The sequence below is a fragment of the Budorcas taxicolor genome, chromosome 10 (assembly GCF_023091745.1).
Source record: "Budorcas taxicolor isolate Tak-1 chromosome 10, Takin1.1, whole genome shotgun sequence".
Classification (NCBI taxonomy): domain Eukaryota; kingdom Metazoa; phylum Chordata; class Mammalia; order Artiodactyla; family Bovidae; genus Budorcas; species Budorcas taxicolor.
In genome coordinates this window covers 63,468,705-63,752,716 of record NC_068919.1, presented here as the reverse complement: position 1 = coordinate 63,752,716, position 284,012 = coordinate 63,468,705, and the positions used below count along the sequence as shown (strand labels likewise).

At 46.9% G+C, this 284,012-nt stretch overlaps 7 protein-coding genes, 3 non-coding genes and 1 pseudogene across 12 annotated transcripts; 5 read left to right on the top strand and 6 right to left on the bottom strand.

Annotated features, from left to right (window-relative positions):
• Positions 1-37,334: 37,334 nt before the first annotated feature.
• On the bottom strand, positions 37,335-39,194 carry LOC128054415 (dihydrolipoyllysine-residue acetyltransferase component of pyruvate dehydrogenase complex, mitochondrial-like; annotated as a pseudogene).
• Positions 39,195-84,590: 45,396 nt separating this feature from the next.
• On the top strand, positions 84,591-116,383 carry SORD (sorbitol dehydrogenase). Its single transcript, XM_052646826.1, has 9 exons — positions 84,591-84,758; positions 94,956-94,989; positions 98,486-98,650; positions 100,534-100,693; positions 106,166-106,284; positions 109,235-109,300; positions 110,252-110,427; positions 113,943-114,064; positions 114,998-116,383. Exons 1-9 carry the CDS (start codon positions 84,696-84,698, stop codon positions 115,161-115,163), a joined length of 1,071 nt encoding a protein of 356 aa, XP_052502786.1. The 5' UTR covers positions 84,591-84,695; the 3' UTR covers positions 115,164-116,383.
• Positions 116,384-130,843: 14,460 nt separating this feature from the next.
• On the bottom strand, positions 130,844-148,572 carry DUOX2 (dual oxidase 2). Its single transcript, XM_052646623.1, has 34 exons — positions 148,565-148,572; positions 148,302-148,378; positions 147,948-148,037; positions 147,526-147,690; positions 146,743-146,930; positions 146,387-146,588; positions 146,116-146,282; positions 145,691-145,751; positions 145,459-145,555; positions 144,914-145,004; positions 144,535-144,637; positions 143,925-144,088; positions 143,219-143,394; positions 142,880-142,998; positions 142,380-142,517; positions 142,044-142,157; positions 141,652-141,854; positions 141,169-141,354; positions 139,857-140,082; positions 139,683-139,776; positions 137,623-137,810; positions 137,042-137,111; positions 136,525-136,608; positions 135,810-135,988; positions 135,440-135,670; positions 135,158-135,257; positions 134,399-134,448; positions 133,985-134,112; positions 133,577-133,730; positions 132,111-132,343; positions 131,755-131,913; positions 131,456-131,611; positions 131,218-131,346; positions 130,844-130,966 (listed from the first exon to the last, which is right to left on the bottom strand). The coding sequence occupies exons 1-34, from the start codon at positions 148,570-148,572 to the stop codon at positions 130,844-130,846; spliced, it is 4,653 nt and encodes a 1,550-aa protein (XP_052502583.1).
• A 674-nt stretch (positions 148,573-149,246) lies between these two features.
• Positions 149,247-152,653, top strand: DUOXA2 (dual oxidase maturation factor 2). Its single transcript, XM_052646994.1, has 6 exons — positions 149,247-149,393; positions 150,472-150,529; positions 150,823-150,957; positions 151,213-151,426; positions 151,840-152,054; positions 152,460-152,653. Exons 1-6 carry the CDS (start codon positions 149,247-149,249, stop codon positions 152,651-152,653), a joined length of 963 nt encoding a protein of 320 aa, XP_052502954.1.
• Positions 152,654-153,830: 1,177 nt separating this feature from the next.
• DUOXA1 (dual oxidase maturation factor 1) lies at positions 153,831-162,946 on the bottom strand. Its single transcript, XM_052646993.1, has 7 exons — positions 162,837-162,946; positions 157,156-157,330; positions 156,778-156,835; positions 155,684-155,818; positions 155,224-155,437; positions 154,743-154,960; positions 153,831-154,072 (listed from the first exon to the last, which is right to left on the bottom strand). Exons 1-7 carry the CDS (start codon positions 162,944-162,946, stop codon positions 153,831-153,833), a joined length of 1,152 nt encoding a protein of 383 aa, XP_052502953.1.
• Positions 162,947-166,468: 3,522 nt separating this feature from the next.
• DUOX1 (dual oxidase 1) lies at positions 166,469-197,660 on the top strand. Its single transcript, XM_052646584.1, has 33 exons — positions 166,469-166,526; positions 168,613-168,696; positions 168,889-169,053; positions 169,798-169,985; positions 170,140-170,341; positions 170,446-170,612; positions 170,977-171,037; positions 171,159-171,255; positions 172,943-173,033; positions 174,002-174,104; positions 174,366-174,538; positions 176,364-176,539; positions 176,749-176,867; positions 177,677-177,814; positions 178,478-178,591; positions 179,312-179,511; positions 180,173-180,358; positions 182,587-182,812; positions 183,075-183,168; positions 183,433-183,608; positions 185,446-185,515; positions 185,728-185,859; positions 186,718-186,896; positions 187,132-187,362; positions 187,895-187,994; positions 188,257-188,306; positions 189,741-189,868; positions 193,827-193,980; positions 194,382-194,614; positions 194,855-195,013; positions 196,309-196,464; positions 196,610-196,738; positions 197,313-197,660. Exons 1-33 carry the CDS (start codon positions 166,469-166,471, stop codon positions 197,433-197,435), a joined length of 4,662 nt encoding a protein of 1,553 aa, XP_052502544.1. The 3' UTR covers positions 197,436-197,660.
• Positions 197,661-199,684: 2,024 nt separating this feature from the next.
• SHF (Src homology 2 domain containing F) lies at positions 199,685-219,584 on the bottom strand. Of its 3 annotated transcripts, XM_052646476.1 has the most exons (8): positions 219,075-219,584; positions 209,086-209,227; positions 206,769-206,975; positions 205,460-205,600; positions 204,037-204,208; positions 203,776-203,895; positions 201,849-201,892; positions 200,261-200,413 (listed from the first exon to the last, which is right to left on the bottom strand). In XM_052646476.1, the coding sequence occupies exons 1-8, from the start codon at positions 219,582-219,584 to the stop codon at positions 200,388-200,390; spliced, it is 1,362 nt and encodes a 453-aa protein (XP_052502436.1). In that variant the 3' UTR covers positions 200,261-200,387. The 3 variants fall into 3 exon arrangements, with proteins under 3 accessions (XP_052502434.1, XP_052502436.1, XP_052502435.1); XM_052646474.1 differs by lacking the exon at positions 201,849-201,892 and having other exon boundaries at positions 199,685-200,413; XM_052646475.1 differs by lacking the exons at positions 200,261-200,413; positions 201,849-201,892 and adding an exon at positions 202,142-202,331.
• Positions 219,585-226,169: 6,585 nt separating this feature from the next.
• Positions 226,170-226,241, bottom strand: TRNAH-GUG (transfer RNA histidin (anticodon GUG)). Its single transcript has one exon. It is a non-coding gene; the product is annotated as a tRNA-His (tRNA).
• A 1,488-nt stretch (positions 226,242-227,729) lies between these two features.
• On the bottom strand, positions 227,730-227,801 carry TRNAH-GUG (transfer RNA histidin (anticodon GUG)). Its single transcript has one exon. It is a non-coding gene; the product is annotated as a tRNA-His (tRNA).
• A 647-nt stretch (positions 227,802-228,448) lies between these two features.
• Positions 228,449-228,520, top strand: TRNAH-GUG (transfer RNA histidin (anticodon GUG)). Its single transcript has one exon. It is a non-coding gene; the product is annotated as a tRNA-His (tRNA).
• A 24,722-nt stretch (positions 228,521-253,242) lies between these two features.
• Positions 253,243-282,907, top strand: SLC28A2 (solute carrier family 28 member 2). Its single transcript, XM_052646907.1, has 18 exons — positions 253,243-253,360; positions 254,660-254,751; positions 254,886-254,974; positions 264,960-265,051; positions 266,144-266,327; positions 267,805-267,946; positions 268,555-268,668; positions 269,008-269,085; positions 269,537-269,617; positions 270,159-270,239; positions 271,474-271,599; positions 271,679-271,809; positions 272,238-272,406; positions 272,591-272,788; positions 273,265-273,346; positions 275,215-275,313; positions 275,481-275,592; positions 282,787-282,907. Exons 1-18 carry the CDS (start codon positions 253,243-253,245, stop codon positions 282,905-282,907), a joined length of 2,109 nt encoding a protein of 702 aa, XP_052502867.1.
• Positions 282,908-284,012: the final 1,105 nt, after the last annotated feature.

The window sequence follows — 284,012 nt, the reverse complement described above, 5'->3', positions numbered from 1 at the left end:
TATGTAACTTGTTTCAGAAGATTGTTTCTTATGTTACTAAATGTATGACTGGGCCTGTGATAAAATGCTGATATGTAGTTCCATATGAGATCAATGATTGTAATAATGTAACTCTAGATATGAGAAGAACCAATGAGAGAGGATATTTTCCTAGACCAAGAGGCTAGTGAGACAGGTATGGTCCAGAGACTCTTGCCACTTGCAAGGCCAGGTCTAGTAACAGCACATTGAGTGGCCTGTCAATGGAATCTTCATTAGACCTGGGAATGAGCCTTCCCAGCTCCATGGGAGAAAATGGCCATGAAATGCCCCCAAAGCATGGTCAAATATGTAGCTATGAAGGGATTCTGCTGATTGGCTGTTGGCACTTGCCAGCTGCTCTACAAAGATTACATCATGACCACTGCAAACTGCTGACCTTCAACACCCCCTTGAAAGGAGTTCAGGGTGGAGATCAGAAATAAGGCACTCTTTGCTCTGGGAAAAACCCAGAAGAACTGGCCTTCAGATAGTCAGATGTTTTCAGGTAAAGATTTTATGAGCTCAAATTCTTGCATCTTCTCCTAACTAGAGAAACACTAATGTCATGAACCAGTGTCTAGTCCTGATTCTCCTGGCCAGCTCCTCAGCAGCTTTTCTATTTCTATTAATCTTTGGGCCATGCACCTTTAACTTTCTTGGTAAGTTTGTTTCTTCTAGAATACAACAAATCTCCAAGTGATAGTTTGACAAGAATTTTCCCTGAGCAACAAACACCTAGACAATGCTGAACCAAGTCACCTTACCATTCCATGGACTCTCATCTCCCTCAGTAAATGCACCCTGACAGAGAGCAGGCAAAGGGAGCCCAGAGCCCGACGATGCTTCTCTACAGCCTGAAGAACCCTGTGTGGTCATTGCCCCTTTTCCCCTGAGACTGGGTTCCCAAATGCCTGAGAAGGGAAATAGATAGACAGCTAGATATGAGCAGAGTATCAAAAGGGGCCAAAGAATTGGCCCTAAAAATAAAGAGAGGGAGGAATGTGATGACCCAAGGATGAAAGAGCAGATAACCAAGGAGCGTCTTGGAATGCAGGAAAGGAAGAACCAGACCCTTATCGTCCTTCCCTCCCCTATGTTGTAACTATTAATGGAATAGTATAACCTGTCTCCCCTCCTACCCCATAGGGAGGAGGTATCTGCCTTACTCTTCCCCTCACCCAGTATACGTGCCTCATTCAATCAGCAAATGACCCGCAAGACCCCTATCTCACCCCTTGTACCCTGGGTATAAGGGTGGGCTAAGGACCCCCATTCAATGTCAGTTCTCCCTTGAGCTGGCCCACTGTTTTAACAACGTCTCCCACTCTAATAAACTTTATTTCCCTCTCATTCTGTCTCATGTCTGGAAATTCTTTTCCAACCTGTGCCCGGCATGATTAAGCAGATTTGTGGGTTTGCAGGGGCTAGGGGTATTGCAAATAGCAGGACAAGGGTGAGCGAGATAAGCTCCATTCCCTAGTACTGTGAGTTCCCACTTTCTGAGACCTACATGATCTAGACTTTGCAAGGAACAAGCTGAGTTACCGAGGCAGGAGAAGGATGTAAAATTTTAACTTTTACTCTTCACAGGAACTTAATTCAATCCATGCCTATATGCATATCTTTTCTTTTTCAGGTTCTTCTTCCCATATACAGAAGATCCTAAAAAGTACTGAGAAGCAAGAGTTGGAGAAGAGAATAAAAATGTGGCAAGAGGTGGTGGAAATGTTGGAAACAAATGCAAAATCCAAGAAATATAATTCTGTAGAAGCAGGGCTCTGCAAATTTAAAGCACAGAAACTGGATTCTGGAATTCTTTATGATGGGTGCATTTTCCCTAAGAAACTGCCAGAGAAGCCACCCACTGTGCCTACTGGCTTTGATTCTGAAATGGAGAAAAGAATCAAACAGCAAGAAGAAGCAAAGAGGGTATTGGAGGATAAACACTTTAATGCAAAGCCTTGCCCTTATCATATCCTGTTAGGTGTTGCGGGTGTTCCCAATAAGAAAAAAATTCCACTTACCATCCCCAGGACCCCTGCCTTTGTTCAGAAGGAGAGAACCCCAAAACCAACCCAAGAGGGTGAGGATGAGGAGCAGCCAATGGTGATCAGAGCTCAACAATTGCCCCATTACGGAGTACCTTTTAAGCCCAAAATCCCTGTGAGGAGAACTGTGGCAATACGCCCTTTCTCTTTTGATTCAAAAAGTCACTTACAGAAAGAGAAGAAAATAAAACAGCTGCAGAAAGGGGAGGTGCCCAAGTTCTAGGCGCTTCCTTTGCCTCATTTTACCACTATTAACCTGCAAGAGAAGAAGATGAAGAACACAACTCAGGTTGAGCCTTCTGCTTGGAGCCTGGCAGAAGAGCTGCATGAAGGCACAGACTTGGGTGCTCCCGTGCCCTAGTGACAAGAAGGCTCCTCCTGGTGTGATGGAAAGGGCCGCTCTGATTCCCGGATGGTGTCTGCAGCCAACACTAGCGGTGGAGTTGACTGGAAAACTTGGGTGGTACCCACATAGTCAAGGGCTGCTCACATACAGTAATTTGTGTTGCTTCCAGCCTCCTCCTCTTTTACAAGTCAGACTATATAGTGATTTAGTTTGTAATTTATTCACTTAAAGTGTAATTTTTACTGCCTTTATCCTTCACTTTTTATATTTAAATTAAAAAATAAAGATACTTGATTCAATTTATAGTTTATGTCTGATTCTTTCCTCTTCTCTGTGCAAACTGAATTTGGAGTTAAGGAGCCCTTTGCTTTGACGGGGGAGCCTTGTTAACCGTCTAATGCGGAAGAGACTGGACTGACGTGTCCCTCACAGAGGCTGTCTGCCGGCTTCGGGCAGAGCTGCTCTTCAGGTACCTTCTTCCCTTCTTGATGCTGACAATGAGGGAATGCTGAGCAGGACATGTTTTAAGTCCTCCTGTGAGCTGGGCTGGAATCAATATGTGTGTCTTACTAAAAATTAGAAAAGGCAGTTTCATACTCCTCTCAACAGTGATTCTTAGCATTTACATGCCATCAGCAGCACCGAAAGCATTCTCTTTCCTCCATGTCTTCTCCACCATTTACCTTTGTGGACTGAGGATGGCCTTTCAAACAGATGCACGGTTACCTCGCTGTGGTTTTGATTTGCACGTCTCTAACAATTCCTGAGGTGCAGCACATTTTCATGGGCTTTGATTTTAACTAGTGTGTGTGGAACCGACTGTGGACGTTTTCTTCTTTGTAGTCTGCCCATTTTTTCTTTATTTTTCAATTAGTTACCCACGGAAATTTTTAAAGTGCCAGTATCATTTAGAGCCCAGCAGTCCTTGTGAATATGAAGTGTACGTAAGTGTTGCAATGAATCAAGAAATAGTTTTCTTTTTTTCTTTTGCCTTTTGAGTCCTTCTCTACTTTAACTGTTCCTGATCTATATTCTGCATTGACAACTAAGTTTCCTTCTTTTAGAAGACTAGCCTGTTATGTAAACTGTATCCTGCACCTGCGTGTGTGTGTGTGTGTGTGTGTGTGTGTGTGTTATTTGCTCAGTCGTGTCTGACTCTTTTCGATCCCACGGACAGTAGCTTGCCAGGCTCCTCTGTCCATGGAATTCTCCAGGCAAGAATAGTGGAGTGGGTAACCATGCCCTTCTCCAGGGATTTCCTGCACCTATTACCCTCTAACTCTGCATGAGCCATAGTTTGCATCTATTATCTTTGAATTTTATGCTAGTCACATTCTGATGCTTAACTTTATGGTACTCTCTCTGCAAATCTCCCCTTATAATTTCTTTTTCCCTCTTTTTGTATTACAGAAAGAAAGCTGCAGTGCAATCCACAAAAGGCAATGGACCCAGCTCCTGGGACTGTCTGCAATACCCAAGTTACTGGGATCTCTGATGCCAGCCTATTGACTGTTTTGAAACAATGCAGAAAGAAAGAATACAGGATCCTTACATGTTTGCTCTTTATCTCCAACCTCTGACTATGAGCCCCAACTGTGTGATCCCCTTGATTCCCCATGGGTGCAGGGGAGACACAGTTCTTGAGGCACAAACCTACTCTGTTCTCTCCTCTGCCCGCTTCGGGATTAAAGCCATCTTTCTATTTAAAAAAAAATTTTTTTTTCCACGAATTATAAGGTTCCTATCTTGTTCCTTTTTGCATTGTTTCAAAACAGATGCTTTATCCTCTGAGCCACCACGGAAGCCCTCAAAACAGTCAGTAGGTTAATCTTCTGAAAAGAAGGAAACTTAGTTCTCAGTGCAGACTGTAGACCAGGAACAGCTAAAGTAGAGAAGGACTCAAAAGGCCAAAGAGAAAAAACTTTTTCTTATTTCACTGCAGCATAAGCAATAGCTTTAAAGTTTCTGTTGTGGGAAATGGCCACAAGGAGACAGGATTTCTTCATGCCCTACTTCTATTACTACAGTAACCAGAGCCTTCAGCTTACTCCTAGTCGTCGTTTCTTCTGGGACATGCCTGAAGCCTGTGTCTCATTAATCCTTGTTTTTTTTTTTTTTACTTAATGTTTACTTCTTTTGGAGGATAGCTGACTTACAATGTTGTGTTTGTCAGTGTAGAGATTCTTCATCAGTTATCCCCATACACATATTGATTCATCTTTGCTTTTTTCATATTCACATTATCATAGAATGTGTAGTACACCACCCTTTGTAAAGTAGGTCTGTGTTGATTCTATATTCTGTATGTATTCATGAGTATAAATGAATCCCAACCTAATTTTTTCTTTCTACCCACTACTCCCCTTCAGTAACCATATTTGTTTCCTAAGACTGTGCATGTATTTCACTCTATAAAATAGCTCATTGGTATCAGTTTCTCCTTCTGAAGTACTTCACTTACTATGAGTGTTCTAGATTAATATGATTGTTCTAGATTCTCCCTGCAAGTGGCATTATTTTTGTTCCGTTTCCTGATGTGGGTGAAGTATGGAGCCCGGTGATGGCTTCTTCTTCAAGAAAGGTACATCCCAGTTCCCACAAGCAGGTGTGCCTCCTGTTCAGCGATGAGAGACCCCAGGTGTGTGACCTGTGCCTCCTGGGAACGCGGCCCTGAGCTACTTTGAACTTGACCAAGTTCTGTCTGCATGGTAGATTCAGACTTCTGCAAGTCCTGTCTACGCTGATTATTTACACTTGACCGGGTTCTCTGTGCAGTAGGACATGGAGACCTGGGTGGAGACCCCGCCGGGCCTCTGTTCTGGAAAACCCCATGCCTGCATCTGAATGTCAGCGCTCAGATGTCTGGGGTCTGGAGCCGAGGCGGGTTTCTCTGGGTAACCGTGCTCTTCTCTGAGTGGAGTTCCATGGCCCTCTCAGGGGTCAGTGCTGAGGCAGGGCTCTTAGTCTTTCCCTCTGACGAGTTCACCTCCCCTGCGGCTCATCGAGACACCCCAGGCAGGCCACCTGGTTGTTGTTCTTCAGTCTCTAAGTCTGTCCAACTCTTAGTGACCCCATGGACTGTGGCACATCAGGCTTCCCTGTCCTCCACTATCTGCTGGTGTTTGCTCAAACTCATGTCTGTTGAGTCAGTGATGCCATCCAGCCATTCCATCCTCTCTTGTCCCCTTCTCCTCTTGCCTTCAGTCTTGCCCAGCATCAGGGTCTTTTCCAATGAGTCAGCGTTTCCCATAAGGTGGCCAAAGTATTGGAGTTTCAGCTTCAGTATCAGTCCTTCCAATGAATATTCACAGTTGATTACCTTTAGGATTGACTGGTTTGATCTCCTTGCTGTCCAAGGTCTCTCAAGAGTCTTCTCCAGCACCACAGTTTGAAAGCATCAATTCTTCAGCGCTCAGACTTCTTTATGGTCCAATCCTCACATCCATACATGACTACTGGAAAAATCACAGCTTTGACTACATGGACCTGGATCGTTTACCCACTGGGGGCCCGCCGACCACAGCCATGGTGTCCTGACCAAGAGAATGTGTGACCCCAGAGGGGGCGGGGAGGTGGTCTGGGGACTGTGTGAGTCTCACCCCGTCTGTGTGGGTCAGAATCATGTACAGATAGTCAAAGCTAAGAAAAAGGGAAGAATGCATGTGAACTTCACTTGACTTGTGTTTAGGAATTAATGCTTTACAATATCATTTTATATAGGCCTGTGCCTATTCCCTCTTTACCCCTGCAAGGTTCCCCACCCCTGGGGCTCCTGGAGACTCCTCAGGTGAGCTACCTGGTAATTATTCCAATTCACCAGCATGAGAATGGCAAGAAGGGAGCAGGTTTACCTGGGCAATTGATTGCAGGGCACATGGATCAGGCAAAAAGCTAAAAGGTAGCAGGTTACTGCTGTGATCTCGTTCCAGTAGACTGTCCATACTCAGCAGAGACCAGACCTGCCCCTCGTCTTCCAGCCCAGCGCCTGGTGTGTTTTCATAGCCCCTCAGCAGGACAGCAAAAGGCTGAAACTGCAAACACCAAGGTAGTGTGTTCAACATTATTGTGACAGCTGTAAAAGCAGTTAATGTCACATAGAACCAAAGAGAAAAGAGGAGGACTTCTCTGGGACAAGTGTGGGGGAAGGAGACGGACCCGATACTTCGATCTACAAAGCCAGGAGTCATAGGAACTCACTCGTTTCCCCTGTAGGGGCCCATCCAGCAGAGACCTGGTGTCCTGACCAAGAGTCTTGCCACCCCAGGTGCAGGGTCTGGGAGAGGGGTCACCCTAGAGATGGTGAACATGTGACCTCAGGTGCAGGGTCTGGGAGGTAGGGTCACCCTAGAGACTGTGGACATGTGACCCCAGGTACAGGGTCTGGGGATTTTGGGGGTCTCAGCCCATCCACACGGGTCTGGATCCTGTACCCAGAGACCCCATATGCGCTCTTTACCTCAGTGTGTCTTGTCCCCTCTGAGATTTCCAACATCTGAATTGGGGGTGTCACCCTGATTAACCTGTGGTCCTTTTTCTTCTCTTCATATTGTCACATTCACATGAGGTTAGGCACCTTTGAGTGAGTTGCTGCTCTGCGTTCTGCTGAGTGAAAGAAAACCTTTGGTGGTGTCATATTAATATGATAGCATCAGTTCAGTTCAGTTCAGTCGCTCAGTCGTGTCCGATTCTTTGCGACCCCATGAATCACAGCACACCAGGCCTCCCTGTCCATCACCAACTCCCTGAGTTCACTCAGACTCACGTACTGCTTTAGCTGCTCCTAACTCTGCATGTCTATAACATAGTTTGCTTTTCTGCCCCCTAACTCTGCAGAAGCTACACTTCACTCCTATTGTCCTTTGCTGCTTACCCTTACAACACCCTCCGTAGTTACCCATCAGAGAGATGGCTGCAGAGCCACCGAACTGCCAGGCTCAATTACTGGGTTACTGATGCCAGCCTACGACTATTTTTGAGAAGATTCTAACACATTTATTCCTCATCACCAACCCCTCACTGCAAGCCCTTGCCTTATATGAGCCCCTAGACTCCTCATGGCGCAGGGGGTGGGGGGGGGGGTTGGGGGTTGGGGTGCCACAGTTCTTGAGGCACAAGCCTACTGTGTTCCCCTCTCCACTGGCTGAGGATTAAAGACAACTTTCTATTTCCTTCAAGCTCTGTCTCCGTATTTTTTTATTTAGCTTCAGTGGACAGAGAAAGCCAAGATTTTGGCCAGCGACACTTGCATGTTATTTTTAAGTGACCCTCCATACATTCTCCTAAATATATATACTCCTCCTAACAGTGCAGAAGGGTTCCTTTCTCTCCACACCCTTTCTAGCCTTTATTCTTTAAGATGTTTAAGTAAGTAAGAAAGTAAGTAAGTGAAGTCACTCAGTCATGTCTGACTGTTTGTGACCCCGTGGATTGTAGCCTACCAGGCTCTTCTGTCCATGGGATTTTCCAGGCAAGAATATTGGAATGGGTTGCCATTTCCTTCTCCAGGAGATCTTCCCAATCCAGGGATTGAACCCGGGTCTCCCACATTGTAGGCAGACGCTTAACCATCTGAGCCACCAGATGTTTAGAAGTGGCCAATCTGATGAATGTGAGTGCTTACCTCATTGGACTTTTGATTTGCATTTCTCTAGTCATTAGTGATGCTAAGCATCTTTTCATGTGCTGTTATGCCCAGAGTCCAAGTCCTCAAAACTGAGAGAATAAGACGTCCACAGCAATGCAAAAGCATGAAGGGGTTTATTGCTAGCTAGGGCTCAAGTCTCATCCAGCACAGTGGAGTCTTGAGGAGAGCCCCAAGCTCTGAATCACATCTACTTTTATACAGAGGGTTCTTTGTTCCTGTAACAGCATAGCTGATTGGTTAAACCATGCGCGCCCGTGGGACCTTTAACCTCGCATCTCTATCCAGATTGGCTCAGGTCTGGCGCGGGCGGGGGGGGGGGGGGGGGGGGGGGGCGGGCTACGGGGATTTTTTCTGATTGGTCGAGCTACACTGCCTGCGGGAGTTCCCAGTGCCTCAGCTTTGCTAGAGACTAAACCTCAGGCCTAGCCTGTCCCTTAGAGCCTGTCCTGGCTTCAGTTTGGTCCTAACAGTGCCTATCTACTCTCCGTACGCTTTCCTGAGAGAAACAACTATTTCGATCCTTGGCCCATTTGTTTTCCCTTGGTTTGTATGTATTTTTTATATTCAGCTGCGTGAGCTGTTTGTATGTTTTGGAGATGAATTCCTTGCGGGTCTCTTCCTTTGAAAATATTTCTTCCTATTCTGAGGGTTGTCCATGTCTTTCCTTGAGGGTTTCCTTTTGGTATTCAAAAGCTTTTAAGGTTAATTCGGTCCCATTTTCTGATTTGTGGTTTATTTTTCATTTTTCTAAGAGGTAGATCCACAAAGAACATGCTGCATTCATGTCGAATTGTGTTCTTTTTATATTTTTCTCAAGAATTTCATAGTATCCATCCTCACAACTAGGTTTTTAAATCTATTTGGAGTTTATTTTTGTGTATGGTGTTAAGGAGTAGTCTAACCTCATTCTCATTTTCATGGCTGAAGGAAGGTTCACAATGCCCTCCATAGTGGCTGTTACCAATTTACATCCCAAGCGTTGGTGGAGGAGGGTTCCCTTGTCCCCACCCCCTCTCCAGCAGCTACTGTTTTTAGAGTGTTTGGCCATGGCCATTCTGACTGGTGTGATATGACACCTCCCTGTGGTTTAGATTTGCATTTCGCTAATAAATAGTGATGTTGACATCTTTTCTTTTGATTATTTTAAAGGGTGTGGGTTAAACTTACTTCTTGAAATTGGCTTCACTAATGCCTGCCTTGTTTTGAATTCTTTCCTGATGACCACCCCTAAGGCATTTCTCCACTCCTTAGGAGGGCAGGTGTTTTTTACTTTGTGAAATGAAAATATCTCCTGCCGTATTAATAAACAAAAATGTCACCTCCATCAGCGATATCTGGCCTCCAGCTGTGAATGAGGGCTCCCCAAACTGCGATCCAGAGGATGCTGCCACCCCCCACGGTGATTGCTGAGGATTGGGGGGAATGCAAGAAGCAAGGGGAACTAGGAAACAAGATTGGCCCAGATAGCTGAAGTGCAGGAGAAAAGAATGAATGCAGCGAGCCCAGAGGCTTGCATCTTCCCATACACAGAATGCTAAATTCCTTAACTGGGTATCTGATCTTTGCTGTTCAGACTGCCTGGTCCCTTTTTTGCAACCTTGTATATAGCCTGACTCCCCCTCCTGCCTCTTTGGAGCAGTTTTGTTAGAGCTACTGAGATGCTGTCTCCCAGGCTTGGAGTTGTAAACATTCCCACCGAGTAAAATAACTTTCTACTTTCAGGTTGTAACTTTATTTTTCAGTTGACAACTTACAGACCTTGAATCCTTGTGAATGTTAAATGTCCAGCAGCACAGCTCTTCATGGTGTTGTTACAGAAAATGGCCACAAGGCGGATGGACTTCTTCATGCCACACCTTTTTTTTTTTAACTGTAATTTCCTTGTTATTTTCTACTGGAAAATGATTGATTTCTAATGTGTTTTTTCAGATGTACAGGAACTTGACTCAGTTATGTTAATACATAGACGTTTATCTATTCTCTTTTGGTTTCTTTTTCACATATAGATGATCACAGTGTGTTCAATAAACTTCCCTACGCTGTTCAGTAAGTACTTTTTGATCATCTATTTGATATATATATATATATATACACACATACGTATATATACGTGTGTGTGTATATATATATATATATATATATATATACACACACATATATATTTAAGGGATTGTTCATTCCAGTTCCTTAGATTATCTCGCCTGTATCTGGAAGGCAATAGATACTCCAGGTTCATTGTGGAGGCACACTGCCTGCCACATGTTCCCAGCTCCCTCAGCCCCACACACTCCAGCCTTGGAATCCAGGCTAATCCGGCTCCAGGGATGTGACACCAGCCCGGGTCATTATGTCCTGAGGGAAACAGAAGCAGCATTTCTTTTTTGCTTCTGCTGTTTTTATCTCATCATTTGAACTGGAACATATAGGTGAATTACAGTCTTGTGGGTGGTTTTTTTTTCCTTCTACCACAACTAGTTTCACTTCTATTCATACATATTGAGTTTTTTTTCCATATAGGTTATTACAGAGTGTGGAGTAAGTGTCCTTGTGGGTCCTGGTCATTTATACAGTGGGTCCTGGTCATTTATTTTATGAATAGTAATGTGCATATATTAGTATGAAGCAACTCTAAAGGAACTCATTTCTCCAAGCCCCACATCTTTATATCTTGGTGATTAGAAGTTCCTTTTCTAAGTCTGTGAGGCTTTGTCTCTGGGCAAGAAGTTCAGATCTGCCCATCTTTAGATTACACCTAGAAGTGATATCATATGATACTGATACTTGTCTCTTCCTACGTCCCTTGCTTCACTCAGAATGATCATCTCTATTTTCTCTCTTGTGGCTGGCTTTGGCATTATTTCCTACTTCTTTATGGTTGAGAAATATTGCATTGTGTACATGTGCCCTGTCGTCTGTATCAATTCAACTGTGCTTCTACAATAGCTTGATTCCCAGTCTTGGCTATTATACGTTACAGGGTCAAAATCACAGGGTTACCCACTTTTTATTAATATTTTGGCTGTATTCTCAATCCCACCCCAGTCCAAACATGAGACACAAGCCTGCTCAGGCTCCAGGGATAGGATAGCAGCCCAAATCAGTGAGGTTTCAGAAAATAAATTAGGCACTGATTTTTTTTCTTTTTTTTTTTTTTAATCTCATGCTGAAGCTATGTCAGAGTATAGTCGATTTGTAGTTTTGTGCTTGCCATTAGTGTACAGCCACCTGATTTAGTTATGACATATATATGCAGTGTATCTGTTCCTTTTCGGATTCTTTTGCCATAGAGATTATTGCAGAAGCTCAAGCAAAGTTCCACTTGCTGAACATCAGGTCCCTCTTGAGCGTCTATGACAGCTACAGATTTCTGTGTATATATGGAAGGAAGGAAAGATATAATCCTTTTGGATTATCTATTACACCTACAGATTTCTGTGTATATGTAAGTCCCTACCTCTGAATTCATCCCTGCCCTTTCTTTTTTTTTTTTTTAATTGGAACCCTCTGTGTTTGAATTCTCAGAGTCTCTTTTTGGGTTGTAACTTTAGTTCCTTTGTATCTCTTTTTAAATTTTTCCTACAAGGGACATCAAAGGCTGCTGTCTTCCTCAGTCTGGCTGATTTCACTTAGTGTATAATCCTTCAAGGTCCATCCTCCTAGTGACCAGTGGCATAATTTCATAATTTCAGTGGCGCTTTTTCATGGCTGAGCAACGGTCCATTGTCTATCTGTAGCACATCTTTTTTAACCTTTACTCTGTCAGTGGACATTTTGCAGGCTCTGTTTTGGCTGTTCCAAGTAGAGCTGCAGTGAATGTTGGAGTGCACGTGTTTTCATTGAATGATGAATGATGACCATCTCAGCTTATAGGCCCAGGTATGAGGATGTCTGATCCTAGGATTGGCTCTCTTGAGAGATTTTTTATTTTTATTTTTTTGACATGCGGAGGCTGTGCTTTCTAGCAGCTGTTGTCAATGTCCATTTCCACTGAACATGTAGTGGGGTTACCTCACCTGCCAGCTCTCTCCTGCATTTATTGTTTGCAGACTTGTTGAGGATGGCCAGTTTGACTGGCGGGATTTGATTTTCCACTGTTGTTTTGATTGGCATTCCTACAGCAATTAGGAATGCTGTGCATCTCCTCCTGTGGTGGAGGTTTGCTTTTTTTTTTTTTTTTTCCTGTTTCCTTTACATTAAAGGGTGTGAAGAAAATTTACTGTGGCAATTGGCTTCTTGAAACTCTGTTGTGTTTGGAATTTATTTCTTCAATCCCTGCCGTGGGAGATTTCCTGAGGGCAGCTGTCATTAACAGAACCGCAGGCCTTGTGAATCAGAGGTCAGCCTCTTTGGTCAAGTTGTAGTTGCAGGAAATGTTTACAGGCGACTGCACTTTTTAAACCCCATGTGCAGAGGAGCCTGGAAGGCTGCAGTCCATGGGGTCACGAAGAGTCGGAAAGGACTGAGCGACTTCACTTTTAGTTTTCACTTTCATGCATTGGAGAAGGAAATGGCAACCCACTCCAGTGTTCTTGCCTGGAGAATCCCAGGGACGGAGGAGCCTGGTGGGCTGCCGTCCATGAGATGGCACAGAGTCGGACACGACTGAAGCGACTTAGCAGCAGCAGCGGCACTTTTTAAAGCACATCTCTGGTTCCCGGGAAAGTCAGCATCCTGGGCTGTGGATTACAGTGAATTGTACCTGAGCAAACACCTAAGGGCTTCTGTTTCACTACTTTTCTCCCCTGTAAAGCATCACACACACACACACACACACACACACACACACCAGACTAATTACTTCTGGGTCCACAGCACTCTGCTGAGTATGCTTAGGTGCCTAGGAGGCTGCACTCCAAAAAGGAGGCTTGAACTGGAATGCCCAGCACCAGGGCACGTGCAGGGTTTGTAATATTTGCTCCCAAGTCCCTGGAGGCCTGGATCCCACTGGGGAGTCTGGTCCGAGCCAGAACATAGCAGGCAGTAGATGTTTAAAAAGGGTCCAGTGAAGGGTGCCCTGCCAGGCTGTGTCCCCCAGTCCAGCAGTGGGACCTACCCCTGCTCAGGCTCCAGGGAGAGGATAGCAGCCCCAGTCAGGGAGGTCGGGGGGAGTAAAGCAGGCACTGCTTCTCTTTCCTTCTCTTTAACATCATGCCGATGTTATGTTGCAGTACAGTCAATCTGCAATGTTCTGACTGTTGTCACATAGTCACCTGATTCAGGTATAACATATCTATGAAATATGTCTATTCTTTTTCGGACTTTTTGCCATAGAAGGTCAAACAGAGTTGTGAACGTCAGATCCTGATGGATTATGTATCTCAGATACAGTTTTCTGTGTATGCAAAGAAAGAAGGTAGAATATAATTTCTCTGGATTCTCTCCTAGAGATAAAGATTTCTGTGTATAGGTTAGAGGTACAGATTCCCATGTATATGAGAAAGGAAGGAAGGAAGAGGATAATCCTTAGGGATTATTGATTAGAAATACAGGTTTCTATGTCTATGTTAGTTCAGATCTCCTTTCATTTTCAGGCCCTTCATATTCTCTTTTTGTTTTTTTGTTTTTGTTTTTGTTTTTTTGAAACCCTTTGTTTATGTATGAAATCTCAGAGTCTCTTTGGGCTCATAAATTTGATACTTTGTATGTCTATTGATATTTTACCTAGAAGGTATATTCATACACTACTATCTTCCTATGGCTGACTGAATTCTCTTAGAAATAATCCTTTAAGGTCCATCCATGTGGATACCTGAGGTTATGTGACCCCAGGTTCAGTGTCTGGAAGGGGGGTTCTGGAGACTATGGATGTGTGACCCCAGGTACAGGGTCTGGGGGTGGTGTCACCTTTGAGTGTCCACACGTGACCTCAGGTGCAGGGTCTGGGGGTCTCACTCCTCTGCATGAGTCAGGATCATGTGTACCTGGAGACCCCCTCTCTCGCCTTTTCCTGTAGCATGTCTTGTTCCCCTGAGATTCCCAACATCTGAGTTGAGGGTGTTGCCTGATTCCCCTGTGGTTCTTTGTCTCCTCTTGTTGCATTCATATGAGGCCAGGCACCTTGGGGCAGCTGTGCTCCGTGTTCTGCTGAGTGACTGATAAACCTTGGTGTAGTTTCTGAACCCCACTTGAGATTCTGGCCCTGGCACGGTGAAGCTCGTCCACTGACCCCACATTCTGGTGAAGGAAAAGAAGCATGTGTTGCAGATGCTGAGCAAGGAGTCCAGGGCAGACAGTGCTTAAAAGGCTCACACTCCCGGAAGGCTTCATGGGAAGCTGAAAGACAAAGTTAAGAAGGGGCTTATGGAGTGGGTGATCTGCTCAGGAACCTTCTCCTGATTGGCTGGTGGTGAGGTCATCGTGAGTCAGCATCATCACCTTCTGGTTCTACCAGGTCTGGAGTCTGCCTGCTTGTGGGCAGCATGCAGTCAGCTTCCCCACCTGATGGGGGTTTCAGCGTGTATAAGACAGCTCACAGGACACGGCTCAGAACATTATCTACAGCCCTTGAGGAGGAACATAGGTCCTTGACTTTGTTTAATGGCTAAGTTATTGTTTTCTCTTTTTTGACATTTTTCCTTTCTTTCTGCATGTTCTCACTTTTCTGGTTAAATGTACTCTTTGGAACTCAGAGAAGCCTGGGAGTCTAAAGGTTTTCTACAGACAGGAGGCAGGCAGGGGACATGCGATGTTTTCCCTTAAAATCTGATTATTTTTTGAATTAATGTATTAATCAATGCTTCATAGGATCTACTCCTCTTGTTTTATTCCCACCTCTTCCCAGGAAGGTAAATTTCAGTGATTAAAGGACAAGGTAGGGACTTCCCTGGTGGTCCAGGGTCTAACAGTCTGCATTTACAGTGCAAGGGACCCAGGTTCATTCCCTGGTCAGAGAACTAGATCCCACATGCCACAGCTAAAAGATTCCTTGTGCCAGACCCAGTCAAATATTATGATAAATAAATTACAAATATAAAAAACAAAAAAATTTAATTAAAAATAAAATACTTGGTAAAGCCCATATGTAGCCATTCTTGTATGTAGCAAGTCTTTCTTCAGAGAATACATGGCTATGCTACGCGTCCACAGACAGGATCCTGTGACAGTTAGAGAGATGTCACCAGACAGGCTGGGCCTCTAACACCAGAACTACAAGAGGCAGTGTTCTTGGTAAACACGCAGGATTTGTGATTGCTGAGTTCATCTAGTTCTTTTCATCTTTCCTTGAATGCATGTCTGTGCTTGAAACAGAGCAGGACACCATTGTCGTTGGTGCCTCCCCGCCAATCATGTCTTCCGCCTGCATTTTACCTGTGGAAAGTTTCAGTCAACAAGTAAGTTTAATCAGAGAAATGAGAAATGCTAAAAAAAAAAAAAAAAAAAGGAAAACAGTCCAAGGAGACTAAACAATGACAATGCTGTCATTATGCATCATCAAGGACCTTCAGTTCTTTCTCAAAGTCTGTAGATAAAGTTCTGAGCCACATCCTGTGAGCTGTCTTGTTGCAGAAACTCAGCACCACACTCAGAGAGTTGGACAACTCAGGTTTATTACGCCGGCGGGGCCAGAGGAGTTAAACTCTTAAGCTCTGAGCCCCGAACAAAGGGATTACAGAGTTTTTATAGACAGACTGTAGTGGGCAACACTAGCTGCTAATAGGCTGATTTAAACTAAGGGGTTTCTCACGAGGGCGGGAACAGCAGTCAAGATGGGGAGGGGGATGCCTGACCTTTACAGGGACAGGCATGATTAAGCACGTTTGCAGGGGCTGGGCGATTGCAAAGAGCAGGACAAGACTGAGTGAGCTAAGCTCCAGTTCCTAGTACTGCAAGTCCCCACTTTCTGAAACTGTGTGACCTATGTGATCCAGACTTTGCAAGGAACAGGCTGAGTTACAGAGGCAGACCAAGCAGCAGGTTATGTAAAATTTTAACTTTTCCTCTTCAGTCTTATAGATACTGAAACCTCAGGTGGAGGAGTTAACTATATGATGACCAGACTGTACCCAGGACATGAGCTCCCACAATTCAGAGAAATGGCCAAAAAGAAATGGGAACAAACTGACCCTGGAACTAAAAATTAATTGTACTTAAAACAAGATGACACTGGTCAGACCTCTGATAACCAGTTTCACGTTGACTGTCAGAGCTACCCTCTGCTTGTCAGAGAAGGCAACAGCTTTGGACAGACGTCTACCACCCCACTCTCCGCAGGTGCTGGCATCTAAAATAAAGCACACTTTCCTTTTCACCAACCTGGCCTATTTATTGGCTTTTCAGCAGAGAGCAGCCAGACCCCACATACTCTTTCAGTAACATGCTGATTTACAATTGTTTTAATAAATGACTAGGTATTGGTTTACGTTTATTTTACTATTAACTATCAGTGGGTTTATGCATTCTGATATAAGCCTTATGCAAGAAGAAACATTTCTTCTTACTAATATGAACAGTACTGCTTCTATTAATTAATAAATTCAGTTTAGTTCAGTTGCTCAGTCATGTCTGACTCTCTGCGACCCCATGGACTGCTGCATACCATGCCTTCCTGTCCATCACCAACTCCCAGAGCTTGCTCAAACTCATGTCCATCGAGTTGGTGATGCCATCCAACCATTTCATCCTCTGTTGTCCCCTTCTCCTCCTGCCTTCAATCTCTGCCAGCATCAGGGTCTCTTCCAGTGAGTCAGTTCTTTGCAACAGGTAGCCAAAGTATTGGAGTTTCAGCTTCAGCATAAGTCCTTCCAATGAATATCTAGGACTGATTTCCTTTAGGCTGGACTGGTTGGATCTCCTTGCAGTCCAAGGGACTCTCAAGAGTCCTCTCCAACACCACGGTTTAAGAGCATCAGTTCTTTGGCGCTCAGCTCTCCTTATGGTCCAAATCTCATATCCATACATGACCACTGAGAAAACCATAGCTTTGACTAGATGGACCTTTGTTGACAAAGTAATGTCTCTGCTTTTTAATATGCTGTCTAGATTGGTCATAGCTTTTCTTCCAAGGAACAAGCATCTTTTAATTTCATGCCTGCTGTCACTATTTGCTGTCATTTTGGAGTGCAAGAAGATAAAGTCTGTCACTGTTTCCATTGTTTTCCCATCTATTTGCCATGAAGTGATGGGACCAAATGCCATGACCTTAATTTTTTGAATGTTGAGTTTTAAGCCAGCTTTTTCATTCTCCTCTTTCACTTTCATCAGGAGGCTCTTTAATTCTTCTTTGCTTTCTGCCATAAGGGTGGTGTCATCTGTATATCTGAGGTTATTGATACTTCTCCCAGCAATCTTGATTCCAGCTTGTGCTTCATCCAGCCTGGCATTTTGCATGATGTACTCTGTCTATAAGTTAAATAAGCAGGGTGACAATACTTGACATACTCCTTTCTCAATTTGGAACCAGTCTGTTGCTCCACGTCCAATCTTAACTGTTGCTTCCTGACCTGCATATAGGTTTCTCAAGAGGCAGGTCAGGTGGTCTGGTATTCCCATCTCTTGAAGAATTTTCCACAGTTTGTTGTGATCCACACAATCAAAGGCTTTGGCATAGTCAATAAAGCAGAAATAGATGTTTTTCTGAAACTCTCTTGCTTTTTCCATGATCCAGTGGATCTTGGTAATTTGATCTCTGGTTCCTCTGCCTTTTATGAATTCAGCTTGAACATCTGGAATTTCTCAGTTCACGTACTATGGAAGCCTGGCTTGGAGAATTTTGAGTATTACTTTGCTATCCTGTGAGATGAGTGCAATTGTGTGGTAGTTTGAACATTCTTTGGCATTGCCTTTCTTTGGGATTGGAATGAAAACTGACCTTTTCAGTCCTGTGGCCACTGCTGAGTTTTCCAAAGTTGCTGGCATATTGAGTGCAGCACTTTCACAGCATCATCTTTTAGGACTTGAATTAGCTCCACTGGAATTCCATCACCTCCACTGCTGCTGCTGCTGCTGCTGCTGCTAAGTTGCATCAGTCGTGTCCGACTCTGTGCAACCCCATAGATGGCAGCCCACCAGGCTCCGCCATCCCTGGGATTCTCCAGGCAAGAACACTGGAGCGGGTTGCCATTTCCTTCTCCAATGCATGAAAGTGAAAAGTGAAAGCCTACCAGGCTCCTCCGTCCATGGGATTTTCCAGGCAAGAGTACTGGAGTGGGGTGCCATTGCCTTTTCCGATCAGCTCCACTAGCTTTGTTCAAAGTGATGCTTCCTAAGGCCCACCTGACTTCGGACTCTAGGATGTCTGGCTCTAGATGAGTGATCACACCATTGCGATTATCTGGGTCATTAAGATATTTTTTTATAGTTCTTCTGTGTATTCTTGTATAATTAGTAAATTAGTCTGGTATTAGTACTTGATGTGTTTATTATTCGTATTTAGGTGATTGTGTGGTTGACCTTGAATGCTTTCTTAATTGATGACTGCTTTTAAACTAACTGTGGTATGCTTATTCTCTAGAGAGAGTTGTTGTTTAGCTGCCCAGTCATGTCCAACTCTTTGTGACCCCATGGACTCATGGCCTACCAGGCTCTGACCTGCCCTAGCCCACTAGGCTCCTCTGACCATGGAGATTCTCCAGGCAAGAGCACTGGAATGGGTAGCCATGCCCTCCTCCAGGGGATTTCCCAACCCAGGGATCTTTGAGTCCCCTGCATTGGCAGTGATTCTTTACCACTGAGCCACCAGGGAAGCCCAGAGACATTTGTACCCTGTATCTAAAAACCTGTATCTAAAAACTTACTTCTTTTAAAATAATACTGAACGTTATGTTAAAAGTTATGTTTTTAAGCAATATTTTAAGTTGAACTAAAGTTCTTTTCTGAACAACCAGCTATCACCAGGCTTATAAGGTTTATTAGCTCTACTCAGAAATCATAGGATGGGTTTGTTCTTGTAAACTGTCCATAAGCAGCTCCTCTGGCTCCAGGATATTCAACTTCTTTCATCATCCTTTGTGGTACTTTATCCATAGCACCAGCTTTAAATTTCTGTCTTCTACACATAGATGCTAAGTCTTTTATTTACTTATGAGAGTTGAATGTGGTGGGGAGTTTGGTCTGGTTTTAGCACAAAGTGTTCTGAGGTTTAAAATATCCTCTAGGCTTCACTTTGATCCATCCAAGCACACTTTCCAGGATGCTCATCTTGCCAGGACTTATTTCCTCTTGTATGTTAGGAGCTTATTAGTGGGTTATGAAGTTATTGATATTGGAGGGGCTGACTGTGTGTGCTTCCTGACTCAATCAAGCTTTCTATTCTTTATTTACTACCAAATTCTCCTTTGGTTGTTTTAATTTCCTAAAAATTTTTGTATAAATTATGTTCCTGAGGTACAAAATGTAGCCTACATCTTCCCCTCCCATGGGCTATGCCTTGAGTGAACATCTGATAATTATGATAGGTATGCTTTCTGCTGTTCTCACCAGGGTTCTCTAAGAATGGGGTTTATCAGAGTCTGTTGATTATCAAACAGGCTCCTCTAGAGAAGTGTGAATCACCACCAAGTTCTCTGACTTTTAGGCTGATACTCACCCTATTCTGGTGAATAATTTTGTTGTTATAATTATGTGAATGTAGGACTAAGCATAGAGGGATATCTAATCCCAGGGTGGATCTTTGTTGTGGTGTAATCAGAAGTGTTAAAGTCAGCTTCATAGCTTATTTATATTTTTTATTATTTTATTTTTTAATTTAAAAACTTGTCTTCCACTTTTATTGATATGTAATTGACATAAACAGACTGTATAATTTAAAAATATACACCATAATAAGTCGACTTACATACATGATGAAATGATTATCACAAAAAATTTAGTGAACATCCAATCTTATATAAATACAGCATCAAATAAATAGGAAAAATATTTTTTCCTTGTGTTGAGAACTCTTAAAGATTCTCTTAGCTTTCATATGTAACATGCACAGTGTTAATTTATTCTGTAGCTTATTTTCTTTTAGCTGTGGATTTCTACAGCTTCACTAGGACTTAACTTTATTCTGAGGTAATCCTTAGCATGCCTTACACTGGCTTTCTACTGATATGAGTTAATCTTAGGACCAGAGTGGCTGACATAAAGTGTGCCAACCCTAATTAGTTAGCGTAACTTGCCTCAGACCTTTCTTGTGTGTGCTTGGTCTCTCAGTTGCGTCTGACTCTTTGCTCAGTTGTGTCCGACCCCATAGACTGTAGCCTGGCAGGCTCCTCTGTCCATGGGATTCTCCAGACAAGAATACTGGGGTGGGTTGCCATTTCCTCCTCCAGGGGATCTTCCCGACCTGGGGACAGAACCTGCATCTTCTGTGTCTCCTGCATTGCAGGCGAGTTCTCCACCTGCTGAGCCTCCTCTTATGGCTTACCTTTCATCCCTGCCATTTCCCACGAGGCAGAGTCACATAAGGCGTACTTTTTGTACATCTGGTGTCTGCTGTTTCTAACCTTCTACCTTTAGAGACCATTTTCACCGGATGCAGATAATTGTGTGTGTAATTGTATCAATATTAGACATTAGTAGACTGGAACTTGTGTGTTTATGGGATTATTGAATTCATCCAGGTATTTACAGGGCTTCACTTTAATTATTAAGCTACATCACCAGGTTGAGTAGAACTTTGTATGAATAAGTTTTATGCAGTTAAGTGATATATTGGTATTCAATGTAGTAGTTTGGGTTAGGTTAAAATTAGAATTGAAATTTCTTTTGAAGATTATTAAAATGTACTTTATTGCTTATTTTGTTTGAGGTACATGGCAGGTCCAGAGGGATGTCTTTATTTTTACGTACATTGTCTTTTTTATTGGGGTATAGTTGCTTTACAATGTGGTGTTGGTTTCTGCTGTACAATGAAGTGAATCAGCTAAGGTATACATATATCCTCGCCCACTTGAACCTCCATCCTCCCATCCCGCCCCTGAAAGTCATCACAGAGCATAGAGCTGAGCTCCCTGTGCCGGACAGCAGCTCCCACTAGCTGTCTGTTTTACACATGGAGAAGGAAATGGTACCCTACTCCAGTGTTCTCGCCTGGAGAATCCCAGGGACGGGGGAGCCTGGTGGGCTGCCGTCTATGGGGTCGCACAGAGTCAGACACAACTGAAGCGACTTAGCAGCAGCAGCAGCAGTGTATATATGTCGGTGCTACTCTCTCAGCCCTGTCCCACCTTCTTCCCCCACTGTGTCCACAGTCTGTTCTCTAAGCCTGTGTCTCTAGTCCTGCCCTGCAAGTAGGTTTATCAGTACCTCGAGTCAACATTTCACTTCAGTAGACAAGGACGTGGGGGCTCATACATGGTTTCATTAGCTGGAGTACAAGTAGCTCCTTATGCTGTCTACGCCTTGCCCAGTGGCCGGAGGCAGACTTGTCTGCAGGGAGAGAAGCATGTATTCAGCAAAACTAACTGAAAAATGGGACAGCAGGGAAGGCAAAATTGTGATAACTTAAAGTGGCTCTGCATGGTGCCTTTGTTAGAAAAACAAAAACCCAGTTCCAGGAGCCTCTCCAGGAAACAAGCCTGCAGTTGACACAGAGCATCTGTATTAAACCCAGCCACACCACTCTCGGCACATTGCCACACTATCATTTACACGGAGTTTGTCAATTTATTGGGCTTCCCTGGTAACTCAGCTGGTAAAGAGTCTGCCTGCAATGCAGGAGACCTGGGTTCGATCCTTGGGTTGGGAAGATCCCCTGGAGAAGGGAACAGTATTCTGGCCTGGAGAATTCCCTGGACTGTACAGTCCGTGGGGTTGCAAAGAATCGGACATGACTGAGCAACTTTCACTTTCATTTTGTCACTTTATTACAACTGGTACACTCAACAACGCTTTGATATACCACAGGTATCTCTGCCGTTTGCTATTGTAAAATCACGCAGAATCTCTGGTAAGACAGCTCAGTTCAAGTGTGGCTTTCCATTAAACAGCTTCAACTTACTCATCCATACGATAAACTTTTAACCATGGTCAGAGTGGGCCTACCCAGCTCACAAGATAGTTTTAAAAATCAAATGAAGTAACTCATTTTTAATCAGTTAGTCTGCTTATTTATTTGTGGCTGTGTTGGGTCTTCATTGCTGCTCAGGCTTTTCTCTAGCTGTGGCAGGCAGAGACTACACTCTAGCTGTGATGTGTGGACTCACTGCGGTGGCTTCTCTTGTTGCGGAGCATGGGCTCTAGGGCGCAGGCTCAGTAGTTATGGTGCACAGGCTTAGTTACTCCACAATGTGTAGGATCTTCCTGGACCAAGAATCGAACCCATGTCCCTTGCACTGGCAGGAAGACTCTTCACCACTGGACCACCAAGGAAACCCATGAAGTAATTTATACGCAAGAGAATTTTATGGAAGCCATACACGCAAACAATTCCAGTGGAATTCTTCAGAAGGAAGTAATGAGCGTATCATTTCAGCTTTATATTTAAAGCTTTGCTTGCATAATGGTTGAAAATTGTTTCTTAAAAACACAGTAATACACATGCCTCTAAGCAGGAGGTTGATGTAGTGGAATGCTGTGGAGAGATAGCAAGGAACTGTGTGTATACCTACACACACACTCATCAGAAATATCATTAATGGCTGTTTTCTCTGGGTAGTGGAATCACAGAAAATGATTAAAACTTTCTATTTGCTTTGCAGTAAGTTATGAATTTTCTCCCATATATGTAAAACTTTGATAACTTTTTAAAAAGAGATTACTTGGGGGGAAAAAAAATCAATGCTCCCCTGTAAAACAGAATTTAGATAGCTCTCTCCAGAATTTTCATTCTACAGAATTCCATTTTTCGAGGCTTGTAACAGTAAGTGCAAGGCCATTCCTGAATGCCATCAGAAAATCTGTTCAGCAAATTACTGCCTTTCCAAGTAATCACACCAGCAAAAGAAAAGGATTTCTTTTCCATTTCCCATCATTATAAGTTTAAATTAAATTCTGTCTTCTCTTTGTTTCCTTGTTCTCTTGTCCATGTTGTTTCTTTGTGGCTTAAAAGAGGATCATTTTGTGAGACCATCTCTATGGAAACTCTAAGAAAATACAGAAAGAATTGGTCAAGTTGGAACGAACACAAACAGTGAAATCCATTTCATGGTCCTTTTGGGGCCTGTGATTGTCCAGTGCATCTCTGTCTCCTCTGGTTCTAATGCTGAAATTCTTCATCTCTCGTTTTGTACAGCCTCGGCCATCTCTGAGACACGGTGAAGCACAGATTTTTTCTTTTTTTTTTTTTTTGCTACAGGAATAAACAAACTTATTTCTCTTTGGCAAAAATGTGTTGATTCTAATAGTTCTTATTTTGATTAATAAAAATATGTTTGAGCCTAATTATAATGATTTAAAGCTCACAGTTTGAAACCACATTTACGTTTGCCCCAAACTAATAGATGGACAAAGGTACATAATAAGATGTTCAGCATCACTAATTATTAGACATGCAAATCAAAATCACAATGAAATACCACTTCACACCAGTCAGAGTGGCCACCATCCAACCTTCTCATAGATAGGACACAAGTGAGGGATCTTTATGTATCTTTGTACCTATTTTCATCTTTCATTCATAAAAATGATTAATGGCAGAGAGGCAGAAAGTAGCATGATGCTTTGAAAGCTTCTTAATTCTCACCAAATGAGAATTTCTAGCAAAGTATTTATTTTACATAAAACTGAGAGAAGGTATTAAATGTAAAATTATGAAAAAGAAAGAACTGAAGATCCTCTGATGCAAACATTGTTGAATTCTTTTGTTAATCTCAGGGAGAGAATATTAAATGTTTAATGGCATTTTAATGATGATAACCTCGGAATTAGATTTCTCCAGCAGTGTTAATGCTGAGGGAGGCTATTTAATACATTTTTAAAATGTCATGTAGGTGGGATTTACATAAATAGCAGCAGTTATATACACATGCAGATAACTAACATTTGCTTTGCTAATACATATCACTCTAAATCTAAGACAGGGCACAGAACAGTAGATTAAAACATGTGTCCAACCAACGAAGCAGGCAAATTAGCTAGTTGCCATGGGATCTTTAATTGGAAAATTCCTGACTAGATCCAGATAAGTTGTGGTATTTTAAATTAGTGTCTTCCTTTGTCAGATAATTTCAGTAATTTGGAGGTGTGAGAAAGAAGCAGCAGATCTTTTGTCTTCCATAGTTCGTGAATGCATGGAAAGGATGTTGGACATGCTACATCCAAAAGAGTGGAAGGCTCTTAGTCCTCAGGGCAACAAGCAAGATGCTGTAACTCTGTTCCCCTGGGCACACAGAGCTTTAGAACTTCCTGTAAACCCAAGTTCAGTGCGGTTCCTTTGCTTAGGTCTCATGTCTCTGAGTAAGACAGTCATCATGCTACCATCAGGGAGCACGGGCAAGCCAGTTTCATCTAGAGAACTAGAGTTCATGCCCACAGAATTTCATGTAAAAGAAAACAATCCCTCAGATCCATCAGACTGGCTTTTACATGGAAGTTCCTGAGCATGAACATGTGTGATTTAATCGGCTTCTCGAACCCAGGACATCTGAACACTTGCTTGAGATCCCCAAGGAAAACAGATCATGAAAGGACAAAGCAAGCTTCATCACCAACTCCTTTATGATGGTCTCTGGTGGTAGACATGACAACATGGGGAACATGCCTATATCAGATGGACATGAGTTTGAGTAAGTTCCAGGAGTTGGTGACGGACAGGGAAGCTGGTGTGCTGCAGTTCATGGGGTCACAATGAGTCGGACATGACTGAGCAACTGAACTGAACTGAACTGATTGTGGTGTATAACTATTTTAATACATTGTTGGGTTCTATTTGCTAATATTTTCATGTAGATTTTTACATTTATGTTCATGAGAGAGATTGGTCTGTAGTTTCTTTTTTTAGAATTTACTTTTGGCTGTGCTGGGCCTTCACTGCTGTGTGAGCTTTTCTCTTGCAACAAACAGGGCTTACTCTCCATTGGTGGTACCTGGGCTTCACTGTGAGGTGGTTTCTCTTGTTGTGGAGCATGGGCTCCAGAGCACAGGTTCAGTAGTTGCGGTGCATGGGCTTAGACGCTTTGTGGCGTGTGGAATCTTCCCAGACCAGAGATCAAACCTGTGTGCCCTTCCTTGGCGCATGATTCTTATCCACTGTACCAACAGGGAAGTTCATTATATGATTTCTGTTGTTTTAAATTTGTTAAACTGTGTCTGTGGCCCAGAATGTGGTATGGTATATCTTTGTGAATCTTCTGTGTGAGCATGAGAATAATGTGTGTTCTGCTGTTGCCATAATTCATAGATGTGAACTGTACCCAGTTGATCAATGTTATTTTTTTAATATTTGTTTATTTGGCTGTGTCAGGTCTTAGTTGCGGCATGCAGAATCTTCACTGCCTCATGTGGAATCTTTTGCTGCAGCTCACAGACTCTCTAGTTGTGATGTGCAGGCTCAGTAGTTGGGGGGGTGTGGGCTCTAAAGCATGTGGCTTCAGTAGTTACGGCACATGGGCTTAGTTGCTCCATGGCGTGTGGGATCTTAGTTCTTGAACCAGGGTTTGAATTCATGTCCTTTGCATTGCAAGGCAGATTCTTAACCACTGGACCAACAGGAGGTTCCTAGATATTATTGTTGAGTGTAACTCTGTCCTTCCTGATTTTCTGCCTGATGATCTGAGCATTTCTGATAGACAGGTGAAATCTCCAGCTCAGAGAGTAGATTTACCTACGTCCTTTGCAATTCTATTAGTTTCTTCTTCACAGTTTGTCTGTTATTAGGTTCATTCACATGAAGGATTGTTATGTCTTCCTGATAATTGATCCCTCTATTGTTATTTATCCCTGATACATTTCCTTGCTTTGAAATGTGTTTTCTGTGAAATTAATAGGGTACTCCTGCTTTCTCTTGACTGCTGTTTACACGTGGATTTTCATGTTTGTCTTTATACCCAGTGTAAGCTTCCTGTAGACAACATATGACTGAGTCTGCAGTTTTGATCTAGCTTACAATCAATTATTGGTCATTTAGATCACTGACTTTCAAAGTGATTATGGATGTAGTTGGATTAGTATCTACCACATGTTACTGTGGTTTATTTGTTGCCCTTTTCCATCTAACTTTCTTTGACACTTTTCTGCCTTTTGTGATTTTTACCTGTGCATTTTGTAGATGTCATTTTCTCCCTTTTATTAGCATATCTCTTAAATATTCTTTTTACTTTTTTTAGTGGTTGCCCTAGAGTTTGCATCATACATTTACAGCTACTCATAGGCCACTTTCAAATAATGTCAAAATTCAAAGGTTCAAATACCTTAAAATAACAAAATAATCTTAGTTCCTTCCTGCAATCCCTAGAATCTTTGCTGTCATTTAAAAAATTTATATACAAGCATATTCTTGTTATTGGTGTTGTTTTTTAGTCATTAAGTCGTGTCTGACTGTTTGTGACCCCATGGACTGTAGCCTGCCAGGCTCCCCTGTCCATGAGATTTCCCAGGCAAGAATAATGGAGCAGTTTGCCATTTCCTTCTCCAGGGGATCTTCCTGACCCAGGGATTGAACCTGCATCTCCTGAATTAGCAGGCAGATTCTCTACTGCTGAGCCACCTGGGAAGCCCATATACAAGAATACACAAGCATATATAAGTATATAATATATGCTTACATAATTGAATATATTGTTGGTAGTATTATTTACAAAATGTAATCTGATAGATACATAAGAACTAAGAAAGATAAGCTTATTTTGACTTCACTTATTCTTTCCTCAATGTTCTTTCTTCCTTTATGTAGGCCTGAGCTTCTGACCTTCTCTCTAAACAACGATTTTTTCCTTCTGTCTAAACAATAGATAATTTTCCTTCTCTAAACAACTTATTTTTACCATTTCTTCCAAGGCAACAAATTCACGCAGTCTTTGTGTGTCTGAGAAAGTCTATATTTCTCCTTCATCTTTGATAGATAATTTTTCAGGATATAGAATTCTAAGTTGGTCGTTTTTGCTCAACACTAAATACTGTACTCTACTCTCTTCTTGCTTTCATGGATTCTGAGAAATCAAATGTAATCTTTAGCTTTGTTTCTCTAGGGTATTAGAGGATGATTAAAGAAAATTCAGGAAATACAAACAAACTTCAACCCTTCATGAAGCAAATAGTCTCCATTTGGAAAACTGCAAAATGGGAGAGAAGGCAAGAAGCTTTTCTAAGAAAGAATGAAGAACAAGATAGAGACAAATAGAAAAATTCTGATTGGTTGGGCAACATAGTCAATCTTGTTTAGGACAAGAAGGAGCAAATTAAAAAGTATAGAGCCCAGAACTAGCTTGGCCTTTGAGGACTGACTGACTGGATATTGCAGTGTTTTTGGTCAAGAGGAACATGCCCAGAGACACAAAAGTCATATAAGTTTCAACTTGCTGCCACGGCACCCTAGCCAGAAGCAGCTCCATCTTGGACTAGAAAGTTATTTCAACACCAGACAAGGTGCTTTGTTTTTGTGTTTCTCCTCTCTGGTTTCTCTCAGGATTTCTTGTTTATCTTTGGTCTTATGTAGATTGAACTGGAGAAGGCAATGGCACCCCACTCCAGTACTCTTGCCTGGAAAATCCCATGGACAGAGGAGCAGAAAATTCCAGCCAGTTTTCATAACCCCCAAAACAGTGATGCCATTAAAGTGCTGCACTCAGTATGCCAGCAAATTTAGAAAACTCAGCAGTGGCCATAGGATGGGAAAAGGTCAGTTTTTATTCCAATCCCAAAGAAGGGCAATGCCGAAGAATGTTCAAACTACCTCACAACTGTGCTTATTTCACATGCTAGCAAGGTAATCCTCAAAATCCTTCAAGCTGGGCTTCAGCAGTACGTGAACCAAGAACTTCCAGATGTACAAGCTGTATTTAGAAAAGGCAGAGGAACCAGAGGTCAAATTGTCAACATGTTTTGGATCACAGAAAAAGAAAAAGAATTCCAGAAAAACATCTACTTCTGTTTCATTAGGCTTCCCTGGTGGCTCAGATGGTAAAGCATCTGCCTACAGTGTGGGAAACCCGGGTTTGATCCCTGGGTCGGGTAGATTCTCTGGAGAAAGAAATGACAACCCACTCCAGTACTCTTGCCTAGAAAATCCCATGGATGGAGGAGCCTGGTAGGCTACAGTTTATAGGGTCACAATGAGTAGGACACGACTGAGTGACTTCACTTCACTCTGTTTCATTAACTATGCTAAAGCCTTTGATTGTGTGGATAACAACAAACTGTGGAAAATTCTTAAAGAGATAGGAATACCAGACCATCTTACCTGCCTCCTGAGAGGCTTGTATGCAGGTCAAGAAGCAACACTTAGAACCAGGCATGGAACAACAAACTGGTTCAAAATTGGGAAAGGAGTATGTCAAAGCTGTATATTGTCACCTTGCTTCTTTAACTTCTATGCAGAGAACATCATGTGAAATGCTGGGCTGGATGAGTCACAAGCTGGAATCAGGATTGCTGGGAGAAATACCAATAACCTCAGATATGCAGATGACACCACTCTAATGGCAGAAAGCAAAGAAAAACTAAAGGACCTCTTGATGAGAGTGAAAGAGAAGAGTGAAAAAGCTGACTTAAAACTCCACATTCAAAAATCAAAGATCATGGCATCCAGTCCCATCACTTCATGGCAAATAGATGGGGAAATAATGGAAACAGTGACAGACTTTATTTTCTTGGGCTCTAAAATCACTGCTTATGGTGTCTACAGTCATGAAATTAAAAGACACTTGCTCCTTAGAAGAAAAACTATGACAAACCTGGACAGCATATTAAAAGTAGAGACATCCCTTTGCCAACAAAGGTCTCTCTAATCAAAACTATGGTTTTTCCAGTAGTCATGTATGAATGTGAGAGGTGGACTATAAAGAAAGCTGAGCACCGATGAATTGATGCTTTTGAACTGTGGTGTTGGAGAAGACTCTTGAGAGACCCTTGAACAGCAAACAGATCAAACCAGTCAATCCTAAAGGAAATCAACCCTGATTATTCATTGAAAGAAATGAAGCTGAAGCTCCAATACTTTGGTCACCTGATGCAAAGAGACAGCTTATTAGAAAAGACCCTGATTCTGGGAAAGATTGACGGCAGGAGGAGAAGGGATGAGAGAGGATGAGATGGTTGGATGGCATCACCGACTCAGTGAACATGAGTTTTAGCACACTCCACGAGACCGTGAAAGACAGGGAAGCCTGGAGTGCTGTAGTCCCTGGGGTTCCAAAGAGTCAGACGACTTAGTGACTGAACAACAACAAATTGTTTCATCCACTTCATTTGTTTCTTTCTCTTTGCTCCTTCAGTTAGGCTCTGATGATGGTTGAGCTCCTCAGGGTAAATCCCACAATCTTGTGGGTGTCCCCCCCCATCATTAGGTCCGTCTGGAGTTTTTAACACCGGTTGTCTCCACTGAGCCTCTGGCAACTCATAAATTACATTTAAGGCTTTCCTACCCCAGGACTGGCTCCTGGGGTAATTTCTACTTGTGTGTCTGCACTCCAGATGTTTTGTTCTAGCACGTGGGATGCAGGAGTGGGACAGAGGTGGGTAGTTCCTGGCCCTGGAGCAGCTAGGCAATGAGGAAACCTGAGTAGGTTAGCCTCCGTAAAGTGCTTTCTCCTGAGGTCAGATCTGGTGAAGATCTGGAGCATTCGGAAAAAAATGATACTCAAACATAAAAGCATCATGAAGAATTCCTTGGACCTTATAAGCAAAAGCAACATTCCTTAGTGCCAATAAAAAGTGCACATTAGGTTTTGACTTGATTTACTGATCATCAATCCTTGAGTTGAGAAAATCCCTTGGAAAATGGAATGGCTACCCACTCCAGTATTTTTGCCTGGAGAATTCCATGGACAGAGGAGGGTGGTTGGCTACAGTCCATGTGGTTTCAAAGAGTCGGACATGATTGAAGTGACTGACACACTTTTGCTTCTTATACAGTGTAATGCAGCAAGACGTCACCAGTGACATGTTTTCAACTACATTTATATGATAATAACTTTTAAAGCTTTGAAAATGCAGTTTTGTTAGTCTGACTTCATCCTCTCCATACTCAGAAACCACACACTGTAAGCACAAGCTGGGAGGACATCTGTGCAAGTAATTCAGGGAAGCTTGAGAACATGACTGTGTCAGCAGGATGTGATGAACTCTGTGGCAGACAAGTGTGTGTGAGTAACTGGTTGTCTTGGAGATGAGATATTCAAGGCAACATGGGAAGACAGTGCAGACGTTGTCTTGACCGATACCTTCCCAATAGGGTGATTCCAAATGACAGACTCGGAATAATAAGTAGCCTGTTCCTGGGAACCACACGAACGTCTCCTCATCAGATGTTTATTTACATAACAAATCATTGCCTGAGATACTGAACAACCCCGAATCCCTGACATACTGCTGTTGTGCTATATAGAAACTCACAAGTGTTGTCTTACAAGACTGTAAGTATTTTAAACAGGTTCAAAGTATAAAATACCTAAAGTATTTTAACAGGTTCAAAGCCACTTCTGCTTTCACCCGACTCATTCTTTTTAGAGAGAGAGATCTGTTTTTAAGGTAGGGTTTAAATGGTGCCTCTGGAGAAGGAAATGGCAACCTACTCCAGTACTCTTGCCTGGAAAATCCCATGGATGGAGAAGCGTGGTAGGCTACAGTCCATGGGGTCACAAAGAGTTGGACATGACTGAGCGACTTCACTTTCTTCTTTCTTTTTTTAAATGGTGCATGAGATCAGAATCTCTTTAAAAAAAATTTATTGAAGTTTACTTGCCTTACAGGGTGTTCTGTCCATTTCTACTGTACAGCGAAGTGAATCAGCTATATGTGTAACTATATCTCCTCTTTTTGGATTTCCTTCTCATTTAGGTCACCAAGAGGGACAGAGGAGTGGGATGATTTGGGAGATTAGGATCGACATATATACACTATGGACACTGTGAATAAAATAGATAATTAATGAGAACCTACTATACAGCACAGAACCTTTAAAAAAAATTTTTTTTTTTTTATGGCTGTGCTGGGCCTTCATTGCCGTGTGGGCTTTTTTCTAGTTGTGGCGCCTGATGGATTCTCTTGTCGTGACTCCCAGGCTCTAGAGCACAGGCTCAATAGTTGTGGCACAGGCTTAGCTGCTCTGCAGTAGGTGGGGTCTTCCCAGACCAGGGATCAAACTCATGTCTTCTGCATTGGCAGGTGGATTCTTTAGCACTGAGCCACCAGAGAAGCACCCAGAATCTTTTCAGAATACTCTTCTCTCAGCCATTAACACAGTCTGGCAATCATATTGATACACTTTTACATAAATTTAAGTTTCTTTTTCTTTGAGTAGGGAAAGTTAATACCACTTCAAATATTTTCTAAAGTTAGGTTTTAAATTTCACATTCGTCTATCCCAGGAGGTAGGCAGGACTTTCTAATATATGACAGTATGGGTCAATATCACTTAAATTCATGTTTAATCATAACATGCTTACATTGTGGAAATGTGCATAGATTATTAATTGCAGCTCATTAAATTTTTACAAATGGCAACCCACACAAGGATTCTTGCCTGGAGAATCCCATGGACAGATGAGCCTGGTGGGCTACAGTCCACGGGGTTGCAAAGAGTCAAACACAACTGAGCAACTAACCCTTTCACTTTCAGCTTTTCTCAAGCAAAAAAAAATCTAAGTATCTTCAGTTCGTACTCTCGTAAATTAAGACTGTCTTGTTAAGATCTGCTGGGCCTGCACCTTGGTCTTCATGGTCTGAATTTCTGTGGCTTCTTCTCTAAATGTCTCCAGCTGTCACCAGAGCTACTCCTGGTCTCGACTCAAAACTTGCCCCCTCCACTTTCAGCAGGAGAGAGTATACATCTGTAAGTTAAAAGATGTAAAAGATGTCCAGAGATCTCAAGCCAGGCCCCTCAAGGAGTTTATAGTCAGTTTTTCAGAGGCCGTAAGCCTAATCGCAGCACATAGACCAAGATGACAACTCATCCAGGAGGTAACTTCTCCAGAAGACCCAGCAAGCGAGCTCCCAACATCAGAGGCAGGTGGTCCTCCTTCAGTCTGCTCTCCTGCGTCCTCTCCTTGCATCCTCGCTTTCTTCTTCATTTACTTAAGAATCTAGATTATTAACAGATACTCAAACAAACCTCTTATCTACAATGTGTTTATGTTTCCCATCTGTAATTCTTCTTTTGATGCTTTGAGTCACTCCTTTGTGTGTCTTTTGATTAAGATGCACGTTCAATATAATTATTGTTTTTACTTGTGCTCCTTTGAATAACAACCAGTTCCTCTGATGCTAGTTCATTGCAATAAGAAAGGTGATTTTCTGTGTAATTGGAATCAAGCAATAAGTGCTTTGTAAATGACAAAACACTGGGTTAAGTGGCCAGAAAAATCAAACTCCCATCAAACCTAGACATGAAGATGTCTGCCTGAACAATAACAACACTTGGCAACTTTGTAGTCCATTTTTTACAGAAATAGAGCTTGGCACCCTTCCCTTCTGCTGAATACAGGACTACAAACCCCAGAAACATGTCTTTCCATGTCACTTTGCTCAGAAGTGTCATCACCAAAATCTGAAATACTGAGAAATGTACTTTGTCCCTTCAAGTGATCCAACAAGTGATCTTTGAGCAAAAAGAAATAGCAAATCTGACAGTAATAGATTCTGGAAAACTGCCAGCAGAGCCTTATCATATATCCACAACTCACCAAAAAGCAGTGAAGGTGGAATTCGCTTCTGTTTGCAGACAATGGTGTTGTAATCTCTACCTTGGGCTGACATGGATGTCAAAGGAGAGGGGCTGAGAGTTTAAACCCACGTGGTTTTGGTTTTCCCCGTGATTAGAAACTATTCATCCCCAAGATGTCACTACGTGAAGGCTGAGAAAAATGAAAGACAGGGTAAATCTGGCTCTGGGAAATACTTAGCCCTCAATATCAACTGTAAATCAGTAAAAACACCTGAATTATCAAGAATGTTGAGCAAACTTGGCTCAGAACTGGTCTCGTATGCACATGAGTATAAAGCTATTGTGTCTCACATGCTGCCGGGTCCCAAGGAGTTCCCGATCTCACAATACTCGTCTGAGAATCTGTCACCTAGTCAGACCCTTCACTTTCACTTTTCACTTTCATGCACTGGACAAGGAAATGGCAACCCACTCCAGTGTTCTTGCCTGGAGAATCCCAGGGATGGGCGAGCCTGGTGGGCTGCCATCTATGGGGTCGCACAGAATCGGACACAACTGACGTGACTTAGCAGCAGCAGCAGTCAGACCCTACAAACCCACCACTCCACTCTTTCTGTCTGGGCTCTTAAGATTCTGCCAGGGTGTTTTCCTTTCTTATTTCAGCAAATCCAGCAAAGGAAGCCTTGCCTGCTCAGTGGGTTTTTTTGACACTGTTTTGCTAAAGCCTAAAGTTGACAAAAGCTATAAACACAAAAATCAATAGTTTATCTATAGGATAGCAAGGCATGCCTAGAAATAGAATTGGGAAACAATCTTTCCACGATATATAGAGCAATAATAAAATGCTTATAAACAATGTCCACAAGGAAGGCATAGGATCTGTATAAATAAAGCAATCAAGTCATTCTGAAAGAAGCAATGGAAAATGCCAACAAAGTGGAAAAGTGTAAGAATAAAAGTACCAATTTCTCCCAAATTATCATAGAATTCATACAGTCTTAAAGGAACACAATACTTTACATTTTACCATGTTAAACAATTAGCACAGTTCTTAGATTGGTAGCTTTAGATGAAATATGAGTGGAGTGTTACATCTTTAATTTATTTTGGCAGGTAAACAGTATTAAACTATGTAAGCATTAGTCTTAACTTTATAAAAATAAATAAGATTTAATTACATCTTCAAAAGCATTTACAGTCAGCTTAAGTCATTCTGATTTGTTTATATTTTTCATTCTAATTTATCTTTTAATTTTAAAGATAATGTTGAAGTAATATAATTTTCATTGAACAAATCTAGATGATCTATTGAAGGGAAAGTAATGTTTAGATGGAAAAAAATTTAGTCATATTTTGTAAACTTTTATTACCTTCATTTCAGCAAAATCACTGTTTTCAATTATTTATATAAATATCCCTTCCCTTCAACAGAACATGAAAGCTGTGCAATGATAGTCAGCGGTCTTGGATATTTTGTCAAATTTCAGTCACATAGCACTCATAATTGCACACATTTTAAGGTCTTGTCTTGAAGATTCACATATTATTTGATAGTTTATTGACATTTGTAATTTTATCTTTAAAAGTGTAAACACATCACACACTCACCTCACTTGTACTGTTGCTCACGACTGTTAGGAGAGGCTGCAGGAGGGTTCCTGAATTCATCTGAAAAGCTGGCAGCGGGGTGAGGAAGTGCAGGCATCCCAAGGAGGTGGAGTGGGAACAGGCACCGGTGGAGCCTGGAGGAGCTCTAGGTCCAGAAAAGTACAGAGGGACTTTGACCAGAGTTTCTTGACCATAGTACTTATTTATTTTTGCTATGGTATCTTTATGCTTTTATTTGCACATTTTACTGCTGTAATACAGACCGACAAGATGGAAGACCAGTATTGGACTGTGGTAAATTCAGCAATGTCATATCTCTTAAGACCTATCTGGTCTTTGGTGAGGAGTATTCTCAATGTCATGCTCTATGAAGCTACAGCATCCATTATTGTAAAACCTGTTTTACAATATGAAAATACAGTATCATGGGTCTGAAATGTTTCTGAAACAATCTCATAAGAAATAGGAACTTTTATTTACTTTTTAAATATTTATTTTTCTGCACCTGGTCTTGTGACATGTGAGATCTAGTACCCTGACCAGGGATTGAACCCAGGCCCCTTGCAATGGGAGAAGACTTTTTTCCCTGATTTTTATTTAGTTGTTAGCTCTGAATATGGCAACTAAGTCTCTATATAGGAAGAGTTGGTCTGGATATGATGAAGAATAGAAGACTTAGAGGTTTTGTTTTGATAAATAAAGCAAAACAGGGAAAAGGGCAAGCAATACTGCTTTAAATGTGAGATAAGTGGAAGTTCAAAAACAAGAAACGTGGTGGGAAAGGCCACTCCAGTATTTATTGAGGAAATATTGTGTGATGGGCCAGGCAGGTTCCCATCCCATGAACTGTACATTCTAGTGGGCAGATGGGACACCCCACTTTCTGAACCCCAATCGTGCCCTGGACGTTTTTACTAGCAAGTGTGGTTGGACCTATTTAAGTTGTTGTGTGAAGCAGCGGAATCTGGTGAGTCAAAAATGCGCAAGTTCTGACACTCTGCAGGTTATGAGGAAGGCCTTACAAACAGGTTTTAGTGAACAGATTTCACTCCTTGTGTTGTTTTCATTAAATACTAACCTTTCTGTGATGAGGCAGAACCAAACAGGGTCAAAATCACACATGGATCATTGGAGTTAAGACTTTTTAAAAAATGTTTATTTATGTATTTATTTCAGAGAAGGCAATGGCAACCCACTCCAGTACTCTTGCCTGAAGAATCCCATGGACAGAGGAGCCTGGTAGGCTGCAGTCCGTGGGGTTGCTGAGGGTCGGGCACGACTGAGCAACTTCACTTTCACTTTTCACTTTCTTGCACTGGAGAAGGAAATGGCAACCCACTCCAGTGCTCTTGCCTGGAGAATCCCAGGGATGGGGGAGCCTGGTGGGCTGCCGTCTATGGGGTCGCACAGAGTCGGACACGACTGCAGCGATTTAGCAGCAGCAGCATGTATGTATTTACGGCTGGGCTGGGTCTCTGCTGCTGCATGGGCTTTTCTCTGGTGGCAGCGGATGGGGGCTCCTGTCTCACTGCAGCACCTGGGCTTCCCATTGCAGTGGCTTCTCTGCTGGTGTGCAGGTTTCCATACTTGTGGCACTGGGGCTCAGAAGTTGCGACTCCCGGAGTCTGTGGTATGTGTGCTTAGTAGTGGCCTATGGGCTTAGTTGCCCCACTGCATGTGGGATCTTCCTGGACCAGGGATGGACCCCATGTCTCCTAAATTGGCAGGTGGATTCTTTACCCCTGAGCCACCAGGGAAGCCTTGGAGTTAATCTTTTAATAAGTAAGCTTCAAAAAGAAATAACAGAGCCTCAAGGATGACAATGGTCATCTTACTTGCATTCATCTTCCTAATAATAATTGCTGGTATTTATTGAGTGCTCTGTGTATACCACACATCAGTATGTACTTTAAATGCATTATACAATCTATTATGTAATTGTACCAAAGATATGTTGAATATTGATGTTTAATGTCCCATTTTCAAGTAAAGTATACTCACCACCATCTATTAATATTATGTCTGTTTCCAGGAGCTCAGTTTCTCCGGCTTAATCCTGTTATGGAAGGCTTGCAAGACACACATCTCAGCAGGTTATAGCTGAAGTCTTTTCTTTTAATGTATTATTTTATCATTTACACTTAATATTTTTGTGTTATATCTACTGGTGTTGTTTCTAACTAAAATTAGTCCATTTCTAAGTAAGTACATCTTATGATGTCAACATATCATTTGTGATTTTTTTCTCTGTTAAATTCTATAAGCATATCCTTTTATTTGAGGCAATTATAGAATTCCGCTCTCACAATGACATATTTAAATTGTTTAAATAGATACCCACACAAATTCTCATTTATACCAAGGAGCTGGTCATTTCTGAAGTCATGGAAAAATAAACAAAGAACAGCTGGTTGAGCCGTCCTATAAAAATGTTGACTTTTAAATTTTTCTCATATTTTCCTTTAAGCTCTCCATGTTTCCCATCCATGATAAACCAAGATTATATAACAGAAATTTTCAAATTAGGCTTAAATTCCAAAATCAAGTTTCAGTTCAAATCCTTTCTCCAAGAGAACTAGTTTTCCCAACTTCTTCTCTTTTTCTCAAATCTAATCAAAACATTTGCAATAATTAAAATTCAAAACCTCAGGGTCTCATCAAGGTTACTCTTATGTGTCTGTCTCAATAGGGAACCACAATTCTACCTCTGCATTTCTAGTGGAAGGACTTGCCACCAAAGGGCTAGGCCACAGGCCCCTTGACTAGGAGTACACAGCTTAAAATCTGGTGTTTATTAAATGTGCACAATATTGGGATGTAATTGGCATTTTAAAAAATTCAGTAATGCCCATTACAAATATCTGGACAGACTCAAAAATAACTGGTTAACCTTAAAATAAAGAGAACCACCATTTAATAACATATTTATACCGTGGTAAGAATGAAACAGTATGACCTAGGAGAGTCTAGAAATTCTTGGATTAATTATAATAACATGGTGATAGCTTTCTCAAGGTACTTTCTTAAACTCAGCAAGCCACTGGGCTCCATCTGCTCCATCCACAGCCCGATGACCACAATTAAGTGTAACAGACATCATGCTAGCCACATCAAATCCTTTTTCATTATCTGCTGGAACCAGTCTATCCTCTGAAGCACCAACTGCCAAAATACGTGCTTGGGTGGGTTAATAATACCAGAGTTCTTAATCCCAAACTTTCCTAAATTTGAGATTGTAAAAGTGCCACTCTGGAACTTATGTGGCTGTAGTTTACCCTCTCCTGCTTTGGTTGCTAAAGAAACAACGTCATTAGCAACAGTTTCCAGTTCTTTTATATGTGCACAAAATACAATAGATGTGATGAGTCCTGCAGGAGTAGTGACTGCAACACTGATATCAACATGATTTTGTCTTACAACTGTGTCCAACCAAGAAGAATTTCCTTCAGGAACTTTTAAACATGCCAAAGCCTAAGCTTTTATAATGAAGTCATTGATGGAAATTTTGCTTTTTCCTTGTAACATCTTTCCGTACCAACAAAATTTCTCCCATATTTACATCAATAGAAAGGTAATAATGAGGTATTGTTTGCTTAGATTGCATTAACTGCTGTGCAATGACTTGGTGAATGTTGGTGACTGGGATATCTGTGAAGACACCTGTAGGAACTGGAGCCACTCCTCGACTCAGGGGAGGCACAGCGGCTGCTGGAGTGGGAGCAGTTTTCATAGGCGCAAAGGAGTTGATGTCCTTCTTAATGATTCTGCCATCTGGTCCTATCCTTTTTACTTGTGTAAGGTCAATCTTCTCTGCTGCCAACTTCTTTGCAAGCAGGCTAAGGAGCACTCTTCCCTTTGGTCCAGCTGGAGCAGCTAGCCGGGGGGCTGAAGGTGGATGGGCTAGGTGGTGTGCTGGTGGTTTTAAATCAGTTACTTCAGTTGGCCAATAGTCAGCAAACGCTGGTATATCTGCCTCTTTTTCTACAATGATACAGGGTGGGGTTCCTAGAGGGACATCTCGTGTGCCTTCAGGGATCAGGATTTTTGCCTTCTTCCTGCACTTCAAAACCTACAGAGGCCTTGTCAGTCTCTATCTCTGCCAATAAATCTCCTGCGTTTGGCTCCTCACTTACTTCTTTTTTCCCCATCTCTTAACTGTGCCCATGGTCATGACGGGAGAGAGGGCAGGAAGAACCACCTGCATATGAGTAGGAGATGAGCTACCAGGAGCCTGAGCAGAAGGTGCAGGTGATGGAGCAGGGGCGGCAGGGGTTAGTGCCGGGGCTCCTGGTGGGGCAGGTGCTGCCAAAGAATCAAGTGTGTAATTTTTAAAGGTTTCAATATCTTCAGACTTTTCAACTGTGATACAGATGACTGCTCCAACTGGAACATCTCTGATACCTTCAGCAACAAGGATCTTTGCCATATAACACTCCTCCACGCTCTCAAATCCAACAGTAGCTTTATCAGTTTCAACCTCTGCAATTAGTTCACCTTCATTGATTTTTTTCGCCTTCCTTCTTTTCCCAGCGGGCTATGGTGCCTGCCTGCATTGAAGAGAAAACTGAAGGCAATAGAACCTTCTGATGCGTGGGTAGGCTATGCCAGCGGCGGCTAGGCGATCCCCAGAGCTGCAGCAAGACGCGATTCCACGGTGTGGCCCAAGAGATGGGGCTCCAGCCGCAGAGTGCGGGGACCCCGCCATACCCTGTGGTCTTGCTGCTGTGACGAGCCAGCCTGCGGGGTCACGCACGGAGCTCCCGGCTCCACCCGCAAGGCCGTCCACTGAGCCCCGAATCCTGCCCTTGGTGCATTCTGAGCCCGTCGCGCACAGACGCGCCACATAGTGCCACGGAGCCAACATCCGAAAAGCAACGCCGTCTCCGGAGTGACTTCAAGAGCAGCGCGGCGTTGCCGTCAGCCGCGCCGCGCGGCCGCAAATTGTCGTAAAATGGTCTGGAACGATTCGCCACACCGGCTCCGCGGGCCGGAAACGTGGTGAACGTACGGTCTTTCTCCGTGAAATGGGGGCTAAGGATGACCCAGAGCGAGTCAGGAAGGCTGCTATAGAGCCACGCGGGGCAGGGGCGTTTCAGCAGGCCGAATCTGGGAGAATTAGGCTTAGAGAGGAGTGGAATGTGGTGGACTCTGTGGTGAAGGCTTCTCTGGGGAGGACAGGACCTGAGCGCTGTCTGTGATTCTTAATTGTAGCTTAAATTATGGATGATACTTTGGCGTGAATTAATTTTTTAAAATTTTGTGATCCCATTTTTATTTATTTTTTATGCAAAGACTTCCTCTCCTGATCCTCACTTTCTCCTTTCCTAGCTGTGATTTTTATCTGTTTCTTACAACTTGATTTGTTAAAAAATCACATCATCCAGGTGGCATGTAAAATACTTTCTATTATTTTTAGATAAGAAAAAAGAGAAATGAATTCCCTGGTGGTCCAGTGGTTAGGGCCCCATGCTTCCTCTGCAGGGTGCTCAGGTCTGACCCGGGTCAGGGAACTAAGATCCCACCTGCCGCTGGACAACTATGCCCACTACCACAGCTATAGAAGAGCCTTGTCCTGCAAGGAAGACCCAGCACAGGAAAAAGATATACAAATGCTCCGCCCTGCACCCCACCGCATCCCACCTCTCTAGGCTGATACATACGTATATTCATGGCTGATTCACACGTATACTCATGGCTGATTCACTTTGTTGTGGGGCAGAAACCAACACAACACTAAAGCAATTATCCTCCAAACAAAAATAGTTTTTAAAAAGTAGTATCAGGGCCCCCCCTCAAAAAAAAAATCTGTGGAATATGTAATGAAGGTATACGGGTCAAAATTCAATTATTTGAAAAAAATAATATATATAAATATAAAATGAAAAAAAAAATTAAAGTCATGAACTTTGCTTTATCTTCCTGGCTTATGCATTAATCTTTCCCCTTCCCAGTGGCTGGAGGTGGAAATCTCTTGAACTAAAAGAGAATATATTCGAGAAAGGAAAGTATTTGAGAAGAATTGCAGCAAATTTGCAAATATTTATTGGCTTGTGCAGATTCAATAGCTAAATCACTTTATGAATTTTTCCTTTTTCTCTCATAAAAACTTTCTAAATAACTCAAGATGCTGTCATTGGTAGCTCACATGGAGCCTGACTATTTTTAAACATTGGATCAGGATTCAGAAAGGCAAGTAAATACATATGCAAGTGTTTGTGTATTCATTAAAACTTATAAAATTTCAGAATCAATAGCAAATGAATACATTCACTCTTTTGCTCTAGGGAGTATATTTCTATTTTCAATATTGGTGGTGGTTGCTTAGTCGCTAAGTCGTGTCCAACTCTTGTGACCCCATGAACTGTAGACCACCAGGCTCCTCTGTCCATGGGATTCTCCAGGCAAGAATAGTGGCATGCCCTCCTCCGGGGGGTGTTCCTGACCCAGGGATTGAACCTGCATCTCTTGCATTGGCAGGCAGATTCTTTACCACTGAGCCACCAGGGAATTCTATTTTCAATAATAAATTGCTACAATTACTGTGCATTTTTGAGCTGAACAAGGTAACACAGAATCAAATTCTGTTGTTTTTCTATTAATGAAACAGTGTGATGAACTAAGGGTAAAGTCATCTTTGAAACTATGTATCAGAGAAGAAATATCTAATTAAATTAATTTTTAACACAAGAAGTCCCTGCAGTGGTGATCTGACATTGATTAAACTTATATTAAAACTGCAAAGTTTTTGTACAAACTGTTTCATAAGAGAAAAAGTTGTAACCGTGCGTCTAGGTATATCTTCCCTTCCTGAAGTTGCAGTGCCTTTCAGAAATGCGTGTCTTTACCCCCGTCCAGAATCGATTTTCAAAAGTGCAGTTTCAGTCATTAATCAGTATGGAATCATGGGAAATAAATCCCTTCTTAGACGCACTCATCTTAACCACTAACATGGTTAAGATGACTGCTGCTGCTGCTGCTGCTGCTGCTAAGTCGCTTCAGTCGTGTCCGACTCTGTGAGACTGCAGTACATCTTTAGTACCTCCAAACATCAACCTTTCACCTCATTGTCGTCTACCTTTAGATCCACATACATTTCTGGTATTTTTTGAGACCAGAAAAGCCTAAGAAAGAAGAAGGCCCAGCAAATAAGTAATTATGTTGTTTTCTCCATGTGTACCTGTGAATTTCTCATTTTTCCCATGACCTGAGTTTAGTTTTCCCTTAGTGACTTTTTCTTCACATCTTTAATATGTGCTGAGTTTTATCACAGAAAATGCTGCTTTTCAATGAACTCCAATCTATTCTTTGAAAACTCGCAGAAATCTTTGGCCTTGTGTGAACAAAAGAACAGAAACCACCTAGAACAAATCTGAAACTGTAATACCTGAACACTGTTCTCCACAAAGAAATAAACAAGTGTTTTAGAATAAGAAAATGGTGATATAGTAAAAATAAGATTGGGAGTCACTTAAGAATCAAGCAATAAAATTAGAAGACACTTTTTAGCTCTGGAAAGCAAACGTAAGTTGTGGATAATCCAATGCCTGTGCTCAAACAAGTTAGTTAGTGTACTTTCAGGGTGAAATACAGATTGCTTTGTTTAAAGATGCTTCTTTTATCTAGTCAGACATGTTGATGCTGAATCAACATGTGCTGATGCTGAATCAAGTGGAATATACCTAAAAGTCACATTATGTGGGCACTATAATGATATCATCTCCATGGTTTGAATAATTCTGGGTTTGTATATTTACATAAAAAGTTTCACTGGAAATCCAGAACAACAACTAAATTTGTCCAAAAGGTCAATAGTGTTGACAGGTAAGAAGCAAAGTCAGGTGAATCATCTGGAGAGCAGAGCAGAAACTATTTTAAAATAAACACCAGTTTAAACTGTTTGACTATGGCATTTGGTTTACATCAGTTCAGTCGCTCAGTTGTGTCTGACTCTTTGCAACCCCATGGACTGCAGCATGCCAGGCTTCCCTGTCCTTCACTATCTCCCAGACTTGCTCAAACTCATGTCCATTGAGTCGGTGATGCCATCCAACCATCTCGTCCTCTGTCATCCCCTTCTCCTCCCACCCTCAGTCTTTCCCAGCATCAGGGTCTTTTCCAAAGAGTCGGTTCTTCGCATCAGGTGGCCTTCAGCTTCAGCTTCAGCTTCAGCTTCAGCATCAGTCCTTTCAATGAACACCCAGGACTGATTTCTTTTAGGATTGACTTATTTGATCTCCTTGCAGTCCAGGGGACTCTCAAGAGTCTTCTCCAACACCACAGTTCAAAAGCATCGATTCTTTGGTGCTCAGTTTTTGTTATGGTTGAACATCCGTACGTGACTACTGGAAAAACCATAGCTTTGACTAGATGGACCTTTGCTGGCAAAGTAACGTCTCTTCTTTTTAATATGCTGTCTAGATTTGTCACAGCTTTTCTTCCAAGAAGCAAGTGTCTTTTAATTTCATGGCTGTAGTCACCATCTGCAGTGATTTTTGGAGCCCAAGAAAATAAAAGTTTGTCACTGTTTCCATTGTTTCCCCATCTATTTGCCATGAAGTGATGGGACCAGATGCCATGATCTTCATTTTTTGAATGTTGAGTTTTAAGCCAACTTTTTCACTCTCCTCATTCACTTTCATTAAGAGGCTCTTTAATTCCTCTTCACTTTCTGCCATAAGGGTGGTATCATCTACGTATCTGAGGTTATTGCTATTTCTGCCAGCAATCTTGATTCCAGCTTGTGCTTCGTCCAGGCTGGCATTTCGCATGATGTACTCTGCATATGAGTTAAATAATGACAGTATACAGCCTTGACATACTCCTTTCCCAATTGGGAACCTGTCTGTTGTTCCATGTCTGGTTCTAACTGTTGCTTGACCTACATACAGATTTCTCAGGAGGCAGGTAAGGTGGTCTTGTATCCTCATCTCTTGAAGAATTTTCCAGTTTGTTGTGATCTATACAGTTGAAGGCTGTCACCTAATCAATAAAGCGGAAGTAGATGTTTTTCTGGAATTTTCTTCCTTTTTCCATGATCCAGCGGATGTTGGCAATTTGATCTCTGGTTCCTCTGCCTTTTATAAATTCAGCTTGAACATCTGGAATTTCTTAGTTCATGTACTGTTGAAGCCTGGCTTGGAGAATTTTGAGCATCACTTTGCTAGCATGTGAGATGAGTGCAATTGTGTGGTAGTTTAAGCATTCTTTGGCATTGCCTTTCTTTGGGATTGGAGTGAAAACTGACCTTTTCCAGTCCTGTGGCCACTGCTGAGTTTTCCAAAGTTGCTGGCGTTTTGAGTGCAGCACTTTCACAGCATCATTTTTTAGGATTTGAAATAGCTCCACTGGAATTTCATCACCTCCACTAGCTTTGTTCGCAGTGATGCTTCCTAAGTCCCGCTTAACTTTCAATTCCAGCATGTCTGGCTCTAGGTGTGTGATCACACCATTGTGGTTATCCGGGTTATGAAGATCTTTTTTGTATAGTTCTTCTATGTATTCTTGCCACCTCTTCTTAATATCTTCTGCTTCTGTTAGGTCCATTCAGAAGGTCCATCTCTGTCCTTAATTGTGCCCATCTTTGCATGAAATATTCCCTTGGTATCTCTAATTTTCTTGGAGAGATCTCTAGTCTTTCCCATTTTATTGTTTTCCTCTATTTCTTTTCATTGGTCACCGAGGAAGGCTTTCTTATCTCTCCTTGCTTTTCTTTGGAACTCTGCATTCAAATGGGTACATCTTTCCTTTTCTCCTTTGCCCTTGCTACTGCTGCTACTGCTGCTAAGTCGCTTCAGTCGTGTCCGACTCTGTGCGACCCCAGAGACAGCAGCCCACCAGGCTCCCCCATCCCTGGGATTCTCTAGGCAAGAATACTGGAGTGGGTTGCCATTCTTAGCCTCCCTTTTCTCCGCTATCTGTAAGGCCTCCCAGACAGCTGATTTTGCTTTTGTTTTTCTTGGGGATGGTCTTGATCACTGTCTCCTGTACAATCATCTGGAGAACAGAGCAGAAATTATTTTAAAATAGACACCAGTTTAGACTGTCTGACTACGGCATTTGTTTTGCATGAATAAATATGATATTGTTTCAGAAGACAATTTAAAAACAACATGAAAAAGAAAACAGCCTTCCAAATTAATGCCTTAATGTCCAGTTTGTAGTACTGAAATAACAAGGACAAAGATGCAAAAAAGAGAAGAATCAATAAAAACTTATTTGTGAGGAGATGAGAGTACCCACTTTTGGTTTAAATAGTGTATAGATTGAATATTGGCTCTGATTACTGCATTCAGCCTTTGAAACAGTTCCGTCCACAGCACTGATGCTGACTTTCAGCGTAATGCCAGGGCTGAGTCACCAGAATCAGGTGGCGGAATTTTGCTGGTAAGGCTTTGTGCCGCCCCATTTCAGTGTGGACCACAGGAGAATGTGGGAGTCGTTGCAGGGCCTCAGGCAGGATAGGCCTAGGATGAACGTGGCCGCTCCAAGCTGACGTGCTGCTGATGACTCACATTCTAAGGTGCGACTTCAGAGGCAGACATTATTGAATGGTTAAAGAAAGAAAAGGATATTTAGCCTTGATATGATATTAACCCTCAGCCCTCACTACTATGTATAAAATAGATAACTAATGAGAACCTACTGTATAGCATAGGAAACCACTAGCGCTCTGTGGTGACTTAAATGGGAAGGAAATCCAAAAAAGGGGATATGTGTAGACATGTGGCTGATCCACTTTGCTGTGCAGCAGAAGTTAATACAACAGTGTAAAGTAACTATATACTCCAATAAAAAAGAAAAATAATGACTGTTACAATTCTGCTTAAAGGCAATAGAATGAGCACAACTCAGCTAGAGATATATGAATCTTCTAAAGCCTTATGAAGTACTCAAAGCATAGTTCATGAGCTAAGAAAATGATGAATGAGAAGATGGCTATTAGCTGAGCCTACTGTGGTAATCATTCCACAATATATCATATCAATCAAAGCTGTCATGCTGTATGCCTTAAACTTATACAGCTATGTATGTCAATTGTTCATTGGTGTATGTAAATGAACTGAACTGAATGTTAATTATTTCCTAATAAAGCTGGAAAAGTAATAAATTTTAAAATTAAAAAACAAACCAAAAAAATAGGTCTTATTGGGGTCATTTAGATCAGCCCCATGAGAAGCCTTCTGTCTTCAAGGGGTCTTCCTTCAAACACCAACTACCTCTTCTGAAATTTCAGTGTTTCTTCAGTTCCTGTGTGCAAAATTCAAAGCCTCTGAAATGATACACAGAAATGCTCCTAATCTGAACCTTGTAAATCCCCCTCACCTTCTGTTATACCCAAACACTTCTTCGTCTTAGGCATGCATAGTCATTTGTGATTATTTCTATTCATCACCTCTGCACACCTTGATCTTTCCTGACTGCCTGGAAAACTCCCAATATCCTCTAAGAGGCAACCTGAGTATTAACTTCTCTAAATTGAATCCTACTCAGGGAGTGCACTTGAGCATCTCCCCTGAAAGACTTTCTTCTGGATCCTGGACCTGCTTTCCCTGCCCTTGAGCCTGGCCCAACCTGGCGACCCACTACATTGAAGCCCCACAGTGAACTATATGTGCCTTAAATAATTTGTATCATAACGTCCGACACCACTGAGCGACTGAGCAAGGACGCACAAGCATAACTTTTACGGTTGCTATTTCAGGGAATGGCCACAAGGCGGCAGGCTTTTCTGAAGCCCAATTGTGATTACCGGGGAAATGAAAACTTTTGAGAGTTTTAATTCAGGGCTGTAATTTAATGTGGAATGTACCTGAACGAACACCCAAAACCTTTTGTTTTTCTTGAGTATTCTTTTAAAATTAACCTTTATTCCATATTATAGTGACATAGATACACAACGTGTGGTCGGTGGCAGGTGAACTGAATATATTTTCTATTTTAGTGTTATTTCTGCTTTCTCATCATTGTACTCTGATTAAGTTCTAGAGACATAACTTCTGTTTCTTTTTAATTTACTGGCTAAGCCACTTGGGAAGCCTCTCATCTGCATTGCTGCTGCTGCTAAGTTGCTTCAGTCGTGTCCGACTCTGTGCGACCCCAGAGATGGCAGCCTGCCAGGCTCCCCCTTCCCTGGGATTCTCCAGGCAAGAACACTGGAGTGGGTTGCCATTTCCTTCTCCAATGCATGAAAGTGAAAAGTGAAAGTGAAGTTGCTCACTCGTGTCCCACTCTTAGCGACCCCATGGACTGCAGCCTACCAGGCTCCTCCATCCATGGGATTTGCCAGGCAAGAGTACCGGAGTGGGTTGCCATTGCCTTCTCATCTGCATTAGCAGAACAAAAATAGTACCACCAAAGTTAGAAATCTGATTATGAAATAGCATGTTCCAGATTATTTGGAAGTAGCTAGGTCTTTATTTTTGAAAGGATTGATTTTGAAATAACCCAAACTTTGGTCCATCTTGCATTTCTGTGTTAAAATAGCAGAGGTATTTGAACCATTCTTTCCATTTATTTTGAACTCTTCTCTGAGAAACTAAACCACAGTGCTTTTGCCCACTAGGCTCAGAAAGTTTGATAAAAGAGAATGAAAAAAATGAGACACCTCAGATGTCCTAAGACAGTCTGGTAAGTGATTTGTCTCACAAGAAACTTCGAGGCTTGAGTTCCCTGCTGCTGATGCGTAATACACATCATAAGCTTGGAAGGGTCACTGATGTACATACATGTCATTGAGCGTAATCTATCAACCAAGGGTTTCAGGACTGACAGGAAGCTCTCACCTCCTAACGACTCTGAATCTCTCTGACTTCCTGAGCTCCTTGAAAGTGAAAGTGGCTCAGTCATGTCTGACTCTTTGCAACCCCATGGACTATACAGTCCATGGAATTCTCCAGGGCAGAATACTGGAGTGGGTTGACGTTCCCTTCTCCAGGGGATCTTCCCAATCCAGGGATTGAACCCAGGTCTCCCACACTGCGGGCGGATTCTTTACCAGCTGAGCCACAGCAGAAGCCCAAGATTACTGGAGTGGGTAACCTATCCCTTCTCCAGGGGATCTTCCTGACCCAGGAATCTAACCGGGGTCTCCTGCATTGCAGGCAGATTATGAGCTCCTTACTTTAATGAATTCTGTCCGCTTGCCCTTCCTCCCTGTTGACTGATGGTGGCAACAGCCCACAGAGCCGAAGGTCTGGTCCAGTAACTGACCACGGGCTCTTCTCTTCCCTTTCCAGTCCTGCCTTTCCATCTCTTTCTCTTTTCTCTGCTCGTTGCTCACCTTTTCCATTATCACTGGGAGGCGGTGGACAGGCATTATTCTTCACTGCTTGGTTGTGTCTGACTTTTTGCAACCCCATAGACTGCAGCACACCCTACTTCCCTGTCCTTCATCATCTCCCAGAGTTTGCTGAAGTTCATGTTCATTGAGTTGGTGATGCCATCCAGCCATCTCATCCTCTGTCACCCTCTTCGCCTCCTGCTCTCAATCTTTCCCAGCATCAGGATCTTTTCCAATAAGTAGGTTCTTCGCATCAGGTGGCCAAACTATTGGAGCTTCAGCTTCAGCATCAGTCCTTCCAATGAATATTCAGGACTGATTTCCTTTAGAATTGACTGGTTTGATCTCCTTGCAGTCCAAGGGACTCTCAAGAGTCTTCTCCAACACCACACTTCAAAAGCATCAATTCTTCATTGCTCAGCCTTCTTTATGGTCCAACTCACATCCATACATGACTACTGGAAAAACCATAGCTTTGACTAGATGAGGCTTTGTTGGCAAAGTAATGTCTCTGCTTTTCAATTTACTGTCTAGGTTGGTCATAGCTTTTCTTCCAAGGAGTAAGCGTCTTTTAATTTCATGGCTGCAGTCATCATCTGCAGTGATTTTGGAGCCCAAGAAAATAAAGTCTGTCACTGTTTCCATTATTTCCCCATCTATTTGCCATGAAGTGATGGGACCAGATGCCATGATCTTAGTTTTCTGAATTTTCTGAGTTTTAAGCCAACTTTTTCACTCTCCTCTTTTACTTTCATTAAGAGGCTCTTTAGTTCTTCTTCACTTTCTGCCATAAGGGTGGTGTCATCTGCGTATCTGAGGTTATTGATATTTCTCCCGGAAATCTTGATTCCAGCTTGTGTTTCATCCAGGCCAGTATTTTGCTGATGTACTCTGCATAGAAGCTAAATAAGCAGGGTGATAATATACAGCCTTGATGTAGTCTTTTCCTGATATGGAATGGGCCACTTCCTCTGCCTCCCCTTGGGGTCCTTGTTGAGGGGAAGGGGGACACAGCAGCTCTGGAAAGGCACAGGTGACCTGGAAGTGGGGCTTCCCTCCCGCCCTCATACATGAGGCTGGACCACACAGAGGTGGATGCCCCAGCTCCAGCCAAGCCTTCCAATGCCCTCAGCGCCCATGACATTCCACCTGCATCCCGCAGACACTGAACTCCCAGATAACCTGCCCCAAGCATCTTAGGTAGAGAGAGAGTGAGAAAACTCTTTCCTAAGCTTCTAAATTCTGTCAGGAAGCAGACAGTGATGATGGTACCATCCTCACAACTGAGCTTCCATCTTCAGCCACTCGTCTCTGTGGTCTGGTCTGGCCCCCTCCACCCCTGTGTCTCCAGCCAGCTACAGTGGCCTTCTCTTATCCCTGTGTGTTTCCCGTAAATCCCACTCTCTTGGGACTTTTAAAAGCCCCGTCATGTGGTACAAGGAAATCAGCTCTTTCAGAAATGTATTAACTCACACAGATTTCAAATGTATTATTCTTCGAAACAGCTGAAAATTTTCACCTTTCTAAAGAATTTGTTTACTTATTATGTGTTTATTGGGCTGCATCAGGTCTTTGTTGGGGCACATGGGATCTTTGTTGCGTTATGCAGGATCTTTTGTGTCGCTGGGTGAACTCTAGTTGTGGCTCTGCGGCTCGGTAGCTGTGGCATGGAAATTCAGTTGCCCCTTGGTATTTGGGGTTTTAGTTCTCCGATCAGCAGTTGAGCCTGAATCCCACTGCACTGCAAGGTGGATTCTTAACCCCTGGACCACCAAGGAAGTCCCTGAAAATTTCATTTTTAAAAACGGAGATAACCAGTTTGATTTGTGACATTACCTAAATGTACAATTGAGTGCATTTCCCAAGTCACACAGTTATTTCAACAGGTTTTAGACACTCACAGCCACAGCACAAGTGTTTCTTCACACATCTGCAGAAAGCGTACACTCTTACCAAAACTCTGGCTTACAAGTTTCAAAGTGATGACTGTAAAACTGCCATCACTAACAGATTCCCAGCTACACTTTGACATCATCTCCGTTGTTGCCTTGGGGCTCTTGCTAATACTGAGCACAGATAAGATCTAGTTCTTCAGCAGACAGTTCTTTTATGCACTGAGCCCTGTCTCCACGGTGCTGAGCAGAGAGGGCGGCAGGGCAGCACATAGTTCTTCTTACTTTTTCTGAAAGGCAGTATTAGGGCCTTTCTTAACTGTGTCCTGATTTAAAATAATCCAAACTAATATTTCTCAAAATAAAGCCGTAATACAATTGCCTGTAGAGGATGAATCATTTTTCAAAAACATACAATACAAAACTCTAGTCACCCTATTTATGGATCAGTTGGTTAAAGTTCTTGTGAGATACATAAAACAGTAACTATGAGCTAAAACTGATTTATTAATACTTCAAATTCAAAACTATGTGCATTAGCTCTATTTTTGACTTGGACCAAATCAGCTTGAAGAAATCAGATCATTCTTCATCAGACTGCAGAAATTAGAAGACCAAAAAAGAAAAGATGTTTTTACCTACTCTCAAAGACTCTGATCTTTAGTTCTGGTATCGTAAGGAAGTACTTTCTGTATTAGCCAAAACAATTCTTCATATTCTAGACTCTAGCTTTTTGAAGGCATAAGTATAACCCATTTAAGTGAGAAAGAAGCAACAGAAAACAGATGTTCAGGAAACTTCAAACAGCATGAATGACTGTAGTATTTTGCTCTGCCCCGTTTTCCATAATTGTCTTCTGGGCTTTCAATTTCCTATTGGGAAATGTGGATTTTGAAAATAAGCAGACTTGCCTTTTCTAATTGATTAAATGGAGTGGAAAGGGAGAAAGAAGAACGGACTCTTTGAAGGTAGGAATCTGTGAAAACCCTTGGCATCTCCCAAAGGTGTTAGTCTTTTTATTTGTTAATAATACTTGATTTATGTTTGTTAATGTTGGAACAATTAGGTTTCTATTATAATAGAGGTATACAGTGCTCTTTCTACTTAATCCACACAGAATATACGAAAATGGCCTGTTCAGTGGTTCCAGTGGGAAAATGCTGGCCATAGGACGCTTGGCAAGACATGAAGGCGGGGGAGGTGTGAGCTGCCCACTTGGCCTGCAAACTGAGGAGGGGCAGGGAGCTGGCTGTGGTTTCCATATCAGCTTCCACCGAATAAACAGAGAGCAGGCCAGAAATCTTGGCTCAGAGCATTTGGGGGGCTCCCCAGGTAGCTCAGTGGTAAAGAATCTGCCTGCCAGTGTAGGAGACGTCGGTTTAATCCCTGGGTCAGGAAGATCCCCTGGAAAAGGGAATGGCAGCCCACTCCAGTGTTCTTGCACAGAGAACCCCATGGACAGAGGATCCTGGTGGGCTACAGTCCATGGGGTCACAAAGAGTTGGACACAACTGAACGAGTAAATGACAGCAATAGAGAGCTCTCAGCTCAGAGGCACTCACACTGGACCTGACAGCTGACATGAGAATTCATTCAGCACCATGAACACTAGCTTATCATTTTTATGTATTTCCAGTGTTCACATAACTAATTCATCAAAGACATTTCACTTTTAATTTAGTTTTTTGTTTAATTTTTAAAATTTATCTTTAGAAATTAAGATTCAAATGTAACTTTTAGAAAACTTTCCGTGAAAGATATATTTATTATAAAAATATAAAATTTTTATAATTATAAAAATACATTAAAAAATTACACTTTCTTTTAGTCCCACCTTTTTTCAACCTTGTTCTGTGTAGCTGTTGGCAACTCTTGTCAGTAGTAAGATGGTTTAACTTACTTTTGAAACCATAAATAAATCAGAATGAAAACAATTTTAAAATTGCCCTGAGAGGAAGAAAATTGAAGAGTACCATTCATTTTCCTTTGAGGTCTGCTCTGATATATATAAGACACTCACATGTAAAACGCTCTGGGGTGAACTCCAAAGCAGAAACAACTCATGACCTCAATGGTGTGTGCACACACAGCCAGATTATGGACTGTAGCCCAGCAGGCCCCTCTGTCCATGGGATTCTCCAGGCAAGATTACTGGAGTGGGTTAGCATCATTCCCTTTTCCAGGGGATCTTCCCGACCCAGGATCGAACCTGGGTCCCCTGCGTTGCAGCAGATTCTTTACCGTCTAAGCCACCAGGGAAGCCGCAAGATTATTCCAGGCTGCCGTCAATTTGTAGAGGGTCCCCATCTGTGTCTCCTGAAAATTTATGATCAAGGGGAAGGGAGCATACAGCTCACGGCTTCTCGTTGCTCCCCTGCGGCTTTAAAGCCTCCATCTTGCGCTGGGACCAGAGACTGATCTGTCCTCCTTGCGAGTCAGTTGTTATGAGAAACCAGTACAGAAGTCCTTGTAGTGCAGAGTCTGTCTTTACACTTTGGCAATCAGGACTTTATTTTACCTCGACTATTTTATTATCCTCTTTAACTTCAGTATGCTCTTATTTCTCTGCATGACTGTATAATTATAAAAAATGTAATCGCCACTAGTTAGTAAAAGGTACCCGGTGCATTTTCAAAAACTTTCCAAGCAACTAGTACACTTTCTAGAACTTTTTTTTTTAATCATAAATGAAGTTTTTACTCATCAGCAGTGAAAATGACGGTGATAATAACTTGAGAACTTGGGATTTAATGTTAAGCATACTACTTTTCAACATAAATTGAAAATGTGGAAATGGAAATGAAGATTTTTGCTTTATTTTAAGCGCATCATTACTCAGATTGTTTTCATAGTACTCTTGTGACTCATGAAGTACTCCTGTAATGAAGAATATCTGCTGTGAAATGGTCAAGTGTTCAGTACTTACGTTTGTGCTAAGACATAAGACCTTTGCAAAGGTCAGTCATTTGAGGTTAGCATCTGAAGACTACCTGACTTTTATCCTTCTTTATTTTTGTATTTCTCTACGCTTGTGTCAAGGCAGTTTACATCCATCTTAGTGATGAGTTGCTTAGCAACTGACTGGTTGATGAAACCTATTGGATCTCCTCTCTGCCTTTTTGGAATATGTCAGGAACTACATGGAGTAGGTTTGACTTTTCACAATGTTTTAGCATTCTACCATCTCTTAAGGTTTATAAGCAGTTTCATTTGTTTGTTTTTGAAGAGGTTTTATTTTTGTTTTTAAACCCCAGACTTCCTTGTGATTTCCATTACTTGGAAGTTAATTATAACTTTTACTATATCTTCAAGAGGTATTGTTTCTCATATTTGAAGACTTGTTTCATATATTAGATCTTAGAGAGCTCAATCTTGATCAGTCTTTGTAATTAGCCAATTAAATTATGCTATGGCCAAAATATAATATTAGATTATTGGTAAATAGGTGTGATTTCTACCTCCAGCAAAGGGGTTTAAAATTCATCTGGAGCCACACAGCTTTATACTACACTTGGTGTCTCAGCTGATAAAGAATCTGCCTGCAGTGTGGGAGATCCAGGTTTGATCCCTGGGTTGGGAAGATCCCCTAGAGAAGGGAATGGCAACCCACTCCAGTATTCTTGCCTGGGAAATCCTATAGACAGAGGAGCCTGGTGGGCTACAGTCCATGGAGTCACAAAGAGTCATCTCATTAAATACCACACAGTAAAGATGTCTATAGCAAAAAGACTAATAATGTTATAGTTGGAGTTACAGATATTTTCTACAAAGAAAGAATGTGACACTCCAGTTCATAGTTTGAGTTAAACCACTGTTTCATTCAGTTAACCAGTAGTTAGTAAGTACCCCAAAGAGTCAGACATGACTGAGCACCCACACGCATGTCATGAACAGACATGGAGAAGCAACATAATACAACAGTGTTTAAGGCATATTTAATACCCTCAGGCAGCTAGTCACATGATTCCATGTTTCACTTTTACACCTGGAATACATTGGACAACGATATTTTTTTATGCTGGGTTTCAAGGCATTTTGTTCCCCTATAGTGAGCCAATCAACCCAGAGCCATCATCAAAAAGTCACTCTTTCCATTACACTGTCCCTATTTTCATAAATCAGGTAATTCTCTCTCTGTGCGTATTTCCTTCCAAATTCTCAATTCTCTTCCCTTAGTTGGGTTTTCTCTCCATGGATCAATTTCCTACTGTGTTAATTACTTTACAATAAAAATTCTCCATAGATGATGATGTAAATTCTCCAGGTTTGTTCTTCTTGCTTGGACATGCTAAACCCTTTGACTTGACATGATTTTACAGCCATCTTGATAATTTCCACAACAGCTTTTACTAGGATTAAAAAAAAAAGTTATTGGAGTATTCTACTGGGATTTTAATTAAGATTGAGTCTATGGATAAATCTGGGGAGAACTGATAACTTTGCAATATTGAAATTTTTAATCCACAAATCTGATATATCCTCTATTTAGGTTTTAAAATGTTTCCCCTTTAATTTTCTTCAATAACATTTTGTAGTTTGCAGTCTAACTTGTACTAGATTTATTCCTAGGCATTTGGTTTTTTATGCATTTTTGGTAAATCATATTTAAAATTCTTTTGTTTTCAATTTCTTTTTATTTTTATAAAGGAATACAATGGATCACTGACTTATGTCCAGTGATCATCTTAAATTCAAATTTATTTTTAAAAGTTGTTTGGATTTTTGACACAATTGTTTTGTTAATACATGATGGTTTTGTATTTCTTAGTTTCCAATTCCTATGACCTTCATCTCTTCTTTGTAGCTGGTTCAAGTGTAATTCTTAACAGAAATTACAGTGGCTTCCCCTTCTGATCTTTCATGTGATAGATCGCACTGGTTGTATTTCTAAAGATAAGCCACTTTTACTTGCAGAAAGTGAAGAGGAACTAATGATGTGAAAGTGAAGAGGAACTTGATAAAGGTGAAAGAGGAGAGTGAAAAAGCTGGCTTAAAATGCACCATTCAAAAAACCAAGATCATGGCATCTGATCCCATGACTTCATGGCAAATAGAAGGTGACTTCCCTCGTAGCTTAGTTGGTAAAGAATCCACCTGCAATGCAGACGACCCAGGTTCAATTTCTGTGTTGGGAAGATCCCCTGGAGAAGGAAATGGCAACCCACTCCACTATTCTTGTCTGGGAAGTCCCATGGACAGAGGAGCCTGGACAGAGGAGCCTGGTGGGCTATAGTCCATGGGGTCGCAAGAGTCGCGACTTAGTGACTGAACCACCAGAGGGGGGAGAAGTGGAAGCAGTGACAGATTTTATTTACTTGGGCTCCCAAATCACTGCAGATGGTGACTGCAACCATGAAATTAAAAGATGTTTGCTCTTTGGAAGAAAAGCTCTGACAAACCTAGACAGCATATTAAAAGGCAGAGACATCATTTTGTGGTGAGCAGAGTGAGCTGGGACTCAATAAAATCTCTTTGGGTTGTAAATTAGTTCTTTTTTTCACTTTCTTTTTACTTTGCCTAGAATGGACATCTTGAGTTTTTGCCTTGCTCTGTCTGGCTGAGTTTCCTTAGTGTATGAGTATTCTAGATCTATCCCTGTGGCTACTGTATGGTGAATACAGAGAAAAGAGAGCGAGCCGGGCAGTCAGGCAAAGAAAAAAGAAATTTATTAGAGGGAAACGAGAGGGTGACTAGCCCTTAAGGAAAACCAGTGTCCTCCCTTTCTGATGGGGTCTTTCTTATACCCCACCAATGAAAAATTCTCTGAAGGGATGGTTAATTTTTAGCCTGTAGTTGAGTCCTGTGGTCATGTAGCCAGAAGTCTGGAATCTGGTGGTCTCATAGCTTTGAGAAGGTAGGTGCCAGTGGGAAAACAGAATGTCATTTGGGCAATTCGGTCAGTCTCAAGGGTCACCGTGATATTATTCTTTGTTTGTGAGGTCAACATAATGAGCCATTTCCAGCATGAGCCCCCATGCAGACCCTGGCATTCAGCCTTTTTGATTTGGGATAAGGGCCGAAGGTCAATCTTCCATAAATGCTTCCTGCGGGACAAGGGCGTTATGGAGGTGAGATGAGAAAAGCATGTTTGTGGGTCAAGGGAATTGGCATAAGGTTGAAGTTTTTGATAATTTGAGCTAGTTAGAAGCAATTCATGGATAGTTGGGTTGGTGAAGGCTCATAAGTGGTTCTGAAGAAATTTTGAAAAAGGACACATTAAACATGGGCCAAAATTATCAGACCACCTGACCTGCCTCTTGAGAAACCTATATGCAGGTCAGGAAGCAACAGTTAGAACTGGACATGGAACAACAGACTGGTTCCAAATAGGAAAAGGACTACGTCAAGGCTGTATATTGTCACCCTGCTTATTTAACTTCTATGCAGAGTACATCATGAGAAACGCTGGGCTGGAAGAAGCACAAGCTGAAATCAAGATTGCTGGGAGAAATATTAATATGACCAGATATGCAGATGACACCACCTTTATGGCAGAAAGTGAAGAGAAACTAAAAAGCCTCTTGATGAAAGTGAAAGAGGAGAGTGAAAAAGTTGGCTTAAAGCTCAACATTCAGAAAACAAAGATCATGGCATCTGGTCCCATCAGTTCATGGCAGATAGATGGGGAGACAGTGGAAACAGTGTCAGACTTTATTTTGGGGGGCTCCAAAATCACTGCAGATGGTGACTGCAGCCATGAAATTAAAAGACGCTTACTCCTTGGAAGAAAAGTTATGAACAACCTAGACAGCATATTTAAAAGCAGAGACATTACTTTGCCAAGAAAGGTCCATCTAGTCAAGGCTATGGTTTTTCCAGTGGTCATGTATGGACATGAGAGTTGGACTGTGAAGAAAGCTGAGTGCTGAAGAATTGATGCTTTTGAAGTGTGGTGTTGGAGAAGACTCTTGAGAGTTCCTTGGACTGCAAGGAGATCCAACCAGTCCATTCTGAAGGAGATCAGCCCTGGGATTCCTTTGGAAGGAATGATGCTAAAGCTGAAACTCCAGTACTTTGGCCACCTCATGTGAAGAGTTGACTCACTGGAAAAGACTCTGATGCTGGGAGGGATTGGGGGAAGGAGGAGAAGAGGATGACAGAGGATGAGATGACTGGATGGCATCACTGACTCGATGGACGTGAGTCTGAGTGAACTCTGGGAGTTGGTGATGGACAGGGAGGCCTGGGGTGCTGCAATTCATGGGGTTGTAAAGAGTCAGACATGACTGAGCGACTGAACTAAACTGAACTGAAGGCTAGTAGCTATTTTTTCAGGGCTCTTGGTGAGGTCTTTAGAAAAGCTTTGGTAGTAATTTTAAAAGGTTGTGAGTCCTGCTGTCCCTGTTCCAATCCCAGCCACTATTTCTGTACTTATTAATAGAGGAATGAATTGATTTGCCCATTTTGGTTGGTTATAAATTAGTGAGATAGGGAGGGTCTGTAAGGAAAATGTGGTTTCCAGGTTATGCCAAGGGATTTGGCTACTTGTTGAGTGATATGGAAGACTAAAGCTGGCCCATTATTGGATTGGAGAGAGTGGGAAGTCAAAGGGTGGGATGATTTCTTGTATGAGAAACTATGCTACTCAGTTTCTGAGGCAGTTTCTGATCTTGTAGGAAAAGCCTCAATCCACCCTGAAAACGTATCTCTGAGCATGAGTTTTAATTTTTCAGTTGGAGGCATGTGAGTGAAGTCAATTGGCCAGTCCTCTGCTGGGATATTCCCTAAAGCCTGATGTGTTGGGAATGAGGGAATAGGCTTTAGGGCTCCCTGCAGTGAGACTGAGGAACAGATAATGCAAGAGTGAGTGATTTGTTGTAGGAGTGAAAGAAGTTTAGCGGAGTGATACAAGGTCTTCAGTTCAGTTCAGTCACTCAGTTATGTCTGACTCTGCGACCCCATAGGCTGCAGCATTCCAGGCTTCCCTGTCCATCACCATCTCTCAGAGCTTGCTCTATCAAACTCAGGTCCACTGAGTAGGTGATGCCATAAAAGGTCTTAAGAGATGATGAAGAGGTCTAGTGCCTGCATGTAGGGCCTGATGAATGTCCATAAGAATCTGTGTGGCCTGAGGCTGGGGAAGGACATAGCAGCCCTGTTTTTGTACCGAGTCTCCTTGAGGTTGTGCTCCTTGTAATAATCGTGTTTTCTTCTGGGAGGTGAAGGGGCTTTATGTTGGGGATTACCATGAGTTGTTGAGTTGGTGATCAGAGTGAGGCTTTTTTCGCTTCTCTCTCTGCAGTGTTATTACCCCATAAAATGAGCCTGAGGCTGCCTGGTGACCTCGGCAATGTATCATGCCTACTTCAGTTGCCATGTTAGCTGCTTTTAAAAGTTGGAGTATAAACGGGGCGTTAGTTATGGGAGAGCCTTTTGTAGATAGGAGCCCTCGTTCCTTCCAGGGGGCAGCATGTGAGTGTACGATGTGGAAGGTATATTTAGAGTCAGATGTATGTTTGCTCTCTTGTTAGCTGCGAGGGTAAAGGCTCTAGTTAGTGCAATAAGTTCTGCCTTTTGGGAAGAGGTTCCCGAGGGGAGAGGCTGGGATTCAATACTTTCGGTGTCAGAGACAACTGCACATCCAGCTCCCTTTTTCTCTTTCTGATGTCGTAGAGAAGCTGCCATCAATATACCAAGTAAAGTCAGGGCTGTTTAAAGGGGTTGAGGAAATATGGGAGAAATGGGGCATCAGGTCTTCTAAGCCTCTTTGCAAGTATGGATGGGGGGCTCAGAAGAACTAGGGATAAGGGTGGCAGGGTTGAGAGTAGGACAGCGTTCAAAGGAGAACTTGGGAGATTCAAGAAGGGTGACATGAATTAGCTGGATGCATGAAGGAGCTAGAAGGGTCATGGATTTGTGAGAAAGTAAGTCCTTAAAGTCATGTGTGGCGAACGAATGACAGTGGGTGCTCCAAATAAGTTTTTTACTTTCCTGAGTGAGAATTGCAGCTGCTGCCAGAGCACGTAGGCAGGCTGACTATCCTTGAATTGTGGTATCTAGTTGCTCTGACAGATGAGTGACAGGGGTGAAGGAGGGGCCCTGATTTTGTCCCAAAACTCCTAGGGCAATTTTGTGTCTCTCAGGAGTGTAGAGTATAAAGAGGCGAGATAGGTCAGGAAGTGTGAGAGCTGGGGCTGAGGGAATGGCTTGCTTAAGGGTCTTAAAGGCTGAATGGATATTTTATTTTAGCTCTAGGGGTTCTGGAAGATCTAGGGTAGCTTGACATAGGGGTTGTGCCAAGAGGGGGAAATTAGAAATCCAGAGGCGTAGATATCCAGCTAACCCCCAGAAGGACAGAATCTGTTTTCAATGTAAGGAGTGGTAGGGTTGATATAAGGGACTTTCTATCGGTAGTGATATATCTTTTTGTTGGTGTTAAAAGGACTCCAAGATAGGTGACTCTAGGAAGAGAAAGCTGAACCTTAGTGGGAGATGCTCAGTAGCCTCAATTGGCTAGAAAACTGAGGAGTTGTATAGTGTGTTGTTGAGAGTGTGTAAGCGAAGGACTACAAAGGAGGAGATCGTCCACATATTGGAGGACAGTACTCAGAGTAAGGTCAAGAGAGGTTAGGTCTGATGCTAGAGCTTGGCCAAAGAAATGCGGGCCTTCATGAAAGCCTTGTTGGAAGACTGTCCCTGTCAGCCGTTGGGAGCAATGATTGTCTGGATTAATCCAGATAAAGGCAAAGAGGTCTTTAGAGTTTGGGTGCAAAGGGATGGTAGAGGAGGCATCCTTGAGGTGTAGAACAGTGAAGTGGGTAGTGGAAGAGGGAATGAGAGAGACAGGGTACAGGGATTTGGAACTACTGGATGTATGGGGACAACAGCCGCATTGATGAGTCTCACGTCCTGGACCAGGTGATAGGAGCCATTTGACTTTTTGAGGGGTAAGATAGGGGTGTTATAGGGAGAGTGGCTTGGGCGCAAGAGGCCCTGATGTAGCAGTTTAGTGACGATAGGCTTTAACCCTTGTTGATGTTTTTGGGAGATTGGGTGTTGTGGTTGATTGGGGAGTTTGGGGGGGTCTTTGAGGCGGATATGAATTGGAACATGGTGAGAGGTGACAGATAGGTTGTCTGTATCCCAGACTATAGGATTTATGGATGAGGAAGGCAATAGGGCAGTGGAAGAGGAGGTGGGGTTGAGGAGCAATAGCCAGGCTAGATCAGAAGATAGGCTTGGGATAGTAATAGAGGCTTTGAATTTTGAAAGAAGGTCTCTCCAAGAATAAGAGTGGGGCATTTGGGGAGTATGAGAAAAGAATGGGGAAATGGGGTATGTTGAAGTGTGCAAAGTAGAGGCTTGGTTATTCGTGGCATAGATATTATACAGTCTAGCCCCGTAACAGAGACCTGAGAAACCTTGGTTTTTCCGGATTAGGCAGGAGCAGCAGAGTAAGCGGCCCCGTGTTGATGAGAAAAGGGATCGGCTTACCTGCCACCGTGAGAAGGCCTTTTGAAGGCCCACAAAGAGGCAAGCAACCATATGATTACGGGCTGCTCTTCCAGGTCTCCCTGCCTGATAACCCCAGTTGGGATCATCTCGGGGGACAGCTGTCGCCCCTACGGGCTTAGTCAGTCTGTGTGTCTCATCAGCATGAGCCTGAGGGGCTTGCCATACTTGTTCCTTCTCTTCTGGGAGAAGAGCGGAGAAAGTATGACATAAACATCATGCCAGGTTAAGTTGTAAGACCGGGTAAGATACTTGCATTCTTTTAGATAACTATCAGGGTCTGAAGAGAAGGAGCCAAGACGCGGTTCAATTGCAGATAGATCGCGAGGGAGGATGGACGTGAACCCCAACAGCGCCTTCTGCTCCCGCCACTTGCCTAAAGGGAGAGGGGCAGCAGGCAAAGAGCGAGGTCCTGCGGTGAAGTTTCTGGCTTTAACGTTGTCCCGACCGCTTATCGGGAGGGGATCTAGGGAGGTCGGGGTAGAGCCTTGCAACCCCCGGGGTGGAGGGTGGGGCTGAGGTCTCAGAAGCTCGCAGCGGAGCGGGGTTGGGAGCGAGAGGCTGTGGGCTGTGGTCGGAAGCGTGAAGGAAGAAGAAGAAAAGTCTCAAGCGGGAATCGGGAGACACTGTGTTAGGAGGATGTGGCCCAGAGTGGGCCAAGAGTATTGGAGAAGTAACAGCGGGAGAATCGAGCGCAAAGAGCAAAGAGCGCCTGGACAGGAGGGATCGCTATCCACTTCCGGTTGCGAAGGCAGAAGGTACTGAGGTCCCATAGAGTATTATAATCGAGAGTTTTGTTTTCTGGCCGTTGGAACCTATTATCAAGTCTGTATTGTGGCCTGACAGTGTTAGAATAGTAAGTAAGTCTTTCTGGTCTTATGTCTCCTTGGAAGCCCAAGGGTTTGAGGTTTCGGAGAAGGCATCCTAGAGGAGTAGATTTTGAGGGCTGGGATTGAGAATTTCCCATTGTGGCCGAGTAGGAAGGGTAGGCAAGGGTGGCTTCCCTCATAGCTCAGCTGGTTAAGAATCCACCTGCAATGGAGGAGACCTGGGTTGGATCCCTGGGTGGGGAAGATCCCCTGGAGAAGGAAATGGCAACCCACTCCACTACCCTTGCTTGGGAAATCCCATGGACAGAGGAGCCTGGTGGGCTACAGTCCATGGGGTCACAAGAGTCGGACACAACTTAGTGACTGAAGCGCCAGACAAGGGCGAAGGAAAGCGAGGAAGAAAGGGCCGAGAGAAAAGGCACCCCTGTTTTCAGGGCCTTCTCAGAGAGTAATGATGGTCTGCTTTGAAATGGGCGTCCCTTATTTCAGTCAGGCGGGGCACAAGGCTGAGGGCCTGAGGGCCGTGGGCATCCTCCTGCCTCGTGCTAGCAGTTGGAAACGAAACGAGGGAGAAAGAGGATCCAGGGAATGCGATTTCGCTCGCCCTTGTAACGGATGGATGAAATGTGGGCCAGTGTGCGGATGTCAGTCCAGCAAGGCAAGTGGAGAGTCCCGCCCGGAGCTCATCTCAGGTTCTCGGCAAGGTCCAAGGGAGGGGACCACCGGAGGAGCCCACCCGGTTGCTGTGGGTCTTCCCTCCCGGGTTTTGGCACCGGAATGTAAGGCAAGTGCAGAGAAAAGACGGTGAGCGAGCCGGGCAGTCAGGCAAGGAAAGGAAATTTATTAGAGGGAAACGGGAGGGTGATTGGCCCTTAAGGAGAACCAGTGTCCTCCCTTTCTAACAGGGTCTTTTGTATACTCCACCAATGAAAAATTCTCTGAAGGGATGGTTACTTTTTAGCCTGTAGTTGAGTCTTGGGGTCACATAGCTGGAGGCCTGGAATGAGGTGGTCTCATAGCCTTGAGAATGTAGGCGCCCTCGGGAAAACAGAATGTCGTTTGGGCAGTTTGGTCAGTCTCAAGGGTCACCGTGATTTTATTCTTTGTTTGTGAGGTCAACATAATGAGCCATTTCTACCATGAGCCCCGGTGTGGGCCCGATGAGCTCCCAGGGGCACAATCTCCTTGTTTAGTGTTTGGATATGACTGAGAGTCCATCATACTTATGTGCTGAAGCTTTAATCTGTCGGGGAGGATTTTGCTGTTTATGGGTATTGCCTCTTGTAGGTTGTGCTGCAGTGCTCGTTGGGGTGCATGTGTCTTTTGAATGATGGGTTTCTTGGGATCTAGGACCAGATGGGGGAATATTAGATCCTAGGCTTAGCCTCTCTCTGATAGTTTATTTTCAGGCTTTTGGAGACTGTCAATTATCCTTCGTGTTGCCAGACTACCTTCCCAACTACTGTGTAGGGGTTCTTTTTACACAAGGCTCTCTCCTGCATTTATTGTTTGTAGATTTGTGAGGACGCCCAACCTGAAGGGTGGGATATGATTTCTGGTTGTTTGACATTCAAAAAATGTCAATCCTGCAGTAATTAGGGATGCAGAGCATCTTGGCATGTGGTGGAGATTTGGGTTTTGTATTGTTTTGTTTTATTCCTTAAAGGGTGTGTGGAAAATTTCCCTTTCTTCTTGGCTTCCTGAAAGTCCATTGTGTTTGGAATATCTTTCTGCAAAGCCCACCCAAGTAAATGGCCTGAGGGCAGCTGTCATTAACAACCCTCCAAGACATTTGAATGTTAGCTTAAAACTACTTTCAAAAAATGAAGATCATGGCATCCAGTCCCATCACTTCCTGGTAAATAGATAGGGAAATAATGGAAACAGTGACAGACTTTATTTTCTTGGGCTTCAAAATCACTGTAGATGGTGACTGCAGCCTTGAAATTAAAAGACACTTGCTCCTTGCAAGAAGAGCTATGACAAACTTAGACAGCATACTAAAAAGCAGAGACATTATTTTATTAACAGAGGCACAACTAGTCAAAGCTATGGTTTTTCCAGTAGTCATGTATGGATGTGAGAGTTGGACTATAAAGAAGGCTGAGTGCCAAAGAATTGATGCTTTTGAACTGTGGTGTGGGAGAAGACTCTTGAGAGTCCCTTGGACTGCAAGGAGATCCAACCGGTCCATCCTAAAGGAAAGTAGTCCTGAATATTCATTGGAAGGACTGATGCTGAAGCTGAAGCACCAATACTTTGGCCACCTGATGTGAAGAACTGACTCAATGGAAAAGACCCTGATGCTGTGGGAGATTGAAGGCAGCAGGAGAAAGGGATGATTGAGGATGAGATGGTTGGATGGCATCACTGACTCGATGGACATGAGTTTGAGTAAGCTCCGGGAAATGGTGAAGGACAGGGAAGCCTGGCGTGCTGCAGTCCATGGGGTCGCAAAGAGTCGGACAGGACCGAGTGACTGAACAAGGACATTTGAAAGAAGTGCCAGTAAGCACAGGTAGTGCAGTTGTCATTACAGAAAGTCTCCACAAGGTAGCGGCAGCACTTTCCCCTGCCCGCCTCTGGTTCCCCAGACAACCGGAGCCTTAGGGAAAGTGGGTTTCCTGGGCTGTCAGTTGGAGTGGCATGTGCCAGAGCAAAATGCCTGCAGCCTTGTGTCTCACTGCTTCTTCCCCCTAAAGCTTCACACACCCGACCCCCAGACTAATCCCACCTGGGGCCACAGCACTCAGCTGAGGGTACTTAAGGTGCTAGGAGGCTGCACACTCAGGAAGTGTTTAATCTTAACAGGAAGAAGCCTTGAGCTGAGAACCCCAGCACCAGGAGACGTGCAGGCTAGGTGACTATTGCTTCCACGATCCTCCAGGCTTTGATCCCACCCAGGACTCTGGTCCCAGCTGAGACAAGCAGACAGTCATGATTTTCAAAGGGGCTCAGAAATAATAACTAAAAAGGGGCTTAATGAAGGACACCCTGCCAGGCTGTCTGGACCCTACCCCAGTCCAGCCTTGGGACTCAAGCCTTCTCGGGCTCCTGGGATACCATAGAAGCCCAAATGAGGGAGGTAGGAAGGAATAAAGTTAATTTTCTCTCCTTTCCTTTGACTTCATGCCGATGCTATGTAGGGGTACAGTCAATCTGCCACGCTGTGCTTGTTATCAGTGTACAGTTGGCTGATTCAGGTACAACGTATCCATGGAGTATATCTGGTCTTTTTTGGGTTCTTTTGCCATGGAGTTTATTGCGTAAGGTCGAGCAAGGTGCTGAGCATCTGGTCCTTGTGGGTTATCTATCTCACATACAGTGTTCTGTGTATACAAGGAAGGAAGGATGAAAATAGTCTATGTGGAGTATCTCTTAGAGATGCATGTTTCTGTGTATAGGTGAGAGAGATTTCTCTGTGTGTGTGGAAGGGAGAAAGGAAGGAAGCTGATAATCCTTGTGGATTATTATAGATTTCTGTGTCTGTATTAGTCCCAACCTGATTCATCCCAGGCCCTTCAATTTTTCTTGAACTCTTGGTTTGAATATGAATTCTCAGTCTTCAGGTTGTAAATTCTTTCTTTTGTTTCACTTTTTAAATTTTGCCTAGAAGGGACATCTTGTGTTATTGCTTTCCTCAGTGTGGCTGAGTTCCTTTAGGGTCCTTTAGGGTATGAGCCTTCTAGATCTATCCCTGTGGCTACCAGTGGCATAATTTCCTTACTTCAGTTTTGGTTTATATGGCTAATAGTCTATTGTCTATATGTAGCACATCTTGTTTAAGTTTAATCTCTTGGTGAAGATTTTGCTGTCTCTCTGTGTCGGCTATAGTGAGTAGTACTGCAGTGCTAGTTGGGGTGCCTGTGCCTTTTTGAATGATGCTTTTCTCGGGATGTAGGCCCAGACATGGGAATGTCAGATCTTAGACTTAGCCTCTCTTGATAGTGTATTTTCAGGCATTCAGAGTCTGTCTATTACATTGGGTGTTGTCAGTGTGCCATCCCACCTACTGTGTAGGGGCACTCCCTTTCCTCAGGCTCTCCTGCCTTTAGTGTTTGTGGCCTCCTGATGATGCTCTGATGGGGCTGATGGGACTTGATTTCTTGTTTTCATTTTGATTGGTATTCCTGCAGTAATTAGGGATGCTGAGCATCTTGTCCTGTGGTGGAGGTTTGGATCTTTTATTTTTCCATGAACAGTGTGAGGAAAATTTACCTGTGGCAGTTGGCTTCCTGAAAGCTGGTTGTGTTTGGAATTTATTTCTGCAATTCCTGCCCCAGGACATGTCCTGAGGACAGCTATCATTAACAAACTGCAATGCTTGAGAAGTACTGGGGCCAGTAAGCCTGGGAGGTGGAGTTGTAGTTACAGAAAGTGTCCACAAGGTGACAGCACTTCCCCCTGGCCACCTCTGGTTCCTTGGGCAACCAGAGCCTTAGGGCAACTTGGCTTCCTGGGCTGTGAATTGGAGTGGAACGTGCCTGAGCAACAACTTAAGGGGTTGTGTCTCACTTCTTCCCCCTAAAACTTCACCCCTCCCCTCCAGACTCATTCCAACCGGGCCACAGCACCCTGCTGAGGGGTCTAGGAGGCTGTACTCTTAAGAAGGTAGTTTGAGTTGGGGATCCCAGCACCGGAGGTCCTGGGGGTTAGGTAACATTCCCAAGGTCCTGGAAGATAGAGGGTCGGGTCCCCATCCTTTGGGAGCACTAGGGACTTTGGTCTCAGTCAGGGAGACCAGACAGAAGAGATTTAAGAGGGCTCTTGGCTTGGCTCTCTCGACTCCACCCCAATCCAGCGATGGGACCCAAGCCTGCGCAGGCTCCAGGGATGGAATAGCAGTGCAAGTCAGGAAGGTTGGAGGGAATAAACAAGGAAAAGCTTTTATTTTCCTTAATTTCACATCTGTGCTATGTTGGAGTATATTAATTTTGCAGTTTTCTGTTTCTCGTCAGTGTACAGCTTTCTGATTCATTTATGACATATACATATAGCGTATCTGTTCTATTTGTATTCTTTTGCCATAGAGGTTTTTGCAGAAGGTCAGCATAGTTCCCTGTGCTGATCCTTAGGTCCTTGTGGAGTATCTAGTATAGACACAAGTTTCTGTGTGTGTGTGTTATTCCCAAACTAATTAATTCCTTGGCCTTTCCTTTTTTATATTTTTTAAAATTCTTGTGTTTGAATTCTGAGTCAATTTTTGTGTTGTAATTTAATTCCTTTGTATCTGTTTTTAAATTTTGCCTAGAAGGGACATCATATACTCTTGTCTTCCTCTATCCGGCTGATTTCACTCAGTATGTGATCCTCCAGCATCCATTTCTATGGCTACAAGTGGAATGACTTCATGATTGCAGCGCCAGTTTTCCATTGCTGAATAATAGCCCATTGTCTGTAAGTACCAGGTCTTTTTTAAGCTTTAATCTATCAGTGGACATCTTGCTGGGCCTGTGTCTTGGCTCTTGTAAGTAGTGCTGAAGTGGATGTTGGGGTGCATGTGACTTTGAATAATGGTTTTCTCAGGATATAGGCTGAGATGTGGGAATGTCAGATCCTAGGGTTGCTGCTGCTGCTGCTAAGTCGCTTCAGTCGTGTCCAACTCTGTGCGACCCCAGAGACGGCAGCCCACCAGGCTCCCCTGTCCCTGGGATTCTCCAGGCAAGAACACTGAAGTGGGTTGCCAATTCCTTCTCCAATGCATGAAAGTGAAAAGTGAAAGTGAAGTCGCTCATTCGTGTCCCACTCTTAGCGATCCCATGGACTGCAGCCTACCAGGCTCCTCCATCCATGGGATTTTCCAGGCAAGATTACTGGAGTGGGGTGCCATTGCCTTCTCCGAGATCCTAGGGTTAGCTCTCTTGATTTTTTTTTCTGCCACACAGAGGCTGTCAGTTCTAGTGGCTGTTGCCAGTGTTCCTTCTGCCGACCATGTGGGGGGTTTCCCCATTCCTCCCTGCTCTCTCCCACATATATAGTTTGTAGACTTCTGAGACTGGCCATTCTGACTGGTGGGATTTGATTTCTTGTTGTCGTTTTGATGAGCATTCCTCCTGCAATAACTAGGGATGCTGAGCATCTTGTCTTGTGGTGGTTAGGGTATTTTTTCTTTTTTTTTTTTTTCTTTTAGGCATGTGTGGAAAATGTACGTTTCGATTGGTATCTTGCAAGTTGGGTGTGTTTGCAATTTATTTCTCTACTATTTACCCCAAGACCTTTCTTGAGGCAAGCTGTCTTAACAGCACCACCCCAGCCCCCCCACCTCCGCCCTCTTGTGAATTGGAGGTGCCAGTAAACGCCTTCGGTCAAGTTGTAGTTACAGAAAATGTCCACAAGGTGGCAGCACTTTTGATGACCTCTCTGGGTCCTGGGGCAAATAGAGCATAAGGGAAAGTCGGCTTCCAGGGTTGTGAAACGAGAGTGGAATGTACCTGAGGGAACATTTAAGGGCTTGTGTCTCACTACTTATTCCCCCTAAAGCATCACACACACACACACACACACACACACACACACACACACACGGCTTCCAGACTAATCCCAACGGGAGCCACAGCACCTTGCTGACTGTGCTTCAGTGCCTAGGAGTCTGCACTCTCAGGAAGGAGGCTTGAGCTGGGAACTCCAGCACCAGGAGACATGGAGGTTAGGTGACTTGCCCCCAAGGTCTTCGAGGACTTGATCCCATTTGGGTGCCTGGTCCCAACCAGAGCACAGCCCACTGTATAGGCTTAAAAAGGGCTCAGTGAACACCCTGCCAGGCTGTCTCAAAAACATAGCAGTCTAGTCCAGAGACGCAAGCCTGCACAGGCTCCAGGATGGATCACATCCCAAGTCAGGGAGATCAGAGAGAATAAAGCAGGCACCGCTTTTCTTTCTTTTCTTTAACACCATGCCGATGCTATGCTGGAGTATAGTCAGTTTGCAGTGTTGTGCAGCCACCTGCTTCAGCTGTAACATATCCATGGTGTATCTCTATTGCATTTTTGAACTTTTTACCATAGAAAGTTGAGAAGAGTGCCAAGCATCAGGTCCTTGTGAATTATTTTATTTCAGATACACTTTTCTGTGTACATAAAGAAGGAAGCTAGGAGATAATTTTTGTGCATTATCTCTTAGAGATTTCTGTCTTTAGAGATGCATATTGCTATTTATATACGGAGGGAACGTAGAAAGGAAGGAAGGGGATAATCACTGTAGATTATCTATTATAATACAGATTTCTTGTGTATGTAGGCACGGATATTCTAATTCATCCCCCGGCCGTCACCTATGTTTCTCTGGAACCCTTCGTTTGACATTGAATTCTCAAAGTCTCTTTTGAGTTTGGGTTGTAAGTTTGTTGCCTTGGCAATGGCACCCCACTCGAGTACTCTTGCCTGGAAAATCCCATGGACGGAGGAGCCAGGTGGGCTGCAATCCATGAGGTCGCTAAGAGTCAGACACAACTGAGCGACTTCACTTTCACTTTTCACTTTCATGCATTGGAGAAGGAAATGGCAACCCACTGCAGTGTTCTTGCCTGGAGAATCCCAGGGACAGGGGAGCCTGGTGGGCTGCCGTCTATGGGGTCGCAGAGTCGGACACGACTGAAGCGACTTAGCAGCAGTAGTAGCAGCATGCCTGCTTTTATTTTGGCTGGAAGGTACCTCATACACCATGGTCTTCTTCTGCCTGACAGACTTCCCTTAGCGTATGATCTTTCAAGGACCATTGTTGTGGCTATTACTGTCATAATTACCTAATTTCAGTGATGGCTTTTTATGAGTGAGAATAGTCTGCTGTATATATGTACCACACCTTGTTTAAACTTTAAGCCCTCTCGGAGATTTTGCTGATAGTGTCTAGGCTATCGGAAGCAGTGCTGAAGCTTTGTTGGAGTGCCCATGCCTTTTGATCACTGGTTTTCTCTGGATATAGGCCACGGTGTGGGGATGTCAGATTCTAGTTTTAATCTCTCTGAGAGCTTTTTTTCAGGCATTCAGAAATTATCCATTATACTGACTGTTGCCAGTGTATATTCCCAGAGAAAGCTTAGGGGGATTCTTTTTCCTCCAGGCTCCCTCCCGCATTTATCGGTTGTAGATTGGTGATGATGACCACTATGACTGGTGGGATTTGATTTCCCATTGTCGTTTTGAATGGCACTCCTCCAGCAATTAGGGATCCTTAATATCTTGTCCTTTGTGGAGGTTTGATTTTGTTTTGGTTTTTTTTTTTCCCCCTAAAAAGTTGTCAGGAGAATTTACCTTTGACAGTTGGGTTGACAAGTCAGCTGTCTTTGGAATTTATTTCTCCATTGCCTGCCCCAGGACATATCCTGGGGCGGGTAATGTTAATTTCTGTCATTCACAGAATTCCAGCCCTCCTGATTTGAGTTGCCAGAGAACACCCAAGAAAATGTTGTGGTTACAGAAAAAGCCCGTAAGGCAGCAGCATTATTCAGGCCTGCCTTTGGTTCCTGGGGTAACCAAAACCTGAGGGAAAGTTTGCTTCTTGGGTAATGAAATGGGGAGGAGGGTGCCTGAGCTAACCCGAAAGGACTTGAGTCTCTTGAGTCTCTGTTATCTTTCCCCCGAAGCATCACACAAACAGCCTGCCCTGGCTAATCTTCCCAGGACCGAACTGCACTGCTGAGGGTGCTTAGGTGCTAGTGCTAGGAGGCTGCACTCTCAGGAGCAAGGTTTGAGCTGGGATCCCCAGCACCAGGAGAGGTCGAGGCTAGCTGAACCTTGCTTTCAAATCCCTTCAGGCCTTGATGCCACACAGGACTCTGGTCCCAGCCAGAATGTAGGAGAGAGTAGATCTTTAAAACGGTCAACCAAAGGCACCCTGCCAGGCTGTGTTGACCACCCCCAGTTCAGCAGTGCGACCCAAGCCTGCCCAGGCTCCAGGGACGTGATAGCATCCCAAGTCAGGGAGGTCTGAGATAAGCAAATAGGCACTGCTCTTCTCTCCTTTTCTTACCATCCTGCCGATGCTGCAGTGCGGTACCCTCGATCTGCAGTCTCGTGAGTGTTGTCAGCGTACAGCCTCCTGACTCAGGCATACGTATTTATGGGGTGGGATCTCTCTCTCTCTCTCTCTCTCTCTCTTTTTTTTTTTTTTTTTTTTTTTGCCATAGAAGAGTGCTGAACGTCAGGTCCTTCTGAATTATCTATCTCAGTTATACTTTTCTGTGTATACAAAGAAAAACCTTCGGAGATCATTACTGTGGATTACCTCTTAGAGTTACAGATTTCTGTGTATCCGTGCAAGGAAGTGAGGATGGAAGGAGAGAAAATAATATTTCTTGTGGATTATATAATACAGATTCACATTTCTTGTCTTTGAGGGTAAAGGACTGATAGATCCCACGTGGGGGCTCATTGTTAAGATGGCTCGTTATGTTGACCTCCCAAACAAAGAATAAAATCACAGTGACCCTCGAGACTGACCAAAAATTGCCCAAACAGCATTCTGTTTTCTTACTGGTGCCTACCTTCTCAAAGCTACAAGGCCACCAGATTCCAGACGTCTGGCTACATGACCACGGGACTCAACTACAGGCTAAAAATTAACCATCCCTTCAGAGAATTTCTCATTGGCGGGGTATAAGAAAGACCCCATCAGAAAGGGAGGACACTGGTTCTCCTTAAGGGCCAGTCACCCTCTTGCTTCCCTCTAATTAATTTCCCTTTTCTTGCCTGACTGCCCGGCTCACTCTCTCTCTCTTTCTGCACTCGCCTTACAATTCTGTTTTATGAGTGAGGAGTGTTCCAGCGTCTAGCTGTCTCACTTCATCTTCATTTTTCAGTCTTTGGCCTTGTTGGTCGATTCTCTATCTTGACTCTAGTAAATAGTGCTGCTCTGGATGTAGGGGTGCACGAGTCATTTCAAATTATGATTTTTTTTCCATATCTGAGCCCAAGAGTGGGATTGCTGGACCATATGGTACCTATGTGTTGAGTTTTTAAAGGAACCTCCATGCTGTTTTCCATAGTGGCTGCACCCATTTACACCCCCGCCAAGAGTGTTGAAAGATTACCTTTTGTTTCCGACCTCTGCAGCATTTATTCTTTGTGGATCTTTCTGATGATGGCCAGATTCTGACCACGGTGAGGCGATTCCTCAGTGTTGTTTTGATTTGCCTTGATTTGATAATTAATCATGTGGAGTATGTTTCCGTGTGCTTTATGAGCTTATACAGTGTGAGTATAGTTTCCCTGTTGAAATTGGCTTCTTGAACATCGATCCTGTTTTGAATACTCTTTTTGGTGATTTACCCCAAGGACTTGGGGGCAGGTGTCCTTTCCAACCCTGTGTGCATCGTGATTCAGAGATCATTAGCACCGGTTTTAAAGTTGTTGTTATGGGAAATGGTCACAAGGCGGCAGCATTTCTTCCTGCCCAACTCTGGTAGCTTAAGCAACCAGAGCCTGAGGGAAAGCCTTGCTCCAGGATTGTCCACTTCAGCTAACTGTGACAGAAGTAACAAACAGCCAGGGCGTATTGTGTCTCTTGATTTCTTCCCCCTTCCCTCTGGACTTGGGATCCCCACCACCAGGAGTCTTGGAGCCCAGGGGACTTTTCGAAACTCTTCCATCCCAGAAGTTCCAACATCGTTTGGGTGCAGTAGGCTTGGTTTAGCTGCAGGAGGACCTCCCTCCACCCCCCAGAGCTGGAGATTCTCCAGGTCCTTTGGTGGAGGGCTCATTGCCAGGCACATCTTCCTCACCCACTCAGATCCAAGACACTCCAGCCTTGAGACCCAAGTCCAAGGGATGTGACACCAGGGATGTGACACCAGCCTAGGTTCCAGGGATGTGACACCAGCCTAGGTCACCATGTCTGAGGGGCCTCGAGTCAGCATTCCCATTTCTTTCTTTTTTTTGTATCATTTGAATTGGGGAATATAAGTGATTTACAATGTTGTGGATTTTTTTCCCCCAATAGATAAGAACTTTATTCACCTATTGGAGAAGGAAATGGCAACCTACTCCAGTATTCTTCCCTGGAAAATTAGATGGACAGAGGAGCCTGGCAGGCTGCAATCCATGGGGTTGCAAAGAGTTGGACACAACTGAGCGACTCTCACTTATTCACTTATGTCTAGACATCTATATATTCCTTTAGGGTGCTTTTCCCATATAGGTTATTGCAGAGTGCTGAATAGGGTTCTGCATGCTATACAGTGGGTCCTTCTGGATCTTTTTATAATTAGGAGTGTGTATATGAATGAGCTATTTTCTCCCCACACCCTTTCCTTCTTGGTAACTCTAAGTTATAAAGCTATATATTGTCACCCTACTTATTTAACTTACATGCAGAGTGCATCCTGTGAAATGCCAGGCTGGATGAAGCACAAGCTGGAATTAACATTGGCGGAAGAAATATTAATAACCTCAGATATGCAGATGACACCACCCTTATGGCAGTAAGTGCAGAGGAACTGATGCACCTCTTGATGAAAGTGAAAGAGGAAAGTGAAAAAGGTGGCTTAAAACTCAACATTCAGAAAACTAAGATCTTGGCATCCGGTCCCATCACTTCATGGCAAATATATGGGGAAACAATGGAAACAGTGACAGACTTTATTTTCTTGGGTGCCAAAATCACTGCAGATGGTGACTGTAGCCATGAAATTAAAAGATGCTTGCTCCTTGGAAGGAAAGCTATGACCAACCTAGACAGCATATTAAAAAGCAGAGACATTACTTTGCCAACAAAGGTCTGTCTAGTCAAAGCTATGATTTTTCCAGGAGTCACTATGGATGTGAGAGCTGGGCCATAAAGAAACCTGAGCACTGAAGAATTGATGCTTTTGAACTGTGGTGTTGGAGAAGATTCTTGAGAGTCCCTTGGACTGCAAGGAGATCGAAACAGTCTATCCTAAAGGAAATTGGTCCTGAATATTCATTGGAAGGACAGATGCTAAAGCTGAAACTCCAATACTTTGCCCACCTGATGCAAAGAACTGACTCACTAGAAAAGACTCTGATGCAAGGAAAGGTTGAAGGCAGGAGGAGAAGGGGACAACAGAGGATGAAATGGTTGGACGGCATCACTGACTCAATGGACATGAGTTTGAGTAAGCTTCGGGAGTTGGTGATGGACAGGGAAGCCTGATGTGCTGCAGTCCATGGGGTGGCAAAAAGTCGGACACAACTGAGCAACTGAACTGAACATAACTGGATCCAAACCCCCAGGGACTTCAGTCATCACCTGGGTCTGGGCTGGGTCAGAATTAGGCCACAGATGGGAAACGAGGTTCTCTCCTTACTGCATTTCCCTGTGATTAAGGTCACAAGGTCAAACATGACTTGGCTTGTTTTCTGTATTTCTTTCAAGCAGCTTCCTTGAAGTTTCTGACAGTCAAAGATAAGGAGCTGGTCTGGTGGAGTCTTCCATAATAACAACTGGGCTTTTGATCATTAATCAGTTAGGTTGATATACTGCTTGCCCAAGGTGGGGGTTGTTGACTGATCTTTAAAGATCTTTAAGATTGCTTGAATTACTAAAGTAAAACCCTGCAGGGTGTGAGAATAACAAACCCTTAGTGGAGGAGCTTCCCCTGATAACACAGTAAATCTGCCCATCATGGGCGTCTGGGTTCCCAACCGCCCTACCCTGCCTTACTGCTTTTACGCTTTGGTTCGGATCTATCACAACCCTCTGACTCATGCTTTCAGATTCTGCCCACCCACCAATACCCTTAATGGTCTCTCCAAGCCTTGAGTCTTTTTTTTTTTTTTTAATTTTTCTCCATCTTGGTTATTTATTTTCAAAATTTTATTTACTTATTTTTGGCTGCTCTGTGCTTCTCACTGCCGTGGCTTCTCTTGTTGCACAGCACGAGACCCAGGGCACAGGGGCTTCGGTAGCTGTGGCCTTAGTTGCTCTGTGGCATGTGGAGTCTTCCTGGGCCAGGGATTGAACCTGTGTCCCCTCCATTGACATGCAGATTCTTCACCACTAGACTACCAGGGAACTCTAAGACTTGACTCTTGATATTCCCTTTGCCAGGAATATTCTCCTGTTTCCCTTATACCCCACTGTTTCATGATCCATTTTTTAAAATGAAACTACCACATGGATTCTTTTTGTTTTAATTAAGCTCTTTTGCAAGACATGAGGATGAATAGTCCAGCTCAAGTAATGGAAGTTTATTTTAAGATGGCACAAGTCAATAAAGGGGCTTCCCTGGTGGCTCAGTGGTAAAGAATCTACCTGCAATGCAAGAGAAGCAGGAGATACTGGTTTGATCCCTGAGTTGGGAAGATCCCTTGGAGGAGGGCGTGGCAACCCACTCCAGTATTCTTGCCTGGAAAATCCTATGGACAGAGAAGCCTGGTGGGCTACAGTCCGTAGGGTTGCAGAGTCGGTCATGATTGAGGCAACTGAGCATGCAAGTCAATATGGAAGATAGGCAAACCATGGAAATCCAAGAACAGGAACTCTTCTGGCTGCAAGATGACTCCAGGAATCTCGGTGGCAGGAACTAAGGATCTTCAGTGTACTGTTCTGCGTCATGTGACTCATCTACTATCAGGGATGTTCTCACTTCTGTATACTCAGTCTCTGTTTCCTCATAACTTAGCCCTACTCAAGAAATACAACTTGCGTCTGGCCCCACAACTTCCTCCCTCCTTACATCTTTTTAGCTTTGGCTTCTGCCCCTAATTTCCTGATTCTCTTCTTGCTTCCCATTTCAGATTCTCGGGAGCAACCTGCTGCCACTTTACTTTTTAGGTACAACTTCTCCACTGAGCTGTCCCATTGGTATCTGATCCGCCTGTGGATCTGGCTAATTTTGGGGAATTGGGTGTCCACACATGGTCCAATCAACTGTGGACCAACAAAGCTGCCCAAGTTCTCTCTTAACAAGGGCTGTGAATATACCAGTTACCGTGATTGCTATAAACAAGACACTTTCACTTATATCATCTCATGTTAATCCTTACAATAACCTTGACAATAGATATCATCCTATTTTCTACAGATGAAGAATTTAGGGAACAGAGATCTTACCCAAGGTAAAGCCAACATGCAGTCTCAAATCTGTCATTAGAAATCACCATCCAGAAGCATGTTAAGTGAATTTCTCTTGAAACAAAATTACAAGGCAGAGAGATGTCTGAGAAAGGACAGCAGTACTATTGCCCTTTGTTCCCCCCACGACTGCATAAAGAACAGGTTTTCCCAGGAGAACTCGCCCATGGTTGATAAGTATGTGTTTGTTCATGTGTTTGAGACTGTCCTGTGGGTTCAAATCAGGGATATTACTTAGAATAAAGTCTGATGGATAAAGTCTAAGACAGATCCATCTTGTACCATAATGTACCTTAAGGTACATGGTAGATACAGAGGTATCATCTTAACCTAATATTTAAAAAAAAAATCCAGATTTACAAAAAAAGTCAACAAAAATATAATTTTTTTTTCCTGTTGCTACTTCTTTCCATCTTATTCTGGACCCTGGGTTATGGGATTGGTATAGGAGTGTCTTGAAGAAAAACCCCAGGTTTAAGTCTCTTCAGATTCTTATCTGTCCCAGAATAAAACAGTCAGGAAGATTCTGCATGTGTGGCATGTGGGTACAGGGTGAGTGTGGTGGGACCAGCAGTGGGGGTGGAGTGGGGTGGGGGAGAGGCAGAGGGGAAGGGGTGGTAAATTAGTATCTATATACTAATATACCTTTCCCTGATGGTGTCTGGGTACAGTGTGGTGAGACCAGAGGAGGGTGGTAAATTAGTATCTATTTACTAATATACCTCTCCCTAATTAATGAAGAGATGGAAAAACATAAGAATTGGATTAATACAAGGGAAACCTTTAGAATATTTCCTGGCTATATTAGTTTACTGTGGTTGCTCTAATCAGTTCAGTTCAGTTCAGTTCAGTCGCTCAGTTGTGTCCGACTCTTTGTGACCCCATGGACTGCAGCACGCCAGGCCTCCCTATCCATCACCAACTCCTGGAGCTTACCCAAACTCATGTCCATTGAGTCAGTGATGCCATCCAGCCATCTTACCCTCTGTTGTCCCCTTTTCCTTCTGCCTTCAATCTTTCCCAGCATCAGGGTCTTTTCCAATGAGTCAGTTCTTCGCATCAGATGGTAAAAGTATTGGAGTTTCAGTTTCGGCATCAGTCCTTCCAATGAATATTCAGGACTGATTTCCTTTAGGGTGGATTGGTTGGATCTCCTTGCATTCCAATGGACTCTCAAGAGTCTTCTCCAACACCACATTCAACAGCATCAATTCTTAGGCGCTCAGATTTCTTTATATTCCAACTCTCACATCCACACATGACTACTGGAAAAACCATAGCTTTGACTAGATAGACCTTTGTTGCTCTAATAAATTACCACAAACTTACTCTCTTAATTCATACAAATTTGGGAGTGATATCACCAAGATGGAGCAGGAGATTCCTGCTTCCATCCCCAACAAGGATCAACAATTAAATAGCTATTCAGGATTAAAAACCAGCTCTGGAGTTCACCTAAGATGTTTCAGCAACACTTGAAAATAACAACAACAACTTGAGAATAACCACACCAAAAAGGAAGGAAGTCAGCTTCATTTTGTCTGCATCAACCCGTCCCACAAGCTGGCATTGCTCAACACCAAGACAGACCTCTCCAATTAGAACTCACCAGGAAAGGAAGACATTACTTTACCAACAAAGGTCCATCTAGTCAAGGCTATGGTTTTTCCAGTAGTCATGTATGGATGTGAGAGTTGGACTGTGAAGAAAGCTGTCAGTTCAGTCAGTCAGTTAGTCAGTTCAGTTACTCAGTCGTGTCCAACTCTTTGCAACCCCATGAATCACAGCACGCCAGGCCTCCCTGACCATCACCAACTTCCGGAGTTCACTCAGACTCATGTCCATCGAGTCAGTGATGCCATCCAGCCATCTCATCCTCAGTCGGCCCCTTCTCCTGCCCCCAATCCCTCCCAGCATCAGAGTCTTTTCCAATGAGTCAACTCTTCACATGAGGTGGCCAAAGTACTGGAGTTTCAGCTTCAGCATCAGTCCTTCCAAAGAAATCCCGGGGTTGATCTCCTTCAGAATGAGCTGGTTGGATCTCCTTGCAGTCCAAGGGACTCTCAAGAGTCTTCTCCAACACCACAGTTCAAACGCATCAATTCTTTGGTGCTCAGCCTTCTTCACAGTCCAACTCTCACATCCATACATGACCATAGGAAAAACCATAGCCTTGACTAGGTGGACCTTAGCCAGCAAAGTAATGTCGCTACTTTTGAATATGCTATCTAGGTTGGTCATAACTTTTCTTCCTAGGAGTAAGCGTCTTTTAATTTCATGGCTGCAGTCACCATCTGCAGTGATTTTGGAGCCCCCAAAAATAAAGTCTGACACTGTTTCCACTGTTTCCCCATCTATTTCCCATGAACTGATGGGACCAGATGCCATGATCTTCGTTTTCTGAATGTTGAGCTTTAAGCCAACTTTTTCACTCTCCTCTTTTACTTTCATCAAGAGGCTTTTTAGTTCCTCTTCACTTTCTGCCATAAGGGTGGTGTCATCTGCATATCTGAGGTGATTGATATTTCTCCCGGCAATCTTGATTCCAGCTTGTGTTTCTTCCAGTCCAGCATTTCTCATGATGTACTCTGCATAGAAGTTAAATAAGCAGGGTGACAATATACAGCCTTGATGTACTCCTTTTCCTGTTTGGAACCAGTCTGTTGTTCCATGTCCAGTTCTAACTGTTGCTTCCTGACCTGCATACAGATTTCTCAAGAGGCAGGTTAGGTGGTCTGGTATTCCCATCTCTTTCAGAATTTTTCAGTTTCTTGTGATCCACACAGTCAAAGGCTTTAGCATAGTCAATAAAGCAGAAATAGATGTTTTTCTGGAACTCTCTTGCTTTTTCCACGATCCAGCGGATGTTGGCAATTTGATCTCTGGTTCCTCTGCCTTTTCGAAAACCAGCTTGAACATCAGGAAGTTCATAGTTCACGTATTGCTGAAGCCTGGCTTGGAGAATTTTGAGCATTACTTTACTAGCGTGTGAGATGAGTACAATTGTGCAGTAGTGTAAGCTTTGTTTGGCATTACCTTTCTTTGGGATTGGAATGAAAACTGACCTTTTCAGTCCTGTGGCCACTGCTGAGTTTTCCAAATTTGCTGGCGTATTGAGTGCAGCACTTTCACAGCATCATCTTTCAGGATTTGAAATAGCTCTACCGGAATTCCATCACCTCCACTAGCTTTGTTCATAGTGATGCTTTCTAAGGCCCACTTGACTTCACATTCCAGGATGTCTGGCTCTAGATGAGTGATCACACCATCGTGATTATCCGGGTCATGAAGATCCTTTTTGTCCAGTTCTTCTGTGTATTCTTGCCATCTCTTCTTAATATCTTCTGCTTCTGTTAGGTCCATACCATTTCTGTCCTTTATCGAGCCCATCTTTGCATGAAATGTTGCCTTGGTATCTCTAATTTTTTGAAGAGATCTCTAGTCTTTCCCATTCTGTTGTTTTCCTCTATTTCTTTGCATTGATCGCTGAAGAAGGCTTTCTTATCTCTTCTTGCTATTCTTTGGAACTCTGCATTCATATGCTTATATCTTTCCTTTTCTCCTTTGCTTTTCACTTCTCTTCTTTTCACAGCTATTTGTAAGGCCTCCTCAGACAGCCATTTTGCTTTTTTGCATTTCTTTTCCATGGGGATGGTCTTGATCCCTGTCTCCTGTACAATGTCATGAACCTCATTCCATAGTTCATCAGGCACTCTATCTATCAGATCTAGGCCCTTAAATCTATTTCTCACTTCCACTGTATAATCATAAGGGATTTGATTTAGGTCATACCTGAATGGTCTAGCCGTTTTCCCTACTTTCTTCAATTTGAGTCTGAATTTGGTAATAAGGAGTTCATGATCTGAGCCACAGTTAGCTCCTGGTCTTGTTTTTGTTGACTGTATAGAGCTTCTCCATCTTTGGCTGCAGAGAAAATAATCAATCTGATTTCGGTGTTGACCATCTGGTGATGTCCATGTGTAGAAGAAAGCTGAGCGCTGAAGAATTGATGCTTTTGAACTGTGGTGTTGGAGAAGACTCTTGAGAGTCCTTTGGACTGCAAGGAGATCCAACCAGTCCATTCTAAAGGAGATCAGTCCTGGGTGTTCTTTGGAAGGAATGATGCAAAGCTGAAACTCCAGTACTTTGGCCACCTCATGCGAAGAGTTGACTCATTGGGAAAGACTCTGATGCTGGGAGGGATTGGGGGCAGGAGGAGAAGGGGACGACAGAGGATGAGATGGCTGGATGGCATCACGGACTCGATGGACATGATTTGAGTGAACTCCGGGAGTTGGTGATGGTCACGGAGGCCTGGCGTGCCGCAATTCATGGGGTTGCAAAGAGTTGGACACAACTGAGTGACTGAACTGAACTGAACTGAGGAAAGGAAGAACGGGGTGAGCAACCAGCTTCTCCTGCTTTTGGGGGTCCCACAGGAAGGACCTGCTTCAGTTCATCCCACTCAGAGACTGGCAAAGCTGAGGTGTATGAAGATAGCTAGGTTTGGGGAAGAAAAGTGGGTGATTCCAGTGGTAGTCACACAATCAGAGCAACCACAGTTCCCAGTAACCTGCTCTGCTGCTGCTGCTAAGTCACTTCAGTCGTGTCTGACTCTGTGTGACCCCATAGACAGCAGCCCACCAGGCTCTGCCGTCCCTGGGATTCTCCAGGCAAGAACACGAGTCGGTTGCCATTTCCTTCTCCAATGCATGAAAGTGAAAAGTGAAAGTGAAGTCGCTCAGTTGTGTCCGACCCTCAGTGACCCCATGGACAGCAGCCTTCCAGGCTCCTCCATCCATGGGATTTTCCAGGCAAGAGTACCGGAGTGGGGTGCCACTGCCTTCTCCAACCTGCTCTGCAAGTGAGCCCCAAATATTTCAACACTGAAGAAACTGACAGCCTGCACAGTTGTTAGGGATGCTCTGCAGGTTTCACTGGCATTTGTCCAAAGGTAGTTGATTTGCTAATGCCAACCTCCTGAGTCCCTCCCCTTGCCCACTGGAGCCCAGGAACCACACTGGCAGCCAGCCCAGGCCTCTGCTGGGGCATGAATTGATGATGCCCAGCTAGACCTCCGCAGTTCACCCCTGCCACTGTGCATGCGCTTGACAAAAGCCTCTCTAGCTGTGTACTTGCATGCCACAGGCCTGACACCTGTCACTAGACTCCACTATTGTATATGAATGTCCGTGGGGAGACTGCAGCCAAGGCAGAGCATGCCAGTGACCTGGGACCCTGCAGCTGCTTGAGGGCCTGGATCAGGCTCTGTCTTTTGTCACTGGCCTCTGCCAGGGCACTCACCTGCACTAACCCCTCCAAATGTGTACCTGTGTGCCCTTAGCCCAGTCCCAGGTGGGCTCCACTGCCACACGCTGGTGGTGAGACCCAGCAGCCATGTGGTGCATACAGTCAGCTAGGGCCCCTGCAGGTGCCAGTGCATACACAGTTGGCCCTGGCCCTTGCTGCCTGCTCTGGTCCCCACCACTCCATGTGTGTTTGCAGTTACCCCCTGCTGCTGCAGGCACCAGCAGCCAGCCCCCACAGCTGCCTGTGTGCATAGCTCCAGCCACCACTGCTGCTTGCCCTGGTCCATAGCAGCTGGATCTGGAGACACTGCTGAGGACTCCAACAGCCCTTGCAGTCTCTGTGGACTCCCAGTATCACTTGTCAAGGGCTGGGGACCCTGACTGACTGAGAGAAATGAGTCACCATGACTCCCGGTCCTGGTGCCACCAAAAGGAGTTCATTACCATTAATGTATAAGAAATGCTGAAAGGAGTTCTTCAAGCAGAAATGAAAGGATGTTAACTAGTAACAGAAAAATAAAATTATATTCCAAAAAGTTGAATAACTTAGAAGAAATGGATGAATTCCTAGAACCATATGATCTACTGAGTCTGAATCATGAAGAAATAGAAAAATCTGAATAGACCAATAACAAGTAAGGAGATTGACTCCTTACTTTCACTCCGAGGGCTCAGGTTCGATCCCTGGTCAGGGACCTAAGATCCCGCAAGCACTGCAGCCAAATTTAAAGAAAAACAAAAAAAAAGACATTACAGGATATAGACTAATATTCCAAAGATCAGATGAATATAGATACAAAAATTCTCAACCAAACACTAGCAAACCAAATTAAACAGCATATTAAAAGGATCATTCACGGTTATCAAGTGAGCTTAATCCCTGATGCAAGAATGGCTCAACATAATGAAATCAAAATGAGTAAATTTTGGAGATCTTAATACACACCTTAGTGACTACAGCAAGTAACCTGAAGTATTCTTGAAAATTGCCTTGAGAGTGGAACTTTAACGTTCTCACCAAAACAGTGACAACAAAATAGTAATTATATGAGCCAAAGGATGAGCTAAAGCTAATAAACTAGCCCTGTAGTTTTAAACATCTCCTGATATAAACGTGTCAAACCATCACATTGTACAGCTTAAACTTACACAATGTTATATGTAAATATCTCAACAAAGCTGGAAAAACACACCAATACACATTTATTCTCTTACAATTCTAGAGGTCAGTAGTCTGAAATCAGTTTCTCTGGGCCAAAATCAAGCTGTCTGCTTCCTCCTGAGTCTCTTTGGGAGAATCTAATTAGTCATCTTTTCTAGCATCCAGAGCTGCATCTTTGTTGACACCGTTCTCTATCTTGAAAGCCAGCAGTTAGCATATTGCTTCAGTTCTCACAGCAATGAAGACCCAGCACAGCCAAAAATAAATAATAAATACATAAAATTATTAAAAATAAAAATCTTGGATCTGTCCTCTTCACTCCATCTCCCACCACTTGTCTAAGTCCAAGTTACCATCCTCAGCTGACATTTGGCAGTCACCTTACCTGTCTGTCCACTTGCATCCACTTCTCTGTCCCAGCTGCACTGCTACCACTACCAAGCGCCGCTCTCCCTTGGATGGTTCTAGATTAAAATTCCCTGCTCTCTTGGTTCTTTTTCTAACCCTTCTTTCTTGAGATTTGTTAATGGCAGATATATTACCAGTTCCTTGGAGGAAGTCCATTAATCTCATGTGCTGCATATGAATTTTACTGGCTTAACTCTCTTGAGTAACCTTATTTTTAAGATCTGCAGGAAATCTCATGGTTGCTTTTGTGGTTGTTTTTATTTATTTAGTTAGTTGTAAATAACCAGGTTTGAGTAATTGAATACTTGATGACAAAATGGAGAAATCTGGAAATCAGAGATTTTATAACTGTTTTGACCTTTGGAAAACTAAGGCCTTGCGACACACTGATTTTTCTTGTTAATGCACTGTGTAAAATTCCAGATCTGTAGTAACCCAGTATCAGTGAAGGATGTTCCCCCTTTCTCTGGATATGTGACCCAAGAAGATATGCATCCTGTGATTTAATTTTTAAATTTCAAATTAAGTTTTTCTGGCAGAATTCTACTGACAAGTTGCTGAAGTTGTAGTCAGTGGAAAGAGTCCCTAAAAGTGCTGTGTTGTTTGGGAAAGTTAGGCCGAGGCCCAGAGAAGCTGTGCTAAGCAGGCCAGCAGCAAAGGCAAAGCCAGCATTTTATCCTTTATTCAGTAAAATGCCTAAAAAAAAATCTGTTCCTCACCACTGTGAATGCTGGTCTCTGTTAGGAAATTACATAGAAAGATGATAACTAGTTGTTTAAATACTGTAATAAAGACTTGCTTTTTTTTTTGTCTTAAAAATGTCAGTTTCTTAAGAATCTTTATCAACTCACCATGTTAACTTTTCTATAAAGGGCCCTAGTCACAGAATATATCTTAAAGTGTATTTCTTGGACTTCCCTGGTGGCACAGTGGATAAGAATCTGCCTGCCAATGCAGGGGACACAGGTTCTATCCCTGGTCTGGGGAGATTCCACATGCCTCCAAGCACTTAAGCCCCTGTGCCACAACACTGAGCCTGTGAGCTGAAACCACTGAAGCCTGCACACCCTAGAGCCTGTGCTCTGCAACAAAAGAAGCCACTGCAATGAGAAGCCCACTCACCACAGCTAGAGAGTAGTCCCTGCTCACCACAACTAGAGAAAACCAACACAAAAGCAAGGAAGACCCAGCACAGCCAAAAAACAAAAAGTATCTCTCCTGCCCTGCCAGATCTCTTGGTCTTCAGCCAACAACCTTCAAGAGTACTATTGCTCAGGAGAAAGCAAATACCACTCCAAGTGTGGCAGTTGTGTCATTATTTTAGTGACTTTTGGTTCTGATGTTCTGTTTTCTTAAAACTCAAGTGTCTACTTCAAGTAGCTTTCAGCTTTTAAGCCATTCCTGAGGCTTTCTCCATCTTCAGCTTTACTCATTGGAAAAACCTTCTGGGAGACTGTGATGAAATGCTACAAGGCAAGCAGGTGAAGCTGAGTTTTAAATTCAGGTGCCAGAGTGAAGGCAAGCAACCCCTAGTTAGTCATCTGTCTATGGCCTGCTCAGCAGAGTGCAGGAGCAGCCTGGGGAACCAGCCAAGCACAGCCAAAACTTGTGGGAGGAGTCTCAAAGCAAAAACATGACTGACTCTGTAAGTCCCCTACAAAATCCATCCCATTGCCTTGTTATACCTTGTAATACTTCCCCCCCGCCCCAACATACACACTTCCCTTGTGCCATTATTGGCATTCCAAAGTCTGATCCATGTTCATCATCAAATATTCTTTTTTGAGCTCCTTCATTGTATAGACCAGTTTACCAGGTTGTGTTTAAGAAATGAGGCCTTAGCCCCAGTCGGTTTCCAGTACATCTGAGGAAGGGATGATTACTAGTGAAAAGACAGGCCATGCCCCATATGTGAGGCACGGAGTAGGTGCCACACTGAGACATCGTCAAGAAATAAGCTGCTGGGGAAAGTGTCCAGGAGTAGGTGAAAGGATCTGGTAGAGTGTCTGGAGGAGGAAAGGGTGTAGGGAATGAAATCCATACACTGTCTTCAAAGTCTTCAAAGCACGGTGGGGTCTTTGCAGACTTAGGCCTTCCCAGAGGGCAACTCTCTCCCCTTAGAGTTAAACTTCCCTGTTTCTTGAAGGGGAGAGAGGCTTAAAGGAAGAATTTGGGGAGAAATCCTGCTTCTAATATAAAAAGCAGAGCTGGGTATGAGAAAGGGGCTCACAGATTCCCTTGCATGGCTTCTTTACACCAGTGCATCAGGCCCACAGGGGGATGCACCATTTCATTCACTCACTTCTGGTGCCAGGCACTTTGCTGCAGTCTGGGGACATGCGACCAACATAGACACTGCATCAGGGCAGCACCTGTTCTCCACTTGTAGACCATTGGCCACCTGCAGCCTCAGCATTCTCAATGCTAATAATACAGACCCTAAGGCCTCAGTTGAGACTAGACTTAATGTATCAAAATCCCTGTGCTGGTCCTGAGAAACCGCCGCACACTGCCCATCCTCATTACTCCGCAGCTAAAGCTTGAGAACTCTGGTCTGAGGGGTACTGCCTCTGCAGACTACTTTCAGGGCAGACTGGTCCCCTTGGATGTGAGACAGACCAACTGTGCACTGCAGGTGGAGCTGGGTTGGTCTCCTTCACCCCTCCCCACCCCCTTCCTACCTCTCCCTATCCCTTCCCTACCCCCTCCCTTCACTCTCTAACCTTCTTCACACCCTTCCCCCCCCCCCGCTCCCCCTCCCCCCTCCCGCCCCCCGCAAGCCCTGGACGGCTAGCCCCGCCCCTCTCCGCTAGCCCCGCCCTGGCTGTCAGGGACAAGGAGGCCCCGCCCCGGGCCGGGCGCGCGCTCCCAGTCAAAGCCCAGCCTCCCGCCCCTCACCCCCAACCCTCCAAGGGGCCGCCAACCAAACCACCTCACAAGCTGCGGACAGCGGCCCCGACCTGAGAGGGAGAGAGCGACCGACATGGCGGCGGCCAAGCCCGAGAACCTCTCCCTGGTGGTGCACGGACCCGGAGACTTGCGCTTGGTAAAACTGGATCGGGAGTGGGAAGACTAGCCTGTTCCTGCCCTACTCGCCTCCAAGCCCAGCCGCGGTCTCCGCTTGCCAGTTCCAGCGCGGTGCGGGTCCCACACTGCGCGTCCTGGCCCGGCGATCGAGCTGGTTACCATGTTGGGGGGAGGGGGACAGTTGGCCGTTTGTTATAAGGTGCTGTGAGCAGGGTTCTTGTAACGTGCCTCCCGGAACCTAGCCCCGTGGCCGGCACGTGGCCAGAGCCCAGGAAGGTTGCAAAATGATTGAAGCCCTCTCCCTCCTTTGCCAGCTTCGGATTCATAGTCCTGCCCCTTGTCGTTGCGTTTTGCAGAAGTGATATCAGACTGGCTGCCTCATTTAGGACACGTGCTGGGCTTCTTTTCTGGGTAGACAGTGCAGGCAGAAAGGAGAGTCAGAGACATTTAAAAGCTGTGGAACTCGTATTTAATCTTTCTTGCTTTGGGGCTGATCACACACCCTTTGCAGGATTATTATGATCAGCAGAATTCCTAGCACCTAATAGATACTCCGAAAGTGCCAGCTTCTTCCACGTTTAGTGCCAGCACATCTCCATCTCCAGGACTCCTGGTGTTTGCCATGCCTGTGCCAAGTTTCTGGATCTTGATAGTCTTCATGTCTCTAAACCGCCTTTCCTCCTTACCTCTCTTAGTCCACAGTTGGTTTATGTTTCAGCCATTTTCCTTCCCATTCCTTCTCCCTGGTCCCTTTAAGAGCAATATGTATGTGTCTCCTCCACCCCAGACCCTGCCTCTGCTCCCTGGCTCATGGGACCAAAGTTCTGGGAGCTGCGGAGTCAGCCCTGTAGTTGTGCCAGGGCTCCTTTGACAAAGTCCGTCTCAAATGGGCCTGGGCAGTTGGTATGTGGGACGGGTCCTGTGCCAGCCATCTCTCCTATTCCCTAGCACTTCCTTCCCCCTCAGAGAGAACATACACCAGGATCTAAATTGGAGAGACTTGGAAAATTATCCAGCTTTAGTCAAGTAGTCAAGTAGTTCTTGACTATTTGATAATTTGTGGTTTCTCTCCCCATAGAATGCAAACAGATTGAGTTTGGCAGCAATTTCAGAGTTCATGGACTTCCTTTACTGCCCCTCCATAGCTCCTCTAGAGGTCTGTGGACCCCAGAATGCCTGCCCAGAGCCAGTTCAGTTGAGGGAAGTGCCATCCCCAAGGTGACAGGCTTCATTAGTTAGCAGAGCCCAGAAAAACCTAGAGTTTCAGACTCTTATTCCAGTGCTCTTTCTACTCCCCTTGGAGCCTCCAGCCAAGATCCTGAATTAAAGTGACACTATTAGTTTTTATTGCTGCAAACACCAGATGGTATTATGAAGAAAGGAAAGTGGTACAGCTATACACAGCTTACAGAGTGATCTCAAACTCAGCCCTGCATCCTGCAAACATTTACTGGATGAGAGGTACCCTGCTGTGTGCCATACACTGGGCTGGGGGCTCAGAGAGGAGGAGGAGGACACAGCCCTGACACCCAAGCTGCTCTAGACACTCACTAACGGTACAAGTGTGAGGGCTTTGCTGGAGGCCACAGGGAGTAAAGGCCTCACAGGGGCCTTTAGCCCAGGGAAGAGACCCTAGAGGAGATGGATGCTACTTGAGGACGGAAACTAGGGGACATTCAGGCAAGTGGAAAAGCAAGTACAAACTAAGGGCAGTACAAAATGGCATGTCCTCTTTTCTGGTCTTATAAATATGTGATATACCGAATGCTCGGGCTTCCCAGGTGGCGCCAGTGGTAAAGAACCCCCCTGCCAGGGCAGGAGACATAAGAGACATGGGTTCAATCCTGGGTCAGGAAGATTCCCTGGAGGAGAGCATGGCAACCCACTCCAGAATTCTTGCTTGGAGAATCCCCATGGACAGAGGAGCCTGGCGGGCTATAGTCCATAAGGTTGCAGAGAGGCAGACACAAATGACGCAGCTTATCACACAGGCACTGAATGACCAGGGCCTGCCGTAAGGAAACTCAAGTGTACCTAATAATAAGCAGAACTGTAATTACAACCCCAGGCTTTCCTTTGCCTTAATTCCTAAACTCAGGCTCTCCCACTGCTCAGCCAGACTGCTTATGTGGCTCTGTAGAACTAAGTATTGAACATAGAAGAGGGTGGGGAGGCTCACCTAAAATTGTTTTTATCAACTGTGCCTTAGAATCCACCCACTGCCCAAATTAGGGGCTGGAATGGGGTGAATGTATCTGAAAGAGATGAGAATGTGATAGGCTGAAGAATGTAGCCTGTGGTGGTAGGGTTGGTACACTCACAGGGTGAAAGGCTTCAGGGTGGATTCAGGAAGACCCCAACTCTTGGAGGTGATGGGGTTCATTTACTGGACAAAAGACAGTAGATTAAAATGATAAGTTTGGTTTGAATTTAAGATGTCTCTGGGACAGGACATTTTGGTGTCTCTGAGAACCTCCCAGCTTCCTCTGTCCATGGGATTCTCCAGGCGGGAATACTGGAGTGAGTTGCCATTTCGTTCTCCAAACACTTGCAACCTAACACAGACCCTTCTGGCCCTTGCCACTCCCTCCTGAGCATGCGTGTCCCCCAGCACCTCCATAGGGAGCCAACTGGTGGGATATCTCTGCCCTTGCACCCCCTTCCTTAAAGCAGATAGGCTAAGTGGTTTGGGGTTGAGTTGGGAGTAGACATCTCAGCGGCCACTTGAAACTTGTGGCCTGCCTACCAGGAAGGAAACCTGATACCCAGCCTTCCTCTAACCTGCCTATGAAAAAGGCAAGATTCCCTTTTCTTTGGGCTTCCCTGGTGGCTCAGAGGTTAAAGCGTCTGCCTGGAATGCAGGAGACCCAGGTTCTATCCCTGGGTCAGGAAGATCCCCTGGAGAAAGAAATGGCAACCCACTCCAGTACTCTTGCCTGGAGAATCCCATGGAGGGAGGAGCCTGGTAGGCTACAGTCCATGGGGTCGCAAAGAATTGGACACGACTGAGCGACTTCACTTTCTTTCACTATTAGGTAACTAGTGATCACCACAGTCACAGCAAGGGAGGAGTCAGTGCTCCTTGGCCTGGGGACTTGGGCCTGCACTGTGGTTTGGGCTCTGGGGCATTTGTAAGTTGGGTGGTAAATCAGAGTGGGAATATGTACACATAGATACACTGAGAGATTGTGGGTTTCTTTATAATTCCTTATAATGAGGACTTAGGACTGTCACTCCTTCGCTCTTCCTTACCCCCAGCATTTTAAATAGAGAACATGTGGACTTGAAAGAAACAATGGAAGAGGTGACCAAGCTGATGCACAGAGACACACAGCTTATCAGCAAACACTCAGCCCGCTCAGGTCCTCTTCAAATGGAGACAGTAATGAGATCACAAGCCAAGTAGGGGCCAGAGTGGCCAGCAGCTCTGCTGCTTCTGGTTGTGTGACTTGCCACATTACTTTCCATTTCAATTTCCTGTCTTTATAATGGGGATGATGGTAGTACTCACCTCTGACCTATGTGAGAATTAGATAGCACTGAAGAGCAAGAAATTTTCCTGTACCCTTCTAGGTTCTTCTGGCTGGTCTGAGATAGGACCTTGACATGAGATAGGAGAAAACCAAACAAAATTTTATTAAATATGCATACATGAGAGAGACCCAGGACAACTGAGAAACTTGCCAAAATGGTCAAAGCCCTCACCTTGAATACCATCTACAACTAAAGAGAAAAGAAGATGTTGAGGGTGGGGAGACTCATTTATGGGAGGTTGCCAGGGAAAGCTCAGAAAACAAGGGTAAGGTTGATATACAGATTTAAGTCATTGCCTTCTCCACTGACGAGTTTCGAGAGATTTGGTCATCTTCCTCTATTTGGTACATTGAGGGAGACACCCTTATAAATGGAGATTTTCCTTACAAATGTGTCAGTTGGGTTTTCAGAACTTATTCAAAAATAACCAGCTTAAAATAACTAATATGCCCAAGAGACATATTTTGGGATGGCGAATTCTGCTCCCTTACAGAATTCTTTCTCTGAATTATTATTTCATGGAGTTGGGATGTGAAATAGTCTAATTAGTTTTTCCCCGAAGAAGCTATTTGAGGGAAGTTATTTAAATAGTTTGTGTTTCCCAAACTTTCTGAGATAAAAGACCAATTTAGTTTTGTTTCCAATTGGTCATGGATCAACATGTTTGTATCACTGCATTTGGATGTTGCAGCAATGTCAAAATGCTGTAAACATTTCTAAATGCCCCTGCCAATAATTTCTGTACATATTGCATCACCTATCAGCAGCAGTCCATCGACCATGCTGAGAACACGCATCTCCCTTATTCTTGCCGACCACCTCTTTCAGATTTCAGGCAGGAGCCTGGGGACAGGGAAAACAAGAACAGCACAGCCCCCACCTGGTGGAGGGGATGTAGTCAGATTTTTTTGTTTTATGATTAGCTGTATGAAGAAAGAACTAGTTAAGGGAAAATAATCATTTCAGAGCGATGGGTTGATGTTGTTTAATATTAAAGGGCAGAGAAAATAGTGCATTGGCATCAAGTTTAAACATTAATCAGAGTACCATGAAGATATTTCTTAGTTTGTGTTCTGTGAGGAAATGTATTATATCTGATGTCCAAAGAATTCCTTTGAATCTATAATGATATTTTAAAAAGAGAGATAATTCTGAGTCTATAATACACATTCAAGGGGTCCCTTTCTTGCATATACACTTTGCTGTTAAGATTTTGGTTAAGGAGGAGAGGATTGTAGAAAGAGGGGAGTATGAACACACGGCAGCTGGGATAATCCTAAATGTCAGGTCTCTCTCCCTGATTTTGCTACCAGTAGGCTGAGCTGCCTGCTTCTATAGGATTAAATTAAAGGGCCCCCAAAGGCTTTACTGGGCTAAACTGGGAGATTACTGTGAGTGAGGAAACGGAGGGTGGAGGGTGCTTAACCCTTTAATACCTGAGCTAGACTTATCAGTCAGAGGCAGATGAAGCTGAATCTAAAACTCCTTCAGAAAACAGGAAAATGGGGTAGTAGCAAATAGGCCAAAGAAATAACTCCTTTCTTTTCTATCTTAATTATGTTCCAACAATAAAACAAAACAAAACCAGATAAGAACAGGCAACTAGATCCAGCAAATACTGCCTTCTGTGCCAACAGATCCCATGGAAGGGCAGTGCCAAAGGCCAAATGCAAAAGGCCAGGAAGTACAAAGCCAACATTTTCCTCTAAAAGCAGGAGGAGCAGTAAACGATACCACAAACAGACTTTAACACTATGTTATAAATCCTAGCACTACTAAGAGACCTGGTAAAAGTAACGCTGTTCTGGTAGGAACACTAGAGTTATGGGGGGGTGTGGGGTAGATTTCTTTCAAACTTGCATGACAGAGAAATTAAGGAGAAATGTATACTCATATAGGACATTGATGTCCACTTCATAAGTCTTTTAGTGTGGCTGTTAAAGCTGGCAGTTTTCCCCAAACCAGATTTACATGAAGAACATTAATTATTGGAGAAAATATGGTCAGATTTTGTGAAGTGATATTCAGCTCAGTAATTTTTTAGAAATGTTAATGTTCGGTTACCTAGACCTGAACACAATGAGCACTTAACCAGTCAATAAAGAACCACCTAATAAGTTCATGTGTAGTTATGTCCATTCGTTTTGACTCAGGAGGAATTTTTTTAGTTTATCACTGTTGAGAATCTTTGAACCATCAGGTGTGGATTCAATTGTAGGTGCTATGGAAGCTCAGGAGATGAAGGGTGGTGGGGATAGAGAAGGGTTTTTTTGCAGGAGGTGATTGTTTCTCTCCATGTTCATGATTCATCCGTGCCAGTCCCAGGGGTACAACCATCTACTGGACAACCCCACCTCGATGTCCCTGACACTGTAATCTCTATACATCCAAACCTCAAATCTCCCTGAGTTCCCACAGGAATTAGGAAGTCATTCCAGGTGACTCCCTTCCCCTCACTTCTCACCTCCTGTGGGATCTCAAGGAAGGAGAAAGGGGATTGACCAGTGGAGAAATGGCCCCCTTGAGGTGAGGGAGTGAGTGTGGGGTGGTTTGGAAATTGCAGGAGGCTTGCAAGAAGGTAAATAGCCTGCAAAATGAGGGGGTTTAGGATTTTGCAGGGCCACTGGTCACTTTAAATGAATTTGCAATTTAGGAAGATTGTAATCGGCAGAAGACTGGTTGGAGCCCAGAGAGCCTGGGCTGGAGGCTGGAAACCGGCTCAGTGAACTTTGCGAGAATGTCTGACCCTTCTACTTTGACCTCAAGTTTGCCAGGACCAGAGTTTGCCAGGACCAGTGCCGGCTAGAACAAAGCCTCTTAGGATAAAGTGGCCAAATGGAATACTTTTGAATTTTCCTCATACCCTCAAAACACCCTTCAAGCCCTCAGGGGAGGGGGAAAACTGAGGAGTGAGGGAAGCAAAAATAAGATTGTCTGCTCTGGTCTCCTTAAGGGTGTAGGGCAGCCAGCCAGCAGGTTGATAGGAGGCCTGGCAGGTAGAGCAGGTGGCAGAGGTGGGCTGCAAGGACCTGGGGCGAGAATGGCCGCTTTCTCCCAGCCATGCCTGTTGCCCTTACTCTGAGGCAGGGGGCACCGTCTTTACACTCAGCTGTTAGAATCAAGCCTAAAAAATGCTGGAATCCTACTTGACTTTTCTCCTAAATTCCAGCCTTTTCAGAAGCAGTCATGTTCTGAATGTTGACATGAGAAACAAGAGAAATACAACTTTTCCCCAAAATAGTTTTAAAAGTTGCCCTTTCAAAAGAAAAAGGACGTGATTTTCTACAGCTGGTTCAACCATGTTGTGAGCTGATTTTACAGAAAGGATTTTGATTTTATTTCTTTTGTAATAAGAGCTAACATATACTACGAGTCAGGCACTCTTTTTTTTTTTTTTTTTTAATTTCTTTTTGGCTGAGCTGTGCAGCTAGTGAGATCTTAGTTCCCCAACCAGGGACTGAACCCAGGCTCTTGGCAGAGAGAGTTTGGAGCCAGTGGACTACTGAGGAATTCCCAAGGGCTCTCTCTTTTATGATTATCTTCATTAGACGGAGGAAGAAAATTGAAAGTACAACGTTATGTAACTGCCCCAAGGACACACAGCTCCTGGAGGGGAACATGTGTTTCAACACAGACAGGTGATTCCAGAGTCATGTTGGCTGGAGGAGGGGGAGGGCATTTTCTCCTAATTTCTCCTCTTCTTGAGACCACTGCTCCCATCCAGGCAAGATGTACTCAGATGGACAACTGGAAGTTGAGGAAAGGAGGCCAATAGGGCATATTCAGGGAATATATATTTAAGCTAATTTGAGAAAATATATTTAGGAAAGGCAAGATAACATTTAGGATGTGAGATTCCCCTGAGATGATTCTGTGTTCCCACAGAGTTCTTCCCAAAGTATTTACATGATTTATTTGTGGTTATGGAGGAGGAGGAAGACCTGAAGGGCATAGAGGGGACTCAAAGTGAAAATGCTGTAAAACACAAATAACTCAGTAAAGAATGTTACTCAACTCCTCTCTATCCCCTGGTTACTATCACTCACAGAAAGATAAGAAATCCTGTTCAAGGGACTTTGAATATGCGTGATGACAAACCTTTGGGAATGAAGAAAGGGGCCCGGGGGTTAAAAGTGAAATTATGAGGTCTCAGAGGAGCTAAGAAATTTTGATACATGAGAAATAGGATAAACGAATATCACGACCGTAATATGAGACAGAAAAGGAGATTAAGTAAACAGGATTTAGCCAACATCATACCAAGGAACCAACCATAAATGAAAAGCAAGATTTTTTTTAATAACCATGCTGTAATAACTTTTGAAAACATTGTGAGCCCTGCAGCCATGCTTAGGATAATATTTACAATCTTAAGGCCTGATCTTAACATGGTCTTGTGCTCGGGTGGCATGCCTCCTGCAGAGAAGAGAGAGGAGAGCCAAACTGAGCTGTATGAGTCTTTAGACTCAGCAAGAAAGAGAACAGAAAAACACAGATGGTTTTCAGGGACGGGTATTTAAGTTCCCCATGTCTGTTCTGCTACCAAGGAAAAAACAGGTTATTGGCACAGTACCCTCTAGTGTCCAGGAGAGACACTGCAGCTTTGCCCATGCAGTAAGACCAAAGTTGGTGAGCTCTGTTAACTCCCAGTTACAATAGTAATCTGTGGTGACCCAAGGGCAACTTGGTGCTCCTAACTGTTGCTTTGAGGTTGGATCTTACCATCTTTCCATCCAAAATTCCCAGTGCCTGGAAAGTTGCTACTAGCACCTTTAGGGGGGTGTGGGGGTAGGGGATGGGTGGGAATGGGGAGAGTGAAGTTCCATGTTTGAAATAAAAAGCCTTACTTAGTCTTAGTTTCATTTAGCATGTAATTTAAATTTTCATTCCGTATAACAGAAACATAACCTTACACAGCAGTCCCTGATGCTATATGTCAGATGTGGGACCAGCAACTTTGAGAAAGATTTTGGTGACAGCCAGCTATCCGGAGTTGCCTGTTTCTAGATGGCTTTCTTCCCTCCCTCCCTTCTCTCCTCCTCTCCTTTCCTCTCTTCCTTCCAAATGTATTAAAAGGTGAAAAAACTGCCTCCTGTCCCCACATCATGCTACTTTGGGTGCAGCTCCATCATTTACTACCTTATTGTTACTATGAACAGACGGCCAAATCTCCCTGTTCCTCAACCTCATCATACCGAAAACGGGATGATAATAAAGGCATTACACAGGCCTGTCCTGGGATGAGCTGAGATGATGCATGAGCAGCACTTAGCATAGCACCTGACACAAAAAAGTTGGTCAGTGTTAACTAATGAGCATGAGAATTAACCCTTTGAAAAAAAAAAAAGAATTAACCCTTTGATCTTTTGATTCACTGGAGACAGGGAGTTCAAATAAGCGTTGAACTGTTACAACAGAAAAGGGTGGTAATCTTGGATGAGCAAGAACCTCAGACTTTCTGTGGAAATACTGTTATGGAGAGTGGATATTTAACAGGTACCAAGCCTCCCCAGGTTTGGGGCAGAGCGCTGTGTCTGGTGCCAGAGATTGAAGGCATAGTCTTTGGCAACAAGGTTCTTATCATGTTAGCAAAATAGTGCTAGGATTATTTATTGCTCCCATAAAAGCATCTGGGGGAGGCTTTGTGAAGGAGGCAAGCTTTGAGCCATGCTTCCTTCTAGAGCACTCACCACTGGGCCCAGTTCCAAAATTCTCATCATCTGATTGCTCCTTACATCACCCCTAGAGGAGAAAAGGCAAATTCCACTTTGAGGGTGGAATGGATGCCATGAGGCAGGCTTGGGAGTCAGACACATCTGGGATTAGACCTGGTTTGTCCATTCTGGCCCTATGACCTTGATCAGGTTTTTTTAACTTGCTAGTGAGGTTTCCCATCTGCAAGTGGTGGGCCATGTGCCATGATGTACGTAAAGCCCAGTAGACTGTCTGGCACATGGTATGTCCAGTGAACGCTTTATTTGTATCCCTTCTCCCTCCTCTTGCTTGGCTGCCTTCAAAGAATTAATAAAATGAACATTTGGATTTGGCCACTCACTGTCCTTCCACCTTGTCATTAGGAACTTCCTAGCTAGTTGGCAGTGGGAAAAAAGCCTGGTAAATTATCATTATCCTCATCATAAATAGCTATGAACATCAGATTGGTTTTTAACCCAGTGAGCATGTGCAAAATGCAGGTCCTCTGTGTCCCCCAAAACTAAAACTCAATGTGGGAGGTTTTGAAAGAGAGTAACAAGCGTTGGTCTGTGCACTGATGTGAGTGAGCGGAGCACACACCATTTCCAACGTGTCCAGAGACAAAAGCCTTCCTGTGCAACTGCTGGAAACGCTTCATCCTTTCCCAGTACAAGTTCGCCAGACCAAATAAAACTATGTAAGAATGTATTATCCACATCCCACATTAGAGACCCAGAAGTATCCTTTCTGCCAGGGTGTGCAAGCTGTATACTTTTTCTTGGTCCATGGCACATTTCACCAGTGGGCTGGGTGAGGTCAGCAGCTGGAGTCAGCAGGATTCAGGATAACCCCTCCGACATCTACCCAGCAGCAGAATGGTCTGAATCTGTGTTAATTATAAGAAGAAATATTTGAATGAAACTTTGAAATGTTCGTAAGGTAAAGTTGTTGTACATGCTAAATTATTTTTCTATTTTGTTTCCTCTAGGAAAACTATCCTATCCCTGAACCAGGCCCAAACGGTAGGTCCGTGGAATATTCAACTTGTCTTTTATTGTTTCCTGCTGTTTACCCTGGAGACACACGTTCGCTGCCCCTTTCTCCCTCTTTTCCTACTGTTTGTTACTTAAAAACCTCCATTAAAAACCAGAGGGATGGGTTGGGGAGGGAGATAGGAGGAGGATTTAGGATGGGGGTACACATGGGCACCTGTGACTGACTCATGTCAGTGTATGGCAAAAACCATCACAATATTGTAAAGTAATTATCCTCCAATTAAAGTAATTAAAGAAAGCTATGCTTTTGTTAGGCTTTCAACCTAGTTCTATTGTCAACAGTATGACTAGATAGATTCAATCTGGCTGCTACACGAAATAAAAGAAACAGTGATAGAGGAGTTACCATATCAAACTGCTGACTTGTCCCAGAGAATTTGACATAAAATTCTTCAGGTTATGGACAAAGGTAGAATTGTCCCTCTTTTGAACTAATGACTGAACTAGGTTACTCTCTCCTCTATAAACTGCCATTTGGGTGGCCAGATCATGTCCTAACGCTAACCCAAACTTTGGAAAGGCGTGAGTCTATAGATCGTAATCTTGTAAATACAAAAGGGAACGTCCAGGACAGTCTCCAAAGACCAGGCCGTTCTCTCCAGTGGGAGTGGGAGGAGCTGCACAGAGCCCTTCCCTACTACCCTAATCAAACAGGAGCAGAAAGTGGCTGAGCACACTGGGCCAGGGTTCCTGCCACCTTTGCTCCATTCCTTCTGGCCAAACCTGCCTGGCCGAGCTGACCCGCACATTTCCCGGGGTGATATCTCTACCTGAGGAGGTCATGCCACCCTCCTAGCTGTGGCAGCTTCCAACTGACAGTTTCCCAATTCCTTTCAGCCCTGGGGTCCCACAGCAGGAAGTGAGGCAGGTGGCAAGGGGCAAAGTGTCTATAGATCACTCATCCCACACCCAGCCACTCGGGTCTCTTTCTGTCCTTGATGAGTTGGGTGCACGCTTCCCTGCCTCACCCCAGAACTGTAGCTTCTGTGTGAACGTCAGACTGAAGGCAGCTTTCCTGGAGCCTCTGGAGTTTTGTTACTCAAACGTCAATTGGGTTACTGATTTATAGCAATAAGAAGACAGATAATAGCTGTTTCTATCAGTGTTATTCAAGTAATGTATATTTAAGGCTCCAGTGTATCTACCAAGATATGATATTCAGAGAAGTGAAAGGGCAGTTCATTGTGTTCTGAAAAGTTGGTGTGGATTCCAGAGGTGGCTAAAAAAAAAGAAAGAAAAGGGTTGTTCTGGACCCAAAGGATCCTTTTCAGTTTCTCTCTGCAGCATTCTGCTCTCACTTTCTTATCCCTTGCCACCCTTGAGTTGAAAAGGGAAATGATGGTAAATTTCAGCTAGCGTTCTAGCATCTCAAATGTAATCTCATGCTATAAATTGCTAACTTCAAGAGAGGAAACTCCGAGATAATTTTCATGACTCAAATGACTTTTCCCTACCTTTGATCTCAGGATGTGCCCTGCCACTTCTTACTCTGTTCACCAAGGACGAGGAAGTTTCTACAGAGTCACACCTGGTGGATCTCCCGTGGTTTGTGACAGGGTAGTGTGTAAGACATCCGAGTGCAGAGCAGAGCTCTGGTTTCTTTGTCTTTCTAGGGCAGAGCTTTTTCTCAGGGAGATACTTTGTAATGTGGTAAACTCAGTCACACTAGGCCAGTAATCCTTTAGGATTTATTTCAGCAAAGGGGCACAGTTCAATCGTTTTAAACTTGGAAAACTGACAACAACAATATCACCAAATCTCACTATATTCAAACCTGTGAAGGAGAAATGCCAGTTAAAATCTTTGGATGGTTTAAATTAAAGCTGCACTTTTGAGCAAAACAAGCATGAAGAACTCAGCCTGATAGCACACAAAGTATTGCCAAGCCTGAATCGTACCAACCTCCTTCTCACAATAGATAAGAATCAGGCAGGCATGCTCAGTCGCTAAGTTGTGTTGAACTCTTTGCAACCCCATGGACTGTAGCCCACCAGGCTCCTCTGTCCATGGGATTTCCTAGGCAAGAATATTGGAGTGGGTTGCCATTTCCTATTCCAGGGGATCTTCCCAGCCCAGAGATCGAACCCACATCTGCATCTCCAAATTGGCAGGCGAGGTCTTTATCACTGAGGCACCACCTGGGAAACTCAAGAATCAAGCATAGCATATTAATTGTCTGGAAACAGTTATCTCCTCAAAAAACAGTTTTTTTTTTTTCCTCTTATGTGGTTGACACACTTCTTCCTACTAATACCTTTTATTTGGTGTATTAGAGTTCTCCAGGGAAATAGAACTGAGAGACATTATTATTTATATTTATATTAGCTTTATTATATATAGAGAAACAGAGACAGAGGAGCTGCCTAGTCTGAAATCGGTAGGGATAACCAGCAGGCTGAAAATTCAGGTAAGTCTTGAGGAGAATTCCATCTTCTTCAGGAAACCTCAGACTTTTTTAAGGCCTTCAATTGATTGGAGAAGGTTTATCCACATTATAGAGCATAATCTGCTTTACTCAAAATATACTGGTTTAAATGTTTGTTTTATTAAAGTATTATATAATTTACACATAGCATTATGTTAGCTTCAGGTGAACATGATGATTTGATATCTGTATATACTGTGAAGTGACACCACAATGTCTAGTTAACATCTGTCGTTGCAAATAGCTATTGTACAGTTTTAAGATCTTTTCTCTCAGCAACTTTGAAATATGCAACACAGTATTATAAATATAGTCACCGTTCTGTACATTACCTCCCCAGACTTATTAATATTTATTTTATAAGGAGAAGTTTGTTCCCTTTGACCCTCTTCGCCCATTTCACCCACCTTCCACTCCTTGCCTCTGGCAACCACCAATCCATTTTCTGTATCTGTGAGTTTGGTAGGGTTTTGTTTTGGTTTTAGATTCTGCATGTAAGTGAAATCATATGGTATTTGTCTTTCTCTGACTTATTTCACTTAGCATAACGCCCTCAAGGTCCATTCGCGTTGTTGCAAATGGCAAGATTTCCTTTTTAATGGCTGAATAATATTCCATTGTATATATAACGCCATGTTTTCTTTGTCCATTCCTCCATCAATGGACATTTAGATTGTTTCCATAACTTGACTATTGTAAATAATACTGCAGTGAACATGGATGTGCTTAAATGTTAATCACATCTAAAAAGTAACTTCCCAGTAACATCTAGTGTTTGACCAAACAGCTGGGCACCATAGCCAAGCCAAGCTGATGCACAGAATTAGCCCTCACATGCAGTTATTTTGCTGTTTGGAAGCTTTCTTGCCTTGTAAGACTTAGTCAAGCTGCTTTTTAGCTTGTTTTCCTCTGTGATCTAAGTTTTATACCTGATCTTGAAAACAAACCCTCTCATTTGTCCAGAGGAAAAACACCTCAGAGAGATAGAGGGGTCCTTCCCTTCCTCACTTGTTTTCTCCTTCTCCTTTCTCTTATCAGAGGTGCTTCTGAAGATGCATTCTGTTGGAATTTGTGGCTCAGATGTCCATTACTGGCAGCATGGTCGAATTGGAGATTTTGTTGTGAAAAAGCCAATGGTGCTGGGGCATGAAGCTTCAGGAACAGTTGTAAAAGTGGGATCATTGGTCAGGCACCTACAACCAGGTCAGCAAAGCCCTTTTGCCAATGGATTTGTTTATTCATTCAGCACATATATTTCTGTGTGGTTTTTCAGGGCCAGGCCTCTGGTAAACACTGGGGACACAGCAGTGAATGAGACAGTCTCAATCTCTACATACTTGGATCTTGCACAGGGGAAGGCAACTAGGACAGACAGTTAATTAATCAAAATTGTGTTGAGGGCAGCAGAGAATACAGGGTGTGATCAGTGTATACTATTCTCCAGAACCCTGGCTCATCAGAGGAAGAGACAATTAATTCAACACCTGAAGACAAGTAAGAAATAAGCCAGGTAAAGGGGAGGGGAAGATGTTGCAGCCACAGGAACCACAGAATATCTCTACATGCTGAGAACCAGGGCCTTCCATGCAGCATTGATTTTATTGGATGGCTTTGAAACCATCAGTATTTTTTTGTTGCTATAGTTTAGTCACTAAGTTGTATCTGACTTTGACTCCATGGACTGTAGCCTGCCAGGCTCCTCTGTCCATGGGATTTTCCAGGCAAGATTGCTAGAGTGGGTTGTCATTCCCTTCTTTAGGGGATCTTCCTGATCCAGGGATCGAGTCCAAGTCTACTTGGCAGGTAGATTCTTTATCACTGAGCTACCTGGGAATTTGCTTAATTCAGGAGGAATTCTCAGCTACGGCAGATTGTGATGTTCCCCAATGCAGTGAATTAAATCCAAGCTGTCTTGGAACAACCAGCTGTGGCTTTAACCTTCTTTTCCTGGTGGGACTGCCTCATAGCCTGGAAACAACAGATTCTCTCTGGGAAGGAGAGAGTTCTCAGGAGGTGTCATCCTGTGTTAGTTACCAGGCCCTCTGAGCCTGGCTGCACCAGAAGGGATCCACTAGCTCTGAAGAAGCTAGGTACGTACGTGTCTGCATTTTGTCAGCATCTAAATTTTACCTTGACAAGATACCATAAACAAGTATTGAACTGTAGTTATGATATGCAAGCTGCAGTTTAATGATATCAAGCTGAGTGATATGTACCTGTATGTGCAGCCTACTTTGAAATGCATTCGAAAAGAAGGTGGATTGATGGGTGGAAGAGAGAGAGAGAGATGGGGTGGATATGTGATAAAATCAATGAAGCTAAATGTTAATTGAAGAAGTAAGTAGAGAACGTCTGGGTGTTCATCATACAGTTCTTTCAACTTTGCTGTATGTTTTTCAACTCATGGGATATGTCCTATGACTTTGTTGTATGTTAGAAATTTTTCATACTAAGAAGTTAGAAGAGCCAGTCTAAGGCTGGGTTTCAAAGTGGACGTAGTGAGGCAGGGAGTAGAAGTACAGTAGAGCTGGCCGTTCACAAGCCTTAGCGTTTCTCTGACGTAGAGTCTGGAGCCTCTGCGGGTCGTTTGCCTTAGTGGTTCTACTAAGCAGGAATCAGTTATTGTCTAGGAGACTGGACACAAGATGTGCCATCGTTATGGCTCCTGTCAGCATGTTATCAAAACAGGGAAGAAAAAGCTGCAAATTCCACACGCTAGCTACCTCTTTTGCAGCAGTTTGAGATGGGAACAAAACCTGGCTTGTTGGGACTAGTTCTATTTCCTAAGCTGGGAGGTAGCTATGGAACTGGAGGACTTACCCAAGAGTTGAAAAAAGGGCAGGCAGGCCAAACTATCCTGTGGAGAAGTGGACTGTTGTTTATTTTCTTCCAGACTGTGTGTGCTGCTTTTGGTATTTGCTTTGGAGACACTAACAGGCTGGGCTTTCCTGGACTACCCTGGGTCCCCAGTGGGGAGGGAGGCTCATTCGGCCAGATCCCCCTGCTGGCATCTACCTATGAGCACGTGACTCTTAGCAGCATCTCTGCCCCTCTGTTTGTTTGTTTGTATGTTTGTTTTCCTCCAGGTGATCGTGTTGCCATCGAGCCTGGTGCTCCTCGAGAAACCGATGAGTTCTGCAAGATTGGCCGATACAATCTGTCACCTACCATCTTCTTCTGCGCCACGCCCCCCGATGATGGGAACCTCTGCCGGTTCTACAAGCACAATGCTAACTTCTGCTACAAGTCAGTGCCCAGGGCCCAGCCACAGCACCTGGGACCTCTTCCCTGCTGTTTTTTGGTGTTCTTTCTTCTAGTTTCCCACAGTGGTTTGTTCCTTCTTTTACGCTCATAATTCCAGACATTAAGCATTCTCTCGGCAGGCCTGCCTTTCTTGGATGCATTGAAGACAGGTCACCTGACTAGGGCTAGGACTGACCCTCAATGCTTAGATTTAGTCGTTCAGTCTAACTTTCCCTCAAGTAGAGCAATAATAGAAAATCATTGCTGAAATCGGTCACTCCTCTCCAGCCATCTTGGAGGTGACTTATTGGGATTGTCCTCTGTTATTGGTTTCCACTGCAGCTATAACAGAGATATCTTGTAACAGTAGGAACCTTAGCAACTACTGTGGCATAGAGCCACAGGGCATGACCTTTGGGATCCTGGATCCACTCACTCCTAGTGAGTGACTTTGTGGAAATGAACCTTCTTCACTTCAGTCTCTTTAACCACCTGGAGGTTAAATACAACCATGCGTGTAAAGACACAATGATCGTTATTACCTGCCTGGCCTTGTGCTATGAAGTTCTCTGCATGGCTTATTTGACTTCCATAAGAGTGATGGTGAGGTGGACCCCAGGATTATGTGAGAATTAGCAGAGGCGGGAGAAGGCTGATTAGCTTGGCCCCAGAACAGAGCTAGAAGTCCAGACAGGGTGGCTGTGATTCTCAGGCTCTTGCCCCATCCTCACTACCCTAGTTCAGCTTTCAAAGTGATTGGGGAACTTATGTCTGGCAGAAACAGAGTGCTATACCTCTGCACGGGGCTGGCCATGGGGCTCTGGGATGCTGGTGTGCTACTTGCCTTCTCAACCGGCCAGGCGTGTTCTCCGCACCCCAGCCTGGCCCCAGCGGTGGCTCTTTTGGCCAAGATGGGGCTTGTCCAGTGGAGCCCAGGCACTCGTCACAGGGGCAGTCTGACAGATCTGAGTTTTCTAGTGCCTACTGGAAGCCTTGAGAGGAGTCACAGGCCAGGGACCTCATGAGTTTAAGTTGGCACTCGAGGAGGGAACAAATTACAAGGGCAGAGTCTGCCTTTGAGCAAGTGGTTCCTAAACCAGCCCACCTTTCCTGGGCCCTTTCCAAGTCAAGGTGCCCGACAAGATTTTCGTGGAAGGCAGAAGAGCATAGTGATAAAGCTTGAGACTAACCACTGATCTCCGCTATTTGCCAACTGTGTGACCTGGGGCAAGTTAAACTTTGTAATCTCAATCTTCTAGATGGTGAAATGGAAATAATAGCATTGATATGATGAAATGCATAGAATTAATACATTTTAGTGCATTAATTCAATGGGAAAAGCATATCAGGTACTCAACACGAGGCCTGGCACATAATAGGAGCTCAGTAAACAGTGCCATGACTGCGTCATAGCTGTGGCCTTATGTCTGGGGGTTGGTACCAGGATAGGCCTGAAAAGGAGCCTTGCACTGGGAATGGGGAGCAGGCGTTGTAGGGAGAGGTGGGGAAGTAAGTGTCCTGGTTGGCAATGGCAATGGGAGGGCTGTGGAGGGCCTTGAGGGGACACACTACCCCCACGTCTCTTCCTCTCCAAGGGTACTTTTTGTCTGTGTCCCCAGCCCTGCCCTGGGTCCACACCCTCTTCTCTTGCTTCTCTTTGTGCGGATTTGCACACCACCACAGCTTCTTTATTTTCCTACCCACCTTATTTTCTATCTTCCTGCTTCCCCCTTGGCTTTTTGATCATTCTTTAACCTTTGCCTATTCCCTGAATCCCATTGTGAAAACCTCCAAGTTGCCTTGTCATTTTCTGGTGTTTCAGTTCAATTCATTCGCTCAGTCATGTCTAGCTCTTTGCGACCCCAGGGACCGCAGCACGCCAGGCTTCCCTGTCCATCAACAATTCCCAGACATTTTTAAACTCATGTCCATTGAGTCGGTGATGCCATCCAACCAACTCATCCTCTTTCGTCCCCTTCTCCTCCCGCCTTCAGTCTTTCCCAGAATCAAGATCTTTTCAAATGAGTCAGCTCTTCGCATCAGGTAGCCAAAGTATTGGACTTTCAGCTTCAACATCAGTCCTTCCAATGAATATTCAGGACTGATTTTCTTTAGGATGGACTGGTTGGATCTTCTTGCAAGTCCAAGAGACTCTCAAGAGTCTTCTCCAACACCACAGGTCAAAAGCATCAGTTCTTTGGCACTCAGCTTTCTTTATGGTCCAACTCTCACATCCATACATGACTACTGGAAAATCATAGCTTTGACTAGACAGACCTTTGTTGGCAAAGTAATGTCTCTGCTTTTTAATATGTTGTCTAGGTTGGTCATAACTTTTCTTCCTAGGAGTAAGCGTCTTTTAATTTCATGGCTACAGTCACCATCTGCAGTGATTTTGGAGCCCCCAAAAATAAAGTCTGACACTGTTTCCACTGTTTCCCCACCTATTTGCCATGAAGCGATGGGACCAGATGCCATGATCTTCGTTTTCTGAATGTTGAGCTTTAAGCCAACTTTTTCACTCTCCTCTGGTGTTTAGAAAATCATGAACAGTTGGAGTTGGGAAGGAACTCATCCCCTTTCCCTCAGCTTTCACTGAATAAGGCTGGGGAAGGAGGACCAGCTGCTCTTCCCAGGTCTGTGAAAAGGGCTGCTCCCAGGACTCTGGCTCTGACTGTGTGTGATAAGGCAACATCTCCCTTGTCAGTGGAATAATCTCCCATAGGATAATCCTTTCTCATCTCCATCTCCAATCCCATTTCTCTGTGGGTTTTTTTTTTTTTTTAATTGGCTGCTTTGAGTCTTTGTTACTGTGCATGGGCTTTGTCTAGTTGTGGAAAGTGGGAGCTACTTGCCAGTTTCCAGGTGTGGGATTCTAGTTGCAGTGGCTTTTCTTGTTGTGGAGCACAGTAGTTGTGGCCTGGTGGGCTCAATATTTGCGGATCATGGGCCCTAGAGCTCAGGCTCAGTAGTTGTAGTTCACAGGCTTAGCCGCTCTGAGGGATGTGGGATCTTCCTGGACGAGGGATCGAACCAGTGTCCCTTGTATTGCAAGGCAGATTCTTAACCACTGGACCACCAGGGAAGCCCCTCCCCTTGGTATTCTTATGTCACAGGGAAGTCAGAGTGAGGATGAGAAGAGCACACAGTTCCTGCAGGCTACGCTCACTTTAGTCCCAGTACCAGCTTTGAGCGAGGCCCAGATGTGATGAGGCAGGACTGTTGGAGAGAGTTGTGTGTGTGACTTGGGGTCTTTGAGAGAGTTTGCAAGTCAATATTTCTCTTCAGAGTTTTTTCCTTAATATTGAATTGATGGGATAGATTCAGCGGGTAGAGGGATGATAACAATCAGAGCAGAATGGATTGGGGTGGGGGAAATGGTGTAAGAGAAGCAGAGGGGAGGGGAGAAAGAAGGGGTTGTGAGCACCAGTCAGGCCGAATGTAGACCTTGTTATTTATCTTGTGGAGGGTTGTGAACAGAAGGATCATGGAGATGAGCCCATGCTTTGGCTTCCACTTAATTTCTTTTTGGAATTTGAGGGATTTCATGTTCTTGCATGTGGAGGTTTTGGGAGCACTGAATAAGTACTGGGCAGTGAGGAACTAGCAAAAGTTAACTACAAAACTGCTTGTGCCAAAAGGCAGCTGCTGTGGGACAGGCAGGGGATATGAAATCAGGAGATCTGGATTCAGGTTCTTCCTTTCTTGCTCACTAGGCTTGTAATCTGGGGCAGGTCTTTTAATGTCTTCTGGCTTCAGTTCTGCTCAGTTCAATTCAGTTGCTCAGTAGTGTCCGACTCTTTGGGACCCCAGGGACTGCAGCACGCCAGACCTCCCTGTCCATCACTAACTCCCGGAGTTTTTTCAAACTCATGTCCATTGAGTTGGTGATGCCATCCAGCCATCTCATCTGCTGTCGTCCCCTTCTCCTCCTGCCTTCAATCTTTTCCAGTGAGTCAGTTCTTCTCATCAGGTGGCCAAAGCATTGGAGTTTCAGTTTCAACATCAGTCCTTCCAATGAATATTTAGGGCTGATTTCCTTTAGGATAGACTGGTTGGATCTCCTTGCAGTCCAAGGGACTCTCAAGAGTCTTCTCCAACACCACAGGTCAAAAACATCAGTTCTTTGGCACTCAGCTTTCTTTATGGTCCAACTCTCACATCCATACATGACTACTGGAAAATCATAACTTTGACTAGATGGACCTTTGTTGGCAAAGTAATGTCTCTGCTTTTTAATATGCTGTCTAGGTTGGTCATAACTTTTCTTCCAAGGAGCAAGCGTCTTTGAATTTCATGGCTTCAGTCAGTTCTGCTTCTGTAGAATAAAAAACAAAGCCTGCCCTGGAATTCCCTGGCAATCCAGTGGTTAGGCTTTCACTGCTGAGGGCCTGGGTTTAATCCCTGTTCACAGCCAATGGCTCAGTGGGTAAAGAATCCACCTGCAATGGAGGAGACACAGGAGACTCGGATTCAGTCCCTGGGTCTGGAAGATCCCCTGGAGAAGAAAATGGCAACCCCTCCAGTATTCTTGCCTGAAAAATCTTATGGACAGTGGAGCCTGGTGGGCTACAGTCCATGGGGTCACAAAGAGTCAGACACTACTGAGCAACTAAGAATGCATGGGGAACCAAGATCCTGCAAGCTGCCAAAAAAAGAAAAAACTAACAAAGCCTGCCCTTCCTGCTTGACAAGGTCATGCTAAGGATTAAATGAGATAATGGAGGAGAAAGCTCTCTAATCTGTAAAGCATTATGCAAATATTTGCTGTCTTCATCAGTGGTATGGTGAAAAGGGTCAAGATGCCAGTAGACAGGGAAGTGAAAGCCAAGAACCCAGTGACGAAGGTGACACAGCATTTAATCTGCTATGTGGAGACAGGCCCTTTCCCATCTTAACCAGTCCAGGGACAGCCAGGCAGCTGCTGCTAGCACATGTGGTTCTTTTGGAGCATGTAATATGGGGAACGATGTACAGAGTGACGTCAGCTTCTAATCACTGTTTTGCAAAGCTGCTGATAGTCTGGGTTATTTGCTAAAATGAAACCAGAAAGGCTATAAGTTTGAGAAGCAGGTGAAATGCTGGGATGTGGTTAAGTTAAACCCTTGTGAAATGAACTCGTTTATTAAAGACAGCCACACTGCACCTTATCTTGGATGGCATTTTCAGAGGGAGGCAGTATGATATGGGCTCTGGAATCAGACGTACCTGGTTTCCAATTTAAACCCTTTAAGATTCTCAGTACTCCCTGATTTTGAACTTTTGGAGCAAGTCATTCACTCCTCCAAAGCTTGCTTTCCTTGTCTGTAAAGTGGGAATGATAATGTCTACACAGAACTGTTCTGAAGATTTATGAGTGAATATATGTAAATTGCTTAGCACTTTTGCTCAGCATATAAATAAAAGCTCAGTAAATATTAGCTATTGTTATTATTGTTAACCTAGAGGCACTGAGTATGTTGAATGACTCCTCAGGCTTCCTGACAATGTCACCTTTGAGGAAGGGGCCCTGATTGAGCCACTGTCTGTGGGGATCCATGCCTGCCGGCGAGCTGGAGTTACCCTGGGGAACAAGGTCCTTGTGTGTGGAGCTGGTAAGAAACAGATACCACTGTGGTTATGAGTTCATTAAAGGGGAATGTGAGACCCCTCTGCCATCTCCTCCCTACTCCAAGGGCTGAGATAGATTCTTGAATCTCTCTGGTTAGGGAGGATTAAAGTATGCCATTCCTTCAAAGAGTGCAATTTGGGATTATTTTTCAACCCTTGACAGGAAACTAGGGAAATATTTTTGGGATTAAAGGGAAGGGTATCTTTTGGAGCTTTCAGATCATCCCAGAGAACTGGTATCCTGGTCTTTCAAGAATGAGATGGCTACTACTTAGGACCAGCAGGAGTGAGTCCCAACCCATGGGGAGCCAGCACTCTGCCCACATAGGCTTACAGCTAGCTCCTTCTTCCTCCTCTGCTTCCACCCAGCTGAACAAACCTGGCAACCTCAGATTGAATCATCGAGGCTTCTAACTGCTTCAGGTGACCCTACAAAAACATGCTTCACTCCTTGTGGGTGTGATCTGGTGTAGACTTTTTTTTTTATTATTGAGGTTTAACTGACGTATAACATTTTATTAGTCTCAGGTGTGTAATATAATGGTTTTAATACTTGTGTATATTGCAAAATGATCACCACAATAAGTCTAGTCAACATCTATCACCACATATAGTTATAAAGCTTTTTTCTCATGATGAGAACTTTAAAATATGTTCTTTTAACAGCTTTCATATATGCAATACAGTATTATTAAGTATAGTCACCATGCTGTACATTCGATAACCAGGACTTATTTATTTTGTAACTGAAAGTTTGTACCTTTTGACCCTCTTCATCCATTTCTGCACTGCCACCACTACCTCTGGCAATCCAGTCTAGTCTCCATAACTATGAGCTCAGGGTTTTTATGGCTGAATAATATCCCATTGTGTGTGTGTGTGTGTGTGTGTGTGTGTGTACACCACATTTTCTCTGTCTGTTTATCCACTGATGAACACTTAGATGGTTTCCATGTCTTGGCTGTTATAAATAATACTGCAGTGGTTATGGGAGTAGAGATACATTTTGAGTTAGTGCTTTTGTTTTCTTTGGATAAAATTCCACTTCTGAGCAGAAGTAGAATTGTCAGATCACATGGAAGTTCTATTTTTAATTTAATCTCCATACTGCTTTTCCATAGTGTTTGGACTGGTTTACATTCCCAAGCAACAAATGCATAAGGTTTTCCTCCTCTCCATATTCCCCCTGACACCTGTTACTTGTTGTGTTTTTGATAAAAGCCATGCTGGCAGATGTGCAGGGATATCTCTTTGTAATATTGATTTGAATTTCTCTGATTATTGATGTTGAGCATCTTTTCATGTTTATGTTGCCCATCTGTATATATTCTTTGGAAACATGTCTAGTCATATCCTCTGCCCATTTTTAAATTGGATTGTTTTTCTGCTGTTAAGTTGGGTAAGGTCTTTATATTTTTGGAGATTAATACCTGTATCAAATATATGATTTGCCAATATTTTTCTCCTGCTCAACAAGTTGCTCTTTTCATTTTGTTGATGTTTCCTTTGTTATGCAGAAGTTTTTTAGTTTGATATGGTCCCAGTTGTTTATTTTTTATTTTCATTTTTTTTTGCCACACCATGCAGCTCGCAGTATCTTAGTTCCCTGATCAAAGACTGAACCTGGGCCCTTGGCAGTGAAAACATGGAGTCCTAACCACTGGACTGCCAGGGAATTCCCCACTTTGTTTATTTTTGCTTTTACTGCCATTGTTTTTGCTGTCAAATCCAAAAACTCATCAAGACTGACATCAAGATGCTTGCTACCTATGTTTTCTTTTAGGAGTTTTAGGGTTTCAGGTCTTATGTTCAAGTCATTAATCCATTTTGAGTTAATCCTTATACACTTTGTGATTGGTTTTCTTTGGCAGGGCCAAATAAGTGACTGCAGGGCTTCCTATGAGGGGTGATGGGTGTAGAACAGATGTGCTTCAATGAGCCAAGCAGACTGTAGGATCCAGGCGACAGATTTTTTCTTTTTAATTTGCATAAGTAATACATTTTTGCCTTAGAAAAAGAAATTAAACTATCCATACCATGCCTGCACACATGTGAACAAACACACACAAAAATTCACTGATGGCGTCATCAGCCTGAGAGGACCATTGGTAAGAATTTGATGTAGAATCTTTCAGTTTTGTTTTTGTTTGTTTTATTCATGAGATCATTCTAGATGATCATGCTTCATTTTACCTACAAAAACATTAATATATTATGAACATTTTTCTATGTCAATAGATAAGAGTTAGATGACATATATATATATATATATATATATATATATATATATATTTTTTTTTTTTTTTTTTTTTTGCCACACCACATGGCTTGTGGGATCTTAGGTTGTTGACCAGTGATCAGACCCATGCCATTGGCAGAGAAAGCACAGAGGCCTAACAGTTGGACCTCCAGGGAATTCCTCTCTTTATTAACTGTATAGTATCCTGCTGTAGTTTACTTAACCCGTTTGTTGCTTATTTCCCAGTGTTCTGCTTCCTGGGCAAACTCACTAACTCACTTTTGGAGTGTCCAAAAAGCAGAGTCTCAAAGGTATTCTGCATAACTTTATTTGTGATCTGGTTTTTGTGTTAAACCTAGCACACCAAAACAGGGAAGCCAACCTAGGACATCCTGACAGGGGATCCTCAGTGGGCACCTTAAAGGATACGTCTCACCCTGGGGAGACATGAGGGGTTCTGAAGAGGCAGGTGGGGGGCAAGAGAACAGGAGCCCAGCACTGGGAGCAGGTTCCGGGTAGAGAACAAGCGCTCAGGAGTCCATTTACTCATGCACTCAACAAGCAGTTGTTAAGGTCTCACTGTACATCAGGGACTGGAGCAGAGATGCTAGAGATGCAATTCCTGTCCCTGGCCTGGACAAGGGGGAGAGGTGGTGTTTGATATTTCAAAATTGCCTATTTGCTCTTTTTTTCAGGGCCAATTGGACTGGTCAGTTTGCTTGCAGCCAAGGCAATGGGCGCAGCTCAAGTAGTGGTGACTGGTAAGTTTTTCTTAAGAAAACCACTGATAAGCTTTTCTTCTTTCTAAATCTTCTTAAGGTGGGAGCAGCTGGGCCTGCAGTTTTGAGGCAGGGGCATGAAACCTGTTTCCTTCCTGGAGTTCTGGGTTTTTAGAGAGGCTCCTGCTCTTTTCTTCTGGGTTCAAGGGGATGACCAAGTCAGGGCTCAGGAGGAGACTCTTTTGAAGCTTCCGGGAGAGGGTGGCTACTGCAGAGAAAAGAACCTGGCTCTTTATATGTGAACCTCAGATACTTATACTGCCCATTTGATCCTAAGAAGAGACTCAGCCCTTGTTTGACCAAACTCAGAGGGGGTGTGTGTGTGTGTGTGTGACTGTGTGAGTATGTATGTGATGTGAAGTTAGTTGGGTGTGTGATATGTTTTTTATAAGAAGATGTTTATGTTTGAGATATGTGATATGAGTGAGAGACATGAGTGTGTATGTGTGAGGAGAGGTTATCTGACAACATATGTGTGTGTGAGTGTGGAGCAGTGTGGTGTAAACTGAAGCTGTGTGTATGTGTGTGGAGAAGGCATCTGTGAGAGGTGTGTATGTACGTGTGTAACGTATCTGAGTGTGTGGGTGAATGTGTAGAGTTGTGTGCTGTATGGGGTGTTGTGGATATTTTAAGGGAATGGGGTGCAGAAGGGTGTCACTGCTTGTTTTGTGTGAGGAGGTGAGAGAGTATATGTGTAGCTGTGGAGAGCTATGTGGTAGGTATGGGGGTATATGGGGATATAGAAGGGTGTGCATATTTGAGAAGTTATCGAGAGATTGTGTGTGAGGGTGTGTGTGTTCAGAGAATGTATGTGTTGGGCTCAGCCACACCACTACACAGAGCTTTCTTGACATCAGAATCTGCATCTTCATTTTTGCTCCCTAATCCACCGTCCAGTTTCTTAGTTTGAAAGAAACTTTTGTTTAACTGTAGATCTGTCAGCCTCTCGGTTGTCTAAAGCCAAGGAAGTCGGGGCTGATTTCATCCTCCAGATCTCCAATGAGAGCCCTCAGGAAATAGCCAAGAAAGTGGAAGGCCTGCTGGGCAGCAAGCCAGAAGTCACAATTGAGTGCACAGGGGTGGAGACCTCCATCCAGGCCGGCATCTATGTGAGTAGGGATAAAGTGAAAGTCTTAAGTCAGTCATGTCCGACTCTTTGCAACCCAGTGGACTGCAGCCCACCAGACTCGTCTGTCCATGGGATTTCCCAGGCAAGAATACTGGAGTGGGTTGCCAGTCTCTTCTCCAGGGACTCTTCCTGACCCAGGGATCGAATCCAGGTCTGCCACATTGCAGACAGCTTCTTTACCATTTGAGCCATCAGGCCCAGTAGAAATAAGGGTAGCTGAAGCTGGTGGGCAGCTTCGAGTAAGCAGCCCAGGGTGGTGAACCAGTAGAAGGCACGCCCTCCCGCTCCCCCTACAAAACAAAATTAGATAATCCCTTGTTATCTGCTTTCTTATCTCTCTTATGAAGGTAATGACACTTCCCTAACATCCTCATTGGGTCACTGTGATGTTCCAACTAGACCACAGATACACATGGGCCTTCAAAGATGTTAAGTGACTCATACCTTTAGGATAGGATTTTACCAAGTAGTGCTCTTGGTAAAAAAAAAAAAAGAAGAAAAGAAAATCAATAGGAGGAACAGGGAACCATGCTTTAGATGAGTGTGGGAAACCCCTATCTTGCTTTATGGAGGAAAACTGCAGTCTTTGAGTCATTGATACAAGGTGACGGGCACTAATTCAGTTAGTCACAAAGGTGAGGGGAGTTTTTAGGGTCACAATTGTCTTCTGCTGTCCTTTCCCGGAACTAGGAACAAATAAGCTGCCAATACCTGACCCACCCCTTAGCAACCCACCAGTAATTTATGGACATTGGAAGGGGAGGGGCAGGGAGGAGTAGCACTGCCAAAGTATGAGGAAAAGAAAGAATAAGAGCTCGGCTCTGCTCTCCACCATGGGCCATGTTCTTGGCTGTGTGCTTTATAGACATGGTCCTAATCTGCATAATAGCCCTGACAGTGAGTTCTCATTTTACACATTTTATGGTGAGAGAGGCCCAGGGACTTGCCTGGAGCACACTACTCCAATGCCTGGGCTTTCCTTGCTCCATCTGACTGCTCCAGAGGGGAAGAGATTGAGAGGCCAGGAGCCATTTCTAGGGTGGAAGGGGCTGGGCTGGGGAGAATGGCTGCAGCTGCCACCCCCGGGCACCCCTGCCCTGTCCCGCAGCCTGCTTTCTCACAACAGCACATGCCTCTGCCCTTCCTTCTGAGTCACACTGAGTGACACACAAGGGCACTTTCCACCATGCAAGACATTTGGGAAAAGCTGATTCCTCAAGCTGTGTGGCACAGCCCTCGAGCCTGGCACCCAAGCAGAGCTGCCTTCCCCTCTTCCTACCAAGATGCCTGTGACCCCGGGGTGTCAAGGAAGCAATAGGAGAGGGAGGAGCAGGTGCCACTTTGCCCTGACCTGTTCCAGCCAGAATCAACCAGCTCTCGGCTCCACTGTTGGAGATGGTCAGCATCACCATCTGATGGAAGGAGCTAAGAGAAACTAAAATCCAGCAGGCATTGAGCCTGTGTGTTACCGGTGGAGCCATGTCAGCCCATGGTATATTTTGGGTTCCTGCCATATGCCTGGTTTTGTGCCAGACGCCTTGAGAGCTTGACCAGTAAGGTGTGTGTGCTGTTTTTGAGTTGTTGACAGGTCAATGACCCCCGACTCAACAGAGAGGCAGTAAAAGATATGGCTTCATAGGGCAAGGCCCTCCTTTGAGAGTCAGTTTTCTGTTGTGTTGTGTCTGGATGATATTCATAAGGAGACCTAGCAAATGCTTGTGGTAGAATTGCTGTCATCTCCTTGTTGTGAAAGTCATACCCACTAAGCAATGGCCTGAGCATTCCTTTGCCTGTGGTCAGTAAGCTCCTGGCCTCCTGGCAGCTTGTGATGACCGGTTCAGTGGAGTGGTGCTTCTCTCCCTTCTTACCAGGTAGAGAGGAAATGCTGAGTGGACGGCAGGTTTCCTGGGAAGTTTCTCAGTGTATTCCGTGGCTCACTCACAAATCTGAACCCCTCTGCTCCAGTGAGGACAGCAACATTTTCCCGTTGTGAGATGCCCTTTCCTTGGCTGACAGTGTTTGTATGTCACAGGTGGTCTGTAAGTGACTGCTCCTCAAAACTGCAAATGAGCTAAGCATTGAGCCCATTCTAGTGCCGGCCTCTGTGACTGTTACCCCATCAGCCCTGCTATGGGAAGGCATCGTCCTATTCTTACACTTGAGGCAACCATGGCTGACAGCACTGTCTCGGAGCCCACAGTTCAAAAGTACAAATGCCAGGAGTCACCCCTATATTACAGGCTTCTCTCCAGGATGTATCCTTCCCCGCGGAGACAAACTGTGATGTGTGCTGTCTTAAATCTCTGTGGTTAGCACTTAGAATGGCCCCCAGTAAGTGCTTTCTACTGTTAGCTATAATAAAAATTTAGCATGAGCAAACTGTCCATTTTTCTGTCTCTTACTACACTGAGCGCAGTGATCCCCCGCCCCCCCGCCCCAGATCTCTGGAGCAGGCTCAGCACTCATGTAAAGTTATGTGGAAGTTGTCAGCAGAAATTTTGCTCTCCTGACCACTCCAAAGAGGAAATTGATGACTCCATTATGACTTATACCATTGAGGTGAATGTCCCTGGAACAAAGATTTCTAATTGCCAGCCTTCACGTATAAGGCAGTTTTTATTTTTTAAAGCATTTAAATTAATTATTTATTGGCCACACAGCTTTTGGGATTTTTTAGTTCCCCCATCAGGGATTGAACCTGTTCCCCCTGCAGTAGTAGCTGGGAGTCTTAACCATTTGACCACCAGGGAAGCCCCTAAGGTAGTTGTTGAACCACAGAATTGCTATAGCCCTCTCCATTGGTATAGTGCTTCGTAGTTGGTGGTCCCTTAGAAATTTGACCCTCTGTCTTGTGGGTGAGCACTCTGGAGGAGGAAGTGGCTGACACTGACATCTGGTACTAAGTAAAGCTTTGAAAGATGTTCAGAGGCTGCTGAAGGGTCAGCCTTGGTTGCAGGGGAGATCCTCATTGCTCTCTGGAGAACTTATGCTGTTTCCTGGGGTGCTGTGGGCAGCAGGAGATGCTCCCACTGTGCCTCCACTGGTAAAGTGCATTCAGGACCTTTAAAGGAGACCGTGTTCACTCTGCTGCTCTGCTGAGTTTGGTTAACATGCTAAAGAGTTCAGCTGTATAAAAAGAATCAAAGTCTCTGAAATTTCTGGATATTTACCTATTTTTATGGCAACAATGGGCTTTCCACGTGGTGCTAGTGGTAAAGAACCCACCTGCCAGTGCAAGAGACATAAGAGACACAGGTTTGATTCCTGAACTGGAAAGATTCCCTGGAGGAGGGCATGGCAACCCACCCCAGTACCCTTGCCTAGAGAATCCCATGGGCTGAGGTGCCTGACAGGCTATATAGTCCATGGGGTTGCAAAGAGTCAGACATGACTGAAACGACTTAGCATGCATGCATCCTTATGGCAACAGGGCTACTGTGAGTAGAGTCTGTATTTTCTCATTTTATTAGTTTTCTGTCCTTACTTCTTCTTTAGGCCACTCATTCCGGTGGGACCCTGGTGCTGGTGGGGCTGGGCTCTGAGATGACCAGTGTGCCCCTTGTGCACGCAGCCACCAGGGAGGTGGACATCAAGGGCGTGTTTCGATACTGCAATACGTGAGTATGTTGTGGGTGAACCAGGGTGGCGGGCGGCCAGCAAGTCCAAGGGAGGCCCTCCACGGCCTCTGGGACCAAGAGGCTCTGCCTATTTATTCACAAGAGGCACTCCCTGGCCTCGAGAGCCATGTGATATGATAAGGCCCCAAAGAGAGAGCATTCACTCGTGGTTAAAGACGTGAGGGCAGAGCTGACAGGTCTGTAGGGAGAGAGTGCGGGAGGGAGATTATGAGGCATGATCTTGAATGTCTGTCCCTCATTGCCCAGGTGCTCTCTTTTCCGGTTCCAAGTGGCCAGATCTCCATCTTCCCTCTTTAAAGAGAAGAAGGAGAGAAACGAGGGCAACCACAAGAACTCGTTCCTTGGTTCTCACTCCCGGTCCCCAGGTCCCCCCCTGGGAAGTGACACGGTCTTAATAAATACCAACATATGTTTTGTGGCTCGATCCTCTCCCTGCTGGGGAACTCTGTCCAGGACCATCTTCCCCACCAGTGGCCCTTTCTCCCATTTTAGAATTTGAACCCGTCCCCTCAACAGAGTGCTGTCTTTTCCAGTAAACTCTGCCAAATGAGCTGCTACATGGTGTGATGAGATCATCCTGGGCTGCCGCCCTGAGGCTATCTGCCTTTTCACTTTTCCTAAGGCTTACGCTTGCCTTAGGCCTTCATGCCTAAGAAATTCTAGGCTTCGTGGCAGACATTGCATTTGGAAACAGACTGTTCTCCTGAATTACGAGTCATAAGATCATTTCCACCCATTGTTGGCCTGTAGAACCAACCGTACAGAACCACAAAGCTACAAATAAATGTCAAAAAAAAAAAAAAAGACCCAAAAAACTAATAAGTGTGGCCAAGCTGATCTTGTGCTTGGTAGTTTTGGGGCCCTCCCTCTTTCCTCCTGAAGGTTGAGTGTAATGCTTGTGATCTTTTCCAGATGGCCAATGGCGATTTCAATGCTTGCATCCAAGTCTGTGAATGTAAAGCCCTTGGTCACCCATCGGTTTCCTCTGGAGAAAGCTCTGGAGGCCTTTGAAACATCCAAAAAGGGTTTGGGGTTGAAAGTCATGATTAAGTGTGACCCCAACGACCAGAATCCATGATGTGAATTGAGCTCTGTCGTTGTCCCCACTCTCAGCATGTTGGGGTTCAGTGGTTGACTGGGAGTGGTGGAAGTTTCTTTTGAGTAGTTAGAATAATTAAAATAATTCATTGTAAACAGAGAGCCTTATGCTGGGGAGTTGTACCTTAAAAACACAAGTAAGGAGAATTTGGGGGAACTTGTAGTCAGGATGACCTGTTTATGCTGATCAAAGTTCAAGTAGAGCAGAGCTTGGCAGACAGGTGCTGGGAACTCCCTTTCTTCCTGGAGTGCCTGGAAGTTGAATAAGGAAAGAAATCTGCCCATTGAATTCCTGCTTCTAGTGTGACTGTGGCCAGATGGGAGATGGTAGCTCAGGTAAGAAGAGACCATTTACAACTTTATCAAGACTGAAGTGGCCCCGAAGCTGATTTTCACAAAAATCTGAGCTCCGGGTTGAGGGTGAAAGGGTGTAAACAGTTCTACTTCAGAGCACAGTGCCTCTCCCCCGACACGAGGGCTGTTTGCTTTTATTACAAAAGGAAGAATAAGGGATTCACTTTCCTGGATCTAGGATATATACAAATCAAACAAATAAAATCGCAGTCTCATGTGAAATCAAACCAGCTTGTATTCCTTAAATGTAGAAACAGACCAGGAACTTGGCAGCACTGCTCTTCAGATCCTGAGAATTCTGTGTGACTTATTTTGCAAGATGAAGAATCACCTTCCCAACGTGCCCCACCTGCACCCTTTTGCACATTTGGAGGCAGCCACTGCAGGCTCCTTTGTTACTAGGCAACCAGGAGGTGCCTACCAAAGGGTCCTCATGGGAGACCTTAAATTCCGTTCAGACTAGCCCAGGAGAGTTTGGGCAGTACACCTGTCTTACCCCACAGGACTAGCATGCCCTTCTAGGCTCAAAGTTCACTAATGATTATTAGACAGTTTGTTTAGTTCCAGTCTTTATGAGCAGGAAACTTTTTCCCTCCTCAAAGCCAATTAAAGGTCTTGGTACCTTTCCATCTGTTTGAGTGATAGCTCCAACCTTGTCTATTTTAATTATGGGATTTTCCTTGGTAAGATTGGTGTCTGAATCACACCATGCCATTTGTGACTTTGAGGTTACTGGTCACGAATGAAGATGCAGTAGCTGGGACATGATTTGGGCTGCAGTCCTACCCCTCAGTTCAGCTAGGGTTGGCGGGTGAGTTTGAAGAGGTTCTGGTTTTCTTGTGACCAGGGAAGGCTGTAACCAGTGCCTGGAGTTCCTCAAACTGATTTGGGTAATAAATTCTGCTTGTAGTACATGACTGCTGCCCCAATTTGTGGCCCTGTTTGGGGAGAAATTGACTTTGGTTACCCATTTCACAAAAGGAAACATCTGGGGTTTTTGAAAGTGACTCATTTTCTGCATCAAGTACAATTTTCTTTGACTGTTGAAAACAATGATCTCTAATCCTCACAGCAAGCCAAATATAATTATTTTACAACTAAGGAAATAGAGAAATCAAGTAATTTGCTTGAGATCTCACACTACTTTTCATTTCTTGTGTTATCTTTGGAGTTATCTTGCATTTACACATAGCACAGGCACACGCTCAGGAGCCATACTACTTCCTTCCCCAAGTCCTGTTTAGGTAGGGCCAAACTTGCTGGCTCCCTTCTCTTAAAACTCTTTCCAGCTCAGTGATGCCCAACGTTCTTGAACGTGGGCTAAGAAAGACTCTTCCCTTTCTAGATGGAAGTCTTCCAATAGAAATACCCCTAAAGGAGGCGGACTCACTATGTTAAATTCACAAGTAGCCACTCTTCCTCTGACTGTGATTTGGTGGAGGGAGGAAGCCACTGAACCTGAAAAGGACTTAGGAGTTGCAGTGGGGACTCCTGGAAAGGTAGGACCACCAAGGACAAAAATATGTGGCTCACTTCACAGTGGTGATGGGGCTAGATCTTCTGTGTTAAGGTCTTGGAGCCGCTTACTCCCTGGTCTGTTAAATGGGCTTCCTGATACCTCCATGTGGGAAGTTTCAAGGAGTGAATGGGCTGACTGAAAACAGTTCAGGAAACACTTTCCATTTCCAAATCCCCCCAGAGCTCTACCTACTGTGATGTTTCACAGCTTCCCTAGCAGGGGCAGAGAGCATGGTTGGTGGGAGAGGAAGTGGTATAGGATGAGGGGCCAGCGAGTCCTCCAGGCGGTGAGAGGACCCAAGTCAGTGAACTGAGCTGATGCTGGGCCTCTTCTTTGCATCCTTATTGAGATGTTCCCTTCACTGTTTGGAAGGGGTTGCAGGGAGCCCAGAAATTCAGTTCTCCTGCCACTTTCCCTAAATACAATAAATATTGATTCAGTGAATCAGTTCCGGAAACAAGAATATGAATTCCCCACGAGCTCCCCAAACTTGGGTGGCCTTGCCGGCCTCTGTGTGCTCTGTCACTGATGTGTGGCACCGGTTAATACTGAGGACCCCACCCAGCTGGCACTCCCAACTTGGGTGGAGAGCTGAGAAGGACCCTGCCAGCAGGTTAAAGGGTACAAGGGGGAGGCTGCCCCCTGGACCTCAAAGGAGAGGGGGACACAGCTCCAACCACTTCCTCTTGCCATCCACATTTGGCTACGGTGGATGTTGTCAGAAGTCACTTCTGGATCCTCCGTCCCTGGGTGTCAGGCCATCCCAGTCTTACTTCTGTGTAGCACAGTCCTGCCTCTTCCTTCCTGGTTCCTATCTTGCTCCCATTGGGAGAGCAAAGGAGTCTCATGGGAACTTGGTTGGACCAGAGTTTAAGAGTTGGGGGGAGAGACAGAATTTACTGGATATTTGCCTTTTCCCGGAACTGTCCTCTGCACAAGATATCAGTCTGGGCTTTGAGTACAAAAGCCAATATACAGGACCCACATGCCTGGGTAGCAGGCAGGTCTCCAACTTCACTGTCACATCCACACACCGAGGTCACCGAGGTCCTTGAGGGCTCAGGGAGGGCAGCAGTGAGGCGGCCTGGCTGGGAACTCATCACCCGAGGGGAGCATCTGTCAGGCAGCAGCAGAGGCTCTCCGGTGCAGCCACTGGCATCCTGAAGCAGCACAGCCACACTCCCACGGCCTTCCTGTCTCCCTCCTGACTGTCCTCTCTGCTTAAAGCTTTTCTGAGTCAGACCCTGAGTTCTTTCCTTGGGCACCTAGAAGTGGTACAGGATTCATGCAAGATGTTCCTGCCAAAAGATCTTTCAGTGGATCTTATCAGCGGGAGCTTCTTGAAGGTGATGTGTTGGAGAGAAGACTCTGTCCTCTAGGGTCTTGCACCCATCAGGCCTGCAAGAGGCAGCTTGTTGTGAAGGACTTGGTACAGGAGTCCTGGATTGTATCTAATCCCAGGCCTGCAGCTAACTCACTGTGTGACTTCCCAAGTCACTTTCCTAATTCAGGCCTTGGTTTCCTCCATTGTTAATGGAAGGGTTGCACCGGATGATCTTAAGGTCTCTTTGAGTGCTGATATTTTACAAGGTTCCCATCATCCAGAGGCCCTGTGGAGTAAGGACCCCTTTAGGGGTGTCCCTTGCTTCCCTGGTGGCTCAGACGGTAAAGTGTCTGCCTGCAGACGGAGACCCGGGCTCGATCCCTCGGTTGGGAAGATCCCCTGGAGAAGGAAATGGCAACCCACTCCAGTACTCTTGCCTGGAAAATTCCGTGGACTAAGGAGCCTGGTAGACTACAGTCCATGGGGTCGCAAAGAGTCGGACACGACTGAGCGACTTCACTTAGGCTCTAGATGTGAGTGCAATTCTTGGGTTTCAGTTCCACTCTTGTCTGTATGTTAATGGGTGGCTGGAGGGAGGAGAGAGGAGCTGTCTGTAGGAACACCCAAGTTCTTGGCATCACCTTATTCTACTCCTTAGCCTCAGGCTCTCAGGTGTGATCCTGAGGTGGAGGTTGCAGGCCCAGAGCTGGGCCTGGGGAGGTGTGGCCCCATGATTGACTTCCTTGTGTGTGGGCAGAGGCACAGCCTGGCTGTGGTTCTCTGTGTAGGACCTCCAGGAGGGGGAGCCTGATGTGGGACTTGGTTCCCTTGCTTAGTGGGGAGAGCCTCTGCAATTGTAGTTATCGCATGTGTGGGTCATCCGCTGGGGGATGTGTGGCTTGACTATCCTGCCCCTCCTACTTGTCTTGTTGTGAGTCCTTTATTCCTTTTAGGGCTGTGCTGGGTCTTCATTGCTGGCATGTGGGCCTTCTTCAGTTGCGGTGCAAGGACTTCTCGTTACAGTGTGCAGGCTTCTCTAGCTGATGACTGAGAGCTCTAGAGTACCTGGGCTTTCCAGCTGTGGCGCACAGCCCTAGCTGCCCTGTGGCGCATGGAATCTTAGTTCCCTGACCATGGACCAAACCTATGTCCCTTGAATTGGGACCCCCAACCACTGGACCACCAGGGAAGGCCTGTGATTCCTTCTTTACATCTTTAGTTGTAGATCCTTTCTGCTAGTTTTCAGGTCTTTCTCATTAATAATTTGCTCTGTAAATAGCTGTAATTTTGGTGTGCCTGTGGGAGAAAGTGAGCTCAGGGTCTTCCTACTCCACCGTCTTGGCCACTCCCTTAACTGTGTCACACATCATCATTCTATATCACCATATCCCATCATATGGATGTACCATTATTTATAAAGCAAATCACAGTGGTTTGGATATTTGGATACTCTGCAGGGTTTCGAGCTTATGATAAAGTTTCAGTGACTATCCTTGTACATAGATTTTCATACTTCTAACTTACTCTTTTCCTGAAGTTGTATTTTAGAATGGCAATAGCTGAGTTGAAGAGTTTACACCTTTTAAAGGTGACTTGGTTAGAAAAGAAAACAGAATATTGAGACCACCTAAGAAAATCTGAGTTTGGGTGTGCCTGAGTCCACATACAGTGTGGGAGCACTCTGCAGAGTAGGAGAGCTTTCGAAGATGGGACCATGCAGCCACTGGCTCTCTGGCTTCAGGCCAACCCTGGGAAAGCTGGAGACTTGGGCCTCCACCATCTGTAACCTGAACAGGACACCATTTCTTCAGGCCTTCATCTTCTTATTAGTAAACTCAGTATCCCTTCTAGCAGGATGTGAGAACAAACAGCCCCTGTAAAGGGCTGGCGTAGGATTCATGTAGAGCTGTGACTGGATCACTGTGGAGCAGGGGACCCCTCCCCTGTAAATAAACTTATACTAGAAGGCTCTCTCCACTCCACCAAACTTCAGTGCCAGGGCATTCTGAGAGCCATTCACTTCAATAAGTCACTTGAAGGAAGTGAGGATGGTGTGTATAGAATGTTCCTTTTGGGCCCTGACCTCTCTTATGTATGCAAATCAACATGGTATAGAAAGAATTCAAATAGTTAATAACATGCAAATCTTGGATTCTCAGACCTTGCAGACTGACAGTTTGTAGTACTCTTTTGGAATTTCTGAGCAAGTGATTAAAATACAATTGTCCCATTGCTTTTTTAAGCACATATATATTTAACGCTGTGTTTATATATATAGCTTAACAATGCAGATTTTCAAGTTTGCTTGCATATTTGTGTCATGTGTTTTCAGAAACCCTAAAGTGAATCATTTCCCTTGTCACTCTCTAAATGGGATGAGATAGGACTGCCAGCACTGATAATCTCAAGGATTGATGATTCTAAGGAACTTCTGGAAAAACTGCTATGTGAGCAGAAGAGAGGAAAACATATGAGCTTAGAGGGAGTGAATGAGGAAAAAGCTCAGAGGAAATGGAGCCAGTAATCTAGGGTAAGGTGAAGAAAGTGACTCATCTGTGACCTTTGGAAACTGGGGCTGCTTGTTCTGGGGAACAACAGCCGGGCTTGCAACACATCACAGGAGCTCTAGCCAGAGCTCCCCTGGGCACCCCAGACTTGGCTTCCCCTGGTGAAAAGTATAGTGAAAGTATTAGTCGCTCAATTGTGTCTGACTTTGCAACACCATGGACTGTAGCCTGCCAGGTTCCTCTGTTCATGGGGATTCTCCAGGCAAGAATACTGGAATGGGTTGCCATACCCTCCCCCAGGGGATCTTCCTGACCCAGGGATTGAATCCGAGTCTCCTGTATTGCAGACAGATTCTTTACCGTCTGAGCCACTTACCACATACAAAATTCCCACATCTTGCTGCACACCCAACAAAGCTAGAACTCGGCTGGTCCCTAAAGCCATACTGCCTCTTCCAGAACAGGGTTCCAAAGGGAGTGAATCTTCCAGGGGAAAGACAGATATTGCTGGGGTTGGCTGAGGAAGAGTTTTCTGTCATTCAATATGCATCTTGTCATTGGCCTAACTACAGGAGAAGCTCGCCTGATTTGGAAGCGGTGATAAAGGAAGAGGCCAGTGGGGTGTTTAGATGTCTTGGGGTCCCCATAGAAAGAAAGAGGTAGGTAGGTACATGTTAGGCTACTCCATTTTCTTATGACCTTGAGCAACTCAAATTCTAAAAGCCTCGGGTTCCTTATTCTTTAAGTAGGAAAGATAACACCTCAGGGTGGTCACAGGGGCAGAATGATTGGCTCTGTGACTGTGGCCCTGCCCCTTCCTCACCAAACTTCTTGTCTTCAGCTGGTCAATGGGCAGGGTGGATGATCCCCAAGGCTTTTCCAGCTCTGTGCCTCAAGTCTGCAAAAGTGCTTCAAAGAAGTTCCCAGGGTGACAGAAAAGGCTCAGCCTGCTGACCCAGTGTCCTCTGGTTTTCCATAAACCTGTCAGGGCTAGGAGGAGGAGATGGCACGTAGACATGGAGGACAAGCAGAAGTAGGAACCAGGTAACTTCATTCAGGAGCTTCCTGTTATCTGCCTGCCCTGCTCTGCCCCTGTGACCACCCAGAGGAACCCTGCACCCAGGAGCCCTAAGCAAGTAATTGGTCCCTACTGGCTAGGGTCTCCCCAAGGCCATGGCTATGCCTTTCACCCACATTATGGAGGTACCCCTCAATGGCTGGTGCGGTGCCTGGTGCTCACAGAGGGAGTTCTGGGAATGTCTGTAGCCTGATAAGTAGCTTAATCTCACTCTGAGCTCTGACCCATTGCTTCTCAGCAGTCGGCCTGAGCTGACCCCAGAGCAGCTAGAAGTTCTCAGCATGTTTCACTGGGTAGCAGAGAAAGGACCTGGGGGGTATATCCAGAGCAAGAGGAGGGCTCACCTGCTTTTAAAGCCCCCTGCCCTGGAGACCCATCAGAGACAGCCTGGGGTCCAAATGAGATGGGGCAGCTGAGCAGGATCTCATTGAGGGACAAGGAGTGAGACCAGCTGCCCCTTTCAGACCTCTTTGGTTTTAAGGGGGTTTGTGGGGCCCTGTGGTATGATAAGAACAACTCTGGGCCACAGGCAGAATCCTGGGTTCTGGATCCAGGCCCCCCCACCCCCTAAGTTTAGGAGATCCATTTAGTTTATTTGTGTGTTCCTGGGCATCTGTCATAGGGGCAGTAAAACCTCAGTAGTGTCATCTATACAGTAGGATACTAAGCTGCTGTGGAAAAGAATGAGGGGATAGTTATAACAGCCAACCTCTTGAATGCTTACTATGGGCCAGACTCTTTTTATTTAATTAACTTGTTTCTTTATTTATTTTTGGCTATGCTGGGTCTTCATTGCTGCTAGTGGGCTTTCTCTAGTTGCAGTGAGCAGGCCCTACTCTTTATTGTGGTGCACAGGCTTCTCAATATGGTGGCTTCTCTTACTGCTGAGCATGCGCTCTATGATGCACAGGCTTCAGTAGTTGTGGCCTAGGAGCTTAGTTGCTCCACGGCATGTTGAATCTTTCCAGACTGGGGATCAAACCAGTGTCACCTGCACTGGCAGGCAGATTCCTTATCTACTCCGCCACCAGAGAAGTCCTGGGCCAGACTCTCTTCTGAGAGTGCTAGGTATCTTAACTCATTTCAACCTCACAACAACCCTATGGGATTAGTATTTCTTCCATTTTAAACCTGAGAAAACAGGTACAGAGATTAAATAATTGCCCCAGATCCTCCCCTGACCCCATACATACATCTATTTGACTGTGTGTGGGGGAAATGGTCTAGAAGGATAGACACCAAACTGTTAATTGTAGTTCACCCCAGAGGAGAGGATTTGAAGGAGGTTTCATGGTGTCTGAGGGGAGGGAAACAGAAGGACTTTCATCATTTTTTTAAACTGTATAAATATCTCTATTAGTTAAAAAAGTTAGACCAGTATCATTTTAAAAAGTGAATAAGGATGTCACAATTCACTGTAGCTTTCAGAGTCAAATGCAGAAGTGCATGAGCCGTATCATGAACTCCTAAGGCAGAGGACACTCTCCATTCCTAGAAATCCTTCAGCTGCAGCCAGTTCCGAGGATCAGGTAGAGGAAGGGAGCCACCCAATCTTGGTTACAACCCCACCCCTGACCCCTAGAAGACCCCTGGCAGGCTGGGCAAGGTGATCTGTTACATCATGGGCCCAGGAGTCACTTGTGAAACCTCAGGACCATAGGGTGGAACCACAGGTCTGAGAAGTGAACTGTTTGCCCCCTTGTGTTTTTATTTCTTGGTCTTCTTAAGTAAATCATGTCCTTTATCTGATGACTAAGGGAGTAACCGCTCTTATGAGGGCAATAATTGGCAAGTCTTCCCTCTAGTTCTGCATGCCTGCATCTTTTGGACTTAGCCATGTTTTGTGGACTCCATGACACTGAGTTCTGCTTGTTGGTTTCGTTTTCTCTTTAATTAATTTATTTTCTTAATTGAAACATAATTGCTTTACAGAATTTCGTTGGGTTTTTTGCCATACATCAGCATGTTTGTTTCTTTTTTAATATAGTCTTAAATTTTTTTGGCTTTGCTGGGTCTTCATTGCTGTGCAGTCTTTCTCTAGCTACAGAGAATGCGGGCTACTCTCTAATGCAGCACTGAGGCTTCTCGTTGCAGTGGCTTCTCTTGTTGCAGAGCACAGGCCCTAGGCCCTCTGGCTTTAGCAGTGGGACCCATGGGCTTAGTTGTTTCCCAGCACCTGAACCCAGGCCAGGTGAGGCCTGTTTCTTATAAAGTGATCCTTCGTTGGGGTCACTAGCACTGATGAGGTAGCCGTGTCACACTGATGTCAACAGAGCCAAAGGTAAAAGGAATTCACAGATGTTCTTTCCTTCTAAAGATGCCATCTTTAGGGAGGTCTGGTTGTGGAAGGGGCACACAGCTCAAGTCTGGACAAGTAGAATGCGGACTCCAGCCCAGAGATGAGTTTGTATAATTGACCCTTTTCAAGGATTGGTTCCCTCCTCCAGAGACTTTTCCTAAATTCCCTCACAGCTCTACCACTTATCTTGGCGTGTAATCAGTTATTTATTGTGTGATATAATCTATGTACCATATAGCCAGAGAGAATCTGTTCTGTGCCTAACACTTTGCTAGGCAGTGGAGAAATGACAGTGAACAGCAGGGGCCCAGGCCCTCCCTTCTAGGAGTTCACAGCATAATAGGAAAGACGGACCTTGAACAAGCACTGTGCTTGCAAGTGTAATGAGTTACTGCACTTTCTCCCCAAAGCTGGACTGATTTTTCACTCCCAGAGGGCTGGGATGTGTCTTGCAGTCCTCTTGAGTCCTGTAGGCTCTAACATGACCTGTCACAGCAATTGGTCAATAAATGCTACTTGAATAATTAACAATGAGAAACAGATTATGAAAATGTTTCACTGTTTTCTTAATTTAGGTATGTAAGTGTATATGCTCAGTCGTGTCTTACTCTTTTCGACCCCATGGACTGTAGCCCACCAGGCTCGTCTGTCCATGGAATTTTCCAGGCAAGAATACTGGAGTGGGTTGGCATTTTCAACTCCAGGGGATCTTGCTAACCATGGAGTTGAACCTGCGTCTCTTGAGTTTTCTTCATTGGCAGGCAGATTCTTTACCACTAGTGCCACCTGAAAAATAATATTATATTAATTTCAAGTATATAACATAATGACCCATATTGTGAAATGATAACCACAGTAAGTCTAATTAATATCTGTCACTGTATATAATTACAGATTTTTTTCTTGTAATGAGAACTTGAAAAATCCACTGTTTTAAAGCAACTTTCAAATATGCAATACAGTATCATTAACTATAGTCACCATGCTGTAGTTTGGGTTTTTTTTTTAATAATTTTATATATTTTTGGCTGTCCTGGGTCTTCATTGCTGCACAGGCTTCTCTCTAGATGCAGCAAGTGGGGGCTACTCTCTCTAGTTGCGGTGTGCAGGTTTCTCATTGCAGTAGCTTTTCTTGTTGCATAGTGCAGGCTCTAGGGTGTGTGGGCTTCAGTAGTTGCAGCATGTGGACTCAGTAGTTGTGGCACCCAAGCTCTAGAGCACAGGCTCAACAGTTGTGATGCATGGGCTTAGCTGCTTTGAGGCATGTGAGATCTTCCTGGACCAGGGATCAAATCTGTGTCTCCTGCACTGACAGGCTGATTCTTTACCACTGAGCTACCAGGGAAGCCCCTGATTGTTTCTTGATTGCCTTCTCTTTCTATACCATTAGACTCACCAAGATGGAAAAGAGCAGAAATTCTGAGATTTCATGGGACCTGGGTTCAAATTCTGATTTTGCTTGTTCCTTCTTGGATGTTTGTGGGCAATTACTGTCTGAGCCTCAGGTGCCTTCTCTGTAAAATGAGAGCAACAAATCCTTCTTCAAAGAGTTAATGTGAAGATTAAATGAGGCAATTTGTATAAATATGGTATAGAGTCTAGAACACACACCTTTAAATGTTTGTTTCCTTCTCCTGGCCAGTTGAACCTTGGATGGAAGGTAAAAGAAGGGCTTCTATTTCCTAATACAGGGCTTCTGTTCAGTTAGGATAATGAGCACAGAGGGAAGTGGTAAACTTTTACATCTGGAAGTGGTCTTAGTCTACTCCCTTCGTTTCCTCGGTGAGGAAATTGAAGCCCAGAGGACTCTGGTGATTTCCCTAAGGTCACACAATGATTTTAGTAGTAGGGCTAGAAACAGAACCCAGGTGCCAACCCAGCATCCAGTGCACTTGGGGCAACTTCTCCTACAACTTTATAATTTTATTGCCAGCCTCTCAGCCTCAGAAAAGGGAGTGTCTTCATATTACAGTTTATCTGAAGTCTCTGCGGGAAGGAAAATAATTCCTGAGAAGATGGCTGGAGAGATTCCCAGTCCTTTACAACTTCCTGGAGACTGGGCAGGGAGGTTAGCTCTCCTTGTCATATTCCAGGTATTACCAGGAAGGAGTGACTTCCACATGATCTGAGGGCCTGATGTCCCTAGAGGGTAGGGCAGGCCTCCTCCCCCTTCCTAGAGAGATGGGAAGGGGAGAGAGCAGTCAGCACAGGACAGATCTGGACTCAGAACGAGTCACTTGGACTTCCCTGGTGGCCTAATGGTTAGGAATCTGCACAAGTTTGATCTTGATCCCTGGTCCAGAAAGATCCCACATGCCACAGGGCAACCAAGCCTGTGGGTCACAACTACTGAACCCGAGCTCTAGAGCCTGTGCTCTGCAACAAGAGAAGCCAGCATAACGAGAAGCCCCTGCGCTACAACTAGAGAGTAACCCCGGCAGTTAGAGAAAGCCCACGTGCAGCAAGGAAGGCAATTAGAGAAAGCCCACGTGCAGCAAGGAAGACCCACAGCCAAAAATAAATAAGTAAATCTTTTTTTTTAAAAGGACAAGTCACTTAGCATCACTCAAGCCCCACATACTCCAAACTCCTCAGAATATGGAGCTCTGACTCCTAGAGCTTCAACCTCTCTTAATAATAACAGTGACAACAATAATATTATTAAGTGCCAGGCACAGTTCAAGGCTATCATACATTATCTTTGCCTGAAGGCTTGCAGCCTGCTTTTGAGAGGCAAAACAAAGTGGTAGTTAAGGGCCTGGTCTCTGGTTAAAACTTCCTGTGCTCAAATCCAGATCTCTCACTTACATAGAGGGCAATACAGGTAAAAATCAAGTGAATTAATATGTATAAAGCATTCACCATAGCACTGGGCACACAGCAATCTCTGTGTCATTTAATTGTTAAAATCTCATAGTCACCTCAGGAGCCTTTCCTTAATCATCTTATCTAAAGGGCTCCCTTTAATGATTCAAATATAATTTAAAGATAATCCTAGATCATGATAAAGAGATTCAAAAATAATAAAACAATGATTATTTTGAATCTCTTTATCATGATCTAGGATTATCTTTCTGTTCTTTCTTTCCTTGTTTCTTGTCCATTTGCTCCCATTAACAGAGAAGTTCCATGGGAGCTGAATCTTGCCTGGGACCTAATAAAAGCTCAGCATATGTTTGTTGAATTGAATTGAATTTTATCATTGGATTTTCCCCCTTTTATGAAGAGGCAAAATGCACTGAGAGTTCCTTTGTTTGCTCAAGGTCACCCAGCTGGTGACCCAGTTTGACTCAAAATCCCTCACTCTTAACAACTATGCTAAATTGGCTCCTCTTACTCAAAAATTCATGGGGCTTCCCAGGTGGTGCTAGTGGTAAAGAACCTGCCTACTAATGCAAGAGACATAAGAGACATGGGTTCAATCCCTAGGTTGGGAAGATCCCCTGGAGGAGGGCATGACAACCCACTCCAGTATTCTTGCCTAGAGAATCCCTTGGACAGAGGAGCCTGACAGGTTACAGCCCATAGAGTCACAGAGAGTCGGACACGACTGAAGCGGCTTAGCTTGCACGCAGGCACTCAGAAATGCTTGTGAGTAAGTGGATGGGAAGTGGATGGGAAGTTTACCACATCTTATCAACTTTCTCCCCTCTCAAATGGTGCTGGGTCTGGAAATTTGGGGGGAAAGGCAAAGAGCTAGCCTTCATGTCTTTCTCCTAGAGCTCAGCCTCAGCACCTCCCCACATCTTCATGTACTCCTTTGCCACCTGACCCTGAAGCCTTTTCACCCAGTCTCATCCTCATCCTCTCCATCTGCAGCCCCACTTCCCTCCAATCCCACCCTATTCCTTCTCTACCCCTGTTCCATTCCCAGCCCCATTCCCATGCCCAAGGCAGGGCTTGGGCTGGGCTCTGTCCTACGACCTGAGACCTATATCTGTGACCTGAAGTAGAAAAGATTTGCTTTCTTTCTCAGATATAAGATATAAACACGTCTGTTAAATTTTCCTGAGTCATCTTTCCCTAGTCCTCTTTCTCTGGAAGTTTTGGTGGCCTCCTATGTTTACATATTTTCCAGTGTCTAACCTCTCCCCTGCACTCATGGTCTCATTTGTGCAGTCTGTGATCTCATTATCTCAATCCAAAGGTACATTGCCTGCTTGCTGCCTGATCCTGCCTTTCAATTCATTTCCCAAGACCTGGCCTCGAAGTTCCAGGAAGGGTGGGGCCAGTTGAAGTTCTGGTGAATAACCACGCTGAAAACACTTCTATCCTCTCTGCGAGTCCTTGACTTCTATCACGCAACATGTGGCTTTCTGGAAACTGGGCAAGGTTAGACAGTAGCTGGATCATATGAATACATGCTTCAGTCTGACATCTGGAACTTGGCTAGGGTATGGTGTCAGGACTAGTGCTAGACAGGCTGGGTGTCATCTAGGCTACCTAACATCTTGGTGGCACAGATGTCCCCCTGTCGCCATTGTCTGGATCCTGGGCAAGAGTGATCACAGAGTCTTCAGGAGACCTTCAGTCAGGCCCAAGCATGAGGGAATATAAGGCTGAGTAGAGGTTATGGAGAATCATGACAGCCACATCAACAACATGTGCTAGCCTCACAAGGACAGGTGAGTTCAGATGAGACAGACAGATATTTTGAATGGTCTTTAGAAAGGAATAAAGAAGGCACCGATGAGCCACATTTGGGAATACAGCTAAGGCTGAGATTTAAGGGGCTGGAGTTTGGAATTAATGACTGGTTGTCTACCCGGCGAGGGGCAGGAGGGCTGGAGGCCTATAGGTCTGATGCTGTTAGGAGATAGGTAGGTTAATAATCATCATCCACTGCAATGTACAATATATTCTCATACATTTCCTCATCTGTATAATTTTCTGGGGCAGTATCACTGTCTGTCTTCCTAATATCCACACAGACATTTTAATACATGAGTAAACAAGCTCAGAGAAGTTACGGGATTTTCTTCTGTAGCTACTTATAAGCAGAGTCAGCAGTAGTGTCTGGGTCTCTTGGCCCCTGATCTAGTGTCTTTCCAGTTCTCTCAGAGATTCCTTCAGTACAGAGGGTCGGGGGCTCAAGGCATTTGACCTGTCAGAAGAGGTAGAATTGAACCAATGGGGAGAGAAGCCTGGGGCGGGAAAGTGGAGACGGCCTAAAACTCTCCCTGCCACAAGTCCCACTGGCTGGTGGACTCTATGACCCAGCAATTCCATTCCAAGATACATACCCTCTTGGGAATGAGTGCAGTATGTACACCAAACAATAATAAGTCGTAAGAAAGTTCATAGTAGTTTTATTCATAATTATCAGAAACAAGAAACAATCTAAATGTCTATCAACAAAACACTCCATAAACAAACTGTGGTACATCTCTACAATGGAGCTTGACACAGCATGAAAAAAGAACAAACTACTGATATACACAATAACATGGGTGAATCACAGAGACATTGTGTTGAGTGAAAGAAGCCAGTTTCAAAAGAATACATTCAATATGAACAAACGAATCTGGGGTGATAAAATAATTCACATCAGTGGTTGCTGCCAAGGGCTGGGGGCAGTGGACTGACAGGGGTACAAGGGAAGTTTCTGGGGTGATGCAAATGTCCTAGATCTTCATCGGGATAGTAGTAGTAACACGTGTTGTATATGGTAGCTTTAAGATTTGTGCACTTTACTATGTGTAAATTATACTAAAAATTTTTTTAAAAAATTAAAGCTTAGCTTTTGAGGAAGGAGCCACTTGAAGAAGGAAAAGGAAGGGTCTTAAAGAGTATGGAGGGGATGTCCCAGGTTGGCTCCTGTGGAAGGTGACTGACTGTCCTGATTTGCCTGGAACTGAGGGGTTTCCTAGGACAAGAGACTTTCAGTGCTAAGACTGGGAGAGTCCTGGGCAAACTGGGACAGCTGGTCATCCAACTCCTGTGAAGGTGGGGAGCCAAGAGGGGACTCTGGATGATGGGCAGAGAGGCTGGGCTCCCGTGGTACTGGAGCTGAGGGGCTGCTCCAGGAGGAAGAGGTGGGTCTGCCAAGAGGTGAGGGCAGTGGGCATCACTGGTGGTCCCTCAGCGTTCCTGATCCCCTAGGAGCAGGAAGGGCTTTGGGGTACAGCTGGAGGGCAAAGCCCTCAGAGACTGAACTGAGACAGTTGGGCTGCCAGGTTTAACACTGCAGCTTCTAAGATGGGCTCTGAGATTTTCCCTTGAGCCCTCTCTTCACACCAGGTACCCCCAACCCACCCTCCCTCAAATGCCTAGGCCAAGAAAACACCAACACTATACACTGATTTTGTGGAAGGGAAAAAGACGTGGGGATCTAGCAGAAAAAAAAGCGGTCGTATCTTCACCTCAGTTATCACAAGGCATAGACTTCCCCACTTTTATCTACCACAGTCTGCTGTGATGTGAGCTGCAAGTGTCTCTGCTAACTTCTCAGAGCCTGGGACAGATGGGGCAATGAGGGAGAGGCCCTTTCAGCTCTCTGGCTGAGGCCTGAGGTGAATTCTGACAGAAACTGTTGGCAGGGCTTGTCCATGGAGGGACCGGGAATCAGGGAAGGTGGGCTCAGAAGTTCTCATAGTGGTGCACGAAGTGGGCCTGGTCCTGCTGGTTGATGAGCTGACAGGCCTTCTCTACATTCTTGGTCATTCCTGGAGGGCCGCAGCTGAACACCCCGATCTTCCGCACCTATCAAGTGTTGGGGGAGAGGGGGCAGTGGTTGCAGAGGAGAGGCCTGTGGCCTTGAGATGCTCACTCCCCAGGAGCGGCTTCCCAGGCGCTGAGGAGGAGGAGGCTTGAACTGGGGAGGCAGGAGTGGGATTTAAAGCCCTCCTCCAACCCTGGACCCCATCCTGAGGTCCTCTGCTCAGGACACAGCTGCAGGCTCTTCAAGGGCCAGGAAGTCCTGGCAGGGGCAGGATGGTTGGGGTGTGACTGACCTTTGGGTGGACCTCCTGCAGAGAACAGAAAAAGCGTTCAAAGGGGGGACGACCAAAGTGAGTGATGGAGTGCAAGCCCGTGAACAGACTCCGGTTCAGCACCTTCTGGAAGTGCCGCTCACAGATGTACTGGGGGAGGGAGCAGAGGAAGAAGGTCACAGCCAGCGCCTTGGCCATCCTGCCTCGCTCGGCCCACCCACACACCCACAGAGTCGCCCCCTGGCCGGCCCTGACGCACCAGCATGGTGGTCCTGAGGTCGAACTTCTCAGCCAGCTGGGTGATGTAGATGTGCACGGACACGAGGTCCTGGCAGTCATTCTCCTCCACCTCCCGGATGATGTCAGCCAGCCACTCAAACTGCCGCTGGGTCCGCGTCACCCAGATGAAGTAGATCTGGGGACACATGACTAGGGCTTTGACTCAGCTCAGCTCAAGGAGCCATGGGCTTTTTATCATGCTGCTTTGCTGTGATGTGGGGACACAATCAGGCTGTCTGTCCCTATTTCTTTGAAGAATGGACGAGAGTAAACACTCACCTTTTTACAGAGCATTTGGCTCCCCAAGGATGACTTGAAGACCAGGTCTTTGAGGATAGAGGCAAAGGGGGTGACCCCAATGCCCGCTCCCACTAGCACTGACACCTCAAACTTATGCCACTCCTGATGGCCCTCTCCAAATGGCCCATCGAGGTACAGCTGCCAACAGAAGAAAAAGATGAGATGAGATTAGATATGTGGGGGAAGAGCGACAGGGAGAACCAGTCTCTTTGAGGCACCCCAGCCCTCTCCCAGTCTGGCTTTGGGGTAGCTAAAGCATCTTATCCTGGGGTCAGGAAGGGTGGGGACTTTCTGTCAATGCTGGAGCCCCCCAAAGTGGCCCCAATGATGGGCACCTTTGGATATTTGGCAGAGCTGTCACCCGCTGGAAGTGAGTAGGTCTCCCTGAGGCGGGTGGTCCACGGCCCCACCGCCCGGATGTGCAGGCTAAGCGTCTCTTCGTGGGGCGCTGATGTCAGCGTGAAGGGGTGGTACTCATTGGTCCCCAGAGCCAGGCAGGCGATCCGCACCCACTGTCCTGACTTGTACTCAAAGCCTTGGGGCCGCTGGAACTCCAGGTGGGTCACTCCTGAGGGTCGAGGGCGGGGACGGGCAGGGATCAGAGGGCTTGTTCCTGGTACCTGAGAACCAGCAGGTGCCCTGTCCTCGCCACACACCTCAGGCACAGGGAGCAGCCACATGATCTGAGCTAGTAGGGCTTCTGGGTTGGGGGTTGGAGGACCCTTTTCTCTATTTCTTGGGTAACTCAAGAGCTGGGCTCCTTTGCTCCCCTGTTTCAGCCCCTCCCCTCCTCTTTGCTGCTTCATCCCACTAAGGGCCCAGGCTGACACCACTGTCCTGGATACCAGTGTCCTAGGTCAGGGGACCTCAGGCTCCCCAAGTACCACCTCAGTGTTTACCAAATTTCCAGCATGTGAACGTTACCTTTGTGGTGGGACTTATGTGCTTATCCTTCCGCATTATCATTGATCTGATGTTTTTCTTTAAATTGACTTATTTTTTCAACTCAGTTTACCTTGAGAAGAACATTTAGGTCACTGAGGCAGGTGGAAAACCAGTGTCATGTGCTCCATCTAGCTCTAGAGGCCAAGCTCTTCACCACCACCTTACACACCTAAGTGTTATGTGCTCTAAATAGAAAGTACCACATTTTATCACGTTTTAGCTGGATCCTGTTTGTTGCCTGACCACAGTTGAGCCTCAGGCTTGTTCTTTCATTGTGGAAAAAGGAGATTTGCATGTACTGGTGGGTGCAAAAGGCATGCGAAGACCATGCTGAGACTTTGCTCTTAAGTAATCTTGATTGATATAAAGTTGAATGAGGTTAACTTTCTTACTATGTGAGTTCTGAGGGTCAGCCAGCCCCACAACCCTTAAATATCTTCCACCACCCTCTATGGTGATGTGAATCCCCACTCTGGCCAGCACTGACTCTCAACAGACCCTTGTGGTCTGGGCCATTTGTCTGTCTCTGAAGAGGGGTTTTTCCGAGTGAAGAAATGGGAGAGGGATGTTCGGTACCCTGCCCTGTTCCCAGGCCACGCACGTACTGGTCTTTCTCATCCTTAAACCCCTCTGAACGCCTTTCAGCTGGCTCTTCTCATAGTCACCTTTCATTGTGTGCAAGTCCTGGAAACTAAGTCCAGACATTCTGGGGGCTGCAGTTCCATCAAGAAAGCCATAGGGCTCCCCAGAGTGTCTCAGAAACAACAATGGGGTGAGGAGGCCTGGGAAGCTGTCTCCCCACATCCCATGAGTTGACCTCCCGTGCTCCCCACCCGAGGTCAGGCCAGCTTGGTACCTGAAGGCAGCAGCTGCGCCTTCACCACGCCGATCTCCACCTTCTTCCGGCTCAGGCTCACCAGCTTGTCCCCCATGTAGATAAGTGCTGGGACCAGGAAGTAGATGTGGAAACGGGGCAGCTGGATCAGGGCAAAGCTGCCGTGGATGATGAGCTGAAGACATAGCCAGTTAGTACAGCACAGGCGCAGCTGGCCAGTCCCCTTTCTGCACCCACCTTACCCAGACACTTCCTGCTCGGGCCCTGGGCCTGGGCCGAGGGCACGGAGCTGGCACTGCTCTACAGACTGTGGCCTCAGATCTCAGGGCCTCAATCTAAGCTTTGGAGTCCAATTCAGCCTGCTCCCTCCCCACATCATGATGCTCATCTCTGCCCTGTGGCCTGGCCCTGCCCAGAGAAGTCCCTCACCAGCACATAGAGCAGGATGTAGAGGTGGTGGGTCAACCAGAAGCCCCGGAAGCTGCGGCGTCGGAAGTGGTGGGAAGCAAAGACGTACATGATGGCAAGAACCAGGAGCAGGAGTACCCCTGTCATACCTGGGGGTAGCGGAGACAGGGTCAGACAGTCCTGGTCTCAGGGCCTCAGCCTGGGCTAAGAGTAGCAGAGAGCATGTCCCCATTCTGCTCTCCTTCCTTGGCCTGCTTCATTCCTCCCTGGCTCCCAGAACAGCTTAACCAAAGAAGCTGGAACTAAGGCTTGTCCTGGAGCCTTCAAAGGCAAACTGTCAACACTATAGACAAGTGCATATTCATGGGACGATGAAGACAAAATCAGAAGTCCTCAGACAGAACCCTCAGACTCCACATACCATCTACTCTTTACCTGGGACTGTCTGGAAGAACCACCAGTAGAACTTCTGGGGAAGCTTGGACCTGTAGGGCAAAGACACCCAGAACCTCAGGCTGGGGCAGGAAGAGCTCCACCACTGTTGCAATGTGACTCTGTTCCTGATGGCCTTGAATACAGAGGTTCCTGGGCTTCTACCCAGATGACCAGGGATCCTTCCAAAGAACATGGGCCCCAGCCTCCTGTGTTCTACTCTCTGATCTCAAAGCAGTTCTTCTTCCTGTGTAATCTTGAATTGTCCTACTGCAGCTAACCTTTGCTTTCTTGAGTTCATATTCTGTAAGCCTGGTTCATATTCTGTAAGCTCCATGAGGGCAGGGAGCTTACCTCTATGCTCTATCACTATGCTCAAACAAAGCCAGGCACAGACTCAGTGTTCAAGAAATACTTGTTGAACGACTGCATATATCTTGGCATTCTTACTCTCTGGCTCCGGGATGGACACATAGACATGTTCCATAAATATTTGCCCAGTGAATGGATGGCAGGCTGAGAAACCAAGCTGTGTGTCAGGTACACATGGGAAAGAGTATCCAACTTCATCTCCAAAAGTCCTTTCCTGGCCAGTTATGGCCAGCTTCCTTCCTGAGGGCAAAAAAGTCATCTCTCAGCTTCCTCAGGATGCTAATTTCTCACTCTCACTCAGTGAGAGAGGGGAGAGTCTAGGGCCATCTTTTCTGTTGTACCCTTAGGCCTGCCCCAGAATTCCCAAGGGGGGCCCTCCCCAGAACTGACCCGTCATTCACAAAGACGCTGGGAAAGATGCAGGCCAGCAGACTGAGGGGGCTGACTGAGAAGATGTAGACATTCACCACGTGGCCAGCACTGTGTAAAACTGAAAGAGACAGATCCTGTTAGAGATGCCTCCCAGGGCCAACCCTAACTCCAGCCCCGAGGAGACAGGAGGCACAGGGAGGAGAAAAGGAAGTACAAGTAGCTCCAGACTCCCCACTGTCTCCCCCACAGCTTAGACCCAGGGGCCTGAAGCCATGGCAAGCATGCCCAGGTGCCACATACTGGCCAGGACCACAGCGGCCATGGCGATCCAGCGATGGAAGTCCACAGCGGCGTCGAAGGGCACGTAGCGGTTGAGGAAGGTCTCTCTCAGGAAGGTGATGAGGTTGCGGCACATGGTGAGCAGGATGTAGGAGAACATGAAGGAGACACTGGCCGCCGTGCCGCGCGACAGGATGATGCCCACAAAAGTGGTCTGTGCAATGCCCGAGGGTGGCGAGGCAAAGGCGTAGTCTGGGGGTAGAGTTGGGGTGGATCAGCACAGCACAGAGGCCTGAGTCAGAGCACCTGCGTCCCCAGGCCGGAGGCTGAGGTTCGGGAAAAACAACCAGAAGGCTCTCACACCTCCCCTCCTGCAACTTGAAACTCTTACAGTAAGCACGCTCCACAAACAGTCCGGCACAGATGGCCGAGAAGACAGCCACGCACATGATGTGCCGCCGGTAGTTCTCCACAAAGCGCTTGTACTGCTGCAGCTTCTGAGCCAGGAAGCCCCGCTGCATCTTCTCCTGCAGCGCCTCCGTGTACAGCCGGGGAGGGGGCACCCCTGCCCTGCAGCAATGGGAGGCAGGTGGCCTGAGGTCAGGGCGTCCTGGCCTCCCCTAAGTGCCACCCTATAAAGGAGACCTGGTGCTCTGGCAGAGGTCAGGATGGGCCACAATAGATGAAAGAAAAAGCTTCTAGTGGGTGACTCCCACTCTCCCAAGCTGTTACCACTCATCTTGACTTGCCCTGTCCACCCACTCTTCCATCTCCCCACTACTCCATCTCCACTTCCCCCTATCTGTCCTATTCATCCCTCCTCCTGCTCCTTACCCAGGCCTCACTGCTGTGCCCAAAGCAGCCAGGAGCCAGGGGACCCCTCCCTGCCATCTTGGTGTTGCATCGAGTGCCAGGCCCCTGGCCTGAAGAGTAGGGTGCAGAAGATGGAAGAGGTTGAAGAGTCATTCAACTCAACAGCCTGCCAGCCAGGTCAGGGACACGTGGAATGAGTCTCAGGATGGTCTCTTGTGGGTGGAGGTGGGCAGACCAACACTCCAAGACTTCTGCCCATGTCTTTGTGGATCAAGGTTCTAGAAAACACTCACTTTTTGCCAAACCTCTTCTTCAGCCCAGGGCCTCCCAACTCCGGGGCTTTTGAGGCAGAGAGCCCCACTCTCTGAGGGCAAGAACTGAGGAAAGAAAAATGGGGCTCATGATCCCTTTGTCTTTGCAGGCAGGAGAAGAACTGCCATGTCAGGGTTGAGGGTGGGCTGGGAGGGGGTAGATCCTGGGATTCATTTCTGTCCACAGAACCTGCCCATAAAACTGATCAGAGAGGGGTCTGACAGAAGGCAGGACCAAAGGAATGGATATGGTCAGGTCATCTGTTCTGTGTGATGATTGTGTCCTGGAGGGGCAGAGAGAGCCAGGCTCCTGAACAGTAGTGGGTATGTGGGTATGTGTCTTATGCAGCTGGAATACAGACTCAGAACAACCGTGCGTTAAGAGCTACTTTCAGAGGGCAAATATCTGGCCCAGGGGCTGATCTCACCAGCCCTACTTGCTTTGTTTCTCTGCAGGGGACCCAGTCAGGACACCTCCCCATGCCCCATTCCCGCTCACCGTTCCTCAGAAGTCCGAGCGATGAATGACACTCGAGAGCTGATGTTTGGTTTAAAAATGTCTCCAACACCTGGAGAGGAGAACAAGAAGCTGGACAGGCTTCCCCAAGAGTGTGGGGAGGTGACCGTCCTAGGATGGCTGCAGGGCAGTGACTTGGTCACATCCCCATATCCTCTCCAGCCTTGCTCCCCTCACTGCCCACACGGAGCACCCACACAGGGTGGCCGCTGCTAGACAATGTGGCAACTTTGTGCAATTAAGAAAAGGGTCCCCCTCCAGGTGGATGCAGCCCTGCAGATTCTTTGTATACAGAAAATGGGGGCTCATCCTCAGCCAGACTCACCCCAGATCAATGTGCGTGGCTGGTGTGCAGCATGTAGGCTAGATTTCTGCCTGCCCTGACCCCTCCGTGGGCACCTTTGTGTACAAATTGCACAACTGTAGGTGAAACCCTTGGTTACATACGCCTGGCTCTGTACGAGGCACCAAGGACTAAGAGAGAAGTAAGACCTGAGTGCTATGCACCAGAAACTGACATTTCGAAGATGCGCCCATCCCTGACGCCTTCCAAACTCACACACCTCCTCCTCCACCTCTGACACAGAGCTGCGTTCGACGGAGCTCACTGTCGTGGTCCCGCAGCATGAAGTGGAAGTCCTCCCACGTCAGCTCCTGCTTGTCCTGGAAGCCTGACTCCCGGAACATGGACTCCACCACCTCGGCCAGCTGGGTCTTGGTCAGGCAGTTGTTGGAGATCTCAATGAAGGACCTGGGTCGGGGGGTGAGGGGAACCCAAGAAGAAAGCAGCCTGTCACCTGGCCAGGTCAGGTTTAGGCAGGCAGGTGCTGGGTGGGGCGGGTCCCAGACTATCTAGTGTGGTTGCCAGCTACCCAGGAAATGGCACCAAGAAGGTGTTCATCCAGCCTGCTGCTGACGCTAAGCTGGGTGGGGTGGCCACGGCCCGAAAGGCAGAACAAAACTGAAAGTGACCTTGACCAGTTAGAGAAAGCAGCCCTCAAACGGGGGGCATCTACAGCTGGGATAAATGTCCACTGTGTGTAGGGACGTGTCCAGGTGTGCCACGGCCCACTCTAGTGGCAGGCTCTCTCGTGTTGATACCTCCCACACCCATGCCGGGCACCCCATTCATGGTCAAGTCGGGGCACAGACAGTCGGGGGTTGAGGGAGGAGATGTAGCCACAATGGCTTCCACTTCCTTGTGCCAACACCCTGGGGCGCAGGCAGAAGTGTCTCTACACCCAATGTGACAGCACCTACAGCGGCCATACTTTTTTCTTCAGTGCACTTTGGGACACCAGCAAACACACACGCACATTTGTGTTGAGCCCAACAGAAAAAAAAGCTTTGCCTGCATGGCACAGCAAACAACTGCCATCACATTTTTTAAAAATACATCATCCCACTTGCTCAGGGTGAGACTGAGCCAGAGCCACGCTGAGTATAGGACGAGGAGGTGGGAGCTTAGCCCCCAGGGGCAGAAACCCTCTCCCAGAGGGTCCTGAAGCAGCACACCCAGCAAGGGACAACTGCAATCCGCTTTACCCGAGCCCTTTCAGAAGCCCATGTCCAGCTGTTGTATCTGGCCTGCAAAAGAAGTGGCAGTGAAGGAGATCATGGAAAGCAATGAGTAAAGTTTGCAGGGGTAGAAAAGTTAAAAAGATCTGAGCTGTTTTTTGCATTCTGTTTATTCATTTCCTCATTTGTCTCATCTGATACAGTTGCCTATGCATCAAATGCCTGCTATGTGCCAATCACAGTGTGGAGGAAGTGGATGAGATATGAACCCTGTCCTTGTAGAGCTGCAGGAACCTGGGTTACTGGAGCACTGTCTTCAGGAATTAGATGTCTATGAGCCCAAAACCGGTCTTTATTGGCACACCACAACCAGAGATGGCTTAAGAAGCAGGAAGAGAGAAAGTTTGAAATGTAGAACAACATTCTGTTTTTCTCCTCCTGCCTGTCCTGGTGATTAAGATTGGCAGTGACCAAGGGCATCTGTCCTCCAGGATTCATGCTCTCACTGTGTAAAGCACAACCTTAGAAGAATCAGCCAAGACCTGACTTCCCTGGTGATCCAGTGGATAAGAATCCGCCTGCCAGTGCAGGGGACGCAGGTTCAATCCCTGGTCCAGGAATGCCCCACAAGACTTGGGGCAACTAAAGCCAGTGTGCCACAGCTACTGAGCCCACTTGTCTACAGCCTGCACTCCACAAGAGTGTAGCCCCTGCTCACCGCAACTAGAGAAAGCCCACATATAGCAACGAAACCCAGCGCAACCAAAATAAGAAAATTTTTTTTAAAAACAAGAGTTAGCAAAGACCTGACAGCATCCAAAAGAGGTTGGTTGGCTTTGTTACTGGTCATCTTGATGTTGCTTGTGTTTTTTCAGTTGGGAGAATTTTCTGGCTGGTGTTGACTGAAGAAACAGACCCTTCTGGGCACAGGGGCCTGGCCAGATAAACTTTGAAGCTGGATGCTCTGGGCATCCAGGATGCAGTGTCTAGGCCGCCTCTCAATGCAGATGGCCACATAACCTCTTCACCTACCCTCCTCTGACCTAACCTGTTTTCCTGTTTTTAATACCAAGACATCTCAGAACTGGAGGGGCCCACCCCATACCGCATCATGGTGAAGAACTCATCCTTGGAGAGGAAGCCATTCCCATCAAGGTCATACATGGTGAACATCAGGCGGGACTTGTCCTCTGGGGAGCCTGGGAAGAGACAAGGGGATCCCTGTCATCTCTCTGCTAAAAGATACTTGGCACCTGGGATGGTCCACCCATCCCCTCACCTTTCATGAAGACCACCAGGACGTCCAGGAACTCCCGGAAGGACAGGTAGCCATTGCCATCCTTGTCAGCCAGAGAAAACATGGACTCCACAAACATGTCCTGGGGCTTGAGGCCCAGGGACTCGGCAAACTCGGCCCGGCTCAGCTCACACGTCAGGGCCTCCCGCACCTTCTGCGATGAGTCCAGGAGCAGGGTCCCCGCATCCACCTGGTTGATATCCAGCACCTGTACTTGGACAGCAGCAGAGGGAGGGAGAGGAAGAGTTGAGGCCTGGGCTGGAAGCAGTTCAGTGACCCTTTTCATCTCCCGAAGTCTGGATCAGAAAGGTGAGCCCTGGTGGTTGCTCATGGTCATTAGACAAACTTCTGACTTGGGCTTCTGCTCTCCTGCAGAGGGGCGACTGTAGCAGGGGATGGGGTGGGAGCAAGGAGGGACAGTGTTTAGGAATGCCAAGTGAAAGAGCCTACACCAGTGACAGAAACTGCAGCAGACATGAATGGAAGGCAGGAAGGGGCTAAAGATATGCTCTTTTGTCAGTTCAGACAGGGTTGCCATGTGCCTGATTTTTTAAAGTCACATACATGTAACTTATTGTGGTTTAGTGGCTAAGTCACGTCTAAATCTTTTGCGACCCCATGGACTGTAGCCCACCAGGCTCCTCTGTCCATGGGATTTCCCAGGCAAGAATATTGGAGTGGGTTGTCATTTCCTTCTCCAGGGGATTTTCCTGACCCAGGGATTGAACCTGCATCTCCTGCATTGGCAGGTAGATTCTTTACCGTTGAACCACCAAGGAAGCCCATATATGTAACTTCCATGCATTAAATGCAATCATGTACCAAGCACTTGGGCTAAACATTGTACATAGAACAGTGTTTATCAAACTTTAGAGTGAATCAGAATCCTCTGGAGGGCTTGTGGGTGCCAGCTTCAGAGTTCCTGATTTCCTAGGTCTGGAGGAAGGGCCTGAGGACTTGAATTTCTAACGAATTCCCAGATGAGGCTGTTACTGTTGGTCCAGGGAGCACACTTTGAAGACCACAAACGTAGACTATCTTTCTGAATCCTCATAACCCAAGGGGATGGATCCTATTTTAATCACTTTTTTATAGACGAGGAAACTGAAAACAGAGCAGAGGCAATGTAATTTGCCTAAGGCGATGCCCTAGTGAGTAGCAAATCCTGGGTTCCAGCGGGGCTGTCTGTTTCCAGCCCGCAGGACAGAAGCTCAGTGCACCCTAGACAGGGTACTGTCCAGGTTTCCTCCTACCCCTGGGCCCTTTCTGCCTCCAAAAGGCCTGGTCACAGCACCTGGGCAAAAAGGTGTCTGAAGAAAACCTCCAGGATGCGTTCCCGCTGCTCTTTGGTCACAGCTTTCCTGAACAACTCATACTCGCTCATCTCAGCCACCTCCAGGCCCAGAGACCAGTTCTCACAGAAGCCCCGCAGATGCTGCACGAAGGCGCCCCGCTCCTCCTGGGAGTTAAACAGCAGCACCTGGCAGAAGGAAGGCCATGCCAATGCTCAAGCTCCTGGCTCAGCCTCCCCTCAGAGGTCCTTAGGTTGGGGGAAGGAAACTAAAAGGCCCCCATTCCAACCCGGCTAGGGCCCAGTAAGTGGCCCAAGGGGGTGAAAGGGAGAGTTGGGTGGGGACCTCGGAAAGCAGTGCCTCCTCCCAGTGTCAGCCCTCACAGACGAGCCCCGCAGCTGAGGACAGGGTGACCTGAGAGGACCCGCCGTGAGAAGGGAAATGGGCGAGGGCAGCCCAGGCCGGGGAGGCTGGCTGGGCCATACCAGATCATACTCCTTGGGGATCTTGAGCAGCAGGGCACGGCATCCGCGGTTGCTGGACAGGATGAGGTTGACCTGTTGTGGGGGCTGCAGCTGGATGGTGCGGGGCACAGAGAGCCGCCGGTCCACAACCTGCAGCCGCCGGTCTGGGAGCAGCTGGATGGTGACTGGATAGGCCCTCTCCCGGGGGCCCGGCCACTCCATTGCTAGGGAAGGGACGACGGGCAGGGCAGAGCATTTCAGCAGAGCTTCCCAGGCTCCAGCCCTCAGGCCAATTCCAGTCTGAGCCAGCACCCCGAAGCCTGGCTTTCTCCCCACATCTGTAAGCTGGTTCTTTCACAGCACCCCACACCTTCAGTTCTCTTCCCCCTTCCCTCCCCTTGGCCCCATCTCACCTGACACTCCATCACTGGCTGCTTCCTTCTTCACACTCTCTTTGCCTTTGCTTTGGAGCTTCTTGCGCTCTCGGCCCCGGAAATAGGCCACCACCCCAGAGAGAAGTAGGCTCACTGAAGGGGGTCAGAAGGAGCCAGTGGGGAGAGGCGCCCCTCACCTGTGGGTTCGCCAAGGCCCTGGCTGCTGCCCCTCCCTTCCCAAGGCATCCTAAGGCTGGCTTCAAATGAACTCAGGACTGAACCCTACAGGTCAGTCAGTAACAAGGGGTGGGGACAGTCCGTGGAGAGGAGGGGAGCTGAGAGAAGAGACATGGGCGAGGGGGCTGAAGGGCTTACCTAGTGGAAGACAGCACAAAGCCACGATGGTGATGCCAAAACCAGGACCACTGCCCTCGAAGTAATGAATCTCGGTCAGGGGCACACAGTGGGGCAGGTCTTCGGTTGTGAGCTGTCGGGGCTGAGGGCAGGGTGCACCTGAGGGAAAGGCACAGAAGGTCTCAAGGCCTGAGCATCCCACTCCTTGGCAGGCATCCTTCCCCTCTTCTCCTGTAAAGGGCCAGGTAACCACTCCCTCCCAGACCCACCTCCCTGGAACTTGTTCCCCTCAAAAGTTCCTCTTCCACATCCCACCTCTCAGCATCACCCCAACCTGACCACAAGGTGCAGCCTGCAAACCGTCTAGTCTCTACCGGGGGAGGCACCTAATGCAGGCCTCCCAGACCAACACAGAGGGAACTGCCTGGTACCTAGCCCCTGAGACAGCACCAAGTGACCCCACACACACAACCTCTGTTCCTTCTCTGCCACCATTGCTTGTGCTCTCCCAGGCCACCCACCATTCTGCCAAATAAAGACATTGGGCTGCAGGGTGTCAGGGTCCACATTGGTGACAGCCACCAGCACATCCCGAAGAGTGGTGCTTCTAATTTCTGCAATTTCCTCTGGAGAGAAGAGCCTAAGTTGGGGAAAGCCAGGAATTGTTTGGGATGAGAAGGGATCACAGGTCTCCAGCAAACTCGGGCCTGGGGACCCAGATGAGACAAATAGACCCAGAGGGGTTGGGGAGGGAGTTGTGGGCCATCTGAGAGTCAGGGGCCCATGGAGGCCATTCACAGGCAGAGGGTCTGGGGTCCAGGCCGAGACAGAGTCTGAGGCGGGAGCCAGGCAGGCCTTACCCATTCCTGCTGTTCTCAAACCAGTAGCGGTCGCCATCCCGCAGTCGCACAAACTGATCAAGGACAATGGTGCTGAAGAGGGGTCCAGGGTCCCCATGGCTCTCCAGGAGCCCCCCGGGGAGTAACTCCAGCCGGGACAGGTCCTGGTTGTACAGGGCCGCCGTGGCCTCCAGCACCTGGAGCACCACAGGAGGTGAGGAGTGTGTGGGCATACATGTGTGGTTTTGTGTTAGGAGGGCGGCTGCTACTGCCCCATCCCTCAAACATGGGACCCCGTCCGGGGCCTGGCTTGCTGCTCAGCCCTGAGGGAGTCTCCTCTTTCTAGGCAGCCCCCTCAGGTGGTGACAAGTCTGGTGGGAAGACCAGTGTGTCACCACCCAGATTGTCTGTCTCCAGTGACCAGCAGCTTCAGGGTCATCCATCCCATGGGGCAAGACCCTGCAGGAATAGGACAATGGCTCCCCAGCCAGGGGTCACTCTGCAGAAATGGTACAGAGTAGTGGTGAGAATACTCTGGAATCAGATGCCTGAATTTGAATCCTGCCTCTGACATGGACTTAACAATTATGTCATCGGTAAAATGGGGACAATGATGATGTCTACTCTATAATGTTCTTCACACAGATTAAATGGGTTACACATGTAAAGGACTTAGTATCACCTCAAGAAAGCTTTAGTTGCCATTATTATCATCACTATTTCTGACCTGAGGGTCCACCTTGGGGTTGAGGTCACTCCAGTTCCTCGGGATCTTCAGCCCCAAGGCCTGCAGGGCTTGGCTATAGCTGGGCAGCCCCATGTCTCGGCCACGTTGGATGCTGCTGGCCATGTAGTCAGTGCGAGAGAACTTGCCAGGGCCAGGCCAGTAATCTAAGGAGGAGAGAGGACCTGGCTCTAGGCTCAGTCCTGCTAACCCTTCTTTACCCAGCAGCCTTGAATTGGGCTGTTGGCATTACCCATATCCAGCACATGTCAATGTCACTATTTGTGACCAGGGGCAATTTTTCTGGCAAAACTCTTCCCCTAAGACTCAGGATGGTTCTAGTCACCAAATTCCCCATCCCACCTCCTTAACCTCAAGATGGTACTGGACAAAAGCTTTAGAGACCTAAATGCCAGAGATTGTGCTACCCCCTACATACTCAGATGTAGGTAATTTAGAATACAGTTATTTTCCTCTAATTTTTTCTAATGGCTGTTAGCTGTGTGTGTGTTCTTACATTGTAGGTACCCTAGGCCTACTTGGTGACTAACCCAGAAGGGTTCCCAGGCTCACGGGCCTCTGGGCCCTCATACCCTCTACTTCCAGTGCTTACCCCTCAGATCTTCCACCACAGTACTGTCCTCCAGCTCTGAGATCTGGGAGGCCATTCCCAGCAGTAGCTGATTCACTGCCTGAGAGCTGTTCAGATTGGGATTCTGGAAAGAAACAGCACACTCAAGGTAGGTCCTCAGGCTCCTCCTCAGTGCGAGGTCCCTCTCACTCAGACCACTGCAGCACCCCAGGACAAAGGGCCCTTGGCCAGTCCTAGACCCTGTTGAGCTGCTGTCCCCAGATAATTTTCTGATCACTCTACCTTCATCTCCCACCACCCTGAGGCAGCAACACCTATGAACTGGAATTGTTGCTTTCCCGAGCCTGTGTGACGAGACTGACCTTGACCCACCTTCCCTTGTCCCTGAACCCAGGCTGACCTCCCGAATCCAGTAGCTGTTGCAGACTCTGAGAGCTGGGGAGCTGCCAAAACCCTCGTTCAGGACCATCTGGAAATGACAGCTGGCATTTCTGAAATGGGGAATCAAGGATGCAGTAAAAGAATTCAAGGAAGAGGCTGGGGTGGGGCTGATGTGGGGTGAGGCATTCAGAGGGCGTTTGGTGAGTACTAAGGGGTGTCCTCTGAACTTCCTTGACTGCAGCAGGGATTTGGCAGTCAGTATAGACTGGAGGTAGAGGCTGCTCTTTGTCCACGCAGGGTAGGAAGGGAAGGAGGGAAAAGAGTGACACAGCTGCTGGACAAATCCTGCTCTCAGCAGCTGAAGTTCAGCTGTTAGGAGGAAATGGAGAAACCTCCCTGTTAAGACTGGACTCCTACCCTAGGGTTCTGTTTCAGGGGACCAAATTCTGCTTCTCTTTCCCCATGAAACTGTGGGGGTGGGGTATATGAAAGGTATATGAGTGGCCCCAAGGCCACTGAAACTTCACCTCTGCCAGTGTGCTGCTCAGCCAGACCTTCCCTCACCTCATGTAGACGCCAGGGGGCACCATGGTGGAGAAGAACTGCTCAGAGGCAGCCAGGAACTCCGGGGAGATGCTGGGGTCCAGGAAAGGGCGATACTCTGTCCACAGGGGTAATAAGAAAAACAGGCTCCTTACCCTCACATACTCTCATCACAAGAACCCACCAGTCTTCTTTGTCCTATGGATCTTAATCACCCCCCTCCCCAAACCCCCTCAACCCAAGTGTTCCTCACCTGTGTAATTTGGAGGTGTTTGCTGCAGGAAGCTGGGCAGCCACTCATACATGGCGATGTTCTGAGGGTCAAGAGAGGGGAAAGTGGAGGCCAGCGCTGGACCAGCCAGGCCACGGGGGATCTGAGCTCAAGGAAGCCTTAGGAGGGAGATGAGCACCAGGCAGGGGCAGTCACGGGAGAGACTCTCAGACAGGAGAGGTGCGGAGGTTCCTGTTCCCCACAGGCAACCAGGGCAGGTGAGTGGGGAGCGGGCTGCGAAATAATCATCAGAAAACCTCCTGCATGAGTAGCGCTTTGCCTGCTTATCACCCTCAGGGGCTTGTTCTAGATGGCAGCTCTCTGGGGAGGGGGTGGTGGTTTCTGGCGGGGTCGTCCAGGACCGAGGGCTCTGGAGTCTCCCGGGGACCAGGCCGTGGGGGACCCACCTGGTAGGTGGCGATGACCCTCTTGCGCGCGTGCTGGAACAGCTCCTCGTCCCCCCAGAGCGGGTACCGGCTGGCCAGCTTCTGCGCCCACAGGTTGTGATAGCGGAACCAGAGCAGACCCAGCGCCTGCAGGAAGGGCTCGCGGTTCCCTCGCTCGGCCCCGAAGGCTGCACGCGCCGCGGGAACGCAGGGAGGAGATGAGCGCCGGCTGGACCGCGGGGCGCCCCTCGCCGTCCCTCGACCGCGCCCCGCCCGGTCCCCGCCGCCTCACCGTATAGCCCCCGCGGCCCGCGGCGGCCAGTGGTGGGATCTGGCGGCGTCCACATGAGCAGCGGGGCCTGCGCGGCCCGCGGGAAAGCGGGGTCGGGCCCCGACGCCAGTTCCCCCCCGGAGAAGCTCCGCAGCTCGTCGCTCCAGGAGTGCGAGGAGCCATAGATGGCGCTGCCGTCCAGCCAGCCGGTCACCTCGTTGGTCTGCGGGGACGACGGGAGGCTGAGCCGGGGGTCGAGCCGCCAGGCGGGTCTGGGAGGGGTGAGGGCCCGCGGGTGTGGTGGGTGCGGCGGGATGGGGTCCTCTCCGGGTTGCCTCGGGTCCCGCCAACCCCCCACCCCCGCCTGCCGCGCTCACCAGGTCCCGGGGGTTGCTGGGGCTCTGTCCGGTCTCGGGGTCCCAGCGACTCCTCTGGAAGGGCAGGACCACGTCCCCGCTCTGGTCGCGGTCGAACACCGGGTCTCCGGGTGGGATGTGGATGTTGAGGAACTCGGCTGGGCAGCCAGACTTTTCCACGCTGACCAGGTCCGACAGCACGTGGTAGCCTGCGGGCGTGGGGTTCAATCTGGTAAGAATTGCTATTGCCCACCGCCAGGGAGCCTAAAGACAGATGTTCCAATTCAAGCGCCGCTCCACCAGCTCTAAAACTTTCTTCTAATCTGTAAAGTGGGGTTATAGTACCCTCCTCGCCCACCCCCATCACGTCGTGGTGAGAATCAAAATAATACAATAAGTATAAGGGCTCCCCGGAGCCAGTCCCCATCTCCTAACAGATCGTGCCTCGCCCTCCCTCTCCGGGGGTAAAGAAGTTAATCCTCACAATGGGAGGAGAGGGGCGGCAGGGGACCTAGCTCCAAGGAGCTACAGGGAAGGCTAGTGGCCCTCCCGGGTTGGAGTAAGGGGTAAGTGAAAGATTAGGAGAGCAAAATACCGCTGGTCAACACCCTCAAATCCGTCCAAGACGAAGAAAGTCTCCAAGTGTAGCCTGAGGGGATGGATTGGGGGACGGTGAGGACGTGGTTCGAAGTCTTGGATCGGTGTCCTGTGGACTTGCAGAGCGGCCTCAGGGCCCCTCTCCTTAGGCGCTGAGCTAAGCGCCAGGTCAACCCTCACCAGAACTGTTCTCCCATTTGCCCTCACCGAAGAAAACCCCCAGGACCGTGCGATTGCGGCCGGACGGCCTCCCGGAGCTGCCCCGCGTGGCGGCGTTGCTGAGTCTGCGCGGGTTGGGCAGCAGCGGCTCCTCGAGAGCCTGATACACGCCGTCCGCATAGTTGGCCGGTACAAGGCGCTGCAGTCGGGAGCCTGTGGGAAGCAGGGAGCCGGGCTCTGTCAGAGCACGCCGTTCCCAACAAGCCCTTGAACCTCGCCCTACGCCTCGCTCCAACCCCCACTCCCACGGACAAGACCCCTTTTTCAGTCCTCAGGTGTTTATAGGAACTGGCCGCGCAGGCAGCGGGGCGTCTGGCTGGCGCGCTCCCTCCCCGCCGGCTTCTCCGCGCGGGTTCTCCCGCACCCCTGCCTTCCACTAGCCGTTCCCCACCCCAGGCCGCAGGACGCACCCGCAGCGCCACGCTCGTGGTGCCTCAGGTTGTTGAACCAGCCGTCATAGCGCTGCACTTCCCAGGTCAGTGAGAATGAGTCCTGGCCACCTGTGGGTCAGAGAGTGGTCCGCTCATTGCTAGATTTCCTGCGACCCCTGGGGGACCCGATGGCCTCGGTCCGCGTCTCCAACCAGCCGAGGGCCCCCAACCCGACCCAAGTGGAGATGCTCCCGCGGCCTCTAGGCTGCGCCGGGAAGTTTTCCATCTCGCTGAGCCGCGCAGCGATCTCACCCCATATTCCAGCCGCAGGAAGCCTCTTGCCTGCATCAATCCCTTCCCCAACTGCCAAGGGAACTAGCGCCTGGTACTTACCCGTTGGATCCAGGAGTAGAGTCAGCAGAATTCCCAGGAGCACAAGTACCTCTGGTCTTGCGCGGAGCATGTTGACCCTGCGACCAGCGGGGTGGGAGGTGGTACATGAGGAACACAGAGCCAGCCTCTCCCACAGCTGACAGCTGGCGCGAGCTGTGTCCACCCCCATTTCTGGAGCGAAGCTTTTAGAAGTATCGCCAACAACCCACACCCACAGGGCACGTTTTTAAGGGCACAAGCCTCTCATATCCCTCAGTGAATACCTGTCCATGGACACTGAGGGATGGGAAGATCAAGTCCCAAGTACCGGTCCAACCTCTGGCTTAGGGATCCCGTCGGGTCAGAAGTCTTTTTCTTGGAATCTCTGCCTCTCTGCTCTGCTTCCTGCCTCTCCCCGCTTCCTCCCTCCCCAGCTCCGCAGATCCTCAGCCACCCCCAGCTTCACTCTCACCCTCCTCTCTGGATCCTCTGAGGCCAGCTGTGCAGGTGTTCCTCTTAGGCTAGACCAGCGCCAGATGTGAGCATCTGGACCGGGCCGCTCCCTCTTGCTAGGCGGGTGGGGCTCCTCTCATTTGCATAATGACCTCCGCCTCTTATTTGCATGATCTTTTCCCTCCGGGACCCAGCTGCAAAGTCCCGACAGCGCTCAGCGCTCGGCTCACGCTGCTATAAAAGGGGTTTCAGGTCCCATGCGACTTCCAAACGCAGAGCGAACCCTCAGAGCCCGCTCTCCCACTTGCCTAACTCGGTATCGGCCAATCCAGAGCGCCTGAGAGCAGTTAGCTACTGGCTTCCTTAAAGGGGAGTGGAGACGCTCAGACTTGACTTTTCCATTGGGTCTAGTGCTCGCACCCAGGGGACAGAGTAAAGGGAAGTGGGACCTGGACTCGAAGGCCAGTGATTGCTCTCCCCACTGGAATACACCCAGCTCAGCCGGGCTGCAGCATGACTCTGTGGGATGGTGTGCTGCCCTTCTACCCTCAGCCCCGGCATGCCGCCGGCCTCAGTGTCCCTCTACTCATCGTCATTCTCGTGTTCTTGGTCTTGGCCGCCAGCTTCCTGCTCATCTTACCCGGGATTCGTGGCCACTCGGTAAGGGGGTAGTAGAAGCTCTGGTCTGGGGGATGGAGGGCATCTTGGACAGCTTGTCTCTGGAGAACTCAGGACAGGTAGGAGGGCAGCAGGGTCTTTCATGAAGAGTCAGGCTGAAGCACACTGAACCAGGCGAACACAAGGGGAGCACCCCAGTAGTCTGATCCAGTACGCACCCCTTCCCAAGAATAGGGAGAAAGCCTCTGCAGGACATTCAGAGAGGACCCCGCCCCCCCAAGCTGGAACATTCAGGAGGGTGCTGCAGAGAGTGGGTGTCCAGTCTGGTAATCCTGGGGTCAGTTCAAGGCTTCACCTGCTGCAGGGACCCCCTCCTCTCCCCAGGCTGCACCTCCACTCCCTTTCCACCCCCTTCCTGACCTCCGGGTGATGACCTCTGGCTAAGAGGACAGAAAACAGCAACTCAGACTGCTATGTTTCGCCTCTGCACTTTGTTGTCATGTGCCCCCATCCTAAAGCAATTTCTTCAAAGTTATGGTAGACTGAGCACTTTTTCTTAGATTCCCCCCTCTCCCAGAACCTAAGTTGTCTGTTTCTCAAGGCTCCCCAGGTCTTGTGTTGGTTTTCTGGGAAACTGGCATGCCTAGTAATATCTGAGATGTAGTGTCCCACCTCCTCTACCTGGTGACCAGACCCTGAGGCCTCCCTCTCCTGAGGGAGGTGACCGCTGCCTGCCTAGCACTTCTGGACTCACTGAGCCTCACCATGGCAGTGAGCCGAGCAGGAAGCAGCTTCAGGAGTAGGAACCAATAGCCAGAGAAAAAAGGGGATGGGGGTGGTGGGAGAGCATAAGGTAGAGACAGCCCAGTGGCAGGGTGGACTGGGAAATGAGGCTAGGGAGGTAGAAACATGCAGCCAGAAAACATCAGACATGCCAATGGTTCAGAGGTACTTGCATGACTTGACTTCAGCCTTTAAAGGTCAAGAATGTAACTGGGAAAGGTGGGCAGGAGAGGGAAGTTGCAGAGTCACTCAAGGCCAGGGCAGCATGGGGTCAAGGGAGGTCTGCGGGAATCTGGTCAGGCAGTACCCAGACCTGACCCAGTATGTGCTCCTGCAGCGATGGTTCTGGTTGGTGAGAGTTCTTCTCAGCCTGTTCATAGGAGCAGAAATTGTGGGTGAGTGTGTCATGCAGTGGATGGGGAGAGGACCTGCGGTGAGGAAGGGGGTGGCCAGAGGACACTTGGGCAAGTGGAGAACTTCAGTTGGGTTCCCAATCCCTCTTCCCATTCTCTTTCTAGTACCCAGGCTTCCACCCTTACCGTGTATATGGACTGGGCTCTAGACGCCCCTCTACCCACCCCCGCCAACTCTGTGCCCGTTCCCACCTCCCATCACCACTCTCCCAATTCCACGTCCCCAATCTTCTCCCTGACCTTTCCCCGCCCCCACCGTGTGCGTCTCCCCACAGCGGCGCACTTCAGCGCAGAATGGTCAGTCGGCAGCGTTAGCACCAAAACATCCTACAAGGCCTTCAGCGTGGAACGCGTCCGAGCCCACGTCGGTCTGCATGTGGGCCTGGAGGGTGTTAATATCACACTCACAGGTGAGGGGGCTGCGGCTATGTGAGCTCCTGGGGTTGGCAGACAGACACCATGGGTCGGGGGAGGATGGCAGGAACAGCTGGGGGACCTGTGAGGACAGATCCCACAAGTTCAAATAACTTCTGGCCCTCACTGACTGGTGTTTTCCTCAACCGCTGCCAAACTCATTTTTCTCGGAGTCTCACTCTCCCAGCTGAATCCGCTTAGTCGCTGGGTCCTAGCTGTACGCAGCCGGGTAACCTCGCCGCCATCCGCAGGGACCCCAGTGCAGCAGCTGAACGAGACCATCGACTACAACGAGCAGTTCGTCTGGCGGGTGGGCCAAAACTATGCCGGGGCGTACGCGGAGGCCCTGGAGAAGGGGCTGCCGGACCCGGTTCTCTATCTGGCGGAGAAGTTCACTCCGAGCAGCCCCTGCGGGGTTTACCGCCAATACCGCCTGGCGGGCCACTACGCCTCGGCCACTCTATGGTGAGAAGACACTCTGCGTCTGTGTGTGTGCGTATGTGGCAGAGGTGGGGGTGGGGGTGGGGGTGGGGTGGGGTGGGGGTGGGGTGGGGTGGGGTGGGGGTGGGGGTGGGGTGGGGTGGGGTGGGGTGGGGGCGCGTGAGCTAGAGGATGTGAGTTCCCGCTGCAGCCTGACGCGCTTGGGGTGAGAATCGCAGCCCCGGGGGCAGATAGTTACGAGGTCGGTACCGGCCGCCGGAATCCGAAGAGAACCAGAAACGGCTGAACGCCGGCTACTCCCCTCCGGTGTTTCCCTGCGCCTCTGCCATCCCAGCCCCGAACTTTGATTCTGGGTTGGGATGTAGAGCCTGCAAGCCCGTGGGAAGCCGGGCGTGCTGGAGGACCAGGCTCACAGCGCCACCGCCCCCTCCCCGCAGGGTGGCCTTCTGCTTCTGGCTCCTTTCCAACATGCTGCTCTCCATGCCGGTTCCGCACTACGGAGGCCTGGCTCTCCTCATCACCGGCGCCTTCGCGCTCTTCTCGGTGTTCGCCTTCGCCTCTATCTCCAGCGTGCCTCTCTGCCAGCTCCGCCTCGGCTCCTCCGAGCTCACCACTCACTATGGCGCAGCCTTTTGGATCACGCTGGCCACTGGTGAGGACCGAGGGAACACGCCCCCGGTGGCTGGGAGCGGGGACGGGATTTATACCAGTGTGCGCTTTCCAGTTTGCATAGTGAGTTCACATAAATTATCTGATCTGTCCCGCTCACTAGTTCGTAGACGCTGGCATTGTTACACTTACTTTGCAGATGAGGGGGGGAACGGAGTTCGGAAGAGTTCCTTCGGTATCTTACCCCACTGAGCATGAGAACCCGCGTATCATGTATTCCATACTAGAGATCTTTCTGCGGGTGTGTGTGGGGGCGGGGGGCGGGGGGGCGGGGAGGGGAGGAGGAAATGCAGATACCTCTAACAGATGGAGATGGGGAGGCCGGGCTCTGATGCCCAAACAGCCTCCTTTACCCACCCCCAACCCCGCCCCTACTGCGCTATCGCAGGCGTCCTGTGCCTCCTGCTCGGAGCGGCGGTGTTGAGTCTGCACTACGCTCGGCCCAGCGCTCTTCGCCTCTTTTTGGAAGGAAGTGTCAAGGACCTCGAAAGTCCAGCGAAGGGGAGCTCGCCTCTCATCCTCAGCAACCCACTGCATAAGCAGTTCAGGGCCTCGGACTTAACCATCAGTACTAACTTGTGAAAGGACTCAACGTCGGACTCTTTCTCCGCCTTGGTCCCCGCGCAGGCCGGGGTGCGGTGCCCGCCGAGCGGAGGAGCTCCGGGAGCGCGATGGGAGAGGCCGGTGGCCTCGGATGTGACCCCCGCTCCGGGGGAAAGAGTCTCCCAGGGTGAGCTGGAAATAAATTCTTTCTCTTTTGTTTTCTAGAAACTCTCCCCATTGTCTTCCCCGGCTTTTTAAGGCTTTCCAGGCATACGAGACTTCCCTAGGTTGGAGATAGTCTAGTACACTCTTCGCATTGCCACTCACGCCGGGTTCTGTCTGAAAAATGCAGAGTAACCCGGGAGAGGGTGCCCTCTAGTGAGTCCAGGGAAGAACCAACCAAAGCCAGCATCCTCCTGAGCTGCCCCAAGGACATGGTAGCAGTGACCAGACAGGTCTTCCCAGCTCCCCACCCCTGCCACTGGCCCCCTGGGATCCCTCTCTGCTGAGTGGGCTTGAAAGAAATATTATTTTGGAGTTTATTCACTACTTTAGTTTATTCATCAAAGGAGTGGTGTCTGAGGGCCAAGCTATGTCAGCAAGGCATAAATATGTAAACCCTGGGAATTTTTTAAGGTCCTTGGCAAATCCTACAATCTTATTTGGCAAGTTTAGAACAGAGGCTCAGAGAGAATGTGGCACACTCAGTTAATATTAGATCTAAGACAAGAAGTTTGGTCTCTTCTCCCTTGCAGTACTTTCATTGTATTAATGAAATCACACCAGCTGGGGCAGTAAAAGAAAAACAAAAGGGACCCAGGAAAAAGGAAATCAAAGACATGCAGAAGAATGAGAGGGGCCATAGGAGAATCACATTGTAACCCCGCACACACATATGTCATTATGTGGGTGAAGCTGGGTCTCAGTAAATGCCACCTTGAGGCAAAGCACCAGGGGAGAGCAGGGTTGCTAGGCAGAAACAGGTAATCTCTGCTTGGTCTGGTTTATGAGCAGCCTTGATGTCTGCCTTAGAGGTTTTTGTTTTGTTTCACTTTTAACACCAATAGATAGAGCCTCTTTCCCTATTCCACTTTCAGACTGGGGCTGGGAACTGGTACAACCCAGCCTGTCAGCAGTTCTGGTGGTTTGAGGGGGTGGGTTCCAGAAAAGTCTGGAGCCATTTTGGAAGTCCAGGTGCCACCAGGGAAAGGAACAGTTACAGGGCACAGTCAGGCTCCTCGCAGGGGGCCTCAGAGGAAGCCTCTGACAGAGGGATGTCCTGCGGCTCGGGGCTGTCAGTGGTGGACCGGTAGCGAGGGCTCAGGAGTCCCCCTTCCTCGGGATTCGACTCCAGCACAGGGTCCTCCCCCACACTCTGGCTGAAGAAAGCTTTCAGCCTGTGGGGCTGCATCCTGTGAGCCACCACCATGGCCAGACCCAGCAGCACACACAGCAGTCCTGGTGATGGAGTAACAAGTATCCCACCTCAGTGATAGGAACACCCTCCCAAGGACATCTTTTCCTAAGAGCATTAGGCCCCTCCTGAGGGAGGCCTGGTGTCCCTGCTTCAGGGCAACTTGTGCTCCAAGAGATGATCAGTATCAGGTCGTATGGCTGTTCTGGGTCTGTTGTCCTGAGTTTTTGGACTCTAAACCCAGTGTTCCTTAAGTTACATCCCAGGGTAGAGAGAGAAAACTCTGAAAACCAAGAAGCACTTGGAGGAGGGCAGGACACACAGGAGGAGACATAGGAAATGGCTTAAGGGGGCAGACACAGTAGGACAGGAGAAAAGAAGAAAACTGCCAGGCAATTTAAGACTCTGTGAGGCAAGGACAGAGAAGTGTTCCAGGAATGGGGGACACGGGAAAGTGTTTTGGGGAAGAGGGGGAGGTCATGAGGTCAGAAGATTTTGGGAAGAGCTGGGTGAAGAGAGAGTTAGGGAATAAGGGATATGACAAAGACAGATACATACAAATACAAGGAAGTGAAGCCTGGGGATAAGGAATCTAAGAGGGAGGGGGCTCTAAAGAGGGGAAAGGCATCCTTGGTCCCCAGAGGCAGACCCTCAACCCCATGGGCCTTCTGGGCCCTGGCCCTGAGCCCCCCACTGCCTGTCCCAGGGCCTCACCTGTGGTTAACGTGATCCAATAGGCAGGCCCACGGTGAGTGTGCAGCGTGGCGGCACCCAGGCGCAAGGGACAGGGCGGGGTGAGGGATGTGGCCGTGGAGAAGAAGAGCAGTCCCAACAGCTGGAAGAGACCTGTGGCCAGCAACATGTGGCCACCGTAGACCAGCACAGGCATGGACAGCATCACGTTGGCCAGCAGCCAGCAGAGGAATGCCACCCTGGAGAGCCAGGACCTGGTGAAGGCTGGTACCTCTGCCTCATTTGGGGCCAACTTCTACCTGGAGGGGCTGAGGTGGAGGCTCAGGGACCCAAGGACACCCCAAAGAGGTGAGGTGGGGATTCCTGCCTGTGGGCTTCCCAACCAAGTACTGTGGTCACCGGCACCAGACTGTCTCACTAGGGATCTCCACATGAGTGTAGGAGAGATGGGTGGAAGCCCCATTCCTGAGTCTAGGCCAGCAGGGCCTCCGGCCACGCTCACCACAGCATAGCCGAGGTGTAGTGTCCCGCTAGGCGGTACTGGCCATGCAGGCCACAGGGGCTGTGTGGGGTGAACTTCTCGGCCAGGTAGAGCACGGGGTCTGGCAGCCCCTTCTCCAGTGCGTTGGCATACTCCTCCGCGTAGTTTTCCCCCAGATGCCAGGTGAACTCCTCGTTGTAATCAATGGTCTCATTCAGCTGCTGTACTGGGGTCCCTGGGGAAAAGGGCAGCTGTGCTCAGCAGAGACCCAAGGACCAGAGTGGAGATGCACCTGGGCAGCGTTTTATCACGCTGGACAGAGGGCCAGGCTCTGGTCTCCAGTGAAAGAAGGCCATTTCCAAGGTCTGAGAGTTTCCCTTCCTACCACCCCGCATCCTGCTCTTTAGACCACTCTGAGCATAGCTCCCAAAGACACAGAGCCACGCCTTGCCCTCCCTCACAGGTAAGAGCCCTCCCTCACCTGTGAGCGTGATGTTGACGCCTCCCAGCCCAATCTGCAGCCCAACGTTGGCGCTGATCCACTGGGAACTGAAGGCCTTGTAGGATGTGTTGGTGCTCACCTGGCCCACAGACCACTCAGAACTGAAATTCACGGCTGGGTTGGGGAGTTGGATACACAAGAACTCAGGGAGGCCTGGGCATTGCTGGGTTAGAGCCAGGGGGAAAGCACCAAGGGGGCCAACCATGTCTGTTTTGCTCATAATTGTGTATCCATTAACCAGCATAAGGCCTGGGTCATAGTAATTTTGCCAGCGACATGTATGAGATGAATAAATGGGGGTGGGGTGGGATTTCTCTGGTGGCACAGTGGTAAAGAAGCTCCTGCCAATGCAGGAGATACAAGTTCAATCCCTGGTCCAGGAAGATCCCACGTGCCTCAGAGCAACTAAGCCCATGCGCCACAACTAGGAGCCTATGCTACAGAGCCTGTGCTCCACAACGAGAAGCCGCTGCAATAAGAAGCCCATGCACTGCAACTAGAGAGGAGCCCCTGCTCGCTGCAACTAAAGCAAAAGTCCATGCAGCAATGAAGACCCAGCACAGCCCAAAATAAAATTTTTAAAAAATGAATAAATGGGTCAGAATCCAATATCTCCCTCCCCTGGTTATACTCCTCTTACCCCTCCCCTCTCTTCCCCCATTTAGGGAGCGCTACTCAACCAGCGGGGGGAGGAAACACTAACATAATAAATGGTTCTGGGCAAACACAGGGAGCTTCAACACAGAGATTTTCTGTGTTTCCTATTGCCTAATCCCCAAAGCGAAGCCAGCCCTCCACCATTCTTTCCCTCCAGTCTCCAGAGACCCTCTCCCCACAGGCATTCATTTGACCTGCTTTCCACTGAATAAAAATGTTCAGAAGGTTGGAGAGACACATGGAGGAGTCTTGCACCTCTCAGGGAAAGGGTAGACATGAGGGAATAAGTCCAGGGTGAGGGAGATGTGGGAAGGGAGGTCTAGAAGTCCACCCTGAAGCAAAGGCTGCTGTGGGGACACCCCGATGGGAGAGACAGGATGGAGGAGCTGCCCACGTCAGCTGCCCTTCACACTCACCGAGGATCACAGCTCCAATGAATAAGCTGGTCACTACCCGCAGCATCCAGAACAGCCTCTGTGTCACAGGGCGGGAGTGGTGGCTCACGATGCCTCACCCTCCTTCCAAATCCACCCCTTCTCTTTCCAGACTTGGGGAGGGTGTTTGCTCTAAAGCTGAGGTCACTCAGTCAACTGAGATCAAAGTTCCTGGCCCAGAACAGATACTCAGTAATTATCTGTCAGGGAGTGGGGAGCTCTCTGCTGGGAGGGTGGCTGATGTTTTCTCAGGACTAGACTCTCTCTCCTGAATCTGATTGTAACCAGAGAGTCTGGACCCCTCCTTCCAAGGTCAAGGTCCCTGGGGCTGGGTTCTGCAGGGTTTGTTTTGTTTCTTACCATCTTGCCCCGAATGCCTGGCAGGATGATGATGAAGGTGGCCAGTGAAGTCAGAAAGATGGCGACGATGACGGCCAATGTGGTGTCCGTTGGGAAGGTCAGCTTGGGCCCAGCATAGAAGGGGAATGTGTGTCCAAAAGCAGCCATTTTGGGTTGTTCAGGGGAGGCAGAGGCTCTGCAACAACAATAGGTGTTCACTGAGTGCCCTCTCTGTGCCAGGCACTGTTCCTGGTGCTGGAGATGCAGCAGAGAGTACACCAGACCCCTCTTCTCTGGAGCTCACCAGACCGGAGGGCCAGTCCAGATCTGGGAATCAGCCCTCCGGTGAGGTAGCTGGATTACATACACTTAGCAGAGCTCTCTGGCCTTTGTTCCTTTGGGGACTGAGGAGGAAAGCCAACCTTTTTGTAATCTATACCATCTTTCAGCCTAATGCCTATTACCACCGTTCCACTATCCTTCAGCCATCCTTAGCTGTGAGAAAATAAAGGTCTTGGCAATAAGTCTCTGTCACCCCATGCTTCCTTCGTAATCCCCAGGTCCCCTAAATCAGTGCCACCACTACCCTCAAGGCTTCTCTGCTTCCTCTGGGACTGTCTTAGGAAATATAATTCTCTTTTATCTCCCTCAGGCCTCCAGCACAAGCAGATCACAGAACATAAAAAGAGCTGTATTTACTGTCAAGGTAAGGCATAAGGCTGAAAGATGGTACAGATTACAAAAAGGTTGGCTTTCCTCCTCAGTCCCCAAAGGAACAAAGGCCAGAGAGCTCTGCTAGGTGTATGTAATCCAGCTACAGCACCAGAGGGCTGATTCCCAGACCCTCCCCCTCCCGTCTGACCAGCTCTCTGGAGCACCCTGGCTCCTGCGCTGGTAACTGGAGAAAAACTGAGCTGAACTAGCGCACCTCAGTGAGCACTGAAGGAGCCCGCCCTTCACTAGGAACAGTGCTGGGACCACACGTCCTTCCACCCACACATCATCAACAGCGGCTCTTCTCCTTGATTTAAATTCCCAGGCTTCCTTTCAGCTCAAGCCCTGGCTCAGCTCTGTTCTCTCTGTTCCCTGATCTCAAAGCTATTTGGCTCTAGTTTGTCCATTTGCAGACAAAATACTGGGAAAATGGTACCTGAATCAACAGTGTCTTGTGAAATCCAGATGGAATGGAGGCTGTTATTTTATGTATCACAAAGAAAGAAAGAGAAAAAAATCCCTGCCAATTAAGTCACGACAGCCAGGACATCCCTGGTTAAGTGGTTAAGACTCTGTGCTTGCATTGCAGGGGGCACAGGTTCAGTCCCTGGTTGGGGAGCTAAGATCCTATATGCTGTGCAGTGCAGCAAAACAAACAAACAAATAAACTATAATAGCCATTGTTGGTAAGATACATCTCAATTTTAGACATGTCAAAATGTGAAAAAAAAAATTCCTCTTATGATCATGGAACCCAGCTCTGCTCATTTCCCTGTCTATGATTTGTACTGGGGCCTTGGTAGCCAGGAAGCTCCATAATTTATAGTTTGACCAGTCAGTGTCTTGTTAAGTGATACAATGGAAGGATAAGTTTAGGAGTTTAGAAGCTCTGTATTTTAATTCTGCCTTTGCCTCTTGCAAGTTACTTGACCTCAAAAGAGACTTGATGTTATTTTTAAAATTGGGATGATGATAATGTTAACCTCATAGGGTCACTGTGAATATGAAACTAGATTGTGTCTATAAAGTGTTAAGAATAGTACCTGGAACAGAATAATACTAATAAATAGAAGATAGTAGATTGGGAAGGAGGGGGGCATTTCATTACTCCCCGTTTATCTCTTTCGACAATCCTTACAGGGAACCCTGGGCTGGAATCAGTTCTGGGTCTAGTTCCAGAAATGAAAACCTCCTCTGTTTCTTAGCTTCCTCATCTGCAATTGGGTATGGTGATCTCCATGACCCATTCTAGTTCTAAATTTTGTGGCTCCCAGACTCTCCCTCTCCTAGGCTGGCCACCTCCTGGTGCTATCTATGGGAGGAAGCATGGTATCAAGCAAAGAGACCATTTAAACATTCAGTCCTCTCTTTGGGGCAAGTCGAATAACCTCTGCCTCAGTTTTAACATGAAGTTTTGCTTTTTCTCTTAACTCTTCAACTCTCCCATCCCAGAGCAATGGAATCTTTTCTTCTTAGGCTCTGACCCCAATCCTGCCCACCTTCACCACCACCTATCTCATCAGTTTTCCCCCTTTCTCTTGGTAATTTTGCAGCTCCTCTTTCTCTGCCAGCTCTTTCTCTCAAGAACATGCTTTAATTTCTCCCATTTTAAGAACACAAAGAGAAGGAGCTCTTTCCGTTGAACTTTTGGGTCCCTTCCAGCTGCTACCTTGTCCCATGTTCTCCCTTTCACAGCCAGGCTTTTGGGAAGAGCAGTCTCCGTGTCTGTCCACTACCTTATCTCCTCAGTCCAGTGAATCTGGCTTCTCTCTAACCCCAGCTTCTCCATTAGGTTGTGTGCATGTGTGCTCAGAGCTCAGACACTCAGTCATGTCTGACTCTTTGTGACCCGATGGACTGTAGCCCACCAGGTTCCTCTGCCCATGGAATTTCCCAGGCAAGAATACTGAAGTAGGTTGTCATCCCCTTCTCCAGGGGATCTTCCCTACCCAGGGATTGAACCCAAGTTTCTGTGTCTCCTGCACTGGCAGGTGTATTCTTTACCACTGAGCCACCTGGGAATCCTTCCCCGTTAGGTCACCAAGTGCTAAATTTAAAGGGAAACTTTCACTTTTCATCCTTCTTGCCCTCCCCGTGGTAATTTCTCTTTCTTCTAACTTCCTCCCTGGGCCTCCATGACACCATGTTCTCCTAGGTCTCCTGCCTCTGGCCATCCCTTTCGTGACCCCTTTGCTAGTTCTTTCTCCCCTCTTAAACAGTCATGCTCCCCAGGATTCTGCCTTGGCTTTCTTCTTCCAGTAACTCTTCATGATTTTCTAGGCAAGTTCATCCCTTCATGGCTGATGCTTCTCAGATCTGTCTCCACACAGACTTCCTACTTGGGCTCGAAACACAAAAGGGCCAGCTATCCTGTGTATGTTTCCACTTGGCTCTTCCGTGGATGCCTCAGATTTAACAGATCTGAAACTGAATTCAGTGTCTCCACTCTGCTTTTTATTGTGTTTTGTCTCTTCAGTGGCATCACCATCTCATCAATCAAATAAGCCATAGACCTGGACCATTTTTCCTCTTAACTATTTCTTGAAACCATCCATGTATTTCCTTCCCTACTACTGCCTCTGCCCTAATTCCATCTCATCCTATCTGGCCTGGTGCCAGGACAATTTTTCTAACAAGCAAGTATAATCATTTTATTTCTTTGCTCTGCGTTAAATCTAATCTTCTCACCATCATATGCAAAGTCCTTTTTGATCCAGTCCCACCTATACTTCCTTCTCCATCTTTTATGCAGCCTAATCTCTAACCATTGTAAACTACTGGCATCTCTCTGAATCTGACATGCTCTTTCAAGCCTTCATGCCTTCGTATATACTATTTCCTATGTCTGGAATGCTCTTGCTCTCTTGGCAAACTCTTCTTCACTTTTCAAGTCTCAGCTCGTGTTACCTCCTCTGTGAAGTTTCCTGATGTCATCAGGCCAGTGTAGATGTTCCCACCCCTAATGTTCTGATGGCATTTTGAACATACCTCCACAATCACAGTAATTACATTGCACTCTGTTTGAACATCTAGAACCCATTAGCTTCTAATCTCCTAAAGGGCAAGGGCTTTGTCTTTCCATCTTTGCATCAAGGGATAAACTTACTAATGCAGCATGTACTTGCTAATCAGTCTGTGGATGGAATGAATGAATGTATGAATGTATCCTCTCCCTGCAGGTGGGATCTTCTGTTTCACACACAAGAGGGAGCTATGCTTCCTCACTGTCCTCTACTGTACTCAGTCAACAGTATCACCTACATTGAGGCTAAAGATTGGACAGAAATGGATTTGACCCATGCTGTCAACGTTTAGTGCTTCACAAAATTTTTAGAAAGCCTCTTCCAAGAGTTGGAGTCTCCAAAGCATGAATTTTCATGTTTAGTTGAATCTGAAACATACATTTCAACTCCAGCTAAAGATAAGTAAGAGTTTTAGGATTAAATTATTTTGTAAAATATGTGATGGTGATACTTTATTAATATTTTATAACATATTTATTGGTCTAAGACTTTTTTAACTTATTGACACCTAGACTGAAGCCGTTACAGTTTTGATGGAAGACTATACTTTTAAGGAAATGGTATAAAATGTAGACTATCTTGGTTAACAAGATAGGAAGATAAACCAAGTTTGAATACATAGTAGTCAAATAAGAGTACATGTTATATGTTGGAATTTCAAAACCAAATATTTGCAGTATAAAGAAATAATGATGATGCAATGTATTTTGATTAGGGTCATGTATTAGCATTATTCCTGCATTTATTTCAATGTGAAGTGAAAGTGAAGTTGCTCAGTCATGTATGACTCTTTGTGACCCCATGGATTGTAGCCAGACAGGCTCCTCCATCCATGGGATTTTCCAGGCAAGAGCCCTGGAGTGGGTTGCCATTTCCTTCTCCAATTTATTTCAAAGGGAGGTTATAAAATATTTTATAAGAATGGCTCATCCCTATTAACATTGTGCTTCAAAAAAACACTAACAAAAGAGTTTCTGGATCAAGTATAGAAGAACAACACTAATTTATTTCCAATTCTCCAAAATATTTATTAAAGATGACTAAAACAAAAAGACAGTTGGTGAATAAAACTTGCCTTGTTTAGTTCCTTCCAGTTCAATTTAGTGAATAGGTCTTCTTTAACCTACATCACCCAATTTAAAGTTAATTTTTGATAACCCTGATCCTAATTTGGCTTTAATCATTAACTTAATAGGCCTCCTGCATGAAAAAGTCGGACTGAAAATGAAAGGTCCTCACACCCAACAATCCTGCTTTTTCCATGAAGTTTGTGGCTTCCCTTGGGGACATCTTCCTTCCTGGCTTGCCAAGGAGGATCTGACAGTAGAATTTTTTCTAGAAAAATCTCATGTCAATCTTTAATCCACCACTTCTCCCTTAGCTGACTACCAGATTGTTATACTGATATAAATATATATTAATATAAATAAGCACAAGAAAGACACAGTCAGATATAGGCTTTCCGGGTGGCTCAGTGGTAAAGAATCTGCCTGCCAACTCAAGAGACACGGGAGACTCAGTTTCCATCTCTGGGTCGGGAAGATCCCCTGGAGAAGAAAATGACAACCCACTCTAGTATTCTTGCCTGGAAAATTTCATGGATAGAGGAGCCTGGCGGGCTACAGTCCACTGGGTCACAAAGAGTCGGACTCGACTGAGCAACTGAGCATGCATGCATGCATGGTCAGATATACACACCTACAGGTTCATATAAATAGGAATATAGACAAAACAAGGAAGGAGTTCTCAGTACTGTAAACATCTAGACACAAAAATCCTGCATCAGAGGCCCCTGTGACAAAGTTGAGGTGTTTTCTCACTGGGTGGGCCAATTTCCACATTCTGGGGTCGTCCTTTTCTCCTTTGCCACATGGCCTGAGAGGTAAGGGACACCTTTCCTCTTAAAACACTAAAGTATTTCTCATGCTTAGTTGCAATTCAGATACAGATTACCCCATTCCTTACCTATCACAGGATACAGTGGGGTTCCTTTTTGTGTGTATTAGGGGTGGCCAAGAAATAAAGCTGCAGTCTTCAAGGAAATACAGCCTAGTACAAGCTCCAGACTTCTGCATTCAATGTTCTTCTGTACATTCTTAATGTTCTGTGGCCTCTCAGGGATTTCTTTCTGAAGTCTTTGATTGCCTCCTGCTTCTTCTGAAACCGGTAAAGATGACCAATTCTCTACAAAGGGAGTGTGAGTGACTTGCCTGGGGTTGTCAAGAACTCTGACTAGTGATACCAGTTGCTAGAATGTGATGGTTTATTTCTCTGTTTGGGGTGGACCCCACTCAAAGTTCACAGCTCTGGATGGCTAAAAGGACCCTGTCCAGAATTCCTGTCCCGGTCTCTTTTCTTCAAGAAGGTGTGTGGTCACGTGTACGTGTGCTTTTGCACCAAAGAAGGCCGTTAAGTGGAGAAATAGAACAAGATCTGAAAAGTGGATTGGGGGAGGAATCCTTAACAAGGGCTGAGGTGGTTAAGGAGCCTAGGGGTGCTGAATCTTGCCAGCCGAATTACCTAGACTCCAGTTAAGCCGAGGTAAGGATTCTACATCTGTATACCTCTTGGCCTTAGTAAGTTTTTGTTGTTTTGTTTGTTCTTTGCCTCTTCTCAGTTTCTCACAATACTTTGAACTCCCACTTGATCTGAACCTGGGCGGATGTGGGAAGTGCGCCTCTAGGGGCCGGGGCGGGGACAGCACTTCAAGGCCCTTTTCGACACCCACCCGGACCGCACAGAGCGCAGCAGTATACCCGCCACTTAAACCCGAACTGCTGTTTCCTACCTTTGCCTCTTCCAAACAGTGCGTGCCTGGCAGCCGGCGCCGCTCGCCTCTTCGTGATGGAACCTCACACGAAGCGCTCCCAGGCATGGGATAAAGAAGAAACCAGGTCCGGACGCCCTGTCACCAAAAGCGCACGCCCTTTCTCTTGGCGGGGCTCTTTTGCAACCCCTACTCTTCTCCTACTGCACTTAAGTAGACTATGACCGGACAAACCAGGTCTGGGATGCTGTCCCGCCCTCCCGCCCCTCCGCCGCCCCGCTCCAAGTAGCTCTCAATCTTCTCAGACCGCACCCAAGTCTCTGAGGCGCTGCGCCCGCCCGCACCCAGCCTGGAACGGAAAAGGGACGGGTGCGCGAGAACGGTCCACTCCGCAGCCAGCCCTCCGACTCCTCCTTCCCCTCGCCCCTGGCGCACAACCCCGGGCAGTTCTAGCACAAACCTAGCGATGCAATCCGGGGTCCAGAGGGGCGCGGACGGGGCTCGACGGCAGTGAGACCCCCGAGATCTCACGACGAACTCCGGGTGGTGGATGTTACCACGGACTCTTAAAAGGTCTTAGGACGGATGCCTTGCTCGAACGCCTAGCCTGGTTCTGCGGGCGTTGACCGGTCCTCTTGGTCTTAGAGCACATATCCGCCCGCGTGGAGACGATTGGGCAGCGTCTCCCCTGTCCCTTTGCACCCTGTCCCCTCTTCGACCCTCTCCCATCCCTAGCAGACCTTTTAGAAGCCGACTCGCTCTTTTCTCCGCTCACGTGGCTTCGCCACTGACCGGACGTCTACTCCATCTGAGCTGGGCGAACCGGTGCAGCCTCACCTTGCGCGCCCGGGTCTCCTCGGAGCACCTCGGCGGGTCCTGGCACTCCACCCCGCCCCGCCCCGCCTTAGAACTGGGACGCGCAGTCCCCTCTTCACTCCCCAGCCTGCTCGTCCCCGCGCAGAGAGGGAGAAGGCGCCGGACTCAGCGGGCGTCGCCAGCCCAGCAGCGAGCCCGGCGGGAGCCAAGCAGCAGTTCAGCGCTCGAGAGACGCCGCGGCCGCAGGTCAGACTCAGGAGGGCTCGCGCGTGCACGGGCGCTCAGGGGAAGGTGACTGCGGTGACACCGCCACGCTTTTCTGAGGGAAGGGGAATTCCAGCTTTGGGGCCGCTGCGCCTCCATTCTTAACCCGAGGCTAAAATTAGCCTGTGAAGACCTATACTCCACGGCTTGGGAAGACCGGGTTTTTCGGGAAATGGGAATGTTGGGTGGCCTAGTTCGCTTGGACGTAGGGGCTGTCTTTGGAGCGCCTCTTGGTGCCACTGCATCGTGTCAGGGAGGGAACTTTGGGCTTTTAGAGGTCAGGCTTTCCCCTTTGGCCCACCCTTGGGACCAAGATGGAATACCTATGGCCTTGACTCATCTTTCCCCTACCCCAGGGAACTCACCGCTCTGGTACTTTGGGTCTGAAAAGCAGCCATGTGGGGAAAGAACTAGGCACCTGCGTTCCTTCCAGGTTCTACCACTGCCTGGGGCTTCACTGCCCTGTCATGAGGCTCTGCTTTCCTTTCAAGGTTGTTGGGAAGTAAGTGGTTGCGGCTACCCACCCAGAAGGAGTGGGTATGAAGCATGTCCACTTTGCCCTTCAGGTGTTTCCCTAGCCTGGCCTGAAAGCTCACTGCATGCTTTTTTTCACTGGTTGAGTGGTACACTGGTGACTGAGGGAAAGGGACAAGGCAACCTAGATCAGGGAAGGGGCACTGTGGCCACTTCAGCGGGTCCAGCCTTTTAGCTTTAACTATTCAAAGCCCTTCACTGGGGGGTGGAGAGAGTGGCATGCTGAGCTTTTGAATTATGGCTGGGCCTAGGTTTTGTTTGTTTGTTTGTTTAATCTCCAGATTGCCTTTAGGAGGTCTTCACTGGCCTTGCACTTCTCAAGAGACTCAGCAGCCTGAGTCCCCCTGCTGCCTCAGTTTCCCCATCATTCCCGGGTGATGTGCTGGCCTGAGAGAGAGAGAGAGCAGCACCAAACACATAAGCACCTGGGGCTACATCCCTTCTGAGTCTGCCAAGAGAAGCCAAGCTCCAGCCTACCCTCTCTATATCATATTTACATAACACTTGTCAATTTTCTTGCCTTGAATTCAACCTCAGTCTCCCATTTGATTTTGGTGACCAGGCTAGGAGGTAGACAGTTTAGGCTGGTATATTCTCATAGCCAGAAGAGGAAACCAAGGTCCAGAGCAGATAAGTGACCATCACACTACTGGACTGGCTGCTGCACAGCATCCTGGCCTCAACCCAGTGTTCTGGGCGACAAGCAAGACTGTGTCCAGGGAACACATACTGTGGGAAGACGAGTCAAAGCAAGGTTTCCCAGGACTTCCCAGGTGGTCCAGTGGTTAAGACTCTGCACTTTCACTGCAAGGGGCATCAGTTCGATCCCTGGTCAGGAAGCTAGAATTCCGAGTGCTGTGTGGCATGGACAAAAAAAAAAGCAAGGTTTCCAATTAATTTTACTTTAAAGTCCTGGAAGGCAGAGGTTTCTGTCTGCTATATCGCTTAATCTCCAGTGCCTAGGTCAGTGCCCACCATGTAGTGGGTGCTTATCACATGTTCATTGAATGAATGAAAGATTCTTGGGAGAGAGTGAGTCTCCTGCCATTTGCTATATACCCTGGGCTTGGCCCACTCCCATGCCTTGATTTCAAAGGGCTTCCAGAGATCCCGACTCTCCTGAACTGCTAGAGCTCATTTTCTCCATCCTTTGTCTTTTTTCTAGGGTCTCTGTTTTAGGGTGTTCTAACACCTGAGCCCTATTAACATTTTCATCATGAGCTTCCACTTTGCTCTGGTATGGACACTCCTGGTTGGACCATGGATGCCCATGGGTGAGTACAGACTAGAGAAGTGTGGCTAGGAGCAGAGGAACCCAGGATTCTCCAGGATCCTCCAAGGACAGAAGCTGTGTCATTTTCAAGCTGTGTCACTTTGTATCCCTAGTCCCTAGCTAACACAGCACCCTGCACACGGTGAGTGCTCATTTCAAACCTCTTGATTAGATGAATGGTAATGGAATGAAAAATTTCCCCAAACACACAGAACTAGAGAGCCTTCAATTGTGTCAGTACTTCCTATTGTATTCCTTACAGTCTGGGGGCCCTTTCCCTCTCGTCTGTCTTCTCTTGTTCTTCATAAAGTCACCTCATAGAGGAAATGACTGATCAGATGCACAAAACCAAAAAGAATCTTGGATTCAGATTGGACCCAAAGCTGAAGCGAAGTCACCAGTGTCTTAAAACAATATGATAAAAACAAAACCCATTAAGATCTGGGAATTCCTTGGTGGCCTAGTGGTCAGGATTCCTGGCTTTCACTGCCATGGCCTGGGTTCAGTCCCTGGTCAGGAAATTGAGATCCTGCAAGTTTTAGTGTGCAGCCAGAAAAAAAAAAAAAAGACAAAACAAAACAGAAAAAAAAAACACCAGCCCAATAAGTTCCATGAGAGTTTCATCTTGTTACTTCAGCTTTGGACAGCCTCTTGCTAGAATCTGAGGCCATTCTCTGTAGTCTAGGTCTCTGCAGAGAAAAGTGGCCTTAAGGTGCCACAAATTAGGTGTAAAAGGGCAAGTCCCTGATCATCAGGGGTAGGAGATGCAAGAAGAGAAAGTCTGTGGAATGATGGGTCCTGGCTGGAGGCCATAGGATGGTGAGACAGCCCCTGCAGCTTCTCCCTTGCCAAAGCTGCTCACAGTCCCATTCCTCCCAGTCCTCTCCTTCCCTGGGCCTTGCATTTTCCATTTTTTCCCCCAGCCCTTGCCTCTTATTCCCAGAGGCATTCTCCCCCATGCCCTACCCAAGAGGTGGCCTTCTTGTTCTGCCATTGGCTCATGATATTTTAGAAATCACATGTGTGTGGCCACCCTAATTCCTGCCCCAAGTCCTGGATCCTTAGTTGAATTCTTTGCTCAAACATCACAGCCTGAGTCATCTTCCATCTCAGATCTCCTGCTGAGTTTATGTGTCTGCAGTCATGGGGCAGGAAGGTAGCCCTGAGATCCTGTCCTTGGTCTGAGTGGAACGACATTCTCTCTGGATGATGAGAGTCCTTTTCTTTACTCTGTTCTCTGAGGTGAGCAGAGAGGGAGCCTAAGCCCTGTAACCTCCTAGTCTAAGGAAAGGAATCTGGCTGGTCATCTGATCTACTGACCAGAAGCATCCTTGCTCCACATCTACACTCTTCCTTCTGCCCCCATTGCCTGAATTCTTCCCTCAACAGCTGAGTGCTTCCTCCTAGATCCTAGTTTTTGGAGAATAAAATAGAATCAGTAGGAGGAATTATGTGGGGGAACATAATGCCCCAGAAGAGGAGGCAACAAGGTTATCCACACGACCAGTCAGTCCCTGATCCCACCCAAGAAACTGGAGAGAAGACCTGAGTAGCAACAGGCCCCAAAGCCACAGCCCCATGGCTCACACCCTTGCTCTGAGCTCTGCCCAACGGGACAGGGCCAAGCCCCTCTCCATTCTGCCCCTGTCCACAGATGAGTCACAGAATGACGTTCTTCCCTGGGTGGAAGAGTGGCTGACTCTTGCACTGTGTGATGTTTTAGGGCTGGGAAGAGTTTCTGTCCCCAGGGAGCTGAGGTGTGAGGGCAGTAGAAGATTCTTGCCTCCCTTGCCCCATCGCCACTGCTGTCCTCCACCCTCCTCTTCCTCTCTGAGGCCATTTATCAGTAGACACCAGTTACACAACTTTAGTGCTCCCTGCCATATTTTCCCACTGAGCAGCTTAAAGATTGGGCTTGAATTTGGACATCACTTTGCTCTGGGTGATTTCCCTCTGTACCCTTCCTCCTGCACTGTACTGGTGTCCACTTTCTGCTGCTCCAAGTGCCAGGCTCCCTGGACCCATACCCAGCCTGTCCTCTCATGCACTGACTTGCTCAGCTGCCCCTTCCCTCTGTTCTCACACAGGATCTCAGAACTCCATTTCATGGGAGGTGCAGCGATTCGATGGGTGGTACAACAACCTCATGGAGCACAGATGGGGCAGCAAAGGTAGGTGAGAGCCAAGTGGAGACCAGAGCTGCAGGGTCAGGATAGTAGTCACCACTAAAGGGCAAGGGCTGGCTGGTACCTGGAAAAGCTTCATTCCTAAGGTTTTAGAGTCTGTGGTTTGGAGAGGAGCCTGGGAGAGGGGCCCGGGAGCCCCCTGAGAATTCATCCTTGTGCTTCCCTCTCCTCCGCTAGGCTCTCGGCTACAGCGTCTGGTCCCAGCTAGCTATGCAGATGGTGTGTACCAGCCCCTGGGAGAGCCTCACCTGCCTAACCCCCGGGCCCTGAGCAACACCGCCATGAGGGGCCCCGCAGGGCTGGCCTCGATGCAAAACCGCACAGTGCTGGGGGTCTTCTTTGGTGAGGGCCTCAACCTCTGGGGAAGGGAGGTCTGTGGGGTCAGCTGGACACCTCTGTGTCATCAGGAAGTGACAGAGAGAAGTGACGGAAGGTCTGAGAGAGGGGTGTGAGAGATGGAAGAGGAGTCAATGGGGTGGTGGGGTAGGCGTGGGAGCAGGGGGAGAAGAGAGAGGCATAAATCTGCACCACCTTAAGCTATTGATGGGAGTGGGAAGAGAGGACCATGGGCATAATCTTGAAGGGCTCATGATGGGACTCTGTTTCACTCTGCCCCTGTGGCTCCTAGGACAGCTTCAGGGCAGGGTGCTGATTCTGGTACGAAGGCTGAGGATAGAGGTGCTAGGTGGGTCTGACCCCACTGACTGGGGGTTGTTGGCTCTGAGCAGGAGTGCTCAGCTCCTGTTGGCCATCCCTGGTGCCCATACTTGCTTTCCAGTGTGCAGCATCCCACTGAGGCTGGCAGGCCCTCTGGGCAGGCTGCTCCCAGCTGCATGTCACAGCCAGTGCTGCCAACCCTGCTGCCTAGGCACAGTCACGGGCACCTCCCAGTTACCAAGGAGAAGCCCAAACTTGACAATGAGAACAGTCTGGACAAAGGGTTTGTAAGGGGTGGGGAGGTCAAGGCTTAGACTTGCCCATAATGGCTTCTGAGTGTTTTAAAGCTTGAAGGGGAGGAGATGATCTACATTCAAGGCCCTAGGGGCCCTCTGCTGGCCCTACCAAGCCCTCCCCAATCGCTGGCAGGCTACCACGTGCTGTCGGACCTGGTCAGCGTGGAAAAGTCTGGCTGCCCAGCCGAGTTCCTCAACATCCACATCCCGCCCGGAGACCCGGTGTTCGACCGCGACCAGAGCGGGGACGTGGTCCTGCCCTTCCAGAGGAGTCGCTGGGACCCCGAGACCGGACAGAGCCCCAGCAACCCCCGGGACCTGGTGAGCGCGGCAGGCGGGGATGGGGGGTTGGCGGGACCCGAGGCAACCCGGAGAGGACCCCATCCCGCCGCACCCACCACACCCGCGGGCCCTCACCCCTCCCAGACCTGCCTGGCGGCTCGACCCCCGGCTCAGCCTCCCGTCGTCCCCGCAGACCAACGAGGTGACCGGCTGGCTGGACGGCAGCGCCATCTATGGCTCCTCGCACTCCTGGAGCGACGAGCTGCGGAGCTTCTCCGGGGGGGAACTGGCGTCGGGGCCCGACCCCGCTTTCCCGCGGGCCGCGCAGGCCCCGCTGCTCATGTGGACGCCGCCAGATCCCACCACTGGCCGCCGCGGGCCGCGGGGGCTATACGGTGAGGCGGCGGGGACCGGGCGGGGCGCGGTCGAGGGACGGCGAGGGGCGCCCCGCGGTCCAGCCGGCGCTCATCTCCTCCCTGCGTTCCCGCGGCGCGTGCAGCCTTCGGGGCCGAGCGAGGGAACCGCGAGCCCTTCCTGCAGGCGCTGGGTCTGCTCTGGTTCCGCTATCACAACCTGTGGGCGCAGAAGCTGGCCAGCCGGTACCCGCTCTGGGGGGACGAGGAGCTGTTCCAGCACGCGCGCAAGAGGGTCATCGCCACCTACCAGGTGGGTCCCCCACGGCCTGGTCCCCGGGAGACTCCAGAGCCCTCGGTCCTGGACGACCCCGCCAGAAACCACCACCCCCTCCCCAGAGAGCTGCCATCTAGAACAAGCCCCTGAGGGTGATAAGCAGGCAAAGCGCTACTCATGCAGGAGGTTTTCTGATGATTATTTCGCAGCCCGCTCCCCACTCACCTGCCCTGGTTGCCTGTGGGGAACAGGAACCTCCGCACCTCTCCTGTCTGAGAGTCTCTCCCGTGACTGCCCCTGCCTGGTGCTCATCTCCCTGCTAAGGCTTCCTTGAACTCAGATCTCCCGTGGCCTGGCTGGTCCAGCGCTGGCCTCCACTTTCCCCTCTCTTGACCCTCAGAACATCGCCATGTATGAGTGGCTGCCCAGCTTCCTGCGAAAAATGCCCCCTGAATATGCAGGTGAGGGGATGGGGAGGAAGGAAGGGAGAGCTTGCTGGAACTTTTTTTGGTGGGGGCGGGGGAAGTTGGGTGATTTAAGGGCTAAATCTTACCAATGCTATCTCCTCTTCGCTCCGGCCAGGATACCGCCCATTCCTGGACCCCAGCATCTCTCCGGAGTTCCTGGCTGCCTCTGAGCAGTTCTTCTCCACCATGGTGCCCCCTGGCGTCTACATGAGGTGAGAGAGGGGCTCAGGCGTTTGTGTGTGGAGGGCTGGGGGTACATATTGAGAAAAATCTGCCCTCAGGACAGGCTTATCAATCTGAAGTATGCCCATTCCCCAGAGAACAGTGACTAGGGAAGGAAAGAAGGACAACAATTGTTTTAAAAAATACATCACTGTGCGTGTGTGTGTGTTTAATATTCATTTATTTATTTGGCCGAGCCAGGTCTTAGTTGCGGCAGGTGGGATCTTCAGTCGTCATTGCAGCATACAGGATATTTCAGTTGCAGCACGTGGGATCTAGTTCCCAGACCAGAGCTCAAACCCGAGCCCCCTGCATTATGAGCAGAGTCTTAGCCACTGGACCACCAGGGAAGTCCCCTTCAGCGGCTTTTAAGCACCTTAATGTGCACTTTTTTGCAACCGGTGTAGATATTAATCCCCCCAATTAAAGACCAGTTAATTGAGGTTCATTGGGGGAATCACAAAGCCCCCAGGTCTGCACCTCAGGTGTTGACACTACACTGGGGGCATTTTTAGCTATAAGAACAGAACATGGGGCTTGTTGACACTACACTGGGGGCATTTTTAGCTATAAGAACAGAACATGGGGCTTATAAGCCTTTGGAGGGCATTACAATAAAAATGTGTGAGAGCTGAAGAAAAGTGTTGGCTCCAAAATAACAAGAGGGAAACTTTAAAAACATACATATTAAGTTAAAAATATATAAAACAAAGCATAGCAGTCTATTTTTTTTCCAGCTGCATTATAATTGAAAACAATTCATGGATTAGATTTGTTTACTCTAAAACAATTTCTGGATATGGCTGATGATGGCTAAGAAATTGTAGTACTTGAGTTATCCATAGACAAGTAATTTCAAAAAAATGATTAATAATCCCTTTTATATGTTTTAATTTACATATGTAAATATACATATATATATAAAGAATGTTGCCCACCATACAGTTCCACAAGGAACCGCTTGTGGAATTGACCACTGCAGCTATCTTCCAACAGTATACCCTGAAAAAGAATTTGGGAGAAAAAAAAAAAGAATAAAGGCACTCTGTGCTTTGGAAAAACAGACTCATTAGATAGATAGAGATATCTCAGAAAAAAGTTTTTAATGAACCCATATTGTTTTATCTCCCCATACATAGAAAAACACAAAAACCATTAACCAAGATAACTGCTCCTCATGACTAGCAGTAACCTTCTACAGAGATGAGTGTTTGCACCCATTCTCTAGCCAAGATCATGTATATACACTAGCTTCCCTCCCAACCTTTTAGGAGCAGTCCTCTCAGAGCTACTCAGAGACTCTTTCCTGGACTATAGTCCTCATTAAGTTCCCTGAATAAAGCTGGAACTCACAACTCTTATGTTGTGCATTTTTCTTCTGTTGACAGTTTATCTATAACTTTATCTATATCTATATCCATATCCATATCTTTATCTGTCAAGAGAGAGTGAGAGAGAATGAAACATGGCAAAATATGGGATACAGTTTTAGAAATTTGGTCTAATGTGGAGAGAGGGACCTTCCAAAAATCAGATTGTTCAGGACCTGACCACACACCACCTTAGGGAAGCAATGACCTGGGTCCTTGGCTCTAGCTTTGGAGACCAGAGCTGATGCGTGCCTGACATTAGGACTTCATAGCCTCAGTCACCACTAACCTGCTCCTTTCATTTCAGAAATGCCAGCTGCCACTTCCAGGGGGTCATCAATAGGAACTCAAGTGTCCCCAGAGCTCTCCGGGTCTGCAACAGCTACTGGAGCCGAGAGGTCAGGATTGAGGGTGTGTGTGTGTGTGTGTTTCTGAGGGTGTGTGGTAAAGGTGGGCAGTGGACTGAGGCAGCCAGCTGGGATGGGCTGGGGTGGAGGAGGCAGCCCAGGGCACCTCAGCCTTCTCCCCTACCAATGTCTGAGATGGCCAGGTAGCTGTGCACGTCAAACGTCAGTCCTCCTCCCCCACCTCAGGGGAGTTGAGGGGCTGTGCAGATGTGGCTTTATATGCATCACTTCTTCCTAGGTTTTCCTCCCCCCCTGTAGGCACTGGAGTACTCCAGCCATCCCTTCCCCCAAGGAAACTTCCCAGTTAGACACACCTGGGCAGCGTGTGAATGTACATGTGTGAGGAGGGCAAGGTGGAGGGAGGAATTCTGAGAGATTAACAGGAATCATCTGTCCAGGCCACTAGGGGTGAGGAGCATTAACCATTCGTTTAAAGCAACATCAGATACTCCATGTAGTATGTTCATAGAGGGCAGGTAAGAGGAAAGAGGGAAGAGGAAAGCAGAGTCATAGATCTGGGCTGAAAGAGATGTCAGTGTCCTGCTAATATCTTTGTATTATTTTACTTATTTTATTTTATTAATAAGGCCCTTTTCTTAAGGGCAGGACGCTGAGTTCAGAGAGGTCCTGTCACACAACTGGTTGCTAACAGAGCAAGGGCCAAGACCTTGACCTAGTGCCTTTGGCAACCATACCATCACGTTTCCTAAGACAGAAGTAATGTTTTAGGTCCCTTGTGCTTGTGGAGACCTGTGTCCTAGCAGCATGCACTCTGGATGGATGGGGACATTGTTCATCCTGAGTAGGGGATCAAGCTGTAGAGGAGGAATGACCCTCCAGTTTGGGAGCAAACAGCAGGACTGGGTGGGCCCAGGACCCGAAGTGTGGGGTTGAGGGAGCCTGACTGCCCAACATCTGGCTCCTTTAGCCACACCTCTCCCCTCTCCCCACCCCTAAAGCACCCCAGCCTACAGAGAGCTGAAGATGTGGATGCGCTACTGCTGGGCATGGCCTCCCAGATTGCTGAGCGAGAGGACCATGTGGTGGTGGAGGACGTGCGAGGTGAGGCTGAGGCTGTCCCTGCAGGCTATGCAGCCCTGGCCCCTGGGAAGAAGTTCAGTGGGAGCTCCAGAACCTGGCAGGGAGGCATGCCGGGTCGGGGGGACGGGGGGTGGGAAACCTGCAATCTCTCATTGCTAACAGAGCTTCTGACCTGCAGATCACAGCTCCCTCTGTGTGGGTATGGCTGGGGTCCCAGGGCTGGTGGGAACCTGGACATGAGGTCCAGGAGCTCCCTCAGACTTTTTGGTATCTCATCCCCAGATTTCTGGCCTGGGCCCCTGAAGTTTTCCCGCACAGACCACCTGGCCAGTTGCCTGCTCCGGGGCCGAGATCTGGGCCTGCCCTCCTACACCAAGGCCAGGGCAACCTTGGGCCTGCCTCCAGTTACCAGATGGCAGGACATCAACCCAGCCCTCTCCGGGAGTGATGGCACTGTGAGGAGGGGTTGGGCCCCTGGTGGTGGGGCCAGGGGGGAGGTCCAGGGCACACTGAGTTGAGATACAGAAGACAGACAGCAAGACACAGGCACCAGAGACAAGCACCTGGTGAGAGGGGCAGAGCTCACCCAGGCTGCTTTTCCCAGGATCACACACCAGGTTGGAAGTTACCAGGCCAGCAGGATCAGGTTTAGACTCTGTGATTGTGCAGATCCAGCAAATGTTTAGAGAACATCTATTGCACTTGATAGGGTTAATCTCATTTACTCTTCCCAACAACTCCCTGAATGAGCTTGCTGCTGCTGCTGCTGCTGCTAAGTCGCTTCAGTCATGTCTGACTCTGTGCGACCCCAAAGACGGCAGCCCACCAGGCTCCCCCATCCCTGGGATTGTCAAGGCAAGAACACTGGAGTGGGTTGCCATTTCCTTCTCCAATGCATGAAAGTGAAAAGTGAAAGTGAAGTTGCTCAGTCGTGTCCGACTCTTAGCCACCCCATGGACTGCAGCCTACCAGGCTCCTCCATCCATGGGATTTTCCAGGAAGAGTACTGGAGTGGGGTGCCATTGCCTAGCAGGTCCTTAATTCAGAAACAAACTGTACTTTCATACACCAATATTTAAGCTGCTTTTGGAGAGTCAGCTATCACACTCTGAGCTATCACCTGGGCAAACAGCGTGGCCTGCAAGCCAGCAGACCAGTTCTGGCTGCCTTACCTTTTGGGCACAGCATTGCTTCTACAGTTGTGCTCAGTCACTTCAGTCGTGTCTGACTCTGCAACCCCATGGACCGTAGCCAGTCAGGCTCCTCTGTCCATGAGGTTTTTCCAACAAGAATACTGGAGTGGGTTTTCATATCTCTTCCAGGGGATCTTCCTGACCCAGAGATTGAATCCTCATCTCCTGCCTCTCCTGCATTGGAAGTGGATTCTTTACCTCTGAGCCACTGGGGAAGCTAGCAGTAAATAATTATTTTATTGCTTTTGCCCTCACTATTTTATAAAATTATTAGAAAGCAGAGAATTGAAAGGTTATAAAGAAGTGATATGTCCATGAAGCTTGAAACCTTTATAAAATCAACATGTAGATAGGAATCACCAGCTATGCCAAAGGCAGCAAATCCTTAACTTGAGTTGTGCCTCATTGGAATTAAGCTGGTCCAGTGCTCAGATGGTAAAGAATCTGTTTGCAATGCAGGATACCTGGGTTCAATCCCAGGGTTGGGAAGACCCCCCTGTAAGAGAGCATGGCAGCCCACTTTAGTATTCTTGCCTGGAGAATCCCATGGACAGAGAAGCCTGGCGGGTCACAGTCCATGGGGTCTCAAAGGGTCAGACCCGACTGGGAGACTAAGCACAGCACAGCACACAGTGTTTATTTACATTGTGGAGAAAAGAACCACAGTAAAAGTCGGGGGGACGACATTGTTCGTATACTGTCTCTAAAAGGCAATGGATATGAAGGGATTCGATTTTCCAAACTTTTTTTTAACCTGTAAAGATTAGAAGCTTTTTCTGACTCATCATTCAACCATTCAACTTTTGTGCTGATTTTGACCCTTCAACTGTCATACCTTTTCAAGAACAAGTCACCTAGGGGACTGCCTGCCTGTTTTAACTTGATAAAATAAGCAGCTGAGTCTGTGAGAGAATTCTCATAAATGAGTCAACGTATAGAAAGCATTCAGAGCAGTGCCCGGGGCATAATGAGTGAGTTATTGTCACTGTCACCTTTTTATGATGATCCCTGGGGCTGATCTCTGGGAGCCAGCTCTTGGCTGGAGGGCAGGTACTCAATCTTAGCACCTCTCCCTTCTTGGCTCCAGGTGCTGGAGGCCACGGCGGCCCTGTACAACCAGGACCTGTCCCGGCTGGAGCTACTCCCCGGGGGGCTCCTGGAGAGCCACGGGGACCCTGGACCCCTCTTCAGCACCATCGTCCTTGATCAGTTTGTGCGACTGCGGGATGGCGACCGCTACTGGTTTGAGAACAGCAAGAATGGGTAAGGCCTGCCTGGATCCTGCCTCAGACTCTACCTCAGCCTGGGTCCCAGACCCTCTGCCCATGAATGCCCTCATGGGCCCTTGACTCCCTGCTGACCCACCACTCCCACCACAACGTTCTGTTGTCTTTTCCTTCATCTGGGTTCCTGGGCCTAGGGGCCTGCCTCTCTCACCCATCTCAACAGCTCCCCACCTCTCCCACTCCCAGGCTGTTCTCTGAAAGAGAGATTGCAGAGATCAGAAACACTTCCCTACGGGATGTCCTAGTAGCTGTCACCAAGGTGGACCCTGGTGCCCTGCAGCCCAGTGTCTTCTTCTGGCATGCTGGTGAGTGGCCCAGGGCACTTGGTGGGGTTTGGGATCTGGTGCCTCAGCCCTCCCAAGCTGGGGACTTGGTTCAGGGTGGCTGGGTAGTAGACTTCGTGTGGGGAGTGACCCTGATTCTGCCCCCAAAGACTTGGGTTCTGGGGCCCCAGGTGGCCACATACAGCCATGTAGCGTCCCTTCTGCAAAACCTCAGCAGGTACCCACGCGAGGGTAGTACTGAGATGCAGAGAGACCTGATGAGGAGGCTCACATTTGGCCAGGATGGTTATAGCATAGCAGGGGCCAAGCTATCCTTTGTTGTTGTTGTTGCATTGCTAAGTTGTGTCCAACTCTTTGCAACCCCATGGAGACTACAACATACCAGGCTCCTCTGTCCTTCATTACCTGCTGGAGTTTGCTCAGATTCATGTCCATTGAGTCAGTGATGCCATCCAAGCATCTCATCCTCTGCCACCCCTTTCTCTTTTTGCCTTCAATCTTTCCCAGCATCAGGGTCTTTTCCAATGAGTTGGCTCTTCACATCAAGTGGCCAAGGATATCCTAATCCCACTGCAGTGATGAGGGAAGGGCTCTATGTGTGTGTGGGTGTGTATTATGTGCATGTCGGGGAGAGACAGGTTGAGGTTCATTTTTTATCCCACATGTTACCCAAGTAGGCAGATGCCACATTCTTGGTACAATGGCAGGGGTAAGAAGCCCCCTCTCCTCTGCTCCCCAAAACTCTTTCTGCCACCCTAACCTCCTCAGTGATCCTGTCCTGAGCTTGTGGCCCAGCACCCCCAGGCCTGTACATTCGTTTATCTCCCCAGGAGACCCCTGCCCACAGCCAGGACAGCTCAGCACTGAAGGCCTGCCAGCCTGTGCTCCCCCCATCATGCGGGACTATTTTGAAGGCAGTGGATTTGGCTTCGGGGTCACCATCGGGACTCTGTGCTGCTTCCCCTTGGGTAAAAGTGATGGGCAGGGTGGGGCTGGGTGAGAGGTGTCAGTTGGGGGTGGGGTCAGCTGCATCTATGACAACCAAGCAATGCAGAGTACTGTTCCTCCGAGGAGATGAAAACATCAGAGCAGGCGGGACGTGAGAAGTATTAAAGCTACACATAAGTCAGCTCCAGGGGGAATTGTCTTCCTGTTCTTCTGGGGTCCATTGCAGGGCCCAGATTGGTTCAGGAGCCATGGGCAACCCACAATCCACAGCAATTTGCAGGAGCCTGGGCGTGGGAAACTGTCAGAAGCAAATGCCTGCCTGAGGAGCAGGTCTGGGATGTAGCTGCTGGGGCAATAGCTTGGGACTTATCTTTGACTAAGTGTGTGGATCGATCAGCAGCCTGGTAGAGTGGGTCCAGTCTCTGGCACAAAGACCAATTTCTAGCTGGGAAGGGACCCGAGTGGTAGAAGCAGACAAGCGTAGGCAGGCACCTTAGATGCTCCACAAAGCTTCCTGTGGGATGCAGAGCACCTCCCTCCCAGGGCACTTCATAATTTGAGACAACTGAATAGGAGGTGAGGACAGCAGAGGTTCTTCCCAAGGAAAGAAGCCTGGGAAAGAAGCCACTAATCTCCCCAGACCTCTACCTTCCTCTGAGCATCCTACTGCCTCTGCCTCTCAGTGAGCCTGCTCAGTGCCTGGATCGTTGCCCAGCTCCGGAGGAGAAATTTAAAGAGACTCCAGGGCCAAAACCGCCAGAGCATCATGTGTGAGAAGCTCGTGGGGGGCATAAAAGGTAGGCCCGGGGCTGGCCAGGGTCGGGGAGGGGAGATCATGACTCCAGGCTACAGCCCCTGCATCCCTCAACAGCCTAGAGCAAAGGCTTTCCTTTTCTAGGCCTCTGGACAGGCTGGGTCAGGTGGGAAGAGTCACTGGGGCATTAGGAGGAGTCGGATCAGGAGTCCTCCATCCTCCTTAGCTCCTTCCGATGGTCCCCCCAAAAAACAGAATGTGATAGACTCACAAGGAGGAGTCACGGGACCCTGCCTACATTTCACAGGCTCATTGTGACGCACAAATTCCCAAGAACTGGGAACCTTAAAGAAGGTCTAGAGTCACATTCACTGAGGATTGGAATCTTGGTTCCACCCCTATGGGCTATTGGACTTCAGGCAAATTTTAATCTGTCTCAACCTATTTTTTTCTCATCTGTAACATGATAATAGCAATAGCACTAACCTCATAGATTTGTGAAGATTAAATAAAGTAGTTCACGCAAAGCACTCAGTACAGTGTTGGACACACAGTCAATACTTGGGACATGGTAGTTATGCTGCTCATGGACTAGAGGCGCGACTGTCGGCAGGGGATGACTGCCAGTACCCAGGACAGGACATGGGGCTCAGAGGCCTTGATCTAACTCCAGCCCCGAGCCAGCCCTCTTCCTCCCGGAGGCGGCAGAGGGGTGGGGCATGAGCAGGAAGCCCCCAGTTGACCCAGCCTCATCTCTCTCCAGCAATAGAATGGCAGGGCCACAAGGAGCCCTGCCGGCCTGTGCTGGTGCACCTGCAGCCCGGGCAGATCCACGTGGTGGACGGCAGGCTCTCCGTGCTCCGCACCGTCCAGCTGCGACCCCCACAGCAGGTCAACCTCATCCTGTCCAGCAACCACGGACGCCGTGCCCTGCTGCTCAAGATCCCCAAGGAGTATGACCTGGTATGGCCCAGCCGGCCCCTGGCTCTTTGTCTGCAGCCACAGCCATGGGGGCAGCCAGGTGGAGGGGAGGGCTCCGGGCCAGGCAGGGTTTATGGCTCCTAGTCCCTGGGTGGAGTGCTGGATAGTGGGATAAACTGGAGTGAGTCTGTGCTGCTGAGTCTGCTGGATACCACAGTCTCAACTGTCCCTTTGGCTCCTGCAGACTCAGTCTGCCCCCTTCCCTTCTACGAATGCCGTGGCAGGCCCTAGTTGAGTGTCCTTAGAAGAAGCTGGGCGCTCTTTTCTGTCCCTGGCTGCAGGATCTGATGAATTAGAGATTTGGAGGGGAGCTCAGTCAGATGCTGGTCTTTGACTCTGGCTCTGTCGAGCTCCAGGGCCTCTCCATCCTCTGCCCTTCCCGCCTTCCCCTCCCTTCTCCAGTATGGAGAAGAGAGGAAGAATAGCTTTGCACACGTGCCTTTGCGTGCTACCTCTGCACCTACAAGCAAGCCACCTAACTCCATGGAGCCCAGGAGTAACACTATCTCTTTGGCCGGGGTGCTTTTTCCAGTGCCCCCTGCCCGCTCCCCCCACCAAAAAAAAAAAAAACCAAGATTCACGTAAACCTTCTGGCCTTACAAGGCCTTGACACGTGGTTGTTCTCCTGATGGCTCCTCCATAGATGCTGCTATTTGACTTGGAGGAAGAACGGCAGGTGATGGTGGAGAGCCTGCGGGGCGCTCTGAAGGAGAGTGGGCTGAGCTTCCAGGAGTGGGAGCTGCGAGAGCAGGAGTTGATGAGGGGCGCAGTGACACGGGAGCAGCGGAGCCACCTCCTGGAGACCTTTTTCAGGCACCTTTTCTCCCAGGTGTGTATGTGGGATCGGTTCTGTCCACGTGGGTCTGCCTGTAGTGGTATACCTGTGTGAGGTCAGGGGCTGACACCAGGGAAGTTTAGAAGCCCTGCGTTCTTAGTTAACAATTAACTCTGCTGTGATTTTGGGCAAGTTACCTGACCTTGCTTAAGGAGATGTTCCTGCCCCCTTCCCGCACCCACCCTCGTCTGTAAGACTCCAGGGAGGTAATGCCCAGGAAGGGGGTTATCTGAATGTGTCACTTCTTATTTCACTCCTCACAGCTAACCACTTTGCTGCCCTCATGCAGCTCATCCTGCCCCTATGGCTGCAGGAACTTAGGATGAGATGAGCAGTATGGGGGCCCTTGGCCACGTGTCCTTGGGGAAGCACAGCTGTCAGAGGCCTCGATGGGACATTAGTGTCCACCTTGCAGATTTTTGAGTCTATTGGGAGGATGTGGGTAAACGAGATAGGAAGAGAATTGCAAGGACTTGAGTCCCTATCTGGTACGGAAATGCAGGCAGCCTGGGAGCAGAACAGTGGAGAGGAGAAGCTTGGGAGATGAAGGATAAATAGAGCATGGGCCCCCACCAGTGGAGTTTATCATCCCACCAGGAAGATGGTGTAAGCACAGGAAGAAAGATAACTGGGAAGAATGACAGCTACAAAAGAGATCCAGGAAGTAAGTGGTCTAAGAGTTTAGAAAAGGTAGCAAGGCTTCAGGCCTATGTAAGGTAGTCTTGGTGGAGGTGAGATTTGGTAAGCACTCAAAAAAAGTTGGAAAAATTTTGTCTCAGAAGAAAGCAGCATGAAGGGCTGAGCAGAGATGCCTAGTAGAGGGGAAAAAAATGAATGTTTGAGGTGAAGGAGCGGGGCTGGCTGACTGGGGAAAGGATTTATGAAGGAAGGTACTACTTAATGGTCATTCATTACATGCCAGGCACATGCCATGTCATTCACTCCTCCAACAAGCTGAACCTGAGTGTGCAGGAGAGTGGAGGGACCCCCACTGGGGTGACTCATTGCCAGGACCTGGGCACCTCCTCTCAGCTTAGGACCCAAAGTGCTCTGGGAACTCCCTGTGCTGGGAACTGTCAAAGGTGTGTTACTGTATTCTGTGGGTAGCTGCCAACCCTTTCTATCTGCTCAGTGCTTTCAAAACATTTTCCACACAACCTCCCATTGATTCTCACAATAACCCTGTGATATAAGAAAGACAGGTGAGGAAATGAATGCCAGACAGCTGAATAGACTTACCTGAGGTCATGCAGTGTGAGTGGGTGGCAGAGTTGGGACATGAACCCCGATCTCTTGCCTCCAGCCCCAGGCTCTTTCTACCACAGCACCTTGCTTGAAGCAATGAGGTTTAGCTCATGAAATCACAGCCGGCCCTGGACCTGGAGGCCCCCAGTTGACAGGCAGGGAGAACAGGTGCAGTAGCCTGCTTCCCTCACTGTCTGTCTTTATGATCGGGCAGCCCCTGGGAGGGTGGGCTGAAGATGACCTGCCATGAGAATTCCCCTTGCCCCAGCCCAACATGTTCTCAGCCCAGCTGAGGATGTTCTCAGTCAAAACTCCTTTGGAGATAAGAGACACCTGCTCAAGCTAGCATTGACAAAGGGTCAGTGACTCTGAGGACATAGTGGTGTCTCAGGAAGTCCAAAGGGAAGACTGTGATCTGGCCAGAAAGGGACCAGGAAAGGGAAAGCTGTCATCAAACAAGGCCTCTTTTGTCTCAGTCTGCCTCCATTTTCTCCATGCCCCTGCTTCCTTTTATTTATTTATTTGGCTGTGCCAGATCTTAGTTGAGGCATGCTAGAACTTTACTTGTGGCATATGGGATCTAATTCCCTGACCAGGGATCGAACCCAGGCCCCCTGCACAGAGTCTTAGCCACTGAACCACCATGCAAGTCCAACCCCCTGTCCCCCACTTCCTCCTGTCTCTGTGTCTTTGAGCACATGAAGGAGCAGTGTGGTTGTTTTCTTACACTCAGGTCAAGACGGTCCTGGGACCTCCCAGTCTCAATTTCAGACCTTCTTCTTGGGTCAAGTGTGCGTCCCTGGTCCAATCAGCTAATACAGAGGCCCAGAGAGCACCCACAGGGCTGATGGGCTAGTGCTTAGCGGTGGGGCTGCAGAGCAGTCACCTTAAAAGGTGGCACTAAAAGCCTGCACTGGCCTTCAAGTCAAGGAAGCCTTGTCTTTTTCTCTCCCCCCTCTGCTGCTGCCCAAGTACAGGTGCTGGACATCGACCAGGCAGATGCAGGGGCCCTGCCCCTGGACTCATCACAGAAGGTGCAGGAGGCCCTGACGTGTGAGCTGAGCCGGGCCGAGTTTGCCGAGTCCCTGGGCCTCAAGCCCCAGGACATGTTTGTGGAGTCCATGTTTTCTCTGGCCGACAAAGACGGCAATGGCTACCTGTCCTTCCGGGAGTTCCTCGATATCCTGGTGGTCTTCATGAAAGGTGAGGGAGGAGGGAGTGATTACCTAGACAGAATGAGCTGGAGACTGAGGCTGGAGTACAGCTGACCTGTTAAGACACAGGGAAGTACTGGGGCCGGGTCTCCAGTCGTGGCAGACACCTGGGAATGCCCCGGTAGGGGTCAAGAAGCAGAGCAAACCCTGGCTGCGACCAGCAGCGGGTCAATCCAGTGTGACACTCCTCCTGGCCAGCCTGGGGTGTAGGCAGGTGGGCCGAGGCTCTCACAGAGTCCTTCTTCTCCCAGGCTCCCCCGAGGAGAAGTCTCGCCTTATGTTCCGCATGTATGACTTTGATGGGAATGGCCTCATTTCCAAGGATGAGTTCATCAGAATGCTGAGGTTGGTGCTGCAGGAGAGCTGGGAGAGTGGGCCAGAGCAGGAACTGTGGGGAAGAGAAGGGGGCCATGAAGGAGGGAGCAGGAGGTAAACAGCAGATATAGAGTCCATATAGTCAGAGACTGCTGTAGCTAGGAGGGGGCTTGGGGTTTAGTCAGTCAGGACCCTTCCATGCTGGCTCAGCTCTGAAGGCCTGTTGGCATGGCCTTGCATCTAAGCTGCAGGCTGCTTATTGGGGCCTGAAGGCTTCCCTCCCCCTGGCCCCAGGTCCTTCATCGAGATCTCCAACAACTGCCTGACCAAGACCCAGCTGGCCGAGGTGGTGGAGTCCATGTTCCGGGAGTCAGGCTTCCAGGACAAGCAGGAGCTAACGTGGGAGGACTTCCACTTCATGCTGAGGGACCACGACAGCGAGCTCCGCTTCACGCAGCTCTGTGTCAAAGGTGGGGCAGCTGGCTGGGCACGGCTGACTCAGTTAGTAGGCACAGCATTTACCTGCCTAGGGTCCACATGCTTTGAGGTGCCATGGAAATGTTTATATATTTTTTACAGTCATAAGAATTAATATAATAATGGTGATAAATATGTTATGTATCCAGCCTGGATTATATTCTTCTTTATACCAACATAATTATTAAAATATATATTTTTTAATGCAGAAAGGCAGTAGTGCCCATGGCCCAGAAAAGTCATAGTGCAACCCTGCTGGTGGGGTGGGCAGGGTCAGAATAGGGTGGGGGATTGCAGCTGGAATTCTGCTTTCCTGTCAGAGGCCCCAGTGCCTGGTGCACACGTCAGGAGGGAAGACGTGTCTCCTTGTATCTGGCCATACCCATCTCAGCGGGGGTGTCTGATGGTGGCAGTGGGCTGCTGGTTTTGTTTCCCACCTTACCCCTTGGAGGAGTGCTCGTTAAATGTTTGCTGAGTATATGGAGTCCCATTCTATATTTTTTCCCTCCCCCTGACTACCTGCCCCACCTGTGTCTGACTCAGGTGAGTAGGGGCTAGAGTCAGGGTGAGGAGGGGCCAGGTAGCAGGCAGAGGGACTGCCTGTGGCCTCCTCTGGGCTGTTACAGAGTCTTCATAGCCTGGAATTCTCACTGGGACATGTTGAGACCAAACCCAGTCCCTCCCAGTATTATGAGAATTTGGGGGGCTGAGCAGCCCAGATGGGGTGAGGGGTGAATTGTATAAGACACAGCTGGGCCTCTGGTCAGGGCTTCTGGTCCCCAGGGTGAGAGGGGGGTTGGTAGAGCACAGACCCAGAACTCCTGATTCTTCAATTTCCCACCTTTCCCAGACAGGCACCTGGGCCTGAGGGGAAAGCAGGGACAGGTGCCAAGAAGTGAGCCTAGACCAGAATCCTGGGGACATCCAGGACCAGGCTTGAGGATTAAGTCGAGTGTTAGCATTGAGCACTATTCTGCTTGGTTTTTAATTGTTGTTGTGCTTTGCTGTTTCCTCTGTATTTCACTTGGAAACATAATGAACCTGCAGGAAAGGGGTAAGAATGGTACAAGGAGCATCCCTTTGCCCTTCACCTACATTTGCCATTTGTTACCATTTTCCCACATCTGTTGTTTGCTGAACCAGTTGAGAGGACAGACATCTATACTTTGTTTTAAAACACTCATTTCATTAAATTCAGTTTAGTCACTTTGGCCTCTGGGCTGTAGACCAGGGTAATCTTCAAGGCTGGTTTTGCACTTGAAAGTGACCTGGACGTTCCCAGGCCTCCTGTGAGAACCTGGATTTGCAGCTCAGTGCTGCCCTGCCCCTTAGCGCTGGCGGCTTCTGGGAGGGTTCCTCCCAACCCCTAACATTTTATTACAAGCACTTTCAAACACAGAAAAGAGGAAAGAATTTTATAGTCATCTCCCATACATGTACTACCTAGAGTCTACACTTAACTCTAGGGAGTTTTTAAGCCAGAGGGTCTTTAGCAGGGTTTTGTGGCTAAGTAGTCTTAGCAGGCAGGTTGTGTACAGTTCCTGAACTCTAGCCCACAAGCCTGATACCAGTCTCAGGTGTGGGACTGAAACTGGACACATACTCAAGGGAGCCTGCCTGGCCACCTTGGTTTCAAACCCTCTCCCTTAACCCCTCATGGCTGAGTCCAGCTACGACTGGGATCACAGACTGAGGCTGGCTCACCCAGAGGCAGTGTACTGGCCAGGGGCCCTCTACAGTGTCCGGACATGGGTGAGTGGTGTGCATTTGAGATAGGTCCTCCTGGGCCCTGGACCCTGAGCTTCTAGCTAGCCTGGCTCTGCATTGCAGGGGTGGAGGTACCTGAAGTCATCAAGGACCTCTGCCGGCGAGCCTCCTACATCAGCCAGGAGAAGCTCTGGTAAGCCCTCATCTGGGGATGTTGGAGAGAGAGCTGGGGTCAGGGAGGTGCTTTTTATTTCTCCAGAATGTCTGGGATCAGGACCTTCACTAGCCCAAGTAGTGCTTTCATGCAAATTAGAAAAGGGCAGAGAAAACCCTGTGGGAGGGGCAGCAGAGAATCTGGTGGCTAAGATGGCCAAGGTCCCATCTTAATCTGCATTCCTGTCCTAGTCCTTCTCCCAGAGTGAGTGCTCGCTGTCCCCGAAAGCACGCTGACATCGAGGTGGAGCTGACACCACAGAGACTGCCGTGCCCCAATGACACAGACCCTCCCCAGGAGATTCGCCGGAGGTTTGGCAAGAAGTACGCTTGCTCCTTCCCTTTAGCCCAAGCAGTTCACCCATCCCTGTGGCATGCACACATTGATTATTTAACGCCAGGCACTGTGCTGGCATTGGGGGTATGGGCAAGATGAACAGTCCTTGCCCAAGAATGTCACAGTCTGCTGAGATAGTCTGGTACAGTGATAGTTACAGTGTCCCACTGATGAATGCTATAATAGTGGTAATAACAGGAGGCTTCAGAGCTCAAGGAAGTAGTCACCTATGCCTGGGAGGTAGGGAAGGCTTCCTGGAGGAAGAGTCCATTGGGCCTCCAGTAAAGGATGAGAATGGAGCTGGTGGGAATTGAAAGCTACAAACTGGAAAAAGAGTGACCGAGTGACCATTTGCAAGGGCGTCCCCTCACTGACAGCCCGCTTAAGGAGGGTGGTATTAAGGAGCCTTTGAGGTCTACACAGATCCAACCAGTCCATTCTGAAGATCAGCCATGGGATTTCTTTGGAAGGAATGATGCTAAAGCTGAAATTCCAGTACTTTGGACACCTCATGCGAAGAGTTGACTCATTGGAAAAGACTCTGATGCTGGAAGGGATTGGGGGCAGGAGGAGAAGGGGACGACCGAGGATGAGATGGCTGGATGGCATCACTGACTCGATGGACGTGAGTCTAAGTGAACTCCGGGAGTTGGTGATGGACAGGAAGGCCTGGCGTGCTGCGATTCATGGGGTCGCAAAGAGTCGGACACGACTGAGCGACTGAACTGAACTGAGGTCTACACCCTACTTTGTCTTAAATAACTTGATGCTTCTTTCTCCCCTCTGGAACGGGTCCATATTAGCATCGGGTCCTTAGCCGAAAACCAAGACTTCCTGTCTTCCAGGGTGACATCGTTCCAGCCCCTGCTGTTCACCGAGGCTCACCGAGAGAAGTTTCAACGCAGCCGTCGTCACCAGACGGTGCAGCAGTTCAAGCGCTTCGTTGAGAACTACCGGCGCCACATCGGCTGCCTGGCGGTGTTCTACGCGATTGCGGGGGGCCTCTTCCTGGAGAGAGCCTACTGTGAGTGACAGCCGTGGAGGGACGGGGCTTACAATAAGCCACTGCCCTGGGAGTGCGGCCTAAGTGAGTGACGAACAGCCCCGGGGCGGGGCGGCAATGAGTGACAGCCCTGGGGGCGGGGCCTCAGGGAGCGAAGTGCCCGCTAGACTAGAGCTTGCGGGAGGCTTGCTGTGGCCCGCAGTTGTGGCCGCGGGCCGGGGCCTGCGCTGAGCTCACCCGCCGGGTCCCTCTGCAGACTACGCCTTTGCGGCTCACCACAAGGGCATCACGGACACCACTCGTGTGGGCATCATCCTGTCGCGCGGCACGGCGGCCAGCATCTCCTTCATGTTCTCCTACATCCTGCTCACCATGTGCCGCAACCTCATCACCTTCCTGAGAGAGACCTTCCTCAACCGCTACGTGCCCTTCGACGCCGCCGTGGACTTCCATCGCCTCATTGCCTCTACTGCCATCGTCCTCACAGGCAGGGCCTGGGAGTCTCAGGGATCCTCTCCACCTCCTTTGCCCCTTGCAGCCTCCCCCTCCTCTGAGAGCCCCTCTCTTCTCCACCCGCGTGCAATGTGACCGTCTTAGATGTCCTTCTCATAGGATGACGGTGGCTCCCGTGGTGGTGTGAAGTAAGCCCAGGAGCACCTCACTGCCCCAGGCTGTCAAGTCCATTTCACCCTTCCCAATGACAAATTACTCACACCCCAAAATGAGTGCACATAATAGTGTGTGATCTCCCCCAGCTTTTATGTTTTAAAACATAATTCTGCGAGAGAGACCAAAGGAATGAGTTTCTAATTTCAGACCTGTGGGGTTTTCACGGATAATGTGTACCTGAGGCAGGGGAGGAACAGGAGGCTGATTAGAAAACAGAATCTAGATCCCCAGGCCTGCTTCTTCAGGCTCCCAACTCTGGCTGGCTGGAGTCCTCCTGCTGGGGTTGAATGCATTGAGCACCCGCAGTGGGCGGCCCCTGGCTCATCCCTACTCTATCTGGTCTTCCTCAGTATTACACAGTGCAGGCCATGTGGTGAACGTGTACCTCTTCTCCATCAGCCCGCTCAGCGTCCTCTCCTGCCTCTTTCCCGGCCTCTTCCATGACAATGGGTGAGAGAGAGAGAGAGTGTGTGTGGCCTGGCCTGGGGGTGAAGAGGGTGAAATTCTTTGCAGAAATTCTCTTGGCTCAAAAAAAAGAAATTTTCTTTGGCTCAGGAGTGGGTCCCCCTCCAGGTTAGAGCACAATGATCATCCTGAGCCCTGAATCCCAAGTTGCAGAAAGGGAGACTGGTGGCTGGTTTGGGGTGCCTCCTCTAGAGAGTCCTTTCTGGAAGTCCTAGACATCCCCTCACTTGCTTTGCCTTCCCCACAGATCTGAGTTCCCCCAGAAGTATTACTGGTGGTTTTTCCAGACTGTGCCAGGTGAGAGCCCTCTCTGCTGTGTGTGTTTCTGGGCCTGGTTCTGATTGCCAGGCTCTGGGTTCTGCCTGCCACAGGCAGCCCAATCACTCTGGCTTGGTGCTCCTGGCCTTGACCGTGAGCCAGGCTCTGTCCTTGCCCAGAGCGCTTTCCTGGGCTGTAGGGGACTGCATTCCAGGCCTTCTCTCAAGAGCTTAGCTGGGCTCCTCCCCCAGTTCTGAGCTAGTTACTCCCTCTGAGGAACAGCAGTGTATCCCCTCCACCCGAACACACACACCTACCATGACAGTGACTTTGAGGAATGCTGTGCCCCAGCAACGTGGGGGAGGGGCTGGGCTCTTCATGGAGCCTGGCAAATACCCCTTCCCCCTCCTGGCAAATACCCTTCCCACTCCGTTCTGTAGTCTTGACAAGAGCCTTTAGGGCATATTCCCCACTCCCCATAATCACCCATTTTAGAGCTATTAGCTGTGAATCTATTCAAATGCTTCTTGAAGCTATTTATATTTTAAGTCTGTTCCCTCCTTGGGGTAACACATCTTCTACATTCCTTTCTGTAAAGCACAGCATGTTGTTTTTTTTATTTTTCTTTAAACCCTAAAACGATCTGCTTTGAACTTCAGAGAGTGCTTGCTGATCCTGCACACTGGGGTTTAGTGGATCAAGCCGTGTTTACGCTCTCCTCTCCATTCAGGACTTTTAGGCTTTGGCTAGATCCCTTCTTAATCTCTGCTTTTCCACACTACAGGGCTCTAATCTTCCTCACTTCTGCCTCCTCCTCCTTGATCACTTGAGGGACCATTCTCTGGAATGGCTCTAGTGTTGCCTAGGATTCTCTGTGAGAGGAGGGGTCTCCCACCAGGTCTGGGTGGGTGGAACTCAGGGGGGCTCTGGTGATGAGCAGTGATGGTGTGGTCCCACTCATTCACTGTGTCAGTGTTCATGCTCTGTGATGTGGCTGCCAGGTAGAGTACTACCTGGACCCTGACCAAGCCTCGACTCCCCAAGGGTAGGGCCTACAACATCCGGAGTTCTACTCAGAGGACTCAGAGTAGCTGCCCTGTCCATTCATAAACTCAGCACACATTTTCCTAAGGCCCATGGTGTGCCAGGCCTTACACTAGGCACCCGAGTGCAGCGGTGAACTAGCCTAGCCCTGTTCTTGTGGACCTGAGAGTCGAGAAAGTGACAGATATGAAACAAATAATGACACGGGTGCTTGAGACATAACAATCCATGACAGGGTCTATGAAGGACAAGCAGGGTCAGGTGAAGTGAAAGGCGCCTGTTATCAGTGGTGTCAGGGAGAGGAAGAGGGAAGGATGGTGGGTTTCTATCGCCTAGAGCTGTGGAGTGGAGAGGGGACCCTGGGAGCCTCAGAACAGCCGGCTCTGTGAGGCCCTGCTCCCCTGCCCTCACCCCATGTTAATTTTGCAGGTCTCACGGGAGTCATGCTGCTCCTGATTCTCGCCATCATGTACGTCTTCGCCTCCCGCCACTTCCGGCGCTGCAGCTTCCGGGGCTTCTGGCTGACCCATCACCTCTACATCCTGCTCTATGTGCTGGTGAGGGGTTTTGGATATGAACCAGGCTAGCAGAGTCTGGGTGGATGTTCCCAGGGAGGCAGCGATGGCCGAGACATCCACCTTAAAAGATGGAGATTATAGTATGGGGCACTCAGGTAGACTGACCCAACATGCAGCACTCAGAAGGCTGAGTCCCTGGCATGTGTTTTGCAGTAGCAGCCTTACCAGGCTGATCTACATTCCTTCCAGACACCCCCACATCACTTCTGCCCAGCCAGTCTTTCCCCTCTTTGGGTGGTGGTTTGGGCTCTTGGGTGAACTCACTCAAGGGAGCATTATCTTTTTAAAGAGAAACTCACCCTTAAGTAGGTTCTGCCATTTTGTTTCTGGGGTGTTAGCTACCCCATCCAGTTAGCTAAGTGCCACTTGTAATGTCAATGAACTTGCTCAAAATGTCTTCTTTGGATTATTGATAAAATGGATTTTGAGACTCCACCTCTCCCCTTTCCTTCTTATCCTGGGCTCCTGCCTCCCTTCCTTTAGATTCCCTGCCTCTCTCCTTCCTGTTCCCTTTCCCTCTTCCCCTGGGTTTGCTCTCTGTTACTTCAGTGGCTTTTTCCAGAGATGACTCTGATCTGTACTGCTGTGGCATGGGTCTGCTTGGCCTGCCTTCCTCACAGACACAGGCACTTTCCCAAAGGGCACCCTGAGGGCCTTGCTGAGAAGGTAAACCAAGTCCTAAAGCTCTGACATCCCCACTGGTGATAGCCTGGCTGCCAGGATTCAAGACATGCAGAGCTCACACACGGCTGCCCTGTAGGTCACCTGGCTCCAGATACAACTGCACACAGGGGTCTTCTTTGTCCTAAGACAAAGGGAGAAAGGTCTTCATTGCCTGGGTCCGGATGGCACTGGTTGTCCGCCCTGCCCCCTCCCAGGTGCAGCTCTGTCTTCACTGGGAGGTAAGAATGTCTGGTTCCATCTTGCCTGAGGTTCAGCACTTCATGGTTCTGGGGATAACTACCCAGCCTCAGCTTAGATGTTTCCGGGAACTCATTAGTTTGTTTCTTTGGAAGCTGTTGCTAATGTATGCCTCCCTCACCAATTTCTTGATAATGGGTAGAGCCCTAGAATCTGGGTTACTGTTACTGTTAGGGGTGAAGATGATAGTTTTGTTCCTGCTGATAAAGCAGCTTTTTTAAAAAACTAGATCCAGAAGAGTGGCCAGCCTTGTTCTCTGAGAGCAAGACTGGTTTCTGATTTATCCCTGGGTTCTGGGGATCACTGGGGATGCCAACAGGGAAGTCAGCAGCTAAGCAAGGTGCAGGACCCTCAGCTGGGAAGTCCTAGCACTGGCAGCCTGGGAGCATCGCAGGGTTCCCCAGGTGGCACTAGTGGTAAAGAATCTGCCTGCCAACTCAGGAGACATAAGAGACCTGGGTTTGATCCCTGGGTCATGGAAGATCCCCTGGAGGAGGGCATGGCAACTCACTCCAGTATTCTTGCCTGGAGGATCCCACGGACAGAGAAGCCTGGTGGGCTATGGTCCATAGGGTCCAAAGAGTTGGACGCAACTGAAGCAACTTAGCATGCAGGCACAAAACACCAGCTGCCTTTCCATTTATCTCAGATGTGGCCACTTGCCCTCAGACAGAAAGTTACAAGTAAATGATTCCAGTGTGGAACAGACCCTGGGCAAAGGTGTTTAGGCTCCCTATTCAGGCTGTAGAGGCTGGAGCTAGTGCAGCAGAAGCTGAGCTGGCAGGCTGTTCCCCATGGCTGATCAACCATGACTCTGCAGCAGCTTTGCGGTTTCCAGGTAGAGCCAACACCAAGCAAGGTGTATAAACAGAGGAGTATGAAGTCATCCAGACATTGTTCTCAGCCAGTAGATGCTCAGAAAGCCTCAAGGTTGGGCGTGGGCTCTGTAATGAAAGAGGATCTTGGGAAAACTGGAGCCAATTCACAGCCCAAAAAGGTTCAAGTTAGCTCTGTGGGGAGAGGTTGAAGAATTGGGGAACACTCAGCTGGAGGAGTGGAGAGCTGAATGAGGGACTGAGTTCATTTGAACAGTTATCTGTTGAGGGCCTAGTATATATTTGCTCCGTAAACAGTCTGCCTGAAATGCAGAAGACCTGGGTTCGATCCCTGAGTCAGGAAGATCCCCTGGAAAAGGAAATGGCAACCCACTTCATTATTCTTGCCTTGAGAATTCCATGGACAGAGGAGCCTGGCGGGCTACAGTCCATGGGGTCGAAAGAGTCAGACTCGACTGAGTGACTAACACACACACAGGCCCAGCAGAGGAAGAGGAGACTCTAAGCTCTGCCCTCAGAAACTGAGGATTAGCTTCAGAGATTAGTGCCATGCACGTGCGGTGATCAAAATGACCAGATAATATGGGATTAATTGCTGAGCTGAATGTTCCAGTCAGTCAGTTACAAGAGCCCATTGAAGGGAGCCTCAATTGGGCCAAACTGGTTAGGGAAGATTTCACAGAGAAGACGGAACTTGGGCTAAGCCTGAAGGAGAGATAAGCTAAGGTTTAACAGGGCAGAGTGGGAACTGAGCGTTCTAGGTGGAAGGAAGGGCACCTATGAGGGAATGCCCTAGCAGTCCAGGGCTTAGGACTCTGCACTTTCACTGCCAAGGGTCTGAGGTCTGGGTTCAATCCCTGATCAAGAAAAAAAGAAGAAGAAGAAGAAAGGCTGGAGCACTGGTGGAGAGGTGCGAATGACAATAGAATATTCGAGGCTGAAGGGCTGTGGCTCAGCTGAGAGGCCCCACTGTGTGGGAGATTGTAGGAGAGCAGAGGGTGAAGAAATCGGGCTTGGGCAACACACAGGATTAGGAGTTGGGAGGAGCAGAGCCAGTGCAAGAGATAGAAAGTGAACAGAGAGGGAAAGAGGGAAAACCAGCAGGGCATTGTTGCTAAAGAGGCAAGGCAGGGATGCTCACTAGAGCCATAGGCTGTGGAGGGTGGGAGTGAATGCCATCTAAAGGGAGACCTCGGGGACTGGCCACTGTGAGTCTGCTGTGAGCAGGTCCTCAGAAGAGGTGGAGGCGGGGGCCAGACTGACTAGACTCAAACAAGCAAGGGGAAAAAATGGGGCAAGTCGTGTCTGACCATGTTAGACCAGCTGGTTGGGGAAAGAACCAGAGTTGGACAATACCTGTTAGTTACTTCATGGAAAAAGAGGACTGATAAGGTGTCTTAGTCTCCAAAGGAATTGGGTAAATTGGGGAAACCCCTTCCACTGACTGGTTATTGAGTACCTACCATGTGCCAGGCAGAAACTGCTGGGAGCTGAGAGTGTTGTGGAAAATGGATGTAGTCCCTACTTCTCCAGTCCAGTGGGGAGAACAACAGTAAACATATCCATGGATGAAGACACAAATATCGCAGATGACGACAGTGAATGGAGTTAACAGGAAGACGGGATAGAGAGTGTGCTGGGGGAAGGGAGAAGGCCTGAGGAGGTGGCCTTTCTGCTGAGACCTGAAAAATGAGGTGGTGGGAGGAACTAGGGCAAAGGCCTTCCCACCAGAGGGAGCAACAGGTGGAAAGTCCAGAAATAGAAAGGACTTGTGTTTGAAAAACAGGGAGTGGGGAATGCTGCCAGGCAGAAAACAGAGCATCACAAGCCCTTGTGGTGAAGTGGGAAATCTTCTAAGGTTTTCTGAGCTGGGATGACATGATAAAAGGAACTTTAAAAAGTCATACTGACTGTCTTGGAAAGAACGCATCACAGTAGGGCAGCCCGCGGACAGTTACGAGGCTACCGCATGAGTGCAGGTGGCTTAGTCTAGGATGGTATCAGGGAGATGCAGATGGATGCTATGGAGGATGGGTTGGGAGTGGTTAGGTTTTGGAGCCTGGAGGGAGCATTGCACTTGATGAGGTGGGGACTGGATAGGCCAGTTGAGGAAGGATGCAGGGGTCAGACCCTGTTGTGGGTGTGGCTTTGATCTCAGCTGTACTCTTTGCTCTCTCCAGCTCATCATCCATGGCAGCTTCGCCCTGATCCAGCTACCCCGTTTCCACATCTTCTTCCTGGTCCCAGCACTTATCTATGTGGGGGACAAGCTGGTGAGCCTGAGCCGGAAGAAGGTGGAGATCAGTGTGGTGAAGGCGGAGCTGCTGCCTTCAGGTACCAGCCTAGAGGCTGTCGGGGGAGCAGGCTGGTGGTTCTGTGGATGCTGACAGGGCAGGACAAAGCCCGGCCCAGTGGAGTTAGCAGGGCCCTTGAGGTGGTAGGGATGAGGGAGTGAGTACAAGAGGCTCTTTGCCAGGGGACCTAAGCTGCTCTCACACCAGAGAGAGGAGGAGCCTGGGCCAGGCCACTCCTTGTCCTGCTGCCCACCAGCCCCAGTGCTGCCCAAACCCTGCTCAGGGTAGACATGGCCTGGGGGTGTTGTTACTTCTGATGAGGGGATGCCTCCTTTGTCATATTCTAAAAGCAGAGCTGAGGTTGCAGGTGGGGAAACTCTTGGGGGGCCCCACTGTTGCCGGATTCAGAACAGTGGGCTACTGCCCACCTCCCCTCCTCAGGAGTGACCCACCTGGAGTTCCAGCGGCCCCAAGGCTTTGAGTACAAGTCAGGACAGTGGGTGCGGATCGCCTGCCTGGCTCTGGGGACCACCGAGTACCACCCCTTCACACTGACATCAGCACCCCACGAGGAGACGCTTAGCCTGCATATCCGGGCAGCGGGGCCCTGGACCACCCGCCTCAGGGAGCTCTACTCACCTCCGACGGGTGACAGCTGTGCCAAATTTCCAAAGGTGCCCAGACCCAGGCTAGGCGTACCACGTGCTCCCACATCCCCTTAGCAGGCATTGGTCCTGCGGCTCCAGACTCCCCACTGTGTTCCTCCTTGAGAGACTGATTCTCCCAGATGATGCTTCAAGGCTCCCACTGCTCCCTCACTCCATAAACCTGCCTGCATTTCCCTGCCTCCCATTTCTGGCTTCAGAACTGTGGTGGTAGCCAAACTCAACCCTAACCCACTCCCTTTCCTGCAGCTGTACCTCGATGGGCCATTTGGAGAGGGCCACCAAGAGTGGCATAAGTTTGAGGTGTCAGTGCTGGTGGGAGGGGGCATTGGGGTCACCCCCTTTGCCTCCATCCTCAAAGACCTGGTCTTCAAGTCATCAGTCAGCTGCCAAGTGTTCTGTAAGAAGGTGAGTGTCCCCTCCTCTCACCAGCTGTGGTCCCCTGCCCCCTGTCACTGTGTCCATCTGCGCCTGTCCCCTGTCTCTGTTCTTGGCCTCCCTGTACTAGGCAAGGCTGAGCTGGCCTGAACCAAGGGAGTCAGGATATTTTTGTTGTTCAGTAGCTCAGTCGTGTCCGACTCTTTGTGACCCCATGGACCGCAGCATACAGCACAGTCAGACTATTCCTGGACCCTAAAGGACAGAGTGGTTTTGCTGATGCCTGCAGGCTCTTCCCTCAGTTATGGGGTGCCCCACATACAATCTGCTTCTGAGAGTCCCTCCAACCAGGGTTGGAGAGAGGGCCCGCCGCTCAAGCACTGTTGGGTGGGGAGAGGGAAGGGAGCACTTGGGGTGGGGCACCGGTAAAACCGGCCCTGCTCTCAAGAGGAAGAGGAGGAGATGCTGCAAGGCAGGGCTGGTGGGCCTGGTCGGCTCCAGGAACACAGCCCAGGCCCTCAGGCCCCTCCACACCAGGCCTCTTCACCTGAGCCTAGCACTGGTGGCGGGCCCCTGCTTGTCTCTCTCGGCCCGGCAGGTGAGTCAGGGGTGCAAGAATGCAGCGGGCAGAGGCCCAGCCCGTATGCTGTCAGGACTCGGAGGGTGACAGACAGCTACCTGGCTCCCCTGTTTGTGCCAGCTCTGTCTCTGCTCCTTAACTCATACAGCTCCATTTCTCCGCATCAGAAGCTGGAGATGGGTCCCCCAGGGACACATTTATTTATTTGGCTACACCAGGTCTTAGTTGCAGCTTGAGAACTCAGTTGCAGCATGTGAGAGCCAGTTCCCTGATCAGCGATCAAGCCAGGCCCCCTGTATTAGAAGCATGGAGCCTTAGCCACCGGACCACCAGGAAGTCCTCCCTGGTCTCTCTTCGAGCCCATGCCCATCCACTCCAGGCAGCCAACTCAGTCTTTCCAGAGGCCGTTGTGTGACACCCCTTATCTGGTCCCTCTCCCCTCGGGCAGCCTGTAAGTTGGAAGCCTAGCAGCTTGAACAGGGCCCACTGGACTGAGTGGAAGGGCAGGCTGCCTCCCATCCCACCAGACCTTCAGCTCACTTGACAGGGTTCCTTTCTCATGGCCCCAGGCTATTGCTCACTTCCACTTCAGGCTCTGGGGCCTCAGAGCATGGCCCCATACACTCACCTCCCCTGGCTCCCTGGGGAGACCGCACAAGCTGCTCTGAGACCAGAAGGAGTGGCGATTCCTGGGAGGTAGGGACTCTGAGACAAGCTGGGTCCCAAGCTCCAGCCGTGTCCCCAGATCTACTTCATCTGGGTGACGCGGACCCAGCGGCAGTTTGAGTGGCTGGCTGACATCATCCGGGAGGTGGAGGAGAATGACCGCCAGGACCTCGTGTCCGTGCACATCTACATCACCCAGCTGGCTGAGAAGTTCGACCTCAGGACCACCATGCTGGTGCGTCAGGGCCGGCCAGGGGGCGACTCTGTGGGTGGGCAGGGCAAACCAGGATGGCCAAGGCGGGTGGGCGGACCAGCCTCTGGATGAGAAGCTGACCCTGAGTCTGCTGGCCGTGACCTTCCTCCTCTGCTCCCTCCCCCAGTACATCTGTGAGCGGCACTTCCAGAAGGTGCTGAACCGGAGTCTGTTCACGGGCTTGCGCTCCATCACCCACTTTGGCCGCCCCCCCTTCGAGGCATTCTTCAACTCTCTGCAGAAGGTCCATCCACAGGTCAGTTCCCACCCCATGTTCAGGTTTTCTTCACCTTTATCATTTGAGGCCTGAGCAAAGCTCCCAAACCTGCTCCATAAAGGGAGGAGGACCCATCCCTGAGGAGTCTGGTGGGGTGATGGAATGGAAAACGAGAGGTGAGGGTCACTCAAGGGCCAAGGGAGGAAACAGGCAGCAGGGACTTGCTACTTCTGAAGCCATGATGCCTTGTCCCGAAGGAAAGGCTCAGTGGTGGAGCTGGTCCTCACCATAAACTCAGAGCTACCCTTACCATTAATACTATCCAGACAAACACTGGGCTTACACTTGAAGCTAGCAAATGCCTGGGAAAAGAGTCAAAGCTGGCCCCACAGAGAACAAGCCTTCCAAAACTCAGCGAGATTTATAAACCCTGAGCCAGCCCTCACCGTGCACAGTATGGAGTAAACCTTCACAGGATCATGGAATGAGTCCTCACCAAGGACTCCTGCTGGTCTTTCACATGAGCATGGAGTTAGACACTGAGCTGGACAGTGACACTGAGCTAGACACTCCCTCTAAACGCTGAGCTGGCCTTCACTTCTCTCTCCAACAGGTCCGGAAGATTGGGGTGTTCAGCTGCGGCCCCCCTGGCATGACCAAGAATGTAGAAAAGGCTTGTCAGCTCATCAACAGGCAGGATAGGACTCATTTCTCCCACCATTATGAGAACTTCTAGGCTTCCTGCCCAGGGGCTCTGCCCACTGTCTAGCTGAGCAGAGGTTCGGCCTAACACCTCACCTCCAGACTTCCTGTTTCTGGCTTCCTCAGCCATCTCCCCATTTCTACCTCCCAACCTTGGTCCAGGTGGCCATGGTCAGTCACCCCATGTGGGTTCAGGGACTCCCAGGTCCAGAATGTCTCAGCCCAGAGAAATGCAAGGCACTGTGTAGGGACTAAAAGTTGGGAGCTAGGAGATCTATTATTGTTTTGCGGCAAAGTGACACCTCTTCTTCCAAAATAAGGAACAAAATCAAAAGGCTTGAGCAGACAAATTGTGTGTGTGTGTGTGTGTGTGTGTGTGTGTGTAGGGGGCTGTGAGTTTAGGGATGAAGTGGGGGCACAGATAGATTCTGGCATCCTAAAACCCCTCACCACCACCCCAAAACTTCCTCTCCTCTGAGCTCTCCACTGTCAAAGGGATAGCAAATGCCTTAGAGAGGGTAGAGAGCCACAGAGAGCAATTTACAGGAATGCCCCCCTGAGGACCCCATTCCAACAGTACAATTGATCTTTTCCCCAAGTCTTTAAACATGTACTGTTGTCAGAACCTGGCCCAACATGTCTGGGTGCTCCTCTGCTCTCCTCCCCTCTTCCTGCTCTAATAGTCTCTTTTATAAATAAACCACTTTTCTGCCATAAGGGTTTCTTTATTCTGCTCCAGGATGGGGTAGGTACTGGCAGAAGAGCCACTCATGTGGCTAGTTCACCATGGCTGGCTCAGACATTGTCTCTGAGCTTGCCAGCACCCATTGAATAAAGGAACCCCTACAAGGCCACCTGCCACGGCTAGAGACCCCTTTCCCTGCTCAGCCTCACCTTTCCTGACAGAAGGCCTCTCAGGGCCAGGTGGTGTGGGGCTTCTGAGCCTGGTCAGGAGGGACAGGGGGAGACGTGGGGGCTTCTAGAGAAGGTGGGCTGGGCACAAAGTGGTAAGCAGTGTAGCAGGATACTGCAGGAATCTGCAGGGAGCCAGAGGTCACCTGACTTGCTCCAAGACCTCAGTTACTCCCAGCTCTTCTCTGAGCAGTGGAAGGGTTGAGCACCTGTGCCCACGTGAATCTCCTATGGAGTGAGATGGCAGTGAGGAGATATGCGCTCATCACCTAACGTCTTTGGGCCTGTTTTCTAATCTGCAAAATGACTGCATGCCCTCAAGTCTACTTCAGGATAGGGCAACCTCTCAGAGAATTTCTGAAGCAGGACTCAATTTCAAGTCATCCTTTCCGCTGTCCCCACAGAATTCTTGAATTTGTCTGATCACAGATCCTCTGTTTTGATAAATGCAACCACTGGGTTAGAAAATCCAAATGCCCCTGCTTCACACCGCGCTTGGGAGCTGCAGGTGTCGGTGGCGGGTGGGGGTGGGGGCGGACCTCAGGCTGCCCCCTCAGGGCAGCCGTCCCCAGGGTGTTACTTCCGCCTGTCCTCAGGAGTTTCTGCCCAGCTGGCCCATGGGAGCGGGAGGGCGGGCCTGCGCTTGGTTTGACAGCAGCTCCGCCTGGCGGCCCAGTGGTATCCTGGGGTGGGTTGCCGCTGCGGGGCCACCAAGGACGTGGAAGGTTTGGCCCGGCTCGTGGAGGTGCGGCCAGCAGGCGGCGCGCGCGGACGACCCCGCCGGGCGCCGCAGCCGCGACGGAAATCGCGCCCGGGACCGGCCGCCTGCAGGTCTCGGGACCCGACCCAGCGACCCGGGGCCGGGTGAGGCGCGGCAGGCCCTCGCTTCCTCTGGAAAGGAAACGCGGTCGGCCGCGCCAGCTTTCCCGCCTCCGCCGGCGCGCGGCTTCCGCGTGGCAGGGCCGCCCCGCTCCCTCCCGCCTGGCGCGCTGCCTCTTTGTCTCTCCGCGGCTCCCCTCCTCCCAGACAAATGGCTGTTGGCAGGAAATTAGACGCGCTCTCAGGGAGCCGCGCTCGTCCGGGCGGCGGGGAGGGGGCGCCGCGCAGCCGCCCGGATCCGGGTGCCCCCCCACGCGAGCCGGGGCGGAGGTGGGGGCCCCGGGGGATGTTTTGACATCTCGTCAAAGGAAGGAACTTGATGCTTCGAAACTGCTTTTCACAGACGCCCCGTGCCTGCTGCTCCAGAGCTGATTTATAAACAGAATCTGTGCTCGCTCCGCTCCCTCCCCCGTCGGCCCGGAGGGCGGCGGCGGCGCTGGAGGCGCGGACGCGGCTGTGCCTGGCAGGACGGAGTTTATTTATTGCCTCTGGCCCAGAGCCGGGGCGGCCCGGGGCCTGCACAAGTTCTCTGCGGCCGAGCCCTTCCCCTCCTTCCCCACCCCCAATGCCGTCTCCATCCCAGGGGTCAGTCTACCCGAAGCGCTGCACCAGACTCTGGGTGAACCCCCGCCGGTCGTTTGGGAGTGGAGGCGGAGAGATGGCCAGGGCGCCCCGTTGGCCCGCGTCCAGCTGCATCCCTCATTCACCCTTCCACCCCAGGGGGAAGAGGATGGCGGGGAAAGGGGTCGCCACCTCTGCCCGAGGGGAAGAAAGGGGCTGGAGCTGTCGATTTAAACCCCTCGGAAGACCAGTGATTCTGAAGTCTCCTGCCTCCAGGGGCTATCCTTTCTCCCCAGGGAGTCTTCAATCCTCAACTCCCGACCACCTCTAATTCCAAGGTCCCTGTAGCCCTTCCCCTTTAGAATAAATTAAGGAAGATCACAGCTCCCACTGATTCCTGGAAGAGGGGAAGAAAGGTGGGAGAGGTTGCCCAGGGCTGGGTCCAGATCTGGCACAAGGCCCAGGCTTCACCGCTACAGAGTCCGGATGGCCACGGGGTAGAGCAGGGACATGTGCTCCGCGCCCTTGATGGGCAGCTTGCGGCTGGCGTAGTGGTGCACGATCTCTGGGACGCTGCTGAAGGGCGGGCTGTTCTGGCCCAGCACGAACTTGTGTTCCTTGGTCCGGGACAGCTTCATATGCATGAAACCCTGACTGCTCCTGGGAAGAGGAGGGGAGACCCTGCTGAGCCAGGGCCCTCTCCAGTCCCTGCACCCACCCGTCCCACCCCCGCTCCCCCCACCCCCCACCCTGGCAATGGTTCTTCCAAGGCCGCTGAGATGGAGGGCAGGCGGGAGGCGATGGAGGGGATTTTGTGAGTAGGCGGCAGCAAGCATTGACTTTGTGGTGAGGGCACTGGGTGTGCCAAGAATGTGTGTGTGGTGAGTGTACGGGGTGTGTGCAGGTGGAAACAAGCTATCAGCACCACCCCCCAACCCTGGGATCCAGTCTCTCCTGGCCCCTAGCTAGGGCCAGTTTATCCTCCCCCTCCCTGAGCTGTGGGGGAGAACACCCGTATAGGGGGAGATCCTGTTGGCTCAGTAACAGACACCCTTGGCAGGACAGTGGGTGGCCAGATGCGACAACCAAGTGAATCTTGGTTGGGATTCTCTCTTGCAATGATTTGGGGGAGGGGGTGAGCTGCTCTGGACATCCCTCCAAATCTGGGAACACCCAACTGCCTGGTCCTGAGGACATCCCTTCACCCTCCTGCTAACCAGGCCTTGGGCCAATCTCCCAGCCCCTCCTCATCTATCCAGCTCTTCTGCCTGAGATGACATCATCACTAGGCTGCCTCTTCATTCCCTCCCTCAGAGATGACATGCTCCACTGCTTCTCCCATCTACCCACCACAATCCAGGAAATCAGCATTAGTGCCCAGCCCTGCCCACAAGACGAAGACCATGCTGCTGAGCTCTGGCCAGCTCCCAGCAAGAACGTCTGTTCAAACTACCACCAGCCTGCTTGGCCAGGCCCCAGCTCTAAAATGCACACACAAGCAACAGAGAAACAATCCTTGGAAGAGCCCTGAAGCCCGAGGACTTGCTTCTGCTGGTCTGAGCCCCTGGAGGGACAAGGGTAGGGCTCAGAAGCTGGTGAGAGGCAGGGCTGGCAAGGGGGCTGCTCTTCATGAGGCCCCACCCTTGAGTTGAGGCTGGCAAACCACTTGTTTCCCATCTGCATACAAAGAAGGCTCTGCCTGGACGGATTGCACTAGGCCTACAGTGAGAAAGCAGTGAGAATGGGGAAACTAAAGAAAAAAGGGATGGGAAGAAAAAGACAGGCCCTTAAATCCATCCTTCCCTTCTTGCTTAGGGTGGAGTGCCCTCAAGCCTGGGTGTGTGTCAGGGTGTGGGGCCATCTTTCATCTGCAGGTGTGAGATAAGGCTGAATTGACAGCATGCAGGAGAATAGAGCAAAGGGCCTAAGAAAAGTTACAGTCCCTGGGGCAATGGAGAGCAGAAGCAGTGAGTAGTCACCCTCCCCTGTCCTTCCTGTGCCCAAAGCCCAGCCCACGGCTGTGGGCAGCAGGTGGGCCCTGTGCTCTCACTGTTAGGGGACAGCCCCCTCCCCACAGTGCACTTGGGGGGATTACCTCTCCTGAAAACTGTCCTTTTATCTTCTCCTTGAGGGACAGGTCTGGCCAAAAAGAGCAACAAGTTGTCAAAGAACTGAGGTGGCAGCTGAGAGCTCTGCCTCCGTGTGGGTAACTGACCTCCTGGGACAAAGTCCCAAGCATCCATTTGGACACAGCAGAGCCTTTGCCTGACCCTCTGGGAACCACGGTGGGACTTGCTGGCCCACAGCGTGAGGGCTGGCAGGCTTTTGGAGGAAGCTGTTTAATTACCAGTGAAAGCCCTTCCATTACAGAGACAAGAGAAACTATAATTGTATTTCAGAGAAGCCATTTATATGCAAACGAGACTCTGGCAGACAGATGCTGGCAGGCCCAGATCAGCCTGGGCTGGAGCAGTGTCCAGGCCGGCCCCCTCCTTCACTCCAGACTCTGCTGTGTTTGGGAGCCAGACCCCGATGTCTCTCCTTGCTTTGGACCATACCAGCCTCGACAGGGGTGGAACTGTGTAATGGAACAGTGAGGTTCATGGGGTCAGCCTGAGGGGGGTTCAGAGCCCGCTTTGGGCACTTTATTTGCTGTTCGCCTTGAGCAAATCACATACCTCTTTGAATCTGTTTTCTTTCTATAAAAAAAGATTGATCTTGCAGATCGCAGTTGGTTTGGAGATGGTGTATATGCTGCTTGGCACCTAGCAGATGCTCTAGGAATCATGACTACGATTTTAAAAGCAATACACATTTCCGAAGTTATGTAGATCAAATTTTTGACAAATGAATTTTTCCTGAATGTCCCTTTGTTTTCATAACTTACAGATCCCCTGAGCATAAAAGCTGGAAGAAACCTAAGAGATAGCCATTGGACATATTTTGCAAATGTAGAAAGTCCAGAGAGGTTAAGTGATTTGCCTAAGGTCACACAGGTAGTTTTACTAAAAACCAAGAATGAAATTCAGGTTATCTGACTTTAGTTTGGCATTTTTCCCCATTATCTTTTAGTGAAGTTGAATAATTATCCTCAAATGTGTGTGTTCAATACTCCCAAATTTCCATATATTGGATATTTGAAGTGGGGTATACCTGTACTCTAATGCTCCCTAGGAAATATGGTAAGAAGTGGTATAGGTGGCCCAGTAAGGAGATGTGAATGGACACAGCGCTCTGACAGGCTGCCATGTGGGGTTCTACTAGACAGAACTCCTGTGCGCCAAGGAGACTAGCCACCCTGCCAGTAGAACCTGGGAGGCAGATGCTGGTCTATGTAAAATACCTGTGCCCAGAGTGGAAGGCTGAGGAGGAGGAGGTGCCCTGAGTCCCCTGCCTCTTTCAGGACCCTTTAAAGCTCAGTTGTCAGCCGCCAGCCCCCAGACCTTCTGCCCAGCTCCTCAGAGTGAACAAGAACAGCTCTGTGTCCAACACTCCACTTTCTTCCAAGGACAGCCTCCATCTCACCCTGTTGAGTTCCACAGGCAAAGTTCCTATCTCTTCCCCTGTACTTCTAGAACATCTTGGACTTTCATTAATAATGACGACACTGATAATTTATTAAGCACTCAGCACTATGCTAAGTGCTTATTTCATTTAATCCTTCCCTATAAGGCAGATACGTTATTGCCCCTGAGGCCCAGAGAGGTTAAGGGTCTCCAGGTCACAGAGCTAGCAAGGGACAGAACACTTCTAAGCTGGATTCAATACCTTAACTGTTTTCCCCAACGGACTCCGAGCTACTCGAGAGCAGAGGCTAAGCCTCAGTCAAGCCTCAGGTGCCCGGGCTTGGCCCAGAGTCAGCACGTGTTCACAGGGGATGAAGTTCTCTCCAGCCTGGCTGGGCACAGGAGAGAGAATGGAGACTCCTCCTGTCCTGCCGGTAGTCCTTGCACTCTTTCCCCTTGGACTCATCCTGACAGGCTCATCTTGTCTAGAGCCCCCAGCCAGCAGGCCCCACTCACTTGAGGGACAGGGAGAAGTCGTTCTTGCTAGTCTCACTGTTGCGCACCAGATAGCTGGCCTCTTTGCACAGCCGGAGCAGGTTCTCGGCATCTGTTCGGCTGATGGCCCCGTGATACCAGCTGAGGACAAGAGAAGAAAGGAGGGCATCGCTGCTGGGTCCCTGGCTGTCCAGGCCCACCCATTCTTAGTGTTCCCTGCAGGCAAGTCAGTGCCAGGAAGGGAAGGGAGGAGAGGGTCCCCAAATGGACACAGACACTCACACCTGGTTTTCCAGAGGCAGTGCTGGGTCTGTCCACTCCCCCAGGGGGCTGCTGGGCTCCACGCTTAGGGGCTTGGCTGATTTGGGGTTCCCTGCAGAGAGTCGGGGAGGGAGGCGCCCCTTCTCCTCCCGGCCAGGTGACAGACAGCTCTTCTCAGATCCTTCAAACTGGGCTGTGGGGAACACACCAGTCACAGACTCTGAGGACCCTAGAGGTAGAGCCCTATAGACTACCCAATGCTCCATCCCCATTTCCACCCAAAAGGGAACAAAGGAATGTTCTGCAAGGGTGGGGCCTGCTCATGAGCCTGACTAGCTCTAGGGACAGTATCCGGGGTCTGTTCCTCGGTGGGGGTGGGGCTCAGCTCTCTCGTGCACACAGGGCCTTTTGGTCCCCATTCTGTGGCAGGAGAGGGGAGAGAAATGACATGAGAAACCACTTAAGCCTCTCCCTCTGGAGGAGATGACTGCCTTCCCTCATCCCATCCCCCTCAGGGTGGCTTCAGCGCTGATAATATTGTTTCTTTCTCCTCCTCAGAGTTCATTACGGTTCTCCAAATCACCCTGCCAAGCCATTCTGTAGAAATGACTTATCGATCCCAGAACAATTATCTGATTTCCCTTGGTGCCATCCTGACAGGCTAACCCTGCCAAAAGCCCAAAGCCACCAGCCTGCCCCCGGCCCCCAAGGTCGCTGCCCACAGGCTCCCCCGCGCCACCCCCTGCCCCCGACAGAAGCCCAGCAGAGGCAGCAGTGCCCTCCCAGACCCCAGAGCCCTTCCAAGACCCTGGGCAGCCTGCCCAGGGAAGGCTGAAGCCGGCGGCCCACACGGGTAAAGCCAGCATGCACAGGTGACAGAGTCCCTCCCTCAGCCTGTATTTACAAAATGCCCACTCACACACAGGCACGAATATACAAACAAGTGCTCATGCCTGTGTGTGTATGCACAGCCGCAAGCCCACCCCTGGCTGCCCATTGTGCATAAAACTGAACATAGATGAAGGGTTCCGTGTCTTCTTTCTCCCCATTTGGGCTCTTTTCCTCCTGAGTAGCACTTTCAAGGCCTCCAGTCACCAGGTGCAAAATCAGATCTCTCCTTTAAGGAGTCAGGTCCTTCCTGTGCTAGTATCACCTAGCCTCAGGGTTATTTGTGCTGCTGAAGGATCCAGTCAGGCAGAGCTGTGCCCCAAAAGGTGAATTTAGAAGAGTGGATTTACCTGACTTGGTGGGAAAGATATCTGGAAGGGGCCCCTCTCAGGACTTTGGGGAGGGAGGACTGTGTCCTTTGTCCCTTTCCTCTCCCTCCAGGGCCAGAGGCATTCTTCCTGCGCTCTCTGAACTCCACCCCACCTCTCAGCTCCTCCCACCCAATCCCACAGGGCCTACGGGCTGGCCCTCTGCCAGAAGCCCCCACGGGACCCACCGCTGCCATCCTCCTGGCTGGGCTCGGGGACGGGGGAGGCTGGACCGGAGATGTCCCTGTCCCCGGTGGGCAGGGAGGGGCTGCTGTCCAGCTGTCCCACGGGCGGAGGCCAAGGTAGGTCTTTGATGACCTTAATGTCAACTGGAGCCAGGAGCAGCCGGGAGAAGAGAGACAGACAGAGACAGAGACAGAGAGAGGCAGAGATTGAGACACCGAAACCAGAGCCAGGACATAGGACAGCCTGGAAAGGAAAGGGAGCAGAGGCAGGGGCGGCTTCTGGGGGAAGAAGAGGACTCTCAGGGGACTGGATGGAGCCACACTGACCGCTCCAGTGGGAGGCTCCAGTGACAACAGCAGAATACAGGGCCTTGCTCTTGCCAGCCCCACAGGTCCCTTTAGACGTCTCTCGAGCCTCCAGGGCCCAAAGGGACTGGGCAGGAAGGAAAAGTGGGACGAAGGGCTGTCCACACCACCCAGCACCATACCCAGGCACCCCCACAGCCTCTTGGCACCTCCCACCTTGCCTCTCTTCTCCCTTTCACCTGAAGCCTGGGAACTCATGGGCAGCAAGACCCAGACAGTCTGGCCGCAGGGTGTCAGGAAAGCTCAGACACGGGGGCAGATGTTTTATTGAAATTTACCCCCCACACTCTCAATCCTGAGCCTTGACAATTAGCAGAGCCATGCCACTGGCGGCTGCAGGACTGCTAACGAGGTTTCCTAATGACGAGCATAGATTTTCCCATTAAGCAATCCAAACAGTATTGATTCTCCAAGGAGACTCCTGGAGATAAATGGCCCATCCTCAGTGGTGCATGCTTTACAGGAAACTAATGAGAAAGCTGTGGTTTCTCAGTCTGACTGCCAGGGTTGGGGGGACAGAGCAGAGAGCCGAGTGCAGCTCCAGGATGAGCCCCTTGCCCAGGGAGGGTTGAGGAGGACACAGAAGCAGGAATGAGGTCTACCGGCACTAAGTCCTTGATGTTCTCATTGAATCAAGGATCCAGGCTCTTGCATCACCCACGCACAAACTCTGTGTTTTGTTTTGTTAAATGTAAGTCTTTAACACAGGCCACACGTTTGAGCATTTTGTTTGGAATTTCTTTACTTTTAGGTCTATCCTGCCTCCTAAAAGATGGGGGCCTGAGAGGTGGTGATGCAGGAAGTCATCCCCCGACACTGCAAACAGTTCATATTCACAGTGCCCAACTCATCACTTCCATCCCCAGGACCCAGTCCTCCCATTCCCCTGAACCTGGAAAGCTGCTCCGAGGCCCCAGCAGAGCTGCTCTCTCCACCCAGGACTCACCTGCAAAGGCTTTGGAAATCCGCTCCTTCTTCCACTCCCAGGGCTGGTCATACTCCTCGGGGGGCCTCTCATCATCCTCTGGCAGGCGGGACTCACGGGGCCAGGGGGCCCCCTCACCCTCTGGGGTGGCCCCCTCCTCCTCTGGCTCATAGGGTGTGTCATACAGAGGCAGGGGCTGAGCTGCTGTCTCCTTGGAGCCCCGGATCTCTGCCAGGGCAAGGCAGGAGGGGAGGTGTGAGCAGTCCTGGCTGCCTGGCTTAGCTCCCCTGGCAGGCAGCACCCTCCAGCTACAAGACTTCAGAGGGGAGGCTGCTGACTCTGCGAGGAGACCAGAGGCCCCTCAAAACATCCCTGGGGTTCCAATAGCATGGGACCCCACAGAGGCAGGGGCAGAGAAGCACCAAAGGGAAAGACTGAAAAGAGGTCCTGTAATGGCCAGCAAGGAGTCGGTTGCTGAGGCTTACTCATTTCGGAAACTGAGGCAGAGTCCATTTCCTCCCATTTGCTACCCAGATCCATTTATTTCTTTGTGCCCCAAGTTTTGTCATCTCACAGTCAGAAAATCCTTCTTTGTAGTTCAGGCACTGCTGACCTCCTCCTCCTTGAAACTGTCCCCTTGGATGAGTCAATTTCACTGCTTTCTTCCAAAGTTCTAGTCTGTTCTGTGATCCTCTTTTAGGGATCACTGACCCCAATGAAAATTTGATAAAAATTATGGAGCTACTCCCCAAGAAAAATGTGCAAATTTTCTCATACAATTCCAGGGCACTCCTAGACCTCCCCAGGTATCCACACCCCCCTGATCTAAATACAGTAGCCACCCTCTCGTTTTCTCCATTGCTGGCAATTACACTGCTCTCCTTGGTCCTGGCCCCTCTTCATGCTCTGAATCCCACATGTTCAGTGCCAACACCTGCTGACTCTCCGCTCTCAACTCTCCACGACCCCTTTCCCTCTGACACTTTATCTTGACCTCCATTCCACAGGGCCAGGTCTCCTCACCTAGATTACGGCTAGGGTGAACCTCCATTCTACAGGCTCATGTTTCATGGTCTCCATGGAATAACACTCCCCACTTCTCTCTGCCCCTTCACCCACCTCACCCAGGGAGGGAGAGCAGCTTATCTGATTGGACAGTGGATGCTTCCTTTCTTTCCCACATCTGTCTGCTTACAGAGAGAGAACATTCTGGTTCTTTCTCCTCCTGCCCCCACGCAGGGGCCTACAGCTGTCCTGTGTTGCCCAAGCCTGAGTAGGCAAGTTTAATTCTGTGGTGAAGTACTAAGAAGCCCATTGTAGTGACATAGCTAAGTAATGTTCTCCAATCAACTTTATCAGTAATAAAGCTGACATTGCTATCTCCATCTGTCTGTTTCCTTAATCCTATTTCTCAGTTATTTCCAAGCCCAGAGGGGAAGAAAGAGGTGTTAATTATTGGTCTCTTAAAGCCTCAACAATTTCCACAATAGCCTAATAACTCATCTTCCTGATGCCCAGTTCTTCTAGCCTGTTCTGTACACCAAAGCCTCAGTAATCCTCTTAAAATGCCATATTCATCCTGTTTCTTTCTTGCTCAAGAATACATAATGGCTCCCCTCCCCACTTTGGAGCAAGTTCAAATGCCTCATTCGAGCCTTTGCGATCCTTTACTGCCCCTCTTAGCTCTTAGCTAGGCTTAGCTGTATGCCTAGCACTAAGATTATTTGCCCCTGAACAAACCTTCCTTTCATCCTGCCCTGGGGCCTTGGCTTACACTGATTCACCACATCCTCCCCTGTTGGTCCCTTTTCCTGTATGCTTTCTCGACCTCTGTTCCCCAGGGCCAGATCTTATTCATTTCTCCCTGCCCTCACTCCTTGAACTATGTACCCACTTCTCCTGTGCGCTGCATCTGCATGTCTAGTTATGTGTTTCCAGTTGCCACAAAGGTGCTCACTTCAGCACCCCATCATTTCAACCCCATCACCTTCCCTAAAGCTAGTGATTCTCTTCTTGGGATCAGTGACCCCCAGCCCAGCCCATACCACTAGCCTGCCCTTCCTGACTATCCCAAATGCTTCTACTGTCTGACCTTTGGTTGTATGACCTTCTCCAGTGCCTTAGGTCTTAGGCCCCGTAAGTCCCAGCTCCTCCAAAATGACTATATTGAAGGCAATGGCCACCACCCTCCCTAAGGACCCAGCAAAGGCTTTCTCCCTATTTTCTTGGGACCAAGAAATCAGTCCTTACACTTGTGGGTCCCAGAGCCTGTTCTGCGAATACTCAGGCCTCAGGGAGTGTCCCCCACCCTGCTCCCAACCCCAACTCCATCACTTACCGGCCATCATCTTTTGTGCCTCATAGGGTTCCATGTAGCCGTCATTTTCAGGGACCTTCTCTGGGGCTCCTGAAGCACCTATTGGGCCTTCGCCAGTCTCCTGAACATCAAAAGGGTCCGCATAGTCTTCTAGAATTGCTAACTGTGGGAAGAGAGTGAGGAGAGCAGGCTTCAGACATCTGAGAGACAGCTCTGCTTCTCCCCGGTTGCTCTGTCCATGGGAGCAAGAGTCCTGGCTGACCAGGAGCTTGGATGGGGACAAGCTCTGGCTCTTCCTTTCCGGGGTCCCCCACTAGGCTGCCCACAGAATGGGCCATCTTCCTTTTCTCTTAATTGTGTGCCTCTGGGCCATCCCCTAGGCAAGATGGCCGGGATAAGGCTCTGGGCCTTAAGGTTTGCCTCAGAGTCCAGGCAGGATCAGATGACCTAACAGAGGGAATTAATTCAGAGACCTGCTTATAAAGGTGTTGGGAGTGTCCTAAGAATAAGCAGGGAACCGCAGGCAACGAGGAGATTAGCTTGGTTCATGTCTACCATTGCACTCCCAGATGCTGAAAATATTTGCTGAACATCAAGGAAGGAAGGGCTGAGCACTGACTTTATGTCACAGTTCGCTGGTTTATCCTCACAATACCCTTCACAATGCCATCTGGGAATTATTATCCCCATTTTTAGAAAATGGAGGCTCAGGACAGGTAGGGAACAACACACCCAAGTCTGTTTCAGGTAAGCGGAGGAACCAGGATTGGAACCTGTGCCCTTTGTGCAAAATCATGCTGCCAACCTGCTACCATGGGCATCTTGGCTGTCCTGGGAGAGAGACCACCTTAGGACAGCCCTGAGAAAACCATGATTTGGGCTTTGCGGAACCCCTCTGGGCTCTTGGAGGGCAGGGACAGGACAGCCCTGGCCTTGGCCCTCCATACTTAGGCTGCCCCCTTTCTCTCACACAAGCGGCTCATGGCCACCCCTCTGTTCCTGCCTCCAGTCAAGGCAGAGTGAACTGCAAACCACACACCCTGTGGAAGAGCTTAAGGTGCTGGGGTGGGGCTCATTGAGGACAATAGAGCCTTTCTCCAAGCTGGGCACAGGCTGGGGCGGGGGGATCCGCTGAGGCAGACACAGAGCCCAGTCGGCCCTGTGACAACAGCCCCGGGGGAGCACTGCACACCCTGCCCCGGGGGAGCACTGCACACTGGGATGCCAGGCATTGACAAAAGGTAGCTGTGAGGCCTGCGGCCTAGGGGAGGGGCTGCTCCTGCCTCTCCCCCATTCTTCTAGACTTTCCTTCTGGTACAGATCAGAACTCTGGGAGTCGGCTGGGCAGGGGGGCTGTGGGGATGACCACCCTGGCCTGGGTAATAGGACCTGAGACCCCTAGCAAGGCGGAATGAAGAAAGAAAACTTCCCACTTCAAACACCCCTTTCCACAGGTTCCTGCCTCTAAGGGGTCACACAGAGTCGGACACGACTGAAGCGACTTAGCAGCAGCAGCAGCACTCCCACGGGCCCCTCCAGGGGTCTCTGACATGCATCCCAACAGCTCCTAGCTGAACTCTCATCCTTCAGTTCTTCAGCTCCCACTTGTTTCACCTCGTTCCAGTCAAGACCCCCAGCTCCTTTATCTCCATTGTATCTCTGCATGCCCTTAAGGCCCACATCTCAGATCATCCTATCACTTCCACCAGCTCATCCTGTAACCTGAGCTCTTTGTCATTTTTCTCTCCAGCTCCAATAAGCGCCTGGTCCACAGTAGGCACTAGAAAAATGTTTCTTCTAGGGACTCCCCTGGTGGTCCAGTGTTTAAGACTCTGCGCTTCCAATGCAGGGGGCACAAGTTTGATCTCTTGTTGGGGAGCTAAGATCCTGCAAAGCACATGGTGTGGCCAAAAAACAAGTGTTTCTTCTATTTCACTGCCTAGCTCCCCTCAGAGCCTCTACTCCTAGTCCTCCTTCCTCCAACAAGTTGAGAAAAGACATCCACTCCCACCCCAAGCTGCTTCATCCCAGGCCAATAGGCACCCACAGTCCCACCCACTCAACCAAGGGGCTCTGAGGCCAGCCCACTGGGTACCCACCCGAGCTGGCACCTAGCCTCATGTTCACACGTGGCAGCTACTCAACAGTAAGTGAATCAACAAACCTTGCAATGGCTCTCCAGTACCAAAAATAAAAGTCCAAAGTTAAAGAAATGTAAAGATTCCACTTCCCTCTATGGGTTCTCTCTCCCTCCCTGAAGTTTCAGGTCACTTCCTTACCTGAAAGCTCTATAGTGAAGTGAGTGAGTGAAGTCGCTCAGTCCTGTCCGACTCTTTGTGACCCCATGGACTGTAGCCTACCAGGCTCCTCCCTCCATGGGATTCTCCAGGCAAGAGTACTGGAGTGGGTTGCCATTTCCTTCTCCAGGGGATCTTCCCGACCCAGGGATGGAACCCTGGTCTCCTGCATTCCAGGCAGACACTTTAACATCTGAGCCACCAGGGAAGTCCTGAAAGCTCTATAATCTCTTTTTTATCTCTACGGCTTGCCAATTACCTGGATCAGCTTATTTCTCTTTAGAAAGCCTTCCAGTCAGTCTCCCCCCAGGTCTGGTTAGGGGCTCTTTGCTGGGCTATCATCACATTGTCTAGTACAGACTTGTCCTCTCATCTGTCTTCTTGCTGACTGTGAACTTCCTGAGGGCAGGAATCATGTTTACTGCTAAATTCCCAATGTCTAAAGAGCTCAGTAATTATGTGTTGAAACAGTTCATATAAACAGGAAGGAAGAAAGGACAAAGGAAGCACTTTTCCTTGTTCATTCAGAAGAGGAAGCAGGAATCTGGGTGAGGAGTCAGACAGAAGGTATGAGTCCCCAAAAGCTGCTCTGGGAGCAGAAGCACCTGGCCCAAACCCAGGCCCCTCTTCCCCAACTCCACGGAGCCCCCCATGCCCTGGCTTTCCAAGATCTGTCAGAGTTGCAGGCTGGCCCTTCCCAGCAGAGCCTGGGCCAGGTGCTGTGACCCCTCCCAGGCTGGCGTGGGCCTCCACAGCACCAGCCCGCAGGGCCCACGGGCACCCAGGTGGCAGCTTTGCAGGCAGCTCAATGGCTCCTCTGTTCCATTCCTGGCTCTACACCTGCTCCAGGAAGTGCCGGCCCTCACCCTAGGCGGAGGTGCCCAGAAAAGCCACCCACAGGGCCGGGATCAGGAACAGCAGCAGAGATGCCTGCTGGGAGGTTGGCAGGACAAGCACCTGCCCTGGACATGGGGGACCCCCACCAGAGACCAGACCTGCTTTCCCAGTGGCTTCCAGGTCATGTGAGGAGGCAAACCATTCAGGTGCGGAAAAGCTGCCTCTGCCAGCTTCTGACACCTTTGCTCCACCACGACTTACTCTATGGGCCCTCTACCCGACTCTGATTAGTCTGTTTAGTCAAGGCTATTGTTTTTCCAGTAGTCATGTATGGATGCGAGAGTTGGGCTGTGGAGAAAGCTGAGTGCCGAAGAACTGATGCTTTTGAACTGTGGTGTTGGAGAAGACTCTTGAGAGTCCCTTGGACTGCAAGGAGATCCAACCAGTCCATTCTGAAGGAGATCAGCCCTGGGATTTCTTTGGAAGGAATGATGCTAAAACTGAAACTCCAGTACTTTGGCCACCTCAAGCAAAGAGTTGACTCATTGGAAAAGACTTTGATGCTGGGAGGGATTGGGGGCAGGAGGAGAAGGGGACGACAGAAGATGAGATGGCTGGGTGGCATCACTGACTCGATGGACATGAATCTGAGTGAACTCCGGGAGTTGGTGATGGACAGGGAGGCCTGGCGTGCTGCGATTCATGGGGTCGCAAAGAGTTGGACACGACTGAGTGACTGGACTGAACTGAACCCGACTCTGATGTGCTCACTGTGGTATATGGTATCGGCCTGGTACACAGTAACTGCTCAGTGCACATTCTGGATGCTCAAAAGGCCTCCTGCTCCCCAGACTCCATCTTTTGGAGAGACACCAAGTCTCAGTCCCCCATTCATCCTAACTGACTGACCAGTAGGGGCTGCTGTGGGAGCAGCCAGTCAGGAGAATGGATATTTGATGGGGATCAAAGCTTTTGGCTCATGGACAGAGGGAAGGAACGGACAGGGAAGGCACCTAAAACAGGGCTGATATTTAGGCAAACCCTCTGGTAGTTGGAATGCTGCTGAAATGCTGAAATATTTCCAAACTAACAGATGAGTAGCTGCTGCCCAGAAGGCCCCCTGCCAACCAGGTCTCCTTCCCCTCCTGCCATCTGGCAGGGTGGCTCTAACACCCTGCTCTTGGGCCTGTTCACTTGGGCAGTGTCCCTCCCAAAGTAGCTGTCTGGCTCTGCTTTTCCTTCCTGCCCAGGCCTCTCCTGAGGGAGCTGGCAGGCCCACCATCTGGTTCCACCCTCCCACTCTGCAGCTGGACCCTGCTAGGAGTTCCTGAGCCAATCCACGGGGTTCTTAAGGCCAGGGGAGCAAGGGGGAACATATGTCACAGGATTTGGGCTGTGTAATGTCTCCAAAGTCTACCACTGTCCCTTTCCTCTATTTCTTTCATTTACATTTAATGTCTGGAAGCCTCTGGTCTTTTCATCTGTGGAATGGGGATGGTATTAGTATCTGTCTCACAGGATTGGGTAAAGGACAATGAATACAAAACATCTTTGGCCCAGAGGCTGGCATGGAGTCCAGTGCTCCATCAGTCTTAGCCCTGATGATAATCTCTTGTACACAGGCATTGGGGCCCCAGAGTCCAGGCTTGTCCAAGGAGCACAGTTTGCAGCAGTGGAGACAAGAAAGTCAGAGACCCAGGTCTCCTGACTCTCAGTGCCTTGCCATAGATTTTCCAGAAGAATTGGGAAATGTAGCATCTTCCCTCCTCTACTTGTAGATGTAAAATACACCTTAGCATGTTAAAGGCTATGAGAAGTCCTACAGTCAAAAGAATAAACTAATTTTGTCTAATTCAGCATTTCTCCAAACTATTTTAACCATGAAATCCTTTTACCACTGAAAATCTGTCAGTTTTGGAAATGGTGTACTACTGATATTTACCTTCCTAAAGATCAAACTTTTTGCACTTTCTGTTCCCACTTACCAGAATGCCCTTCCTAATATTATCTGCCAGGGAAATGCCCTCACATGAAGCAAATTTGTTATTATCCTTTTCTAACCACAAAGCAATGCCATGCCAGTAAAACATTCAAATATCACAGACACGTACTAACTAACCCTTGCTACTAACCTTTGTAAGACAAAGGTCTGTCTGAGACCACTTTGGGATTCAGGGGCAAGTGCTGGCCTTCAGCATTCAGGAAATTGTGAACTCAGCATAGAATGCAATCCTCATTCCTTCTTTAAGAGTCTCCTTCCCCTTGTTCATTAGCAACTGCTTAGTGACACTTCCTCTCTCTTCTCAGGGTTCCTTGAGGCAGGTGCAAAGGTCCCATGCAAGATGCTGGCAGTCAGTCTGGAATTAGGCTGCCCCAGTGGGAACTTGAGCTTTCCTAACTAGCTGTGAAACCAAGTGAGCGTGACTCAACATTCCTGGTCTCCCTATTTGTAATGCTGGAATAATAACAGACCAGACTTGTCCTTATAGGGTTGTTGTGAGGATCAACTGTCTTAATATACGTGAGCTGCTTCAAACAGTGCTAGATACGAGGTAGAGGCTCAGTAAACGTCCATGATTACATCGTTAGATACGAAAAGAACAAACTTCGGGATCCTTCAGGAGCTCACAGAGACACACACAAAAAACAAGCTCCAAAAGAGAGAAGCGCCTTGAAGCACTAGGAAGCTACACCGCTGGGCCCCAGGCTCTGGAAGCATGACAGGCTCACTGTATGCAGCGTCTGGGCCCCTTCTCCGCTCTCCTATCATACCACACTGGTTCTCCAGGGCAGCTGGTGTTGGCTCCAGGTACCCCTCCAAGCCCGGGACCCCAGCCAGCTGCTCCCATTCCGGTCACAGGCTCCTGCCTGTTCCTGGCTCCCAAAGGGAAAGCACCAGGTCTGTGGTGTCACTGAGTCACTGGCCAACAAGCCACAGGTGTCTTCCAAAGGAGGGAGTGTCGCAGCGTGAGGAGGCGGTAGTGAAGAGAGTGGACAGGCCTGCCACACCATCCCACAGTTACCGCGGGCCTCGGCCCTCCTCGACGCACCAATGGCAGGGGGACCGACAGCAGCACAGATGACCAGCCTGGGCCGCAGCGGGTTCAGAGGTCTATTGTCCACAGAGATCCCTTGACCCGGACCCTTCTCTTTTCCTCCATCACTGGGGACATGAGGACAGGTGTAAGATAAACAGATCAGACCTCCAGATTCTGTGCAAGTCATAAGAAGGAAAATTAAAGCAAACAAACCCAAAAAAGGCAAACCTCAGCCTCCCAGGCAGTGCTTGGGCCAGTGTCATTTAATGATACTCAAACACTCCATAAACACCGGCCAAGGGAGGGCCCCTACCTGCCCTCCTAACCCCAGGGCAGGCATAGCTTGTTCATCTTCTGGCACCCGGAATGTATCCTTCACTTCCTTCCTCCTGCCTGTCTGTCCACTCATTTCCAAATTGGGCCTGGAGGATCGAAGTCCACATGAAAACCATCTATGAGGTATAGCATCTATTTTTCAAAGTTCTTAATACTTTGGGCCCTGTGAACACCAATGAGAATCCAAGAGCTGTGAGCCTTTTCGCAGAAAAATGCTCACCCAAATATCTGCACACTATTTCTGGAGGTTCGTGAACCCTAGAGGCCCCTCTTTGAGCTAGGAACAAGAACTTTAGTTTCAGTTCACACAAGGTGCCTGTCTTATTGCTCACATCACCTCTCTCTGTTTTGCTCTCACACTCACTCATTCTCTATCTCTGTCCGTCTCTCTCACATGTATATTGGCACGATGGAGGCAAAGGACACACTGTGCAGATGGTCAGAGGCAACTCAAAGCCTCATCTAATCAGGGCCCCTCTCCCATCCCCAGCCCCCTTTGCTAATTAGATCAGGTTTTTCCTGTTGAAAGTCTGAGAAAAGGGAGCAAAGCAAGGGAAGGTATACCTCTCTAGCCCCTCTGCCAGAGCCCAGCCTGATGGCCAGACAGGGCCCAGCACCAAGAGGGAGCCTTCCTGCAGCCAGATGGTGAGGCCCCGCCTGCCTGGTGCAGGGTGCGGCTCTTGCTGCTCCCACACCTGCCCTGCCAGGCCTGCCCAGATGGCCACCTGCACACCCCTGCCAACTGCAGCCATGGGTCTTAGGGTGGGCCAGCAGCCAGAGCCCTGCATGGGGAGAAGGCTAATGGTCTTGAGCCCCCAGGCCTCTCAGGGTCCTGTCTGAAGGCCTATTCTCTCCTGCCCCCACATCCACTGGGCTCATTCCTCTTCAGTCTCTCTGGCTCATCACAGAAGCATTTCCACCCATTTCATCAAACCTCATGATCCAGCCTCTCTCAGAGGGTTCTGACCCACCCAGCACCAGCTGCTGGGCTGCAGGAGAGAAATGAGCCAGCCCAAGGCAAAACCTGGGGCCCAGCTTCGTCGCACCTCAGGAAGTAACTCAAAAGCAACAAGCCAAGGGGACCTACAGGGGTAAGGGGAGGGTGGGAAACAGAGACTAAGGAGAAAGCAGCCACGCGGAAGAGAAACACTGGCTGAGCAGGGGTTCAGGGGGCCAGGCTGGCTCACTATCTAGAAGCCACAACTCTGTGCAAGCTCTGCAAGCATGGGCCGACACCTGGGTTTAGGGTAAGGGGCTCAGGTGTGCAGTCAGGGCTCTTCCTAAGAAGATCCAAACTCTGTTCCTGAGGGAGTGGAGCTGCTCTCTCTGAAAAGCGCGGGGAGGGGGGGCACCCCCAGGTCAGCATCCCTGCCCTGGGGCCAGCTCAGATAGCTTCCTGGGTCTTTCTCACACATTCACTAAACCACTGAGTGCTCCATTTCATTTCTGTCCCCACAACTGACAAAGGAGTGAGACACCACTTAGCCCACAAGGTCTGAACAGCCCACAGATCACAGAGCCGACTAGGGGAAGGATGGATGCCCTCGGTGAGAAGAGGCTGTGGGTTTCCACATGGTTGTGTGGGCACAGCCCCTTCTTGGGGTCTCTGTGAGAATATGGACACGAGGAGCTTTAGTTAGGGGAAATGCTCACCCTCAGGTCACTATGGCAATGGACAGTCACCACTCAGGACTTATTTATGCCCCACCCCTCTTTATCCCAAATTCTGTGTCAGGCACTTGTGAGACATAATATGAGGACATGGTCCTCGTCCTGGAGGAGCCCATGGCTTGGTGGGCAGCCTGTTATGCCATTCCAAGAGGATGCAGAGAGGAAGAGGGCCAGGGACAGTCCAGGCCCACATGCCCATAGGCAATGGTCAGGGAGGAGGAGACTAACTGGTCAATAGTAAGAACAAAGCCAATGCTGCCACCACCACCATCGACAGGGAAAATTAGGAAGAAGAGGAACCTAAGGACACGTGGGGACAGCACAGCTGCCTTCTGCAGGCGAAGGGTCTGCAGAATGGGCAGCATGGGCAGTCGTGCCCCATGGCAGGAACTCCGGGAAAAATAACTCACATTCCTGAGGCTTCTCTCTGACCCCGACACATCTCTCTTACCCAGGAAATTGGGCAGAACAGCATCACACTTTCAGCTGAAAACCTCAATACTGGAGCCATTGGATTCAGACAGTAACTTTGCTCTCCAATCAGAAACAGTGTTCTCTGCTGAGGAGAGGGGAGTAAGCCCCAGAACAAGCTCCCAGAGGTCAGTGAAGAGGGACAACAGAGCCAGGGCCACCCACAGAGTCACCTTCCTAGAATTTAGGGCCACAGGGGGCCTGAGGATAGCTTTCAGCTCTCAGGCCACACTGGGGTTGGGCTCTACCTAGGGCTTTGAGCCACAATGCATGTTCCTGAGAATGGTGAGAACCCTAAGCTTAAAGATCCATGAAAGCTCTAGCCATCCTTAGAATGGACACCAGGAGGACGAGGCCAAGAAGAGAGCAGGAGTAGGCTCAGTTGCTTACTTAGTCCCTTCTGGGCAACAGGTTCTGAGCACTGACTGTCCCCATGATGTTGTTTAGCTGCTAAGTCGTGTCTGACTATGACCCCATGGACTGCAGCCCACCAGGCTCCTCTGTCCATGGGATTTCCCAGGCAAGAATACTGGAGTAGATTGCCATTTCCTTCTCCAGGGGATGTTCCCCACCCAGGGATCAAACTTGCGCCTCCTGCATTAGTAGATGGATTCTTTACCACTGAGCCACCAGGAAAGCCCGACTGTCCCCGTACCTGAGGAAATAGGGAAGGAGAGCAGGAGTGGCCCTGCCTGTACCTCAGTGGTCAGCATCCTTGGTGAAGAGATGCATACTGCTGGTTCTGGCTTGCTAAGAACAACAGTCTACCCTGCTCAACAGACCACTCGTCTCCAGCACCACGGGTTAAGGCAAAAGCCAGCTCTTGCTGTGTCCGGGAGAAAACCAGCCTTCACCTCCTTCCTGGCGCTTTAGCACCTGCAAAGATGCTAACAGAAGGTGGGAAGGAGCTTTGTGCTCACTCTGCCCTGGGTGGGTGGGTGGGGGGTCAGGGGGAGGGGTCAGAGATCAAAGGGCAGTGAGCTGCTGCTCCCGGAGGGTTGAAAGGCCATAAACTGGGGAGAAGCGGGGCTCAAATCCCGTTAGAAAAAGGCTCCCTGATTAGGCTCCGGGGGCTGAGATGAGGAGAGCAGAATCTGGGAGGGGGAGGGTCACTAGTTCCGGGGCGATAATAAGGGAAAGCAGCGGAGTTTGGGGCGCACGTCCCAAATTAGAAGGTCGAGAATCTGAACAAAGGTGGATGAAGCCTCCGAGCCCCGGGGTCACAGACTAAGATCGTGTCCTCCAGGAACCGTGACACTGAGGGGCCCGGCCCCGGTCAGGCCACCTTTGTCCCTCTCGTAAGCCTCAGACCTCCGACCACCTCTCCTTCTGGCCGCCCCCTGCCCGGCGTGGCACTCACCCTGTCGCTGCTGGCGGGGTGTCCAGAGATTCGTTCCTCAGGCGGAGGAGCTGGGGGGCCAGGGGTCTCGACCCGAATAAGGCGGTGGGGGGGCGAGCCGTGGCGCGGGGGCGGCGTGGGGCCGGGGGCGGCGGGGGTGGCTAGGGCAGCGGTGCCGGACGGCCCCCCGGAGTAGGGGTCTTCGAAGTCACGCTCCTTCTGCAGCCGGTAGGCAGCCAAAATGTCCGGGGGAGGTGCGGGGGGCGCCGCCGGGGAAGGTGCGGGGGGCCGGTAGTCCGGCTCAGGGGGCGCCGGCTTGCCCCCACCTCCGCCGCCGCCGCCGCCGCCGCCCCCCCCGCGGAAGCCCAGATGCTCCCGGAGCCACTTGGCCACTCCGCCGCTGCCGCCCCCTCCTGGGCCCGCTCCTGCACCCCCGGCGCCGCGGCGCGATCCTGCCGGGCCGCCCCCCGCGCTCCCCTGCGCCCGCGGCCCCGGGCCGGAGCCGGCCGGAGGAGCTCCGCTCAGTAACATGGGGCCGGCCAGACTGAGCTAGGGGAGAGTGGTGGCCGGGCGGGGGGCGGGGAGGGGGCGGAGCTCCGCCGGGCGGCGAGAGGGGGCGGGGCTCGTCGGTAACAAGGGAGAGGCGGGGTTCCGCTACCTAAAGGGGTCTACCTCCCACCCCGCCCCACGGAGAGGAGGGGGACGGGCTTCCAGCCTGTGTGCTCCCCGAAGACGCGAAGTGGCGACCCCAGGGCAGGGCATCCGACTCCTGAGGATGGACTGAGGATAAATCCTCCACTTGTCTCCACGCCTGTCCCTGCAGGGGCTCACCTGCCCACGTCTGTTCCCCGCCCCGCCCCCCCCCCCCACCTCCCACCTAGCGCGACCCCGAGAGGGGCGTCCTTAGACTCCTGGATTCCTGGCCCTCCGGCGCCTTCTGCCCCTCCCCAAGGCCTCCCAACTGGGGAATATTATCCTAGGAGGAAAAGCTGGGGTTGGGGGCAGGCAGCGGGAAGGCCGAGAAGGGGGGTGCTCGGTAGGACCAGTCTGTAACTACCGGGTTTCTGCGTGCTGCTATGGGAGCCCCACCTACCTCCTCCCATCCAGCCGCTTTCACTGCACATACTCTAACCCACTCCAGGCGGACATCTCACATCACAATCAGCTCCCCAGAGGCACCCACTTCTCCCAAGTGGCTTCCACACACGCCCTCCTCACAGGCAAACAGCCCTTGCACAAACGCCTCCCACCCCTGAGCTCACCCACTCTGAGCAGGTCGACCCGGCCCTGATGGCAGAGAGCGCAAACACGCAGAAATCCTTTCATGTCCCGGCTTTCCTTGTCCATCAGATTAGTGACAGAATAGAAACAGACAAGTCAATAAATCAAGTCAAGAAACAGTTCCAGTGTTGTCTGTCACAAACCCCTTAATCCCCAGAGGCTCGGATGCTGAAGCGATAGGCATTTTTGTCTTAGAAATAAAGCCAATTTCTCCCCAGAAATATTGTAGCCCTGAGGCCCGACTCCAACACTTGCTTTTGACTGTTGGAAAGACAGCCGCTTCACTTCATCAGCATCCATCCCTCTGACACCACCTCAACGTCTCCCTGGCTCTTAGGCTCATATCTGCTTTGTGAGGGAGCAAAGAGCCACCTGAGGCCCCGAAGGGAAGGAAGCTCAAAACTGGAGTAGAGTAAGATGTGATGGCAAAACTGAGAATCTCCTAGGATTCCCAGGGCCCCAGGTCTCAAAATATTTGCTGAGTTTCTGTTTTGTGCTTCTCAGGACGGTGCTTCTCAAACTATAAAATGAACACAAATCTCCTGGGGAATTTGTTAAACTGAAGTTTCTGTGGTCTAGCTGGGATGGAATTTCGGTGGAATCTAACTGGCTTCCAAGTGATACAAATGCAGCTGGTCCTCCACTCTTTGAGGGGCAGGACTGTAGGAGATACTGAAATGTCTGATATTTTGTATGGTTTCATGAGGTATAATAGAGAAAATATCATGCACATCATAAAAATATGCAGCTTCAAATATGACTAATGGACTTCCCAGGTGGTCCAGGGGCTAAGACTGTGCTCCCAAAGCAGAGAGTCTGGGTTCCATCCCTGGTCAGGACTAGATCCCTCATGCCACAATTAAAGATTCCACATGGAACAATTAAAGATTCCATATGCTGCAGCTGAAAGATCCTGCATGTCACAATGAAGATTGAAGATTCTGCAACTAAGACTCAGTACAACCTAATAAATAAATAGATATTTGTTTCAAATTGACTAACAAAGCAAAGATATAAATAAATATCTTTATTTATTATAAAGATAATAAATTCTAGAAGGATGATCCAGTAGATTCATATTGGAGGGTCTCCTCAATCACCAGGTGTTTAACAGTAATTGTGGGCTCCAGACACATCTCAGGATCAAAGGCAAGACCCTCCTCTTGCCACTGATTCTTACCTTCCTCACATCTGCGAAGGGCATGATGACTGCTGTGTGAGGATTAAGGGAAATCATGGACATGGAATGATGGAAATGATGGAACAGGCTTTGAAAACTGTAAAGTGCTTACAATGGTAGGTGTCAAATGAAGCCACCTATGTTTAAGAAATACAGAGCTAAGCTGCTGACGGCGCAGAGGAATGGAATCAAATAAGGTCTGCACAAAAGTTGTCAGGCTTCACACAGGGGGTAGACCTGAACTGGGTAGGGTGTGGACAGATGAAGTAAAGGAGTAAATGGTTATTCCAAGCCAAGAGGTCAGCATGGGTTGAGTGAACCAGCATACCATTAGAAGTGAAGTTGCTCAGTCATGTCTGACTCTTTGCAACCTCATGGGCTCTAACCTACCAGGCTCCTTCGTCCATGGGATTTTCCAGGCAAGAGTACTGGAGTGGGTTGTCATTTCCTTCTCCAGGGGATCTTCCCAACCCAGGGATCAAACCCAGGCATCGCAGGCAGAAGCTTTACCATCTGAGCCATCAGGGAAGCCAGCATATCATTAAGAAGGGGTGAATTCATAGTGAGGAAGATTAGGAAGTAAAGTCACATGAGGACGGGGGAGGATATCATAAGGATAGTTTAAATGATAATTAGAGAGCTCTAATACTTTATGTACACTGTGAACTTACTTTTGTCTTAAACTTCTGTTAATGCACTTTCAGAATCAGGCATTTTTGAGCACCTCATGGGGCCAGGTAGCTTGCTAGGAACCAAGGATACAGATGTGAGGCCCTCAAGACTTGAGTGGAGTTTGCCAGATCCAAAGTCTTGTACTTAAGCCTGTTAAGCATTGCACCATAGACTCAGGATTCTGAAGGTGATCTGGGTGTTCCCATCATTCAGTGCAAAGCCTGTCATGTGGCAAGAGCTTAACAAATGTTGAAATGAATAAAGATCATTTCTCTTGTTATTTTTATATAGCTATAATTGTGGTATACACAATTTTGTATCCTTATTTTTTTCACTGAACATTGCATAATTTCCCCATTTTTATTATTCTTCCAGTTTTTTTTTTTTAATTTCAAACTTACAGAAGAATTCAAAGAAAGTACAGGGGAAATCTGTATACCCTTCACCTAGATTCACTACTTTTTAACATTTTGCCACATTTGTTCTACCCCTTCAGCCTTTTTCCCCCCTTAACGGTCTGATGCAAGTTTCAGTTGTCATGATGCTTCAGCTCTAAATACTTCAGCAGCCATTCCCTAAGAATAAGGAATTCTTCTATGGGGCCACAAATCATTATCATTAATAGCATTGTCTATTATACAGTCCATATTAATTTTTTTCTATCCCTCCCCCCAAATGTCATTTACTTGGGTTACCCAGGTGGCTCAGTGGTAAAGAATCAGTCTGTCATTGCTGGAGATGCAAGAGATGTGGGTTTGATCCCTGGGTCAGGAAGATCCTCTGGAGGAGAATAGGGCAAGCACTCCAGCACTCTTGCCTGGAGAATCCCATGGACAGAGGAGCCTGGCAGGCTACAGTCAGTCTATAGGATCACAAAGAGTCAGACTTGATTGAGCGACTGTGCACATACATACATATATATATATGGGATTTTTTCCATCCTGATTCAGGATTTACTAGGGTTTCCCTGTTGCACTGTTTCTTTACTCTCTTTAAAATCTTGAAATATTTCCCTTTTTTTTCTTGCTAGTTTGTTCTTCATGACATTGCTCATTTTGAAATGTCCAGGGCAGTTGTCATGTAGAATGTCGCACATTTTGGATTTTTCCATAGTTTCTTCATGATTAGATTCAGGCTTGACATTTTTTTTAAAAAAAAGACCACTACATTTGAGATGATGTGGACTTTCCAGTGTGTTACACTGGCAGGCCAGTCAATAGTGCTCATTGTCTTTTATTGGCGATGCTAGACTTGATCACTTGGTTAAGCTGGAGTCCATCAGATCTCTCCATTTCACATTTTAGAGTAAGTTGTGGTGTGATAACCTAAGACTATTAGCTCCCATCATGTTTTACCCAGTGGTCTTAGCTTCCATTGATGATCTATGCTTACATTTGTTATTACACTGGGGATTGCAAAAGGTGACTCTGTCATTCTGCATTTGTTATCTGGCATTCTTCTGTAAAGAGAGAGTTTCTCCTCCCCACACCCCTCTGCCCAATGCCTGCGGTCTCAAAAATTATTTAAAAAAAATTTAATATATATAATCCCTTACCATCATTTTTTTTAATGCTCAAAACTGTCCTAAATTGGGCCAGTAAGAGCCCTTTCAAGAGGCTTCTGGATTCTGTTGACTTGGTCTTGCCAGTCTTTAAACACTTACTTGCTTTCTCACATAAGATATTCCAGACACAAATTGTACTTACAGGTCTGTGGTGCTTGTACTTGTAATCAATTTCTTTAAAGGGGTTTTACTCCCTTTAGTTGGAGATGGTAGTTAAAAGTTGACTTTGTACTTTAAAAATGGCTATTTAATATCTCATCAAATGAACATACCTTAGTTTAGTTTATCACTTTATTTGTTGAGCATTTAGGCTATTTCTATTCTCCTCCCTTCTAAATAACTGTAACAAACATCTTTATGTGGATAACTTTTCCAAATTTAGGATTATTTCCTTTGGCAAGATTCCCAAAAGTGGAGTTACTGGGGCAAGAGTGTATATTTTTTTCTGACTCTTGTAACACGTTATCCGTTTGCTCTCACAGAAGGTTTTAAAAGTCAAGGACTTTTATGTGTTAAGACCAGTGATTTCTCATTTCTCTTTCTCCTTTCTCCTGTCTGCTGACCTCCTCTATGCTTAAAACCCTCTTTTCCCAAACTTTTCTTGAAATGACACTGTTCTCTTTTCTCTCAAGACAAATCCTCTCTTCCTCCCCTACCTGCTAAATTTGCACATGTCCCAAAGCCTAGTCCTTAGTGCTCACTTCTCTTGCTGGGTACTGCCTGGGATGTCCTTACTTCTATTTGCTTGCCTTTGAATGCCCAGTCCCATTCTGAGTTGTCATTCCTTCTGGTTTTGTCTTCTTCTAAGTCTGGCTCTTGCCTTTGGTTTCCAGCCTTGCCTTGTTTTCATCTCTGTCCACAACCTTGAGAAAACAAACATATCCCAAATATATGAATTCTGTTCTTAGATATTCTGCATGTAGATGGAGCTTCATTTGAGTCATGTTTTCTGTTTGTTTGGTATAAAAATAACATGGTTCTGTGTTGGAAGAATACAACTTAAAATGCAGCCATACAGCAAACTGGGCCACGTATCTCGTTTATGGACTCCATAAGATATCTCTGTTCAGATATTTATGGGGAGGCTGTATTCTTGGAACACAAACATAGTAGGATTCAGTTCTACCTTCACTGAACTTGAATTTTTTAACTTGAGTGGCTTGTGATTTAAGTTGGATTCTGACAATAAGATAAGGAAGATATGGAAGTCCAGTTCATTTCAGTCACACAGTTGTGTCTGACTCTGCGACCCCATGGACTGCAGCAAGCCAGTTTTCCTTGTTCATCACCAACTCCCTGAGCTTGCTCAAACTCATGTCCATCCAATCGGTAATGCCATCCAACCCCTCCTCCTCCTGCCTTCAGAGGGTCTCCAAATGAATTCTGACCTTCCAATCTGACCTTCCAACCTGAAATCAAAAGAGGGCCAATTCCCAGCAGAGCCCAGGCTCCCATCCAAATGTTTTTTTATGGGCAAGGTAAGGAATTCCTTTCCCTTATCTTATCAACCCAGAGTTCCACCCTCCCCAACCAGGAGCCTGTGCCTGGAGAGAAAAAGGACTGAATCAGGTGGGTGGAGATTCCCCCTGGGGTATGTATACTCATCCTGAAGAGGGAGATAGGCTACCAACGCAAATCTAAGACTTCAAGTTTAGTCTGATTTCTGGGGGTGCGGAGGAAGAAGAAAAGATGTCACCTGTATTATGCAAGAAGCAAACGGGAATATATGTGCATACATGTATCAGATGACCCTAAGTGGTAAAGAACCCGCCTGCCAATGCAGGAGACATAAAAGGTTTCAACCCCTGGGTCCGGAGGATCCCCTGGCGGGGGGCGTGGCAGCCCACTTCAGTATTCTTGTCTGGAGAATCCCATGAACAGAGGAGCCGGAGGGCTACAGTCCATAGAGTCGCAAAGAGTCGGACACGACTGAGCGACTTAGGACTCACACGCATACATATACAAATATTTATTTATACTAAGACTGCCACAGAAAAATACATTGGAAACTGACGATGATTGCTAGATAGGGTGAAGAATGAGAGGGAGACAGTTTTCACTGGCTTGTGCTTTGTATTCTCTATTTGAAAATGAACACTTTTTTTTTAATGCATGAAAAGGAAAGAAATCACGAGGCCACAGGGTTGCTGTTTTGTTGGTGTAGAAGAATGATTTTGACACTGATTTTCAATTTTTTTCAGGAGGGAAAGGGTTACAATTTGTTTGCTCTAATGCTGCATTCAGAGGATTAAATGAGAATTATTGAAGGTGGCGATCAGAGGTGGCCCAGTTCTCAAAGTAGAGAGATGCAGCGTTTCGTTTCAAAAAAGTGAGTTATGATTTATATAAAGCGTCGTGGACTAGGGTGGGAAAAGGAATTTAAAAGTAGAGGCCCCTTGCCGTGCCATTGTCGCCACAATGCCGTGACTCGGATTCGAACCGAGGTTGCTGCGGCCACAACGCAGAGTACTAACCACTATACGATCACGGCGAGCTACCGGAGACCTGCCAAGCGAACTTTCGGATTGTCTTCTTCAACAGTTATACGCCTTCCCATTCTGCACGTCACCAAAGGGTCCACCTATCGGGCGGGTTCAGGCCTAAGGCCGAATCTGAGAATGCGCAGGCGCATTGCTCTTTTGCCAGATGCTCCGATTCTCTCCAGTTTGGGTCCATTAGCTACCCGAGATAGTGATGATGCGGTAGGAAAGAGTGAGTTCCATGTAAGGGAGGTGGGAGTTTAGGGGGTACCACTTGGGCATCCAGGGACGGGACTGGCCGGAACGCAGAATGTTCATAAACTGTGTAACTCGCCTTCCTTGGAGGAATCCCATCTCCTGTGCCCTCGAGACCCTTCCAGTACGGCAGACCGGCAGAGGGGAGCTCCTCAGGGCTTCTCCTTGTTGATTCCCCGAGTGACCGAACGCTGCCTCTGAAGGAGAACACCCCCAGAATTGGACTGGCCACTTAGAAGGGACTCCATTAATGTATCTCAACCTGCTGTTCCCCTTATCTGCAGCACTCCCTTCCTTGCTTCCCTTGCTCCCCCGACGGCATTGACTCGTCCACTCACCGGTGCTTCCGCCGGAGGCGGTGCCATCCTCTGTTGTGTCCCTGGGCGCAGCAGGGAGGGAGCCCGGTTTTCCTTATGGTTACATCGGAGTTCTCGTCCGCAAGGCGCCTAGAAACCAGGCTGAGTCCACAATAGGCAGTGCCTTTTTGCTAAACTGAGAACGTGCCACTGGTTCTAATGAGTGAATCCAGAGAGACCACCCGTCTTTCTCCATTGTCGTCTGCTCTAATCACTACCCGCCTTCCCCCCCTGCAGAGCAGTCGGAAGGATCCTGCTAAACCCGAATGGAATCTCACTCCTCTACCTCTCTTCTCAACACCCCTCGAACGCGGAGCCTTTAACAGCTCATCTTGTGGACTTTCCTCAGTGTCGTTTCCCATTTCTTAGTTACTTGCTTTCAACAGGTCCTTGAGAAGGGCTTAATACTACCTTTCCGACCAGGGCCTGTAAGCGTCGTGGGGATGAGATAAAAAGAAGACCTGCAAAGAGGAATTTTCTTCGTTGCATTTCAAGACCTTAGTTCACGAGATTATCCTGGCTGCTTGCTGCTTGACAAATTCCCTTTCTGCCTGTAAGAGTTACTTCCAAGGTCACTTCTGCGAAAGACTTCTGTTACCGGAAGCCCATTTCCAGTGCTGCTATGGAAATTTGTACATGTCAATTTTAGCGCTTTGCCTCTTGAGTGTTCTGTGCTTTGTTTGAGTTGTGCCGGATAACGTGCGTAGCCCAGGGTAAGCGGAAGCCTATATTCTTCCAAAATCCAGTGTAGTCAGACCTGGCGTAAATATCGTTTCTGTCACAAGGGGATTGGGATCCATTTTCGAGGAAATTGTTACAAACTGAAGATAAAAAAAATGGAGGAGAACGCTAAAATGCAGCCCCCTTGCCGTGCCACTGCTTTCGCAATGCCGTGACTCGGATTCGAACCGAGGTTGCTGCGGCCACAACGCAGAGTACTAACCACTATACGATCACGGCGAGCTACTGGGGACCTGTGTCTTTCGCTTCTCTCCTGAGCTCTTCTCTGTTTAAAGTCCCGCCCCCTGGCTGTGACATTGCTGGTTCCCGCCCATCTCAAACCTCGCCGCTCTGCCGGTGCGTACGCAGGCGCACTGTCTTTCAGCTGTCTCAATATCAGTCCGCACTCGGCTGCGAGTCAGATCTTTCCGCTTCACTACCGGGGGGCGAGGTATTTTGGAGTTATTTTACTCCGCATCTCGAAGGAAGCTGTGCTGTGGGCCCGAACTGATTTTCTTTCTTGTGAGAGTTAAGGAACAGTCCTGTTCAGACAGCACGAGCGCCAGGGCACAATGGGCGTGAGAGGAGACTGGCGCCGCCATTCGGGCGACCCGCTTTCGCAGGCCTCACATCCCCTCTAGGCTGCGTGAGAGTCCGGTTCGCAGGCCCGGCGTCCCAGGGGTCCTTTAGTTTGCAAAGTACTTTAACTGTCCAGGCGGACGACCAACAGAGACTTCGGCCCGGAGTCTACGGCTCCTCAACTCCGCTTCAGGCTTTATGCCAGAACCGGAGGGGCTAATAATGAGCGACTTGGGCAGGCGAGAGCCGCAGCCATCTAGACGAGGACGACACTGGGTGACGCGTTACTCGCGGCGTCCCAGTAGCTCGCCGTGATCGTATAGTGGTTAGTACTCTGCGTTGTGGCCGCAGCAACCTCGGTTCGAATCCGAGTCACGGCATTGTGGCAACAATGGCACGGCAGGGACGTCTTTTTTAGACTTGGAAAGCGGTATTCTTCTGCGGTTGTTCCCTAACTGCTTCTGGACATTAGGTCAGGGCTGAAATTATATTAATAACTAGGCGAAAAGTGAACCCAGGGGCTTCAGTGAGTCAGCCAGCCGTCATCTTCTGTGTTATGAGACTTTAATTTTGGGAGGTTGTTCCGTGTGGTACTACTCATTCTCTTTCCTCATTTGCTATCAGTGGTGAAATCATATTTTGGGTTCTCAAAAAAAGCCTCACACTTGCTAGTCAATACTTTGGAGTGCAGGGATTATAGGAACACTGTGCAAACGTTTATTAAGAATTAGAAGAGTGCAGATTAGACAATACACTGTCTAGCGAAAAATCTGACCGCTCTGGACGAATTGGTACCGGTAGCCACTATGAGGTTGGGGAAGAGTCTGTGGACTCCTCCTCAGCCTTCTAGGTGGGAGGGCTTTTTCTCCTTGAGGATTTTTTTTTTTTCCTAATCTACCTCAGGTTTAAAGCAAATATTATTCGTTACTTTGTTTTGTGAGCACTTTATCCAGGTTCAACAAATTTGAGTCTGTCATTTGGGAATAGGCAAACGGAGTAAGTTTTGGAGTTAGCTTTCAGGTGGCTGGGCAGCGGCTGTATCACTGTCAAGGAGGGAATGAGATAGGACTCAGTGAACAATGAGTCCCTCCAGCTTCTCCCAGAGGACCTGGGGGTGGAGGGAGCAGGGAGGGCAGGGAGTGGCAGAGTAAGTCAGGAAGAAGTGGGGTTTTGCTCCCTTTACTGATAATCTGTCTACAAAGGCATACTGAACCCTGTAAAAGCAGGACACTGTGGAGTGCTATAATTTTCCAGGTCTCCTTACTGCCACTTCCCTAAATTTGATGAGTGTAAAGCCACACAATAGGACAACTCAGGCCACAAGAGAATGGAATGAGGAAAGGTGAGCCTGAGAAACTTGCCCAACTTTGGACACTGATTTAAGTGTTGTCCATATAGAAAATCAACATCACGAGCAGAAAAAGAACCAGCCAACAGGAATGTTCCTCTGACCACTTAAATAACTACACAGGTTTTAAAATCTGCAACCTGGAATAAGGTGTTAAGGTAGGAAGCAATGAAAGGATCCAGCTGTTCTCCAGTGGCCCTCTCTCCCAACCCCCTGTTCCTCTCCTGCTGGTGCTTCAGTGCTGGACAATGAGCTGCTCTCAGAATCTGAAGAGAAGTTCTAGTGCAATCACTTTCTAAGAGCAAAAGGAGTCAACCAAGAAAATAAAACCCACGAACATATATCATTGGACGTAACCCGTTCTAGCCATTCACGTCCAATCGAAGGCAACTGAAGTGTCTTCTGAGGTCAGGAATGTAGTAAAGAAAGCTGAACAGAAGGTTTCCAGGTGCAGGAAGATTAACAGAGGGTCAGTGTGTTCTCCTAGCTTCTGACTGTTGACCTTCTTGGCTGCTGCTGCTGCTGCTAGGTTGCTTCAGTCGTGTCCGACTCTGTGCGACCCCAGAGACAGCAGCCCACCAGGCTCCCCTGTCCCTGGGATTCTCCAGGCAAGAACACGAGTGGGTTGCCATTTCCTTCTCCAATGCATGAAAGTGAAAAGTGAAAGTGAAGTCGCTCAGTTGTGTCCGACTCTTAGCGACCCCATGGACTGCAGCCTACCAGCCTCATCTGTCCATGGGATTTTCCAGGCAAGAGTACTGGAGTGGGGGACCTTCTTGGCAGATACACAAATATCCTGGAGGTGGGTGTATCCAGCTATCAAAATGACATAATATCCCTTCACTCGATTCCTCTTGTTCTGCTTTCAGGCCCATAAAACAGACTTTTGGTAATGATATGCCAGCCCACGTAGACATTCCTGCAGGGAAAAGCATTGCTCTGAACAAGTTTCTGATTAGTTGGTGTTTGTTTTTCTTACTTTGCCATTTGGTTTAGACCCTTCAGTCTAGTTGGTATGATTCATTTCCCTTCAGTCTGCTTATCTCTTGGTGCGCTGACAAAATGTGGAGTTTCCAGGCTGGCAAAGCTGAGAGCTAGAGACACTGGCCTGGGATGACCTCATAGAGACTACTGCTCTGGGACACCCTCTCTGAGCCCTCAGCTCCCTCCCCTTGACTTCTTGATTTAAACCACATTTTTCTGTTTCTGATTCTGGGAATGTGGTCCTTCCTCTACCCCTTCCAGCTGGAAGGCAGAGCTCTTCTCTAGGGTCTCAGCATCAGGAAAGAAGCAAGCAAACCTTCTAGGGGCAAACCTTGAAGGGAACATATGTTTATATGCTTCACAGTGTTTGCTTAAACAATCAACCCCCATGGCTTTCTGGTCAGACTTGGTGCATCTGGAGTTGTGACTGCTGTAGCTGCCAGTCACCACACGGGTGCAGTACAGACTGGACCAGCATCCTTTGGTGTCACCTGGAAGCTAGTTCAGATTCAGAACCTTGGCAGAAGATCCACAAACTTGAACTGCTGTATTAGAATCTTCATTTTAACAGGATTCTCCACAGATTATTAATTTGCACCATAGCGTTTGAAAAGTGCAGGTATGATTGAGAGAACCACCTGACTCTAATGGAGCCCTTCATTATTTACGCTGTGAATTTTTGGGTTTAGTAGAAGGGACATCGGAGAAGGCAACGGCACCCCACTCCAGGACTCTTGCCTGGAAAATCCCATGGACGGAGGAGCCTGGTGGGCTGCAGTCCACGGGGTCGCTAAGGGTCGGACACGACTGAGAGACTTCACTTTCACTTTTCGCTTTCATGCATTGTAGAAGGAAATGGCAATCCACTCCTGAAGAATCCCAGGGACTGCGGAGCCTGGTGGGCTGCCGTCTCTGGGGTCGCACAGAGTCGGACACGACTGGGGTGACTTAGCAGCAGTAGCAGAAGGTACCTACCTGGGTCTGCTGGGCCTCATTGTCTACTGAGCTTCATTGGTAGGGGTGAAAGGGAAGTTTTGAGGAGGAGAAGATGGATTTCTGGGAGGGAATCACTGAGGGCCCATGTTTGGGGGCACTTAGGAAGGAGGCAGCAGCCCTGGACTTCCACTAGGAGGTACTGCACCCCAGGGAGTGGATGTAGAATGCTGAGGCCAGATGAAACTTACCCTTGAGTATACCACTTTGACTTTAGCCCCTATAACACTGAGCCCATTCCTCAGGGATTCTCTGGACATTCAGGACTCAAGTTTCAGTTTTTCATTCATTCAACAAACTAGCATAGTGTAGCTAAAGTGCTGTACATCATGGGGGAACTGCAAAGCTGTATATGATACTTCTTGCCCCAAAAAGCTATTTTCTAGCTGGGAGAAAATACTAGCCTATAGCAACAGTCAGAAATGACACAAGAAATGCTATAGAAGAAAGACATCTCTTGCTGCAGTGGAAGGAAATTCTCCAAGGAAGAACTGACATAAACTTCCAGAATTGTAAAATTATTCAAGTTTATATCCAGCACTTCCCTCATGCTGATCCCCTTACACCTCTTTATGTTGTCCTTATCACATTAATTCTCATTCATTTGATCAGCTATTTATTAATGGACTTCCCTGGTGGCTCAGACGGTAAAGCGTCTGTCTACAATGTGAGAGACCTGGGTTTGATCCCTGGGTTGGGAAGGTCCTCTGGAGAAGGAAATGGCAACCCACTCCAGTACTCTTGCCTTGGAAATCCCATGGACAGAGGAGCTTGGTGCAGGCTACTGTCCATGGGGTCGCAAAGAGTCGGGCATGACTGAGCAACTTCACTTTCACTTTCATGTGCCAGGTAGTGTTCTAGTTTCTGGGGTTATAGTAATGAATAAGACAGATACTTTGCTCTTGTAGACCTGTATTCTAGTGCAGGAATCAGAAAGGAAAGTTAAATAAAAAATAAACAGAAGAAACTGTACCAATGGAAAATAATGTGTTAATAGTGTCTTCTTGTTCCCCGCCTATTATCCCCTCAGCTCCTTTGTCTATAGAAAGTATGATGACTGATAATAGTAAGTTGCACACATTTGTGCTTTTTGTCTAATATACACAACTGTATAACCACCTCCACAATCAAGATCTAGAGCATCTGGGGACTTCCTTGGTGGTCTAGTGGTTAAGACTCCACCCTTCCAGTGCAGGGGGCACACCCTCAATGATTTAACTAAAAGGTTGTTCAGAATAAAATTGGTTTTCATCTTACCTCTGATTTTTGGAAGCCTCTGTTCTTGTAAATATATGTTGCCAGCATCATCTTGTCAACTGGATGGGACTCTTTCAATGGCCTGACAGTGGGCTCTTGAAGGGGTCCCACTTTAGAATACTTGGAAATGAATTGTCAAAGGAGACATACTGACAAAACAAAAGATGCATTATTGAAAAGGGGCACTCAGGCAGAGAGCAGCAGGGTAAAGGAACTGGGAAGAATTGCTCTGCCACGTATATTTCACAGTCTCAGGTTTTATGGTGGTAGGGTTAGCTTTCTGGGTTGTTTCTGGCCAATCGTCTTGGTTGTGCCTTCATTTGATCTGACTCAGGCCCTTCCTGGTAGTGCGTGCATCTCTCAGTCATGATGGTTTTCAGCACAAGGATTTCTGAGAAGTTGGTGAGACATATTATCAACTGATATCTCCTCCCCTTCTTGGCCCCTCTTAGGTTTTCTCTGGATTGTTTTTGGGCCCCACACTGGTTTTGTGTCCTTTTGAAGCATCCTGAAGTGGGAGACTTAAGCAAACCTGTAACTGGTTGTGCCTGGCCAGGGCAGGCAGTTTTGGTCAACAGTTCCCTAACAATCCTATTATCTTTAATTTGCTTGGGTCTCAGAAGGCATAGTACAGATTTTATGGTTCTTAAAAAGAAAATTGTTGGAATGCTTTATTTATATTAAAAATATTCTTAAGTTATTTAGATATATGTGAGCAGTTTTTTGACAGTGGAAACCCTGGCAATTTTTAGAAAAAATTGTTGGGTCAATTCTGAGTGATTTAGGGGTCTGCTTTCCTGGAAACCAGCAAGGCAATGAAAGCTCAGTCACTGGACAACAGTGCATCTTGAAATTGTACAGAACAGCTGGTGACTTGCCCTAAGGTTCTTTCAAGGTAATGCAAAGGCCCAGCATTTTAATAAGGCAGAATGTTGGGATTGGAAAATATGCAGAAAATGAGTCTGATAACACTTCATAACAGCTTTATAGAAAAACTTATAGGTTTCCAATGGTCTCTTTTTAGCTCCTCCTAGGCAGTTGGTTATGTATCTCTTTGGAAAGGGCAATAGTCTTTGTGATTTTTGTCCATGACTACCCCAAGACATGGCAGTGATACAGGTACAGTTGTAGTCAACATAGTTCTCCCACTTCCTATCTCTGACTACTGATCTGCACACTCCTCCCCTTCTCCTTCAGCCTATTCTAATAGGGCTCCTTCCTGCCACCCTCTTCCTACTCTGGCCTCACCTCACATATATATGTATGACTTTATAATCAGGTCCCATACCCTGGGGTCCTGTTCTTTACTTTCCAAGATAATCAGTTAATCATTTAAGGTCTTATCTTAAATGCTTTATAAGTGTTTATTAGCCTTTGCTGAGGTTTATGCTGTGCCAGCATCAAGGGCTTTATTAGTTTTCTCTCTCCTGGGAAACGGGAAACACTATCATGTTAGCAAGCCACATGCTTTGCTGATTTTAGCTTCACTCTCTTTTAGACATAAGCTTTGGTTCCTAAGCTTTCCCTCTCAGGACTCTTGAACCTTCTTTCTTACAATTACTTTAAGAGAACTTTATCCAGTTCCCTTCAGGAGTCAGCTGACCTACTAAATGGTTGAAGAGTGTTAAAAGTATTACCCTCCTACCCCAAAGTAACATGACCATTTTAATGGAGACATCTTAAGCCCAATTTCTTGATGCTGAGACCATGAGACCAAGACAGACCAAGAGAGAGAAGATTCTCTGTACCACCAGGGCCCCATGGTATGCCTGGATCTTCAAAGCAATCTTGTCCTGCAAAATCTGTCTCATTTGCGACTTAATATCTAAGATGTGGCAGGACTTCCCTGGTCATCTAGTGGTTAAGACTCCAGCTTCCCCTCCAGGGGCATGGGTTCCATCCCTGGTCAGGGAACCAAGGTTCCACATGCCATGCAGCAAGGCAAAAAAAAAAAAAAAAAAAGGCAAAACCCAAATGGAAAAACAAGCAGAAATCTGAAATTCAAAGTTGGGGAAAAAAAATTACCGTTAAAAAAATATCTAAGATGTGGCAAGGGAGAAATGAAGTATAAGAAAAAGCAGTGTTGTGTCCATTTGTGTGGAATAAAAGATATACAACAAGAAGGAATTTGTCTTGGGTAAGAGTGGGCCTAGAAGGTTTTTCTGCTGGTTGGAACCTCTCTGAGCATAAATCTGAAGTATTATAGAGGAAGCAGGTGTCATGTTCTGCTCAGGCTGTCATAATGAAATACCATAGACTGAGTGGCTTAAACCTAATGTATGTATGTATTTGTGCTGGCCAGTTTATTTTCTGATGAGGACTCCCTGACTTGCAGATGGCCATCTTTTTGCTTTGTCCTTACATGGTAGAGAGAGAGTGACTACTCTGAATATTATCTTATAAGAACAATTTTTTGTTTGTTTGTTTATCAATTGTTAAGTCATGTCCTACTCTTTGCGATCCAATGGACTGCAACACACTAGGCTCCCCCATCCTTCTCTATCTTCTGGAGTTTGTTCAGATTCATGTCCATTAAGTTTGTGATGCTATCTAACAATCTCATCCTCTGTTGTTGCCTTCTCCTCTTGTCCTCAATCTTTCCCAACATCAGGTTCTTTTCCAATGAGTTGTCTCTTCACATCAGGTGCCCAAAGTATTCATCAGTAATAACAACAATATTCCTATTGGATTAGGGTCCTGCCCTTATGACCTCATTAAAGCTAATTACTTCCTTACTTTAAATGTAGTCACATTAAGGTTTAATGGTTCATCATATGAACTGGGGGTTAAGTAAGTAAGTGTCAGTCACTCAGACATGCCCAGCTCTTTGTGACCCCATGGACTGCAGCCCACCAGGCTCCTCTGCCCATGAGATTTTCCAGGCTAGAATACTGGAGTGGGTAGCCTTTCCTTTCTCTGGGGGATCTTCCCAACCCAGAGATTGAACCCAGGTCTCCCACACTGCAGGTGGATTCTTTACCAGCTGAGCCACAGGAGGAGCCTGAATTGGGGGGAGGGGGGCACGATTCAGTGCATTAGCAGTGAGGAGGTCTTAATCCAGACCCGTTGCTCTGTGCCCCAGAAAGGTGGGGGCATGTCCTCCAGTGGTAGAGCCAGCATTCTGGAATTTTGGAAGCAGGGACTGGAGGCTGGAGTGAGGCTTATAAATCTCTGCTAGGAGCTGAAGGGCACCCTGGGTACATGTAGTGATACAGTATTTAGTGTTGGTTTCACACCCACACAGGCCTGGATCTCTTAGCATCTAAACTTCCTCTGCTCAGAAGATCTAAGTTCTGTGGCCCACAGGTCCACAGCCCAGGGCCAATAGATGTTCAGTTTAAGGGTTGTGAAAAGGACTCCCTGGCCTCCAAAATTCGTTCAGTCAACAACTAAAGAGCCAGGGACTGATCTAGGCACAGGGAAAATAAACCTGACTATGACAAAGCCCACCTCCCTCTTTTGCTCACCACTTCTGCAAAGCCCTTTACAGGGCACAGAAACTACAGAAACTACATGGTTACTTCCTGACTTTGGTTCCCAGGGAAGCAGCTGATCTCTGATCTTTTCCTGAGGACAGATTTTGATCAGGCTGGAGAGGAAGAAGACAGGATGGAGAAAAGGGAGAAAAGAGGGGGCTTTAGTGCCAAAGACTGGCTTCCCAGTCATCTGTGCTGTCCTTTATTGCATGTCTCAGACATGGCCTCTCCTTTCCATGCTCCTATCTGACCCAGGCAGGGCCCCTTCTCCTATCTTTGTGATATGGTCAGTGGTTTCCTTGGAAAGGCTTGCAGAGGTGGAGAGGATAGGACGGAAATGAGATGGTGGCCACCACTCTCTTCCATCTTTCTTGCAGGCAGGTTCTATTCTTTTAGGCCTGGAAGTCAACAGACCTGGAAGAGTTCTTGAGAACTGACCTATGGACTGAATCACAGGCAGAGTTTACAGACTTCAAAGCTAGTGCATCTGGGCTGCCCTTCCCTACTGTCAGAGTTGCCTTAATTTCTTTCTGGAGAATGCCATTATATCAAAACTTATCTTTATTGCAATACTTGCTTCTAGAAGGCTTTATCAGGAACTGAAACAGCTTCCTGGGGGAGATGTGAACTGAGGGTCTGAATCAGTGCCCCAGCTGCAATGCCCCTATCACCACCCTCTGATTAGGGGAGATAAGGGGATTTGGGAACCTACGGATTGGGAGTTCTCAGCTCTACTTGAGAAATACCCAATGTTTGGATTCAAAACTAAGATTTCTACTTATCAGCAGTTGGGCAAGTTGTTTAACCTCTTTAAGTATTTCATCTTTCTAAGCCTGAGTTTCCTTGTGTGGAAAACTGGGATAATAATAGTACTTTCCTCAAAGGTGTGTGGATAGGATTACATGAGAATATGAATGAAATACATGTCAGGCTTGGAATAGTGCCTGAAATATGATAAATGAACAATATAGCTTTTAAAAAAAAGCAAAAGGATCCATATTAGGATGTTTATACTTCAGGTACTAAAGTTTTGGGAACATCTTACCATTTATACAAACATTTTTTCTCCTTTCCCTTTTGTTTTCATTTAGTAAGCAGACTCTCAATCTTGTAGGCAGATTAACTTATCACTTCCATTTTGCAGAAGTGGAACTCGAGGTTCAAGATGGTTAAAATACTTTCCCTAAAGGCACGAAGTCATTTCTTGTGGAATCTCTGACTCCAAATCTCTCCAATCCTGCCTTAAAAGTAAAAAAAAAAAAAAAAGAAGAAGAAGAAAGAGAGGTAGAAAAAAACCTTGAAATGCTTAATAACAAATATTTTGGCCAAGGATTACTTCCTTATAACTTGTTTTTCAAACAAGAATAGACTTTCACCAATAAGGTATACTTAGAGCACCTAGGAGGAGGGTCAGAAGTGAGAAATGAACACCAGCTTTCCTAGACTTTGTTCAGCTCACAATTTAACCATGGGAAATAATTAGCTAACTACAGATCAATAAGGAATACTAGAGATTAGGTTTTTCTAATCAGAATCCAAGGCAAAAGTCTCCCAAGAAGTTCAGCAAATAGAAAATAAAGATTCTAGTCACAGTCCTGTAAGACTAATTGTGGGAGATTGTTGTTAATGCCGAGTCTCTAGACCACATGACTGTGCTTGCAGGGCCTCACTGAGTTCTTCATGAGCCTCATTCATTCCCCCATAAAGCCTTACAAAATATTAAATAGTTAATTAGTCAGGCTGCACCGGGTCTTAGTTGTGGCACATGGGATCTTTGATTTTCACTGGGGCATGCGGAATCTCTTAGTTGCAGCATATGGGATCTAGTTACCCAAACAGGGATCAAACACCCAGGCTTCCTGTGTTGGAAGCATAGAATCTTAACCATGAGACCACCAGGGAAGTCGCTCCCAGGATAAAGCCTTGACTGCTCACCCACCTGCTCCCTGACACACACACCCTCATCTCTGCCTGTCTCAGTCACCAGCTCCACTCTGCAGGGACTGAAATGGTCCCCACAGGAGTTTGGGAAGCTGTTCCCCAGAGTTCTGACTATCATAGCTTTCTTAGGCAATGCACTGCAAGATGTAACAGAGGTGGGAAACAGAGAGGAAGGGGTATGAGAGACAGACAGAGATGAAAGAGAGAGGGAAGTAGAGTGAAAGAGACAGAGGAATTACAAACAGGATATCGAGAAAGAATCTTTAGGAATAAGATTTCTTAACAACAGAGCAGAAAGGTTAGTTCCTTAGGACTTACCATAGTTTCACTCTGCTTTCTGTGGTGAGAGAACATTTGGTTGATCTTTCAATTAGGTATTTCTAGAAACTCTTTACTGAAAGAACGGGTTATCTAGTGCTTGGTCTTTGAATTGGCCAAGACCAATGCTTGCGGTATGGAAGGGTATTTATCATCTCCCTCCTCTATTTTCACACCCTTTACACTTTCAATGTCTCATTACTCTGAAGGGAACCTGTGTGGGAGACAACGCTAAAGAGAAAAATACCTTAAATTTCTCATAGACAAAATTTAAAAAACAGCAGAATTCCATAAGAAATGTCAAACATTTCAAAAAACAAATCATAGTTGAATATAGAAAACATTAAAAAATAAAGGGGTCCTTGGAAAACACTTGTCATTACCACTCCTTTAAATCTGCCATTAGCTGTCCCCAGTGATTTTCATGGCCTGGTGTTTAGGATCCACGCTTTCCAAAATTGTGACTTTGAAGAGATGGATCTTTAAGTGCTTTCCTTTGCACCCTATTCTGTGTCTTTTTTTTTTCTCCTTTACAAGGTCTTCTCTCAGGGAACTTCCCCTCTGATGAAAGGGAACAAAGGCCCTAGCTCTAGCCCAGACCCTGTACCTGGCTCAGGCATATGCCTAGCTCTACAGAAGGCCAAGTGAGGAAAGTACCACTACGGGGACAGAAGGAGAAAGTAAGGATAAGGAATGCTTTACCTAGAGGGTAACAGAGGGAATTTGGGAGGAGATGGCATCTGACAAGATAAGTGTAATTTCATGTTTAGAACAATTGGTGCTGAGACATCAGTGAATCACCTAATTGGAAAGGACCTTCAGGCTTTTGGGAAGACAGGAGAGTGAGGGGAGACTTCTCAAATCACAGGTAGAGAGAGGGACTGGATGTCATCTTCATGAAGTGGAAGGTGTATAATAGACTGTCAGATTCACTGCAGGCCCAAGTGCACGACCAGCAGAGCACAGAGTCCTTACCCCGTGCCGATCAGGCAGTTGTTTGCAGCTTGATGCCCTGCACTGCTCACAGTCAGTTCAGTTGTGGTTAACAAGACGATCTTAAAGGTCCATTTTGCTCTAAAAATCTGTTAGATTCTACAAGATAACCTGCCTCACTCCTCCAGATAGCAGCTATTTTATGATCCTGGCTGGCGCCAAGGCCAGATGTAATTGAGCATGGGAGGAAGGGGAGGGCTGATTTTTTTCAGTTACCTTTCTGGAAGCAGGATAATTTCTCAATCTGTTCTCTTCTTTAGCTGATAACAAGATAATGTAGATCTGTATCCACTTAACAGTAGCTCAGTTAATGATTGGAAAGTTGAAATTTTCAGTTTGCTGGTTCTCTGCCTTTCCTTTAAATATAATTCCTTCATTTTATTTATTTATTTAAGCCATGCTGCATGTAGAATCTTAGTTACTCGACCAGGGATCAAACCCACGCCCCTGACAGTGGAAGCATGGAGTCTTAACTGGACTACCAGGGAGGTCCCAGTTCCTTCATTTTAAAGTTTTTCTCCAAAGATTGCTAAATGACGTTAGTGTGGTATGAACACTGGTAGACTTATCCTTAGAATTCAAGAAGGGATCACCCATGTGGGAAGATTTCATGGGTGCCAAAAAGGTCCTGATGATCAAAGCTATGCTAACTAACTCCTTTTCTTAGGGCATGATTTCTTCATTATTTGTTATCCACCAAGTGTTTCCTGTTGTGTTTCAATCCTAGGAGAAGCACTGTGCATTCGATCTGCAAATGATGCAAATGTTTTGACTGTTTGTTTGTGTGTTTGTGTTAATTGTGTTACCAGGCTGCTGGAGAGCCTTCCTGTCTGTCTGACAGATGGTTGAGGGCATCATAGAGGAATTTGTTTGGAGGTGAGACGGGAGCAGGAATGGTTTCATGAATGTGCAACTTAGGCAGTCACACAAGGCCCACTCTCAGAGGGGTCCCATGCTTGCTTTGCTCTGCTGTCAACATCTGGTAATTCTTTTTTTGATCAAGGAGGGGCATGTTTTAGTTTCACACTGGGCCCCACAAATTATGGAGGTGATCTTGAATAAAAGAGATTCTTCTGAGGGCAGAAGACTATAGGAATAATAATACAAGTTGCATAAGAGTGGACGAAAAGGTACCATACACTACTCTGAGCTGTGAATTTGTCCATAATTATTTGTTGAATTGAAGTTAGGGAAAAAGCTGTCCCTATCAAGCATTGACATAAGTAAACACTTCATATAAGTCAACTCGATTTAGGATTCTGTTGAATGGACACCCACATTCCATGAATAGTTACCCACATTCGTTCTTAAACTAATGCTACTTTGTTACAGCCAACTACCATTCTGTTTACAAAATGGTAGTCAAAAAATTAAAAAAAGTACAAAACAACAATAATGAAAAGAATCACACAAAGAAAGAGAGCAAAAACAAACAAACAAGCAAAAAAATGATAGGCAAAGTTTTTATAAAGATGTCTGTTTCACCTCTTTGCCTATCCTCTGCCCTCCAGTGTAATCTGCTATTTTTTGAAGCTGTAGATCTGAAAGTCCTGAAAGGCAGAATGAAGACTTTTTAATTGTATCTATTCCTGCTGTAGAACCCAATACTGATCTTCATAGGCCTTTATTAAAAAGCTTCTTCCCGGAACTTCCCTGGTGGCGCAGTGGATAAGAATCCACCTGCCAATGCAAGGGACACAGGTTCGATCCCTGGTCCAGGAAGTTTCCACATGCTATGGATCTAAGCCTACAAGCCACAACTGCTGAGCCCGTGTGCTGCAACTACTTCAGCCCATGCACCTAGAGCCTGTGCTCCACAACAAGAGAAGCTACCACAGTGAGAGAAGGCCACTCCCTACAATAAAGAGTAACCCCTGATCACAACTAAAGAAAGCCAGTACAAAACAACGAAGACCCACTGCAGGCAAAATAAATAAGATTAAAAAGATGCTATAGGGGCTTCCCTGAAGGTCCTTTTTTTCCTCTTCTTTTTTCAAAAAAGCTTTTTTCCAGGAGGACAGGACCCTTGTCTGTGTGGGTCACGACTGTGTCCTCAGCATCTAAGGCTGCATCCAGCACAATAGTCGGCACTCATAATTACTCATAGATTTCCACTTCTGGCCAAGATGGAGTGACAAGGTCCAGATTTACTCTCATCGTAAACAACTGAAAAGATTTTCAGATATTGGACAACAGACAGCACAGGATGGTGATCCTTGAAAGGGCAATAAGATGAACCCTGTGATTGTCTTAGCTTGCCTGGAAAGGGTTTCCAGGCCCGATGATCTCATGGAGTTCAGAGTTCAGTTCAAGATGGCTGGTATTCACAGGACAGAGTACAGAGGAGGAGAAAGTAACAGAGAGAAAGCTGATAAGGACATGCATGTGAGGAAACCACTGAGATCTGAGAAAGAAGAACTGGAAAAGAGCAATCAGAAAAATCCTTAGAGCTTGCACAGGACTGGGAAACTACTGACCCAAGTGGAAAGACCTAACTCTTGGGGCATTGAGTCAAGCTCTCAGGAAAGGATTGTTTCAGTAGTAGAGCCAAATTAGTCCTAGTTTAAAGGCTGTTTTGTTTTTCTTTGGCCTCAAGACAGGTGTGAACTTAGTTCCATGTAGGAAACCCACACTCCCTGCAGTGGAAATTCAGAGTCTTAACCACTGAACTGCCCAGGAAGTCCCTTTAAAGGCTGCTTTGAACCTCTATTGCCTGGAAAATCCCATGGATGGAGGAGCCTGGTAGGCTGCAGTCCATGGGGCTGCGAAGTCGGGCATGACCGAGCGACTTCACTTTCACTTTTCATTTTCATGCATTGGAGAAGGAAATGGCAACCCACTCCAGTGTTCTTGCCTGGAGAATCCCAGGGAAGGGGGAGCCTGGTGGGTTGCCATCTATGGGGTCGCACAGAGTCGGACACGACCGAAGCAACTTAGCAGCAGCAGCAGCAGCAACAAAGCAAAAAAAAAAAATACAAGACTTGCTAGATTCAAACTGTTTCCAGGTAACAACTTAGCTGCATTCTAGAATGAAGTCCAAAAGTATTTAAAGGAATGCAAAAAAAATTGCAGCACCCAAATGTGTAAAACTCATTTTAACTGTCCTCTGACTTGAAATTACCATTTTTTTAAATTTTAAATTTACTTCATGTAATAATGCATAAAAATAGAGCTTGTAACAAAAGGGGAAATCAGTCAATAGAAAAAACACAGAAATGGCACATGATAGATATAGAGGACAAAACCTTTGAAGCAAGTATTTTAATATTTATTGTATATCCCATCCCATATGTATTAAAATATTGTTCAAGAAGATGGAAGAAGTAGGTAGGAGAGAAAGTAGGAGAGCTTAAGTAGGAGAGAAATAGGAGGTATAAAAAAAGAAGATATAAAAAAGATATGTTTGAAATTAAACTTCTAGAGATAAAAAAATACATCATCTGAAATGAAAAGTACACTGGATGGGGTTAGTAGCAGCTTACACATTGCAGATGAAGAGATTAGTGAACTTGAATACATAGCAATAGAAACTATTTGAAATAAGCATAGAGGAGAGAGACATAACACTGTGTTAGAAATCTGTGGAATATCATCAAGGGCCTGCTACAAATCTGATTGGAGTCCCAGAGAGAACAGATGGGGGAGACAGAGAAGTATTTGAAGATACTCTATTTAAAAAATTGTATTGTAAGGTATCTTTTGTTAAAATTCATTTTTTTAATACATAGAAATATAGTTGATTTTTATAATTTGTTTTTGTATACACTTGTAGAGATCATTCCCTCCATCAGTATGTGAGAATTCCAGTTGCTCTGCAAACTCATCTGTACTTAGTATTGTAATTTTTTTTCTTTTCTTTCTTTCTTTTCCTTTCTTTGCCTCCGCACACCCCGCCCTCTGCCCCCGCCGTTCTGGTTTTAGCCATTCTAATGGGTATACAGTGGTATCTCACTGTGGTCTTAATTTGCCTTTTCCTGATGACTAATGAGGTAGCATCTTTCCATATGCTTTTCTGCCACCTGATATTTTCTTTGGTAAAATATCTAAATCTTTTGCCCGTTTATCAAGTTGTTCGCTTATTTTTTTTTTTTTCTCAATATTCAGTTTCGTGAGTTTTAAAAATATTCTGGTTGTAAGTTTATTATCAGATTTGAAATTTGCAAATATTTTATACCTATTTGTGGTATATCTTTTCATTCTCTTCATGGTGTCTTTTGGAGAGCAGAAGTTCTTAATTTTGAGGAAATTCATTTTATTGTTTTTTCTTTTATGGATTATGCTTTTGACATTACATTATATCCAAGAAATTTTTGTATAGTCCAAGATAACAAAGATTTGCTGTTTTGTTTTTTTTTTTCTCTAGAAACTTTATACTTTCTGATTCGGGATTTTAGTCCTTGATCCATTTTGAGTTGCTTTTAAAACAGGGCACAAATTATGAATTGAAATTAATTTTTCTTTTTTGCATATGGATACCCAGTTGCTGTGGTGCCATTTGTTGGAAACATTATCCTTTTAACATTGAGTTGCTTTTATAACATGTGGAAAACCAGCTGACCATATATTTGTGGGTCTATTTCTGGACCCTATTCCATTGACTATGTGTCAGTGCTTTTTCTGACACCACACTGCCTTAATTACTGTCTCTTCATAATAAGCCTCAGTTTTAATCTGCTCAGGCTGCCATAACAAAACGCCATAGACTGGGTGGGTGACTTGTAACCCAGGTTACTGATTGGCTAAACAAAAATTGTAAAATTTCAGATTATCTGGATTTTTGAAATTGTTGTTTAATGAGGGGAGCAAGACTCTCCAGCATTCTGCCTCCTTAATAGAAGATGGAAGTCTTAATCTCTTTTTTTCCCCCCTCAATTTTTTCTCTCTGTGCTGTTCAGATGTTTTCTGTTGACCGCTTTTTGAGTTCATTCACCCTGTCTTTTGCTTTACGTAGTTCATGAAACCATTTCAGTTAGCCTTTAATTTCTAGAATATGCATTTATTTTTTACAGATTTTAATTGTCTTTTCTAAATCTCCCATCTCTTCATCTGTTTCTCCACCTTTCCCCTTATTTTCTTGAAAGTTTAATCATAGTTATTTTAAAGGCCCTATTTGATATTTCTAATATCTGGATCATTTATGGATTTGTTTCTATGATCTGTTTGTTGTTTTTTTTTTTTTTTTGAGGGGGTTGGTCATTTGATCCTTCTATTTTTTTGCTTTAGAATCTCTTATATTTTAAAATTAGATGCTGGACATTGTAATTGAACATTTGTAGGGGCTCTGGATGATGTTATATGTACTTGTAGAGGATTAACATTTCTTTCCTCATTCAGATAAGGTAGAAGTGGATTGACTTGATCCTGTCGAGGCTTTGTCTTAAGCTTGCTATTTCAGCTTTGTTTTTCCCCTGCTGCTGCTACTGCTGCTAAGTCGCTTCAGTCGTGTCCAACTCTGTGTGACCCCACAGACGGCAGCCCACCAGGCTCCCCCATCCCTGGGATTCTCCAGGCAAGAACACTGGAGTGGGTTGCCATTTCCTTCTCCAATGCATGAAAATGAAAAGTGAAAGTGAAGTTGCTCAGTCGTGTCCAACTCTTTGCGACCCCATGGACTGCAGCCTACCAGGCTCCTCCATCCATGGGATTTTCCAGGCAAGAGTACTGGAGTGGGGTGCCATGTCTTTCCCCTAGGGCATAGTATTTATTCTTTAGACATGTTTCTTATTACTAGGCTATGGAGCCTTTAGGGTCTCAATAGAAAACTTGATGTGTTTATCAAGATCCAAAACAAACATTTGTCTATCTGGCAGCACATAGTTGCTGATATCTCTGGTCTTTAACCACTCCAAATATTGTTTTTCACTGAGTTTCTTGGTTTCTTGTTTTGAACATCTAAAATTTTTGAGTTGGCCAATGACTTTGAAATTTGGTTGCAGGTTTTTAGGCTCCTTCTTCATGGTTCTTTTTTTTTTTCTTTTTCTTTTTTCTTTTCCCTTTCAAAAAGACTGCTTGTGATTTGGAAAATAAAATGTCCTCAGAAAAAGAGTTAGGATGAATGTGAAACTCAACTGTTACGCTTCTCTTCTCTCAAGGATCATAGGCCTTCAAGTTCTGCCTCCACTGGTTGCTCTGCAATGTTGTCTCCTGTTGATTTAAATATCTGTCTAGCCTTTTTTGGGGTCTTCCCTAGTGACTCAGTTGGTAAAGAATCTGCTTGCAATGTAGGAGACCTGAGTTTGATCCCTGAATCGGGAAGATCCTCTGGAGAAGGAAATGGCAACCCACTCCAGTATTCTTGCTTGGAGAATTCTGCAGACAGAGGAGCCTGGTGGGCTTCAGCCCATGGGGTCACAAAGAGTTGGACACAACTGTGCGACTTTCACTTTCTAGCCTTTTTATTTGTTCTCAGCAGGAGGGTTAGTAAAATACAAGCTACTTCTTCAAGACCAAAATTGGAAATTTCTATATGCTCTCTAGTCCTGCTTGCTTTCTACTAGTAATGAAGGGAGAGGTAAAAGCAGGGAGGATAGAATCGTTTATTGTTTATAGCCTACTTATTTCTCAGATGGGGTTGTGACAGACCATCTGGTTTTTTAGGAACAACCATTAGACTTTAGGAGAGCTATGAGGCTAAGCGTCCATGGTAATGACCATTGCAAACCTCCAGTCCTGGCTCTGCCCTAATCAGCTGTATGATTTTAGACAAATTGCTCATTTTTATTTTATTTTATTTATTTCTGGGTGTGCTTGGTCTTCATTGCTGCTCTTGGGCTTTCTCTAGCTGTGGTGAGTGGGGACTGCTCTGTAGTTGTGGTGCTTGGCTTTCTCATTGCGATGGCTTCTCCTGTTGCAGAGCACAGGCTCTAGGGTGTGTGGGCTTCAGTAGTTGTGGTTCCTGGGCTCTGGAGCACAGGCTCAATAGTTGTGGCACACAGGCTTAGTTGCTCTGCGGCATGTGGGATCCTCCTGGACTGGGGATTGGATCCATGTCTCCTGCACTGGCAGGTGAATTATTTACCAATGAGCCACCACAGAAACCCTGCTCATCTTCTTTGAATATAATTTTCTTTGTACCTAGAACAGGATAAGTAATTGACTTGCTTATAAGAATGTTAGAAGGATGAGCTGTGAAAGTACAGGAAAATCTTTTGAAAAAACTGCAGAAACAGAAATATCTCTTATCTTTCACCCTACAGCCCACAAATAATACAGAAACAGAAGTGAGGAATTCAGGATATTGGTTTCGCTTAGTCACTAACTAGCTGTTGACTCTGGGTAAATCATTTCATTCTTGCTCATCTGCACTTTGAGACAACTTATCAAACTCTAAGTGATAAGACAAGAAGAAAACATTTAAACAATGATGCCCAAGTCTGTGAGCCCTTGGGGCAATGAGAGGAAGTACCAGCTGGCTTCCTTGGTGGCTCAGATGGTAAAGTGTCTGTCTGTGATGCCTGGGTTCGATCCCTGGGTTGGGATGATCCCCTGGAGAAGGAAATGGCAACCCACTCCAGTATTCTTGCCTGGAAAATCCCACGGATGAAGGAGCCTGGTAGGGTAGAGCCCATGGGGTCACAAAGAGTCAGACATGACAGAGCGACTTCACTTCACTTTGACCAGCTGGATTAATTCTCTTCCTTTTGGCAGTTGGGTGTTATCAGTTGTGCTCAGTTGCTCAGTCATGGTGGAGTCTTTGCGATCCCATGGACTGTAATCTGCCAAACTCCTCTGTCCATGGAATTTTCCAGGCAAGAATACTGGAGTGGGTTGGCATTTTGAAATCTTCTCCAGTTATTAATTGTACCTGCATTTAAAGGAAATTTGTATCTGCTAGAAAAGTGAGATGAATGCTGTAGCCTGCATTTAGGAGATGAATATGGATTATTCTTTACACCTTTTACCAGAAAAAGAAAGAGGGAAGAGGAAGGGCAAGAGAAGACAGATGTGATCACTGGCATCATCTTACCTGGACTGAAGGCTAGGACCTGTGCCTATAACTATGTCTGGGCTTGACTCCAGAACTGGCAGTTATCTAAAGTAAAAATGAAAACAGAGATAAAGTGTGAGCTAGAATGAGTTTGATTAATCCTAAATCAAATCCCTGATTATACAAGGGAAGTGGCAAACAGATTCAAGGGATCAGATCTCTAGACAGAGTGCCTGAAGAGCTGTGGATGGAGGTTTGTAGCATTGTACAGGAGGCAGTGCTCAAGACCCAAGAAAAAAGAAATGCAAAAAGGCAAAATGGTTGTCTGAGGAGGCCTTACAAATAGCTGAGAAAAGAAGAGATGCTAAAGGCAAAGGAGAAAAGGAAGGACATACCCATCTGAATGCAGAGTTTGAAAGAATAGCAAAGAGATATAAGAAAGCCTTCCTCAGTGATCACTGCAAAGAAATAGAGGAGAACAATAGAATGGAAAAGACTAGAGATCTCTTCAAGAAAATTAAGAGCTATCAAGGGAACGTTTCATGCGAAGATGGGCACAATAAATGACAGAAATGGTATGGACCTAATTGAAGCAGAAGATATTAAGAAGAGGTGGCAAGAATACATAGAAGAACTATACAAAAAAGATCTTCATGACCCAGAGAATGACAATGGTGTGATCACCTACCTAGAGCCACACATACTGGAATGCAAAGTCAGGTGGGCCTTAGGAAGCATCACTACAAACAAAGCTCATGGAGGCGATGGAATTCCAGCTGAGCTATTTCAAATCTTAAAGATGTTGCTGTGAAGGTGATCCACTCAATATGCCAGCAAATTTGGAAAACTTAGCCGTGGCCACAAGACTGGAAAGTTCAGTTTTCATTCCAATCCCAAAGAAAGGCAAAGCCAAGAATGCTCAAACTACCACACAATTGCACTCATCTCACACACTAGTAAAGTAATGCTCAAAATTCTCCAAGTGAGGCTTCAACAGTATGTGAACTGAGAACTTCCAAATGTTCAAGCTGGATTTAGAAAATGCAGAGCAACCAGAGATCAAATTGCCAACATCTGTTGGAACATCGAAAAAGCAAGAGAGTTCCAGAAAAACATCTATTTCTGCTTTATTGACTATGCCAAAGCCTTTGACTGTGTGGATCACAACAAACTATGGAATATTCTGAAAGAGATGGGAATACCAGACCGCCTTACCTGCCTCCTGAGAAATCTGTATGCAGGTCAGGAAGCAACAGTTAGAACCAGACATGGAACACTGGTTCCAAACTGGGAAAGGAGTACATCAAGGCTGTATATTGTTATCCTGTTTTTTAACTTATATGCAGAGTACGTTATACAAAATGCCAGCCTGGATGAAGCACAAGCTGGAATCAAGATTATCAGAACAAATATCAATAACCTCAGATATGCAGATGACACCACCCTTATGGCAGAAAGTGAGGAGGAACTGAGGAGCCTCTTGATGAAAGTGAAAGAGGAGAGTGAAAAAGCTGGGTTAAAACTGAGCATTCAGAAAACTAAGATCATGGCAATTGGTCCCATCACTTCATGGCAAATAGATGGAGAAACAATGAACATAGTGACAGACTTTATTTTGGGGGGCTCCAAAATCACTGAAGATGGTGACTGCAGCCATGAGATTAAAAGACGCTTGCTCCTTGGAAGAAAAGCTATGACCAACCTATATAGCCTATTAAAAAGCAGAGACATTACTTTGCCAACAAATGTCCATCTAGTCAAAGCTATGGTTTTTCCAGTAGTTATGTATGGATGTGACAGCTGGACCATAAAGAAAGCTAAGCACCGAATAATTGATACTTTTGACGTGTGATGTTAGAGAAGACTCTTGAGAGTCCCTTGTACTGCAAGGAGATGACATCAGTCAATCCTAAAGGAAATCAGTCCTGAATATTCATTGGAAGGACTGATGCTGAAGCTGAAGCTCCAATACTTTGGCTACCAGATGTGAAGAACGGACTCACTGGAAAAGACCCTGATGCTGGGAAAGATTAAAGGCAGGAGGAGAAGGGGACGACAGAGGATGAGATGGTTGGATGGCATCACCAACTCGATGGACATGAGTTTGAGCAAGCTCTGACTGTTGGTGATGTCCAGGGAGGTGTGACATGCTGCAGTCCATGGGGTCGCAAAGAGTTGGACATGACTGAGTGACTGAACTGACTGAGAATGAGTTTGAGAGATTTCATAATCATATTAAGACTGTTGTCAGATGCGACCTTGACAATATCTTTAATTTTCCTGAGTTTCTATAGGGACTTACAATAATAGCCTACAATTCTAAGTTTTCCTACTGTTTTTCAAATTATTTTTCCATTAATATATCAAATTTTCTTAATAATCTTGTGAAATAGCATTGGGCAATTAGGCAGGGCAGGAATAACAGAAGAGGTCCATAGAGGCAAAATGAGTTGCTCTCGGTTACAGAATATAACACACATGTACTCTGCTAGGCCTTTTGTGTGTGTGTATGTGTACACAAATGCATGGAGCTAGGGAAATAGAGATCTATCTTCCTGTTTTGGTGTTTGTTATCATCATCTTCACACCCAATGCCAGAAATCTGTTTGTTTCACTTATTTTACAAATATTTATTTATAAATATTATATATTAAAGATTCATGTATTTATTTTATTTTTTGGCTGTGGTGGGTCTTCCATTGCTGCATGTGGGCTTTTTTCTAGTTGCAGCAAGACAGGGGCTACTCACTAGTTGCAGTGCATGGACTCATTGTGGTGGCTTCTCTTGTTGTGGAGCACAGGCTTAAGGTGCGTGGGCTTAGTAGTTGTGGCACAAGGGGGCTTAGTTGCTTCTCAGCATGTGGGATCTTCCTGGACCAGGGATTGAACTGGTGTCCCCTGCATTGCAAAGTGAATTCTTAACCGCTGGACCACCAGGGAAGCCCCACAAATATTTATTGATTGCCTAAAATTGTGGCGGGCTTCTTTCGTGGCTCAGCGGTAAAGAATCCACCTGCCAATGCAGGAGATGTGTGTTCAATCCCTGAACTGGGAAGATCTCCTGGAGAAGGAAGTGGTAACCGACTATACGGGGAGCCTATCAGGGTGTAATCCATGGGGTTGCAAAAAAGTTGGACACAACTTGGTGACTAAATAACAACAACAACAACAATATAGTGGCAGATCTTGAGACTGGGGATCAGTTCAGTTCAGTTGCTCAGTCATGTCCAACTCTTTGTGACCCCATGGACTGCAGCACGCCAGGCTTCCCTGTCCATCACCGACTCCCAGAGCTTGCTCAAACTCATGTCCATCGAGTCAGCGATGCCATCCAACATCTCATCCTCTGTCATCCCCTTCTCCTCCCGCCTTCAATCTTTCTCAGCATCAGGGTCTTTTCCGATGAGTCTGTTAATGAGTCCATTCTTCGCATCTGGTGGCCAAAATATTGGAGCTTCCCACCCATACTCTTGGCCCCCAGGGAAGGTGCGGTTACCAGGGTTACAGTGGCAAATAAGATAAAGAGACTTTGTGCTTGATGAAATCATAGTCTGGTGGGAAACAAGTAGACATGTAGAGCACTAAACGCTCTGTAGACCTTTGCAAAAGCATGTTGCAGCAGGAGTGTGGGGAAAGGGGTCTGAAGTCTGAACTGGAGAGAATTTGGAAAACTTCATTGAAAAGAGCGGCCTTGCAACAGAGATTTGGTGGTACAGGAATTTGCTGCTGCTGCTGCTGCTAAGTCGCTTCAGTCGTGTCCGACTCTGTGCGACCCCAGAGATGGCAGCCCACCAGGCTCCCCTGTCCCTGGGATTCTCCAGGCAAGAACACTGGAGTGGGTTGCCATTTCCTTCTCCAGTGCATGAAAGTGAAAAGTGAAAGTGAAGTCGCCCAGTCGTGTCTGACTCCCAGCAACCCCATGGACTGCAGCCTACCAGGCTCCTCTGTCCATGGGATTTGCCAGGCAAGAGTACTGGAGAGGGTTGCTGTTGCCTTCTCAGACAGGAATTTGCTAGATAAATAAAAACCGGCTCAAAACTTAACATTGAAAAAAACTAATATCATGGCAGCCAGTCCCATCATTTCATGACAAATAGCAGGGGGAAAGGTGGAAGCAGTGAGATTTTATTTTTTAGGCTCCAAAATCACTGTGGACAGTGACTGCAGCCATGAAATGAAAAGACGCTTGCTCCTTGGAAGAAAAGCTATGACAAACCTAGACAGTATTAAAAAGCAGAGACATTGGCAACAAAGGTCCCTATAGTCAAAGGTTTAGTTTTTCCACTAGTCATGTATAAATGTGAGAGTTGGATCATAAAGAAGGCAGAGCACCGAAGAATTGATGCTTTTGAACTATGGTGCTGGAGAAGACTCTTGAGAGTCACTTGGACTGCAAGGAGATCCAACCAGTCAATCCTAAAGGAAATCGACTCTGAATATTGATTGGAAGGACTGATGATGAAGCTAAAGCTCCAATACTTTGGCCACGTGATGCAAAGAGCTGACTCATAGGAAAAGACCCTGATGCTGGGAAAGATTAAAAGCAAAAGGAGAGGAAGGCTTCAGGTTGTGATGGTTAGATAGCATCACCAACTCAATGGATATAAATGTGAGCAAACTGCAGGAGATAGTGGAGGACAGAGGAGCCTGACTTGCTGCAGTCCATGGAGTCACAAAGAGTCACACAGGGCTTAGCAACTGAAGAACAACAACAGCAATAGATAGTGGTAGTATGTCAGAGGCAGAAGGAACAGCATCTGCAAACATATGACTATACAGGCAGAAGGAAACACCAAGTGTTTAGGAAACAACATATAGCTCAGTATTACTGACTAGGAGTAGGTAGGAGTAGGAAGAAGTTAGATTATTTTGAACAGTTTTGGAGAATTACTTCCTCCCTTTCATTCACTCCCTCCATGCCCCACCAGCCATCACTCTTTATAGATTTGTTTCTTCCTCTGCATCCACTGCTTTGGTTAGAGCCTCTCCATGTCTGACCAGCTTGTCTGGTCAGCATGTCTGGACCAGCTTTTGTCTTCTGACTGGTCTTCCTGTCTCCAACAGGCATCCTTCCAGTCCCTCCTCCTGCCTCCCCACTTGGCTCCAGATAAGCCCAAACGTTCAGCATGTGCTTGATTGCATCTCCAGACATCTCTTGATAAACCATTACGATCTCTTTCATGTTTTCTCCATTCATTCCTTAACTAATTTCTTACTTTATTTTGTCCTTCCTTCATTAATTTATCAAAAAATATCCCCTTATTCTTTAGCTGTATTTTTAAAGCCTTGTTAGTATGCCAAGAAGGCTTCATGTCTGTGCCTTTTTTTGTGTGTTTCTCCCTCTTGTAGTATATCTTTCCTGTTCTCTGTCAGTGATTCTCTGCTTACCTTTCAAGACTTCCCCAGCTCAGGACCAATGGAACCAGCTGTGTAGAGCTTTTTTTGACACATGTCTTTGCTCACTGATTTGTAATTCCTTCACAGTAGAGATAGTATCCCATTCATCTTTGTGTCCTCATCACCCAGAGCCACGCAGCAAAAGACTTCCTAGCAGTCATTTGGAATCAAATCTTGTGCAGTCCTGTGTTCTGTTGTTTTCTAGGAACTGTCTTTCCAGTACCAAATGATGATCCATTTTCTGAGGGCAGAGATCTTTCTCTTACTTGTCTTCTACTTATTTTTCTCCCCTGTGCCTAGTTCAGTACTGGGCAGTGCTTTTACTGAAGTGCCTGTTAGGAATTCGTGCAGAATTTTTAGACCTGACCCTGCAAAACAGTCTTTAAAGCATATAAATATTTAACTTGAGAGTTGCACTCCTTCTCTACAGGCAAGGGCAAGCACAGCAAAGGAGGGCCCAAGGGCAAAATGAGCCAATCAGGAAATCACCCTCCCTCATTCCCAGCCCTGACTTCAGAGTCAGGGTGGCATGGAACTGAGTTCTTTCTGTCCTCTCTGAGGCACCAGAAGAAGTCTACAAACTGGAGTAAGTAATCATCTTGGGGGAGGGCAGGAGCCTGATTTGCCAGATTTTTTAATTGAGCCTACTGAGATCAAGTTCAAGTAGGTCTATATCTATGCAGGAAGGCCCTGATTTATAAAACAAAAGTTATCCATTTATGATGCTTAATGAAATTATATTTAAATGGTTGAAAGGATCACAGTAAAACAAAAACAAAACACAATTCCATAGGGAAGGAAAATTTCTACAAAGTAAAAAAAATGTCTCAGATGAACCTGTATTATGACTTTGAATGTTTAGATAAAGATTGCTTATAGTGAGCTCGAGTGCTTCTTTTGTTTCTTTTTCTTAAATGGATGATTCCAGTAAATGAGCTTGTACCTTTTTTTTTTTTTGACTGCGCAGGATCTTCACTGTTCTAAATAGGCTTTCTCTAGCTGTGGCCCGCAGGGGCTACTCTTCGTTGCAGTGCGTGGGCTTCTTGCTGCAGTGGCTTCTCTTGGAGCACAGGCTCTAGGCCCAAGGGCTTCAGTAGTTGTAGCTCTCAGGCTCTAGAGCAAGGGATCAGTTCTTGTGTCACACGAACTTAGCTGCTCTGCAACAAGTAGAATCTTCCCAAATCAGGGATCAAACCTGCATCCCCTGCATTAGCTGGCAGTTTCTCAACCAGGAGACCACCAGGGAAGTCCTGCTTTATTTCTTTATTCTTTCATTTTGTTTTGAAACTTTCTTTATTGGGGATAATTAACACTCATCCTGAGTATTCCATGTGTAGGTTTATTTTCTCTCATGAAGAACTCTCTTAGATACTCCAAAAATGACTGTCATGCTGCATTATGGTCAGGAACTTGAAAGTCTGTTCATCTTAGTTTTCTCAGTAATGTGTTGTGGGCCTGGTCTTCCCAGCCCTCTGCCTCCTTGTTTTCTTCTTAGTACAGCTCAGTGGGGCCTCCTGGAGGCTAACAGGAGTAGTTGCCCTCTCGCTCTTCCGCAAGGGAACTGAAGACTGTCCTCTTTAGTCCAGGTCCTGGAGCCCTTTGTGAGCCATTGATTCATGTTAATTCCTCTGCCTTTCATTTCTCTTCTATGTTATTTCCCCTTCCTTAGCTATTGACAATAGAAAGTAGAAGTCTATATTTCATTGTTCATTATTTTAGAATTATGCTTCCAATCTTCTCGATTCTCAGTCCTTAAAGAAGTCAGCTAAATCTCTACATATTTTTAGTTTTGTTTTTCCTGTGGCTAACTGGCCCTAAAAGTTCTATCCAGTCTCACATTACGAACAACTAATCTTCCACTCTTGGCTCTGAATTCGTCTTTCAGGAGAACAGGAGATGGAGAAAACAAATGGAAAAGAGGCCTTTGCTCTGACCACTGTGGAGACTGGCATAGAGAACCCAGGGCTGGAACTCACGGTAATTCACGAGTTTAGTTTCTGCACGTCTCTGTGGACTGACACATGGCCTCACATAGGGTATTTGGCTGCTCGCAATCCCTGTCGCCCCTGACAGGGCCTTATGACTGACCTCAATTCTACCTCTGCTTACAGGAAGAAGGGATAAGTCCGGAGAGAAGCAAGAGGACTGAAGAAGGAGGACACAGCCTTAGGGGTGGATTAGAACCTCCCATACAACTGAGGTACAGGTGTTCTAGCGTTGATTCAGTTGGGGGCTAGGGTTGGCTAGTGTGGTCAGTGGATTTAGAGGAGGTCAGGCTTGCCCTGTTCTCAAGAGCTTGTGATCTTATTGCGGAAATAAGATTCATAGCCATCTGCCATTACCATGTGCACCTATCTATTTTTATGTAATTAATTGTTAAATATACCTGGGCCATAAGTAATGAGTTCAGTAGTATCAGCACTGGTTGGACTGGCAACAAAAATAACAACAATGAGAATAACCACAACCAACAATTGTTGAGTATTTACTATTGTACAGAATGCTTTAGGTAATTAATTCATTTAATTTTCACAACAGGTGGATACTAATTTTCATCCCCTTTTTCAATTAGAAAATTGAGGCTTATAATTTTTTAATTATTTATTTATTTTGGGCTGCACCACACAGCTTGGAGGATCTTAGTTCCATGACCAGGGATTGAACCCAGGACCTCAGCAGGGAAAGTGCTGAGTCCTAACCACTGGACCTCCAGGGAATTCCCACATAGAATTTTTTTAAAATAGCTCTTCTGAAATACTCAGATTTGGGGATGAGGAAAAAGAGAAATCAGAAATTTAAAAAAAAAAACAGAGAAGGAACCACCAAGAGATATAATAAAATTAAAAAAAATACAATCTCTGAAGTCAAAAGAGAAAAAAGTGTCAACGATGAAGGTACAATTAATCTACAGTGTTCTGTGTAATAGTCAAGGAAGGAGTAGGAACAGTCTTTGAATTTGGTCATGGTTGTAGTCGCAGAAGTAAAGTCCGTAGAAGTTGTTGGGGTAACATAGGTTAGATAGAAGCCATATTCCCTAGTGTGGAAAAGAGTCTGTATTTATTTAAAAAAAAACACAGAAGCCATACATTGAGAAGCTTAGAAGAGGATATCGGATAGTTTCTAAAGGGAATATATGGATATATGTTTTCTTCCTTCTCTTTATTTTTGAGAGTTAACTCAGTGACTTCATAGAGAAAGCAAGCTTAATTTTTAAAATTTCTTTTCTCCAGAATTTCACTTCTATATTCAAATGGATATATATCAGTTGATATACATCAGTGTGGACATTACTACTTTGTATTTTTGTTTTTCCACTTATTTTATGTATCACATTTTTATGAGTTGACAGTAAGCTTTCTATAATCAACCAGGAATTGAACCTGGGCACTCACCAGTGAAAGCATGGAGTCCTAACCCCTGGATCACCAGGGAACTCCCTGAATATTTTTCAATGTTTCCATTTTATCTCCTTTGTTGGCTTATTAGGTATAACTCTTTGTTTTGCTATATTAGTGGTTGGTTTGTTCAACTTATCAAGTCTACCTTCAAGGGATATTATACCTCATCATGTATAGTATAAGAACTTTATAACAGTTTACTTCTGTTTGTCCCTTTCCAGCCTTTATATTACCATTGTTTCTTTATACATTTTGCTTCCATACATTATAAATTACATTTTGTTCGGTCACTCAGTTGTGTCCAACTCTTTGCAACCCCATGGACTGCAGCACGCCAGGCTTCCCCGTCCTTTCCCTGTCTTTCACCATCTCCCGGAGCTTGCTCAAGCTCATGTCCATCGAATCAGTGATGCTATCCAACCATTTCAACCTTTGTCATCCCCTTCTCCTCCTACCTTCTATCTTTCCCAGGATCAGAGTCTTTTCCAATGAGTTGGCTCTTCGCATCCAGTGGCCAAAGTATTGGAGCTTCAGCTTTAGCATCAGTCCTGCATACTATAATATTATTATTTTTGTTTAAACATTGTTATCTTCCTGTATGTTCTAACTTAAATATACCTGCACCTGCATGAATCCCTATCTTTTCTCCTCCTTTATCAGAAAGCTTACTCTCCCTGAGTCGGAAGCTAACCTCTTTACCTTTCTTCTTTTTTATTTTGACTGCTTAGGCTCTTCGCTGCAGCACGTGGGTAGGGACTTGTCACTGTGGTGCACGGGCTTTTCTTGTTGCAGAAAATGGACTCTAGAGTATGTGGACTCAATAGCTTTTTAGTTTTCTCAGCAGGGATGAAACCCGAGTTCCCTGCATTGGAAGGGGGATTCTTAACCACTGGACCACCAGGGAAGCCCCTTACCCAACTTCTTAATCTCCTTATCCATCCTTCTCTATCCCCTTCTAAGGGCCCTGTTTTCTGCTTCTTCAATTACTCCTTCCCCATTAGACCCTCCCCCAATCTATAAGTATACTCAAATTTCTTTCCTCTTATAATAAAACAAACAAAACCAAAAATCAACCTTACCTCAAACTTGTGATATCATTTTCCTTCATGGCCAAGTTTCTTGGAAACATGGGATTTCCTTGCTGTTTCCATTTTCTCACCTCTCCGTTCAGTGCAGCCCAGTGCAATCTAGTTTTCACCATCACTGCTCAGCTGAAATTCTCTTATTTAAGTGAGCAGTGAAAACCTACTTACCAAGTCCAATGTATACACATTTTCACTGGTCATCTGTGCAGCATGACCCTTCTGATCCTTTCTTTCTGGAAACTCATTTATTGATTTTTTAAAAAATATATTTATTTACTTAGCTGTGTTGGGTCTTAGTTATGGCAGACAGGATCTTTCATTGCAGTGTTCGTGGGCTCAGTGGTTGTGGCGCGCAGGCTTGCTTGCTCCATGGCATGGGGAATCTTAGTTCCCTGACCAGGGATGGAACTCTCATCCCCAGCATTGCAGGGCAAATTCTTAACCACTGGACCACCAAGGAAGTCCCCACTTACTGATTTTAATGGCACTATACCCTCCTCATTCTCCTGCCACTCTGGATGTTTCTTCTTGTCTGTTGTTTTGCAGAGCCTATTTTTGTCTTTTCTTCTCATTCCTACACTTAATGTCTGGATACATAAAGCCACGTCTGATGTCTGCATCTTTGTTCTAAGCTTCTGACCTATATATCTAACCACTTACCAAATATCTTCATCTAGGTGTGGTGTGTATACTTCATATTTAACATTAAAATGAAATTCCTCTCAGCATAGGTGTGACATTTTTCTACTAAGTCAGGCCCTGCCTGGGCTTTAGGCATGCAAAGATAGATAAACTCACATTTCCTCCTCGGGTCTGTTCCTCCTCCTGTCTCCTCTCTTTGGGTGCGTGTTAGTGTCCTGCCTGAGTCACTCCCCATAGGAACCTCATTCGTCATCCCAGTTTTTCTCCACTTGATGTTGATCCTCTTTCTCAAACAACTGCGCACTCACCTCCTGTGCACGCACCTCCCCTGCACCCTCAGTTACTTCCTTACCGGCCCCAGCCTGTCACCCATCCCACTGCCTCCAGAGTGATCTGTCTCAGCTCAGTTCAGTAACTCAGTCATGTCCAACTCTCTGCGACCCCATGGATGGCAGCACCCCGGGCTTCCCTATCCATCACCGACTCCCGGAGCTTATTCAAGCTCATGTCCATCGAGTGGGTGATGCCATCCAACCATCTCATCCTCTGTCGTCCCCTTCTGCTTCCCACTTTTAATCTTTCCCAGCATGAGGGTCTTTTCAAACAAGTCAGTTCTTTGCATCAGGTGGCCAAAGTGTTGGAGTTTCAGCTTCAGCATCAGTCCTTCCAATGAATATTCAGGACTGATTTCCTTTAGGATGGACTGTTTGGATCTCCTTGCAGTCCAAGAGACTTTCGAGAGTCTTCTCCAACACCACAGTTCAAAAGATTCAATTCTTCAGTGCTCAACTTTCCTTATAGTCCAACTCTCACATCCATACATGACTATTGAAAAAACCATAGCTTTGACTAGATGGACCTTTGTCGGCAGAGTAACATCTCTGCTTTTTAATATGCTGTCTAGGTTGGTCATCGGAGAAGGCAATGGTAACCCATTCCAGTACTCTTGCCTGGTAAATCCCATGGACGGAGGAGCCGGTAGGCTGCAGTCCATGGGGTCGCTAGGACTCAGACACGACTGAGCGACTTCACTTTTACTTTTCACTTTCATGCACTGGAGAAGGAAATGGCAATCCACTCCAGTGTTCTTGCCTGGAGAATCCCAGGGACGGGGGAGCCTGGTGGGCTGCCGTCTCTGGGGTCACACAAAGTCGGACACGACTGAAGCGACTTAGCAGCAGCAGCAGGTTGGTCATAGCTTTTCTTCCAAGGAGCAAGCGTTTTTTAATTTCATGGCTGCAGTCACTATCTGCAGTGATTTTGGAGCCTCTCAAAATAAAGTCTGTCACTGTGTTCATTGTTTCCCCATTTATCTGCCATAAAGTGATGGGACCAGATACCATGATCTTAGTTTTCTGAATGTTCAGTTTTAAGCCAGCTTTTTCACTCTCCTCTTTCACTTTCATCAAGAGGCTTCTCAGTTCCTCCTCGCTTTCTGCCATAAGGATGGTGTCATCTGCATATCTGAGGTTATTGCTATTTGTTCTGACAATCTTGATTCCAGCTTGTGCTTCATCCAGGGTGGCATTTCGTATGATGTACTCTGCTAAGTCGCTTCAGTCGTGTCCGACTCTATGCAACCCCATAGACGGCAGCCCACCAGGCTCCCCCATCCCTGGGATTCTCCAGGCAAGAACACTGGAGTGGGTTGCCATTTCTTTTTCCAATGATGTACTCTGCATATAAGTTAAAAAAGCAGGATGACAATATACATTCTTGATGTACTCCTTTCCCTATTTGGAACCAGTCTGTTGTTCCATATCTTCTTGACCTGCATACAGATTTCTCAGGAGGCAGGTCAGGTGGTCTGGTATTCCCATCTCTTTCAGAATATTCCACAGTTTGTTGTGATCCACACAGTCTAAGGCTTTGGCGCAGTCAATAAAGCAGAAGTAGATGCTTTTTCTGAAACTCTCTTGCTTTTTTGATGATCCAAAGGATGTTGGCAATTTTATCTCTGGTTCTTCTGCCTTTTCTAAATCCAGCTTGAACATCTGGAAGTTCTTGGTTCATGTACTGTTGAAGCCTCACTTAGAGAATTTTGAGCATTACTTTGCTAGCATGTGAGATGAGTGCAATTGTTTGGTAGTTTGAACATTCTTTGGCATTGCCTTTCTTTGGGATCGGAATGAAAACTGACCTTCCCCAGTCCTGTGGCCACTGCTGAGTTTTCTAAATTTGCTGGCATATTGACTGCATCACTTTCACAGCATCATCTTTTAGTATTTGAAATAGCTCAGCTGGAATTCCATCACCTCCACAAGCTTTGTTGGGTAGTGATGCTTCCTAAGGCCCACTTGACTTTGCATTCCAGGATGTCTGGCTCTAGGTGAATTATCACACCATCATGATTATCTGGGTCATGAAGATCTTTTCTGTATAGTTCTTCTATGTATTCTTGAGCCCTCTTCTTAATATCTTCTGCTTCTGTTAGGTCCATACCATTTCTGTCCTTTATTGTGCCCATCTTTGCATGAAAAATATCCCTTGGTATCTCTTAATTTTCTTGAAGAGATCACTAGTCTTTCCCATTCTATTGTTTTCCTCTATTTCTTTGCATTGATCAGTAAGGAAGGCTTTCTTATGTCTCCTTGTTCTTCTTTGGAACTCTGCATTCAAATGGGTTTGTCTTTCCTTTTTTCCCCTTTGCCTTTAACTTCTCTTCTTTTCTCAGCCATTTGTAAGGCCTTCTCAGACAACTAATTTGCCTTTTTGCTTCGGTTTAGAAAATGCATATCTGCTGTTATTCTGCTGTGTATGCTCAGTTGTGTCTGATACTTTACGACCCCATGGACTGGAACCCGCCAGGCTCTTGTGTCCATGGGATTTCCCAGGCAAGAATACTGAAGTGGGTTGCCATTTCCTACTCCAGGGGATCTTCCCGACCCAGAGGATCGAACCTGCATCTCCTGCCTCTCCTGCATTCCAGGTGGATTCTTTACCACTGTGACAAAGAGGAAGCCTGTCTATGTTATTACCTTGCTTAAGTTCTTCAGTGGGTCTCTCCTTTGTACAAGACAAAATCTAAATGACCTGGCTTCTGTTTTCTTTACAAGCTTTCTTCCCACCATCCGTCCACATGCTCCCTGCTTCTCAGCAATAGTAAATCATACTGTTCTTTCAAAACGCTAGGCTCACTCAAGGATACTTTTCCTCCTCTTGAGGTACCCCAGCCTTTTCTTCTGACTCCTTGCAACATCTCCCCTTGGCAAGCCCCTTCCCTTTTACCTTCGGATCAGTTCATCTGTCCTCTTCGTGTGAAAGCTTGTTTGACATTCACTGGCATGGTTGCCTGCTCCTTCTCCTCTACTCTCCTAGCAATTACAACTTTGGAATTCTGGAATGGTCCCTCCCTCTGGTATTCCAGTCTTACGTGTCTAATTAGAAGTCACATGGGGTAATGGAAAGAGGTGGGTTTTAAATTCTAACTCTGCTAGCAGGCTGTTTCCTCGCTTATGAGCATAACATTAGCCTTGTGGTTTTGGGGGGTGGGTGATTGACAGATTCTTGCAGTACCTGGTAAAAAGGGCTTACTAAATAGTATCTGGTTTTTCTTTCCTTCGGAGGCAGTTATTATTATTATTTTTTAAGTAGTCCATATATGCTCACACTCACTCAGTCCCCTGCAATTCTGTTTTCATCTAGTCATTCTCCCGTAAATGGCTTTTTCAAACAGAACCAGTCATCTGTTTACTGCCATCTTATTTGCCATGCAACCTCATTTTACACATCACTGAATGTCATCAACCTTGCCTCCTCCTTGATCATTTCTCCTTTTCGCTTTTCTTCCTAGCTGCCCAACTGCTCCTACTAAGTCTGTTGTTTCTTCTGGCTGCCCTATCAGAGTGACTGTTCTGACTTCCTGGGAGGATGGTGGCAAGCCTGACAGGGATGGGTGGGAATGGCAAGATAAATGGGTGGGTGTGAACTGCACAAGTTACTGGGAGGGAGGTATGGAAGGACATCTTGGGCGGACTAAGTTGCGTGTCAGTGTAAGTCCTGTGTGAAGAACTTCAGGCAGCCCGTCCTTCCTGGGAACTCCTCCCCCGACCCCTCCAGTTTTCTTTTGTTTTTCTCATTAGAACCTGAGCATGAATTCAACTGCTGAATGAACCAGAGCTCCTTTGTCCTCAAATTCCTACTGAAAGCATTAAAAGGTGTAAATAGGGACAGCTTGTATAGCATAGGGACTCTATGATGGGCATTAATCGTATGATAGAAACCTGGAGAAAGTTTTTCTAACAATGGAACTAAAGGGCTGGCCCACAAAGGCCACTGGGGAGAGAGTCATGACTCTCTCTAATGAGAGAGAGCCTTACTGGGAAGACTCCCTGCTTTTCAGAACCCCTGCTATATCTAAATTGGAGGGATAAGACCTCTGGAAGGAAGAAATTAAGGCTAGATAGAATAGCTGGTTGAAAATGCCACTAACTAGGTCCCTCTTGTTTTTCTGGACTGTTGGCATTGAATTTCTATTCTTAGTGTGAAGAAATCTGACTTTTTATTGTGCGTCAAGTAAAGATTTGGGTCCTGTGTGGAAAGAGAGTTCTTTTCCAGGGCAACACGTCCATCACAATTGAGCAGTTAAGCCCATCTGTGTTCTGATTTAAGTTCCCTTCTCACTCTACCTAGGCTGATGGTTCTCAGCACTGGTCATCCCCAGGCGCACAGAGTCTCTGCCTCCATTGTAGCTTTGCTGACCTCCATCGGAGAGACCTTTCTCTTGCCTTTGCTGGTTTTCCAACTCCTATTTGGCTTTCCACTTTTGTTTGTTAATAGCCTTTTTGTTCTCAGTCACCATTCTCCCTTGGGCACTTTTGGTAACTGTTCTTGAACTCTGCAACACTATCCAGCAGTCTTGCACATCCAATTTTAAACCAGTTGTATGCACAACTTTGAATCTGGCAAAGTGGTACCCAGTACAGTTCTTTTTATGCTGTCATCAAATGGGGTATCTGTTTTTTTGGTGAGTTCCAGTGTTCTCCTGTCAGTGGTTGTTCAACACAATTTTGGTGTTCTCAAAGAAGATGAGTGCATATCCTTCTACTCTGCCTTCTTGAACTCTTTTTTTTTTTTGCTATTATCAAATCGAATCTTTGGCCTCCTTGAAGAGATTCTGGTCACTTCTACCTGAACCCTTGCCCTTTACTCAGACCATCATTTCATATTGAGTGACTCATTTCCTTCCTTCTGGTTCTTACTTCAAGCTCGAGCAAGCAAGGATATGCCCAGAGCTTCTCTGTCAACAGTCAGATGAATTTTTTGAAGGGGAGTTTCCACATCTTGTAGAAAGGGTCACTGAGAAAAATGCATGAACACTTTTGCTGCTAGCCCTGACCTATGGTGCCCACTAATGCAGTGTTGAGCTAGCACTACCTAACATCCTTACCCTACTTTTTCTCACGCTGTCACCTGAGGCTGCAGGCAGTAAGCACGTGAATGAGAAGGTTATTATTAGTCCATGTCAGGAAAGCCTTCCATACACACACCTGAAGAATTTATCATTGGGTACCGACATCACAGCAAGTTATGGACAAAGTATCAAGTGTCACCATCTATCAGACAGATTATTTTTCTGAATTCAGCTTCTGGATATAACACAGTTACTAACTCTCAAACTGAACCATTATATAAAGAGCTTGGCCATGTTAGTAAGATCGTGGGCCAAGCAAGATGCCAGAACCATGAATACCTGTGCACATACTTCTATCCACTGCTTCTCAGTTGGTTTAAAAAAGACTGAGATCTTATTTTCTCTTTTTCTTTGAAATGTCCCTTATGATTTTTTTTCAACCCTTATTTTTAAAAACAGAAGTTCAGCTCTAAATTGATGTTCTCGAATTAGATTCTTCATGGGTTTTGCAGAAATGAGTATTGTTCACTGATTTCTGGTAGTTCTTAGGAAATGATTGAATGTGGTCATAAGGTGATGGCAAGGTATCCTCTTGGACTGATTAAGTCAGGAGGTGATAAGGAATATTTTCTCCTTTACCTATATCTGATAATATTCACTCTACTCAACTAACATAGTGTTGGACTCCTTGACGAAAGAAGAAAAAAGAAGAAAGAGAGAGGAGTGTGTTAGATAGGAGAGGCAGCCATAGCACATAGAAGTTCGTGAGCCAAGTCCTCAAGGCATTTGGAGTTAGTGGTTGGTCCCAGCCCTGGCTAAGCTGTTCTGTCTCAGCATGATGGCCAGTTGAGACCTTCTTGCTGGACTCATCTTCATTGGATCTTCTGAGAATTTGGAAATTAGCGCTTTATGCTCATATGATTCCAGTGTGCTGAGGACATTTAGGAATGGCAGAGACAGGTGAGCCTGAGGCTTAGGTTAAGAGCTCAGATTCTGAAGCCGCATTGCCTGAGTTTATGTTCTGTCTATGCTCCTTACAACCTCCACAACCTTGGGAAAGGTACTTCTCTGCTTTCCAGTTTCCACATCTGTAAAATGGGAATGATAATAGTAACCACTTCAAGAGTTCTTATTAGGAGTCAATGAGTTACTACTTTTAAACTTCCTAGAAAGAGTCCAGCATATAGAAAACACTATATAAAGGTTTGTTAAATTAAACTTGAGAAGACCTACTTGCCAGATGTCCCCTCTCAGGTCCTCTCAGCCAGGGATTCTTGGGGGTGGGATTCTTGGGGATGGTAGTGTTTTCCTTCTGGTCCGTCAGTTCATGTCTGATTGACTATTTAGGGCTATGGATTTGTGTGGTTTTTATATTCTCTCAGAATGATGGGCCCATTTCTGAATCTGGAAGCTGAGCAGTCCCTTGTCTCCAGAGAACAGAAAGGTCCAAGAGTGTCTTCCTGTTCCTCCCCCTCGACTAACGATATCAGGGATATTGTTAGTCCAGGCTGGGTAGGAATGTCCTGAGCTGCTGCCCATTGGCAAGGTTGACCCAGCCTTTTTGGCATTGCTGGGACACTGCCTAACTTCCCCTGGATGAATTTCTTAAGAGAAAATTCTTCCTCAGGCTGAACCATCTAAGTTCTGGGAATTGATGCAAACAGGATGTAGTAAATTTTGTTATCTTAACTTTTGGTTTCTCATCAGGAGGACCCTACAGCCTTTCACCAGGGCAAGAAGTTTCTGTAAAACACATGCTGGCTTGTTCAAGAAGATCCTGCTGAGCCTGCTGTGTTTGGGTAAGGTATTGAGAACCCGTGGAAGTGAGAGACACAGTCATTTCAGAAATATGACCTTCTGTCAAGACTACTCCTAGATGGAAAGAAGCTATTTATTCATAAGTTGATCTAAAAGGCTGTACGATGTATAGCTCTTAACTACTTGTAGTGAATTGTAATGTATAGAGTTGTACTTCTAGGAATAAGTAAAATCTGAGAATAAGCTATTTTTCAAACTGTACTATTCAATAGACTTAAATATTTCTAAGAATCTAGGCTTGTCTCTATTGCAGTGTCTTGAGTAGATGAAGGGTGTGGTTCTTGTAGTCTATGAAAAAAGCCTGTAGTATATGTTACTTATTTGCTGGTTTGCCAATAAGACCAATGATATAAAATGTTTCTAAAGCATAGCAAACCTTTTGGGAATTCACTGGCAGTCCAGTGGTTAGGACCCAGCACTTTTACTGTTGGGGCCCCAGGTTTGATCTCTGGTGTGGGAACTAAGATCCTGCAAGCCATGAGACACAGCGAAAAAACCCTGCCAACCAAATAAACAAACAAAACACATAGGAAACCTCTGTTTAAAATATGCTGTCAATGATGTATGGGGCTTTGACGTCAATATTAGAGGCAGCTGGGATGGTGAAAATAAAAATTATATTTTGGGGTGAGTCAGGGAGCCATAAAATGAGGACTTTTATGGCTGTACTTCCTAGCAGTAGCCTGCTTCCATGCCTCTGCTCAAGAGCAAAGGTTAAAATGACTGGGGTTATAAAGTTTTGAGAAAAGATGATTTTTTTAAGTGTATAAAAGTAGGTGCTGACGAAGCCCATACCAAGGAATAGAAAGAGGATACCAGATAAAATAGGAATGAGATTTCATCAGGGACAAATTAAAATATGCAGCATTCAAACTAAGTTGGTTACTCCAAATCCCCCAAGAAAACAGCTAGCCATCTACCCTGGCATTGGGAAGTGCAGCTCAGTCTGACAGGGCTGGTGGTGAGGTTGCTGGAGGGCTTTTCGTGCCTCACCCAGACATTCATGACTCAGTCTTCATTGGTTCCTAGGGTCTCTGCCTTGCTGATCCTTACTTTGTACTTTCTCTTTTTAGCTTACACTGCCTACTTCCTGGCAGCTTGCATCTTGGATTTCCATAGAGCACTGGCCTTGTTCGTCCTCACCTGTTTGGTGCTTTTGGTCCTGGTTCACCGCTTTCTGAAAAGGCTCTTTGGTGAAAAATTGACGAGATGTCTCAAGCCCCTTAAAAACTCCCGCCTGAAGTTTTGGATGAAATGGTAAGATAATCTCAATATCTCTGGTCCCACAACTTGTGGGACCCAGATCCCACAATCCATTACCCTTTTACCCCTTTAAACCCCAATCCATTACCCTTTTCCTTCTTTCCTGGTTTCTGAGCTGTCTGAGAAAAGTTCTCCTATACTTTACAAAACCAAGGCTCAGAAAGCAAATAGCAGTGGGCCTCTGAGCACTGAACTTAGCCCAGTTTCTTAAAATCTCCTATCTTAATATTGCTTGCAGGTCAGGAGGGGTTACATTTCAGGGAAGGGTTTTAGTCTGTTTATTGTCAGGGCTGGTGTTGGAAATGAGAAAAACCTTATTCCTCTTCACAGAAGTAATCAAGGCAAAGCTGCATTAAACTGTCAAATTGATTTGGTGCTCATGTGTTTCTCCTTTAATTTCTGGATACTTTTTATGCTCTTTTCCCCCTCTAGTCCTCCAGACTTCCTGCACCCACAGGTGTCTTATAATTCCCTAGAGTTTAGCACTGTTTAGTGTATACTGAACCAAATGCTACAGCAGCCACAGCTCATCTAACTAACTATGGCATGCACGTGTCCTTTGATCACAGACCTGGGGTGAGAGAATGACTTTCAGACTCCCTGTATCTTCCTTTTTTCTGCCTTTTGTCCAATGGATGCACAGAAAATAGCTGTTCAGAATGTTTGCAACAGTGTTCATTTGGAGAAACACCGCAGACTACAGCCTAAATTTTGGATCATGCATTTATTTGACACTTAAGAGATAGAGCTGAAGTACTTTCTTCATTAGCAGGATGGATTCTGGAAGCCAGATTTAACTCACTTTGAGTTCACAGAGAGAACAGCCCCAGTATTCAACCCTGTCCTCTATCCTGTTGTCATTGCTGTTCCCGCAGCATCTCAATGGACAGTGTGTGTGTGTTTTGGTTTTCTTTTCTTTTCACATGTGATTTGCCCTCTAATTTTTACTCCTTGAACTGAAATGACTCCAACACTCAGACCTGAGGAGACTAGTTTGTGTACTGACTGTGCATGTTTGGTACATCAAGGGACCATAAGGCCATAAGTCGTTGATTTGTGGCTTAGCCTTAGCCTTTATTCTGCCCCTTCAAGTGGTTGGAAACTGGGTGGAGATCCATAGGAGACTTTTCCTTCTTCTTTTGAAAATATTTTGGTTTTGCATTAGAGCAATCTTGAAGAATAAGTCTTTTTGTTACTGATATGACAGATTGAGGAAGTCATGAGATTTGCGTCCTCAGATTGGACTCTTTGACCTTCCATCTGTGAGTAAAAGAGTTGAGGGGAGGGGAGAGGTGGTAACTGGGAAACCACCAGATGAATGATCATAAGACATGTCTCTGTGTCTAACCTATTGTGTTTATCCTTTTGATGAATTTATCCGTTTGATGAATTTCTGTTTTTTAGAGGTTAAGTTGATTTTTTCTTATTCATTCACTGAGTTGATGGCATTATCCTGAAATTCCCTCTCCAGGGTGTTGGCAGGAGTCTCCTTGATTGGCCTTATCCTGTGGCTGGCTCTGGACACAGCCCAAAGGCCAGAGCAGCTGATCTCCTTTGCGGGAATCTGCATGTTCATCATCATCCTCTTTGCCTGCTCCAAACACCATAGTGCAGTGAGTTTGGGTTATGCAGGGGTGGGCATAGTAATACCTAGCCAAGGACCATGTGTTATTAATTACAAAGCGCATGTGCCAAGTATTGATTACAAAGGCACAGAACTAAGTTCTTAACAATCTCTGGAATTTTCTCCTTTGATAATTTTGCTCTTAAGTTAAGGTTAAGGTTCTAAGAGGCCCTGGACCACTTATTTTCAAACTGAGTCTTGATATCAATTTTGTGGATGCAGGCCGGTGTTAGAGACAAAACAAAACAAAAAATAAAGAAGGAAAGAAAGAAAAAAGAATACAGTAGAGAATCAACTAGTACTGCACATAGTAATATTAAAGTATTGGTTTATGATACTTTTATATGTATATGTGTGTGTGTCTGACTGTGTGAGGTCTAACCTGTAGGTGTAAGTTTAAAAAACATATATATGTATGTGGCTCTTTGTATATCACTGCCCTGTACCACATTCTCTCTTCTCCCATCTTACCCCAGATTTACTGTTAACATCCTAGATTGGTTCCAGAGTACATATACCCATGTTTAAAACACCAGCCAGGTAATTAACAAGTCTGATTTAGACCTCACATTGGAATACTGTTCTTTTTGGTCCCAGGTGTCCTGGAGGGCAGTGCTTTGGGGCCTAGGTCTTCAGTTCGTCTTTGGGATCTTGGTCATCAGAACTGATCCTGGATTTAATGCATTTCAGTGGCTGGGAGAACAGGTTCAGGTATGAGAAATCGAATGTGAGGGCACTGCTCTTTGCAAACTCTAGAGAAAGAAGATTGGGGGAAAACATGAGATCACACTGTGTCTTGTTAATGAGATCTGGTAGGAAAGGAGAGAGTACACGGGGGTACAGCTAGGCATGGGAATGAAGAGAACTGAACTGCTGAGTCCTCTGTCCTTAACTGAGTAACTCACAGGGACATAGCCTGGTTCCCATGCTGCTAAAGGGAGGCCAACTTCAGTAGCAGCAGTAGGTTCTAGTCATACATGAGGCTGATCTTATCTTCCTTGTGTCTTTCGTGACTTCACTCTCATTCTCTCTCTCTCCTTTTTCTTTCAGATTTTCCTCAGCTATACAGTGGCTGGCTCCAGTTTTGTTTTTGGGGATGTTCTGGTCAAAGATGTCTTCGCCTTTCAGGTCATGTCTGTTTCATCAGCAAGAAAGAGGGTCACTGGTGGTGGGTGGGGGGTGGGAAGAGGGATAAAACAGATGATGAAGACGTATCTCCAAGAAATCAGACAGTCTGTATACCAATGACCCTAAGAAGAGGATTTGATCCCATCCATATAGGAAGCAGCGACAATCTCTTTCAGTGCCTTACTGAAATTGGAATAAAATAGGGGTGGGAGAGGAAGGTTCAGAAAACATCTTCTTGTGGCTTAGTATTGATGGCATAATAGATTTCCAATACACTTAAAATTTATTCCTAAACTAGCTTGTGTTTAAATATCCACTGAGTATCTATACTGTATCAGCTGCACTTGGGATGAATGGAAGTTATCATCCCTGTGTACATGCCTGAAACACAGTTTGCTTATGGCATGTTCACTGTAGGATCTCACTGCCTGCCCCATCATTCTCATTACAGGCCTTACCAATCATCCTTTTCTTTGGATGTGTGATGTCCATCCTTTACTACCTGGGCCTTGTGCAGTGGGTTGTTCAGAAGGTGAGTCATTCTGCTGTGCAGCCAGGAGGTGGGCTTTTATCGTGTGATCTGTCAAGAGGCATGAAGATGATACTTACCCACTCCAGTGTTCTTGCCTGGAGAATCCCAGGGACGGCGGAGCCTGGTGGACTGCCGTCTATGGGGTCGCACAGAGTCGGACACGACTGAAGCGACTTAGCAGCAGTAGCAGCAGCAGCATTTCATATCTTGAGCATTAGAACCAATGTGAAAATTACACTCTTTCAAGCGTGCCTGATATCAGATGATCAGGACCAGGTCCTGGGCAGGGTGAGGGGCACAGCAGGGAGAAAAAATGGGCTGAGCTACCATTTCATACTGAGTTTAATTTATTTTTTCTGGAAGCAAAGAGCCCTGAGTTCTGGTCCAGAATCTGTTTGTAACTTGCTTTGTGGTCTCGGCCTTGTCACTCTTCTTCTCTAGGCCTTAATTTCATTACCAGTGTTAATGGAGGAGGGGTTTTGCTGGATACACTCTGAGATTTCTGCTAATGTTGATGTTTTGGGTGTTTGCATCCCTTTAGATTGCTTGGTTTTTGCAAATCACCATGGGCACCACTGCCACAGAGACCCTGGCTGTGGCAGGAAACATCTTTGTGGGTATGGTAAGCATCCTGAGGACTTTTGATTTTTTCTCCGGGGAATAGAAATTATGGCAGACAATGGGCTGAGAAATGTATGCTTTCCTTTTGAAAAGTCAGATAAATGAAGACTGGGGAGCCACTCATTCTGATGAAACAAAATTAAGAACCTCAAAGGAAATGCAACTCATTGCTTTCACCCTTCATCTCTAATAATATTTATGTGATGCGTGTAATGGGGACATACTTAACCACAGATCTAACTTCTTACACAGGGATTTAGGGAAATGTCCTGGTCTAAATCATCCCCCTTCAGGGACTATGAAAGGTGTCTCCTCCATATTCTGGTTTCTTCCAGTGACCTTTGTTTTCCAGGGTCTCTAAGGAGCCTTGCTCAGGGCCAACACCAAAGCTCTTCCCCGTAATACTTTTTTGATACATTTGTCTCTATGGAGTAGGTGCTCAGTATTTGCTACTGACTGATCAACTTAACACTAGGGACAATGGCCTGTCAAACTGACAAGAAATTAGTATTGAAGTTTTTCTCTCCTAAGGTCCTAGGCTGATTACCTGTATTTGAAATGGTCTCAGAGTACTTCCATATATTTCTAGCATAGCATGCAACATTTTGCTGAAATTCTCCATAATCAATTTGATTTCCTCTGCTAGACTATGAAGGCCTAAGAGTAGGAACTTTGCCTTGTTTATAATATGTCCCTGTCATCTCTTATAACACTAGGCACATGGTTGTCATTCTTTAAATAGTAAATATTACCTATTTTACAATACTAGATATAGTTTGCATCGTTGGGCCTTCATAATTTCATATTGTTTTCACAAATGTTATTTCTTTTGATTGTTTCATCAACGTTGGGCTTCATTCATGTAGCAGTTCATTTAATGAATAATTTTTAAGCAGTTAATAGTTATTAGTAAGTACACTGTACTCCATAAAGTCATCCATTAAGTATACAGTTTTAGACTGAGAACCTACAGAAGAAATATACCATTTCTCATCTATAGAATTCTAATTTTTAAGTAGATGAGACAAATACATATGAAAACACATAGAACAATGCCAGCCAGGATATAATTAGGTGCTACAGGGAATGAGCTAGACATTAGGAGAGCCTAAAAGCAGAGCTCAGAGTTTGAAGGGCACCCACACTGGAGGGATATGCGCCCAGGGCTAGGATGGGCACTCTGGGGTGGGAAACTGCACCCCTCTTGAATATGACTCTCTCCATCTTGTTTTTAGACGGAGGCACCTCTTCTCATCCGTCCATACCTTGCAGACATGACACTGTCTGAAATCCATGCAGTGATGACTGGAGGGTTTGCCACCATTTCAGGCACTGTGTTGGGAGCCTTCATATCCTTTGGGGTAAGCGTAGTCTGTTTGATCACTCCTGGGTGAGCCCAAGTCTGGGTTCTGTAGATGCTGACTAAGTCTGGCCTTACAGATTGATGCATCATCCTTGATTTCTGCCTCTGTGATGGCTGCCCCTTCTGCTCTTGCTTTGTCAAAGCTGGTATATCCGGAAGTGGAAGAGTCCAAGTTCAAGAATAAGGAGGGGGTAAAATTGCCCCCTGGGTGAGTCCAATGAAGCATATAATTTGGGAGATGGTGAAGTCACATGCAGAATCAAGAGTGGTGCTGTGGTTCAGGCTCCAAGTCTCCCGGAGAGGGAATAATATGATTCCATATCTCCTTGTGTCTACCTTTGCCTCTAGCTAATCATGTTGGTTTGTTTCTTTTGTTTAACCCTGCCATTTCCTCTGCCTTCTGCATGCCATTATCCTCTGTTCTTTGTGTTAGTACATTTTCATGGTGATTGAATTTGATACTGTGAAAATTAGTAATTTCCACAGAAAGGGTCACTAGGAACCCCCATCACCTCTTAAACTGTTCTTGCACTCTCCTGTGCACTCCTTCACTCCTGGGGCACTGGGACATCTCTTTTCTGAGGGGCTGAGATTACTCTAGACACCGTGTTCTTCCCTTATGCCCAATAACCACAGGAAGGAGAAGAATGTCCTGGAAGCTGCCAGCAATGGAGCCACAGATGCCGTAGGCCTTGCTACTAACGTAGCAGCCAACCTGATTGCCTTTTTGGCCGTGCTGGCCTTCATCAATGCTGCCCTCTCCTGGCTAGGGGAAATGGTAGACATACAGGGACTCACTTTTCAGGTAATGGATTCCATTTACCTGGGCAGTTCTTCTAGGGTGTATTTAAGAAGTCCTTGAATTGCACATGTCTTCTGACCCATAGTGAGCTAAGGGAGCATGGCGGGGAGAAGGGGTTAGGGGATTGAGTCAAGGTTCCAGAGAAGTCCTGGGCTCCTGATGTGAGATATCTCTTTCTCTCATCCAGGTCATCTGCTCGTATGTCTTAAGGCCCATGGTTTTCATGATGGGTGTCGAGTGGCCAGACTGTCCAATGGTGGCTGAGATGGTGGGGATAAAATTCTTCACGAACGAGTTTGTGGCCTATCAGCAACTGTCTCAGTACAAAAACAAGCGTCTCTCTGGAGTGGAGGAGTGGATCGAAGGCAAGAAGCAGTGGATTTCTGTAAGTGCCAGTCTGGAAAAGCATAAACAGTCTGTGGACAGATACAAAGTATTACACGAAAGTTTGTCTCACACACACAGATCCCTCTCCAGGGTCCCAGGCCTGACCCTAGGAAGAGACAGAGTCAAAGCAGAGTCTGACCCAAAGCAAGAGAGTAACAGTGTGCTTAGCTTCTGTGCCTGAGCTGCCCTGAGGTCATTTCCCCTCCTCCCCCACCCCGCTCCACACTGACCCAGTTTCTCTCATAGATTTCATAGGCTCTGAAGACTTTGACGAGAACACTGGGCAAGAAACCAGGGTGGTTTTTATGTCATTATCCTTGTAATAACTCAGGGAGTGGTTATTTTCTGAGCATTCTTTCCACATTCCTTAGAGTGGTATGGACAAGATTGGGGGTTCTAAGTACTCTGGAACTTCTATCATGATTATACAACTGCACACATGGGACTGAGTTTATTTATTTTTGTTTTCCCTAGGTGAGAGCTGAAATCATTACAACGTTTTCACTCTGTGGATTTGCCAATCTTAGTTCCATAGGAATCACACTGGGAGGCTTGAGTAAGTTAATTCTTTTTCCCACCTACCCAATATGCCGGCCAGGTCCCAGCATCTATAGTAGGCAGCCCTGGTGCTTCAGTACAAGTTGAGCCCAGATAGAGAAGCTGATGTGAAATGGTCCTCTCCATTGGCAGTTAATTTGGAGTTCAGGTAATCATGCTACCTGGCTATGTGTGGAGCCAAGGCTGGGTTTAGAATCTCAACTTCTGTTATCTTTTTTCCTCCCTGTTGGAGGCCCAAGAAACCAATTTTATTTTTCTTTTTCCTATGAGGAACACTATAATGGTATTATTTTTATTTTGCCATTAAATGGACATAGTACATAAATAATTAAAAGTACTTTATTTTTTTGTTCAGTAGTGAAGGTACTTTCTGAAATTATGCTGCTCACCAGTTGACTTCATAGAAATAGGCCTTGTGCAAGGAATCATAGAACAAATAAAAACAGAGACATATAAGGTAGATAGAGCAAGTGCTGTGAAGTGTTGGAATTTAAGCTACAAGTCACCAGGTGTAGGAGGAATGAGTATTTTAAGCATACACAGATTACATTTAGATTGCTAAGAATATTGCTAACTGGCGATGGTTGGAGGAAATAATATGAAGAAAGTGGATCTGTCCTTGAAGGTGGGGCAAAGAGAACTGGTGGATTCCAAGAGTTTGGAAGATCCTTGGGTTCCAAAATCACTACAGATGGTGACTGAAGCCATGAGATTAAAAGATACTTGTCCCTTGGAAGAAAAGCTATGACAGACCTAGACAGTGTATTAAAAAGCAGAGACCTTGCTTTGCCGACAAAGGTTCGTCTAGTCAAATCTATGGTTTTTCCAGTAGTCAAGTATGGATGTGAGAGTTGGACTATAAAGAAAGCTGAGTGCCAAAGAATTGATGCTTTTGAACTGTGGTGCTGGAGAAGACTCTTGAGAGTCCCTTGGACTGCAAGGAGATCCAACCAGTCAATCCTAAAGGAAATCAGTCCTGAACATTCATTTGAAAGGACTGATGTTGAAGCTGAAGCGCCAATACTTTGGCTACCTGATGTGAGGAGCCGACTCATTGAAAAAGACCCTGATGCTAGGAAAGATTGAGGGCAGGAGGAGAAGGGGATGACAGAGGACAGGATGGTTGGATGGTATCACCGACTCAGTATGAGCAAGCTCTGGGAGTTGGTGAAGAACAGGGAAGCCTGGCGTGCTGCAGTCCATGGAGTTGCAAAAAGTCGGACACAACTGAGCAACTAAAGAACAACAAATAAGAAAAATACAGCTTAGTATTTTTTATTGCACTCATGTTCTGGGCTAGAATCATGAAGTTGATGTACTTGGTGTCTGATCAAACAATTTAAAGGTGAAACAGTTTCCTTTCAGTTTCTTTTTCCCTTGTGTCACCCAGTTGTCTGTCTTCTAATTCTGATGCCCGATTACCACCTGATTGTGAGATTGCCATCTAGTGGTAGAATACGCATCACATGACTAAAGCTTAGATGAATGTTGCCGGTCTCATCTCTCTGGCTCAAAATTGTCTAATTCTGTCCACCCTAAGCATGCCAATTTCTAGTGAACACCCAAGGCATTTGCACTGTCTGGAGCAATGCAGAGCTTTTCTTGGTTCAGATACATCTTAGGAATGTTCACAGAACCACCGAAGTTAGAGTCAGACACACCATCCTTGACCTGGGGAGTGTCTAAGTTAGTGACCTAGGAATACATATACTTCTAAGCACCCCATTGGCAAGCATCTGGTGGCTGGCAGTAAGAATGCGATTCATCTGCTGTTTTGATGCTCAGCATTCTTCTAATCAGGACTCATGGGTATACCCAGTTGCCTGGTAGGGAAGAGACTGAATTGTTTTGTCTTGTTATCTGCAGCATCAATGGTACCCCACCGGAAGAGTGACTTGTCCAAGGTTGTGGTCAGTGCCCTCTTCACAGGGGCCTGTGTATCCCTTATCAGTGCCTGTGTGGCAGGTAAGTGTCCCAGCTTAGTCTCAGAATACCTGATTTAACCATCTGTCTCACATATGCATGGAAAAGGCTCCAAATGTACAGTGTTTTCAATTTATACCCAGAGAATAAAGAGCCTTCAGGAACATGTGTAAAACCTTCCCCTTAGCATCTCTGTCTCCTTTATCCAGGAATCCTCTATGTCCCCAGGGGAGCAGAAACTGACTGTGTCTCCTTCCTAAACACGAGTTTCACCAACCGAACCTATGAGACCTATGTGTGCTGCAGAGAGCTCTTTCAGAGGTGAGTGAGCACTGGACCCCTGCTCGAGTCTCCTCTTTTATGCGCTCTTTCACTCAGGAATTTCTAGGATTGGGGAAAAGTAAGGTCTTGAGGGTAATCACATAGATACTGAAGAGAGCATATAAGAAGGGGGATAGGTATTTGTGGTGGTCTAGAGCTCTCTTCTTTTCTATTATTAGATGCATATTCGCTGTTAGCTCTAGCATGGACAAATCATCAGTTTTACAAATGACAATACCCTGTATTGATGGGGTACGGAGAAGTGGAGGGGTAGCAGAAGAAGTAAGGGAGGGTGGTTTCCCTGATCAGAAGTGAAGTATTTATTGTGATTTGAATATAGATAGGTTGTAGGTGAAGGTTGACAATGGTCCTGAGTGGCCCAAAACTTAAGAGCTTTTTCAGACAGAAATGAAGACTGAGAGAAATAAAGTTGAAATTGACAAAATCATGATGCATTCAGGTAGTGTAAAAATGAACTTGTTTACCAATTCATGGGAAATTATTGGAATAGTTTTCCGGTTCTGTGTGTAAGGAACTCAGAGGTCACCACTTCATCTTAAGATGAAAGTGAAAAAAAGCTGAACAGTCTGAAAAATCAATAACTCTTCTTGAATCTGTAAGAAACACAAGGCAAACCGCTGACCCCAAGATTGGAGCGACAGGCAAACACAGGGAGTCATGGTTTACTGGAGCCACAGAAACCTGTGCAGGGGCAGGAAAACCTGAAACTGCAGTTTCTGAAGCCTCGGGGAGGACAAGGCTGAGTGTTCAAAACTCTGAGGGGACCCACTTCTCAGGGGAAACCCCACACTTTTGGAAGTTTTACCTCTTGGAACTAGACTAGGTTCTCATAGTAAATATCAGACAAAACCCCCCTCATGCTTCTGGCAGGTGGAGGGGAAAAGGAACTATTTTGAAATACACCAAAGCACTCTGTTCTTTTAAACAAGACCTGCCTTTAGGAAGAACTAATTAACCAAAGCCTAACCACCTGGGGTATTATCAGAATCCACCTGACCTAGAAAAAGAGAAATACCCAACTTCAGCCCACTCTAGCCATCCTGTCCCATTCAAGGAAGGAGGAAAGACTGAGAAACACTTGTGAAGTTCAGAGTCCAGAGGCACAGGCTAACTAAAAGGCTGAGACCTAACCCCAGGACAATAGAATGCCTTCCCTCCCCAACATCTCACCACTACATTCCTAAAGTCTATATACAGCTGTTCCTTTTATGAGTATGTCATGTCTAGTTATCAAGAAGAAATTACAAAACACACTAAAAGGAAAAAACACAATTTGAGGAGACAGAGCAAGCATCAAAACCAGACATGGCAGAGATTTTCAGATTATCAGAGTGGGAATTTTAAACAGCTATGATTAATATGGACCTTCCCTAGTAGCTCAGTGGTAAAGAATCCACCTGCCAATGTAGGAGACATGGGTTCCAACCCTGGACTGGGAAGATCCCTGGAGAAGGAAATGCCAACCTACTCTAGTATTCTTGCCTGGGAAATTCCATGGAGAGAGGAGCCTGGAGCGCCACAGTCCAGGGGGTCACAGACGAGTTGGACATGACTTAGAGACTAAACAACAATGATTACTACCCTAAGGGCTCTCATGGGTAAAGTAGGCTGCGTGCAAGAACAGATGAGCAATGGAAGTACAGATACAGGAATCCTACGAAAGAACCAAAAGGAAATGCTGCAGATCAAAAACACTGTAACGTAAGTGAAGGATGCCTTTGAATAGCTTATTGGTAGACTAAGCACGTCTGAGAAAAGCACTTCCAGCTTGAAGATATATCAGCAGAAATCATCAAAACTGAAAAGCAAAGAGAGCAAAGACCGGAAAAAAACTAAAATAAAACATTCGAGGATTATGGGACAACTTCAAAAGGTGTAACATACAGGTATTATGAATACCAAAAGGAGAAGAAGAACTATTTGAAACAATTATGACCGAAATTTTCCCCAAATTAATGTCAGGCACCAAATCACAGATCTGGGAAGCTCAGAGACCATCAAGCAGGATAAATGCCAAGAGAACTATACTTAAACATATCATCTTCAAACGATAGAAAATCAAAGACAAAGAAAAAATACCAAAAGAAGTCAGTTGAAAACTAAGGGGAGTATATCATAACCTAAAAGAACAGTTACAGGACCCAGAAAGGAAAGATTTGAGGAACTAGAATGTTTGGTTCTGCAAAAGCAAAAGGTGTGTGTACCTGTACTGATACATGGGTGAATAAAGAGAGTTCTGGAAGATGAGGCTAAAAGATCTTATAAGGCCTTCTATGAAGTGCTAAGGAATTTAGATTTGGGCTTACAGAATTCTGAACACATGCTGAGATGTTTTTTCAAAAGATCATGTTGGGTAGCCAATTGGAGGTCGAGGAGACCAATAAACACATTGCTATAATACTCTCAAGTAGGAGATGATGAGAGCTGATACTAAGTAGTTGTGAGGATGAAGATGCATTAGACCAAGGAGAATCAGTAGGTTTGTTTATTGAAGGAAAGAAAAGGGTAAGGAAGAGAAAGGACTCTTAAGTGTCTGTACCCTTTCTGGCTCGGGCAAGTAGATCTAAGGGCTGCCATATATTAACTGACAAGAAGGGGATTGATTCTGGGAATGGGAGTAAAGGGGAGAGATTATGGCTTAATTCAGGTAAATATGTTGACTTAGAAGTACCTGTGGAAACATCCTGTGAAGTGACTTAGGCCTGGAGTTCAGGAGAGAAATAAGAGCTGGAGATAGATTTGGAAGTTGTCATTAAGTATGTGATCTTACATATGTCCACTATACAAGTAGAGGCTTGGGTACTAGCTCCTTAACAGGTAACTATGCCATGCGAACAGATATTACCCTCCTGGGTTTGGAGGGTTTGCCTTCACCAGAGAAGGCAACCAATATCTTCTGAAAAATAATCTTTTTGCTGCACTGATAAAGATGAATCATAATCTAGATAGACCATTGCTCTGGCATAGTTATGATTCCTCTGTTCTTGTGGCAGTTCAGTAGATGTCATTGTAGGAATAATCTAAAGTAAATGAATAAGGTGAAAATTGCTAATTTTTGTTTAATGATGAGTACATCACTGAACCTCACTAAAGAATTAATAGAATACTCTTTCCTGCTCATTTCTGCCCTCAGAAATGCAACTGACTTTTTGCCTAAAGTCACTTACTGACCATCATTAGTATCTAGAATCTGAAAGAGAATGTTTTCGTCCAGTTCATTCATAGTAAATCTTTGGAGTGACTCCAGACCAAGATGGCAACAAAGGAGGCTTGAATTTCCCTTTTCCTATGTATGCACCAAGTGTACAGCTACATGTGGAATAATTTCCTCTAAGAAAAATCAAGAAACTAGCTGAATAACTCCTATGACTGAGAAAATACCTACACTGAACTGGGTAGGAAAGGCCAAGACATACTCTCAATATAAACCCCACCCCTGGCAGAGCACCATGTAATGGAAAGGAACTCCCAACTCTAAGCTTCCCCCTAAGCAGTGAAGGGTTTACACTACACATCTATGGCCCCAATGTTTAAAGCTCCACTCTGCCTACCTCCCTACCCCTTCATGTTTACCCATGTAGGAGAATGAAACTGAACTCCTGTCTTATACCATACACAAAAGTCAACTCAAAATTGATTAAAGACTTGAACATAAGCCCTGAAACGTTGAAAATCTTTGCAGAAAACATAGACAGCCCTAGACATTGGTCTTACTAATGATTTTTTTTTAAATAAAAGTCTTAAATTGTAGTATATACTTGCTTTACAATGTTGTGTTAGTTTCTGCTGTACAGCAAAGTGAATCAGCTATATGCATACATATATTTCCTCCATCTTAAACCTCCCTCCCACCCCACCCCCAATCCCACTCCTCTAGGTCATTGCAGAGCACTGATCTGAGTTCCCTGTGCTATACAGCAGCTTCCCACTAGCTATTTCACACATGTGTGTATGTAGCATATATATGTCTCTCGATTAGTCCCACCCTCCCCTTTCCCTGCTGTGTCCACAAGTCTGTTCTCTATGTCTCTGTCTCTATTCCTGCCCTGCAGATATGTTCATCAGTATCATTTTCTAGATTAATATACGATATTTGTTTTCCTGACTGATTTCACTCAGTATAACAGACTCTAGGTTCATCCATGTAACTACAAATGACCCAACTTTGTTCCTTTTTATGCCTGAGTAATATTCCACTGGGAGCTTCCTTGGTGGCTCTGTGTGGTAAAGAATCTGCCTGCCAATGCAGGAGCCACAGGCGACGCTGGTTCAATCTGTCCACGGGCTCACAAAAGAGTCAGACATGACTTCGCGACCAAAACAACAGCAGCAGTATTCCGTTGTGTATATGTGTCCCATCTTCTGTCGATGGACGTCTAGGTTGCTTCCATGCCCTGGCTTTTGTAAACAGTGCTTCAGTGAGCAGTGGGGTACATGTATCTTTTTGAATTAATGGTTTTCTCAGGGTATATGCCTAGTAGTGGGATTGTTGGGTCATATGGTTATTCTATTTTTAATTTTTTTCAGGATGCATGTTCTGCTTAGTGGCCATATCAATTTATGTTCCCACCAACAGTGCATGAGGGTTCCCTTTTCTCCACACACTCTTCAGCATTTATTGTTTGTAGATTTTTTGATGATGGCCATTCTGACTAGTTTGAGGTGTTAACTCGCTGTGGTTTTGATTTGTATTTCTCTAATAATTAGTGATGTTGAGCATCTCTTCATGTGTTTGTTGGCCATTTGTATATCTTCTTTGGAGAAATGTCTCTTTAGATCTTTCATCCATTTTTTGATTGGGTTGTTCGTTATTTTGATATTGAGTTGTATGAGCTGTGTGTATATTTTGGAAATTAATCCTTTGTCAGTTGTTTCTTTTGCAAATATTTTCTCCCATTCTGAGGGTTGTCTTTTCATCTTGTTTATAGTTTTCCTTTGCTGTGCAAAGCTTTTATAAACAGTTTAAGTATTTCCCATTTATTTCTGTTTTTATTTTCATTATTCTAGGAGGTGGGTCAAAAAGTATCTTGCAGTGATTTATGTCAAAGAGTGTTCTACCTATGTTTTCTGTAAGAGTTTTATAGTATCTGGCCTTACATTTAGGTCTTTAATCCATTTTGAGTTTATTTTTGAGAATGGCATTAGGAAGTGTTATAATTTCATTGTTTTATTTGTAGCTGTCCAGTTTTGCCAGCACCATTTACTGAAGAGGTTGTCTTTTCTCCATTGTATTTTCTTGCCTCATTTGTCAAAGATAAGGTGACCATAGGTGTGTGGATTTATCTCTGGAGCTTTCTATCCTGTTCCATTGATCTGTACTTCTGTTTTTGTTAATAATGATTTTTTATTTTTTTGGATTTGAAACTCAAAGCAAAAGCAACAAAAATAAAAAAGAGCCAACTGGGACTTCATCAAACTAAAAAGCCTCTGCACAGCAAAAAAAAAAAAGATGAACAGTCAACTAATGAAATGGGAGAAAATGTTTGCAAAATACATATCCAGTAAGGAATTAATATACAAAATATACAAGGAACTTATATAGATCAATAGCAACCACCCCCAAATAGTCCAATTTAAAAATGAGCAGAGGAATTGAACAGACATTTTTCTAAAGAAGTCACCCAAATGGTCGATGGCCAGCAGGTACATGAAAAGGTGCTTGATATCACCAACTAGCAAGGAAATGCAAATAAAAACCAAAATGAAGTATCACCTTACACCTGTTAGGGTGGCTGTCATAAAGAAGACAAGTGACAACAAATGCTGGCAAGGATGTGGAGAAAAGGAAACCCTTTTACACAGTGTGTGGAAATGTAAAATGGTACAGTCACTTGGAGGTTCCTGAGGAAACTAAAAATAGAACTACCATATTATCCAGAAATCTCCTTTCTGGATATATATCCAAAGGAAACAAAGTCATTATCTGTAATCCCATGTTCATTGCAGCATTATTATGGCTACTGTTATAGCCGTGGTATGGAAACAACCTATGTGTCCACTAACAGATGGATGGATAAATAAAATGTTGTAGAAGTATACAGTGCAATGTTATTCATCCTTAAAAAAAGAAAGAAATCCTGGTATTTGCAACAATGTGGATGAATAATTACACTTAGCAAAATAAGCCAGAAAAAGGCAAATACTGCATGGTCTCACTTATATGTGAAATATAAAAAAAAAATAAAAATTGGATGTACAGAATGGTGGTTGCCTGTGCCTAGCGGCTGGGGGGATAGGGAGAAGCTGGTATAATAGTACAAACTTTCAGATATAAGATAATAGATCTGAGAATTTAATGTGTCTCATGGTGACTATAGTTAATAATACTGTATCATATAATTGAAATTTGCTAAGAGAGTAGAACTTGTGTTCTCATCATACACACACAAAAGTAAATATGTGAGGTGATGGATGTGTTAATTAACTCAATGTTGGGAATCCTTTCACAATATATGCAAATGTCAACTCATCACACTGTACACTTTCTATCTATTACAACTTTATTTGTTAATTATACCTCAGTAAAGCTGAAACACACATACGTATACAACTAAGCCTGAGCTGTTTTCTCTTTTTCCAAACTTTAAACTTTTTATTTTGTATTGGAGTATAGCCTATTAACAATGTTGCGGTAGTTTCAGGTGAACAGAGAAAGGACTCAGCCATACATGTACATGTATCCATTCTCTCCCAAACCCTCCTCCCATCCAGACTGGTACATAATTTTGAGCAGAGTTCCATGTGCTGTACAATAGGTCTTTGTTGGCTATGCATTTTAAATATAGCAGTGTATACATGACCTTCCCAGTGTTTTCCTTTCTTAAGAGGGAAGTGGCTTTGGAATATCATCTCACTTTTTTGAATACATTCAATTCTAAATCACATTACAAAGCATAAATTTTGCTTCAGTGATGTTTGCAAAGGACTATGGTTAAGAATTGGAATTGGAATTTGGCACAGAAGCAGACACATTGTATAGGGTTTCTTGCTAGTACTATCTTGGGCATGAATGAAAAAATACACTTAATTCTGTCCTACTTTATTGGTCATTGTGATTGGATTTATTAATAGGTTTCTGTTTTTGTTTTCACCTGCTTGGTAGAACTTACTGATACATCTTGTTGCATTGTTTTTATCTGACCCACTGTGTGTCTCTCTGGTTTTTCATTTCAGTACTTCTCTGAATGGGACCTACAACCCTCCTTCTTTTTCTGGTCCCTGGGAAGATAAAGAATTCAGTCCTATCGCACTTGATAACTGCTGTGATCTCTACACCAGTGCTGTCTGTGTCTAAAGCTGGTTCATTTCCATAAAAGTCCTAATCTGGATGGCTTTTTGATGGCAAAGGTATTTATGTACTCAGAGTTCTCATCCTATAACTAATGCACTTTGATCTTTAACAGTAAACATAAAATTTTCATTTTGGTTCACTATATGTCAGTAATGAAAACTAGCACTCATTTTTCCATTATTTGGCTGAACCAAATAAGAAATTTCTTATGGGCTCTGTTTGAGCTTAGAGTCAAAATAATAAATATTACCACATCAAAAAATATCTTACAAACCTTGCTTCTAGTTGCCATCTTAAGAATTATATGATGTAGTATGCTATAAATGTGATTTGGTATGTAATGTGTACTAAGGTAAAAAAGCTGTATTTCTTGAAATTCTATGGATGAGCTGGGTTTATGATACTAAAGGTATACATGAAAATTATATGAGTATTGAATGATAAGATTTTTCTGGTTGTCACACATTTGTAAACCTGAAAACTCCTTAAAATCATTACATACTAATATTTCCTGTATGCAGACTTATAAGGAATGTCTGTTTCTTAGAGGCCCTTGTTTTATTTTAGTATTCTGCTTTAGTGCCATTTTGCTTCAAGTTTACTGACTCTTCTGAAATGATGGTTTTTGGGGGAGATGACACTTTTTCCTCCCAGAGGACATTTGTCAATGTCTTGAGGTATAATTAACTGTCACAACTTGGGGGATGCTACTGATGTCTTCTATTGAGTAGAGGCCAGAAACGCTGCTAAACATTCTAGTGTGCACGGTCAGCCTCCACCACAAAGAATTCTCTGGCCCCAAATGTCAACAGTGCTCAAGTTGAGACACTGTGACTTAGAATATTTCTTATATCTAATATTATTTATAATATTATAACCTTAAGGAAGAATTTCAAAAGAATGTAGAAGCTCCTCAAAGAGTTATAAAATAACCATATGGCCCCACAATTCTATTCCTTGGTATACCCAAAAGAACAGAACACGGGTGTTGAAACAAGTATGTGTACATGCATGCCCACAGTAGCAATATTCACAATAGTCAAAAGGTGGAAACAGTCCAAATGTCTATCAGTAGCTGAATGGATAAACAAATAGTGTTATGTACATA

Excerpts from the sequence above, each read along its gene's own strand:
- SORD (XM_052646826.1), top strand. The coding sequence starts at position 84,696 with ATGGCGGCGGCCAAGCCCGAGAACCTCTCCCTGGTGGTGCACGGACCC. Across the intron at positions 94,990-98,485 it reads CCCTGAACCAGGCCCAAACG|AGGTGCTTCTGAAGATGCAT; the intron begins GTAGGTCCGTGG and ends TTCTCTTATCAG. Across the intron at positions 98,651-100,533 it reads GGTCAGGCACCTACAACCAG|GTGATCGTGTTGCCATCGAG; the intron begins GTCAGCAAAGCC and ends GTTTTCCTCCAG.
- DUOX2 (XM_052646623.1), bottom strand. Across the intron at positions 148,038-148,301 it reads TCTACTCCTGGATCCAACGG|GTGGCCAGGACTCATTCTCA; the intron begins GTAAGTACCAGG and ends TCTGACCCACAG. Across the intron at positions 134,449-135,157 it reads AGCGTCTTTGTGAATGACGG|GTCCAAGCTTCCCCAGAAGT; the intron begins GTCAGTTCTGGG and ends TTTGCCCTACAG.
- DUOXA2 (XM_052646994.1), top strand. The coding sequence starts at position 149,247 with ATGACTCTGTGGGATGGTGTGCTGCCCTTCTACCCTCAGCCCCGGCAT. Across the intron at positions 149,394-150,471 it reads CCGGGATTCGTGGCCACTCG|CGATGGTTCTGGTTGGTGAG; the intron begins GTAAGGGGGTAG and ends GTGCTCCTGCAG. Across the intron at positions 150,958-151,212 it reads TGTTAATATCACACTCACAG|GGACCCCAGTGCAGCAGCTG; the intron begins GTGAGGGGGCTG and ends CGCCATCCGCAG.
- DUOXA1 (XM_052646993.1), bottom strand. The coding sequence starts at position 162,946 with ATGCAGAAGTCTGGAGCTTGTACTAGGCTGTATTTCCTTGAAGACTGC. Across the intron at positions 157,331-162,836 it reads CCCACTGTATCCTGTGATAG|AGCCTCTGCCTCCCCTGAAC; the intron begins GTAAGGAATGGG and ends TTGTTGTTGCAG. Across the intron at positions 155,438-155,683 it reads CGTCAACATCACGCTCACAG|GGACCCCAGTACAGCAGCTG; the intron begins GTGAGGGAGGGC and ends CCTTTTCCCCAG.
- DUOX1 (XM_052646584.1), top strand. The coding sequence starts at position 166,469 with ATGAGCTTCCACTTTGCTCTGGTATGGACACTCCTGGTTGGACCATGG. Across the intron at positions 173,034-174,001 it reads ACAGCTACTGGAGCCGAGAG|CACCCCAGCCTACAGAGAGC; the intron begins GTCAGGATTGAG and ends CCACCCCTAAAG. Across the intron at positions 188,307-189,740 it reads GTTTTTCCAGACTGTGCCAG|GTCTCACGGGAGTCATGCTG; the intron begins GTGAGAGCCCTC and ends TTAATTTTGCAG.
- SHF (XM_052646474.1), bottom strand. The coding sequence starts at position 219,584 with ATGTTACTGAGCGGAGCTCCTCCGGCCGGCTCCGGCCCGGGGCCGCGG. Across the intron at positions 209,228-219,074 it reads ACCCCGCCAGCAGCGACAGG|TTAGCAATTCTAGAAGACTA; the intron begins GTGAGTGCCACG and ends CTCTTCCCACAG. Across the intron at positions 206,976-209,085 it reads GGCACAAAAGATGATGGCCG|AGATCCGGGGCTCCAAGGAG; the intron begins GTAAGTGATGGA and ends TTGCCCTGGCAG.
- SLC28A2 (XM_052646907.1), top strand. The coding sequence starts at position 253,243 with ATGAGCCAATCAGGAAATCACCCTCCCTCATTCCCAGCCCTGACTTCA. Across the intron at positions 270,240-271,473 it reads GAAACATCTTTGTGGGTATG|ACGGAGGCACCTCTTCTCAT; the intron begins GTAAGCATCCTG and ends TCTTGTTTTTAG. Across the intron at positions 271,810-272,237 it reads GGGGTAAAATTGCCCCCTGG|GAAGGAGAAGAATGTCCTGG; the intron begins GTGAGTCCAATG and ends CAATAACCACAG.